This window comes from Cetorhinus maximus, chromosome 9 (genome assembly GCF_964194155.1).
Source record: "Cetorhinus maximus chromosome 9, sCetMax3.hap1.1, whole genome shotgun sequence".
NCBI lineage: Eukaryota > Metazoa > Chordata > Chondrichthyes > Lamniformes > Cetorhinidae > Cetorhinus > Cetorhinus maximus.
Window position 1 is genome coordinate 108201261 of NC_135887.1, and position 263394 is coordinate 108464654.

At 44.2% G+C, this 263394-nt stretch overlaps 3 protein-coding genes and 2 long non-coding RNA genes across 6 annotated transcripts; 3 read left to right on the forward strand and 2 right to left on the reverse strand.

Annotated features, from left to right (window-relative positions):
* Positions 1-5463: 5463 nt before the first annotated feature.
* LOC144684240 (natural cytotoxicity triggering receptor 3 ligand 1-like) lies at positions 5464-33006 on the forward strand. The gene is made up of 7 exons (XM_078547878.1): positions 5464-5588; positions 12410-12748; positions 13684-14004; positions 18903-19008; positions 19918-20010; positions 27757-27837; positions 32889-33006. The coding sequence occupies exons 1-5, from the start codon at positions 5540-5542 to the stop codon at positions 19922-19924; spliced, it is 822 nt and encodes a 273-aa protein (XP_078404004.1). The 5' UTR covers positions 5464-5539; the 3' UTR covers positions 19925-20010; positions 27757-27837; positions 32889-33006.
* Positions 33007-71600: 38594 nt separating this feature from the next.
* LOC144684897 (uncharacterized) lies at positions 71601-179260 on the forward strand. 2 transcript variants are annotated; one of them, XM_078549297.1, is made up of 19 exons: positions 71601-71751; positions 77383-77721; positions 80696-81010; positions 86163-86261; positions 91158-91235; positions 91513-91590; positions 94115-94537; positions 95278-95352; positions 103453-103530; positions 109997-110419; positions 115429-115506; positions 121325-121747; positions 125102-125149; positions 128424-128501; positions 137052-137474; positions 167635-167709; positions 176305-176436; positions 177340-177414; positions 178497-179260. In XM_078549297.1, exons 1-19 carry the CDS (start codon positions 71700-71702, stop codon positions 178511-178513), a joined length of 3309 nt encoding a protein of 1102 aa, XP_078405423.1. In that variant the 5' UTR covers positions 71601-71699; the 3' UTR covers positions 178514-179260. The 2 variants fall into 2 exon arrangements, with proteins under 2 accessions (XP_078405423.1, XP_078405424.1); XM_078549298.1 differs by lacking the exons at positions 91158-91235; positions 178497-179260 and having other exon boundaries at positions 71602-71751; positions 177340-177480.
* Positions 177656-182315, reverse strand: LOC144684901 (uncharacterized). The gene is made up of 2 exons (XR_013577585.1): positions 182237-182315; positions 177656-179871 (listed from the first exon to the last, which is right to left on the reverse strand). It is a non-coding gene; the product is annotated as an uncharacterized LOC144684901 (long non-coding RNA).
* Positions 182316-187896: 5581 nt separating this feature from the next.
* Positions 187897-213161, forward strand: LOC144684894 (uncharacterized). The gene is made up of 7 exons (XM_078549294.1): positions 187897-188255; positions 191538-191867; positions 194697-194813; positions 196736-197173; positions 197431-197811; positions 198133-198444; positions 211552-213161. Exons 1-7 carry the CDS (start codon positions 187928-187930, stop codon positions 211581-211583), a joined length of 1938 nt encoding a protein of 645 aa, XP_078405420.1. The 5' UTR covers positions 187897-187927; the 3' UTR covers positions 211584-213161.
* Positions 213162-246211: 33050 nt separating this feature from the next.
* LOC144684241 (uncharacterized) lies at positions 246212-252180 on the reverse strand. Its single transcript, XR_013577462.1, has 3 exons — positions 252005-252180; positions 248034-248128; positions 246212-246397 (listed from the first exon to the last, which is right to left on the reverse strand). It is a non-coding gene; the product is annotated as an uncharacterized LOC144684241 (long non-coding RNA).
* Between the last annotated feature and the right edge of the window lie 11214 nt (positions 252181-263394).

Here is a 263394-nt window from a genome sequence, read left to right on the forward strand (position 1 = left end):
GCAGAGTCAGCAGGCTGTCTCATAAACCACTCCGAGTGATGGGGCGGAACCTAGACGTAGCACCTGCAAACGTAAGCATAAGGCACCTTAGGCACTCCACAGGTATGTCACTGGTGATTTTGTGTTGGCCTTAGAATAGGGACACCTTTTTGTAACATTGTCGAATAATCATGTGGGCTTTAATTGTGGACAGAATAAAGTCCACCTTTGTTACCATGGCTGAGCGTCTTTTCATTGTGGTGCTTTTTTCATTTTCACATAACTATCATGACTGTTAGAGTGGAGATTGATGTTTCTGTACTAAGGCCTTATTTGCAGCTGATAAGATGGAAGATGTAGCACCTAAGTGCCATTTGTGGAAGTTCCAGGCAATGTTGGTCCTGCTGATCCATGTGTGTGGAGCTAGCTGAAGGTTCTTTGGATTAAATTGTCCCGGGTGTCCCTGCCTCCTTGGTGTAAACGCGGGTTGTCACTGTGCCCCTCACCATCGCCCTGTGCTTCCTCATCTTCTGAGGCACTGCTGGATTCACCATGTGCAGCCTCATCCAGGGCGTCAAGGTCTTCATCGTCAATTCCATCCCCCCTTTCCAGCGCAAGATTGTGCAGGGCGCAGCAGACTACCGCGATCAGAGAGACGCGATCTGGGGGGTACTGGAGTGCGCCCCCTGAGCGGTCCAGGCAACGGAAGTGCATCTTGAGAAGACTGATGGCTCTCTCCACCACAGCTCTTGTGGTGCCCTGGCTCCTATTGTACCGAAGCTCAGCTTCTGTTCTTGGACGGTGTACTGGCGTCATGAGCCACCTTCGCCCTTGTCACCCAGCAGCCAACCATCCAGCCGAGCCGAAGCACTGAAGAGCCCCGGCACCTGGAGTGTCTGAGGATGTAGGCGTTGTGGGAGCTGCCTGGGAACCTGGCATAGACTTGTAGAATCAGCATCCTGTGATCACACACTATCTGCACGTTCCTGGAGTGGAAGCCCTTCCTGTTGACAAAGGCACCGGGCTCACCTACTGGCGCCTTGATGGCCACATGTGTACAGTCTATTGCACCCTGGACACGGGGGAAGCCAGCAATGGCTGTGAAGCCTCTGGTTTGCTGTGTCTGGCTTGTGTGGTCGCAGTGGAAGTGGATAAAGGTAGATACCCGGCTGAACAGAGCGTCTGTAACCTGCTTGACACAAGTGTGGACATCTGATTGGGAGACACCGCAAAGATCACCCACCAAACCCTGGAAGGAGCCAGAGGTATAGAAGTGGAGAGCAACTGTGAGCTTCAGAGCTGCAGGCATGGGGTGTCCACCCACACAATTAGGCAAGATCTCAGGGCCAATCATCTGACAGATATAGTTGACTGTCTCCCTTGACAGTCGGAGCCTCCTTCGGCACTGCACCTCAGTCATATTGAGGTAGCTGCTTCGCCGCCTGTATACCCCGGCAGCAGGATAGTGGTGTTGTCTGCGGCCCCTTGCACCTTGGACAACCTCTTGGCCCTGCGCCCCTTGTGCCTGCGCCTGGACACCCAAAGGTGCCTCCCTTGGAGGCTGATTGTCTAGTCCTGGCCTCCTCCTGATTCTATCCCTCCCTTCCTCCTCAGGGGAGTTGCCTCCACTGGAGAGGTCAGAACCCATAGCCCCAGGCTAAATGGAGGCCTCCGGAAAGCTGCAAGGCCGAAAAAGATTACTGTCTGCAGACTGGTTTGAAATTACACAAAAACCTCTTGGACATCACTGAGAATTACTAACAATCACACAGGCAAGTTTTAAACACTTACATCTATTATAACTTCGTGAAAAGCATGAACAACCCCTCTGACTCCACATAACTCTTCTGAGTCAAAACAATAAACTAAATTAACAAAAACAAGGGAGAAATCAAGCCTCTTCACCATGGATGTCCAATCCCTCTACACCTCCATCCCCCACCAGGATGGTCTGAGGGCCCTTAGCTTCTTCCTTGAACAGAGGCCCCAACAATCCCCATCCACCACTACTCTCCTCCGTCTGGCTGAACTTGTTCTCACACTGAACAATTTCTCCTTTAACTCCTCTCACTTCCTCCAAATAAAAGGTGTGGCTATGGGTACCCGCATGGGCCCCAGCTATGCCTGTCTCTTTATGGGGTATGTGGAACATTCCTTGTTCCAGTCCTACTCCGGCCCCCTCCCACAACTCTTTCTCCGGTACATCGATGATTACTTCGGTGCTGCTTCATGCTCTCGCCGGGACCTGGAAAAATTTATTAATTTTGCTTCCAATCTCCACCCCTCCATCATTTTCACATGGTCCATCTCTGACACTTCTCTTCCCTTCCTTGACCTCTCTGTCTCAATTTCTGATGATAGACTGTCCACCAATATCCATTACAAGCCTACCGACTCCCACAGCTACCTCGACTACAGCTCCTCACACCCCGCTTCCTGTAAGGACTCCATCCCATTCTCTCAGTTCCTTCGCCTCCGTCGCATCTGTTCTGATGACGCTACCTTCAAAAACAGCTCCTCTGACATGTCCTCCTTCTTCCTTAACCAAGGTTTTCCACCCACGGTCGTTGACAGGGCCCTCAACCATGTCCGGCCCATATCCCGCGCATCCTCCCTCACGCCTTCTCCTCCTTCCCAGAAACATAATAGGGTCCCCCTTGTCCTCACTTATCACCCCACCAGCCTCTGCATTCAAAGGATCATCCTCCGCCATTTCCGCCAACTCCAGCATGATGCCACCACCAAACACATCTTCCCTTCACCCCCCCTGGCGGTATTCCGTAGGGATCGTTCCCTCCGGGACACCCTGGTCCACTCCTCCATCACCCCCTACTCCTCAACCCCCACCTATGGCACCTCCCCATGCCCACGCAGAAGAGGCAACACCTGCCCCTTCACTTCCTCTCTCCTCACCGTCCAAGGGCCCAAACACTCCTTTCAAGTGAAGCAGCATTTCACTTGCATTTCCCCTAACTTAGTCTACTGCATTCGTTGCTCCCAATGTGGTCTCCTCTACATTGGAGAGACCAAACGCAAACTGGGCGACCGCTTTGCAGAACACCTGCGGTCTGTCCGCAAGAAAGACCCAAACCTCCCTGTCGCTTGCCATTTTAACACTCCACCCTGTTCCCTTGCCCACATGTCTGTCCTTGGCTTGCTGCATTGTTGCAGTGAAGCCCAACGCAAACTGGAGGAACAGCACCTCATCTTCCGACTAGGCACTTTACAGCCTTCCGGGCTGAATATTGAATTCAACAACTTTAGATCTTAAACTCCCCCTCCCCCCATCCCCACCCCGTTTCTCCCCCCTCCCTTTTTTTTCAATAGTTTATGTAGATTCTTCCTTTCCCACCTATTTCCATTATTTTTAAATCTAAAACTAAAACCTTGTTAGTCTTTCCACCCCACGCCCACTAGAGCTGTACCTTGAGTATCCTGTCTTCCATTCTTAATTAGCACTTTTCTTAGACAAATATCACCACCTTCAACACCTCTTTGATCCTTTTGTCTGTGACATCTTTTGATTATCTGCTCCTATCACTGCTTGCTTATCTCCACAATCACCACACCCTCAACGTCTCTCTCCCCCCCCCCCCCACCCCCCCCCCCCCCCCCCCCCCCCCCCCACCTTAAACCAGTTTATATTTCACATTTCTCCTAACTATGCTTCAGTTCTGCTGAAGGGTCGTGAAGACTCGAAACGTTAACTGATTTCTTCTCCACCGATGCTGCCAGACCTGCTGAGTTTTTCCAGGTAATTCTGTTTTTGTTTTGGATTTCCAGCATCCGCAGTAGCTTTTAGCTTTTTGTTTTTAGCATGAAACCCATGCTGATAACCTCAGCGCTGGTGGGAGGTGGGGGCGGGAGGAGGGTGAACGCTGAAGTGTGCGCATGCGCAGGGGTGCGCTCAGTGAAAGCTCCCTGAAGTCTCAGAGCTGCCTCAGGGAGCTGAAGATTTTTAACATGAGAAATAAAGATTTTAAAAACAAGGAAAGCATGTCCCCATGTGTGACTCTTTCACATGAACAGGGACATGTGAAATATGAGTTTTAAAAATTTTCATTGTTTTTTAGTCAATGTTTGAAACTCCATCCCACCGTGGATGAGGTTTTGCAAAAAATGCAAAGGCCGCCTGATCGTCCACCTGCCAACCATAAGGTTGGACGGGCAGTGAAAAATTCAATTTAATTAATTGATTAACGGGCTTAATAGCCCTCCTAATTGTCGACGGGCGTGCTGCCAATTCTTGTGTGCGCCCGCCGACCGAAATAGCGTGAAAATACGCGATGATGTTGGGGTGCTCGCCCATCGTCATCGCGCGCTATTTTATGCTTGTGCGTGTTGGGCACGTGCCCGCACACTGAGCTGAAAATCCTGCCCCTAGATTTTCTGGGAACATCAGAGAATGAAGTCCGAACTGAGACTTCGGGGGGAGATGTAGAATAATGGAGTATGTTAGACTAACTCCAATCAAGGCTTAACTGTAACAGTCTTTGAAACCATGGAAGGAAGTGACATACTCACCTAGAGTCTCAGATAACATGAGTGTAAGCATGGTCAGAAGCTTGTGTAGGGTGTTCTCATAACTGTAAATATGTCACAATGAAGTTGGTGGCCTGAGTTTTTGGGTTGGTGTGCGGGGGCAGGGCCCCGCTCGCTGACACGTAAAATGACGCGTGGTAACGTTGGGCGTGTGTCCTGACGTCACTGCGTGTCATTCCAATCTTCAGTTTGGCGGGCGCGCACCGGAGTGCCGAACTGTCAAAGGCCTGTTAAGGCCATTTAAAAACTAATTGAAATAATTAACAGGGCTGTCCGTCCAACCTTAAGGTTGGGGGCAGGCGGAGAGCCCAGGCGGCCTTCACATTTTTCATGGAGCCTCATCCACAGGCAGGATGAGGCTTCATGAAGGGTTTATAAATGCAATAAAATATTTTAGTAAAATTCCTTGACATGTCCCAGCTCATGTGACACTGTCACATGAGGGGACATGAAAGAGTAATTTTTTAAGTTCTTTTTTCCAGTTTTCCAAATCAAATTAATCTCCCTGAGGCATGGAGCTGCCTCAGGGAGATTTCTGCGCTCTTTCACGCACATGCGCGAAAGAGTGCAGGCCTCAACTCTCCTCCCTCCCTCCTCCCCCCACCCGCATAAGTAACGCTAAGCACTTCCAGGTGCGCGTCACGCTGAGCAGGCCTTAATTGGCACACCCATGCAAAATGGCGGTGCGCAGCCAATCGTGGGCAGCAATCGGCTATGCCTGCTCCTGAACCGCACGCCCAATGGGTAGAAAATTGTCCCCAGTTTTTCGTAGCCAGCAGTCCTTGAGAATTTATTGAAACTACTGCAGTCCAACAACGCAATAATATAAAATGCTGCCACTTTAAGAACTAATGAGTGATTAACTTTATGTGCTTGAACTTTGTCCTGGCCAAGAAAAGAAAACGTTGCTTGGTAATAGTGAAAGTGAAAGACTGAATTTGTTCTGCAGCAAATGTCCAACTAAGCATAGATATAGTTCTTGGAAAATGCTTTCGAAGCTTGAAGTTCTGAAACAAAGATGAAAATTTTGACTTTTTGCTGTCTTGTATCATTGATTTCAACATCAGGTAAAGTATTACTGATCCAAGTTCTCTTTTAGTATTTGTGTAATGACAAAATGTCGGCGGATAATACAAGTGTTTGGAGAGTTTTCGCTTCCGTTGCAGTTAACACCTGCAAGTAAAAACAGAAATTGCTGGAAATACTAAGCAGGCAGCATCTGTGGAGAGAAAAGCAACGTTATTGTTTTAGGTTGACCTTCCATTAGAGCTGGAAAAAGTTTGTGATGTAACAGGTTTAAATCAAGTACAGACGCAGGAAGTGGAAGAGGAGAGGAACAAAAGAGTAAATCTCTGACAGTGTGGAAGGCAGGAGTGATTAAGTGACTAAAGGAACGATGGTGCCATGCAAAATAAAATGGTATTGGGACAGGAAAAGAAATAAATGGGTCTGGAGAAGGTGTAAATGGGAATAGCAGAATTGGTTGCAGTCCAAAAAATGGGGTCAAAAGTCATGACCTGAAATTGTTCAAATTCAATGTTGATATCAGAAGGCTGTAACGTGCCCAATCAAAGGATTGAGATGACGTTCCTCAAGCTTACATTGAGCTTCATCTGAACAATATCCGAGGCTGGGGCCAAAGAGGTCAGAGTGGGAGTGAGGCACAGCATTCCATTCACAGACAATCAACAGCATGGGGTCTTTGACTCAAAAGAGGTGTTCCACAAAGCAGTCATCCAATGTGTTTTGCCACATCTTTGTAAAGAAGACCGCATCATTATTAGCAAATATAGTATAATAAATTGAAAGATGTGGAAGTAAATTGCTGTTTCATTTGGAAAGAGAATTTAAGGCCAAGACATTGGGAAGGGAGGAAGTTAAAAGGCAGGTGGTGCATCAACTGCACTTGCAACAGAAGATGTTGTGGGAAGGGGAGGGGTGTTGGGGGTGCTTGTGAAGTGGACTGGCGTCTCACAGATAGACCGGACCCTTTGCAATGCTGAAAGGAGTGGGGAGGGGAAGATGTGTATGTGGTCGTATCAGACTGAAGATGGCAGAAATGAGGTAAGATGATCCATTGAATGTGGAGGCAGGAGGATTGGAATGTAAGAACAAAGGAATCCTGTTGTGGTTCTGGCTGGGAAGGCAGAAAATGAGAACAGAAGCGTAGGAAATGGAATGGACACCTTGGTTGTGGAAAATGGAAGGCCTATTGAAGCACTGGGATAGAAGATGGCATCATCAGAATAGATGCCACAGATACAGAGAAACTGGGAGAATGGAATAGAAAGTCAGGTGGAGGAAGCGTAGTTCGTTTCTCTGCTAACTCTGTTTCTTTCTCCACAGATGCTGCCTGACCTGCTGAGTACTTCCAGCTTTTTCTGTTTTTATATCAAATTTCCAGCTTCTGCAGTGTTTTACTTTGGTATTAACATCTACAAGTGTAAGGATAATCAGTTTATTGGCGAAGTCCACTTGCTACTGCGTGGAGAAAGCACAAATCAACTGCAGTAAACTATAGGACATTACTTTGTAGCGTGTGGTGGTGTTTATTGAAAATTAGCATCACAGCTAGGCCTGATCCCATTCCCGCTAGATTCCAGACAAGGCCATTCCGAATAGGGATTGCTGGATCACATCTAAACGTCATACACTGAAATACAGCATCAGCAGAATTTTAATAGATATGGTTACTAAACCATTGACTATGTGTAATTATTTAAGTATATTCATGATTTGTAAGCTTACTGTTTCTATGAGCCTTGCAGAAATTTACCATGATGTATCATTAATTTCATATTGAAAATAACAACACTTCTGCTATTTAGTCAGCTAACTAATCAGGTCATGAATATGCTGGATGTTTTTTCAGCAGACTTATGTCTTTTCTGCTCAATGTCCTTTCTAAACAATCTAACTGTTTAAAAAATTTAAAATCTCTACAAAGCTGGGAAATTATTAATTAAAACTGTATGTGTTTGGTGGGTTTTAACTGGTGTCTTATCAGCTGCCCATTGCCAGGGTAAACTATGCCTAGCTGGCTGATGAGCCATTTTGAGTTTGAAGCTGCATTCGCACACCAACGTAATCGTCACAAATAAACTCAGTTTTTGATTTTTTTCTTTCCACGCAATGAAATAAGCAATCTCCAATAACTTTAGATTGCTGTTTAGGGATAACAATATATATTCGTCTGGAAATAATTCGAGATCCATTCAGTCCAGGTCTGTTACTGCAGTGTGGTTGTGATATTGTTTAAATGCTTCCAGGTTGTTTTGGTTTAAGGTGCTTGCAAAAGAACATTCAGCAGGGTGTAATTAAGCGAGAATGGAGGCTTTATCAAAAAGGAATGCCATCAGAAAACAGCAGGAGAGGCAAAAGAAGGTTGGGGAAAATGGGAGAGAGAGAATTTTGAGGCACAGGCAGTAGTTGGAGGCAGATTATAGATTAGCACTTGCAATAAAAGTGCAATTAGGAAGAAATAAGGGGAGCAAATATAGCTAGAAATACATCCGTGAGCAGCCTGAAGAGTTGCTATGGGCGAGTAAAAGTACTATGGACACAAAACGTGTCGAAAGTAAAATTCAATATAATGTGAATTTCATTTTATACTTTCCAAGTTCTTGGAAATTCTAAACAGGTTCTGGTCAGTTTGTCAATACATTTATTTGATCACAAAGACATAAGGAATAATAGCAAAAGTAAATGTTTAGCAAACAAAATTATGGCCCACATCAGAATCTTTAGGAAATAAAAGTGTATCAAATTACATTTTCTATGTAAAATAAAATCAAAGGTCTTGCATCTACATATTGTTTCTCTGTTCAATTGCTCAAAACATAACTGAAATTTTATCTGGATTTTGAAACCTGTGAGAACGTGAAATGGAAGCATTAACACAGCATGGCATGGCATTCACAGTGAGTTTATTTGAGAGCAGTTTGATACTGTTACAGCCTTTGCTTCATTTGAAATTGTTTACTTTTTAATTGAGTTACAGTGGGCTGAGTTTCAAAATAATCAGATTAATGAGTAACATTTGGGCTGCACTGCTTACCACACCTTACCTGAATTATTCTACTATTGCTCTAAATTTGCATTGCAATGCTGATTCAGCACAATGCTCCAATTTGGCTATGTCCGAAGCCTGTGGTCTGCAGGCCTGATGCCTGCAGCTCATGGCCTGATGCCCATTGATGTTGAACATTTGATTTCTCTAACTGGTAGAATCAGCTGGTGGATCCATGGAAATTTGGAAAAAAATTTAGGCAGCGCTATGAAATCTTTTTTACAGCAGGAGAATTGTAACATTTCGAGAATATTGATTATTTGGCCTAAGGATATTGAGCAGTTTTTGATTATATTTTATAGTAATTATGGTTTTATTTAGTATGAAATGTACCTTTAAGAGTAATACTTGTTAGGCAACATCACATGATCACTAGTAACCAATAGGAGAGTAACGCAGGCTACTTCAGCAATCAGTGTAGTGTTAGAGTTGGAGTTGACAGCACACGTATAGTTGCTGCTGAGTATTTTGTAAATAAACTTAAAGTTTCCACCAAAGACATGTCTGCAGATCAACTCTATCACTAATTGTACAACTCGGCCACTCTACAACAAACTGGCGATGAGGATAAAACAGGATTGAGCAGAAGAAATCAAGTTAGAACTAAATCAGCACTGTACCTCACCCAGTGATTGTAAGTAGCAAGCTCCATTAGAACTGCAGAAGTTATCTTCTCTCAAAATGCCACAATTTGGCAGAATTGATCCTTTTGAACCAGCCACAGATCATTGGTCTCAATACATGGAACGCCTCATGTTCTTTTTTCAAGCGAACAAGATTACGGAGGAAGAGAAGAGGTGATCCTCTTGAGTGCTTGTGGGGGCAAAACCTACAGCTTGATTTGAAGTTTGACAGTGTCCAGTGCCCCAGGTTCGAAGAATTTTGATGAATTGGTTAACCTTGTGAAGGGTCACTTTCAACCCAAGCCCTCAGTCATGATGCATAGGTTCAGGTTTAATTTGCGAAATAGAGCCCTGGGTGAGACGATTGCTTGCTGTGTGGCAAATTTGAAGCAGTTAACAGAACATTGTGAGTTCAGTGCGACTCTGAATGACATGCCTAGAGATCGTTTAGCGTGTGGAGTGAAAGAAGGCTCTATTCAGAAAAGATTATTGTCTGAAGTGGATCTGGATTTCAAGAAGGAGCTAGAGATAGTGCTGGCCATAGAAAGTGCAGTAAGAGATTCAAAAGCAATACAGGGGTGTGCAAAATGGTGCTGTCCTCCACATCAGGTGGGAAACCAAAGCCGAAAGTGGTGCAAAAAAGCAAGACTCTGCCGAGAAGCGGGAAACAGCCCCTGCTAGCTGAAGAATAAAGAAAAATAATTTAACAGCGAAATCGAAGAACAGTTTTAATAGAGGTGGAAAGAATCAGTCTTTTAATGATTGGCAGTTCCAAAAAATCAAATGCTACAATTGTCATAGAAATGGACATATGATGAGGATGGGAACACCACCACCTGGAAGTTCCCCTCCAAGTCACTCACCATCCTGACTTGGAAATATATCACTGTTCCTTCACTGTCACTGGGTCAAATCCTGGAACTCCCTTCCTAATAGCACTATGGGTGTATCTACACCACATGGATTGCAGCGGTTCAAAAAGGCAGCTCACCATTACCTTCTCAAGGGCAATTAGGGATGGGCAATAAATGCTGGCCCAGCCAGCGAAGCCCACATCCCATGAATGAATAAAAAAAAAAATGAGACAATGCAAGGAATGATTAAAGCAGGCTTCGCTTACTGCAACAGTTTGAGTCAATGTGGTTTGTTAAAATGTTCCAGTGACCATTCACACACAGTGATTTGCTGGAATAGTAACATTTATTGAGCCCAGCAAGGTGGAAAGAGTTTAGTTCTAAGTGGAGCTGGCACTTAAGTGGACAGTAGCAGTTTGATTTAGCAGCACAACTGGTGAATCCTCGATATAGCGAGGACCAGAGGTTAGGTTTTAGGCTGCTCAAATAGTTGGATTATAGACAGTCTGCAGAAACTTGGAGTAGAAAAGCCAGAGGGAGAATTTTCTATTGCTAAGGTTGGAGATAATTAGCTTCAGAGATTTGTGTGTATGTAAAATGAGTTTAGCCCAGTAACAGAGGTAATGTCGCATGCCAAAGTAAACTGTTTGCAACTTTGTTCTCCTATTTGTCCCCAAACTGAGCTACTGACCTCATATCCTCTTCACAAGATAAACCACATGCTTCTACCTCCACAACATTTAAAAAAAAAAATTATTTCATGGGATGTGGGCTTTGCTGGCTAAGCCAACATTTATTGCCCATCCCTAAATGCCCTTGAGAAGGTGGTAATGAGCTGTCTTCTTGAACCAATGCAGTCCATGTGGTGCAAGTGCACCCACAGTGCTGTTAGGAAGGGAGTTCCAGGATTTTGACCCAGCAACAGTGAAGGAATGGTGATATATTTCCAAGTTAGGATGGTGAGTGGCTTGGAGGGAAACTTGCAGGTGATGGTGTTTCCATGCATCTGCTACCCTTGTCCTTTCAGGTGGTAGCGGTCATGGGTTTGAGTTACTGTTTGAAGGAGCCTTGGTGAGATGCTGTAGGTCCAACCTTTATCCAAAACTCAACCAGTCGACCACTGGGACCCCTGTCTTGACTTTTGTCATCTCTAGATTCGACTAATGATCTGGGGATCTGACCTCATCAACCACCATCCATAAGCTTCATCTCATTTGAAACGCTGTTGTCCTTACCTTAACTTGCACCAAGTCCTTTTTATCTGGCAGCTTTGTCCTTGCTGACCTACTTTAGTCCGTGGTCACCCAATATCTCAAATTTAAAACTGTTCTCTTTTTCTTTAAACCTTCACGACCTTGTCACCCTATATTTTTGTAACCTGCTCCAGCCTAACAAACCTCCAACTCGAGCCTCTTGTGCATCCCACTCCTCTTGCCCCACTATTGACCACTGTGCCCTCAGTTGACTGGACCTCTCTGCCTTCCTACCTCATTTAAGACCTTCCTTATATCTCACCTTTTTGACCAAGATTTTGGCACTACCTCCCTCCTTTGGCTCAGCATCATTTTTCATTTCGTTATACTTCTATGAAGTGCCTAAGGCCATTTTACAATCTTAAAGGTGCTATATCAGTACAAATTGTTCTTGTTTAATCTTCTTCATAAAATCATAGAAATTTATGGCACAGAATTAGAGGGCACAGATTTGAGGTAATTGGCAAAAGAAGCAATGGCGACAGGAGGAAACACTTTTTCGTTTATAGAGTGACTGGATCTGGAACGCAGTGCCTGAGAGTTGGTGGAGGCTTGTTCAATCAAGGAATTCAAGAGGGAATGGATTATTATCTGAAAATGAAGCATGTGCGGGACTACATGGAGAAGGTGGGGCAGTAGCACTCGGTGAGTTGCTCCTTCGAAGAGCCAGCACAGGCACGACAGGCTGAATAGCCTTTTGTTCTGTACCCATTCTGCGATTCTGTGAACTTGTGTCAATACAGCTCCTATCCCATTAACTTCCTTGAGAAAGAGGTCAAATTCATTGTATTCTTTTCACTTTCACTGGTATAAAGATGAAATTCTCAAGAAAGAGCTATGATCAGTTTGCAATCATTAACTCCTTTTTACCACACATGCTGATCAGCTCTGGCCTCAGAAGGTCTTCCTGCAAAAGTCCTACATATTCCGTAATAATTGCTTTAAATTAAGCATGGTACACATATATAAGTTGCTTTTTTTAAACTTTAAAGAAATGTGCAAATGTGTCTTTTAGACAAAACAATACAATATTATTTTAGTAGTATATCTTATTGGATGTTTTCATAACTTTTTAATCTTTTTTTGAAGACTCAATAGGTCTGGAGATATTTCAAAGCCCACTGAAAGTATTATTAAATGAAGATGTTCATCTGAAGTGCAAGGCAACTGGCTATGTTGGTGCCACCATTGACCCCAAAACGGTAGGAGTCGAATGGATCTTTGAGGGACAAACAAAAGTGTATTCTTTCTTTGGAGGTGAACATAACTCAAGTCGACCTGGAGCATCCATTTCTGATAGTGCTTTACTGAAGGGAGATGCTTCACTTTACCTTCCGAAAGTACAGTTAGCAGATGAAGGAAAATACACGTGCAATATGTTCATAACTCCTGAAAATGCAGAACAGACTTCAGCAATGCAGGTGTCAGGTAAGGATCACAAAGAAAACACGTGTAATTTTTTTTTGTTAAATGACATCAAAAAATCTGTAAGTCTATAAGTAATGATTATTTCCTCAGAGTCACTCCCGCTGTGCCCCAAAACTTTGCCAAAAGCATGGCAAAAAGCTTATTTATGCATATATTTCTTCTCCACTTCCTGTGAAGTTACACGGCATTGCAGGAGTCTTGCCTGTCAGGGTCCTGGACTGATTAACCCCATTATGTGTGTGGAGTAGTGGGAGGGTCACAAAATTTAAGTATGCCCAGCTTGCGTCTTCATCGCATTGGAGATATCTCAGGTGCCCACATTCGGCCTAAGGCTGCATGCTGACACATTGTTATGTAGATCTGTGTTCAAGCAATTGCTCCCTCAGCATTGTCCATTAGCTTCCTTTTAAGAAGCAATTGAAAAAAAAACTCACTTACATTTCTGAGGGCTTGAACACTCAATCCACAGATAGGACTCACAAACTCCATTCAGCATATTGAGTTCCCTCCTTTTATGGTGTGCATAGGCTGCTCAATTTGCCCTGACCTGCTATTGGGAAAAGGAAGTCGAAATGATCAACTTTGGGGGTTCCCAGATGAGGTTAGGACCCTGTGTCTTTGATTTCAAAATATATGCCTGAGAAAAGACTAAGACAAACATTTAGGATTCCAATTCATGAAGTTCCACTTCAAACCAAAAGCTGTTTTGCTTGTTGGAAATTCTATGACTTGGTGGCATCACAAATTGCATTGAAACTTGAAAGGCTCCATGTGAAAATATGGAAAGGGAAGGAAGGCATTGGGTTCAAATCTTACGTTACTACAAAGCCAGAAAATCTAAACCTTATCTGTACAGTATGATTTTGCCAACATGCTGCTGTTGTGTTATTAACCTATGCAACCTATACCTAAATTTACATTTGCTTTCTGCACAGCTCGACCAAACGTTAGCTTGTCTACACAATCCATTACCATTCTGAGTGGTTCAGAGGGTTCTGTGAGATGTGACGTCACTGGGTTTTATCCTCAGCAGTTGGACTTCAGCTGGGTCAAAATATCAAAGTCGAGAACAGAAAATGTTCCATTAGAAAGCTATACAAAACATTTTGCCAACAATAATGACAAAACATTTAATGTTTCCAGTCAACTGATGATTCGACCAACAGTGAAAGATGATGGTGACAAGTACAGATGTGTAGTGAAACATTCAACATTTCCTGATGGTTTCACCGTAGAATCTGTACTGACTGTAACAGGTGAGTTCTACCATGAAAGAAATGTGAGTGTGAGAGGAGGGTGGAAGGAAGGCGAGGAGGAGGAGGTGTGAGTGAGAGAAGGCAAGGGGAGGAGGATGGCTAAGGTGGACGCATGAGAGGAAATGGAAATTAGGGATTGGGAAAGAGAGAATAACTGGTAGTGCATTAATCCCTTAATATTTTAATAATTAATTAAAAACACTAGATGGTAATATGTGCATTAACCAACAAGGAGGGGAGAATGGAAGTGTGGCAGTAAATTAAAATGACAGATGAGTGGAAGGTGCATTCATGCACTCAGGGTGATGCTTGTGGTTTTTTTAAATTCATGGCCAGTAGGTGTTGTTTAGTGACTGTCCTGAATTGCCCTTGAGAAGGGCACCCTCTTGAACCGCTGTAGTCCATCCGGTGCAGCTACACTCACAGTGCTCTTAGATAGGGAGCTCTAAGACTTTGTGACAGTGAAGGGATGATGATATATTTCCAAGTCAGGATGGTGTGTGACTTGGAGAGGAGTTTGCAGATGGTAGTGTTTCCATGTGTCTGTTGTCTCTGTTCTAATGGTAGAGGTCACAGTCTGGGAGGTGTTGCTGAAGAAACATTGGCGAGATGCTGCAGTGCATCTTCTGGATGGCACACACTCCTGCCATTGTGCATCAGTGGTAGAGGGAGTGAAGGTTTCAGGTGGTGGGTGGGGTGCCAATCAAGTGGGCTGTTTTGTCCTGGATGGGGTTGAGCTTTTTGAGTGTTGTTGGAGCTGCACTCATCCAGGAAAGTGGAACTATTCCATCACACTCCTGGCTTGTGCCTTTTACAAGGATTTGGGATGTCAGGAGGTGAGTTACTTGGCACAGAATGGTGATGGTTAGATTCTCTCTTGTTGGAGCTGGTTATTGCCTGGCAGTTGTGTGGCACAATTGTTACTTGCCACTTATCAGCCCAAGCCTTAAGGTTGTCCAGGTCTTGCTTCATGCTGACATGGACTGCTTCATTATCAGAGGAGTTATGAATGGAGTTGAATCTTATATAGTCATTGGCGCTTTTTTTTCTGATCTTATAATGGAGGGAAGGTCATTGATGAAGCAGCTGAAGATGGTTGGGCATAGGGCACTGCCTGCAGGAACTCCTGCATCGATGTCATGGGGCTGATATGATTTTCCTCCAACAACCACAACCGCCTTCCTTTCTGCCAGTGAAGAGTTTACCCTCGATTCTCATTGACTTCAATTTTTTGAGGGCTCCTTGATGCCACAAGCACAGTCAAATGCTGCCTTCATGTCATAGGCAGGTCATCTTTCATCTTAATTCTGGAATTTACCTCTTTTGTCCATGCTTGGACCAATGCTGTCATGAGGTCAGGAGCTAAATGATCGTAGTGGAACCCAAACTGAGCATCAATGAGTGGGCTATTTATAAGTAAGTATCTCCGGTTTGCACAGTCGACAGCTCCTTCCATTATTTTTCTGATGATTGAGAGTAGACTGATGGGAAGCTAATTGGCTTGATTCGATACGTTCTTTATGTAGGCAGGACATACTGGGCAATTTTGCATATTATCAGGTAGATGCTGGTGTTGTGGCTGTATTGGAACAGTTTGGCTAAATGGGTTGGTTAGTTCTGGAGGGCAAATCTTCAGCACTACAGGAAGGATGTTGTTGGAACCCGCAACCTTTGTTGTGTCCAGGGCGCTCAGCCTCTTCTTCATATCACAAGGAGTGAATCGGATTAACTGAAAACTGGTATCTGTGATGATGGGGGAGGAAGCCAAGATGGATCATCCACTTAGCACTTCTGGTTGAAAATGGTTGCAATGCTTCAGCCTTGTCTTTTGCAATAAGGTGCTTTGCTCATCCATCATTGAGAATGGGGATGGTCATGGCACTCCTTATCCCATTAGTATTTGTCCACCACCATTTGCAACTAGTTGTGGAAAGACTGCAGGGCATTGAACTGGCCTGTTGGTTGTGGAATCACTTAGTTCTGCTGTTTCCATTGTTTAGCATGCTTGCAATCTTGTGTTGTAGCTTCCCCTTGTTGTTACCTCATTTTTAGGTATGCCTGATCTCCTACATTCCTCATTGACAATAATGGTAGAGTGAGGGGTGTATGTGAGTTTCCAGATAGTGGATGAATACAATGCTGTTGCAATTGATGGGCAAAACAGAGATGTTCCACAAGGTAGTCCCCAATGTGTGTTTGGCCTCCCCAGTGTAAAGACTACATTGTGAACAGCAAACACACAATCTGAAATTGAAAGAAGTCAACCATTTTTAAATCAATTACCGATTCCACAGGCATTTTAAAGTAATTATAGGGAAGAATTTTCCCCCCGTCAGAGACATTTGTGCGCGGGTGGGCGGGAGCGAGCACAGGTGCTGATCGGGTGCATGCCGCCATTTTACTTGGGCGGGTCAATTAAGGCCCGTCCAGCGTGACGCACACCCGGAAGCGCTCTGCGCTCCCTGTGTGGGCGCGGTGGGGGGGGTGGTATTCCCTGAGTCGGGGCCTCTGTTCTTTCGCACATGCGCATGAAAGAGTGCAGCAATCTCCCTGAGGCACAGAGGTGCCTCAGAGAGATTAGTTGAGCTTCTGGAAAATTTAATAAAGTTGAAAAAAAATTTAAACACATGTCCCCTCATGTGAAACTGTCGCATGAGCTAGGATATGTCCATTACTTTTTTCAAACACTTTTATTAAATTAATAAACCCTTCATGAAACCTCATCCTGCCCGTGGATGAGGTTTCGTGAAAAATGCGAAGGCCGCCTGGGCTGTTCGCCTGCCCCCAGCCCTACGTTTGGACGGGCAACATTCTTAACAGCATTAATTACTTTGTTAATGGCCTTAATGGGCCTTTGACAGTTCGGTGGGTGGGCAGCCAACGCGGCTGCGCGCCCGCCGAACTGACAATCTAAATGACGCGCGGTGATGTCGGGACGCACTCCCAATGTCCCGTGCGTCATTTTACTCATTGGCGAGCAGGCCCCGCCCCTGCTCACCGACGGGAGAATACTGCTCATAAATTTTCCCCTAAACAATTTCTAACACTTTTAAGACAATTACAAATTTTCCAGACATTTTAATAATTAGAAATTTTCCTTACTGTTACTGCTTCCAGGTCAAAGGCCATCACACAATTTAATATCTAGCCTTACTGTTCCTGCAGATTACATTGAAGATTGTATCATTAGACTTAGCAAATGCAATACATTACAAAAAGACTTAACATAACCTTAAAAGCAGTGGGGTTAATTGTCGTTTGCTATCACTCCTGGCTATGATGGAAAATGAGGTGACCAGCAATTGAAAATTGACCACCAGATGCCCACCCAATGCAATTGTACGTGGGCTTTGAAATGAGCAAAACCAGAGGAAGCTTACGTAAACACTGAGCTGGGGCGATTGTAAGACCCCAATGAAATTTTCAGATACCAATGGGCTGGTCTTTCCACTTATCTTAATTCATCAAGCTGTTGAGATCCCACTGCATCCCGCAGTAGATCCCATGATTTCTTGTATGATCCTAGGGATTTTATCTCCTTGTCAAGTTTATCTACTTCTGTAAGGGGGCTATTTAAACACTCCCTTTGTAACTTAAAAAACACAATTTTTTTTCGAGATAATTCAGATTTCTGGCACTAAGGGATCATCCTATAGCTCTTCTTTGTGCTGACTCCATGATGGTGATAGTGTGATCTGATCAGAGCACTGTAAAGTTTCATTATTACTTACTTAAATTTGTGTTCTGCTGTTTTGGCTGTGTAATTCAACACATATGGCCTTTGTTGATTTCTGCTCTGCATTTGCTGGTCTTGTTCAGTATTGAGTCCGCTCAGACCCCTTGCTCTCTTTTGGTTTCATTCTTAACTATTTCAACATTATTCAATTTTTTTTTTATTCATCACGGGATGTGGGCTTCGCTGGCTAGGCCAGCATTTATTACATATCCCTATTTGCCCTTGAGAAGGTGGTGGTGCACCACTGTAGTCCATGTAGTGTAGGTACAGCCACAGTGCTGTTAGGAAAGGAGTTCCAGGATTTTGGCCCAGCGACAGTGAAGGAACGGCAATATATTTCCAAGTCAGGATGGTGAGTGACTTGGAGGGGAACTTCCAGGTGGTGGTGTTCCCATGTATCTGCTGCCCATGTCCTTTTAGATGGTACTGGTCGTGGGTTTGGGAGGTGCTGTCTAAAGAGCCTTGATGTGTTCCTGCAGTGCATCTTGTAGATGGTACACACTGCTGCTACTGTTCGTCAGTGGTGGAGGGACATTTATGTTTATTTTTCCTTCCTATACGTAGCATGTTAACTGATTATTAGGTTAATATGGTATGGAAAATCCTCAGGTTTGCTCCTAATGATCAATTCCATCATTTTACACACAATTAAAGTGAGATTGATGGGCCTGCAGTTACCTGTTATTGTTTTGTCACTCTTTTTTGTTAGTGGTGCCATATTATTCTGTTTCAATCTTCTGGCAGCTTCTGTAATTTCATGGACTGTTTCATGATATTTATTATTGTCTCACAAATCTGCTGAGATAAACATCATCTTTTCCTTTTGACTTATTTGCTTTAAGCACTTTTAACATTTCTAAGACTTTCATCTCACTTATACCTAAGTAACTAATTTTATTTGGAGTATCTTTCTTTGGTGAATGCACATTGCTCATGTCTTCCTTTGTGAATACTTGAAGGAAGGAATCATTTGCAGTATTTACACTTTATTTTTAGTCTTTATTCTAATCGTTTTCTAAGCTCTCGCTATCGTTCTGAGGAACTGAGTGTTAACACCAAATCTGCATGAACGCTCCGTTAAACATCACGGATCATTATCAGTTCTCCTTATGCTTTGAATAATTTAAGTACCTATTTGTTTTTATATTCTTAGACTTTACAGCACCCAGGAATCATTCACTTGTAATTTCAGCTATAATCTGTGTTACGGGATTACTATGTATATACACTTGGCTGTGGAATTTACGTTTGGAGAAGGCAGTCAAAAGGTAAGACACTTTTTAATCTTATAAATAAGTGAAATAACCTGTTATTAGTTTTTTCTTTAGTTCATTCTTAGGCAATGGGAGCTGCTATCAAGGCAATCATTTATTGCCCATCCCTCGATACCCTGTAAAGATGCTGATGAAGCTTCATCTTGAACCCCTGAAGTCTGTCTGATGATGGTACTCCCACTATGCTCTTAGTTAGGGTGCTCTAGACTTTTTGGCTGATGACGATGAAGCAACAGAATAATATCCAATTAAATTATAATGATTTGTGATTTGAGAGCAGAACATGGAGGTGCAAATTTGTGGGTTTGGACAGTGCTGTCGAAGAAACCTTTGCGAGTTACTGCAGTTCATCCTGTAGATAGCAAAGAATGCAGTCACTGTGTACTGCTGGTGGAGTGAGTGAATCTTTAATCATTGGCGTAGCCACAATGATTCAGGGACAGTCTCTGTAGTTGCATGAATTCTTTCAAAAGCTCAATCCTCCAGTTATATTTGAAGGATCCATACATTTGGCATTTGAGCCTATTTCTCTTTTCATCACAGCCTGCTTTGTTTCAACAATGTGGTTTTAAATTCTTCAACATTATTTGACAAAAGACACATATGTTAGTTTTTAACTATAATTAAAGCCAAGCTTGTTTGAATTGCATTTTCCTCAGGGTTGCTTAGCAGCTTTTCAATCAGATGCCCCCAATTTCCACAATTAAAAATTTAATTGCTAAAACTCAGATGCTCTCAATTTCTACAATTAAAAATGTAATTGAAAAACTAGAAGTTATACTCTAAATCATATAAATTATGAACTGGGTATTTGCAACAAAGTTATTAGGTTTAACATTTAACTCTTCATTATATTATGCAATGTTTAATTTCTCATGCTCCTGACATTTACATTCCATCTAGGTCATAATCAAGATGATGAAGAAAAGCAATTATTTCTGCCCAGTAAGTCAGCTGACCATAAAACTGTGCCACACCTACCAGAAACTGGAACAAGTAAGCCATTAGCCATTTGTACCAGAATTTTTTTTTTCATTTTTCTATCTAGATCCCAAGCTGCATATCATTCAGGCTTTAGATTTGAAGTTTCCATTCTCCAAGTTCAACGACATAAGCGCAACCAAATTAAGTAGACTCAAGTTAGCCAATTGTTCGTGCTGCCAAACATATTTAATGTCAGTGTTATATTTGAGAAAAAGAGCAAAGTGAAATTCCCACCTCACTGAATTGGAATCTTAACACTGACTATTCTAAGAATGCAACAGATGGCTCTTATTTTGTGCTTTCTGATACATTATACGGGTGTGAATTTTAATTTTGACTTCAGGTCTTACAACAGTATCAGGATTTTATCAATCCCTGATTTGGACCAAATCTTATGTATCTGTTCCATGCACGACAATCAACAAACCTACGAAATCCTGATGAACAGCTTCAAAAAATGGAAGAAGATCATGGCAGACATTTCTTGTTTAAAAATCACAGACGGTTGTGGCACAGCCTCTTGTTACATTTGATTATTAAAGTGTTTATATTCCTGTTAAGGTGTAACACAATGCTAGGATTTTATCGGCACGCCGTGGGTCCCAACCTCGGCACAAAATGTGTGTCCCGAGCCCATGTTGGTGGGCAGCAGGACAGCAGAGGCTATTTTACAGCCTCAGAGTTGCTGGCTCAATCACAATCACCATTAGAGGTAGCCACTGCTGAGGCTGCAAGAGGAAAGAAAGGGTGACTCCATGTTGAACTGCCCTCACAGTTAAGTAGCCACTTTTATTTCTATGCCATGGCCAGGTGGGCAAGCCCCCCCGGTGGTTGAACGGGGGTAACTTCCTCAGTGGCAGCTTCAGAGTGGCAGGGTGGCCATTTGCACTGGTGGGCTACTCTGTGGGCCATGGAGTGGCCAGACACAAAGGCCCCGCCCCCTTCCCCCACCCACAGGAAACCGCTGGGAGGCCACCTCAATACTCCTGCATCATTCCCAGGTCAGAGGCACCTATTCCCCTTTACCTTGGTTTGTCCTATAATTCATCTCCTCCCAGTTCTTCTACCCAATCCTCCACTATCTACCCCCTTTCATGCTAGCATTGCCTACCCAGGATCCCAGGATTCATGCTCAGCAGTCTACCCAAGTTCATGCTATCATTACCTACGCCAATTCATGCTAGCACCTTCGATCTACTTTTTTTTCTCTTTTCCTCACTCAGTTCATATCAGTACTCCCTTCAACCCCAAACTCTCCTCTTTCTTTAACCTAGTTCAGTTTATGTTTCTTCTTTACTTGACTCCTTCCTCTTAACTGAAGCTGCTTCCACTCTGGGTAATGTAATTCTGTTGCATGATGTTAATGAAAGAAAGAAAATGTTAATGAAAACAAGGAGAATTCATACTCTCAGCAGGCAGTACATTCCATCCCCTTGTACAGCAGCAGTGTCAAGTGGGAAATGTGAGGCACTGAGCCCAGACCCAAACTGCTTTCCAAACTTGGGCCTGACTCCAAAACGCTTTGTGCACAGAATGTGGAGAGTCAGCATGCATGCTGTTTTCCACCTGTCTGTGACGCAGTGGCCTAAATGTTTCTCAGAGAAACATTGGCCGGGATTTTCCAGCCCCGCTGTGGCGGTACCCACTGCAGGGGAGGCGATGGGCCAGCCAAAGCTCCACTGGCTTTTGACGGGACTGGAAGATCCTGGCAACAATGCAAGAGCAACGCAAAGGGCTTAAGGAAACACTAATGGCCCTGTATTGGAGTTGCACAAATTTCATATTTCTGTATTTTACATAATTATTTCATTTTATAACCAAGTTGTGGAATTTCCTTCAGTGCTGTTCGAGTCTACTTGACTGGAATAAAATCAGAGCAATAAGAGAAATCAATAAGAATGAGAAACAATTTAGTATTCATCTGAAAGTATTTAATGCAGCATCGGTCTGAGAAATAATGAGACCTCTTCTTTGACAGAGTTGTGTCATCTTTTAATATTGGCCAATAGCATTATCATTGCTGTTTTTGCATTTCTACACAATGGCCTTTACATCATTCATAGGGTTTTTTTGCATTAATGAAGGATTACAGGCATCTTCTATAAAAGATGGAAGTTATTACTGAGAAAAGAAAGTAAGGTACCATCCTCTGTGTGACTTGGTGCCAATCAAATGCTCAGGTCCTATGCCAGGGAGGGTCTCTCACATGTATCCTTGCGACTTCTGGAGACCTGTGCCATTATTGCAGGTAGCACATCCCTGGCATTTGTACAGGATCTAACCTGCCTGTTTGGGATTTTGAGTTGCTCTTGTGTTTTGCTTCTGTTGCAGCAGCAGTGCAATATTTCAGAAGCTAAAATTCAGTTTGCTTGAATGGGCAGAGATTTTTAATTTCAGAAAGCCTCAACCTCAGCAACCTTAAAGAAGAAGCTGCTTTATTACGTCCAATGTTGATAGTTGAGGATATAAGAAGAACAGATGATAATGATGAGGCAGCACAAAAAAAACCCTGATACTCTCAGCACCGAGAAGGCAAAGGATAATGAAGATAATAAATTCGGTAAAATGCCTTGCGCTACAAATTCATCTGCGCTGTTAATCGGGTGCAGTGAATGCAATTTGTGACCTGCCCTTGAGGTTCTGTTGGAAATGGGCAACATTCAAATTTGGTGCTACCACTTTATTTCCATGATGGCAGCATAGTGCTGAGTGGTTTCCGCAGTGCCCCCTGCCTCTGTGGGCATGTGCCCTCCTTCAATCCCCTTCACCAACACCTTGGCACTAACTGCACTCTCAGGTGGAAAGGTCATGTCTTTTTGCAGCAGTAGAGTTTGGGCTGGCCCCCATATCCCTCAGTATCACTGTAGACTTGCCTCACACTGGGTAATGTGGCCACTCTTCCTTCTGACACAAAATCCTTCCAGCTCTCAGGGATTTGTTTAAACACATCCGCACTCACAGTAGCTTGTCTACAGCGATGTGCTACTGCAATCAGAGATATAGCCTGGTTTGCTATGCTCTCTGAGGACTGGACACAAATTGCATTCCCTGCACCTGATTAACAGCGCAGATGAATTTGCAGCTCAAGGCATTTTACTAAATTTATTATCTTCATTATCCTCTCTGCGTGGGGTATATGCGCCCCAATAAATCCCACAGGTTTTCCCTGTAACCTCCAGCAGTCGGCACGGAGGTATCCTACCTTTCTGCAGTTAAAACACAAGGATTCCTGATCTCGCTTTTCATCTCAGCACCATCCTTTCTGTCCTGAGGAGGGGCCCCAGCATTCTCAGCTGTCCCTTCTCTCCAATGGGTGCTCAGCTTTCTATTACTCTCCCCACCCGCCGACAATTAAGTGAGCAATTAAACCCATTAACGATGCAATTAATAGAGGTTTATGTGAGTGGATGGGCCATTCTCCCAGGCGACATTCACATTTTTGCTCAAACCTCGATCCAGGGTGGGATGAAATCTCCGTGGGGAAATAAAATTAAAAGAGACATCTGGGGACTAGTATTTTACGAGGTTTCTTTCAGGTGTCTGATTCTGCTACATGACATATATTTGCAGCATTTTTGTCAATTCCTTTATTCTGTGGAGATCTGCAGCTCCCTGGGCAGCTGTCTGTTTCAGGGAGCTCACGAGAAGTGCTCATCCACACCCTCAGTTAGGTTGGTGCCCACCCTCTTCCTGACCCCACCCTGGCAGCGCTGAGCATTTCTCAGTGCGCGTTTCATGCTGGTTGGCTATTAATGGGGAGGAGTTGGCGTAGTGGTATTGTCACTGGATGGTAATCCAGAGGCGCAGGGTAATGCTCCGGGTACCCGGGTTCGAATCCTGCTAAGACAGATGGTGGAATTTGAATACAGTAAAAATCTGGAATTATTAAGTCTAATATCAATTGTTGTAAAAGCCTGTTTGGTTCATGAATGCCCCTTTAGGGAAGGACATTACCTGGTCTGGCCCTACCCATGACTCCAGACCCACAGCAATAATGTGGTTGACTCTGAAATGTCTAACAAGCCACTCAGTCGTAACAAACTACTAAAAAGTCACAAGAAAGGAATGAAACCGGATGGACCACCCAGCATTGACCTAGGAATGGGAAATGCCAATGGCAATCTCAGCCCTGTCGACCCTACAAAGTCCTCCTTACTAACATTTGGTGGCTAATGCCGAAATTGGGAGAGCTGTCTCACAGACTAGTCAGGCACCAGCCTGACATAGTCATCTGCACGGAATCATACCTTACAGATAATGTCCCAGACACCACCATCACCATCCCTGGGTATGTCCTGTCCTAGGACAGGACCAGCAGAAGAGGTGGCACAATCCCAGACATTGGGGAGGGAGTTGCCTTGGGAATCCTCAACATCAACTCTGGGTCTCATGGTCTGGTCAAACATGGGTAAGGAAACCTCCTGCTGATTACCTGTTCCCTCAGCTGATGAAACAGTACTCCTCCATGTTAAACACCACTGCAGTTGGCAAGGGTACAGAATGCACTCTGGGTGAGGACTTCAATGTCCATCACCAAGAGTGGCTCGGTGACACCACAACTGGCCGAGTCCTAAATGACATAGCTGCGAAACTGGGTCTGTGGTGGGTGGTGAGGGAACCAACAAGTGGGAAAAAATATCTTGACCTCATCCTTACCAACCTGCCTGCTGCAGATGCATCTGTTCATGACAGCATCGGTAGGAGTGACCACCACAAAGTCATTGGGGAGACGACGTCCTGCCATTACATTGAGGACACCGTCCATCGTGTTGTGTGGCACTACCACTGTTCTAAATGGGATAGATTTGGAACGGATCTAGCAACTCAAGACTGGGCATCCATGAGGCACCGTGGGCCATCAGCAGCAACAGAATTGTACTCGAACACAGTGTGTAACTTCATAGCCCAGCATATCCCCCCACTCTACCATTACCATCAAGCCAGGGGATCAACCCTGGTTCAATGAGGAATGCAGGAATGCATAGCAGCACCAGGCATACCTGAAAATGAAGTGCCAATGTGGTGAAGCTATAACACAGGGCTACTTTAGTGCCAAGCAGCAGAGCGTTAGACAGGGCTAAGCGATCCCACAACCAACGGATCAGATCTAAGCTCTGCAGTCCTGCCACATCCAGTTGTGAATGGTGGTGGACAATTAAACAACGCACTGGAGGAGGAGGCTCCACAAATGTCTCCATCCTCAATGATGGAGGAGCCCAGAACATCAGTGCAAAAAATAAGGCTGAAGCATTTGCTACAATCTTCAGCCAGAAGAGCCGAGTGGATGATCCATCTCGGCCTCCTCCAGGAGGTCCCCAGCATCACAGATGCCAGTCTTCAGCCAATTCAATTCACTCCATGTGATATCAAGAAATATTTGAAGGCACTGGATATTGCAAAGGCTATGGGCCCTGACAACATTCTGGCAATTGTACAGAACTTGCCCCCCACCTAACCAAGCTATTCCAGCACAACTACAACACTGGCACCGATCTGGCTATGTGGAAAATTGCCCAGGTATGCCCTGTACACAAAAATCAGGACAAATCCAACCCAGCCAATTACCGCCCCATCAGTCTACCCTTGACTATCAGATAAGTAATGGAAGGGGTCATCAACAATGCTAGCAATAACTTGCTCACTGTTCCACCAGGGCCACTCAGCTCCTGACATTGTTGCAGCCTTAGTTCAAGTGAGGTGAGAGTAACTGGCCTTGACATCAAGGCAGCATTTGACAGGGTGTGGCATCAAGGAGCCCTAGCAAAGTTGGAGTCAATGGGAATCAGGGGGAAAACACTCTGCTGGTTGGAGTCATATCTTGCACAAAGGAAGATGGTTGTGGTTGTTGGAGGTCAGTCATCTCAGCTCCAGGACATCACTGCAGGAGTTCCTCAGGGCAGTGCTCTTGGCCCAATCATCTTCAGCTGCTTCATCAAGGACCTTCCTTCCATCATAAGGTCAGAAGCAGGGATGTTCGCTGATGATTGCACAATGTTCAGCACCATTCACGACTCCTCAGATACTGAAGCAGTTCATGTCCAAATGCAGGAAGACCTGGACAATCCATGATCCTTGATGTTCAATGGCATTACCGTCACTGAGTCCCCCACTACATCCATCCTGGGGGTTACCATTGACCAGAAACTGAACTGGACTAGCCATATAAATATTGTGGCTACAAGAGCAGGTCAGAGTCTAGGAATTGTGCGACAAGTAACTCACCTACTGACTCCCCAAAACCTGTCCACCATCTACAAGGCACAAGTCAGGAGTGTGATGTAATACTCCCCACTTACCTGGATGAGTGCAGCTCCCGCAACACTCAAGAAGCTTGACACCACCCAGGACAAAGCAGCCCACTTGATTGGCACCACATCCACAAACATTCACCCCCTCCACCACCGACGCACAGTAGCAGCAGTGTGTACCACCTACAATATGCACTGCAGGGATTCACCAAGGCTCCTTCGACAGCACCTTCTAAACCCACAACCACTACCATCTAGAAGGACACAGGCAGCAGATAGATGGGAACACCACCACCTGGAAGTTCCCCTCCAAGTCACTCAACACCCTGACTTGGAAACATATCGCTGTTCCTTCACTGTGGCTGGGCCAAAATCCTGGGACTCCCTCCCTAACAGCACTGTGGGTGTACCTCCACTACATGGACTGCTGCGGTTCAAGAAGGCAGCTTACCATCACCTTCACAAGAGCAACTCGGGATGGGCAATAATTGCTGGCCCAGCCAGTGAAGCCCACACCCCGTGAATGAATAAAAAAAATTGGCCAGCCAGCATAGAATCATGGTCAGGGGCCGATCGTGGCCGGAGGCTCATTCGTCATCCCTGTCCAGACTGGCCGATTGCTTGCGGCCGACGAATGAAAAATTCAGGCCCTTAAGTCTGAGTTAGTGGTGTCTTCAAGGGACACAGTGGAATGCCTGCTTCTCAGCTCAAGCTCTTTTAATGTAAAATCCTTTTCCTTCTCTCTGTCCTGAAATTCTCTCTTCTCTCCATCTCCTTTCCTGTCTCTATCTCTTTCTCTCTTTATCCCTTTCCTGAAATTCCAGTTCCAATTTCCATTGCTCCAATATAATCTCTTTGCCACTACTTTATCTGTTTCATCATCCTCAATTTCCACCAGTAGATGGTTGGCCACTCCTTTTAAAATTTTGGGGTTTCTGGCCTTTGGGCGAAATTCTAATTCCAAGTGCTTTTTAACTCTTCGAGGGACAGAACTTTTAAATTCTCAGAAGCAATATCCCTTCCGTCTAGAAAACTCCAGGCATCAAATGTGGACATTTTACACTTTAGTCGTGCAGACTCAAGAAAACCTTTTGCAGTTTTTAAAATTGGTTTTGAAGGAAAAATTTGCCTTCCCTGCTCTAATTCATTTGTTTTGTCTGTGGGAACAATTCCTACTACAAGCCCCCAGCTTTGTTGGGACCGGGTGAGGGGGAATGAGTGGCTCTCCCTTTTTTCAACCCCTTGGTTGGTCACAGCAAATGTTTGTTTAGATTTTTTCCCTGTGGATACCTCTTCCCAATCCAAATGTATTTACTTTTCTATAAGGAGCCAATCCAACCAGGTTTTCTTGAGTCAAAGAAAGAGTAAGTTTAATAGTTGCTAAAAACCCAAAGAAAAATAATAAAGATGTGACACACGCATCAAGAATAAGAAAGGTAAGGTTATCATTATAGTTCCTGCACTTGTATACAATGTGTTTACATGATCGCGCATTTTTCAATTCATGTAGAATCACAGCGAAACTCTTCAAATGATCAAAGCAATACTAAGAATCAGATGGAAGGTTCACAAGATGTCAATACAGATAAAGGTAAGCCAGGAACTGAAGGTGGGATCAAAGAAGAAAAAAATAAGTTTCACAAAGTTTTCATTAATTTGCTCACTGAACTTTGACACATGATACACTTATTGGCATCTTTCATTGACTTGCGTGATCATCATTCTGGAATCACTGTGATCAGTGTGGTGTAGGTACAGCCACAGATCTCTAATGGAGGGATCTTCAGGTTTTCAACCCAGTGACGATGAAGGAATGGGCACATATTCCCAAGTCAGGATTGTGTACATCGTGGAGAGGAAATTACTTGTGGTGGTTTTCCATTGCACTTGCAGCCTTCGTTCTTCTAGATGACAGTGGTTGTGTGTTTGGAAACTGCCCTTGAGGAAGCAGTATTTGATCGAATAAAAAGAAACATAATTTATTGATGATGTGGAACGTAGAAGAGTGTTCCAGTTGGCAAAAGGCGGGTGTGGGAGATGAAGGTCTAGGATCGACTGGGAGAGGAGTGGTGTCAGGGAGTGGTGAGGTTTGGAGGGTGGGGTTCGACGGTGTCGGTGGTTGGGAGGGGTGAACAAAGGTGTCGGGGTGGTGAGGTTGGGAGTGGGGGGAATGAAGGTGTCAGGGGGATGGGGGTTGAAGGGGTGGACGAAGGTGTTGGACGGGAGATTGGACGGGTAGAGGGAATACGGGGAGGAGGGGGAGAAGACGGTAACTGGGGAGGTAGGTGTAAGGAGGGGTGGAATTTGTAAGGGAAGGGATTCTGAGGGGGGAAGGAGTGTGGAGAGGTGAAGGAGCCCAGGGGGAGAAAGAAGTCCAGGGGGAGGAAGGAGTGCAGAGACAGAAAGGAGCCTAGGGGGAGGAAGGAGTCTGGGGGGTCAAGGAGTGCGGAGACGGAAAGGAGTCCAGGGGGAGGAAGGAGTGCGGAGATGGAAAGGAGTCCAGGGGGAGGAAGGAGTCCAGACGGGGAAGCAGTTCCAAGGTGGGAAGGAGCCTGGAGGGGGATGTCCAGGTGAATGTACAAGCGAGGGCTATGATGAGCCCATGACTGCCTCCTGGGGAGAGATCTGAGTGTGGGCATGGTACGAAGGAAAGGTGAGAATGACCGAGGCCAGAGTCAAGTGGGAGGGTGGGAGGGTGAGGGCTCGATGGTAGTGGTAGAAGGGACGGAGAGGATGGTTGGTGGGGGCTCAGATGCAGACTCAGACTCTGGGAAGGAGGAGGCCAGGGAGGTTATTGTGGATGGGGGTGGGAGTTTCAGGAAGGAAGGGAACCTGGACATCCCTGAAAGAAAAGGGTTGTGATTGGTGGGTCACGGACGGGAGGTGGAAGGTGAAGCCGGTGGGGTCGACAGTGATGGGGAAAGGAAATGGGTGACTGGGAGAGGGGAAAAGACAGGGGAGTGAAAGAAAAACTGTAGCACTACCATGCTGGCTAAAATAAGTGAAACAATAATCGTGATGGGCGAGATCAGGTTCTGCATGGGAGTGTGATCAGTGGGTGGGCGGGCGGAGATACAGGTCAGCTCAGATGGTTAACTGAAAATGAACCCTAGCAGGCAGCACTGGAAATGCTCAGGGGATTGAGATGAGTGTGATACGGGAAGGATCCGCTTACGTGGGAGAGTGCTTGCATGAGGCTCCGAAAGGCTCTGCCACACACACACACTTCTCCCTCCAGAATCACTCGTGGGCCAGCTGCATGCAGCTGAAATGCTGGTGGGTGGGGGGAATGCAGTGGGGGGATTCGTGCAACCTGTCAATGAAGCTGAAAGGCCTCTGTTGCTCCTCCTCCTGGCCCTGCTTCGATGATGCTGAAAGGAAGAACAAGGACAGTGGATCACTTAGTGTGGAGACAATGACAAAGTTCATCCCTGTCCCCCAGATCATTATGCGCTCATCATTCCATAGCCAATGGTCAAGCCATGTTGCAAAATTGAATCATTTAACATTCAGCAATGTTATGGCCATTGGGAGGACGATGCTGACCTCACTGTTGGGCATAAATACCTGGTCATGGCACCCCAGCCTCACTGACACCAGTGGACCTGGGTGCATGGTGCCTCTCAAGATCCAGGGCCTTCTGCTCGAAACGGCTTAGAATGGCGATCTGCGCCTGGCCACCGCCAGTCCTCATATGCTCGGCCACGTTCTGCGCATTCTTCTCCTGAAAATGAAAGACGAGCATTGATTTGTGCAAATTGCACATGGACTCTGTTCCTGCATGGCCCACCCCAACCAGAGTGGGACATATGAGGGCTCCAGACCCTCCTCACCCCACTGCTGCCAAGCACTCACACCAAGATGCTAGGCCTGCTCCCCACACCCCCACCACCCCGTTGGACACATGTTGCCGACATCACATTAGGCACCACACGGTATACCCTTCCATTGCAAGGAGGTGCAAACATGTGGAGTGCAGAGGGCAGCAGATGGCTCGTTGCCACACCACCTTGAAGCTCCCCTCCCAGTGTGTCATCACCCTGACTTGGACATGTCCTGGCGTTCTAACACAGCGCCTAGGTGCAGCTCCTCCAGGTTTTCCCCAAACTAGTCATGTGGGACTCCGTGTAACGCATGCTGCGGGGGCAAAACGCATCTCATCACCTTTTAAGGCTGGCCTCAGCATGGGCAGTATCTACTTATCTACTTGCCCACCCAGCAAAGGATACATGCCTTCAATCATTCAGTCACGACACTCACACTTGGGTGGGGGGGGGGGGGGGGGGGGGGGGGGTGGGGGGGTGGTGGCAGCAGGGGGTAAGCCGACCTACTGGGTTAAATGCCCGATGCCAACATGGTGCTCACCCTGCCAGAGCGCAACAAGTTATTGAAGCACTTGTGACACTGGATCCAGGTGCGCTGCACCACATTGCGGGAGCTCACCACCTCCACCACCTCCTCCCAGGCATGTTTTGTAATGTGGAAGGGCCTCCTCCTCCCATCCTGGGTGACCAGCACCTCTCACCGTGCTGCCACCTCCTCGAGGGGGGCAACAAGGCAGCCATCCAAAAAAGAGGGGCACACTGGCCCCCCGCCATACACTCCAGCCTGGCCTGCTCTACTGGCCTACCCTCCGGACTGGCCTGCTCACCAGAAGCCCTCTGCCATGGCCTTGCACTTGCTATTGTGAGCAGCCTAGAAAAGTTGAAGAGTCGAGAAATACAATAGGCGGGCCTTAATTGACCTGTCCGCATAACATGGCAGTGTCGAACTGATCGCGGAACCTGTCCCCGCCTCCGCATGCTCCCGATCCGCCCCCCCTGGCCAATGAAAATTCAGGCCAATGAGTTTACAATGGCGTGTATATTTTTGTTCATGTCGATTCACAAGGAAACTCTTCAAATGATAAAAGTGATACTAAGATTGAAATGGGAGAGGCTCAGAATGACAATAGAGAAAACCATAAGCAGAGAACCGAGGGTTGGGGCAATGAAGAAACAAGTAAGTCGCGCAAAGTTTTCATTTATTTGCCGATGGGATGTGGGTAATTTTGACAGATCGTACATTTATTGGCATCATTTATTGTCCTTGGGCTGTTGGTAATGTCAGTTCTGGAATTGCTGCAATCCGTGTGGTTTAGGTACACCCACAGAGCTCATCGGGAAGCAGTTCCTGGTTTTCAACCCAGTGCCCATGAAGGCTTTGCACATATTTCCAAGTCCAGATTTTGTAAGTCTTGGAGGGGAAGTTGCATGTGTTGGTGTGCCCCTGAACCTGCTGCCCTTCCTTATCAAGATCCCAATGGTTGTGTGCTTGGAAGATTCCCTTGTGGAAGCAGTATTTGACCAAATAAAAAGAAATATCAGATATTGTTCATGTGGAAAGTAGGGGAGTGTTCCAGTTAGCAAAAGCTCATTGATGATGCAGGCCAACAGTTTTCTTTTAGGATTGACACCCTGAACAAAATGGGAAGCAAAGATGAACAGAATAAACTTGTCTATTCTCGATTCCTTCTACCATGCTCTAAGTGACATGGTGCCACTTGAAGGTTCTCGGCCAAGCTCTGGGTGGATATCACTCATGCAGAATTGCAGCATCTGAAGGCCTGCCCCATTAGTGCAAATGGAGATTCCCTGTCCTTTGGAACCGACCAGGACTTTCTAATTTGACAAAGTTAGCATTCACATTTCTGTTTTCCTTCTGTCACATCATCAATACTGAACTTGAGGAGCAAAAATTCAGCTTGTTTAATTGGGTGGAGGTTCCTTTCTCAGAAAGGGTTGAAAATACTCCAGCTGAAATATCTTTCCTTTGCTTGGTGTTATGTTAATGACAGAGAACACATAATAAAGAAGGGATGGAGAGAAGGCAGCAGAAATAAGGCATGCTAGTGGGAGTACTGAGAAAGGAAATATACTAAGGGATTGCAATGAATGGTGGAGGCAATAGTTGTAATGAAATGGCTTATGTACTCTTTGAAATGGAAAAAATATGAATTATTTTTCACTAAAGCATCAAAAGTGCAAAGTGACTTCTCATATTCATGGAAGTATTAGCTCCATTATTCAGAAACCTGGTCTCTCAGTCAGGGGGAAATGTGGTGATGTTCCAGTCCAGGACTTGAGCAGATATCTTGTCTGAAACCAAAGCATTTCGGATGGATTGATGAATTCACACACTGGTCATAATATTTGATAAAATGAACAAAATAGAGAATTCAGAAATAGATCCATTTTTCAGCTTAGAACTTCACTGATGTATCGTTACATTGAAGTACATTCTTTGTACAATGATTTAAACCCAAGAAGATATGTTGCTAGTAGGTTCCTGGGCTGCATGTGAAACTATGTTGTACAATTTTACCAATAATATTTGAAACTAATTGATTGATGTATATTCAGGATAGCAAGAGAAGCCTACAAGGAATTATTATTCACTGTGAGATGCAATTACGCTTTATTCTGAAGGCCCTTAAAGCAGCACTTAGCTGAGAAATAATAATATCTGTCCTGAGATAAAGGCACATTAAGCTTAAATAAATACATAGGTATTCTTTTACGATTATTCAAATGCATTTTCACTGTAGTTTCAGCTCCTGTATGCAATGAGTTTATAATGGCGTGTATATTTTTGTTCATGCAGATTCACAGGGAAAGCTTTCAAATGATAAAAGTGATCCTAAGATAAAAACGGTAGAGGTTCATAATGACAATCCAGAAAACCGTAAACAGGGAACCGAAGGTGGGAACAATGAAGAAAAAAGTAAGTTGCACAAAGGTTTCATTTATTTGCCGATGGGATGTGGGTAATTTTGACAGATCGTACATTTATTGGCATCATTAATTACCCTTGGGATGTTGGTAATGTTGGGTCTGGAATCGCTGCAATCCATGTGGCTTAGGTACTTCCGCAGAGCTCTTAGAGTGGGAGTTCCCGGTTTTCAGCCCAGTGACCATGAAGGATTTGCACATATTTCCAAGTCCGGATTTTGTAAGTCGTGGAGAGGAAGTTGCATGTGTTGGTGTGCCCCTGCACCTGCTGCCCTTCCTTATCTAGATCCCAATATTTGTGTGCTTGGATGCTGCCCTTGAGGAAGCAGTATTACGCCAAATGAAAAGAAATATCAGATATTGTTCATGTGGAAAGTAGGGGAATGTTCCAGTTAGCAAAAGCTCATTGATGATGTAGGCCAACAGTTTTCTTTTAGGATTGACACCCTGAACAAAATGGGAAGCAAAGATGAACAGAATAATCCTGTACATTCTTGACTCCCTCTACATGCTCTAAGTGATATGGTGCCACTTGAAGGTTCTCGGCCAAGCTCTGGTTGGATATCACTCATCCAGAATTACAGCATCTGAAGGCTTGCCCCATTAGTGGAAACGGACAGTCCCTGGCTTTTGGAGCTGATCAGGACTTGTCTATTTAGGCAGAGTAAGCTTGCACTTGTTGTGACAGAAGGAAAACAGTCATCAATACAGGACTTGAGGAGCAAGAATTCAGCTTGTCTAATTGGGTGGAGGTTCCTCTCTCAGAAAGGATTGTAAATACTACAGCTGAAATATCTTTCCTTTGTTTGATGTTAAGTCATGGACAGAGAACATATCAGAAGCAAGGGATGGAGAGAAGGCAGCAGAAATAAAGCATGCTAGTGGAAGTACAGAGAATGGAAATATATTATGGGATAACAATGGATTGTGGAGGCAATCAATGGAATGAAATGGCTTATGTACTATATAAAATGGAAAAAATATGAATTGTTTGTTGCTAAGCCTTCGAAACTGCAAAGTAACTTCTCGTATTCATGGAATTATTAGCGACATTATTCAGCAATCTTGTTGGTCAGTGGAAGGAAATGTGTTGATGTTCCAATCCAGGACATGAGCAGATACCTTGTCTGAAATCTAATGCATTTTGCATGGAATGATGAATTGACACATTCGTCATCATATTTGACAAAATGAACAAAATAGAGAATTCAGAAATAGATCCAATTTTCTGCTTAGAACCCCAGTGATGTATCGTTACATTGAAGTACATTCTTTGTAGAATGATTTGAACCCAAGAAAATATTTTGCTAGTGAGCTCCTGGGCTGCATGTGTAACTACATTGTACAATTTTAGCAAAAATATTTGACACTAATTGATTGATGTATATTCAGGGCAGCAAAAGAAGTCTACCAGCAGCTATTTGTCACTGTGAGTTGCAATTACGCTTTATTCTGAAGGCCCTTAATGCAGCACATTGCTGAGAAATAATAATAACTGTCCTGAGATAAAGGCACGTTAAGCTTAAATAAATACATAGGTATTCCTTTAGGATTGATCAAAATCATTAGCACTGTGGTCTCCTCTCCTGAGTTTACAATGGCATGTATATTTTTGTTCACGTAGCTGAACAGGGAGACTTGTCAAGTGTTCAGAATGATATTAACAGTGGAAAGGGTGTGACTCTGAATGACAATCAAGATGAGAGTAAGCGTGGAACCGACTGTGCAAAGAAGGATGATGAACGTAAGTTGTGCAAAGTTTGCATGTATTTCCCAATGGGATGTGGCAATGTTGACAGATCATACATTTATTGGCATCATTAATTGCCCTTGGGATGTTGGTAATGTTGGGTCTGGAATCGCTGCAATCCATGTGGTTTAGGTACATCCACAGAGCTCTTAGAGAGGGAGTTCCCGGTTTTCAGCCCAGTGACCATGAAGGAATGGGCACATACTTCCAAGTCCAGCTTTTGTCAGTCCTGGAGAGGAAGTTGCATGTGTTGGTGTGCCCCTGAATCTGCTGCCCTTCCTTATCAAGATCCCAACGGTTGTGTGCTTGGATGCTGCCCTTGAGGAAGCAATATTTGACCAAATTATAAAAAACCCAGTATTGTTGATGTAGAATGTAGGAGAGTGTTCCAGTTAGCAAAAGCTCATTAATGATGCAGGCCAACAGTTTTCTTTTAATATTGACACACTGAACGCAATGCGAACCAAAGATGAACAGAAGAATCTTGTTGATTGGGTCCTTTCTTGGCTCCCACTACCATGCTCTGAGTGACTTGGTGCCACTTGAAGGTTCTCGGCCAAATTCTGGGTGGATATCACTCATTCTCAATTGCAGCATCAGAAGGCCTGCCCCATTAATGGAAACGGACAGTCCCTGTCTTTTGGAGCCAATCAGGATTTGTCTATTTAGGCACAGTTACCTTTCACTTCACTGTTTTCGTTATGTCACAGAATCAATACAGGACTTGAGGAGCAAAAATTGAACTCGTCTAATTGGGTGGATGTTCCTTTCTCAGAAAGGATTGAAATTACTCCAGCTGAAATATCTTTCCTTTGTTTGATGTCATGTCATGGACAGAGAACATATGATAAGCAAGTGATGGAGAGAAGGCAGCAGAAATAAAGCATGCTAGTGGAAGTACAGAGAAAGGAAATATACTACAGGATTGCAATGGATGGTGGAGGCAGTCAATGGAATTAAATGGCTGGTGTACTCCATAAAATGGAAAAAATATGAATTGTTGTTCGCTAAGCCGTATATTCAGGGCAGCAAGATAAGTCTACCAGCAGTTATGATTCACTGTGTGTTGCAATTACGCTTTATTCTGAAGGCCCTCAATGCAGAACATAGCTGAGCAATAATAATATCTGCCTTGAGAAAAAGGCACATTAAGCTTAACTAAATGCACAGGTATTCTTTTAGGATTGATTAAAAGCAATAGTACTGTGGTCTCGCCTCCTGAGATTACAATGGCAAGTATATTTTTGTTCATGTAGCTGCACATGGAGGCTCGCCAACTGATGAGAATATTGACAGTGCAACGGGAGCGAATCAGAATGTCAATCAAGAAAAGAGTAAGCAGGGAACCGACAGTGGGAAGAATGAAGATGAACATAAGTTGTGCAAAGTTTTCATGTATTTGGCAATGGGAAGTGGGCAATGTTGACAGATCATACATTTATTGGCATCATTAATTGCCCTTGGGATGTCTGTCGTGCTGGGTCTGGAATCGCTTCAATCGATGTGGTTTAGGTACATCCACAGAGCTCTTAGAGAGGGTGTTCCCAGTTTTCAGCCCAGTGCCATGAAGGAATGGGCACATATATCCAAGTCCAACTTTTGTAAGTCCTGGAGAGGAAGTTGCATGTGTTGGTGTGCCCCTGAATCTGCTGCCCTTCCTTATCAAGATCCCAACGGTTGTGTGCTTGGATGCTGCCCTTGAGGAAGCAGTATTTGACCAAATTATAAAAAACCCAGTATTGTTGATGTAGAATGTAGGAGAGTGTTCCAGTTAGCAAAAGCTCATTAATGATGCAGGCCAACAGTTTTCTTTTAATATTGACACACTGAACGCAATGTGAACCAAAGATGAACAGAAGAATCTTGTTGATTGGGTCCTTTCTTGGCTCCCACTACCATGCTCTGAGTGAATTGGTGCCACTTGAAGGTTCTCGGCCAAACCCTCGGTGGATATCACTCATGCACAATTGCAACATCAGAAGGCCTGCCCCATTAGTGGAAACGGACAGTCCCTGTCTTTTGGAGCCAATCCAGATATGTCTATTTAGGCAGAGTTACCTTCCACTTCTATGTTTTCGTTATGTCACAGCATCAATATAGGACTTGAGGAGCAAAAATTCAACTTGTCTAATTGGGTGGAGATTCCTTTCTCAGAAAGGATTGAAATTACGCCAGCTGAAATATCTTTCCTTTGTTTGATGTCATGTCATGGACAGAGTACATATCATAAGCAAGTGATGGAGTGAAGGCAGCAGTAATAAAGCATGCTAGTGGAGGTACAGAGAAAGGAAATATACTACGGGATTGCAATTGATGGTGGAGGCCATCAATGTAATGAAATGGCTGATGTACTCCATAAAATGGAACAAATATGAAATGTTTTTCGCTAAGCCGTATATTCAGGGCAGCAAGAGAAGTCTACCAGCAGTTATGATTCACTGTGTGTTGCCATTACCCTTTATTCTGAAGGCCCTTAATGCAGCACATAGCTGAGGAATAATAATATCTGTCCTGAGAAAAAGGCACATTAAGCTTAACTAAATATACAGGTATTCTTTTAGGATTGATCAAAAGCATTAGCACTGTGGTCTCGCCTCCTGAGATTAAATTGGCAAGTATATTTTTGTTCATGTAGCTGCACATGGAGACTCGCCAACTGATGAGAATATTGACAGTGGAACGGGAGCGACTCAGAATGTCAATCAAGAAAAGAGTAAGCAGGGAACCGACAGTGGGAAGAATGAAGATGAACGTAAGTTGTGCAAAGTTTTCATGTATTTGGCAATGGGAAGTGGGCAATGTTGACAGATCATACATTTATTGGCATCATTAATTGCCCTTGGGATGTCTGTCGTGCTGGGTCTGGAATCACTTCAATCCATGTGGTTTAGGTACATCCACAGAGCTCTTAGAGAGGGAGTTCCCGGCTTTCAGCCCAGAGACCATTAAGGAATGGGCGCATATTTCCAAGTCCAGCTTTTGTAAGTCCTGAAGAGGAAGTTGCATGTGTTGGTGTGCCCCTGAACCTGCTGCCCTTCCTTATCAAGATGCCAATGGTTGTGTGCTTGGATGCTGCCCTTGAGGAAGCAGTATTTGACCAAATTATAAAAAACCCAGTATTGTTGATGTAGAATGTAGGAGAATGTTCCAGTTAGCAAAAGCTCATTAATGATTCAGGCCAACAGTTTTCTTTTAATATTGACACACTGAATACAATGTGAACCAAAGATGAACAGAAGAATCTTGATCATTGGGTCCTTTCTTGGCTCCCACTACCATGCTCTGAGCGACTTGGTGCCACTTGAAGGTACTCGGCCAAACTCTGGGTGGATATCACTCATGCACAATTGCAGCATCAGAAGGCCTGCCCCATTAGTGGAAACGGACAGTCCCTGTCTTTTGGAGCCAATCAGGATTTGTCTATTTAGGCAGAGTTACCTTCCACGTCTCTGTTTTCGTTATGTCACAGCATCAATACAGGACTTGAGGAGCAAAAATTTAACTTGTCTAATTGGGTGGAGATTCCTTTCTCAGAAAGGATTGAAATTACCCCAGCTGATATATCTTTCCTTTGTTTGATGTCATGTCATGGACAGAGAACATATCATAAGCAAGTGATGGAGAGAAGGCAGCAGAAATAAAGCATGCTAGTGGAAGTACAGAGAAAGAAAATATACTACGGGATTGCAATTGATGGTGGAGGCCATCAATGTAATGAAATGGCTGATGTAATCCATAAAATGGAAAAAATATGGATTGTTGTTCGCTAAGCCGTATATTCAGGGCAGCAAGAGAAGTCTACCAGCAGTTATGATTCACTGTGTGTTGCCATTACCCTTTATTCTGAAGGCCCTTAATGCAGCACATAGCTGAGGAATAATAATATCTGTCCTGAGAAAAAGGCACATTAAGCTTAACTAAATACATCGGCATTCATTTAGCATTGATCAAAAGCAATAGTACTGTGGTCTCGCCTCCTGAGTTGACAATGACATGTATATTTTCGTTCATGTAGCTGCACACGGAGAGTCGCCAACTGATGAGAATATTGACAGTGGAACGGGAGCGACTCAGAATGTCAATCAAGAAAAGAGTAAGCAGGGAACCGATAGTGGGAAGAATGAAGATGAACGTAAGTTGTGCATAGTTTTCATGTATTTGCCAATGGGAAGTTGACAATGTTGACAGATCATACATTTATTGGCATCATTAATTGCCCTTGGGATGTTGGTAATGTTGGGTCTGGAATCGCTGCAATCCATGTGGCTTAGGTCCATCCACAGAGCTCTTAGAGAGGGAGTTCCCGGTTTTCAGCCCAGTGCCATGAAGGAATGGGCACATATATCCAAGTCCAACTTTTGTAAGTCCTGGAGAGGAAGTTGCATGTGTTGGTGTGCCCCTGAATCTGCTGCCCTTCCTTATCAAGATCCCAACGGTTGTGTGCTTGGATGCTGCCCTTGAGGAAGCAGTATTTGACCAAATTATAAAAAACCCAGTATTGTTGATGTAGAATGTAGGAGAGTGTTCCAGTTAGCAAAAGCTCATTAATGATGCAGGCCAACAGTTTTCTTTTAATATTGACACACTGAACGCAATGTGAACCAAAGATGAACAGAAGAATCTTGTTGATTGGGTCCTTTCTTGGCTCCCACTACATTGCTCTGAGTGAATTGGTGCCACTTGAAGGTTCTCGGCCAAACCCTCGGTGGATATCACTCATGCGCAATTGCAACATCAGAAGGCCTGCCCCATTAGTGGAAACGGACAGTCCCTTTCTTTTGGAGCCAATCCGGATATGTCTATTTAGGCAGAGTTACCTTCCACTTCTCTGTTTTCGTTATGTCACAGCATCAATACAGGACTTGAGGAGCAAAAATTCAACTCGTCTAATTGGGTGGAGATTCCTTTCTCAGAAAGGATTGAAATTACTCCAGCTGAAATATCTTTCCTTTGTTTGATGTCATGTCATGGACAGAGAACATATCATAAGCAAATAATGGAGAGAAGGCAGCAGAAATAAAGCATGCTAGTGGAAGTACAGAGAAAGGAAATATACTAAGAGATTGCAATGGATGGTGGAGGCAGTCAATGGAATTAAATGGCTGATGTACTCCATAAAATGGAAAAAATATGGATTGTTGTTCGCTAAGCCGTATATTCAGGGCAGCAAGATAAGTCTACCAGCAGTTATGATTCATTGTGTGTTGCAATTGCGCTTTATTCTGAAGGCCCTCAATGCAGAACATAGCTGAGCAATAATAATATCTGCCTTGAGAGAAAGGCACATTAAGCTTAACTAAATGCACAGGTATTCTTTTAGGATTGATCAAAAGCATTAGCACTGTGGTCTCGCCTCCTGAGATTACAATGGCAAGTATATTTTTGTTCATGTAGCTGCACATGGAGACTCGCCAACTGATGAGAATATTGACAGTGGAACGGGAGCGAATCAGAATGTCAATCAAGAAAAGAGTAAGCAGGGTACCAACAGTGGGAAGAATGAAGATGAACGTAAGTAGTGCAAAGTTTTCATGTATTTGGCAATGGGAAGTGGGCAATGTTGACAGATCATACATTTATTGGCATCATTAATTGCCCTTGGGATGTCTGTCGTGCTGGGTCTGGAATCGCTTCAATCCATGTGGTTTAGGTACATCCACAGAGCTCTTAGAGAGGGTGTTCCCGGTTTTCAGCCCAGAGGCCATTAAGGAATGGGCGCATATTTCCAAGTCCAGCTATTGTAAGTCCTGAAGAGAAAGTTGCATGTGTTGGTGTTCCCCTGAACCTGCTGCCCTTCCTTATCAAGATGCCAATGGTTGTGTGCTTGGATGTTGCCCTTGAGGAAGCAGTATTTGACCAAATTATAAAAAACCCAGTATTGTTGATGGAGAATGTAGGAGAGTGTTCCAGTTAGCAAAAGCTCATTAATGATTCAGGCCAACAGTTTTCTTTTAATATTGACACACTGAACACAATGCGGACCAAAGATGAACAGAAGAATCTTGTTGATTGGGTCCTTTCTTGGCTCCCTCTACCATGCTCTGAGTGACTTGGTGCCACTTGAAGGTACTCGGCCAAACTCTGGGTGGATATCACTCATGCACAATTGCAGCATCAGAAGGCCTGCCCCATTAGTGGAAACGGACAGTCCCTTTCTTTTGGAGCCAATCAGGATTTGTCTATTTAGGAAGAGTTACCTTCCACTTCTATGTTTTCGTTATGTCACAGCATCAATACAGGACTTGAGGAGCAAAAATTCAACTTGTCTAATTGGGTGGAGATTCTTTTCTCAGAAAGGATTGTAATTACTCCAGCTGATATATCTTTCCTTTGTTTGATGTCATGTCATGGACAGAGAACATATCATAAGCAAGTGATGGAGAGAAGGCAGCAGAAATAAAGCATGCTAGTGGAAGTACAGAGAAAGGAAATATACTACAGGATTGCAATTGATGGTGGAGGCCATCAATGTAATGACATGGCTGATGTACTCCATAAAATGGAAAAAATATGAATTGTTGTTCGCTAAGCCGTATATTCAGGGCAGCAAGAGAAGTCTACCAGCAGTTATGATTCACTGTGTGTTGCCATTACGCTTTATTCTGAAGGCCCTTAATGCAGCACATAGCTGAGCAATAATAATGTCTGTGCTGAGAAAAAGGCACATTAAGCTTAACTAAATACATCGGCATTCTTTTAGCATTGATCAAAAGCAATAGTACTGTGGTCTCGCCTTCTGAGTTTACAATGGCATGTATATTTTTGTTCATGTAGCTGCACAAGGAGACTCGCCAACTGATGAGAATAATGACAGTGGAACGGGAGCGACTCAGAATGTCAATCAAGAAAAGAGTAAGCAGGGAACCGACAGTGGGAAGAATGAAGATGAACGTAAATTGTGCAAAGTTTTCATGTATTTGCCAATGGGAAGAGGACAATGTTGACAGATCATACATTTATTGGCATCATTAATTGCCCTTGGGATGTCTGTCATGCTGAGTCTGGAATCGCTTCAATCGATGTGGTTTAGGTACATCCACAGAGCTCTTAGAGAGGGAGTTCCCGGTTTTCAGCCCAGTGACCATGTAGGAATGGGCACATACTTCCAAGTCCAGCTTTTGTCAGTCCTGGAGAGGAAGTTGCATGTGTTGGTGTGCCCCTGAATCTGCTGCCCTTCCTTATCAAGATCCCAATGGTTGTGTGCTTGGATGCTGCCCTTGAGGAAGCAGTATTTGACCAAATTATAAAAAACCCAGTATTGTTGATGGAGAATGTAGGAGAGTGTTCCAGTTAGCAAAAGCTCATTAATGATGCAGGCCAACAGTTTTCTTTTAATATTGACACACTGAACGCAATGCGAACCAAAGATGAACAGAAGAATCTTGTTGATTGGGTCCTTTCTTGGCTCCCACTACCATGCTCTGAGTGACTTGGTGCCACTTGAAGGTTCTCGGCCAAACTCTGGGTGGATATCACTCATGCACAATTGCAGCATCAGAAGGCCTGCCTCATTAGTGGAAACGGACAGTCCCTGTCTTTTGGAGCCAATCAGGATTTGTCTATTTAGGCAGAGTTACCTTCCACGTCTCTGTTTCCGTTATGTCACAGCATCAATACAGGACTTGAGGAGCAAAAATTCAACTTGTCTAATTGGGTGGAGATTCCTTTCTCAGAAAGGATTGAAATTACCCCAGCTGATATATCTTTCCTTTGTTTGATGTCATGTCATGGACAGAGAACATATCATAAGCAAGTGATGGAGAGAAGGCAGCAGAAATAAAGCATGCTAGTGGAAGTACAGAGAAAGAAAATATACTACGGGATTGCAATTGATGGTGGAGGCCATCAATGTAATGAAATGGCTGATGTAATCCATAAAATGGAAAAAATATGGATTGTTGTTCGCTAAGCCGTATATTCAGGGCAGCAAGAGAAGTCTACCAGCAGTTATGATTCACTGTGTGTTGCCATTACCCTTTATTCTGAAGGCCCTTAATGCAGCACATAGCTGAGGGATAATAATATCTGTCCTGAGAAAAAGGCACATTAAGCTTAACTAAATACATCGGCATTCATTTAGCATTGATCAAAAGCAATAGTACTGTGGTCTCGCCTCCTGAGTTGACAATGACATGTATATTTTTGTTCATGTAGCTGCACACGGAGAGTCGCCAACTGATGAGAATATTGACAGTGGAACGGGAGCGACTCAGAATGTCAATCAAGAAAAGAGTAAGCAGGGAACCGACAGTGGGAAGAATGAAGATGAATGTAAGTTGTGCATAGTTTTCATGTATTTGCCAATGGGACGTGGACAATGTTGACAGATCATACATTTATTGGCATCATTAATTGCCCTTGGGATGTTGGTAATGTTGGGTCTGGAATCGCTGCAATCCATGTGGCTTAGGTCCATCCACAGAGCTCTTAGAGAGGGAGTTCCCGGTTTTCAGCCCAGTGCCATGAAGGAATGGGCACATATATCCAAGTCCAACTTTTGTAAGTCCTGGAGAGGAAGTTGCATGTGTTGGTGTGCCCCTGAATCTGCTGCCCTTCCTTATCAAGATCCCAACGGTTGTGTGCTTGGATGCTGCCCTTGAGGAAGCAGTATTTGACCAAATTATAAAAAACCCAGTATTGTTGATGTAGAATGTAGGAGAGTGTTCCAGTTAGCAAAAGCTCATTAATGATTCAGGCCAACAGTTTTCTTTTAATATTGACACACTGAACGCAATGTGAACCAAAGATGAACAGAAGAATCTTGTTGATTGGGTCCTTTCTTGGCTCCCACTACCATGCTCTGAGTGAATTGGTGCCACTTGAAGGTTCTCGGCCAAACCCTCGGTGGATATCACTCATGCACAATTGCAACATCAGAAGGCCTGCCCCATTAGTGGAAACGGACAGTCCCTTTCTTTTGGAGCCAATCAGGATTTGTCTATTTAGGAAGAGTTACCTTCCACTTCTATGTTTTCGTTATGTCACAGCATCAATACAGGACTTGAGGAGCAAAAATTCAACTTGTCTAATTGGGTGGAGATTCTTTTCTCAGAAAGGATTGTAATTACTCCAGCTGATATATCTTTCCTTTGTTTGATGTCATGTCATGGACAGAGAACATATCATAAGCAAGTGATGGAGAGAAGGCAGCAGAAATAAAGCATGCTAGTGGAAGTACAGAGAAAGGAAATATACTACAGGATTGCAATTGATGGTGGAGGCCATCAATGTAATGACATGGCTGATGTACTCCATAAAATGGAAAAAATATGAATTGTTGTTCGCTAAGCCGTATATTCAGGGCAGCAAGAGAAGTCTACCAGCAGTTATGATTCACTGTGTGTTGCCATTACGCTTTATTCTGAAGGCCCTTAATGCAGCACATAGCTGAGCAATAATAATGTCTGTGCTGAGAAAAAGGCACATTAAGCTTAACTAAATACATCGGCATTCATTTAGCATTGATCAAAAGCAATAGTACTGTGGTCTCGCCTCCTGAGTTGACAATGACATGTATATTTTTGTTCATGTAGCTGCACACGGAGAGTCGCCAACTGATGAGAATATTGACAGTGGAACGGGAGCGACTCAGAATGTCAATCAAGAAAAGAGTAAGCAGGGAACCGACAGTGGGAAGAATGAAGATGAATGTAAGTTGTGCATAGTTTTCATGTATTTGCCAATGGGACGTGGACAATGTTGACAGATCATACATTTATTGGCATCATTAATTGCCCTTGGGATGTTGGTAATGTTGGGTCTGGAATCGCTGCAATCCATGTGGCTTAGGTCCATCCACAGAGCTCTTAGAGAGGGAGTTCCCGGTTTTCAGCCCAGTGCCATGAAGGAATGGGCACATATATCCAAGTCCAACTTTTGTAAGTCCTGGAGAGGAAGTTGCATGTGTTGGTGTGCCCCTGAATCTGCTGCCCTTCCTTATCAAGATCCCAACGGTTGTGTGCTTGGATGCTGCCCTTGAGGAAGCAGTATTTGACCAAATTATAAAAAACCCAGTATTGTTGATGTAGAATGTAGGAGAGTGTTCCAGTTAGCAAAAGCTCATTAATGATTCAGGCCAACAGTTTTCTTTTAATATTGACACACTGAACGCAATGTGAACCAAAGATGAACAGAAGAATCTTGTTGATTGGGTCCTTTCTTGGCTCCCACTACCATGCTCTGAGTGAATTGGTGCCACTTGAAGGTTCTCGGCCAAACCCTCGGTGGATATCACTCATGCACAATTGCAACATCAGAAGGCCTGCCCCATTAGTGGAAACGGACAGTCCCTGTCTTTTGGAGCCAGTCAGGATATGTCTATTTAGGCAGAGTTACCTTCCACTTCTCTGTTTTCGTTATGTCACAGCATCAATACAGGACTTGAGGAGCAAAAATTCAACTTGTCTAATTGGGTGGAGATTCTTTTCTCAGAAAGGATTGAAATTACTCCAGCTGAAATATCTTTCCTTTGCTTGATATCATGTCATGGACAGAGAACATATGATAAGCAAGTGATGGAGAGAAGGCAGCAGTAATAAAGCATGCTAGTGGAGGTACAGAGAAAGGAAATATACTACAGGATTGCAATTGATGGTGGAGGTCATGAATGGAATGAAATGGCTGATGTACTCCATAAAATGGAAAAAATATGAATTGTTGTTCGCTAAGCCGTATATTCAGGGCAGCAAAAAAAGTCTACCAGCAGTTATGATTCACTGTGTGTTGCCATTACGCTTTATTCGGAAGGCCCTTAATGCAGCACATAGCTGAGCAATAATAATGTCTGTCCTGAGAAAAAGGCACATTAAGCTTAACTAAATACATCGGCATTCTTTTAGCATTGATCAAATGCAATAGTACTGTGGTCTCGCCTCCTGAGTTTACAATGGCATGTATATTTTTGTTCATGTAGCTGCACATGGAGACTCGACAACTGATCAGAATACTGACAGTGGAACGGGAGCGACTCAGAATGTCAATCAAGAAAAGAGTAAGCACGGAACCGACTGTGGGAAGAATGAAGATGAACGTAAGTTGTGCAAAGTTTTCATGTATTTGCCAATGGCAAGTGGACAATGTTGACAGATCATACATTAATTGGCATCATTAATTGCCCTTGGGATGTATGTCATGCTGGGTCTGGAATCGCTTCAATCCATGTGGTTTAGGTACATTCGCAGAGCTCTTAGAGAGTGAGTTCCCGGTTTTCAGCCCAGTGACCATGAAGGAATGGGCACATATTTCCAAGTCCAGCAATTGTCAGTCCTGGAGAGGAAGTTGCTTGTGTTGGTGTGCCCCTGAATCTGCTGCCCTTCCTTATCAAGATCCCAATGGTTGTGTGCTTGGATGCTGCCCTTGAGGAAGCAGTATTTGACCAAATTATAAAAAAAACAGTAATGTTGATGTAGAATGTAGGAGGTTGTTCCAGTTAGCAAAAGCTCATTAATGATTCAGGCCAACAGTTTTCTTTTAATATTGACACACTGAACACAATGTGAACCAAAGATGAACAGAAGAATCTTGTTGATTGAGTCCTTTCTTGGCTCCCTCTACCATGCTCTGAGTGACTTGGTGCCACTTGAAGGTTCTCGGCCAAACTCTGGGTGGATATCACTCATGCACAATTGCAGCATCAGAAGGCCTGCCCCATTAGTGGAAACGGACAGTCCCTGTCTTTTGGAGCCCATCAGGATTTGTCTATTTTGGCAGAGTTACCTTCCACTTCACTGTTTTCCTTCTGTCAAGTCTTCGACTTGAGGAGCAAAAATTCAGCTTGTCTAATTCGGTGCAGGTTCCATTCTCAGAAAGAATTGAAAATACTCCATCTGAAATATCTTTCCTTTGTTTGATGTTGTGTCAACGAATGAGAACACCTAATAAAGAAGGGATGGAGATAAGGCAGCTGAAATAAAGCATGCTAGTGTAATCACAGAGAAAGGAAATATACTACGGGATTGCAATGGATGGTGGAGGCCATCGATAGAATGAAATGGCTTATGTAGTACATAAAGTGGAAAACAATCTGAATTGTTTTTCACTAAGCCGTCAATACTGCAAAGTTACTTTTCATATTCATGGTATTATTAGCGACATTATTCAGGAATCTTGTCTGTCAGTGGAGGAAAATGTGTTGATGTTCCAATCCAGGACTTGAGCTGATGCCTTATCTGAAATCTAATGCATTTTGCATGGAATGATGAATTGACACGTTCGTCATCATATTTGACAAATTTTCTGCTTAGAACCCCAGTGATGTATCGTTACATTGAAGAACATTCTTTGTAGAATGATTTGAACCCAAAAAGATATTTTGCTAGAGCGTTCCTGGGCTGCATGTGTAACTACGTTGTACCATTTTAGCAATAATATTTGACACTAATTTATTGATGTATATTCAGGGCAGCAAAAGAAGTCTACCAGCAGTTATTAATCACTGAGTTGCAATTACACTTTATTCTGAAGGCCCTTAATGCAGCACATAGCTGAGAACTAATAACATCTGTCCTGAGATAAAGGCACGTTAAGCTTAAATAAATGCATAGGTATTCCTTTAGAATTTATCAAAATCATTAGCACTGTAGTCTCCTCTCCTGAGTTTACAATGGCATGTATATTTTTGTTCACGTAGCAGCTGCACAGGAGACTCGTCAAGTGTTCAGAGTGATATGAAGAGTGGAAAGAGAGTGACTCCGAATGACAATCAAGATGAGAGTAAGCATGGAACCGACTGTGCAAAGAAGGATGATGAACATAAGTTGTGCAAAGTTTTCATGTATTTGCCAATGGGATGTGGCAATGTTGACAGATCATACATTTATTGGCATCATTAATTGCCCTTGGGATGTTGGTAATGTTGGGTCTGGAATCGCTGCAATCCATGTGGTTTAGGTACATCTGCAGAGCTCTTATAGAGGGAGTTCCCGGTTTTCAACCCATTGCCCATGAAGGAATGGGCACATATTTCCAAGTCCGGATTTTGTAAGTCTTGGAGAGGAGATTGCATGTGTTGGTGTTCCCCTGCACCTGCTGCCCCTACTTATCTCGATCACAATGCTTGTTTGCTTGGATGCTGCTCTTGAGGAAGCAGTATTTTCCCAAATAGAAAAAAATCCAGTAATGTTGATGTGGAATGTAGGAGAGCGTTCCAGTTAGCAAAAGCTCATTAATGATGCAGACCAACAGTTTTCTTTTAATATTGACACCCTGAACAGAATGCAAACCAAAGATAAACAGAAGAATCTTGGTCATTGGGTCCTTTCTTGGCTCCCTCTGCCATGATCTGAGTGACTTGGTGGCACTTGAAAGGTCTCGGCCAAGCTCTGGGTGGATATCACTCATGCACAATTGCAGCATCTGAAGGCTTGCCCCATGATTGGAAATGGACAGTCCCTGGCTTTTGGAGTTGATCAGGACTTGTCTATTTAGGCAGAGTAAGCTTGCACTTGACTGTTTTCCTTCTGTCACAGCATCAATACGGGTCTTGAGGAGCAAGAATTCAGCTTGTCTAATTGGGTGGAGGTTCCTCTCTCAGAAAGAATTGAAAATACTCCATCTGAAATATCTTTCCTTTGTTTGATGTCATGTCATGGACAGAGCACATATCAGAAGCAAGGGATAGAGAGAAGGCAGCAGAAATAAAGCATGCACGTGGAAGTACAGAGAAAGGAAATATATAATGGGATTGCAATGGATGGTGGAGGCAATCAATGGAATGAAATGGCTTATGTACTCCATAAAATGGAAAAAATATGAATTGTTTGTCGCTAAGCCTTCGAAACTGCAAAGTAACTTCTCATATTCATGGAATTATTAGCGACATTATTCAGGAATCTTGTCTGTCAGTGGAAGGAAATGTGTGGATGTTCCAATCTAGGACTTGAGCAGATACGTTGTCTGAAACCTAATGCATTTTGCATGGAATGATGAATTGACACATTCGTCATCATATTTGACAAAATGAACAAAATAGAGAATTCAGAAATAGATTCAAATTTCTGCTTAGAACCCCAGTGGTGTATTGTTATATTGAAGCACATTCTTTGTACAATGATTTGAATCCAAGAAGATATTTTGCTCGTGAGTTCCTGGCTGCAATGTTGTGCAATTTTACCAATAATATTTGAAATTAATTGACTGATGTATATTCAGGGCAGCAAGAGAAGTCTACCAGCAGTTATTATTCACTGTGAGTTGCAATTATGCATTATTCCGAAGGCCGGTAGTGCAGCACTTAGCTGAGAAAGACTCATCGGGACTCGAAACGTTAACTGTATTCCTCTCCGCAAATGCTGTCAGACCTGCTGAGTTTTTCCAACTATATTTGTTTTTGTTTGAGAAATAATAATATCTGTCTTGAGATTAAGGCACTTTAAGCTTTACTAAATGCATAGTATTCTTTTAGGATTAACCAAAAGCGTTAGCACTGTGGTTTCGCCTCCTAAGTTAACAATGGAATGTATATTTTTGTTGAGGTAGCTGCTCAGGGAGACTCGCCAAGTCATAAAAGTTGTACTAATAGTGGAACAGTCGAGACTCAGAATATCAATCCAAAATACAGTGAGCAGAAAACCAACGGTGGGAAGAATGAATGTAAACATAAGTTGTGCAATGTTTTCATGTATTTGCCAATGGGATGTGGGCAATTTTGACAGATCATACATTTATTGCCATCATTAATTGCCCTTGGGATGTTGGTAATGCTGGGACTGGAATCGTTGCAATCCATGGGTTTTAGGAACATCCACAGAGCTTCTGGAGAGGGAGTTCCCGGTTTTTAACCCAGTGACCATGAAGGATTGGCACATATTTCCGAGTCCGGATTTGGTAAGTCTTGGAGAAGAAGTCGCATGTGTTGGTGTGCCCCTGCATCTGCTGCCCCTCCTTATCTTGATCCCAACGGTTGTGTGTTTGGAATCTGCCCTTGAGGAAGCAGTATTTGACCAAATTATAAAAAACCCAGTATTGTTGATGTGGAATGTAGGAGGTTGTTCCAGTTAGCAAAAGCTCATTAATGATGCAGGCCAACAGTTTTCTTGTAAGATTGACACCCTGAACGCAATGTGAACCAAAGATGAACAGAAGAATCTTGTTCATTGGGTCCTTTCTTGGCTCCCTCTACCATGCCCTGAGTGACATGGTGCCACTTGAAGGTTCTCGGCCAAGCTCTGGGTGGATATCACTCATGCAGAATTGCAGCATCTGAAGGCCTGCCTCATTAGTGGAAACGGACAGTCCCTGTCTTTTGGAGCCAATCAGGATTTGTCTATTTAGGCAGAGTTACCTTCCACTTTTCTGTTTTCGTTATGTCACAGCATCAATACAGGACTTGTGGAGCAAAAATTCAACTTGTCTAATTGGATGGAGGTTCCTTTCTCATGAAGGATTGTAATTACTCCAGCTGAAATATCTTTCCTTTGTTTGATGTCATGTCATGGACAGAGAACATATCATAAGCAAGGGATGGAGTGAAGGCAGCAGAAATAAAGCATGCTAGTGGGGGTACAGAGAAAGGAAATATACTATGTGATTGCAATGGATGGTGGAGCGCCCTGAGAGGTGCCCGCAGAGATGTCAGGCAGCTGCCGTGCCGACGTGAGGTTACATTGGATGTCCCTGCTCACTGTGGATGGATAAGCACTGAGCTGGGAGACTTGGTGCCCACTCCATCTCCTACACTGGCACTGACCAGCTGGTCAATGCCAATGAGAGGGCTTACTGATCAGAGCGCATCCCCAGGAACCCTGATGGTTTTCCTGGAGGAACCTCTCCTCGAGAGTCGCCACTCTCTCTTTCGAGGATGCATGGCGCTCGGACATATGGTTCATTGCTTCAGCGACTCCTCCACACAGAGACCAAGCCAAGGATAGCCTCATGTATCTCCCCCAGATGCTCCCGCACACCCGGCCGCATTTCCTGCACTTGCTGCTTCGCGGACAACTCCAGAGGCACATCATCAGGCACCGACTGAGCATGTACCTGGTTCCCTGCAGTCCTCCGACTGCTGGCACCATGGGCACTCTCTGTCTCTGCCAGCTCATCCAACAACTGTGAAGTGCCCTCACCGCTGTGCCCCAGGACCTTAGCCGATGTTCTAACTCCCAACCAGGTGCTAGTATCTGCAATGGTGCCTGTCTGGCAGAGATGGTGTGATGCTGGTGAGACTTCAGGTCCCACAGGTATGAGAGGGAGCCTCTGTTGCTCCTCCTCCTGGCCCTGCTCTGCTGATGCTGAAAGGAAGAACAAGGACGTTAGATCAGTTAACATGGAGACAATGACAAAGTGCATTCCTGTTCCATGTCTGAACAGAATGCGAACCAAAGATGAACAGAACAATCTTGTTCATTGGGTCCTTTCTCGACTCCCTCGACCATCCTCTGGGTGACATGGTGCCACTGGAAGGTACTCGGCCAAGCTCTAGGTGGATATCGCTCATGTATCATTGCAGAATTGCATCGTCTGGAGGCCTGCCCCATTAGTGCAAACAAACAAATCCTGGCATTTTGGACCGATCAGGACTTGTCTATTTAGGCAGAGTTAGCATCCACTTCTCTGTTTTCCTCCTGTTACAGCATCAATACTTGAGGAGAAAAATTCAGCTTGTATAAGTGGTTGGAGGTTCCTTTCTCAGAAAGGATTGAAAATACTCTAGCTGAAATATCTTTCCTTTGTTTGATATTGTGTCAAAGACAGTGAACACATAATAAATATGAGATGGAGAGATGGCAGCTGAAATAAAGCATGCTAGGTACTGAGAAAGGAAAAATACAAATGGGTGGAATGGATAGTGGAGGCAATGTTTTATATATTATTTAAAATGGAAAAAAAGAATTGTTTGTTAAGAAGGCATTAATTCTGCACATTGTGGCTTCAAATATTCTTTGGAATATTAGTTGCATCATTTGGAAATCTTGTCTGTCAGTCAGAAGGAAATGTATTGGTGTTCCAGTCCAGGACTTGAGCAAATGTCTTGACTGAAACCTGGTACATTTTTGATGGAAAGATGCATTCACACATTCATCATCATACTTGGACAAGATGAACCTCCTTTTTCACAAAGACAGAAATAGATTAAATTTTCTGCTTAGAATCCCACTGACGTATCCTTAAATTGAAATCCGATGCTTGTACAATGATTTGAACCCAAGAAGATGCTTTGCTAGCAATTTCTTGGGCTGCTTAGAACTGAGTTGTGAAGTTTTGACAATAACATTTGAAACTAATTGACTGAGGTATACTCAGGGCAGCAAGAGAAGTCTACCAGCAGTTAATATTCACTGTGAGATGCAATACTGCATTATTCCTGACACCCTTAATGCAGCATTTATCTGAGAAATAGTAATATCTGTCCTTAGATAAAGGTGCATTGACCTTAACTAAATACATATATATTCTTTCAATATTAACCAAAAGCATTATCACTGTAGTTTCTGCTCCTTTATACTATGCGTTTACACTACTGTGTATGGTTGTGTTCATGTAGAACAGGCTTGTCCAATCTTTTCCCGCGAGGAGCCACATTTATTTTTCACTCAAGGGCCGATGAACAAATTTCAGAAAGATAAGATTTGGCACAACATTAAACATGAATTTCAAAAAAAGTTGAGTTATGAAGAAAAGAAACAACTTGCTGACCAAAAATATGCAATGTCAAAGTAATAAATTGATAATTTAAAAAAGAATAATCATTAGATTGTGAGAGGGTGAGAGTGTATGTCCATCTCACTCCCAGTTTCAAGGTGCTCACTCACTCACCCACACCCACTGTGTGAGTGGGCGCGAGTATGTGTCGGCATGTGGGGGTGAGGGTGAGTGAAAACCCTGAGACTGGGAGTGAGCCTGACACATCCACATACACTCTCTCTCTCTCTCTCACACACTCTCTCTCTCACACTCTCTCTCTCACACACACTTTCTCTCTCTCTCACACACACTCTCTCTCTCACACACACTCTATCTCACACTCTCTCTCTCTCTCTCTCCCTCTCTCACACACACTGTCTCTCTCTCACACTCTCTCACACACACTTTCTCTCTCTCTCACACACACTCTCTCTCTCACACACACTCTATCTCACACACTCTCTCTCTCTCTCTCTCTCACACACACATACTCTCTCTCTTTCACACACACACACACACTATCTCTGTCTCACACACACACTCCCCTTCCTACACACACACTCTCTCATATGCACACACACACACACACACACACACACACACACACAAATACACACACCCCCGACCCCCATCCGTGATCGGGCCCTGACCGCAATTTCACGTTGGCGGGCCAATTAAGGCCTGCCCTGCGTGAAATGCAGTTCGTCTCTGGCCAGGAAGGGCCGAGTGGGGGTGGGGGCCTGTTAGCCGCTGGGCCCAATGGCGACCCGGAGCCAGTGTAAAGAAGGCCCAGGCAGGCTCAGAAAGGCTGCCAAGGAAGGATTCCTGACTGCCATTCAGACCATGCATTTGAGTGCGGCAGCAAACGCCAGGCAGGAGGGCAGGCTGGGTGGGCACTCGGCCCCCTGCTTTTCCAATGAGTGTCTTGCTGTCCTGCTGGTGGAGGTGGCTGCCAGGAGGGATACCCTTGACCCCAGAGATGGGAGGGGAGGCCACAGCACCTCACCAGGAGGGCATGGGAGGAGATGGCAGCCCGGGTGAGCAGCCATGATGTGGTGCGGTGCACATGGGTGCAGTGCACATGGGTGCAGTGCTGGAAGCGCTTCAATGGCCTGTTGCACTCAAGAAGGGTGAGTACCATATTGGCATGGGTCAGTGCGCAGAAGTGTTAAGGTGTGGCCATCCCTCCGTGGAGCTCAGGGGTGCTAGAGTCTGAGTGCCAACTGTCAATCACGCTGGAGCTGGCAAGGGGGTGAACCCTGGCTGTTTGGACTGAGTGCCTTGTGGCTCAAGGGCCACGGCTCGGATGTGCCCTTTGAGATGTTCCTCAGCTGGGGTTGGCCAGGCTGCAATGGCGCTGCAGGTAGAGAGTGGACTAATCAGTGCTCCTCTGTCCTTTCAGGACACGACAGCCATAACCAAGCAGAGAGGTCACATACAGGTGGAGACCCATCCAACCTGCTGCTGCTCTCCAGGTTTGAGCAGGACGCCCTTGAGCTGGAGAGCCGGCAGGCTCCCCGTGCAATCGGGCGTGGAGAGGCGGGGTGCCAGCTGAAGGTAAGAATGCAGTGCACAGAGGTGAGACTCTTGGATTATGCAACCATTCTAGTGCAGTCTCCTCAGTGATGTAAGCCTTGATCCTGGTGTCCCCATTGATCATTGGAAGACAATGGCACCGTGATGCAGATCTCCATTGTCTCACCAGGCGCCTGGCATGCACAGTGACAGTGTGATGACTTTAACTAATGACATGTCCTTCTTCTTCCTTTTAGGTTCGCCAGCAGGCGACCCATCCGTACATCCTGAAAGGCCACCCCTGACACCAGAACAGGGCATCATTTTCACCTGCATTGCATCCTCTCTGTCAAGCGGGCACCAGCATTAGTTCGGCTGCTAGTATCTCAGTGCACCTTGGTGAGGGCACCTCACACTCACATGAAGTGCAGGCAAAGGCAGAGAGTGCCCAGGGCGCCAGCAGCTGGAGGAGTGCTGTGGACCAGGATGATGCTGTGTTGAAGGCTGATGATGAGCCTCTGGAGTCGTCCATTAGGCGGAAGATGCTGAATGTCCAGTAAGATGTGCGGGAGGATCTGGCGGAAATTCATGAGGATCTGGCGGAGATCCATGAGGGTACGCGTGCAATGGTCTCCGTGATGGAGGAGTCCATGCGGAGCATGAGCATTGCGTTGACTGTCATGGATAAACATACTGCCCCCTCCATTGAGAGAGTGGCGACTCTCATGGAGAGGCAGCTCCAGGGACAGAATGAATGGTTCCTGGGGTTGTGCTCAGACCTGCAAGCCCTCACACAGGCAATGACCTCAGCTGGTCAGTGTCAGTGTGGGAGATGGATGAGGCACCCAGTATCCCAGCTAGGTGCCCGTCCATCATGGTGAGCAGGAGGGCCACAGCAACCTTACATTGGTGCACGAGCTGCCTTTCGTCTCTGTGGGCTCCTCTCAGGGCTCTCTGGATAACAGCAGCAGCTTCTCCATCCCTCTGCCAATGACCGTGGCATTTGATGAGGCTGCAGCAACTGGGGAGATGCCAGCCATGGCACTGGCAGCTCCCCCCCAGGCGGGGCCAACGCAGACTCCACAGGTCAGAGGACGACTGCCAAGGTCATCAAGGCCAACAAGACAGCAGAGTCAGCAGGTTGTCTCCAATGCCTGTGCCAGTGAGGGGGGAGCACCTAGACATAGCACCCACAAGCATACGTTAAAGACACCAGGAGCACAAGAGGGACAGGTCACGGGTGATTTTATGTTCATTTGTGTTTAGTTAATGTATACTGGTCTGGGGTATAAGACCAGAGAGGTTGATGTAAATAGTCTATACTTGTCAAAATTATATAAATCTAGTTTTGTCATCATGGCCTGAGTATGCTTCACTGGTGCAGGGAATGCCAGTATTCAATGCTGGACGTACATGGCTCTGAACTTTATTGCACAGGCAATGAGTGTTCTTTGTGTTCAAATGAAAGGGTCATTTCAGACATCCGGGATGGAGGCAGCAGCCCTGGCATGTGGTTGAAGCTGATCTTTGGTAGCCTAGCTGAAGGAGCGTTGGATCAAGGCATTCCTGGTATCCCTGCCTCCCTGGAGGTTACTGAGTTCTGCCTCCACACCCTCAGTGTTCTCACCGTGCTCATGTTCCGACTCCCACTGGACTCATCATCTGTGGCCTATGCAGCTGCATCAAGATCCTCTTCCTCTAGTGGGTTCCACCTTGCCAGTGCCAGATTGTGGAAAGTGCACGGTGCAACCACGGGGATCAGTGACACCCGCTCTGGGGGGTATTGTAGTGCTCCCCCTGAACAGCCTCCCTGAAGCGCATCTTGAGAAGATCCCCAGTCATCTCTATCACCGCCCTTATGGAGCCATGACTCGTATTGTAGCACTTTTCTACCTCTGTTCTTCAGTGGCAGAGAGGCATCATGAGCCACCTCTTCAACTGATAGCCCTTGTCACCCAGCATCCATCCATCCAGTCGGGCTGGAGCACTGAAGAGCCTCAGCACTTTGGAGTGTCTCAGGATGTACACATCATGGGAGCTGCCAGGGTACCTTGCACACAGTTGCAGAATCTGCATCCTGTGGTCACACACTATCTGCACGTTCATGGAGTGAAATTCCTTCCTGTTGACGAAGGCTGACCCACTGGCACCTTGATGGCCACATGTATGCATTCGATGGCACCCTGGACGCGGGGGAGCCCAGCAATTGCTGCAAAGCCTCTGGCTCGCTCAGTCTGGCTGGCCTCAAACATGCAGTAAAGAATAAAGGTCAGGCCCATCCTGAATGGAGCTTCTGTCACCAGCTTGGTGCAACTGTGGACAGCTGATTGGGAGACTTCACACAGATCCCCTCTGAGCCCTGGAAAGAGCTGGAGGCATAGAAGTTGAGGGCCATTGTGACTTTCAGAGCCACAGGCATGAGGTCCACCCACACAGTCGGAGCTGATCTCAGGCCCAATCATCTGGCAAATGGAGGTGATGTTCTCCCTTGAGAGGTGGAGCCCCCTTCGGCATTGCACCTCAGACATATTGAGATAGCTGCATTGCTGCCTGTAATCCCTGGCAGCCGGATAGTGGTGTCTTCTGTGGCCCCTTCCGCCTTGGACTATCTGCTGGACCTGCGCCCATTGTGCCTGCGCCTCTCCTCCCACAGGTCCCTCCCCTGGAAGCTGAACAGGGACACCTGGCCTCCTCTCCCTTCTGCCCCTCTCTTCCTCCTCAGAGGAGGTGCCCCCAGCATAGACCACGATCCCCATTACCAGAGTAAAGGAAGGCTGTCTGACACCTGGAAGGGTCTGCACGGTCTGAATCCTCCGGAGGCCTGGCAGACAGCAATGAGACCTGAAATGAGGCCTGGAAATGCTAAGAATGAAGCCCTGAACAGAGATGAAGCTGCCAAATACCGGTAGGCAACCAGCTGCAAACTGCCCAAAACTGCTCTCTGCTCACACTGGCAATGCTGCTGACCCTTTTTATCCTGTCCTTGGATGTGGCTTGAGGAAATGTCGGCTGGCCTCCTGCCCGTTTTGCCTGTGCGACAAGCAGAAAATCACACAGGCAACGAAAAATCTCAGACAATTGCATTGTTAAGGGCCTTAAGTGGCCTGTTAATTAATGGCGGGCGCCACTCCAGCACCAGCCCCTGCCCACCAAGTGAAATATCGCGAGAGTGCGCGATGATGTCAGGACACTCGCCCAACGTCATCGCGTACTATTTTACTCTTGTTTGGGTCCAGCTCACATCTGCTCAATGAGGGAAAATTTCTGCTCATTCTCTCTCTCTCCTACACACATGCACACACACACTCTCTCTCACACATACACACACACACTCTCTCTCTCACACACACACACACACCCTCTCTCTCACACACATACACACACTCTCTCTCTCTTACACATACACACACACTCTCTCTCTCTCTCACACACGCACACACACACTCTCTCTCACACACATTCTCTCTCACATACACATACAACAAAGACACACACTCTCTCTCTGTCTCATACACACACACTCTCTCTCTCTCTCTCTCACACACACACACTCTTTCTCTCTCTCTCTCTCTCACACACACACACACTCTCTCTCTCTCACACACACACACACAGTCCCCACACTCTCTCTCTCTTTCTCTTCCCCCCACACACACTTTCTCCCTCCCCCACACACACATTCTCTCTCTCTCTGTCTCACACACGCACACACACATTCTCTCTCCATCACACACACACTCTTGCACACAGACAAATACTCTTTCTCAAACATTCGTGCACACATTCTCTCCCATGCACAAATTGTCTCTCTCTTTCTCCTGCACACTCTCTCTCACGCTCACTGTCTTTCTCTCTCTCTCTCACACACACACTCATACACACATACACACTCACACATTATCTCCCTCTCTCTGTCTCTCTCATACGCTCAGTCACTCCTTCCAACCCCCTCCATCTGGCAGCCACTCCCCACTCCGTGCCCGGCAGCCATCCTTCCCCCTCTCCTGACCTGGCACCCCAACACCCCACTGCTCGGCAGCCACTCTCCCCTCTCCGTCAGGCAGAAACTCCCACCTTCCCGCCCCACAGCCACTCTTCCCCCATCCCACCCCTACCACCCCCCCCACCCCTACCACCCCCGCCCCCCCTGCCCCCCTCATCCCCGCCCCCCCAACCCCCATCTACCGCCACCACCACCCGGCTCCCACTCTTCACCCGCCCCACCCTCCACCTCTGGCAGCAGCCATTCTTTCCAACCCCACCCCACCCTGGCCTGACAGCCACTCCCCCCGTCTCACCCCTCTGCCTGGCAGACACTCTTCCCCACCTGCACCCTTGCCTGGCAGCCACTCTTTCCACTGCCACCCCCTCTCCCAGCCCAGCAGCCAGTCTTTCCCCCCATCCCCCCCAATCCCCCTGCCAGGCAGAGCTTAGTAGCAGTAAATGCAGGAGAGAAACGGCCTGTGATTGCAGGAGCAGCTCCTTGCAGAATCTTCGACTTCACTCACCAGCATTTTGAGCACTGGGTCCATGGGCCAGGATAGAGAGGCTTGGTGGCCTGCATCTGGCCTGCAGGTCATGGGTTGGACAAGCCTGATGTAGCATCACTGGAAACAGTCCCATTCCTCCACTTTATCTCCACTTCCCTTCAAGTTTATTTCCTTTTTGTGCCCTTTCAATTTCCTTTTGAAATCATTGATTCACTTCTATCATGCTCATGGGCAGCGAGTTCCAAGCCATTACTGTTCGCTGTGTAAAAAAGTTCTTCCTATTAACCACTGCCCCCCTGCATTTCTTGCCTAAAATCTTTGATCTATGTCCCACAGTCCTTACCCCATCAGATAATGGGAACAGTTTTTCCTTGTATACCTTCTGTAAACCTACCTTAATCATGTTCACTTCTAACAAATCTCCTCCCAATTTCCTGTGCTCTTGAACAACAAGCACAGCTTCGCCAACCTAACCTTGTTCCTACAGTACATCATCCCTGGAACTATTCTGGTCAATCTCCTTTGCATTCTCTCAAGATCCTTCACCTCCTTCTTAAAGTGTTGTGACCAAACCTGCATACAGTCCTTTAATTGTGGCCTAATCAGAGTTTTATAAATCAAAAACAGAATTACCTGGAAAAACTCAGCAGGTCTGGCAGCATCGGCGGAGAAGAAAAGAGTTGACGTTTCGAGTCCTCATGACCCTTCAGTTTTATAAATGTTCAGCATACCTTCCCTGATTTTGCACTCCATACTTCTCTTTATGAAGCCCAAGTTCCCTATGCTTTGCTGACCATTCTCTGAATATGTCCTGCCATCTTCAAAGGCCAATGCAGATCCCTCTGCCCTTGCACACTCTTTGGAACTGTTCATTGCTTCATCTCACATTTCACTGTGTTAAATTCCATGGGCTGGATTTTACCGTTGGCGAGCGAAGGCGGGGCCCGCTCGCCGATGTGTAAAATGATGCGCGGTGATGTCGGGAGGAACTCCTGATGTCACCACGCCCCATTTAAGTTTTCAGGAAGGCGGGGGTGCAGCAAAATCAGCTGCGTGCCCGCTGACCTGTCAGTGGCCAATTGAGGCCATTGACAGAGCAATTAAAGTAATTATTGGACCTGCCCCTCCAACCTTAAGGTTGGCGGGCAGGCCAGGAGTCCCGGCATGAACTAGAAAAAGCATGAAACCTCATCCACGGGTCGGATGAGGTTACATGTAAGGTTTTAAATATTTTAATAAAGTTTTTTTTGGAAATTATGAACATGTCCCAACTCATGTGGCATTGTCACACGAGGGGACATGTTAGGGAAATTTTACTTTTCTATTTTGAGCTTTTTCACATTTACAGCCGATCTCCCTGAGGCTGCAGTTAGCCTCAGAGAGATGAGTGCGCTCTTTCCTGTGCATGCGCGAAAGAGCGCACTCTCAATTTTGGGATTCCCCCCTCCCGCCTGCACAGGGAGCGCATAGCGCTGCCCTGCGGACGTCACGCTGGGCGGGCCTGAATTGGCCCACCCACGTAAAATGGCGCCGTGCCTCCGATCGGGCGCCCACTCATCAACTTCTCCCCCGACAGGGGGAAAATTCAGCCCCATGTGCCTTCTTGTCATCCCATCCTGCCGGCCTATCTCTATCCTGTTGGAGTCTATTTCTATCATCTTCACTGTTTGCCACACCTCCAAGTTTGGTATCATCAGCAATATCAAAAAGCAGCAGTTCTACCGCTGACCCTTGGGGGACATCGTGGTCTACGATCTGAAAAGCAACCACTTCCCACAACTCACTGTTTTCTGTCCTTAAGTGAATGTTACTTCCCATTTCTTTCACCAAGCTGACACCGATCCTCCTATCCCATGAGCCTCAAGTTTGTTCAACAGCCTTTTAATTGGTTATTTGTCAAACACTTTTCAAAATGCATATAGACAACATCTGCTGCCTCTGACCTGCTCATGTAGCCACAGCATTTATATCTCTAGTCCAGTTCAGTTTCTGGTAAATGGTAACTGCCAGAATGTTGGTGGTGGGGTATTCAGCAATGTTAATGCCATTGAATGTCAAGGAAAGATGGTTAGATTCTCTCTGGGCAGAATTTTGCCCTCGGATGGCGGGCGGGCCCCACCAGCTTGGCGGCAGGCGGCCAGCCAACCTCTGCCACTGAAACAGGGCCTGCCGCCATTTTAAGTGGGCGGGCCAATTAAGGCCCAGACAGCAGCATCCCCTGTTACGGGGGTGGGGGGGGGGGGGGGGGTGGGGTGGGGGGAATCCCCAGCTGTCAAAGTGCGCTCTTTCGCGCATGCAAAGTCCTGTCTCAGGGAGAATACTGACAGTGGGAAAAGCTTTAAAAATAGAAACATTAAAAAATTATTAGCATGTCCCCCTCATGTGACAATGTCACACGAGATGGGACATGTTAATAAAGAACACATAAACTTTATTAATTTTTTACAAAACGGACAGGAAAATTCATCCCGCCAGTGAATGAAGTTTCTTGAATAATCTGGAGCCCGCTGGGTCTCCTGGCCTGCCCGCCAGCCTTAAGCTTTGACGGGCAGGTCTTTAATTACTTTAATTAGCTTGTCAATGGCCTCAATTGGCCATTGACAGGTCGGCGGGCGGACAGCTGATTTCGCTGTCTGCCCGTCTTCCTAAAAATTTAAATGGACTGGGATGGCGTCAGGGGTTCCTCCCGACATCATCCCGTGTCATTTTCCACTCGGCAACTGGGCCTCGCCCCCAAATCGCTGAGGGGAAAATCCTGGCCTCTAGTTGGGGATGGTCATTGCATGGCACTTATCAGTCACTTACTTGCCCCTTATCTGATGTAGAAAGTTCTCCTGGCCAGAATTTTCTGGGCCCTTTAGAGATGGGCTGGGAGGTAGGAAGGCTGGAAAAATGTGCAGGAAGGTGTCAGGAGGGGAGCCTATTGCCTTTCTGGCACTATGCAATTTTGGCAGTGGCGGCAAATTTGGCAGATTGGCTGCCCACTGGAGATTAATTGGATCACTTAAATGGTCAATTAAAGGCCATTTTCTGCCCCTGTGGACATTTTTCCCAAGTTGGGAGGGCATGCCACTGTGAGGGAAGACTGCACAGTGACATTTGATGACCTTCTGGCTTGTTCTACAGGGGAGCAGGAGGTCCTTATATATTGGTGCTTCTTTGCCCAAGGAGGGGCTCCTTGGTGGCAGTGGCCACCTTCGCGGCAATGACGGTGCCAACGCTCAGTGCAACCCCACCTCACCGATTACTGGAGCCTGCCTAGCGGACCCTGGCATCCCCCAACCTCGCTTACATGTCTTTGAGGGCAGCCAGCCTGTTGGGATTAGCCATTCTCAACTTCCTCCAGCTGTCAGGACTCCTAAGCCTGGGGAGAACCGGCCCACAGGTGTTAAATCTAAAAGCTTTCTAAAATTTGAAGCACAAAGCCTCATTATAATATTAAAATTATGGACCCACCTCTGGCGAGCAGGTTAGTTGACTGCCCTCCAACCCACCACCGTTAAAGCTGGAAGTGAGTGTTTTGGTGTTGGATTGGGTCAGGTTTTCCATTTTTGACATTCCCTACCCTCCTCTCCCACCCATCCAGCGGAGTGGGAGGTCGTTAAAATATCAAACTGTCAACTATGAAGTTCAGTTCTTTCCACTGCATTTTTATTTTAAATTTTGAGGATACCTATTCATATTTTGTTTCTTCCCACAGACAATGATCCAAGTTAACACAAACCTAGTCCAGAAGAAAGACACCTAAGTATGAGGAAATGCGGTGGACACACTCACCAACTCTATCTTAAAACAAAACACTGTATCTGTATAATGGCAAAACTCTGATATTATAATATGTATTCCAGGTTTCTGCTGCTGGCCATTGTTTAGGAGGAAGCTTTGTGGAATCATTTGGTACAGCATTTCCTCAAACTTTGGAATAGGATTCAACAGAGTTGTTGATGTTTGGATAATCAAACTTCGCTCTCAGGACTGGCAAAATAGAACGTTTTTCATTGTGCCTAATTGAATGGTTGGCGGCCAAATTTTGATTGAAATGTTTCCTTGAGCTCTTCTACTGTGTCCTGCTGAAGAATTGTTAGATCGTCACATTTCTGCGCTTTCCTAATGATCCTTTATCAAAAAACAATTATTATTATTTATATGGCAAAGGGGGTCTGTTTTTATATGTTCATGATGTTAACCAGCAATTCAATTCAATATTTACAAGGGAAACCAAAGCATTTTGTATAAAAATAATAATTTTGGGGGGTGTGCATTTTAATGTATTCGAATAAGAAAAGTCGGGGAGACTACATGGATTTTTATAATCATGGCCATTTTACAACATTCATTTTAGGGACCAACTATTCCCCTTGGATATGACTCAAAACGTTTGGAAGTCTTGTGCTAAGTTGCCAGTTTCAAAAACCTTATTGTTGCATACCTCCAACACAACTTTTAATCACTAAAATCTACAATCTGATAGCAATCATAATTCAGGGGCTGATGTTTGGACCACTATATTAATAAAGGAATTTAAAACACTATAATATAAAGGAATTTAAACATGTTTTGTCATGATTACATTCCTAGCTTTTACCTTACAGCATCAGTGAAAGAGAATGTTCAGAGATTGATTAGAAGTCACAGCTGAATTCTTACATTTTAAAACTGCTGTTGAGATGTCAAGGTGCTGTAATCTTGCAGCAGTTATTTTTGAAAATATTGAACTTCTTGCCATATCATTCAACTTTTTTATTATTTATGTACTATTCATATCACTTTGTTGTTTGTGATTGTATTATGCAGTTGCATGTATTCATCCGCTTATAATTTTTGTAGAATACTGTTACGACCGAAATGGAAAGAATGCACTGTCTCTATCCTACACAGGTCACAACATGTATTTAAATGATGTTTCCAGCTAGTTATACGGCCAAGTATGTGCTTTACCTATTAGCCTCAGGATGACCACTCACGACCAGGTTTCTTCAATAAACAACAGAGCTATTAATTTGTTTGAAACCAGCCTTATCAATTAGCAATGCAAAGCTTATTAAAATACAGTATGAAATATGAAAGTATATTAATGACTCTTTTTAAATATCCTGACTGACTCACTCACATGCACACCCACACACACACCAAAAAATAATAGAGGATTCTGCCAGAGATAAAAAAAATCAGTGGTTGAAGGGGAAAGGCTAGATGATGGAGTCCCTGAAATGGTGTCCAGGTTATACAGTTAATCTCTCAGCACTGTCTGCGAAACACTCGATGACCTTTGTACTGCTTTACAGGTGGATGCAAGGAATACTTGCAGGTACTCAATTCCAGCATGTAGAGCTACCTAGGAGCAGCTTCTATTTACTTCTGGGTGTGGACTGGCTCTGCACTGTAGTGAGCTGTGGCCTTCTTTACACAAGCAGTTGATCCTTTTTCTCCAAGCAAAAACCAAAACCAGCATGTAAACACAGTTTTCCAGGCACGTTTTTTCAAAGTCATCAACCGCCATTTGACCCCTTGTGTACACAGTCCACCAGGGTCAAGAGGTTTCCAGCTTCTTTAATTACCTTTTCTTGTCAAAGGATGTATTTTACATGAATTGCAGTCAGAGCCTTTGCATTAGCCCTTCAAAGGACAGTGTCTTTTAAAACACAAATTCTTCCAGAATGTTTAGTCCTTGAAGACAAACTATTTTCTGTGATTAGTTGTTCATGACAATACTCATTTCCACCTCATTTGCAAATGTTTCAGTGAAAGATGCGTCTTTCCCAATGCAAGTTAACGCTTCATGAAATGATTGGAAAGTGTTGTCACTTTAAGTTGTGTTGCGGAAAAGAGAGTCACCTTGCCCTCATCAGGACAAGCACAAGAATGCCAAATTTCAAACAATCCCAACAATTTATACTGCAGGAGAAAAGGGTGCTGATTGGTTGGCCAATGACTCTGAATGACCTAAGCATTGGGCTGGGGCCACTGAGCAATTAATTTACCTGATGGTGATGGTGAATGAGACAGCCTTGTAAATCACTCTAAGCTCTGTATAGGTTCAAATTGTATATCTTTAAGTCAGATGATAAACTAATTTTATCAGGCAGTCATATCAAACAAATGTTGATTTAAAAAATTGTAGATGTATAGAAGTTGCGTGTTTGTATTTATTTAAAACAAATTACAGTCCCTCCGATAGCTAACATTCATGGGGGGCTGTAATTTGGCTGTTAGGCACCAGATGCTAGAAATTGTGGGGCGCAAACCTGGCAGTGGCAGTGTGTTAGTGAGATGTGCCTGAGGTTTTCTGATAGACAGCACTAGAAACACTGCTTCCATTGCTTCAGGGCATGAATTTCATTAAATTCCAAAATGTACTTAAAATCAAGCCTCAAATTTCAGTGGTCGTGTGAGGTCATCATAGTATGATGGACAAAGTACCTCTCAGCAAACTGCATCACTGTGCCTCTTAAAGCTGTATCTCCCAAGGACTGGAATTATTTTGATTTTTAAAAATTTTAATTTTCCTTCATTTATTTGGGAACATTTTTAAGTTTAATAATTATTTTAATTTTCCGATTAACACCCACCAGTAATGGTAGCTTCATTGTATCTTCCCTCACAAATAGGATGGACATTTCTTTAGAACGTCTCTTCTCCCCAGGGAGATTGAGGACAAGGGAAAGTTCCAGGAGATTCATCAATGGGATGTCTGTCTGTGCCTGAGGCCGGTAGCCCCACTCCATAGCCTTTAGCACATAAACTAGGCTGCCACTGTCAGAGGTATCAGCAGATAAACTGAAGCCCTGTCTGTGTCTCAGCTGGATGTAAAAGATTTCACGGCATTACTCGGAACAAAGCAGAGAAGATATCCTGATGTTTTGACTAACATTTGTCCCCCAAACAATAACATGAAAATAAAGATTGTCTGGCCATTTATCTTTTGCTATGGAAACTTGCAGTCCGCACATTGACTGCTATGTTTGCTACATTAGACCAGTGGCTAAATTTCAAAAGTACACAAATTGGATGAAAGGAGGGTTATCGTGTTTGGTATTTCAGGTACCATCACCGCAGAAAACCAGCCTAGGCTGAACGGGTCAATTTGACGTAACAAAACGGCAGTCTTCCAAAACTCCACACTGAGTGGATGACCCATCTGTACATTCCATGAACTAATTCCTTGCATTTTCATTACAGGTTGACCGAGGTTCAAGTTGAAGCACTTAGGCAACTGGTTAGCTCGTTCGTTGCTGCGCGTCCATGTCCATACTGTAGCAATGCGCACGAAATGGAAGGAACTTTGATATTATTGCAGACAAGCCTGTCCTGCAGAACACCCAAGAACGGGTTCTGTACAACCAGCTTTTCTGCCTTTTATTAATATTGGTGTTGCTGCTTCTCAACTCGAATTACATAATTATTCCCACCATGATCTGATCTGCCAAATGCAAAAATACATGATCTAAAAGGAAATGCTTATGAATTTAACAGCTACAAAATTAATAAATAAATTATTAAAGTTTTACAATAAACATTAAGGGTAAATTAAGTCATCTGGCCCTCCCAGCAGGGAGATAAAGGGCTACGGCTAAAAAATATTTCTGATTAGGGGTGAAACTTGATCAGAGTTTCAAATGTGGGACTGTGGGAAATATGGCAGACATGAATGGGGTCAACAGAGAATAGCATTGCATTGTGCATAACATATCTTTTGAAATACAGACAATAATTGTTTGGAATTGTAGGCAACACAAACTCTGCAGTGTCTCCACTTCAGTCTTGCAACTTTAGTTGTGTTATGTGTACCTATGAATGCTGCTCATCCCCCTTCCAATAATTCTCTTCCTCACTGAAAAAAATCACAAGATGACAATGACTGAGCTGGGCAATATGGGTCACCTTGTGTGACGAATGATCTCTTGATATCATTCCTATTTTTGAATCTGTTTTGTTTTCTCCTGTACTCGTGATCCTCCTTTTGACTTCCCTCTGCACTGCCACAGCACGTCAGGAGCTCTCTTGTAACCAGGTGACCAGTAATGCGGAGGAGGTCAAGGTGTAGTCTGAACAGCAGACTCTTCACAACTTCCTCTGATATAAAGGCCTGGACTTTCCTTACGAAAACCACCCATTTTGAATCTGGCAAGTCAATTAAGGGAGGCCCCTCAGCTAAAACTCTGCACCTGAATCGGCCACATTGATTTCCGTCATGATCCCCCTATGACCTTAATAATTTTGATGGAAGCACACCCACCAGGATCAACTGAGCATGGTGGGTGGTGGAGTTGGGGGGAGGGGATGAGAAATGGCTAAATGCAAGTGCACAGGGATGTGTTTCTAAAGCATGGATTTGACTTGGAATCATGGCTCCTTCACTGCTGCCAATACAGAAATGGCAACAGCTCTTATACCCTCTCCTAATTTTGGCCAATGGCCACATTAATCTCCTGGGCTATGAGTCAACAGGATTTTCCACACTTCCTGTCCTGCCTTACTCATTGCTTTGTAGGGTTTTTTTTATCCGTTCATGGGATACAGGCATCATTAGCTAGTTTAGCATTTATTGCCCATTCCTAATTGCCCTTCTGAAGGTGGTGGTGAGCTGCCTTCTTGAACTGCTGGAATCCGTGTGGTATAGGTACACCCATAGTGCTGTTAGGGAGGGAGTTCCAGGATTTTGACCCAGCGACAATGAATGAATGGCGATATATTTCCAAGTCAGGATGGTGAGTGGCTTGGCGGGGAATTTCCAGGTGGTGGTATTCCCGTCTATCTGTTGCCCTTGTCCTTCTGGATGGTAGTGGCCGTGGGTTTGGAACGTGCTGTCTAAGGAGCCTTGGTGAATTCCTGCAGTGCATCTTGTAGATGGTACACACTGCTGCCACTGTGCGTCAGTGGTTGAGGGAGCGAATGTTTCTGGATGGAGTGCCAATCAAGCAGGTTGCTTTGTCCTCGTTGGTGTCAAGCATCATGAGTGTTGGAGCTGCACCCATCCAGGCAAGTGGAGAGTATTCCATCACAGTCCTGACTTGTGCCTTGTAGATTATGGACAGGCTTTGGAGAGTCAGGAGGTGAGCTACTTGCCACAGGATTCCTAATCTCTGGCCTGCTGTTGTACCCACAGTATTTATACCATTAGTCCAGTTCAGTTTCTGGTCAATGGTAACCCCAAGGCTGTTGATAGTGGGGGATTCAGCAATGTTAAAGCCATTGAATGTCAAGGTGGGATGGTTAGATTCTCCCTTGTTGGAGATGGTCTTTGCCTGGCACTTGCGTGGCGCAAATGTTACTTGCCACTTGTCAGGCCAAGTCTGGATATTGTCCAGGTCTTTCTGCATTTGGACACGGACTGCTTCAGTATCTGAGGAATTGCGAATGATGCTGAACATTGTGCAATCATCAGCGAACATCCCCGCTTTGACATTATGATGGAAGGAAGGTCATTGATGAAGCAGCTGAAGATGGTTGGGCTGAGGACACTATCTTGAGGAACTCCTGCAGTGATGTCCTGGAGCTGAGATGACTGGCCTCCGACAGCCACAACCATCTTCCTTGGTGCTAGGTATAACTCCAACCAGCGGAGAGTTTTCCTCCTTATTCCCGTTGACTCCAGCTAGGGCTCCTTAATGCCACACCCTGTCAAATGTTGCCTTGATGTCAAGGGCAGTCACTCTCGCCTCACCTCTGCAGGTCAGCTCCTTTATCCATGTTTGAACAAAGGCCGTAATGAGGTCAGGAGCTGAGTGACCCTGGTGGAACCTAAACTGGGCATCAGTGAGCAGGTTATTGCTAAGCAAGTGTTGCTTGATAGCACCGTTGATGACCCCTTCCATTACTTTACTGATGATGGAGAGTAGACTGATGCGGCAGCAATTGACAGGGTTGGATTTGTCCTGCTTTTTGTGTACAGCACCTGGAGGAGGATGTGCTGGGGAAACGAAGATTTGTTAAAATGGAGTTGTTAGATCCACCTCAGAGAAACAGTGACAGCACCCTGTGTGACCTGGCAGTGCTCATTCAAGGAACACAGCCTGGCTAGGGGCGCGGCTAATTCTGGAGCACAAATCTTCAGTACTATTGCCGGAATATTGTCAGAACCCATAGCCTTTTCAGCTTTTAGTGCCTTCAGCCGTTTCTTGATATCACGTGGAGTGAATCCAATTGACTGAAGACTGACATCTGTGATGCTGGGGACCTCTGGAGGAAGCCAAGATGGATCATCCACTCAGTTTTTCTGGCTGAAGATTGTTGCGAATGCTTCAGCCTTATCTTTTGCGATGTTGTGTTCAGCTCCTCCATCATTGAGGATGGGGATATTTGTGGAGCCTCCTCCTCCACTGAGTTGTTTAATTGTCCACCACCATTCATGACTGGATGTGGTAGGACTGCAGAGCTTTGATCCAATCCGTTGATTGTGGAATCACTTAGCTCTGTCTATCGCTTACTGCTTATGCTGTTTAGCACACAAGTAGTCCTGTGTTATAGCTTCACCATGTTGACACCTCATTTTTAGGTAGCCTAATGCTGCTCCAGACATGCCCTCCTGCATTCTTCATTGAATCAGGGTTGATCCCCTGGCTTGGTGGTAATGGTAGAGTGGGGGATATGCCGGGATATAAGGTTAGATTGTGGTTGAGTACAATCCTGCTGCTGCTGATGGCCCATGATGCCTCACGTTCGCCCACTCTTGAGCTGCTAGATCTGTTCAAAATCTATCCCATTTAGCATGGTGGTAGAGCCACACAACATGATGGACGATATTCTCAATGAGAATATGGGACTTCATCTCCACTAGGTCTGTGCGATGGTCACTCCTACCAATACCGCCATGGACAGATGCATTTGCGGCAGACAGTTTGTTGAGGATGAGGCCATGTATGTTTTTCCCTCTTGTTGCTTCCCTCACTACCTGCCGCAGACCCAGTCGAGCAAATACATCCTTTAGGACTCGACCAGCTCAGTCATTAGTGGTGTTATCGAGCCAATCTTGGTGATCAACATTGAAGTCTCCACCCCCCCCCCCACCACAGAGTACATTCTGTGCCCTTGCCACCCTCAGTGCCACCTCCAAGTGGTGTTCAACATGGAGGAGTTGACTCATCAGCCATGGTGGGGAAGTTTCCTTGCCCATGTTTGACCTGATGCCATGTAACTTCATGGGGTCCAGAGTCAATTTTGAGGACTCCCAGGACAACTCCGTCCCGACTGTATACCACTGTACTGCCACCTCTGCTGGGTCTGTCCTGCCAGTGGGACAGGACATACCCAGGGATGGTGATGGTGGTCTTTGGGACATTATCTATAAGGCATGATTCCATGAATATGACTATGTCAGGCTGCAGCTTGACTATTCTATGAGACAACCATCCCAATTTTGGCACAAGCCCCCAGATGTTAGTATGGAGGGCAGGTCTGAATTTGCCATTGTTATTTCCGGTGCCGAGGCCAATGCTGGGTGGTCCATTCGGTTTCATTCCTTTGAGACTTTTCAGCGGTTTGATGCAACTGAGTGGCTTGTTGGGCCGATTCAGAGGGCGTTTAAGAATCACATGAAGGCCAGACCAGGTGAGGGCAGCAGTTTTCCATCCCGCGGGGTGGTTCAAGGTCATCATTAGACTTTTAATTCCAGATTTTTAGTGAATTGAATTCATTGAATCGAATTTGAACTCAGGTCCCCAGAGCATTACACTGGGTCTCTGGATTACTAGTCGAGTGACAATACCACTATGCCACTGTCTCCCCTTAATGTGGAGTAGATGGAATGTAGATTCTCAACTCCTCCAAATTTCCTGTCACCAGTACCGTGAACCATGAGCCTGTCTCTACAACCTGCATGTGAGGCTGATGCCCCTGAATCATTGCTCTTTAACGGCCTAGAACACTGAGATCTTGGCCTTGGAATCCTCAGCTGTGGACTCTAACAATTGTCACCTCTGTGGAGATCAAGGAGACGTCTCTTTAAATTTGATGACCAACTCCCCCTGTTCACTGCTGCTCAGGGATCAACTGAGTAAAATCTACGCTTTGTCAGTATGACCTTTCCCTGAAAGGGTATATCCCAGCACTTGCTTGAGTAAAATCAACACCATGATAGAACGAGTGAATCAGGTGTAAGAAAGGTCCTTCTGGAGGCAGTAAGCTGCTCTGATGTTTCTTTCTCTAAGCATTCAGCATTTTTGAGGGGTGCAAAGAACAAATTAACTGGTTCACTCTGCGGTTGAGGCAATCTTCAGTATCGCACTGTTTCCCCGCATCTTGTTGAGAAATGGCTGTTGATTTGTAAAGGTTTTACAGTAATTCTCACAGGATTGTGTCCCTTGCCCACCAGATATGCATAGTAATAGTTCAAGTGCCACGCACCATGGCACAAAGAGAACCCTGTGAGGAGACACAAATCTAGTTCTGAGGCTAGGATGAGGCACAGACAGTAGCTACTTCCCTGGTTGAGCACTGACCAAACAGATGAGGTGGATTAAGTAGCTGTGAGGATTGTGCAGCCAGGAAAGCCAGGCCCCTCTGGCTGCATGGCACTAATTTGTGCCAGTAATTGTGAACCTGCAGACATACATGACATATGTAAGATCATAAGAAATAGAAGCAGCAGTGGGCCATTCGGCCCATTGAGCCTGCTCTGCCATTTAATAAGATCTAATAAGATCTAATCTCATTGTGGCCTTAGTGCCACTCTCTTTGCTTACCCAATCCCCCAAACCATTTGACAATCTTGTCAATAAAAAACAAACACTATCAGCATGATCTGTAAAAGCTGCCTTCCTTCTCTTTGACTAAAACCCTCGATGCCAAGCCAAACCAGATTGTGTAACTTGTAACAGGTGACCCCTTGAATGAGCACTGTCAGGTCACACGGGCTGCTGCTGCCATTTCTCTGAGGCTGGATTTAACAACTCCATTTTAGCAAATTCTCGTTTCCCCGGCACGCCCTCCTCCCAGGCTTCACATTGGACAACGTGATATAAATATTGCAGTGAAACTTGTGCCAGAAATGTTTGTAATGAATCCGGGAATGTGTTGAGAGTCGATTCAAAAAACAGTCTTGTGTAAAAATGTCATCATCTAAACAACTACTTCGCTAGAGAATAAACAAGTACACTCCCTTGCATTTAACGTTAAAACGAATAAAATATGTCAGTGTGCAGCAATTCCATTAGGTTTTTTTTGCAACTTGTTCTCCTATAAATCACTTCATAAACCGACGTGGGCGTTATTAAGAAAACGAAAGTGAAATGCACCATTCAAATAGTTTGGAAGTGACCTTCAAGAATCTATCTATTCCCGGGATAAAAAGGTTGTATTTTCCAGTTGAAAGATGGGGATCTTAGCTTTGTGTGTTATCATCGTGTCTTCCATTTCATTAACCGGTAAGATAAGCGGTTCTTGGTTGTGCGTGGAAACCCTAAACCAACAGCGTGTCACCCATTAGGTTCTGGATTATAAATTCGACCTTTAGTTTGCTTCAGGCAATTTTCCGACCCCGCACAAAATGTTTAAACCCCCTGTTGTGCTGCATGGATTTATCTTTTAACGGTGATTTATCGAAGCATTTTCAGTAATTGTACTTGTAATCATGATTTTTATTTGATCCCCAAAATACGAGAGGGTAAATGCGGTAAAAGCAAAGAACTGCGGATGCCGGAAATCCAAAACAAAAACAGAAATACCTCAGCAGGTCTGGCAGCATCGGTGGAGATGCTTTTGTTTTGTTTTTGTTTTTGTTTTGGATTTCCAGCATCCGCAGTAGCTTTTAGCTTTTTGTTTTTAATCTCGGTGGAGAAGAGCACAGCTGACGTTTCGAGTCCTCATGACCCTTCAACAGACCCCTTCTGTCCGCAGATGCTGCCAGACCTGCTGAGTTTTTCCAGGGTAAATGCGGTATTCGGATTCCTAAGTAAATTTTCTCCTTAATATTAATAAGTGGCCGTGTAATGAGGAAAGTAAAACAGCCAATAATTCGGAGACACTGATAAACTACAGGTTTTCAGGGGTATCATTGAAATGTTGGCACGTCCAGATTTTATCTTTGGTCATTTTGCTCTGTTTCTTCGTCCAATGAATATTACTGACCTGATTTTTTTCTTTTTACAAACCGAAGGCACAATTACAAAAGTTTGAACATTTTCTGTTGATTTTTTTTTAAAAAGAAATGAAGCTAAAATTATTACGATTACTGTCAGCATTGAACATTCTTCTCTTTACCGCCCCCCCTCGGTCTGATTTCAGCAAGACGAATTTACTCTCAGTTTAAAAGCAAAAAACTGCGGATGTTGGAAATCCAAAACAAAAACAAAAATACCTGGAAAAACTCAGCAGGTCTGGCAGCATCTCTCCGCAGATGCTGCCAGACCTGCTGAGCTTTTCCAGGTATTCTTGTTTTTGTTTTTACTCTCAGCTTCTCTTGTTTCTGTTGAGGAAAGCACCAAGAAATATCGGTCCTTGTCATCTCTAACTACACTGTAACTTCAACAGCTAGCAAGAAAATCACTTAATGTAGGAGTTCAGTCTGGACTGCGCACAAGTCACAAACCACTTATAATATATGATATAATAGTACAGAATCATATTTAATTTACATTTTTGATACTTAAGATTTTTTCCCATCTAAACTCATATTTTTATGTATATTTTTCCATTTTACTCTTAATTGAGAATGTTTTAAAAAACGTAAAGATTATTGCCATTATGAGTACTCTTCCAATCATGAAGTTGCTGTGCTAAGTTTTTAATGTCGTTCAATGGGCGATAGTACTGACAGTGAAACTGTAAGCGTTCACCATATATACTTCCCCGAAAGTTACAGAAACTTTTGGAGCCTTCACATGCACAGTTAAACATGGAAAACTAGTGATTTTGCGCTTCTCGTGACGATGCACCGTCGAGGTTCCCCAGGAGTGCAATCAATAGGAAAATCATTGAACTGACAAGATCTTCAACTTTTACATTCTTAGTCTTGCTGTAAGAACCATAGAAAAAGTTACACCTTCTTGAATGAGGTGTAACTGAGCTTTTAATGCCGTATCACGTTCATAATTACTGCTAAAAAAAACCTCCCTGGCCTTGAAACAATAATGTTTTATTTGTTGAATTTGTTGAAATTTCTCCATTGAGATAATAAATTCCACATATTTTAATGATATTTTAAAGTATGTTTATAATATTTTATTTTTTTACTTTAATCGCATCTGTGTGTCCTAATCATTTATTTTGCTAACAGTAAAATTAAAAAAATTAAAAGTGAAAGGATTCAGTGACTTTTACTGCCTGGGTTGCAATTTGTGAAAATATTTCAAGGTGATTGGCTACTTACCCTCCTTGATGGCATCACAGTTTTTGGATGCCTGGAGATTCCCTTGACGTGGTGTCAGATTTAAACTGTCATCAGAAGAGGGAAGCCTGCAATACAAAGAGTGCTAGATCTTTGCGGACAGCCTCTTGAAGTCAATGGCATCCTTGCTTTACCATTGACCACAAAATCCGGGCAATTATAGTAGATAAATTTGACATTTTACTAATACAAAATTAATCTTTTTAGTGACAGTGAGGCTGTTCAGCAGTAGTTATGAACTCAGTATGCTGTTAAAAATCCAGCTGCACCTTATTCAATGGCAAAGCGTTTTAATGGTGAGCCTAATAGAGCAAAAGGGCAAGTTTTCGCCAGTTCAGTGATTTCAGTCTGTTGGGGCTTCTTCAGCACAGTGAGTGAGAATGTGTGGGATCATTGACAGCAACTTCTGGATTTTTGCACTTAACTGCATATGTGTGGACCCCAGAAGTTGCTATCAATTTCAGTTTTGGTGAATGTTGATAGTTTTGGCATCATTGCTACTGCAAAATCCAGGCCAAACTTACTCACCTTTGTAAAATTAAGTGCAATGGTGTCTGCTTTGGTCACAATCAAAGATGTTACTCCCAAAATACACTTGAAATTGCACTTCTTAGGTTAGGCTTCAAGTTTCTGCTAAAAATCATCTGCAACCAGCATAATTGGGCATCCTAATAGATCATAATTGTTTGTTTTTTCACTTTCCATTTAAATGTATTCCCTAATGTATTTAAGAGTGGTAACCTGGTGCAGACCTACACATACTTTTGGTGATGAAACCATTGTTAAGTTGTACCTAGTCCTGTAATGAAGCTGGGTTAATTAGTAACCTTGTGGTAAAAGATAATACAATTGAATTCTATATAAAATTTGAGATTGACATTCGAGCCCCAAACAAGAATCGTAAAGCCAGTTACATAGGAATGAAGTTGATTGGATAAATAGGCCAAAAGATATGATGGTAAATAAACGATTGGAAACATTTAAAGAAACAATTCAAAAGGTTCAAAAAAAAAATTTGCTTGAAAAACAAAAACTGTGCAAGAAAGACCCATCCGTGATTTACTAAGAAGGTTAAGTATTAGATTAGAATAAGAGGCTTATAATCTTGCAAAGAATGAAGATTCGGGGTGTTTTAGAAAGCAGCAGGGAAAAATAATGAGTGTAAACTAGCCAGAAATGTAAAGACAGATTGGAAGAACTTTTATACAAATATAAAAAGGAAGAGTGGCTAAAGTAAACATTAGCCCCTTAGAAGCAGAGACAGGAGAAATTATCACAGGGATGAGGAAATGGCAGGGGCATTGGTCAATAGTTAATATCTGCGTTCACAGTAGAAGACACAATTTATGTGCCAGAAAGAAAGGGTGACCTAGGGACTAAAAAGAGTGAGAAAATTAAGATAATTAATGTCAGCAGAGAAAAAGTACTAGGGAAGCATGAAAGACTAAAACTTGACAAATCCCCATTACCTGGTGACGTATGTCCTTGGGTTCTAAAAGAGATCGCCACAGAGAAACATATGAACATAGAGCAGGGGTAGGCCACTCACCCCTCAAGCCTGCTACACCATTCAATAAGATCATGGCTAATCTAATTGTAACCTCCTGCCTACCCCCAATAACCTTTCACCCCTTTGTTAATCAAGAATCTATCTAGCTCTGCCTTAAAAATATTCAACGACCTTGCCTGCACTGCCTTCTGAGGAAAAGTTCCAAAGACTCACGACCCTCAGAGAAAAAAATTGTCCTCAACTGTTTTAAATCAGTAGCTCCTTATTTTTAAACCATGACCCCTAGTTTTAGATTCTTCCACAAGAGGAAACATCCTCTCCACATGCAGTCTGTCAAGACTCCTTAGGATCTTAATCGTTTTGATTAAGTCACCTCTTATTCTTCTAAACTCCAGTGGATACAAGCCTAGCCTGTTCAATCTTTCCTCATAAGACAACCCACCCATTTCTGGAATAGTCTAGTAAACCTTCTCTGAACTGCTTCTAACGCTTTTACATCTTTCCTTAAATAAGGAGACCAGTACTGTACACAATGCTCCATATGTGGTCTCACCAGTGCCCTGTACAACTAAAACATAAGCTCCCTACTTTTGCATTCAATTCCCCTCACAATAAATGATAACATTCTACTAGCTTTCTTAATTACTTGCTGTATCTGCATACTAGCCTTTTGTGATTCATGCACTAGAACACCCAGATCCCTGTGAATCTCAGAACTCTGCAGTCTCTCACCATTTAGATAATATGCTTCTTTTTTATTCTTTCTGCCAAAATAGACAATTTCACATTTGCCCACATTATACTCCATTTGCCAGATCTTTACCCGCTCATGATTTTCCAAACTCTCTAGATTCTGCAATGATCCCAGCGGATTGTAAGTTAGCAAATGTAACAACAAAGGAGGGAGAGAGAAAATAGGGTAGTACGGGCCAATTAGTCTGACATCAGTCATCAGGATAGGGCTGGATTCTATGATTAGGGAAGCCTTAGCAATGCATTTAAAAAAGTCAACGTGGTTTTATGAAAGGGAAATCATGTTTGACAAATTTATTAGCTTTTTTTAAGGACATAACTAATAGGTTAGATAAAAAGGAACCAGTAGATGTAGTGTACTTGGATTTTGAAAAGGCACTCGATTAAGTGACATACAAAAGGTTAATAAGCAAGACAAGGACTCGTGGAGTTGGGGGTAGTAGCATGGATATAGGATTAGTTAACGGATTGGAAGCAAAGAGTAGAGATAGCAAGGTATTTTCAAGTTGGCAAGCAGTGGCAAGTGGAGTGCCACAAGGATCAGTGCTGGAGCCTCAGTTATTTACAATCTATATTAATGACTAAGAAAAAGAGACAGAGAGTAACATTTAAGTTTGCTGATGATACAAAGCTAGGTGGAAATATGAAGCTGTGAGGAGGACAGAAAGAGGCTGCAAAGTGACATAGATAGGCTAAGTGAGTGGGCAATGAGATGGCAGATGGAGTATAATATCGGGTTGTGTGAGGCTATTCACTTTGGTTATAAAAATGAAAAAGCAGAATATTTTTTAAAAGATGTGAAACTTGTAAATGTTGATGTACATAGGGACTTGGCCGCATTCACACAAGGAATACTGAAAGTTAGCATGCAGGTACAGCAAGCAATTAGGAAAGCAAATGGCATGTTGGCCTTTATTGCAAGATGATGCAATAAATTACCTCTGATTCTTCTAAACTCCTGAGAATATAAACCCAATTTACTAATCCTCTCATCACAGGACACCTCAGGGATAGATCTAGTGAGCCTTTGCTCTCTGCCTCCAATTCAAATGTATCCTTCCTTATTATTTTGTGACTAAGAGTGATACATGCTGAATGGGCTGCCACACCAGTTCCTAGGATCTGTCTTAGTTCTATTTGCCATGTAATGTGTAATTTATAAATTATAATCGATCGTAATTGACCTGTTCATTCATGTTTAACTGATGTTGATTCTGGGTTTGAGAGTATAGCAGGTGACCTAAGATAGTATTTAGTGTCAGCAAATAACTGGGATTTTGGATTTCCTCTTTCTCTAAAACAAAGTTACTGACCTCTACCAAGATCCTAACAATAGCTCCTCATCTATATGTGATATTATTTACTTTTATGTCAATTAATGTTTCAAAACATTAAATTATTTTAAAGACACTTTAGAACTGGAGATATTCCCCTCACCATTAGAAATTTCAGCAAACCAAGATGCTCTTCTTATGTGTAAATTTAATAAACCGGAACCTGACCTCAGACACGTAGCTGTTCGATGGGTTTTTGAATCACAATCAAACCAGAAAGACGTATATGTATTTGACGGAGGAGAACATTCTCCAAAGAGAGAAGGAACAAAGATTTTTGATGAGGCTTTACGGAAAGGAAATGCTTCACTTTACCTTCCAAATGTACAACTCAATGAAGAAGGAAAATACACCTGCATTGTTTTTGTTACTCCCCAAAAAGAAGAAAAGAGTTCAGTGATGCAAGTGTCAGGTAAGAGAGACTAAATCATTTTCTGATATGCTATAAAAACATCTGTTACACTCAATACAGGGCATTTACTGCTATATGCAATAATATTTGTTTGCAATGGATATAAGATAACTATATATTCCAAATATTAAACTTCTGGCTCTCCTGATGATTCGGTGAGCTTACCAGTTAGTGACAAAATCACAAAGATTGCAGTTTTCACACAGTTAACTGACATTGGGTGGGGCAGCAACAGTAAGAACTACAAGAAGGAAGTACGAAAACAAACTTGCAAGGGATATCGAAATGAATTTTAAAAAAAATAACAATTAAAGAAGTGCTCGAGAGCAATTTGACACTTGAAAACTGATAATGGTGATATTGTAAATAAAAATAATGAAATAGCGGAAATGTTGAATAATTACTTTGCAACAGTCTTTGTAGTAGAGGAAGACAATAGCCTGTCGGACATCCCAAGGAAACAAATACTGAATCAGGGACAGGAACTTAACAAAATTAACGCTAAAGTTGAAACTCATGGAATTGAAGGTAAATTATTGCTTGGCGAATAAATTGACTGAGTAGCAGGAGACAGAGAGAGTAAGGTAATGGGCATGTACTCTAATTGGCAGAATGTGACGAGTGGTGTTCCACAGGACTTCACCTATTTGCTACATTAATGACTATGAAGATAGAATAGAGAGCCACATATCCAAGTTTGCTGACAGCACAAAGAAAGGTACCATTGTGAGCAGTTTGGATTGAAGCATCAAATTAATAGATTAAGTGAATGGGCAAAACTGTGGCAATTGGATTTCAATGTAAGCAAATGTGAGGTCATTCACTTTGGACCCATGAAAGGAGAGGTCAGATTATTTTCTAAATGGTGAAAAGCTTGAAACAGTGGAGGTTCCAAGAGTCTTAGGTGTCTGTAAAAAGGTAATTAAAATGTTATGAATGGGAACAGGAAAAGGCAAATGGAATAAAAACAGAAAAAAAAAATGTTGGAAATACTGAGCAGGTCAGCATTAATGGAAGAAATAGAGTTAATGGTGGAATCTAATCCTTGCAGTGGTGGTCTCTTCTGCTGGCTGGAGAATGGGCAGGAGCCTCGTATTGCTTCCATTGGTGAATGCCCCCACCAGTATTAAGTACCCATCATGCACTTAAGTAAAAATAAAAGCAAAATACTGCGGATGCTGGAAAGCTGAAACAAAAACAAAAATTGCTGGAAAAACTCAGCAGGTCTGACAGCATCTGTGGAGAGAAAGACAGAGTTAACATTTCGAGTCTGTATGACTCTTCTAAGAACTAAACCACTTAAGTAGTCAGTGTCGGGACTTCTTCTGGATTAAAGACCCGGGTGGGGAGAACAATCCGACCCTCCGAGTGATGCCAACCAATCAGAGGCTGGCAGCACTCCATTGCTGTCAACACCACTAGGAGTGGTGGCACTGCAAAGAATGTACTCACCCAAGGATCAGGATCAACATGGGACCCAGGACAGAGGTGAATGAGTATAGGGTGGAGGTTCAGGAAGAAGTGGGGGGAATGGGTTGGAGGCAAGAGCTCGGGGTGACTTTCAGCCCTCTCAGTTCCCTCAACCCTTCCAGTGCCGGGTCCCACGATCAGGCACTCCTACCTGATTAAATACACCCTGCCTCCAAACTCCATCATCATCTAAGGTCAATGATGGCCATTCATCAGAACTGAAGAAAGGTAGAAATATAATTGGTTTTGAGCAAGCGAAAGGTTGGAAGTGGAGGAAGAACAAAGGGGAAGGTCTGTGATAGGATGGAGGGCACGAGAGAATAAGTGACAAAAGGTTTTGTGGTAATGGGTATTAAAAAGAAACAAAAAATGCGTTCAGGTGAGGTGTGAATGGTTAGCTAGCAGTGGTCCAAATGCAAAGTGAACAAATGGAGAAACAAACGTGAAATAAATGAACCAGCAAAAATAAAGAAAAAAAATAGAGGCAGAGGTTATGATCTAAATTGTTTGAGCTCAATGTTAAGTCCAGGAGGCTTTAGAATGCCCAGTCAAAAGATGAGTGCTGTTCCTTGGGCTTGCGTTGAGTTTCATTAGGACACTACAGCAGGCCAAAGACAGAAAGCCTAGAGTGAGAGCAAGCTGGAGAATTGAAATAAGTGACAGGAATGTCAGGGTCATGCTTGCAGACTTAATAGAGGTATTTCACAAAGTGTTAACCCAGTCTGTGTTCAGTCTCCCCAGTGCAGAAACCACATGGTCAGCAGTGAATACAGTATACTAAATTGAAAGAAATACAAGCAAATGTCTGTTTCACTTAGAAGGAGTGTTTTGGGCCTTGGATGGTGAGAAGGAAGGAGGTAATAGGGAAGGTGTTGCATCGCCTGTGCTTGCAGGGAAAGTTGCCATAGAAATGGGGTGGTGGGGATGACTGACAAGTAGACCAGGGTGTCACAGAGGGAACAATTCCTTTGGACTGCTGATGGGGAGGGCAAGGGAAGATGTGTTTGGTGATGGCACTATGCTGGAGATTGCAGAAATGGCAAAGGATTATCTGAACTACACTTCCTCACCTCCTGCTTCCTGTAACGCCTCTATTCCTTTCTCCCAGTTTCTCTGCCACATCTGTTCAGATGATGCAATCTGCCATACTAGCATTTCCAATATATTTTCCTTTTTCCTCCCCCAACCCCCACACAGCATGCTCAACAGGATCCTCAACCGTGTCAGATCTTTACATACTTCTGCTCTTACCCCTTCCTCTCCCTCCCACAATCATGATAGGGTTCCCCTCATCCTCATCGTCCACCCCATCAACCTCCACATTCAAGGATCATCCTGCAAGTTAACAAAAAACACAAAAAAATGGCAACAATGCAGTAGATTTTTGGATACAACAGCTAGGATGGATTTTTCAAGTTTCCCAGAGCAAGAATCAGTAAAGTCTAGTTTGATATATGATGATGTATTAACAACTTACAACCAACAACTGTTCTCTTTTACGCAGCCCAACCAAAAGTCAGCATGTCCAGACAAGAAATTACAACTGTAAATGGTGCAGAGCACTTTCTGGTGTGTGATGTTCAGGAATTTTATCCTAAACAGCTCAATATTAGTTGGTTCATATTATCAAATGGAAAAATGGAATACGTTTCACAAAGCCAGTCCACTGACGACTTAGGTACAAACAGTGATGGAACATTCAGTGTTTCCAGTAAAATAAGAATTGAACCATCATTGGGTGAAGGCACTAACTATACATGTGTGGTGAAGCATAAAACCCTTCTTGGCAATTTTACTCTGGATACTGACCCAGTTGAAGGTAAGATCTGGTTAGAGAAGAGTACAGGTTTTGGTTATCATTTATTTCTTTACAGTAGTGAAGCTCTCATTACCTTTCTCACACATAACATCTATAGTTACAAATCATCTGCTTTTGGCACAGGCATTATATTAGCTTCTCAGGCCCCCAGTTATACTGTTCCTGTGGGTGCTGTGAAAGCAGCTGATTTCTGACCAGTTGAACTTGCCTCATGGTATATCCTGGTTTTTTACTGTGACGCACAGAGTTTTTCTCCAACCCTGCAAACAGCGTGAATGGGGCAGGCATCCAATATATTTGTTAGCAGATTTTAACTTTAATAGGTCTTCCCAGCACAAGAGAATACTGCTATGAGATAGACTGCTTTTTTAAAATCCTTTTCAAAAATAAGGCTGATATTTTGTGTTCTATATTCAGGATAGTTGAAATTAATTTATAGGAGAATTGGGTTGATTGAAATCAGGATATAAACCTTGTCTTGTCCGCCTTGTAGCATTTGTTATTGGTATGGATATGTCAGTTACTGAAGTCAAAAAGATTACCCTTTGCTTTTTCTGTTGTTCTAGTATTTTCACCTTTATTTGAATCTCGATTTTTCTATTTTCCTCACCTGGCTCTTCAGAGGATTGGTATCAGCCAAACGCAGATCCCTACTTTGTATATGATAAGTTTAGGCATAGTCTATATACCACATCTTGTCTTAACCAAGTGCAAACAAATAGGGAGTGTCAAGGACAGCCATGCAGCTACAATGCCTGAACTCTGGACTCCAGGCTGGAGTTAATCATAGAACATTGGGTATGGTTAGAATTTGAATGTCATTCTGACCCTCCTAACCTCATAGGAAGTTGTTTAAAAAAAAAGTAAATTTTAAAAATGGCCTTTTGTTGGCAGCTGAAGGGGTTATTGAAGAATTCTGAAGCAGGGCAGAGCTGGCTGGTTCCACTGATTGGGTGGAATTTTCCACTCCCGCCAGAGGTGGGAATCGTGGCGGGCACAAACGCAAAACTGGGCATGAGGCCAAAAGTGGGATATCCGCCAGCGGGAAAATAAGTTGGAATGAATTTTCCCCACAGGACTTTCATGGTGGCCTAATGGCAGGTCGACTTTCCTGCTGATCCATGTCCGGAGCCCAATTTGCATGTATTAGCATATCATGAATACTTATTAAAATCACAACTCACCGGAATCACATTCTCCCTCTGTGCACCTGCCCGCCTTCACTTGACTCACAACTTCAAGGTGCGTACAACATTGTAAGCCTGCCTGCAGCAACACTGCTGCCATCTCTTGCTGCTGCTCTGACTCCTGACCGCTGGCAAAGCTGCTCTCTCAGGCGAGACTAGCGTGGGGAGTGCTGGCAGGGCTGCACTCTACCGGCAGGAACTGGTGTGGGGCACAGACAGGGCTGCCCTCTACCAGCAGAGACCAGACTGGGGAAGGAGGATGTGGGGAAATAGACAGTCATGCCGGAGTGGGCGAGGGGGTGTATAGGTTTCAGATGCCCAAGGAAGGGAGTGAGGGATGGCAGGTAGAGAAATGACTGACGGTGGGTGCAATTATGAGGAACAAGGGAGGGAAGGGCTGCGGAGGAATGACTAGGGGTGGAGGAACTGGGGGGGTTTATTAGAGCATGAGAGGGAAGGGGTGCACACAGACCCATCACTGTGGGAGAGGGTTATTTGCAGGAAGGGTATGACTACCATGTCATGTTGCCTGAGGTGACATTGGAGGGCCCCAGCCTGCTTTGGGTCTCCTGCTGTGGGGCAGGTGCACCCTCCACGGCCTGAGCAGCTGGAGCTGATGGGGTCACAGGCAGAGGGGATTGGGAATGGCTGAACACCCTCGAAGTGTCCTGTGTGGATGGTTCGGGTGTCCAGCAGAAGCTCCTCCTCCCCTTGTGTACCTGAGGGCTCCTCTCTGGCTCCTGGAGGAAAAGGGCACCTGAAGTGATTTTGAGGTGCCCTGTACCCCTCTCGCCAAGCCATGGATCCCATCCATGCCTAGAGCGATGGAGTGATGATCCGAACACAAATCAGGCTAAAACACCTGGACTGTGGTCTCCAAGGCGGCCGCCACCTTCCCATGGAGACCTCGAGGTGATCACATGCTGGAACCACGACATCAGAGAGAATGCAGACAGAGTCCTCCATCCTTCGTTCTAGTCTGGAAACTGCCTCTGACAGCTCTGCCTGATGTTCCCCTGCCTGCCTTTGCATCTCTAGCATGTGTACAGTGGCCTACTGCAGAGGCTGATCATCAGACTCGGACTCAGCAGGGGCCTGTTCTCCCACAGTCTCCGAGTGCCGGGGCCTGGGCTGTCATTGCCTCCGACTGCTGGGGAGATGTGTCAGTGAGGTGTTCTTTAGATAGTGAACCCAACCCTAATCTAGATATAGGGCCCACTGAGGTGTGTGTCTCTGTGCTGGTGGAGGGTGGAGGTGAACGCAGTGATGGCTCTACATCTAGTGGATCCTCAGCACCATCATCTGATGTGGGCTTGGGGCTGGGTTGAGGGGCTGGTTGTAGATATGTCCTGGCCAGCTCCTGCTAGTACCTGAAAGAGGGAAAAGGTAGAATTAGTTCCTGAGTAGACAGAATCCGACATTACATTTAACTCACTGTGAAGGTCATGATGTACCCGACTAATGGAGGGTTACCCCAACTGGGGGAAGCCAATCTCACCTTTGCCACAGGAGCGATCCCTGTCCAACATACCTGCCTCCTCCTCAAAGGGAGTCAGATCCTGGATCTTGGGGGTTCCTCCACCAGCCTGGGATCTCCCCTCTTGTTGTGGGCTAGCTTTTCCTATATGAAGACAGATGGAATGGAATGTGATGGAACAGATGGAAGAGAGGTTGGGAAGCATACATTGCTGCCGTATGTGCTGTGCCCTCCCCAGTAAGGGCAGAAAATGTTGAGTGTGCAAGATAGTACATGAGATTGTGGTGATGTTAAAGTGTGTGTGAGACATTCAATCAAGATGACCCTTATGCTATTAGTGTTTGAATCCCTGTGGACTGTAACCCTTAGAGTGCCCGATGCCCTTATGAGAGTGCGAGTCTAGAGTGAATGGAAGGTAGACTTACCCTGGTGGAGCGAATGAGATCATTCATCCTCTTCCTGCACTCCAGCGCATTTCTTTTCAGTGGGCCATGGGCACAGGCCTCCCTGGCAAACTCCTCCCTGGCTGGCAAGATCAGGATGGTTGACCTCCTGGTGCCACCCCTCGGGAAGAGGACATCATGGTGATCGCACACGGCCTGGACGACAGTCACCAGGGAGTCGTGGCTGAATTGTAGCACATGGGGCTTTCTTCTCCCAGCAGACATTGTGTTTGGTGACAGCATACAGTGCACCTGCAGAGAGTGAATGTGTGTTTGGACACCTCTTAAATATGGCGCCTGAGGTACCTCATGAGGTAGTGGCAGACGGGTAAATTACTGCCCACCCCACCGAGTGATTCGGTGAGCAGCTCTCTGATGCATAACTAATGAGCTTTCGAGCAGAAAATCCGGCCGTCGACTATCCCACCTGCCACCGCACTTAGGGCGGAATCGTCCCAGATTCACATTGAGTGCGGTAGCAGGCAGGAAGAAGGACGTTTTATCCACCAGCCGAAATGATAGCTTTTCATGCTGTAGCATCCCAATCCTGCCTCATTAATCATGCATTCCCAGCAAACACGCTGTTTCACTGGTGGGCAGCCTCCGATTCACCCTCACCTTGCCATTTACTCATGCTGGGTGCCATACTTAAAGTGCAGCCATGGACAGACATCTCAGTGCTTCCAGCCCAGGAGGGCACCGGTGTAAACGTGGCCCCAAAAGCCATGAAGAGTGCAGCCCCCCAATTCCGTGGCGCATCACTGGGATGCCTTCTGGACACCGTTGGAGTGCGCTGCGGTGTCCTCTACCCCCGGTCTGGCTGCAGGAGGCCCATCAGTGTCACCACTCCGGCTTGGGAGGCGGTGACAGTGTTGGTCAGTGCCAGTGCTGCAGAGAAAAGGTTGGCCATCCAGTGCAGAAAAAGGATGAATGATCTCATCCATGCCGCCTGGGTAAGGCAGCCATCTCATCACTCTAAACTCACATACTCACAAGCCCATCACACCTTCACTGGCATCTTACTCACTGCCAGCTCAAGGGACATCACTACTCACTCTCTCACACAGACCCTCACATCTAAACCTGGCCTCACCTCCTCTGGAGACTGCCTCCTCAGCCCTCAACCTCTTGAGGCCACTTGCACGGATCATCATGTGTCCCCGCACACACCCTGGGTTACCCTCCTTCCCCAGTACAGCCCTCACCCTGCAACCTCTTCCCTTGCCTGAGGCCACTTCTCCCCCTTCCCCAAGCAAGCCCTAGTCCTGAAGCCATTGAAAAGCCTTATGGCTGGTCTGGTAATTAGAGACCTGGCTCTGAACCCCTCTATAAGTGATGTGGTTGTGTCTGTGAAGCCTGCCGCTGATGACCGTGAGTGTTGCCGGAAGCAAGGTAGGCAAACAAGCCTCAAAGTCCCGAGGGAAGTGCAGCTCGCCTGGTGCATGTCACTTACGTTCAGTTGTGAAACAAACACATGCCGATGTGCCCCGATGATCCAGTATGGGAGAATGATTCCGGCGAGCTGGGCTTATAATGATATGCAGATGTATTACAACGCATTTTCATGACGTCTCGAAACCGATTTTGGCCTTCTCGCCATATTGTCTGCTCAGGCCCCCAAACATGCCCGATGCCAGCGGGCATGGAAAATTCCACCCTTAGTCTGAAAAACAGAAAATTCTGCCCATTGTAAGGACATTTTCAGGGTGGCCCTTCAACAGAGGTTAGACCCCCCAAGCAGCGTATCCAAAGGCCCTGATGCCTGTTTGAGGCAACCTCCTAGGATGACTAAAAAGTAAGCCTGATTAATTTAGCATAAGACCAAATACACACGAGATTGGCTTCAGACTACCACGGCTAAATTTATCAAGATTGCGTCCATTTCACATCGATATGTACCCATTTCTACCACATCTTCTAGAAAATTAACAGACATGATTAATAGAAAACAGGACAGATATGGCTTCTAATGAATATATATGAAAATGATACAATTTATTTATTGTCAAATTTTCAACTGTTGTCTGTGTTTTCTACTTTAACAGAACAAATACCAAAAGGACCAATTATTGGAAGCATCTGTGGCTTTGTTGTGCTTTGTGCAGTATATTTGGGATTTTATTTCTGGAACAAAAAACGTAAAAGTAAGGTCCTTTTCATTTTCATAAGGAATAACTACAAATGATAAAGTGAGAACTTCCTGATTATTGGACTTTTTGCTTGGAAATTTAATTAAAGATATTGAATATTTGTTAATGTATTGAACTGCAGAAAGATTTCTTGGCAAGGAATCACAATTTGTGGATTTGCTTTGTTTTCTCTAACACTGGTTTTGACTAGCATTGGTTGGCCTCATTATGATAATCATTGGTTTCACCACGGGGCTGTTAATCCTTTCATCACAAGTCATTGCAGCACATAAGGATGCCATTCAGTCTATCGAGTCCATGCTGGCTCTCTGTGGGGCAGTCCAGTCAGTCTCACTCGTCAGTTGTATCCCCTGCAGGTTCATTTCCCTTGTTCCCATCCAATTTCCTTTTGAAATCATTGATTACTTCCACTCCCACACCACCATGTAAGGCACGGAGTTCCAGGTCATCATCACTCCCGCGTAAAATAAGTTCTTCTTCACATCCCCCCTGCATCTCTTGCCCAAAACCTTAAATCTGTGTCATATAATCCTTGGACCATCAGCCTTTTTTAAATCTACCTTAACTAGATTTGTCTTAATCTTGCACACCTTTAGCAAATCTCTCTAATTGTGGCCTAACCAGGGTGTCATAAAAGTTCAGCATAACTTCCTAGCTCTTGTACTCAATATCTTTCCTTATGATGCCTGTGATCCCATATGCTTTGCTAACTCCTCTTTCGATATGTCCTGCCACCTTTAAAAATCTATGCTTGAGAACCTCTGTCCTTGCACACTCTTTGGAACTAGCTTTACCATCAAATATAGATCGTCTCTCCTTACCCCTTCAGCAAAATGCATCACCTAGCACTTCAGTGCATTAGTGTCCATCTGCCTCCTGTTTGCCCATTCTACTAGTCTATCCATATCCTCTTGCAGTTGCTTTGTAACATTTTCAGTGTTTGCCACATCCCCACGCTTGGTATCATTAGCAAATTTTGAAATTTTACCCTATATTCCAATATCCAAGTTATTTATATATATCAAAAAAAGCAATGGTCCTACCACTGACCCTTGGGGAACATGACTGTCTACCATCTTCCATTCTGAAAAACAACCATTCACCATGACTCGCAGTTTTATATCCTTAAGCCAATTTTTTCTCCAAGCTGACACCGACCCTCCAATTCCATCGGTAGCCTTTAATGGATGGTGCAGTTTCCCACCTGCCACAGAAAAGTTTTGTGAGGAACTCCTCTCTGCTGTCTGGGGTAGCCTGACAGCTATTTAATGCTTGGAGGAGGAAGGCCTGCCTCGGACAGCTGCTGGCCATCTGATGACCAGCAGCTCTTTGGTCCCAGCAGCACCACTGCAATCAGTCCTTGTGAAGAAGAGCCAGGAGCCAGATTTACGTTAAGCCTAGCGGGCTAGCCACTTAAGGGCCTGAATTGGGGTGAGGGTGGGCACCCTAGGCCTCGCTCCCCCTCCCCTGCCCCAAATATTGCAGTGAGGTCGGGGCTGGGCTGTTAGGCAATGGGAAAGTCACCTACAGAATTTTACAGGACCTCACCCGACTGCAAGCCCCCACCAACACTACCCTATGGAGGGGGCTGCAAAATCCTGCCCCAGAAACTTCAATTTTGTCAACCAGTCTTTTAATTCGCATTTGTCATTTTCTTTAAATCCACATAGACTGCATTCTCTTCATCAAAAAATTCAATTAGTCAAAAACGATCTGCCTTTTACAATTCCATGCTGCATCTTCTTAATTAATTCAAACCTCTCCAAGTGCCTGTAAAATTTTTCTCTGATTATTGTTTTTAAAATTTTACCCACCATTGATGTTAAACTGACCAACTGTGGTTACCAGGAATCTCGTTACACCTTCCCTTCAACAAGGGTGTCACCTTTGCCACTTTCCAACCCTCTAGCACCTCATCCACATTGAGGAATGATTTGAAGATTATGGCAAACCCTTCTGCTATCCCCACTTCCCTTCGATAACCTGGGATAGAAGGTATCCAGACCAGGCGACTTATCCACTCTGTGTATAGACAGCCTTTCCAGTACGTCCTGCCCATCAATTTTCATAACGCCCATTACCTTAGCATCCTCTTCTTTAGTAAACCCCAATACAAAGTACTCATTAAGTGTCCTAGTGCTGCCCTCCACCTCTAAGCATATATTCACCTGACTGTCCCAAACAAGCCCCACCCTACTTCTTACTACCTGTTTTCTATTTACATAATGAAGATTTTTGGGTTCTGTATATGTTAGTTGTCATTCTATTCTAATGTTCTCTCTTTGTGAATTTTATTTTGCTCTTCACTGCTTTTCTCAACTTATTATATTTAGCCTAGTTCTCACTTGAGGAATTCATCTGATATGCATCATGCACCCCATTTCTTGATTCATCATATTATCTATCACGCTTGCCATCCAAGAAGCCCTGGTTTTGGTTCCCCTGCCTTTCCCTTTTGGTGGAGTATATCTAGCTTATACCTCAAACATTTCACCTATTGTTCTGATAAAGTTACATTTTTCTGTCAAATTTTGATTCTATTTTGCCCTGGCAAGATCCCCTCTCATTCCATTGAAGTTAGCCCCCTTGCAAATTAGAAGTTCGACTGTAGATTGTTCCTTGCTCTTCTCCATTAGTTATGATACAATGATCACTCTTACCCAATTGCTCCCCAACAGATGTTTGATCTAATTGGCCAACCTCATTCCCCAACATCAGATCCAGCGATGCCTTGTTTCTAATTGGACCAGAAACATACTAATCAAGGAGGTTCTCCAGGATACATTTCAAAAATTCCTCCCCATCCTTACCTTTTCCTCTAACATTATCGCAGACAATATTTGATTAAAAAAAGTACCCGAATATAACTATTCTACAGTTCTTACACACCTCTAATATTTTCCTCCAGAATTGCCCCTCCATCTTCTTCTCTCTCTCACTATTTGGAGGCCGTACACTTTTTGCTTCTCAACTCCAAACAAGTGGATTCTGTGCTTACCCCCTTAAGCACATTCTCTCTTTCCAACAGTACAATCTCTTCTCTAATCAGTACTGCCATCCAACTGCCTTTATTCCTTCCCTATCTCTTCTGACCACTTTGGACCTGTGAACATTAAGTCCCCAGTTTTCAATATTTTTAAGTCACACTTCCATTATTACCACTACATCATGTTCGCACACAACTATTTTGCTTGCAGCTCACAAAGCTTCTTCACCATACTTTGTGTGTTTACATACATGCATTCTCAATCTGTCTTTGTATTCCTCATAATCGTTCTTAGCTTGCTCCTATCTAATGTGTTATACTTCCTTTTGTAGTCCTATCCAACACTGTCACTCCTTTAAGCACCTTTATTCCACTTTTCTACTTAGATATTCTGGTCCCAACGTTCCCTACTGCTCCTCTCCCCACAGCACCCCCCAATTAATTTTGAACCCTCCCTAACCAAGGTAGAGAGCCTTCCCCCAAGGACATTGGTCCCGGTCTTGTTGAAATCTAGTTCCAGTTCCCCGCACTGTGTGGAACTCATGATGAGGGTAACAGAAATGCTATCTCCCTGCCTATCTATGTAATCTCCTATACTGCATTGCTAAACTTTGCTGTTCCCCCCCATGCAATACTTTGGCCGTTGGTGCCATGATCTGGACTGCACACTTTCTGGGTGTTGGCGCCCAGCAGTCTCCAATGATGAGTACCAGTTTCAGAGTGGCACATACCCTGAAGAGGCCTGCACTTCCTCTCACTTCCTACTCCTCTGGATGGTCATCCATCTACTATCCTGAACTCTTAGTGCCTATGAGGTGGCCACCTCTTGGAACATATGATCCAGGAAACTGGCTCATGCTCTGAAGTGACTCCAGATGTCCTTCAAGAAGCCCTCTTTCCCACAACACCCATTCAATCGTGCGTTCAGCTTCCAAATTTTGTTATCTCAATGCCGATTTGTATGTGACTCAGGAAATAATCCATATAACCTTTGAGATGCGGCCCTTTAATTAGCTGCTAGATCCTGATAATCTCCGAATAGGATCGCTTTCCTACTCTTTACCATGTTGTTGGTCCCAACATGGACTTCAATAATTGGATCCACCCATCCATCTCCGAAATCATTTCATGCCAGTTTGAGATGTCCCTCACCCCAGCACTACTTAGATAACAAACCATATAGGACTCTCGATCCTGCTTACCAAGAATGCTATCAGTCCCCTTAATTATTGAATCTCGTGCAAGTAGCACACTAAGCTCCCCCTCCTCCTCCTCCCACTTTTGACAATCTGCTGCTCCAATGATGGTATTATTTGTATTCTGCCTATCTGCCAGGCTATCCACACTGGGAGCAGGTATATTGTACCTGTTCAATGGGATCAATTTCTACGGTTTCTACCTAACCTGGGTTCCCTCGAATCTGCACATAAATGGTCACACTAACCGCATTCTGAGCCTGTACATCTTTATAAGATGTCACCAAAATCTAGAGAAAATTGGCCAGATACTGTTTCCACCCTTATGTGTCACAGTGTCTCCACTTCACAATATAGCTCAATGATTCTGCACCAGAGAAATTTGAAGTGGGGACATGTCCTGTAGATGTGTTCGTTTGGGACAGTCTCACAGTCCAGAAATGCCCACCTACTGCAGTCTAGACAGAAAACTTGCTCTGCTATAACTTAGTATAAATTTTATAATAACCAGATGTTTGGTTCTGCTTCATTATACTTGAAAAATGAAAGAGTTGAGAAAAATGTTACATTCAAATGGTATCAAAAATTCCTAATACAAAGTGTTTAAACGAGAATCTAGAATGTCGTACTTACAAAACTGTCACATTCAGGATTCAACTTGGGTCAGTCTGTGCCTGCTAATATATTTTGATTGCATTGTTGTTTAAGGACAAAGCAAACCAAAGGAAATTGAAGATGATATTGTCAGAGCTCTTATTAAGAAGCGAAGTTCTCAATCTCCAAGGGGTAAATATTTATGCTAAGTACATAATTTCCATTCTTATAAATTTAATCTGAACACACTCAGTCATATGTTCAACAACAATTAGGAGACAGATAATTTCAGGTAAATTTCAATGGGAGAGGGTCAGTCCAAACTTTTCATTATCCAGACTGAAAGTTTCAAAATACAAAGTGTTTAAACGAGAATCTAGAATGTCGTACTTACAAAACTGTCACATTCAGGATTCAACTTGGGTCAGTCTGTGCCTGCTAATATATTTTGATTGCATTGTTGTTTAAGGACAAAGCAAACCAAAGGAAATTGAAGATGATACTGTCAGAGCTCTTATTAAGAAGCGAAGTTCTCAATCTCCAAGGGGTAAATATTTATGCTAAGTACATAATTTCCATTCTTATAAATTTAATCTGAACACACTCAGTCATATGTTCAACAACAATTAGGAGACAGATAATTTCAGGTAAATTTCAATGGGAGAGGGTCAGTCCAAACTTTTCATTATCCAGACTGAAAGTTTCAAAATAAAAGCAAAATACTGCGGATGTGGTAAATCTGGAATATAAACAGAAAATACTGGGAAAACTCAGCAGGTCTGGCAACATCTGTGGAGAGAGAGAAACAGAGTTAACATTTTGCACTGAAGAAGAGTCATACAGAATCGAAACATTAACTCTGTTTCTCTCAAAGATTCAAAAGTTGGTTCAGCATCACAGAAGAGATTCCCAGGCAGTGACTGAAATGCAGGTGTAATGGAGATCATCGTTGAAATATGCTCAGCACGGTCCCAAAAACAACAAATAACAAATGAAGAGGGGACTCAGTAGAGCACATACCCCTGCCACGCTGTGTGAACTCAATATTATTATAAACATTCAGCTCTTCCTTGAGGCATTTCCCTGCCTGGTTGATGCTCTGCAACCACAAAGCTGAAAATTTCAATATTTTTATTAAGAGCTTAAAGTCTCTTACTGAGGAGGCTTTAGGCCAATGCACATCCAACAAGCTGCTCTGAAAACACTGCTCACATTTTGATAGCTGTGACAAATATGACCGCAGTAGCTGACAGAATTCACAACATCCTTTAAAAAAATACAATTTTCCTATCTCCCAATGTTAAAGGATACATTTAAAAAAAAAATAGGATCTGAATCCAGATCTGCATCTTCACCAAAAACTAATCCATTCTTTCTTGGGCCATCACCTATTTGTGTACTAATTTTCGTTGAAATCGGTTCATTAGTTTTTAAAATATATTGTTTACAGACATACAAATAGACTAACAAATGGGTAAAAACATTACCTCCACCCAGCTTTAATGTTGTAGACTATTCTGGGCTTTTTTGGTGGCATTGGTTGAGAGAAAATAATGATTTACTATAACCAGAGAGCAACCTGTTCTTCTTATAAAAGTGTCAAGGGATCTTTTACATCCACCTGAGCAATCAGATAGTCCTTAGTTTAATACATCCTTGAGAAATTGGCACCTTCAACTATGTAGCACTCCCTCAGTCGAGCACTGAAGTGTCACCTGGATTCTGTGCTCAAGCCTGAGAGTGGAGCTCGAACCCACAACATTATGAATTAAAACCGAGATTGCTACCAGCTGAGCCAACTGGAAGACTGAAGGTCCTGTAGACAGGCCTCTGTGATGGGATTCTGTTAGATATTAGCAATGATTAACACAATCCATTCAGCATATAAGCTCCTGAATACTAAATTAACAGATTTTCTTACCATATAACGCCAAATATTATCTGACCAACTTGATGAGCTCAGCTCAGCATAGAAGAACACTGTGGCCAGGATATTGAGGTCGGTGATCGAGGGGCGGGGCCCGGCATGTAAAATGATGCGGGATGACGTCAGGCGGAACTCCCAACGTCACCCCGCGTCATTTCCATTTTAAGGTCGGTGGGGTCGCAGACGAATCAGCTGTGCGCCCGCCGACCTGTCAATGGCCGATTGAGGCTGTTTAAAAAGTAATTAACGTAGTTAATGGACTTGCCTGTCTAACCTTAAAGTTGGCGGGGAGGCTGGGAGCCCTGGCGGGCTTCAGAAAAAGCATGAAACCTCACCCTCGGGCGGGATGAGGTTTCATGAAGGTTTTAAAATTGTTTTTAAAGTTTGAAAAAGGTGATGGCCATGTCCCAGCTCATGTTACAGTGTCACATGAGGGGACATGTCAGGGAAATTTGATGTTTGTGCATTTACCATTTTTGAATTTTTCGCCGATGTCCCTGAGGCAGCACTTTGCCTCAGGGAGATGAGTGCGCTCTTTCACGCGCATGCACGTAAGAGCGCATTCCCAACTTAGGAAATTTCCCCCCATTTGCACAGGGACGCATAGCGCTTCCTGGCGGATGTCATGCTGGGCGGGCCTTAATTGCTTAATTGGCCTTCCCACGTACACCCCTGATTGGGGGCACCGACTGGAGGCGTGCCTGCACGCACCTGCTCCTGTACATCCCCCCTCAACCGGGGGGGAAATTCTTCCGTGTGTGTGTTTACATAGTAGAGTTCACGATTCCCATAGGGTGGCTGTACACTAGAACTTGCAGTTCACTAATCCTGCTGGCTGAAACTAACTTTACTTATAAAGCTGCCTCAAGATGAGTAACAACAAATTATTCACTCGAAGAGGCTCAAACAGTGGTCCATTAGCTTGTTAATAGCCCAGTATAATCAAGGGAACTCAGTTTGAGCAGAACTTGTATGTAGCTTGGAGAAAGTGGGACATCTGCAATTGAGAGCCTATTAATTGTCCACCTAGTTGTTCAATAAACATTTCTGTCAATTCAGTTCCCAATCTGTGTCTAGATAAGAATAAATAGAAGAGAGTTGGAACATAAGAGTTTATATCGCAATAATGTCTTTTGTTTTCTAGCTCCACCTTCAATTAGTGCTATCAAGAAATCTTGTGAAATCATAGATGGTGAGGAAACCAATCTGAGTTGGGAAGTTACTCTGTTCAGTCCAGAGGTGGTGAACATTGTCACATCTGTGAAGAGGAAAGGGGAGCAGAAGGCAAAGAAGTTATTTCACTGGGAAATTTCAGCAGGGCAGTTATCAGGACCAAAGAGGGTAACTCGTCCCCTCAAAAATGTATGCAATTTATGTAAGAAAGATGATTCCTTCAGTGCTGAGGTGCCAGATTTACAACGTACATCTGACGGTTTCTGCATTCCCTGCTCTGTTACACTGTCTCCTGATGTATCCAAGGATGATGGTGCTAAGTTAATTGTTGAAGTTAAACGGGACACCAGTGAGGGAACCTGCACTGAAAGCACAGAACTGAAGGTCACAGCAGGTAATTTCTACATTTTGTACATCACACAAACTTATGGACATATGATTATGAAAACCTTCAGCTGGAAATCATGACAGCAACATAGAGAGAGTTTGAAATACTATTTGCCTTCCATTTACCAAATCCTGTGAACCCAGTGTTTTTACTTAGTTGGAGAAATATAGCCATTAGTGCAGAAAGGTTAATGATTTTCTGAAGCTTTGTCTAGATATGAAAATTAGCTGAGTTTCCTTACAGTTCCAGGCTGACCTCTTGCTCCATTTCTGCTCCCGGAAAGTGTCCATTTTCAGTTCATACTTCATGGTCAGAATTTTTAACTTGGCAGGTGGGGCATGTGCGAGTGTTAAATAAAACGTGTTGACATCAGCTGAGCATGCCTCATAAATATTCTGTTTCTGTTGCTTTAAAATATAGATTACCATGTTTTCGGGTGACATTCTGCACATTGAGTATAAATAAACAGATTAAACATCATTGAACAGCTGGAAACTAACAGATAATAATAATTATGACAGTTCTCATTTCAGTATTCACAATAAGCAAACGTTTGGTTCTGCTTCATTATACTTGAACAATGAAAGAGTTGAGACAAATGTTTCATCAAAGTGGTATCAAAAATTTCTAATACAAGGCATTTAAATGAGAATCTAGAATGATGTCACATAAATTGATACATTCAGGATTCAACTCGGGTCAGTTTGTGTGTCTGCTGATATATTTTTTTCTGCATTGTGGTTCAGGACGACAAAAATCAAAAGAAAGTCAAGATGATACTGGCAGTGGCGTTCTTGAGATGATTCCTCACAATAAAAGAGGTAAATACTTACGCCAAGTACATAATTTCGATTCTTATCACTCGGCACTCAGTATATATTCTCTTACAATAAAAATACATATAATCTCAGCCTGGATTTCAATGGAAGAGGGGCTTTCCAAACTTTTCTTTGAATCTTTATAAAGTCTAAAAAGTTGGTAGAGTATCAGAGAAGAGAATCTAGGATAGTGACAGAATTGCAGGTGTACTGAGGGAAATATTCATGTTAACCACAGCATTGTCCCACCAATAACAGGTGAAAAGAATACAAATACAAAAGCAAAGTACTGCAGATGCTAGAAATCTAGAATAAAAACAGAAAATGCTGGAAACACTCAGCAGGCCAGGCAGCATCTGTGGAGAGAGAAACAATTAACATTTCAGGTTGTGATACTTCATCTGTTCTAACGAAGGATCATCAGTCTAAAACATTAACTCTGTTTCTCTACACAGATGCTGCCTGACCTGCTTAATGTTTCCATCATTTGCTACTTTTTTATTATAAAAGGAATGCTAGTTTATTTTAAGCTTTTTGGTGGCTTTGGTTTAGGGCAGGAGTGTGGAACCTTTTTGTGTAAAGAGCCATTCATACATGGACAAAATCAGTTGTGGGCACAGACACATAAAAATCAACTCAATTTAGTTTTTCAGAGCGAAGACAGAAACGTTCAACTCACCCACTGGTTTAATGCGATGGCTGAATTTGAATATTATATTGTTAAATATTATTATAGTAATTTAGCTGATGCTTCTACCCAAAGCAAATTCGTAACAACGATGATAAATGCTATTTTGAAGATGCTACTTTCATGGGTCTATATTTTTGGGAATTTTGTTCAAGTAGTCACAATGGCGAATACACTGTCACCATTACATTATAGGTTGCTGAGTACCAACTTACACCAGGGTCTCTCATCATATAATGGTAAGAACTGTCTGGCCATCCTGATGTCCTCAGTTCAGTTCACAAAGAGCACTTTGTGTATATTTCAGTTTACTAATTCTGCAGGCTACGTAAATCCCCACCAACACTACCCTATGGAGGGGGCTGCAAAATCCTGCCCCAGGAACTTCAATTTTGTCAACCAGTCTTTTAATTGGCATTTGTCATTTTCTTTAAATCCACATAGACAACATCCACTGCATTCTCTTCATCAAAAGATTCAATTAGTCAAAAACGATCTGCCTTTTACAAATCCATGCTGCATCTTCTTAATTAATTCAAACCTCTCCAAGTGCCTGTTTAAATTTTTCTCGGATTATTGTTTTTAAAATCTTACCCACCACTGATGTTAAACTGACTGACTGTGGTTACCAGGAATCAACAAAGGTGTCACATTTGCCACTTTCCAATCCTCTAGCACCTCATCCACATTGACGGATGATTTGAAGCTTATGGCAAACCCATATGTTTGCTATAAACTCTGCTATTCCCACTCCCCTTCGATAACCTGGGATAGAAGACATCCAGATGAAGCGCCCTATCTATTCTGAACATAGGCATCCTTTCCAGTACATCCTGCCCATCAATTTTCAGCACATCCATTACCTCAGCATCCTCTTCTTTAGTAAACCCCAATACAAGGGTACTCATTAAGTGTCCGAGCCTTGCCCGCCACCTCTAAACATATATTCATCCTACTGTCCCGAACAGGCCTCACCCCACTTCCTACCACCTGTTTACTATTTACATAATGTAGAAGATTTTTGAGTTTAGTATATGTTAGTTGCCATTCTGTTCTCATGTTCTCTCTTTGTAAATCTTATTTTCCTCTTTATTTCTCTTCTCAACATATATTTAGCCTGGTTCTTACCTGAGGAATTCACCTGATATGCATCATATACCCTATTTTTTGATTCATCATATTCTCTATTGCTCTTGCCATCTAAGAAGCCCTAGTTTTGTTTCCCATGCCTTTCCCTTCTGATGGAGTATACCTGGCTTATGCTTGAAACATCTGTTCCTTAAAGATCACCCATTGTTCTGATACAGTTACATTTTTTCTGTCCAACTTAGGTTCCATTTTACCCTGGCAAAATCCCCTCTCATTCCATTGAAGTTAGCCCTCTTCCAAATTAGAAGTTCTACTTTAGATTGTTCCTTGCTCTTCTCCATTACTTATGATACAATGATCACTCTTACCCAATTGCTCCGCCACAGATGTTTGATCTAATTGGCCAACCTCATTCCCCAGCATCAGATCCAGCAATGCCTCATTTCTAATTGGACCAAAAACATACTAATCAAGGAAGTTCTCCTGAACACATTTCAAAAATTCCTCCCCCTCCTTACCCTTTCCTCTAACATTATCCTAGTCAATATCTGGGTAACAAACGTACCCCAATATAACTATTCTACATTTCTTACAAAGCTCTAAGATTTTCCTCCAGAACTGCCCCTCCATCTCTTCCTCTCACTATTTGGAGGCCATGCACTTTTTGCTTCTCAACTCCAATCAAGTGGAATCTGTGCTTACCCCCTTAAGGACATTCTCCCTTTCCAACACTGCAATCTCTTCTCTAATCAGTACTGCCACCCAACTTCCTTTATTCCTTCCCTATCTCTTCTGACCACTTTGGATCTGTGAACTTTAAGTCCCCAGTTTTCATTATTTTTAAGCCAGACTTCTATTATTGCCAGTAGTCCATGTCCGCACACAACTATTTTGGTTGTAGCTCACAAAGCTTATTCACCATACTTTGTGTGTTTACATACATGCATTCTCAACCTGTCTTTGTATTCCTCATAATCATTCTTAGCTTGCTGCTACCTAATATGTTACACTTCCTTTTCTAGTACAATTGAACACTGTCCCTACTTTAAGCACCTTTATTCCACTTTTCTACTTCAATACTCTGGTGCTCAATGCTCCCAACTGCTCCTCTCCCCACAGCAACCCCCAATTAAGTTTGAATCCTCCCTAACCAAAATAGTGAACCTTCCCCTGAGGACATTGGTCCCAGTCTTGCTGAGACCTAGTTCCAATGTCCCACACTGTGTGGAACCCATGAGGGTAACAGAAACGTCTGTCCGCCTGCGTAACTATGGAATCTCCTATACTGCATTGCTAAACCTTGCTGTTCCCCCCATGCAATCATTTGTCCGTTGGTGCCATGATCTGGACTGCACTCTTTCTGGGTGTTGGCACCCAGCAGTCGCCAATGATGAGTACCAGTTTCAGAGTGGCACACATCCTGAAGACACCTGCACTTCCTGTCTCTTCCTACTCTTCTAGATGGTCACCCATTTGCTATCCTGAACTCTCACTGCCTATGAGGTGTCCACCTCCTGGAACATATGATCCAGGAAACTGGCTCATGCTCTGAAGTGACTCCAGATGTCCTTCAAGAAGCCCTCTTGCCCACACCACCTGTTCAACGATGTGTTCACTTCCCTAATTTATTTATCCCAATGCCGATTTGTTTGTGGCCTGGGAAATAATCCAGAGATTATAACCTTTGAGATGCTGCCCTTTAATTAGCTCCTAGATCCTAGGATCGCTTTCCTACTCTTTACCATGTTGTTGGTCCCAACATGGACTGCAATAATTGGATCCACCCATCCACCTCTGAAATCATTTCATGCCAGTTTGAGATGTCCCTCACCCCAGCACTAATTAGACAACAAACCATATAGAACTCTCGATCCTGCTTACAAAGAATGCTATCTGTCCCCTTAATTATTGAATCTCTTACAAATACCACACTAAGCTTTCCCTCCACCTCCTCCCACTTTTGACATTCTGCTGCTCCAATGATGATATTATTTGTATTCTGCCTATCTGCCAGGCTATCCACACTGGGAGCAGGTATACTGTACCAGTTAAATGGGGTCAATTTCTATGGTTTCTACCTAACCTGGGTTCCCCCGAATCTGCACATAAATGGTCACACTAACCGCATTCTGAGCCTGTACTTCTTTATGAGATGTCACCAAAGTCTAGAGAAAATTGACCAGATATTGTTTCCACCCTTATGTGTCACAGTGTCTCCACTTCACAATAAAGCTCAATGATTCTGTACTAGAGAAATTTGAAGTGGATACATGTCCTGTAGATGCGCTCATTTGGGATGGTCTCACAGGCCAGACTGCAGGACAGAAAACTTGCTCTGCTAGAACTTAGTATAAATTTTATAATAACCAGATGTTTGGTAAGAGGTAAACACTTATGCTAAGTACATAATTTCCATTCTTATCAGTTTAATCTGAGCACACTCAGTCATATATTCAACAACAATTAGGAGACAGATAATTTCAGGTAAATTTCAATGGGAGAGGGTCAGTCCAAATTTTTCATTATCCAGACTGAAAGTTTCAAAATAAAAGCAAAACACTGCGGATGTGGTAAATTTGAAATAAAAACAGAAAATGCTGGAAAAACTCAGCAGGTCTGGCAGCATCTGTGGAGAGAGAGAAACAGAGTTAATGTTTTGCACTGAAGAAGAGTCATACAGAATCGAAACGTTAACTCTATTTCTCTCAAAGATTCAAAAGTTGGTTCAGCATCACAGAAGAGATTCCGGGGCAGTGACTGAAATGCAGGTGTAATGGAAATCTTCGTTGAAATATGCTCAGCCATGTCTCAAACGAAGAGGGGACTCAGTAGCGCACACACCATTGCCACGCTGTGTGAACTCAACATTATTACAATTTTACAGCTCTTCCTCGAGGCATTTTCCTGCCTGGTTGATGCTCTGCAACCACAAAGCTGAAAATATCAATATTTTTATTAAGAGCTTAAAGCCTCTTACTGAGGAGGCTTTAGGCCAATGCACATCCAACAAGCTGCTCTGAAAACACTGCTCACATTTTGATAGCTGTGACAAATTTGACCACAGTAGCTGACAGAATTCACGACATCCTTTAAAAAAATACAATTTTCCTATCTCCCAATGTTAAAGGATACATTTTTAAAAAAAAACAGGATCTGAATCCAGATCTGCATCTTCACCAAAAACTTATCCATTCTTTTCTGGACCATCACCTATCTGTGTACTAATTTTCGTTGAAATCTGTCCATTAGTTTTTAAAATATATTGTTTACAGACATACAAATAGACTAACAAACGGGTAAAAACATTACTTCCGCCCACCTTTTAATGTTGTAGACTATTCTGGGCTTTTTTGGTGGCATTGGTTGAGAGAAAGTAGTGATTTACTACAACCAGAGAGCAACCTGTTCTTCTTATAAAAGTATCAAGGGATCTTTTACATCCACCTGAGCAATCAGATGGTCCTTAGTTTAATACATGTTTGAGAAATTGGCACCTTCAACTATGTAGCACTCCCTCAGTCGAGCACTGAGGTGTCACCTGGATTCTGTGCTCAAGCCTGAGAGTGGAGTTCGAACCCACAACATTATGAATTAAAACCGAGATTGCTACCAGCTGAGCCAACTGGAAGACTGAAGGTCCTGTAGACAGGCCTCGGTGATGGGATTCTGTTAGATATTAGCAATGATCAATACAATCCATTCAGCATATAAACTGCTGAATACTAAATTAACAGATTTTCTTACCATATAACGCCAAACATTAACTGACCAACTTGATGGCCACAGCTCAGCATAGAAGAACACTGTGGCCGGGATATTGTGGACGACTAGTGGGGGGCGGGGCCCGCTCGCCGACGCGTAAAATGTTGCGGGATAACGTCGGGCGGAACTCCCAAAGTCACCTCGCGTCATTTCCATTTTCAGCTCGGCAGCCGAATCAGCTGTGCTACCCCTTCGCTGGCACTGGCAGTGGAGACATCCTTGCTCACTCTGCTGTCCTTTTGGCCTTGATGACCTTGGCAGGCATCCTCTGGCCTGTGGAGCCTGTGCTGGCCCTGCCTGGGAAGGAGTGGCCAGTGCCACAGCTGGCATCTCCCCAGTTGCTGCAGCCTCATCAGATGCCATAGCTACTGGCAAAAGGGGCGGAGGAGCTGCTGCCATGATCCAGAGTGCCCTGAGAGGAGCCTGCAGAGATGACAGGCAGCTCGCGCGCCAACGTTAGGTCACTTTGGACCTCTCTGCTCACCATTGATGGACGGGCACCTAGCTGGGTGCCCAATCCATCTCCAACACTGACACTGACCAGCTGAGGATATTGCCGGTGTGAGGGCTTGCAGGTCTGAGCACATTCCCAGGAATCCCTGTTTGAGTCTCTGGAGTAGCCTCTCCATGAGAGTCGCCATTCTCTCAATGGAGGCGGCACTACGCTCGGCCATGAGGGTCAACGCAGTGCTTATGCTCCACATGGACTCCAACATCATGGGCACTATGGCACACGTTCCCTCATGTATCTCTGCCCAGATCCTCCCACACACTCTGCTGGACATCCAGCATCTGCTGCCTCATGAACAACCCCAGAGGCTCATCATCAGCCATTGATTGAGCATTGTCCTGGTCCCCAGCAGTCCTCCAACTGCCGACACTCTGGGCACTCTCTGCCTCCGCCTGCACCTCAAGTGAGTGTGAAGTGCCCTCACCAATGTGCACCGATAGACTACACAGTGATGTTATGCCCACCGAGGTGCTGGTATCGCACTGGTGCCAGCTTGACAGAGTGGGCGTGACGCTGGTGCGTGCTCAGCATGCTTGTCCGCAGGGGTCAGGGGTTGGCCTTCATGCTCCACATAAGGAACTGCTGGTGAGCCTAAAAGGGGGAAGAAGGAGATGTCATTAGTTTAAATCATGAAACTGTCACTGTGCATGCCAGGCACCCTGATAAGACAGAGGTTTGAATCATGGTGCCCTCGTCTTCAGATTATCAATGGGGATTCCAGGTTCGAGGCTCATATCATTGACATTTGCCACTCACACTCAAACACCCCTGAAGTCCACGGGGGAGGGGTGCGGGGGTGTCCAGCCCTTAACTGTTCTGCAAAGTGACCCATGCCAACATGGGACTCACCCTTCCCGATCGCAGCAGATCGTTGAAGCACTTACACCACTGGACCCATGTGCATCTCACCGCGTCGTGGCTGCTGACCCTCAATGTCAACTCCTCCCAGGCCTTTTTGTTGAGGGGAGGGGCCTCCTCCTACCATCCCTGGGGAGAAGGGTTTCTCTCCTCACTGCCGCCTCCTCCAGAAGGGCTGAAAGGCACTCGTCCGAAAAACACGGGGCCGACTGCCCAACCTTCCTGCCTTTCCTCCTGTCGTGTCCACCCACTATAGTCTCCATTGGCAACACTTCCGTGTCCCTTGGTGGCAGCCTTCCAGGGGCTGCCGAGGCCACATTAGAATCCGCCGCCGGGTCGCCATTGGACCCGGTGGACATCATGGCCCCGCCCCCACCTGCTCCTTCGCACACATTCCAGGCCGTGTATCACACTAGGCTGGCCTTAATTGGCAGAGCACTGCCAATCTCAGGTGGCGTTTGGATTCCCGACCGCCCCCACTGACCCCCGCATGCCAAGGGTAAAATTCTGCCCCATAAGTTCATATTTATAATTAATAGGTTTGTACTGCGTGAGCGTGACACACCCCATTCAGCGTTACATTATAGGCTACTGAGTACCAAATTACTTCTGGATTTCTTATCATATAACTAAGAACTATCTGGCCATCCTGATCTACTCAACCCAGTCAACATTAAAGCAGAGCACTTTGTGTGTATCTACACAATAAAGTCTATGATTCCCATACTTTTGATCTCCACATGAACTTTCAGTTCACTAATTCTGCTGGAGCAAAAACCAGCATTACTTACAAAGCTGGCATCACATGAGTAATGTCAAATCATCCTTTAAAGCGGCTGGAACAGTGGTCCAGCAACTTATTAATAAAAAAGTTAGGAATGAAGAGAACTCAATTTGAGCACAGCTCACAAGTAGTTTGAGAAAGTGAGTCAGCAGCAAATGAGAACCAAGCAATCATAATTGTTCAAAAAATATTGCTACCAGATCGGTTCATAATTTGTGTTTAAACAAGAATGCAAGAGAGAAAGTTGGAATATAAGTGTTCCTGTCAGCTTTCAAAAATTCCTAGTAGAAGTAACTTGAACAAGAGTTAGAATGATCTACTTGTGATAATGCCACATTCAGCATTCAAATGGTATTGATTCAGATCAATTTGTATGCCGGATAATATATATTGACCTCGTTGTTATTTAAGGGCAACAAAAACCAAAAGAAAATGAAGGTGATACTGAAAGAATACTTCCTGAAAACAAGACTGCTCCCTCTGAACGAGGTAAATACTATGCCAAGTCTATAATTTCTATCCTTATTGTGCACTCAGTCAGATATTCTATTACAATAAGCATACCGATAGTCTCGGGATGGATTTCAATGGGAGAGCAACTTTTGAAACTTTAAATCTAGATTATAAAATCGTTGGAAAGTTGGATTAGAACACAATGTTGGAAAGTGTCAAAATTTCAGGTGTACTGGAGAAAGTCATTGGGCGAAATCGTCCCCTACCACCACCGGGGAGAATCGTAGTGGGTGGGGGCAGGAGATGTGGCGGGAGTCCAAAGATCAGTTTTCTGACATCGGGAAATCAGGTTAGAATCTTGTTCACCCGACCTTTCGTGGCAGGTAAATGATGGGTTGACTTTCCCGCTGGTGAACGTCAGGAACCCATTTTGCATCTCAAGAGTGCAAATTGCCAGACCAAATGAACAGAATCTTGCACCCCCAAGAAATCTACCACCCAGCGAGCAGGAATTTATACTGTTCTGTTTCACGTCTAAACAAACATGGCATGTGCCGAGCGAGGGAGACTTCCAAGACTTAACAGGCATACGATGCTGCCTTTCCCATTGTGAGGACCAGTCTTCTCTTGGGTGACGGGAGCCGCCATCACAGATGGTACGCATGGGAAGGAGGTGTGGAAGGCACGGGAAGGGGATGTTGAGGGCATGAAGTGGGATTGGAACACATGAAGGTGTTGTCAGTCTGCAGGAGGGGCAATGGAAGGCTACAAAGTGGGTGGACTGAGCAGGGAGTGGGGAAGAGTGTGACATAGGGTATGGTCAGTAGTGTGGATGGCAGTGCTGTAGGGGTAGAACTGAGGATGCTGCTGGCAAGAAGGGATGGGTGGGATGGTCAGGGTGTGTGTTTGGCGGGTGTCGTGCTCATCAGGAGGGTCATTGAAGGTGACAAGAAAGCTGGCACCAAAAAGGGGAGTGGGCAAGTGGGCATGGGTGCAGTAACGGGTGTAGGCTCTGCAGGGAGGGATGGCAGGTGAAGATTGATAATGATAGGGTTCAGGGTAATGGGGAGGTTGAAAGGTTACAGAGGGGAGAGTGAAAGTCACATTGTGGGGGTTGATGGTGATGGGGGGAAGTTGGGGGATGACAGGGGGAGGGTAAAAGGTGGTGGAGTGGGTATGAAAAGTAACCTGAACCATCACTACAGAAAGGCAGCTCACTGGCAAGACAATGCCCTCGATGTCCAATTGCAAAACATTCAGGTGGGAAGAGGGTCTCCTCAGGTGGATGGAGGTCAAGGTCAGAACAACTGGACAATGAAAGTAACACCCTAAAAATCATGGAAAAACTATGAGAGCTATGGTCATTTGAAATCCTCACTATCTGCCGAGACCCACACAGTAGCATGTCTGGCCCAGAGGGCTCTCATAACATTGAGATCGCAGAAAGCTGCAGAGCTGCCATTCACTCTCAGTCATTTGCCATCGGCTGCAGCCAGAGGTAGTGATGAAGGGAGAGAAAGAAGGGGATGCCTACAAAGGGCATGCTGGTGAATGGCAGCCAACTCGTGGCTGCAAACCTCTATCCTCCTGGGTGATTGGACATGCCTGACAAGGGCTTATGGTTAGTTTTTCCATTATGACAAGACAAAGTTCTCTCAACAGAATCTCGAGGGCAGTGGGGGCTAGTGGAATAATGTGAGAGGGAGGCTTTTTGCACATGGCTCTCATTCCCCTGGTCAAAGAACATTGTCTCCAAGCGCAGGCATGTATTAAGGGGAGGAATACTCATCGTAGATCTCCCAGGATGCCCTTCACCTGAAAGGGGTGGCGGGCACGTGAAGATTGAAGCAACTAGCAGCAAGAAAGGATTCAGGAAACTTCTACAGTGCAAGTTAACATATATTTACAAGTGCTCAAATTATATACGATGATTGTACACCCATGCCACTAGTGTGCGTTCATAACTTTTTAATTTTTCTTATGATACCACTACGTCTGGGTGAATCCGTGACAACTGCAGCAGAAGTGCAGGCAGCCTGCTGACTGCTATACCCTGTTGTCTGGGATGACTTTAGTTGGTGTCCTCTGGAGCGCCGAGGCCTGAAGGGGCCTGTCCTGCTAAAGGTCACCTGCTGCGGGGCAGGTCGACCTCCTCAGCCTGACCAGCTGGAGTTGATGGGGTCTCAGGCCGAGGGGATTTGGAATGGCCGGACACCCTTGGACCGTCTTGGGTGGATGGCCCTGGGTGTGCGACTGATGCTGTTCCTCTGTTTTGTGCCTGACAGTCCCTCACTGACTCCTTGAGAGAAAGGGCATCTGGAGAAAGATCAAGAGCCCTGCCCCCACCAACCCCCGGCCTCACCTAACCACTGCTGAAATGCACCCATAGCTAGAGTGATGGCGTGTGAATCCACGTGCATATCCGGCAGAAACTGTGCATTCTACTGGACCTGGATTTCCAATGTGCCCACTACCCTTCCCATGGAGACTTCCATGCACTCGCTTACCAGAGCCACAACATGAGAGTGCACACGATCGGACTTCTCAACCTCTCTTGCTATTCCATTGAGGGTCTCTGACGCCTGCCTGATGTTCCCCTGCATTTCTTTGAATCTCCAGCATGTGTCCTAGGACCGATTTTCAGAGCTTCGTCATCTGACTCAGACTTTGCAGGGGCCTGGTCTCCAGCAGTCCTCCAAGTGCCAGAGACCTTGGCTGTCACTGCCTCTGCCTGCTGTGGACACCTGAGGTGACCACCAGAGTGTGACCCCAAGCCTACACTACAGCTATGAACTACAAGCCTGTCTCTGCGCTGGTGGAGGATGCAGGTGAATGCTCTGATGGCGCTAAAGGTGTGAAATCCTCTTCTTCCACCTCGGAGGTGGCCTGGGGGCTGGGGCTTTCTACTGTGGAGGACGGTGGCCTCCCCCTCTTCCTGCTGGGAGCTGGAATGGAGAAAAGAGAGAATGAGTGACAGTCTGGATTGGCTCAAACATTGCACACATCGATCACACTGATTTTCCAAAGTTCTTTGAATAAAGTTTCCTCACTTGGAAAGTTGGGAGAGGCCGACTTCGCGCTCGGCACAGGCACAGTCTCAGTCTCTGTACTTCCTGCCAGCTCTTCAGCCTACAGAGCAGATGAAATCATTGGCCCGTTTCCTGCACTGCAGGGAGGTCCTCCCAGGCTGCCATGGTCAGACGGGAGAGCCTCTTGCTGCCATCCCTTGGAAAGGAGGATCTACCGCCATTCATCGAAGGCCTGGAGGAGACTCTGCAGGGAGACATTCTCTGTATGATGGAGCTTGCTGCCTTCTAGTCAACATGTTTCTCTGAGGATCCAGGCGCAGCGACTAAATGGCTGTCCGGGTGCCTTCTAAATATGGCACCCGGACATGACGGTGGGATGGGCAACTCCCTGCGCAACTCCCAGAAGACTCAACGTGGACCCCGCGTCTGCATTTTTCATGAATTGAACAGCGCATAATTGCGCCTGTTCATCTGCCCCGCTCTCCATCGGAAATCACTCTGGCTTCCTGCTCCCGCTACCTGATTTAGCCCTGGAGCAGAGGATTCCACCCATTGTGTTATGCACTGCATTGAGTCATGAGTCAAAAGAATGCTTGTTTATTCTGAGCTTTTTTGGTGGCGTTGGTTGAGAGAGAAGCGTTTTCACTTTAACCAGAGAGCACCCTGTTCACCCTTGTAATAGTGTAAAGGGATCTCTTACTTCCACCTGTGCAGTCAGGTAGGTCCTCAGTTTAAGGCGAGTTTTAGAAGTTTGCACCTTCAACTATGGAACAATCTCCCTCAGTCCATGACAGTATCGGTAGCAGTGACCACTGCACAGTCTTTGCGGAGACAAAGTCCCATCTTCACATTGAGGTTACCCTGCATCATGTTGTGAAGCACTACCAAAATGCTGAATGAGATAGATTTCGAACAGATCTAACAACTCAAGGCTGGGCATCTATGAGCCGCTGTGAGCCTTCAGCAGCAGCAGAATTGTACTCAACCACAGTCTGTAACCTAGTGGCCTGGCATATCTCCCACTCTACCATTAGCACCAAACCGGGGAATCAACCCTGGTTCAATGAAGAGTGCAGGAGGGCATGCCAGGAGCAACACCAGGCTTACCTAAAAATGAGGTTTTAATCTGGTGAAGCTACAACACAGGACTACTGCCATGCCAAACAACATAAGCAGCATGCAATAGACAGAGCTAAGCAATCCCGTAGTCAACAGATCAGATCGGAGCTCTGCAGTGCTGCCACATCCAGTCGTGAATGGTGGTGGACAATTAAACAACAGTTCCACAAATATCCCCATCCTCACTGATGGAGGAGCCCATCAGTTGATGAGAGATCCATAGCATCTGTTTTGGATGACGTCGGTCACTTGGTTTCAGAGTGGGGTGTGTCTGGCCACAGGTCGCCATAGATTTACATGGACTGTGTATTTACTATGGACATTAAAGTATAAGATAGCTTTTGTAACTTGTGTTATCCTCACAAATCTGTATGTAGCTGTGGGTGAAGGAGGTTTGTAATATAGTTCATCTTTTCTTGTTGAATAAGCGTTTTATTCTTTTGTTAAAGGTTCATCAGCTGACTCCTGTGACTGTGTTCAGTAGCTACTCTCCACATATCTAAACAAACAAATAAAAGTTAGGATCTATCAAGCTGGGTTCCACCCTGGGATCAGGCTTGTCCAGGGGTAAACTCAGCTGGGACCATAACACAAAACTGGAGTCAATGGAAATTAGGGGGAAAGCTCTCCACTGGTTTCGTGTCATACCTCACACAAAGGAAGATGGTTTTGGTTGTTAGAGGCCAATCATCTCAGCTCCAGGACATCACTGCAGGGGTTCCTCAGGGTAGTGCTATGGCCATGGAAAAGGTTTCCCAACCATCTTTAGCTGTTTCATCAATGAACTTCCTTTCATCATAAGGTCAGAAGTGGGAATGTTCGCTGATGATTGCAGAACGTTCAGCACTATTTGCAACTCCTCGGATACTGACGCAGTCCATGTCCAAATGTAGCAAGGCTTGGACAATATCCAGGTTTTGGCTGACAAGTGGCAAGTAACATTCGTGTCAGGCATACCACATACAAGTGACAGGCAATGAACATCTCCAACAAGAGAGAATCTAACCATTACCCCTTAACATTCAATGGCATCACAATCGCTGAATCCCCCATTTTCAACATCCTGGCGATTACCATTGAGCAGAAATTGAACTGGACTAGCCATATTAGCACTCTGGCTACAAGAGCAGGTCAGAGGCCAGGAATCCTGCGGCAGATAACTCACCTGCTGACTCCCAAAGCATGGCACAAATCAGGACTGTGATGGAATACTCTCCACTTGCCTGGATGAGTGCAGCTCCAACAACATCCAGCACAAAGCAGCCCACTTGATTGGTACCCCATCCCAAACATTCAGTCCCTCCATCACTGACGCACAGTGGCAGCAGTGTGTACTATCTACAAGATGCATTGCAGAAATTCACCAGGGTTCCTTAGGCAGCACCATCAAAACCCACGACTACTACAATCTAGAAGGACAAGGGCAGCAGACAGATGGGAACACCACCACCTGGAAATTCCCCTCCAAGTCACACACCATGCAGACTTGGAAATACATCACCGTTCCTTCACTGTTGCTGGGTCAAAAATCCTGGAACTCCCTCCCTAACAGCACTGTGGGTGTGATATCTACATCAGATAGAGTGTAGCTCTTCATGAATGCAGCTCACCCCCACCTTCTTCAGGGCAATTAGGGATGGGCACTAATTTCTGGCCTAGCCAGCGATGCCCGCACCGCATGAATGAATAAACGAAGAGGAGAACACTGAGGTTTCACCTGGATTCCATGCTCAAGTCATGAAGTGAATCTAGTTCGACAATCTGAGAACGAAAAGCAAAAATTCTACCAATTGAACCAACTGGATAACTGAAGACTCTGTAGATAGCTCTTGGTGACAGGCTTAAACAAAGTAGTCACAATGATGAATACACTCCACTCACCATCACATCATAGGCTACTGAGTACCAAATTACCTCAGGATTTCTTATCATCTCACACTAAGCAGTGTCTGGCCATATGTCCATATGTAAACAATAAAGCAGCACTTTGTGTGTATCGACACAGTAAAGCCTATCATTCCCATAGGGTTGATCTGTAGTTCAGAAATACTGCAGGCTCAAATTAGCATTAATTATGAAGCCGCCACCAACTGAGTAACGTTAAGTCACCCATACAAAGATGCTCGAACAGTGGTTCATCAGCCCATTAGTAAACTATTTTGGAACTAAGTCAGTTTGAACACAACTCACATGCTCATTAGAAAAGTGAGACAGCAGCAAATGAGAACCAATTAATCATCATCTAATTGTTCAATTAATGTTGCTATCAGTTCAGTTTGTAATTTGTATCTAAACCAGAATGCGTAGGAGAGAATATATGAGTTTATATCATATTAATGCCTTTTTTTTTCTAGCTCCACCTTCAATTAGTGATATTCAGAAACCGGATGAAATTATAGCTGGTGAGAAAACCAATTTGAGTTGGGAAGTTATCGTGTTCAGTCCAGGAATGGTGAATGTTGTTACATCCGTGAAGAGGAAAGGGGAGCAGAAAGCAAGGAAGTTATTTCACTGGGAAATGCCAGCGGAGAAATTCTCAGGACCAAGTAAAGTAACTGTCCCGCTCAACGATCGTTCAGATTTAAGCAAGAAAGATAATTCCTTCAGTGCTGAGGTGCCAGAATTACAACGTACATCTGATGGTTTCCGCATTCCCTGCTCCGTTACACTGTGTCCTGATGTATCCAAGGATGATGGTGCTGAGTTAATTATTGAAGTTAAACAGGACACCAGTGAGGAAACTTGTACTAAAAGCACAGAACTGAAGATCACAGCAGGTAATTTCTACATTTTGTACATCACACAAGCTTATGGGACATATGATTATGAAAAACCTCAGCTGGAAATCATGACACCAACATTAGGAGAGTTTGAAATACTATTTCCCTTCCATTTAGCAATTCCTGAATAGATATGATTGATCAAACAACAGTGTAATAATTTGGTCAGAAGTGATTTGTTCTTCTATGTCGGTACTATAGGAATCACTATAATTATTACGGAAGTCAGGACCAATTTAAGAAAGTTAATGACTACTTGTAGGAATTAACATCTATGAAAAACACAAGAATAGAGTTGATAGGTGTTAATTTCTACATGTAATCCTTGGGGGCTTCTACTAATGTTCTCTGTTTGTATTTTACATTTGCTGTGCTGCTTTTCAACTGGCCATTAATAAACAGATACTTATCAATGGCGTGCCTAGCAACTTAGATGCCACAAACCTGAGACAGAAAGGAACAAATTAAATCCTGAATCCTGCAATCACCCCTAGAATCCTTAACAAACCCAGACCCAGACTAGGATAAACAATCTGATTGTGTGCTCACATGTATGTCATAACTAAACATGAATCATGAACAAAACTGTGGTTGATTCCTCATAGCATTCATCCATGAATGGAGGTTTCATCATACTCACGATGTTCCATAAAGTGTTCGCAGGTCAGGCTTTGTGAAATTCTGACATCTTCTCTCCATTTGTGTCATTCCCCGTTGCCTTGCTTCTCTTTCTGTAGAAATTATTCCTGATTGTTGTTGACAGTCTTGTAATTTGACACAAAACATCCATGATACATGCAGTCAAGCTACCTATCAGTTCAGTGAGTAAGTAAAACACTGTTCCTTAGATTTCTACTGTTCTCCACCCTGAGGTTATTGTTCACAACTGTGGCAAAAGATAATGATTGCTTAACAAGGCGTCACAATTTATGTGGATTGACTTCATCCCCTGTCAGTCTTACTGGCTTCATCCTGGGGAACATTGGGGCAACTCTTAAACCTCTTTGTTACTAATTTCTATTTTAGTTTGAGTAAGCTACCCTGACTGTTATCTCCTGACCTCTGCTGCTTTCAATGTTACTTTAAAGAAGAAACTTTTGGGGTCATTGTACATGTTAGTTGCCATTCTATTCTCATGTTCTTTCTTTGCGAATCGTAGTTTCATCTTCATTTCTCTTCTCAGCTTATTATATTTAGCCTGATTCTCACTTGAGGAATTCAGCTGATATGCATCATACACCCTATTTTTTTGTTTCATCATATTCTCTATTGCTCTTGCCACCCAAGAAGCCCTGGTTTTGGTTCTCCTGCCTTTCCTTTTTGTTGGAGTATATCTAGCTGATACCTCTTCCTTAAAGATCACCCATTGTTCTGCTGCAGTTGCATTTTTTTTTGTCAAACTTTGGTTCCATTTTACCCTGGCAAAATCCGCCCTCATCCCATTGAAGTTAGCCCCCTTCCAAATCAGAAGTTCTATGTTAGATTGTTCCATGCTCTTTCCCATTACTTATGATATAATGATCACACTTACGCAATTGCACCCCCACAGATGTCTGATCTAATTGGCCAACCTCATTCCCCAACATCAGATCCAGCAATGCCTCATTTCTAATTAGACGAAAAACATACCAATCAAGGAAATTCTCTTGGACACATTTCAAAAAGTCCTCCCCCTCCTTACCCTTTACTCTAACAATGCCCCAGTCAATATTTGTTTAACAAAAGTACCCCAATATAACAATGCTACAGTTCTTACACAGCTCTAAGTTTTTCCTCCAGAATTGCCCCTCCATCTCACTTTCTCACTCACTATTTGGAGGCCATACACTTTTTGCTTCTCAACCCCAATCAAGTGGATTCAGTGCTTACCCCCTCAAGGACAATCTTTCTTTCCAACACTGCAATCTCTTCTCTAATCAGTACTGCCACCCAACTTCCTTTATTCCTTCCCTATCTCTTCTGACCATTTTGGATCTGTGATCATTAAGTCCCCAGTTTTCATTTTTCTTAAGTCACGTTTCCATTATTGCCACTACATCAAGTTCTCGCACAGATATTTTGCTTGTGGCTCACAAAGCTTCTTCACCATACTGTGTGTCTTTACATATATGCATTGTCAAGCTGTCTTTGTGTTCCTCATAGTCCTTCTTAGCTTGCTCCTATCTAATATGTTACTATTTCCTTTTCCGGTACTATCCAACACTGTCACTCCTTTATTCCACTTTTCTACTTCAAAATTCTGGTGCCCAACGCTCCTCACTGCTCCTCTCTCACATCATCCCCCACAATTACGTTTGAGCCCTCCCTAACCAAGATAGAGAGCCTTTCCCCGAGGACATTGGTCCCAGTCTTGTTGAGATCTAGTTCCAATACCCCACATTATGTGGAACTCAAGATGAGGGTAATAGAAATGCTATCTGCCTGCCTAACTATGTAATCTCCTATACTGCATTGCTAAATTTTGCTGTTTCCCCCATGCAATCCTTTGCCCGTTCGTGCCATGATCTGGACTGCACTCTTTCAGCGTATTGGCACCCAGCAGTCTCCAATGTTGAGTACCAGTTTCAGAGTGGTACATACCGTGAAGAGGCCTGCACTTCCTCTCTCTTCCTACTCCTCTGGATAGTCACCCATCTACTATCCTGAACTCTTACTGCCTATGAGGTGGCCACCTCCTGGAACATATGATCCAGGAAACTGGCTCATGCTCTGAAGTGACTCCAGATATCATTCAAGAAGCCCTCTTTCCCACACCACCCATTCAACGATGTGTTCACCTCCCTAATTGATTTATCCCAATGCCGATTTGTATGTGGCTTAGGAAATAATACAGAGTTTATAACTTTTAAGATGCTGTCCTTTAGTTAACTCTTAGATCTTGATAGTATCCGAATAGGATCTCTTTCCTTCTCTTTACCATGTTGTTGGTCCCAACATGGACTGCAATAATTGAATCCACCTGTCCATCTCCAAAATAAGTTCACGATTCCCATAGGGTGGCTGTACACTAGAACTTGCAGTTCACTAATCCTGCTGGCTGAAACTAACTTTACTTACAGAGCTGCCACAAGGTGAGTAACAACAAATCATCCACTTGAAGATGCTCAAACAGTGGTTCATTAGCTTGTTAATAGCCCAGTATGATCAAGGGAACTCAGTTTGCGCAGAACCTGAATGTAGTTTAGAGAAAGTGGGACATCTGCAACTGAGAACCTATTAATTGTCCATCTAATTGTTCAATAAACCTTCCTGTCAATTCAGTTCCTAATTTGTGTCTAAATAAGAATAAATAGAAGAGAGTTGGAATATAAGAGTGTATATCGCAATAATGTCTTTTGTTTTCTAGCTCCACCTTCAATTAGTGCTATCAAGAAATCTTGTGAAATCATAGATGGTGAGGAAACCAATCTGAGTTGGGAAGTTACTGTGTTCAGTCCAGAGGTGGTGCACATTGTCACATCTGTGAAGAGGAAAGGGGAGCAGGAAGCAAAGAAGTTATTTCTCTGGGAAATTTCAGCAGAGCAGTTATCAGGACCAAAGAGAGTAACTTGTTCCCAAAAAATGCATTAGATTTAAGCAAGAAAGATAATTCCTTCAGTGCTGAGGTGCCAGAATTACAACATACATCTGACTATTTCTGCATTCCCTGCTCCGTTACACTGTGTCCTGATGTATCCAAATGAAGCATACAGAGTCCAGTTGCACAAAATAACATCTCATTTACTTGTGAAGGTTCAAAGTAGCAGAAATTAACATGAGCCGGTGTTTTCATCACACCATTAAAAATGAAGAAAAATGGGAGAACCAAATATCACCGGTGATCAGGCCGTGTTGTGCTTAAGGTCCTTTAAGTTTTCGCTTGCGAGTGCTCCGTCTAGGTGCTTCCCCCTCGCTGGCACCGGCATTGGAGACAGCCTGCTCACTCTGCTGTCCTGTTGGCCTTGATGGCCTTGGCGGGCGTCCTCTGATCGTGGAGCCTTGCTGGCCCCGCCTGGAAAGGAGTCGCCAGTGCCATGACTTGCAACTCCCCAGTCACCGCAGCCTCTTCAGATGCCACGGTCACTGGCATTGGGGCAGAAGAGCCTCTGCCATCAACCAGCTGCCAGCTTCCAGGGGCTGCCGAGGCCACATTAGAATCCGCCGCCGGGTCGTCATTGGACCTGGTGGACATCATGGCCCCGCCCCCACCTGCTCCTTCGCACTCATTCCAGGCCGTGTATCAGACTAGGCTGGCCTTAATTGGCAGAGCGCTGCCAATCTCAGGTGGCATTTGGTTTCCCGACCACCCCAACTGATCCCACACGCCAAGGGTAAAATTCTGCCCCATAAGTTCATATTTATAATTAATAGGTTTGTACTGCGGGAGCGTGACACATTCCATTCAGCGTTACTTTATAGGCTACTGAGTACAAACTTACTTCTGGATTTCTTATCATATAACTAAGAACTATCTGGCCATCCTGATCTACTCAACCCAGTCAACATTAAAGCAGAGCACTTTGTGTGTATCTACACAATAAAGTCTATGATTCCTGTTCTTTTGATCTCCAAATGAACTTTCAGTTGACTAATTCTGCTGGAGCAAAAACCAGCATTACTTACAAAGCTGGCATCAAATGAGTAATGTCAAATCATCCTTTAAAGCGGCTGGAACGGTGGTCCAGCAACTTATGAATAAAAAAGTTAGGAACGAAGAGAACATAATTTGAGCACAGCTCACAAGTAGTTTGAGAAAGTGAGTCAGCAGCAAATGAGAACCAAGCAATCATAATTGTTCAAAAAATATTGCTACCAGATCGGTTCATAATTTGTGTTTAAACAAGAATGCAAGAGAGAAAGTTGGAATATAAGTGTTCCTGTCAGCTTTCAAAAATTCCTAGTAGAAGTAACTTGAACAAGAGTTAGAATGATCTACTTGTGATAATGCCACATTCAGGATTCAAATGGTATTGATTCAGATCAATTTGTCTGCTGGATAATATATATTGACCTCGTTGTTATTTAAGGACAACAAAAACCAAAAGAAAATGAAGGTGATACTGAAAGAATACTTCCTGAAAACAAGACTGCTCCCTCTGAAAGAGGTAAATACTATGCCAAGTATCTAATTTCTATCCTTATTGTGCACACAGTCAGATATTCTATTACAATAAGCATACCGATAGTCTCGGGATGGATTTCAATGGGAGAGCAACTTTTGAAACTTTAAATCTGAATTATAAAATCGTTGGAAAGTTGGATTAGAACACAATGTTGGAAAGTGTCAAAATTTCAGGTGTACTGGGTAAAGTCATTGGACGAAATTGTCCCCTACCACCACCGAGGAGAATCGTAGTGGGTGGGGGCAGGAGATGTGGGGAGAGTCCAAAGATCATTTTTCTGACATCGGGAAATCAGGTTGGAATCTTATTCACCCGACCTTTCGTGGCAGGTAAATGGTGGGTCGGCTCTCCTGCTGGTGAACGTCAGGAACCCATTTTGCATCTCAAGAATGCAAACTACCAGACAAAATGAACAGAATCTTGCACCCCCATCAAATCCACCAGCCTGCTTGCGGGAATTTATACTGTTCTGTTTCTCAACTGAACAAACGTGGCATGTGCCGAACGAGGGAGACTTCCAAGACTTAACAGGCACACGATGCTGCCTTCCCCCCTGTGAGGACCAGTCTACTCTTGGGTGACGGGAGCCGCCATCACAGATGGTACGCATGGGAAGGAGGTGTGGAAGACACGGGAAAGGGATGTTGAGAGCATGAAGCGGGATTGGAAGACATGAAGGTGTTGTCAGTCTGCAGGAGGGGCAGTGGAAGGCTACAAAGTGGGTGGAGTGAGCGGGGAGTGGGGAAGAGTGTGTTATAGGGTATGGTCAGTGGTGTCGATGGCAGTGCTCTAGGGGTAGAACTGAGTGTGCTGATGGCAAGTAGGGATGGGTGTGATGGTCAGGATGTGTGTTTGGCGGGTGTCGTGCTCATCAGGAGGGTCATTGAAGGGGACAAGAAAGCTAGCACCAAAAATGGGAGTGGGCAAGTGGGAATGGGTGCAGTAACAGGTGTAGGCTCTGCAGGGAGGGAAGGCAGGTGAAGATTGATAATGATAGGGTTCAGCGTAACGGGGAGGTTGAAGGGTTACAGAGGGGAGAGTGAAAGTCACATTGTGGGGGTCGATGGTGATGGCGGCGCTGTTGGTGGATGACAGGGGGAGAGTAAAAGGTGGTGGAGTGGGTATGAAAAGTAACCTGAACCATCAGTACAGAAAGGCCGCTCACTAGCAAGACAATGCCCTCGATGTCCAATTGCAAAACATTCAGGTGGGAAGAGGCTCTGCTCAGGTGGATGGAGGTCAAGGTCAGCACAACTGGACAATGAAAGGAACACCCTAAAAATCATGGAAAAACTATGAGAGCTATGGTCATTTGGAATCCTCACTATCTGGTGAGGCCCACACAGTAGCATGTCTGGCCCAGAGGGCTCTCATAACATTGAAATCACTCTCAGCCATTTGCCATCGGCTGCAGTCAGAGATAGTGATGAAGGGAGAGGAAGAAGGGGATGCCTACAAAGGGCATGCTGGTGAATGGCGGTCAACTCACGGCTGCAAACCTCTATCCTCCTGGGTGAATGTCATGCCTGACAAGGGCTTATGGTTAGTTTTTCCATTATTACATGACAAGGTTCTCTCAACAGAATCTCAAGGGCAGTGGGGCAAATGGAATAATGTGAGAGGGAGGCTTTTTGCACATGGCTCTCATTCCCCTGGTCAAAGAACGATGTCTCCAAAAAGGTTCATCAACAGTGCTATCAAGTGGACTTGATGCTCAGTTTGGGTTTTGTCAGGATCAATCAGCTCCTGACCTCATTACAACCTTGGTTCAAACATGTACAAAAGAGCTGAACTCCAGAGGTGAGGTGAGAGTGACTACCCTTGACAGCGAGGCCGCATTTGACCAAGTATGGCATCATGGAGCCCTAGCAAGAGTTAGGAATTAGAGTTAGTTTAAGTAAGTTATATTTGTATTTTTTGTGTATTAGGAATGAGTTTTAGCTTTAAAGTTTATTTGATTTGCATTTCCATATGGGTGTGTTAAGAAAATTCAAATTGAGTTTGAGCTCCACTTCAAAATGTGCTTGCATTTCTGAGGAGAATTTTATGATTGTAAGCTAAATTAAAAATTTTAAAAAACAGAAGTAGAAAAAAAATTCCATTTCCAAGCAACAGAGGTCCAGAGAGGCAGACCCCTCCCACAGACACACACAGAAGAAGGAAAAAAGCAGCTTGTTTTGGAAGCTGTTGGAGTTGAGCTGGTTTTGAATACAGCTGCCAAAGAGTAGCCACCTAAAAGGGACAGGTAGCCAGTCCCAAGCTAAGATTGGTTGAAAGTAGCTCCCAGAGAGAGACTGGAGCAAAAAGGAGAGATAGCAAGTCCCAAGCTAAAGAAAAGACACCAAAATCCAGGGGAGTGAAACAGGGGACATTAACCCTGAAAAGTGTGAGGTGATACACTTTAGAAGGAGCAATTTGACAAGGAAGTATTCAATGAACGGCATGACACAGGAAGTTCTGAGGAACAAATGGACCTTGGCGGTGTGTCCGTAGATCTCTGCAGGTGGAGGGGCATGTTAGTGGTGTGGTGTCAGATACGCATATGGGACACTTGCCTTTATCAATCGAGACATAGATTACAAAAGTAGGGAGGTAATGTTGGAGTTGTATAGAACCTTGGTGAGGCCACAGCTGGAGTACTGTGTGCAGTTCTGGTCGCCACATTATAGGAAGGATGTGATTGCACTGGAGGGGGTGCAGAGGAGACTCATCAGGATATTTCCTGCAATGAAACATTTAAGTTATGAAGAAAGGTTGGATAGACTTGGGTTGTTTTCATCGGAGCAGGGAAGTTTGAGGGGCGACCTGATCGAGGTGTACAAAATTATGAGGGGCGTGGACAGGGTGGATAGGGAGCAGCTGTTCCTCTTAGTTGAAGGGTCAGTCACGAGGGGACATAAGTTCAAGGTGAGGGGCAGGAGGTTTATGGGGGATGTGAGGAAAAACCTTTTTACCCAGAGGGTGGTGACGGTCTGGAATGCACTGCCTGGGAGGGTGGTGGAGGCGGGTTGCCTCACATTCTTTAAAAAGTACCTGGATGAGCTCTTGGCACGTCATAACATTCAAGGCTATGGGCCAAGTGCTGGTAAATGGGATTAGGTAGGTAGGTCAGGTGTTTCTCACGTATCGGTGCAGACTCGATGGGCTGAAGGGCCTCTTCTGCACTGTGTGATACTGTGATTCTGTGAAAGTCCTAATGAGACATTTTAGTCATAAGGAAGGACAAGAACCTGGAAAAGGTCCTCTTCAGTGAAGTTAAGAGTGAGAGGCAGAGAGAAAGGTCCCAAGCTTCAGATTCAAAGTGACAAAAGCTGCAGAAAGCACATTAAAAGCGAGAACAGCTTGCAAGAGGCAAGAGGTCCAAAAAGACAACTGAAGGTCTGTAAATCTTTGCTGTGGCCATGTGAAGCAGTGACACTGTTGATGGCTGGGGTGGTGAGATTCAGAGTATGGAAGACAGTTTGAGGGCATGTGATAACCCAGGGAAGAGCAACATCAGGAGAGTTTGAAACCCTGGAGGTGAACCCTTGTGGAAGGCATCTGAGAGAAAGCGTCGTTTTGGATAAAGATTCCGAGATGAGCTCTTGGAAAGTGGAGATTGGAAACCCTCGTGTGAAAGATGCAGTGAGACCAGTTGTCTCACAGTGTGACAAGCATCTGGGGGAGTTGATGAGAGTTCCATCGCATCTGTTTTGGATGACGTTGGTCACTTGGTTTCAGAGTGGGGTGTGTCTGGCCACAGGTCGCCATAGATTTACATGGGCTGTGTATTTACTATGGACATTAAAGTATAAGATAGCTTTTGTAACTTGTGTTATCCTCACAAATCTGTATATAGCTGTGGGTGAAGGAGTATTGTAATATGGTTCATCTTTTCTTGTTGAATAAGAGTTTTATTCTTTTGTTAAAAGTTCATCAGCTGACTCCTGTGACTGTGTTCAGTAGCTACTCTCCACATATCTAAACAAACAAATAAAAGTTAGGATCTATCAAGCTGGGTTCCACCCTGGGATCTGGCTTGTCCAGGGGTAAACTCAGCTGGGACCATAACACAAAACTGGAGTCAATAGAAATTAGGGGGAAAGCTCTCCACTGGTTTCGAGTCATACCTCACACAAAGGAAGATGGTTGTGGTTGTTGGATGCCAATCATCTCAGCTCCAGGACATCACTGCAGGGGTTCCCCAGGGTAGTGCAATGGCCATGGAAAAGGTTTCCCAACCATCTTTAGCTGTTTCATCATTGAACTTCCTTCCATCATAAAGTCAGAAATGGGGCTGTTCGCTGATGATTGCAGAAATTTCAGCACTAACTCCTCGGATACTGAAGCAGTCCATGTCCAAATGTAGCAAGGCTTGGACAATATCCAGGTTTTGGCTGACAAGTGGCAAGTAACATTCGTGTCAGGCATACCACATACAAGTGACAGGCAATGAACATCTCCAACAAGAGAAAATCTAACCATTACCCCTTAACATTCAATGGCATTACAATCGCTGAATCCCCCACTTTCAACATCCTGGCAATTACCATTGAGCAGAAATTGAACTGGACTAGCCATATAAGCACTCTGGCTACAAGAGCAGGTCAGAGGCTAGGAATCCTGCGGCAAATAACTCACCTGCTGACTCCCAAAGCATGGCACAAGTCAGGACTGTGATGGAATACTCTCCACATGCCTGGATGAGTACAACTCCAATAACATCCAGCACAAAGCAGCCCATTTGATTGGTACACCATCCCAAACATTCAGTCCCTCCATCACCGACGCACAGTGGCAGCAGTGTGTACCATCTACAAGATGCATTGCAGAAATTCACCAGGGTTCCTTAGGCAGCGCCATCACAACCCACATCCGCTACAATCTCGAAGGACAAGGGCAGCAGACAGACGGGAACACCGCCAACTGGAAGTTCACCTCCAAGTCACACACCATCCCGAGTTGGAAATACATCACCATTCCTTCACTGTCGCTGGGTCAAAAATCCTGGAACTCCCTCCCTAACAGCACTGTGGGTGTGGTATCTACATCAGATAGAGTGTAGCTCTTCATGAATGCAGCTCACCCCCACCTTCTCAAGGGCAATTAGGGATGGGCACTAATTTCTGGCCTAGCCCACACCCCATGAATGAATAAAAGAACAGGAGAACACTGAGGTTTCACCTGGATTCCATGCTCAAGTCATGAAGTGAATCTAGTTCGACAATCTGAGACCGAAAAGCAAAAATTCTACCAATTGAACCAATTGGATAACTGAAGAGTCTGTAGATAGCTCTTGGTGACAGGCTTAAACAAAGTAGTCATAATGGTGAATACACTCCACTCACCATCACATCATAGGCTACTGAGTACCAAATTACCTCAGGATTTCTTATCATCTCACACTAAGCAGTGTCTGGCCATATGTCCATATGTAAACAATAAAGCAGCACTTTGTGTGTATCGACACAGTAAAGCCTATCATTCCCATAGGGTTGATCTGTAGTTCACAAATCCTGCAGGCTCAAATCAGCATTATTTATGAAGCTGCTACCAACTGAGTAACGTTAAGTCACCCATACAAAGATGCTCAAACAGTGGTTCATCAGCCCATTAGTAAACTATTTTGGAACTAAGTCAATTTGAACACAACTCACATGCTCATTAGAAAAGTGAGACAGCAGCAAATGAGAACCAATTAATCATCATCTAATTGTTCAATTAATGTTGCTATCAGTTCAGTTTGTAATTTGTATCTAAACCAGAATGCGTAGGAGAGAATATATGAGTTTATATCATATTAATGCCTTTTTTTTTCTAGCTCCACCTTCAATTAGTGATATTCAGAAACCGGATGAAATTATAGCTGGTGAGAAAACCAATTTGAGTTGGGAAGTTATCGTGTTCAGTCCAGGAATGGTGAATGTTGTTACATCCGTGAAGAGGAAAGGGGAGCAGAAAGCAAGGAAGTTATTTCACTGGGAAATGCCAGCGGAGAAATTCTCAGGACCAAGTAAAGTAACTGTCCCGCTCAACGATCGTTCAGATTTAAGCAAGAAAGATGATTCCTTCAGTGCTGAGGTGCCAGAATTACAACGTACATCTGATGGTTTCCGCATTCCCTGCTCCATTACACTGTGTCCTGATGTATCCAAGGATGATGGTGCTGAGTTAATTATTGAAGTTAAACAGGACACCAGTGAGGAAACTTGTACTAAAAGCACAGAACTGAAGGTCACAGCAGGTAATTTCTACATTTTGTACATCACACAAACTTATGGGACATATGATTATGAAAAACTTCAGCTGGAAATCATGACACCAACATAGAGAGAGTTTGAAATACTATTTCCCTTCCATTTAGCAATTCCTGCATAGATATGATTGATCAAACAACAGTGTAATAATTTGGTCAGAAGTAATTTCTTCTTCTATGTTGGTACTATAGGAATCACTATAATTATTATGGAAGTCAGGACCAATTTAAGAAAGTTAATGACTACTTGTAGGAATTAACATCTATGAAAAACACAAGAATAGAGTTGATAGGTGTTAATTTCTACATGTAATCCTTGGGGGCTTCTACTAATGTTCTGTGTTTGTATTTTACATTTGCTGTGCCGCCTTTCAACTGACCATTAATAAACAGATATTTATCAATGGCATGCTTAGCAACTTAGATGCCACAAACCTGAGACAGAAAGGAACAAATTAAATCCTGAATCCTGCAATCACCCCTAGAATCCTTAACAAACCCAGACCCAGGCTAGGATAAACAATCTGATTGTGTGCTTACATATATGTCATAACTACGCATGAATCATGAACAAAACTGTAGTTGATTCCTCATAGCATTCATCCATGAATGGAGGTTTCATCATACTGACGATGTTCCATAAAGTGTTCGCGGGTCAGGCTTTGTGAAATTCTGACATCTTCTCTCCATTTGTGTCATTCCCCGTTGCCTTGCTTCTCTTTCTGTAGAAATTATTCCTGATTGTTGTTGACAGTCTTGTAATTTGACACAAAACACCCATGATACATGCAGTCAAACTACCTATCAGTTCAGTGAGTAAGTAAAACACTGTTCCTTATATTTCTACTGTTCTCCACCCTGAGGTTATTGTTCACAACTGTGGCAAAAGATAATGATTTCTTAACAAGGCGTCACAATTTATGTCGATTGACTTCATCCCCTGACAGTCTTACTGGCTTCATCCTGGGGAACATTGCTGCAACTCTTAAACCTCTTTGTTACTAATTTCTATTTTAGTTTGAGTAATCTACCCTAACTGTTATCTCCTGACCTCTGCTGCTTTCAATGTTACTTTAAAGAAGAAAATTTTGGGGTCATTGTACATGTTAGTTGCCATTCTATTCTCATGTTCTCTCTTTGCGAATCATATTTTCCTCTTCATTTCTCTTCTCAGCTTATTTAGCTTATTAGATTTAGCTTGGTTCTCATTTGAGGAATTCAGCTGATATGCATCACACACCGTATTTTTTTGTTTCATCATATTCGCTATTGGTCTTTCCATCCAAGAAGCCCTGGTTTTGGTTCTCCTGCCTTTCCTTTTTGTTGGAGTATATCTAGCTGATACCTCTTCCTTAAAGATCACCCATTGTTCTGTTGCAGTTGCATTTTTTTTTGTTAAACTTTGGTTCCATTTTACCCTGGCAAAATCTTCTCCCATCCCATTGAAGTTGGCCCTCTTCCAAATCAGAAGTTCTATGTTAGATTGTTCCTTGCTCTTTCCCATTACTTATGATATAATGATCACACTTACACAATTGCTCCCCCACAGATGTCTGATCTAATTGGCCAACCTCATTCCCCAACATCAGATCCAGCAATGCCTCATTTCTAATTGGACGAAAAACATACCAATCAAGGAAATTCTCTTGGACTTGTTTCAAAAAGTCCTCCCCCTCCTTACCCTTTACTCTAACAATACCCCAGTCAATATTTGTTTAACAAAAGTACCCCAATATAACAATGCTACAGTTCTCACACAGCTCTAAGATTTTCCTCCAGAATTGCCCCTCCATCTCACTCTCTCACTCAATATTTGGAGGCCATACACATTTTGTTTCTCAACTCCAATCAAGTGGATTCAGTGCTTACCCCCTCAAGGACAATCTTTCTTTCCAACATTGCAATCTCTCCTCTAATTAGTACTGCCACCCAACTTCCTTTATTCCTTCCCTATCTCTTCTGACAACTTTGGATCTGTGAACATTAAGACCCCATTTTTCATTTTTTTTAAGTCATACTTCCATTATTGCCGCGACATCAAGTTCTCACACGGATATTTTGCTTGTGGCTCACAAAGCTTCTTCACCATACTTTGTGTCTTTACATACATGCATTGTCAAGCTATCTTTATGTTCCTCATAGTCCTTCTTAGCTTGCTCCTATCTAAAATGTTACTATTTCCTTTTCCAGTACTATCCAACACTGTCACTCCTTTATTCCACTTTTCTACTTCGAAATTATGGCGCACAACACTCCCCACTGCTCCTCTCTCACATCATCCCCCACAATTACGTTTGAGCCCTCCCTAACCAAGATAGAGAGCCTTCCCCCGAGGACATTGGTCCCAGTCTTGTTGAGATCTAGTTCCAATACCCCGCACTGTGTGGAACTCAAGATGAGGGTAACAGAAACGTCTGTCTGCCTGCGTAACTATGTAATCTCCGAAACTGCATTGCTAGATTTTGCTGTTTCCCCCATGCAATCCTTTGTCTGTTTGTGCCATGATCTGGACTGCACTCTTTCAGGGTGTTGGCACCCAGTAGTCTCCAATGATGAGTGCCAGTTTCAGAGTGGCACATACCCTGAAGAGGCCTGCACTTCCTGTCTCTTCCTATTCTTCTGGATGTTCACCCATCTACTATCCTGAACTCTTACTGCCTATGAGGTGGCCACCTCCTGGAACACATGATCAAGAAACTGGCTCATGCTCTGAAGTGACTCCAGATGTCCTTCAAGAAGCCCTCTTTCCCACACCTATTATTCAATGTGTTCACCTCCCCAATTGATTTATCCCAATGCCGATTTGTATGTGGCTTGGGAAATAATCCAGGGATTATAACTTTTGGGATGCTGTCCTTTGATTAACTCTTAAATCTTGATAGTATCCGAATAGGATCCCTTTCCTTCTCTTTACCATGTTGTTGGTCCCAACATGGACTGCAATAATTGAATCCACCTGTCCATCTCCAAAATAAGTTACGATTCCAATAGGGTGGCTCTACACTAGAACTTGCAGTTCACTAATCCTGCTGGCTGAAACTAACTTTACTTACAGAGCTGCCACAAGGTGAGTAACAACAAATCATTCACTTGAAGACGCTCAAACAGTGGTCCATTAGCTTGTTAATAGCCCAGTATGATCAAGGGAACTCAGTTTGGGCAGAACTTCTATGTAGTTTTGCGAAAGTGGGACATCTGCAACAGAGAACCTATTAATTGTCCATCTAATTGTTCAATAAACATTCCTGTCAATTCAGTTCCTAATTTGTGTCTAAGTAAGAAAAAAATAGAAGAAGTTGGAACATAAGAGTTTATATCGCAATAATATCATTTGTTTTCCAGCTCCACCTTCAATTAGTGGTATCAAGAAACCTCGTGAAATCATAGATGGTGAGGAAACCAATCTGAGTTGGGAAGTTACTGTGTTCAGTCCAGAGGTGGTGAACATTGTCACATCTGTGAAGAGAAAAGGGGAGCAGGAAGCAAATAAGTTATTTCACTGGGAAATTTCAGCAGAGCAGTTATCAGGACCAAAGAGTAACTCGTCCCCTCAAAAATGCATTAGATTTAAGCAAGAAAGATAATTCCTTCAGTGCTGAGGTGCCAGAATTACAACATACATCTGACTATTTCTGCATTCCCTGCTCCATTACACTGTGTCCTGATGTATCTAAATGAAGCATACAGAGGCCAATTGCACAAAATAACATCACATTTACTTGTGAAGGTTAAAAGTGGCAGAAATTAACATGAACTGGTGTTTTCATCACACCATTAAAAATGAAGAAAAATGGGAGAACTAAATATCACCGGTGATCAGGCCGTGTTGTGCTTCAGGTCCTTTAAGTTTTCGCTTGCGAGTGCTCCGTCTACGTGCTTCCCCCTTGCTGGCACCAGCATTGGAGACAGCCTGCTCACTCTGCTGTCCTGTTGGCCTTGATGACCTTGGTGGGCGTCCTCTGATCGTGGTGCCTTGCTGGCCGCGCCTGGAAAGGAGTCGCCAGTGACATGACTGCAACTCCCCAGTCACCGCAGCCTCTTCAGATGCCAGAGTCACTGGCATTGGGGCAGAAGAGCCTCTGCCATCATCCAGAGAGCCCTGAAAGGAGCCCGCAGAGACAACAGGCAGCTCGTGTGCCAACGTCATGTGCTAATACTTTGGACCTCCTTGCTCACCATTGATAAACGGGCACCTAGCTGGGAGACTGGGTGCCCAATCCATCTCCCACACTGACACTGACCAGCTGAGGACATCGCCTGTGTGAGGGCTTGCAGGTCTGAGCACATTCCCCGCAACCCCTGATTAAGTCCCATGGAGGAGCTTCTCCATGGGAATCACCTTCCTCTCCATGGAGGAGGCATTGCTTCTGGCCATGAGGGCCAGACGCAGTGTTTATGCTCCGCATGGACTCCTCCACAATGGACACCATGGCACGCATTCCCTCATGTATCTCCACCAGATCCTCCCACACACTCTGCTGGACATCCAGAATCTGCTGCCTCATGGACGACTCCAGAAGCCCATCATCAGCCATTGACTGAGCATTGTCCTGCTCCCCTGCTGTCTTCCAACTGCTGACGCTCTGAGCACTCTCTGCCTCCGCCTGCACCTCAAGCGAGTGTGAAGTGCCCTCACCAATGTGCACTAATAGATTACCCAGCGATGTTATGCCCACCGAGGTGCTGGTATCTGCGCTGGTGCTTGCTTGACAGAGTGGATGTGACGCTGGTGCGTGTCCAGCATTGTGGTCCTCAGGGGTCAGGAGTTGGCATTCAGGCTACTCATAAGGAACTGCTGGTGAGCCTAAAAGGGGGAAGAAGGACATGTCATTAGTTTAAGTCATGAAACTGTCACTGTGCATGCCTGGCACCTGGTGAGCCAGAGGTTTGCATCATGGTGCCCTTGTCTTTCGATTATCAATGGGGATTCCAGGTTCCAGGCTCGCATCAATATAGAGACTACACTGGGATGCTAGCAATTACTGATATTCTGACCTCAGTGCACTGCGCTCTTACCTCCCTCTGGCACCCAATCTCACCACAGCCGCTTGATCGAGGTGCATGGTGCCTCCCCAGCTCCAGGGCCTCCTGCTCGTAACGCGAGGGGATGAGGAGGTGTGAGGGTCCCCCTCCAGTCCGCGACCTCTCTGCATTGTTATAGGATGTTTATTCCTGAAAGGGCAGAGGAGCATTTATTAGTCCACTCTCTACCTCCAGCACCATTGCTGCCTGGCCAACACCACCTAAGGAGCACCTTGCATAGCTCAGCCGATTCCTGGCCCTGGGGCCACATGGCACTCAGTCCAAGCAGCCAGGGTTCACCCTCCCTGGCCAGATCCTGCCTCATTGACATTTGCCACTCACACTCAAACACCTCTGAGGTCCACAAGGGCGGGAGGGTGTCCAGCCCTTAACTATTCTGCAAAGTAACCCATGCCAACATGGGACTCAACCTTCCCGATCGCAGCAGATTGTTGAAGCGCTTACACCACTGGACCCATGTGCATCTCACCGCGTCGTGGCTTCTGACTGTCAATGTCAATACCTCCCAGGCCTTTTTGGTGAGGTGGGGGTTCGGGGGTGGGGTCTCCTCCTCCTGTCGCTTGGGACAAGGGTTTCTCTCCTCACTGCCACCTCCTCCAGAAGGGCTGAAAGGCACTCGTCCGATAAAGACGGGGCCGACTACCCAACCTTCCTGCCTTTCCTCCTGTTGTGTCCACCCACTATAGTCTCCATTGGCAACACTTCCGGTGTCCCTTGGTGGCAGCCTTCCAGGGGCTGCCGAGGCCGCATTAGAATCCGCCGCCGGGTCGCCATTGGACCCGGTGGACATCATGGCCCCGCCCCCACCTGCTCCTTCACACACATTCCAGGCCGTGTATCACACTAGGCGGGCCTTAACTGGCAGAGCGTTGCCAATCTCAGGTGGCCTTTGGATTCCCGACCGCCCCCACTGACCCCGCACGCCAAGGGTAAAATTTTGCCCCATAAGTTCATATTTATAATTAATAGGTTTGTACTGCGTGAGCGTGACACATTCCATTCAGCGTTACATTATAGGCTACTGAGTACCAAATTACTTCTGGATTTCTTATCATATAACTAAGAACTATCTGGCCATCCTGATCTACTCAACCCAGTAAACATTAAAGCAGAGCACTTTGTGTGTATCTACACAATAAAGTCTATGATTCCCATTCTTTTGATCTCCAAATGAACTTTCAGTTCACTAATTCTGCTGGAGCAAAAACCAGCATTACTTACAAAGCTGGCATCAAATGAGTAATGACAAATCATCCTTTAAAGCGGCTGGAACGGTGGTCCATCAGCTTATTAATAAAAAAGTTAGGAACGAAGAGAACTCAATTTGAGCACAGCTCACAAGTAGTTTGAGAAAGTGAGTCAGCAGCAAATGAGAACCAAGCAATCATAATTGTACAAAAAATATTGCTACCAGGTTCATAATTTGTGTTTAAACAAGAATGCAAGAGAGAAAGTTGGAATATAAGTGTTCCTGTCAGCTTTCAAAAATTCCTAGTAGAAGTAACTTGAACAAGAGTTAGAATGATCTACTTGTGATAATGCCACATTCAGGATTAAAATGGTATTGATTCAGATCAATTTGTCTGCTGGATAATATATATTGACCTCGTTGTTATTTAAGGGCAACAAAAACCAAAAGAAAATGAAGGTGATACTGAAAGAATACTTCCTGAAAACAAGACTGCTCCCTCTGAAAGAGGTAAATACTATGCCAAGTATCTAATTTCTATCCTTATTGTGCACACAGTCAGATAGTCTATTACAATAAGCATACAGATAGTCTCAGGATGGATTTCAATGGGAGAGCAACTTTTGAAACTGTAAATCTAGATTATAAAATCATTGGAAAGTTGGATTAGAACACACTGTTGGAAAGTGTCAAAATTTCAGGTGTACTGGGTAAAGTCATTGGGTGGAATGGTCCCCTACCACCACTGGGGAGAATCGTAGTGGGTGGGGGCAGGAGATGTGGCGGGAGTCCAAAGATCAGTTTTCTGACATTGGGAAATCAGGTTGGAATCTTGTTCACCTGACCTTTTGTGGCAGGGAAATGGTGGGTCGACTTTCCCATTGGTGAACGTCAGGAACCCATTTTGCATCTCAAGAATGCAAATTAGCAGATCAAATGAACAGAATCTTGCACCCCCATCAAATCCACCACCCTGTTTGCGGGAATTTATACTGTTCTGTTTCACAACTGAACAAATGTAGCATATGCCGAGCGAGGGTGACTTCCAAGACTTAACAGGCACACGATGCTGCCTTCCCCATTGTGAGGACCAGTCTTCTCTTGGGTTACGGGAGCAGCCGTCACAGATGGTGTGTTATAGGGTATGATCAGTAGTGTGGATGGCAGTGCTGTAGGGGTAGAACTGAGGATGCTGCTGGCAAGAAGGGATGGGTGGGATGGTCAGGGTGTGTGTTTGGCGGGTGTCGTGCTCATCAGGAGGGTTATTGAAGGGGACAAGAAAGCTGGCACCAAAAAGGGGAGTGGGCAAGTGGGCATAGGTGCAGTAATGGGTGTAGGCTCTGCAGGGAGGGATGGCAGGTGAAGATTGATAATGATAGGGTCCAGGGAAATGGGGAGGTTGAAAGGTTACAGAGGGGAGAGTGAAAGTCACATTGTGGGGATTGATGGTGATGGGGGGGAAGTTGGGGGATGACAGGGGGAGTGTAAAAGGTGGTGGAGTGGGTATGAAAAGTAACCTGAACCATCACTACAGAAAGGCAGCTCACTGGCAAGACAATGCTCTCGATGTCCAATTGCAAAACATTCAGGTGGGAAGTGACTCTCCTCAGGTGGATGGAGGTCAAGGTCAGAACAACTGGACAATGAAAGGAACACCCTAAAAATCATGGAAAAACTATGAGAGCTATGGTCATTTGAAATCCTCACTATCTGCTGAGGCCCACACAGTAGCATGTCTGGCCCAGAGGGCTCTCAGAACATCGAGATCGCAGAAAGCTGCAGAGCTGCCATTCACTCTCAGTCATTTGCCATCGGCTGCAGTCAGAGGTAGTGATGAAGGGAGAGAAAGAAGGGGATGCCTACAAAGGGCATGCTGGTGAATGGCAGCCAACTCACGGCTGCAAACCTCTATCAAGGAGGCTTTTTGCACATGGCTCTCATTCCCCTGGTCAAAGAATGATGTCTCCAAGCGCAGGCATGTATTAAGGGGAGGAACACTCATTGTAGATCTCCCAGGATGCCCTTCACCTGAAAGGGGTGGAGTGCACGTGAACATTAAAGCAACTAACAGCAAGAAGGAATTCAGGAAACTTCTACAGTGCAAGTTAACATATATTTACAAGTGTTCAAATTATATACGATGATTGTACACCCATACCACGAGTGTGCATTCATAACTATTAATTTTTTCTTATGATACCACTACATCCGGGTGAATCCCTGACAACTGCAGCAGAAGTGCAGGCAGCCTGCTGACAGCTATGCCCTGTTGTCTGGGATGACTTTAGTCGGTGTCCTCTGGAGCGCCGAGGCCTGAAGTGCCCTGTTCAGCTAAAGGTCACCTGCTGTGGGGCAGGTTGACCTCCTCAGCCTGACCAACTGGAGTCGATGGGGCCTCAGGCCGAGGGGATTTGGAATGGCCGGACACCCTTGGACCATCTTGTGTGGATGGCCCTGGGTGTCCGACTGATGCTGCTCCTGTTTTGTGCCTGACAGTCCCTCACTGACTCCTTGAGAGAAAGGGCATCTGGAGAAAGGTCAAGGGCCCTGTCCCCGCCAACCCCCGCCCTCACCTAACCACTGCTGAAATGCACCCATAGCAAGAGTGCTGGCGTGCGAGTCCACGTGTATATCCGGCAGAAACTGTGCATTCTACTGGACCTGGCTTTCCAGTGTGCCCACTACCCTTCCCATGGAGACTTCCATGCACTCGCTTACTGGAGCCACAACATGAGAATGCACACAGTTGGGATTCTCAACCTCTCTTGCTATTCCATTGAGGGTCTCTGACACCTGCCTGATGTTCCCCTGCATTTCTTTGAATCTCCAGCATGTGTCCTAGGACCGATTTTCAGAGCTTCGTCATCTGACTCAGACTTTGCAGGGGCCTGGTCTCCAGCAGTCCTCCAAGTGCCAGAGACCTTGGCTGTCACTGCCTCTGCCTGCTGTGGACACCTGAGGTGACCACCAGAGTGTGACCCCAAGCCTACACTACAGCTATGAACCACAAGCCTGTCTCTGCGCTGGTGGAGGATGCAGGTGAATGCTCTGACGGCTCTAAAGGTGTGAAATCCTCTTCTTCAACCTTGGAGGTGGCCTGGGGGCTGGGGCTTTCTACTGTGGAGGACGGTGGCCTCCCCCTCTTCCTGCTGGGAGCTGGAATGGAGAAAAGAGAGAATGAGTGGATTGGCTCAAAAATTGCACACATCGATCACACTGATTTTCCAAAGTTCTTTGAATAATGGATGTTTCCTCACTTGGATAGTTGGGAGAGGCTGACCTCGCGCTTGGCACAGGCACAGTCTCAGTCTCTGTCCTTCCTGCCAGCTCTTCAGCCTGCAGAGCAGATGAAATCATTGACCTGTTTCCTGCACTGCAGGGAGGTCCTCCCAGGCCGCCATGGTCAGACGGGAGAGCCTCTTGCTGCCATCCCTTGGAAAGGAGGATCTCCCGCCATTCATTGAAGGCCTGGAGGAGACTCTGCAGGGAGACATCATTTGTATAATGGAGCTTGTTGCCTTCTAGTCAACCTGTTTCTCTGAGGGTCCAGGCGCAGCGACTGAATGGCTGTCCGGTTGCCTTCTAAATATGGCGCCCGGACATGACGGTGGGATGGGCAACTCCCTGCGCAACCCCCACAAGACTCAACGTGGACCTCGCGTCTGCATTTTTCATGAACTGAACAGCGCATAATTGCGCCTGTTCATCTGCCCCGCTCTCCATCGGAAATCACTCTGGCTTCCTGCTCCCGCTACCTGATTTAGCCCTGGAGCAGAGGATTCCACCCATTGTGTTATGCACTGCATTGAGTCATGAGTCAAAAGAATGCTTGTTTATTCTGAGCTTTTTTGGTGGCGTTGGTTGAGAGAGAAGCGTTTTCACTTTAACCAGAGAGCACCCTGTTCACCCTTGTAATAGTGTAAAGGGATCTCTTACTTCCACCTGTGCAGTCAGGTAGGTCCTCAGTTTAAGGCGAGTTTTAGAAGTTTGCACCTTCAACTATGGAACAATCTCCCTCAGTCCATGACAGTATCGGTAGCAGTGACCACTGCACAGTCTTTGCGGAGACAAAGTCCCATCTTCACATTGAGGTTACCCTGCATCATGTTGTGAGGCACTACCAAAATGTTGAATGAGATAGATTTCGAACAGATCTAACAACTCAAGGCTGGGCATCTATGAGCTGCTGTGAGCCTTCAGCAGCAGCAGAATTGTACTCAACCACAGTCTGTAACCTAGTGGCCTGGCATATCTCCCACTCTACCATTAGCACCAAACCAGGGAATCAACCCTGGTTCAATGAAGAGTGCAGGAGGGCATGCCAGGAGCAACACCAGGCTTACCTAAAAATGAAGTTTTAACCTGGTGAAGCTACAACACAGGACTACTGCCATGCCAAACAACATAAGCAGCATGCAATAGACAGAGCTAAGCAATCCCGTAGTCAACAGATCAGATCGGAGCTCTGCAGTGCTGCCACATCCAGTCGTGAATGGTGGTGGACAATTAAACAACAGCTCCACAAATATCCCCATCCTCACTGATGGAGGAGCCCAGCACATCAGTGCAGAAGATAAGGTTGAAATGTTTACTACAATCTTCAGCCAGGAGTGCCAAGTAGATGATCCATCTTGGCCTCCTCCGGAGACCCCCAGCATCACAGATGCCACGCTTCAGCCAAGTCGATTCACTCCATGTGAGATCAAGAAATGGCTGAAGGCACTGGATACCGCAAAAGCTGACAATATTCCAGCAATAGTACTGAAGACTTGTGCTCCAGAACTTGCTGCGCCCCTAGCCAAGCTGTTCCAGTACAGTTACAGTAATGTGGAAAATTGCCTAGGTACGTGCTGTACACAAAGCAGAACAAAACCAATCCGGTCAATTACCAGACCATCAGTCTGTTCTTAATCATCACAAAGTGATGGAAAGGTTCATCAACAGTGCTATCAAGTGGACTTGATGCTCAGTTTGGGTTTTGTCAGGACCACTCCGCTCCTGACCTCATTACAACCTTGGTTCAAACATGGACAAAAGAGCTGAACTCCAGAGGTGAGGTGAGAGTGACTGCCCTTGACAGCAAGGCCGCATTTGACCAAGTATGGCATCATGGAGCCCTAGCAAGAGTTAGGAATTAGAGTTAGTTTAAGTAAGTTATATTTGTATTTTTTGGGTATTAGGAATGAGTTTTAGCTTTAAAGTTTATTTGATTTGCATTTCCATATGGGTGTGTTAAGAAAATTCAAATTGAGTTTTAGCTCCACTTCAAAATGTGCTTGCATTTCTGAGGAGAATTTTACGATTGTAAGCTAAATTAAAAATTTTAAAAAACAGAAGTAGAAAAAAAATTCCATTGCCAATCAACAAGGGTCCAGAGAGGCAGACCCCTCCCACAGACACACACAGAAGAAGGAAAAAAGCAGTTTGTTTTGGAAGCTGTTGGAGTTGAGCTGGTTTTGAATGCAGCCGCCAAAGAGAAGCCACCTAAAAGGGACAGGTAGCCAGTCCCAAGCTAAGATTGGTTGAAAGTAGCTCCCAGAGAGAGACTGGAGCAAAAAGGAGAGATAGCAAGTCCCAAGCTAAAGAAAAGACACCAAAATCCAGGGGAGTGAAACAGGGGACATTAACCCTGAAAAGAGTTAGGTGATAGACTTTAGAAGGAGCAATTTGACAAGGAAGTATTCAATGAACGGCATGACACAGGAAGTTCTGAGGAACAAACGGACCTTGGCGTGTGTGTCCGTAGATCTCTGCAGGTGGAGGGGCATGTTAGTGGTGTGGTGTGAGAAAGGCATATGGGACACTTGCCTTTATCAATCGAGACATAGATTGCAAAAGTAGGGATGTAATGTTGGAGTTGTATAGAACCTTGGTGAGGCCACAGCTGGAGTACTGTGTGCAGTTCTGTTCGCCACATTATAGGAAGGATGTGATTGCACTGGAGGGGGTGCAGAGGAGACTCATCAGGATGTTTCCTGCGATGAAACATTTAAGTTATGAAGAGAGCTTGTATAGAGTTGGGTTGTTTTCGTCGGAGCAGGGAAGACTGAGGGGCGACCTGATCGAGGTGTACAAGATTATGAGGGGCGTGGACAGGGTGGATAGGGAGCAGCTGTTCCTCTTAGTTGAAGAGTCAGTCACGAGGGGACATAAGTTCAAGGTGAGGGGCAGGAGGTTTATGGGGGATGTGAGGAAAAACTTTTTTACCCGGAGGGTGGTGACGGTCTGGAATGCACTGCCTGGGAGGGTGGTGGAGGCGGGTTGCCTCACATCCTTTAAAAAGTACCTGGAAGAGCACTTGGCCCGTCATAACATTCAAGGCTATGGGCCAAGTGCTGGTAAATGGGATTAGGTAGGTAGGTCAGGTGCTTCTCACGTATCGGTGCAGACTCGATGGGCCGAAGGGCCTCTTCTGCACTGTGTGATTCTGTGAAAGTCCTAATCAGATGTTTTAGTCAAAAGGAAGGACAAGAACCTGGAAAAGGTCCTCTTCAGTGAAGTTAAGAGTGAGAGGCAGAGAGAAAGGTCCCAAGCTTCAGATTCAAAGTGACAAAAGCTGCAGAAAGCACATTAAAAGCGAGAACAGCTTGTAAGAGGCAAGAGGTCCAAAAAGACAACTGAAGGTCTGTAAATCTTTGCTGTGGCCATGTGAAGCAGTGACACTGTTGATGGCTGGGGTGGTGAGATTCAGAGTATGGAAGACAGTTTGACGGCATGTGCTAACCCAGGGAAGAGGAACATCAGGAGAGTTTGAAACCCTGGAGGTGAACCCTTGCGGAAGGCGTCTGAGAGAAAGCGTCGTTTTGCGAAAAGATTCCGAGGTGAGCACTTGGAAAGTGGAGATTGGAAACCCTCGTGTGAAAGATGCAGTGAGACCAGTTGTCTCACATTGTGACAAGCACCTGGGGGAGTTGATGAGAGATCCATCGCATCTGTTTTGGATGACGTCGGTCACTTGGTTTCAGAGTGGGGTGTGTCTGGCCACAGGTCGCCATAGATTTACATGGACTGTGTATTTACTATGGACATTAAAGTATAAGATACCTTTTGTAACTTGTGTTATCCTCACAAATCTGTATGTAGCTGTGGGTGAAGGAGGTTTGTAATATAGTTCATCTTTTCTTGTTGAATAAGCGTTTTATTCTTTTGTTAAAAGTTCATCAGCTGACTCCTGTGACTGTGTTCAGTAGCTACTCTCCACATATCTAAACAAACAAATAAAAGTTAGGATCTATCAATCTCGGTTCCACCCTGGGATCTGGCTTGTCCAGGGGTAAACTCAGCTGGGACCATAACACAAAACTGGAGTCAATGGAAATTAGGGGGAAAGCTCTCCACTGGTTTCGTGTCATACCTCACACAAAGGAATATGGTTTTGGTTGTTAGAGGCCAATCATCTCAGCTCCAGGACATCACTGCAGGGGTTCCTCAGGGTAGTGCTATGGCCATGGAAAAGGTTTCCCAACCATCTTTAGCTGTTTCATCAATGAACTTCTGTTCATCATAAGGTCAGAAGTGGGAATGTTCGCTGATGATTGCAGAACGTTCAGCACTATTTGCAACTCCTCGGATACTGACGCAGTCCATGTCCAAATGTAGCAAGGCTTGGACAATATCCAGGTTTTGGCTGACAAGTGGCAAGTAACATTCGTGTCAGGCATACCACATACAAGTGACAGGCAATGAACATCTCCAACAAGAGAGAATCTAACCATTACCCCTTAACATTCAATGGCATTACAATCGCTGAATCCCTCACTTTCAACATCCTGGCGATTACCCTTGAGCAGAAATTGAACTGGACTAGCCATATTAGCACTGTGGCTACAAGAGCAGGTCAGAGGCCAGGAATCCTGCGGCAGATAACTCACCTGCTGACTCCCAAAGCATGGCACAAGTCAGGACTGTGATGGGATACTCTCCACTTGCCTGGATGAGTGCAGCTCCAACAACATCCAGCACCAAGCAGCCCATTTGATTGGTACCCCATCCCAAACATTCAGTCCCTCCATCACTGACGCACAGTGGCAGCAGTGTGTACCATCTACAAGATGCATTGCAGAAATTCACCAGGGTTCCTTAGGCAGTACCATCAAAACCCACGACCACTACAATCTAGAAGGACAAGAGCAGCAGACAGATGGGAACACCACCACCTGGAAATTCCCCTCCAAGTCACACACCATCCAGACTTGGAAATACATCACCGTTCCTTCACTGTCGCTGGGTCAAAAATCCTGGAACTCCCTCCCTAACAGCACTGTGGGTGTGATATCTACATCAGATAGAGTGTAGCTCTTCATGAATGCAGCTCACCCCCACCTTCTTCAGGGCAATTAGGGATGGGCACTAATTTCTGGCCTAGCCAGCGATGCCCGCACCACATGAATGAATAAACGAAGAGGAGAACACTGAAGTTTCACCTGGATTCCATGCTCAAGTCATGAAGTGAATCTAGTTCGACAGTCTGAGACCGAAAAGCAAAAATTCTACCAATTGAACCAACTGGATAACTGAAGACTCTGTGGATAGCTCTTGGTGACAGGCTTAAACAAAGTAGTCACAATGATGAATACACTCCACTCACCATCACATCATAGGCTACTGAGTACCAAATTGCCTCAGGATTTCTTATCATCTCACACTAAACAGTGTCTGGCCATATGTCCATATGTAAACAATAAAGCAGCACTTTGTGTGTATCGACACAGTAAAGCCTATCATTCCCATAGGGTTGATCTGTAGTTCACAAATCCTGCAGGCTCAAATCAGCATTAATTATGAAGCCGCCACCAACTGAGTAACGTTAAGTCACCCATACAAAGATGCTCGAACAGTGGTTCATCAGCCCATTAGTAAACTATTTTGGAACTAAGTCAGTTTGAACACAACTCACATGCTCATTAGAAAAGTGAGACAGCAGCAAATGAGAACCAATTAATCATCATCTAATTGTTCAATTAATGTTGCTATCAGTTCAGTTTGTAATTTGTATCTAAACCAGAATGCGTAGGAGAGAATATATGAGTTGATATCATATTAATGCCTTTTTTTTTCTAGCTCCACCTTCAATTAGTGATATTCAGAAACCGGATGAAATTATAGCTGGTGAGAAAACCAATTTGAGTTGGGAAGTTATCGTGTTCAGTCCAGGAATGGTGAATGTTGTTACATCCATGAAGAGGAAAGGGGAGCAGAAAGCAAGGAAGTTATTTCACTGGGAAATGCCAGCGGAGAAATTCTCAGGACCAAGTAAAGTAACTGTCCCGCTCAACGATCGTTCAGATTTAAGCAAGAAAGATGATTCCTTCAGTGCTGAGGTGCCAGAATTACAACGTACATCTGATGGTTTCCGCATTCCCTGCTCCGTTACACTGTGTCCTGATGTATCCAAGGATGATGGTGCTGAGTTAATTATTGAAGTTAAACAGGACACCAGTGAGGAAACTTGTACTAAAAGCACAGAACTGAAGGTCACAGCAGGTAATTTCTACATTTTGTACATCACACAAACTTATGGGACATATGATTATGAAAAACTTCAGCTGGAAATCATGACACCAACATAGAGAGAGTTTGAAATACTATTTCCCTTCCATTTAGCAATTCCTGCATAGATATGATTGATCAAACAATAGTGTAATAATTTGGTCAGAAGTGATTTGTTCTTCTATGTCGGTACTATAGGAATCACTATAATTATTATGGAAGTCAGTACCAACTTAAGAAAGTTAATGACTACTTGTAGGAATTAACATCTATGAAAAACACAAGAATAGAGTTGATAGGTGTTATTTTCTACATGTAATCCTTGGGGGCTTCTACTAATGTTCTGTGTTTGTATTTTACATTTGCTGTGCCGCCTTTCAACTGGCCAGTAATAAACAGATATTTATCAATGGCATGCTTAGCAACTTAGATGCCACAAACCTGAGACAGAAAGGAACAAATTAAATCCTGAATCCTGCAATCACCCCTAGAATCCTTAACAAACCCAGACCCAGACTAGGATGAGCAATCTGATTGTGTGCTTACATATATGTCATAACTAAACATGAATCATGAACGAAACTGTAGTTGATTCCTCATAGCATTCATCCATGAATGGAGGTTTCATCATACTCATGATGTTCCACAAAGTGTTTGCAGGTCAGACTTTGTGAAATTCTGACATCTCTCCATTTGTGTCATTCCCTGTTGCCTTGCTTCTCTGTCTGTAGAAATTATTCCTGATTGTTGTTGACAGTCTTGTAATTTGACACAAAACATCCATGATACATGCAGTCAAGCTAACTATCAGTTCAGTGAGAAAGTAAAACACTGTTCCTTATATTTCTACTGTTCTCCACCCTGAGGTTATTGTTCACAATTGTGGCATGTCTTAACAAGGCACCGCAATTTATGTGGATTGACTTCATCCCCTGTCAGTCTTACTGGCTTCATCATGTGGAACATTGCTGCAACTCTTAAACCTCTTTGTTACAAATTTCCATTTTAGTTTGAATAATCTACCCCTACTGTTATCTCCTGACCTCTGCTGCTTTCAATGTTACTTTAAAGAGAACACATTTTAAGATGATGTTCTGCTCCTTTCGTGCAAATAAGACAGATTGAACATAACTGAACAGGTGGAAACTAACCAGTGATAATAATTATTTCAGTTTTCATTTGAATATTCACAAAAAACAGATTTTTAGTTCTGAATCATTAAAATTGTGCAATTCAAGAGTTGAGGAAGTTGAACTAACTGGGTAACTGATGGCCTTATAGCAATTGGCATTAGTGTCACGTTTAAATAAAATATTCGTAATTGTAAAGACACATATAATGGACAGGGGAGAGATGATAAGCAGGACTCCCTTTATCCTACACCTATCCACTGACCAAAAACAATGTGTTTAAAGAACAGTTTTAACTCCTGAGAACAGACAAGAGACAGGTTTTTCTAAGTTTTAAAAACAAGATCAATGTTTATTGTTCAACACCCGAATATACAGAACTACACTCCCGCTCACACTCACACAGTTATACACACCCTCAGGAAAAGATTGCGATTACAAAAGTAGCATGTGATTTTTTTTCTTAGGATTTCAAGAGTTCTTTGTTACACTTTCTTTCCCTGGGGTGAAGACTTGAAATGCTCCAGGTCTGTGATCCTTTTTATCCACTGAAGAAAAGCTCTGGTAGTTTCTACGGATGGATTTACTGTTGTTTTACGTTTCCAGTAGCAAATTTCTCTTCTTATACTCAAACCAAGTAACAGTGGAGGTCTGGTATGGATCCTGAGGTAGAGTTCAAGGTCAGCTTCAATCTCTACCTACATGTGGCTTAAGAGCAGGTGTTCTTAGGCAAGGTTTTTTCTCCTCATTGGCATAGATGTATCTGCCTATCTGACCAGAATATGGCTTATTAAAACCTTATCAGAAACCTTGTCTCTGCCATGTGACCGGATTATCTTTTCCCATAAGTCCTCATTGATCAGACAATAAAGTCCAAATATAATTCATCCACATATTATCTTGATAAAATAGAGCTTATCACGACCATTGGGCAGGGTTTTCCAGTCCCGTCAACTGTAGGAATCGTTGCAGGCAGGAAGGGAAATTTGACGGACCAGCAAGAGGTCTGTTGACGTTGTTTGGGGATCTCCGGTGCCAAATGATACATGCAGTCAAGCTAACTATCAGTTCAGTGAGTAAGTAAAACACTGTTCCTTATATTTCTACTGTTCTCCACCCTGAGGTTATTGTTCACAACTGTGGCAAAAGATAATGATTTCTTAACAAGGCGTCACAATTTATGTGGATTGACTTCATCCCCTGGCAGTCTTACTGGCTTCATCCTGGGGAACATTGCTGCAACTCTTAAACCTCTTTGTTACTAATTTCTATTTTAGTTTGAGTAATCTACCCTGATTGTTATCTCCTGACCTCTGCAGCTTTCAATGTTACTTTAAAGAAGAAAATTTTGGGGTCATTGTACATGTTAGTTACCATTCTATTCTCATGTTCTCTCTTTGTGAATCATATTTTCCTCTTCATTTCTCTTCTCAGCTTATTATATTTAGCTTGGTTCTCACTTGAGGAATTCAGCTGATATGCATCATACACCCTATTTTTTTGTTTCATCATATTCGCTATTGGTCTTTCCATCCAAGAAGCCCTGGTTTTGGTTCTCCTGCCTTTCCTTTTTGTTGGAGTATATCTAGCTGATACCTCTTCCTTAAAGATCACCCATTGTTCTGTTGCAGTTGCATTTTTTTTTGTCAAACTTTGGTTCCATTTTACCCTGGCAAAATCCTCTCTCATCCCATTGAAGTTAGCCCTCTTCCAAATCAGAAGTTCTATGTTAGATTGTTCCTTGCTCTTTCCCATTACTTATGATATAATGATCATACTTACGCAATTGCTGCTCCACAGATGTCTGATCTAATTGGCCAACCTCATTCCCCAACATCAGATCCAGCAATGCCTCATTTCTAATTAGACGAAAAACATACCAATCAAGGAAGTTCTCTTGAACATGTTTCAAAAAGTCCCCCCCTCCTTACCCTTTACTCTAACAATACCCCAGTCAATATTTATTTAACAAAAGTACCCCAATATAACAATGCTACAGTTCTCACACAGCTCTAAGATTTTCCTCCAGAATTGCCCCTCCATCTCACTCACTATTTGGAGGCCGTACACTTTTTGCTTCTCAGCTCCAATCAAGTGGATTCTGTGCTTACCCTCTCAAGGACAATCTTTCTTTCCAACATTACAATCTCCTCTCTGATCAGTACTGCCACCCAACCTCCTTTATTCCTTCCCTATCTCTTCTGACCACTTTGGATCTGTGAACATTGAGTCCCCAGTTTTCATTTTTTTTAAGTCACGTTTCCATTATTGTCATGACAACAAGTTCTCACACGGATATTTTGCTTGTGGCTCACAAAGCTTCTTCACCATACTTTGTGTCTTTACATACATGCATTGTCAAGCTATCTTTGTTTTCCCCATAGTCCTTCTTAGCTTGCTCCTATCTAATATGTTACTATTTCCCTTTCCAGTACTATCCAACACTGTCACTCCTTTATTCCACTTTTCTACTACGAAATTCTGGTGCACAACGCTCCCCACTGCTACTCTCTCACATCATCCCCCACAATTACGTTTGAGCCCTCCCTAAACAAGATAGAGAGCCTTCCCCCGAGGACATTGGTCCCAGTCTTGTTGAGATCTAGTTCCAATACCCCACACTATGTGGAACTCAAGATGAGGGTAACAGAAATGCTATCTGTCTGCCTAACTATGTAATCTCCTGTACTGCATTGCTAAATTTTGCTGTTTACCCCATGCAATCCTTTGCCCGTTGGTGCCATGGTCTGGACTGCACTCTTTCAGGGTATTGGCACCCAGCAGTCTCCAATGATGAGTAACAGTTTCAGAGTGGCACATACCCTGAAGAGCCCTGCACTTCCTCTCCCATCCTATTCTTCTCGATGGTCACCCATCTACTATCCTGAACTCTTACTGCCTATGAGTTGTCCACCTCCTGGAACATATGATCCAGGAAACTGGCTCATGCTCTGAAGTGACTCCAGATGTCCTTCAAGAAACCCTCTTTCCCACACCACCCATTCAACGATGTGTTCACCTCCCTAATTGATTTATCCCAATGCCGATTTGTATGTGGCTTGGGAAATAATCCAGAGGTTATAACTTTTGAGATGCTGTCCTTGAATGAACTCTTAGATCTTGATAGTATCCAAATAGGATCTCTTAATTGGCAGAGTGCTGTCAATCTCAGGTGGCATTCAGATTCCCAACCGCCCCCGCTGATCCCGCACGCCAAGGGTAAAATTCTGCCCCATCAGTTCATATTTATAATCAATAGGTTTGTACTGAATGGGCGTGACCCACCCCATTCAGCGTTACATTATAGGCTACTGAGTACCAACTTACTTCTGGATTTCTTATCTTATACCTAAGAACTGCCTGACCATCCTGATTTACTCAACCCAGTAAACATTAAAGCAGAGCACTTTGTGTGTATCTACACAATGAAGTCTATGATTCCCATAGCTTTGATTTTCAAATGAACTTTCAGTTCACTAAATCTGCTGGAGCAAAAAGTCTATTACAATAAGCATACAGATAGTCTCGGGATGGATTTCAATGGGATAGCAACTTTTGAAACTTTAAATCTGGGTTATAAAATCGTTGGAAAGTTGGATTAGAACACAATGTTGGAAAGTGTCAAAATTTTAGGTGTACTGGAGAAAGTCATTGGGTGGAATTGTCCCCTACCACCACCGGGGAGAATCGTGGGGGCAGGAGATGTGGCGAGAGTCCAAAGATAATTTTTCTGACATCGGGAAATCAGGTTGGAATCTTGTTCACCCGACCTTTCATGGCAGGTAAATGGTGGGTCGACTTTCCCGCTGGTGAACGTCAGGAACCCATTTTACATCTCAAGAATGCAAATTACCAGACCAAATGAACAGAATCTTGCACCCCCATCAAATCCACCACCCTGTTAGCGGGAATTTATACTGTTCACAACTGAACAGATGTGGTATGTGCCCAGTGAGGGAGACTTCCAGGACTTAGCAGGCACGCGATGCTGCCTTCCCCATTGTGAGGACCAGTCTTCTCTGGGGTGACGGGAGCCACCATCACAGATGGTACGCATGGGAAGGAGGTGTGGAAGGCACGGGAAGGGGCTGTTGAGGGCGGGAAGCGGGATTGGAAGACATGAAGGTGTTGTCAGTCTGCAGGAGGGGCAATGGAAGGCTACAAAGTGGGTGAGCAGGGAGTGGGGAAGAGTGTGTTATAGGGTGTGGTCAGTAGTGTCGATGGCAGTATTCTAGGGGTAGAACTGAGGGTACTGATGGCAAAATAGGATGGGTGCAAGGGTCAGGGTGTGTGTTTGGCTGCTCTCATGCTCATCAGGAGGGTCATTGAAGGGGGCAAGAAAGGTGGCACCAAAAAGGGGAGTGGGCAAGTGGGCATAGGTGCGATAACAGGTGTAGGCTCTGCAGGGAGGGAAGGCAGTTGAAGATTGATGATGATAGGTAATGGGGAGGTTGAAGGGTTACAGAGGGGAGAGTAAAAATCACATTGTGGGGGTTGATGGTGATGGGGGGAAGTTGGTGGATGACAGGGGGAGGGTAAAAGGTGGTCGTGCCGGTACGTAATGTAACCTGAACCATCACTACAGAAAGGCAGCTCACTAGCAAGACAATGCCCTCGATGTCCAATTGCAAAACATTCAGGTGGGAAGTGACTCTCCTCAGGTGGATGGAGGTCAAGGTCAGCACAATTAGACAATGAAAAGAACACCCTAAAAATCATGATAAAACTATGAGAGATATGGTCATTTGAAATCCTCACTATCTACTGAGGCCCACACAATAGCATGTCTGGCCCAGAGGGCTCTCATAACATCGAGATCGCAGAAAGCTGCAGAGCTGCCATTCACTCTCAGTCATTTACCATTGGCTGCAGCCAGAGGTAGTGATGAAGGGAGAGAAAGAAGGGGATGCCTACAAAGGGCATGCTGGTGAATGGCAGCCAACTCACAGCTGCAAACCTCTATCCTCCTGCATGAATGGTCATGCCTGACAAGGGCTTATGGTTAGTTTTTCCATTATGACAAGACAAAGATCTCTCAATAGAGTCTCGAGGGCAGTGGGGGCTAGTGGAATAATATGAGAGAGAGGCTTCTTGCACATGGCTCTCATCCCCTGGTCAAAGAACGATGTCTCCAAGCGCAGGCATATATTAAGAGGAGGAACACTCATCGTAGATCTCCCAGGATGCCCTGCACCTGAAAGGGGTGGAGTGCACGTGAACAATAAAGCAACTAACAGCAAGAAGGAATTCAGGAAACTTCTACAGTGCAAGTTAGCATATATTTACAAGTGCTCAAATTATATACAATGATTGTACACCCATGCCACTCATGTGCCTTCAGAACTTTTTAATTTTTCTTACGCTACCACTACGTCTGGGTGAATCCCTGACAACCGCAGCAGAAGTGCAGGCAGCCTGCTGACAGCTATGCCCTGTTGTCTGGGATGACTTTAGTCGGTGTCCTCTGGAGAGCCCTAGTCTGTTAAGGGTCACCTGCTATGGGGCAGGTCGCCCTCCTCTGCCTGACCAACTGGAGTTGATGGGGTCTCAGGCTGAGGGGATTTGGAACGGCCGGACACCCTTAGACTCTCTTGGGTGATGGCCCTGGGTGTCCGACTGATGCTGCTCCTCTGATTTGTGCCTGACAGCTCCTCACTGACTTCTTGAGAGAAAGGGCATCTGGAGAAAGGTCAAGGGCCCTGCCCCTGCCAATCCCCGCCCTCACCTAGCCACTGCTGAAATGCACCCATAGCTAGAGCGATAGCGTGCGAGTCTGCGTGCATATCCAGCAGAAACTGTGCATTCTACTGGACCGAGGTTTTTAATGTGCCCGCTACCCTTCCCATGGAGACTTCCATGTGCTCGCTTACCGGAGCCACAACATGAGAGTGCACACGATCGGACTTCTCAACCTCTCTTGCTATTCCCTTGAGGGTCTCTGACACCTGCCTGATGTTCCCCTGCATTTCTTTGAATCTCCAGCATGTGTCCTAGGACCGATTTTCAGAGCTTCGTCATCTGACTCAGACTTTGCAGGGGCCTGGTCTCCAGCAGTCCTTCAAGTGCCAGAGACCTTGGCCGTCACTGCCTCTGCCTGCTGTGGACACCTGAGGTGACCACCAGAGTGTGACCCCAGCCTACACTACAGCTATGAGCCATAAGCCTGTCTCTGCGCTGGTGGAGGATGCAGGTGAATGCTCTGATGGCGCTAAAGGTGTGAAATCCTCTTCTTCCACCTCGGAGGTGGCCTGGGGGCTGGGGCTTTCTACTGTGGAGGACGGTGGCCTCCCCCTCTTCCTGCTGGGAGCTGGAATGGAGAAAAGAGAGAATGAGTGACAGTCTGGATTGGCTCAAACATTGCACACATCAATCACACTGATTTTCCAAAATTTTCTGAATAATGGATGTTTCCTCACTTGGATAGTTGGGAGAGGCTGACTCGCGTTCGGCACAGGCACAGTCTCAGTCTCTGTCCTTCCTGCCACTTCTTCAGCCTACAGAGCAGATGAAATCATTGACCCGTGTTATATCATTGCCTTTTAAATATGGCGTTGGACATGATGGTGGGATGGGCAACTCCCTGCCCACCCCCCACAAGACTCAACGTGGACCTTGCGTCCGCATTTTTCATGAATTGAACAGTGCACAATTGCACCTGTTCACCTGCCCCGCTCTCCATCGGAAATCACTCTGGCTTCCTGCTCCCGCTACCTGATTTAGCCCTGGAGCAGAGGATTCCAGCCATTGTGTTGTGCACTGCATTGTCCGACCAATAATGAGTAAAAAGAACGCTAGTTTATTCTGGGCTTTTTTGGTGGCGTTGGTTGAGAGAGAAGCATTTTCACTTTAACCAGAGAGCACCCCGTTCATCCTTGTAATAGTGTAAAAGGATCTTTTCCTTCCACCTGTGCAGTCAGGTAGGTCCTCAGTTTAATGCAAGTTTTAGAAGTTTGCACCTTCAACTATGCAGCACTCTCCCTCAGTCCATGACAGTGATGCTACGACACAGGACTACTTGCATGCCAAACAACATAAGCAGCATGTAATAGATAGAGCTAAGCAATCCCACAACCAACAGATCAAATCTAAGCTCTGCAGTCCTACCACATCCAGTCGTGAATGCCGGTGGACAACTAAACAACTCACTGGAGGAGGTGCTCCACAAGTATCCCCATCCTCAACGATGGAGGAGCCCAACACATCTGTGCACAAGATAAGGTTGAAGCATTTGCAACAATCTTCTGCCAGGAGTGCCAAGTGGATGATCCATCTCAGCCTCCTCTGGAGGTGCCCAGCATCACAGATGCCAGTCTTCAGCCAATTCGATTCACTCCACGTGATATCAAGAAATGGCTGAATGCATTGGATACTGCAAAAGCTGACAATATTCCAGCAATAGTGCTGAAGGCTTGTGCTCCAGAGCTTGCCGCGCCCCTAGCCGAGCTGTTCCAGTACAGTTACAATACTGGCATTTACACAGCAACTTTGAAAATTGCCTAGGTATGTCCTGTACACAAAGCAGAACAAATCCAATCCGGTCAATTACCACGCCATCAGTTGCTGTTAATCATCGCAAAGTGATGGAAGGGTTCATCAACAGTGCTATCAAGTGGACTTGCTTAGTAATAACCTGCTCACTGATGCTCAGTTTGCGTTCTGTCAGAATCACTCAGCTCCTGACCTCATTATAGCCTTGGGCAAACATGGCAAAAGAGCTGAACTCCCGAGGGGAGGTGAGAGTGACTGCCCTTGTCAGCAAGGCAGCATTTGACCAAGTGTGGCATCAAGGAGCCCTAGCAAGTGTTAGGAATTGGAGTTAGTTTAAGTAAGTTATATTTGTATTTTTTGGGTGTTAGGAATGAATTTTAGCTTTCAAGTTTGTTTGATTTGTATTTCTGTCTCGGTGTGTTAAGAAAGGTCAAATTGAGTTTTAGCTTCACTTTAAAAGCATTTCTAATGAGTTTTACGATTGTAAGGTAAGTTTAAAAAACCAGAAGTATAAAACAAAAGTGCTGTTGCCTAGCAACAGGGGTCCTGAGAGGCAGATCCCTCCCACAGACACACATAGAAGAAGAAAAACAGCAGTTTGTTTTGGAAGCTGTTGGAGTTGAGCTGGTTTTGAAGACAGCTGCCAAGGAGAAGCCACCTAAAAGGGACAGATAGCCAGTCCCAAGCTAAAGAAAAGACATCAAAATCCAGGAGCATGAAACAGGGGAAAGCCCCAAGCAGAACTTCTAGTCTAATGGAAGGACAAGAACCTGGAAAAGGTCCTGTTAAGTGAAGTTTAAGAGTGAGAGGCAGAGAGGAAGGCTCCAAGCTTCAGATTCAAAATGACAAAAACTGCAGAAAGCAGATTAAAAGAGAATAGCTTGCAAGAGGCAAGAGATCCAAAGAGACAACTGAAGGCCTGTAACTCTTTGCTCTGAGCATGTGAAGCAGTGGTACTGTTGATGGCTGGGTTGGTGAAAGACAGTGTGTGGAAGACAGTTTGAAGGCATGTGATAACCCAGAGAAGAGGAACATCAGGAGGAGAGTTTGAAACCATGGAGGTGAACCCTTGCGGAAGGCATCTGAGAGAAAGCATCAGTTAGGGAGAAGATTTCGAGGTGAGGTCTTGGAGAGTGTTGATTGGAAACCCTCATGTGAAAGAGAGAGTGCAGTGAGACTGCTTGGCTCATGGTGTGACAAGCGTCTGGGGGGAGTTGAGGAGAGATTCAAAGCATCTGGTTCAGGTGGCATCGGTCACTTGGTTTCAGAGTGGGGTGTGTCTGTTCACAGGTTGTCATAGGTTTCCATGGACTGTGTATTTACTATGGACATTAAAGTATAAGATAGCTTTTGTAACGTGTTATGCTTACAAATCTGTATATAGCTGTAAAGGTATAGCTGTGGGTGAAGGGGTATTGTAATATAGTTCATCTTTCCTTGTTGAATAAGTGTTTTATTCTTTTGTTAAAAGTTCATCAACTGTCTCCTGTGACTGTGTTCAGTAGCTCTCCATGTATCTAAAGAAACAAATAAAAGTTAGAATCTATTAAGCTGGGTTCCACCCTGGGATCAGGCTTGTCCAAATGTAAACTCAGCTGGGATCATAATACAAAACTGGAGTCAATGGAAATTAGGGGGAAAGATCTCCACTGGTTTTGAGTCATACTTCACAGAAAGGATGATGGTTGTGGTTGTTGGAGGCCAATCATCTTAGCTCCAGGACATCACTGCAGGGGTTCCTCAGGGTAGTGCTATGGCCATGGAAAAGGTTTCCCAACCATCTTGCTTCATCAATGACGTTCCTTCCATCATAAGGTCAGAAGTGGGGATGTTCGCTGATGATTGCACAATGTTCAGCACTATTCACGACTCCTCAGATACTGAAGCAGTCCATGTCCAAATGCAGCAAGACCTGGACAATATCCAGGCTTGGGCTGACAAGTAGCAAGTAACATTTGTGCCATACAAGTGCCAGGCAATGACCATCTCCAACAAGAGAGAATCTAACCATTGCCCCTTAACATTCAATGGCATTACCATCACTGAATACCCCTCTATCAACATCCTGGGGGCTACCATTGACCAGAAATTGTACTGGGCTAGCCATGTAAATACTGTGGACAGAAGAGCAGGTCAGAGGCCAGGAAGCCTGTGGCGAGTAACTCACCTACTGACTCCCAAAGCCTGTCAGTTTGTGTGCCTGCTGATATATTTTTTCTGCATTGTGGTTAAGGACAACCAAAACCTAAAGAAAGTGACTTTTGTGACGATGATACTGGTAGTGCCGTTGTTGAGATGATCCTCACAATAAAAGAGGTAAATATTTATGCCAAGTACATAATTTCCATTCTCATCACTCGGCACTCAGTATATATTCTCTTAAATAAAAGCACAAATAATCTCAGCCTGGATTTCAATGGGAGAGGGGATTTCCAAACTTTTCATTGAATCTTTATAAAGTCTGAAAAGTTGGTAGAGTATCGCGGAAGAGAATCTAGGAGAGAGACAGAATTGCAGGTGTACTGAGGGAAATGTTCATGTTACGCACAGCATTGTCCCACCAATAACAGGTAAAAAGAATACAAATCCAAAAGCAAAGTACTGCAGATGCTAGAAATCTGGAATAAAAACAGTAATTGCTGGAAAAACTCAGCAGGTCAGGCAGCATCTGTGTAGAGAGAAACAGAGTTAACATTTCAGGTTGTGATACTTAGAACCATAGAAAAGGTACAGCATAGAAGGAGGCCATTCAGCCCATCTTGTCCATGCCAGCCGGAGGACACCCAGGTGCCCTTTCTAATCCCACCTTCCTGCACCTGGCCCATAGCCCTGCAGCTTACAGCACTTTAGGTGCAGATCCAGATACTTTTTAAAAGAGCTTAAACTTTCTGCTTCGGCCACCAACTTTGGTAGCGAATTCCAGACGCCCACTACCCTCTGCGTAAAAAAGTTCTTCCTCATATCCCCCCTACACCTTCTGCCACTTATCTTGAATCTATGTCCCCTGGTTCTAGAATTCTCCATCAAGAGAAACAATTTTATTCTGTCCACTCTATCTATTCCCCTCATAATTTTGTACACCTCAATCAAGTCACCTCTCAGCCTTCTTTGTTCTAAGGAAAATAACCCCAACCTATCCAATCTCTCCTCATAGCTACACTTTTCTAACCCTGGCAACATTCTTGTAAACCTCCTCTGCACTCTCTCCAGAGCTATTACATCCTTCCTGTAATGTGGTGACCAGAACTGCACACAATACTCCAGTTGTGGCCTCGCCAGTGTTTTATACAATTCCAACATTATATCCTTACTTTTATATTCTATACCTCTGCCAATGAAGGAGAGCATTCCATATGCCTTTTTTACAACCTTGTCTACTTGAACTGCTGCCTTCAGGGACCTGTATACTTGTACGCCAAGATCTCTCACTTCATCTACCCCTCTTACTATATTCCCATTTATTTTGTAATTCCTGTAACTGTTTGACCTCCCTAAATGTATGACCTCACACTTCTCTATGTTAAAATCCATTTGCCACTTTACCGCCCACTCCACCAACCCATCTATATCGTTTTGGAGATTATGGCTATCCTCTACACTATCCACTACTTGGCCGATCTTTATGTCATCTGCAAATTTCCCAATCGTGCCCCCCACGTTCATGTCCAAATCACTAATATATAACACAAACAGCAAGGGTCCCAACACCGAGCCCTGTGGAACACCACTTGAGACAACTTTCCATTCGCAAGGGCATCCATCGACTATTACCCTTTGTTTCCTGTTACAAAGCCAATCTTTTATCCAGTTTCCCACATTACCCTGAATCCCATGGGCTTTTACTTTCCTGACCAATCTGCCATGTGGGACCTTGTCAAATGCCTAGCTAAAATCCATGTACACAGCATCCACTGCACTACCTTCATCAACCCTTCTTGTCACTTCCTCAAAGAATTCAATCAAATTTGTGAGGCAAGACCTTCCTTTAACAAATCCATGCTGACCATCCCTGACTAGTCCATGCCTTTCCACATGACAGTTAATCCTATCTCTCAGGATTGATTCTACTAATTTGCTCACCAACAATGTAAGACTAACTGGCCTATGATTGTTTGGCATTTCCTTTGATCCCTTTTTAAACAATGGAACTACGTTTGCATTTCTCCAGTACTCCGGTACCTCCCCTGCATCTAGAGAAGATAGGAAAATCATCCTCAGAGCATCTGCCATCTCCTCCCTGACTTCCTTCAGCAGCCTCAGAAACAATGCTGGCCCTGGTGACTTATGAACTTTCAAGGATTTCAACCCTTTGAGTACTTCCTCTCTCTTTATGACTATCCCATCCAATATCTCGCAGTGTTTCCCCTGAACTACTATATCTACATCCTCCCTTTCCTTTGTAAACACGGAGACAATGTATTCATTCAAAACCCTTCCCACAGCCTCTGCATCTACACACAAATTTCCATCTTCATCTCTGATAGGTCCCACTTTTTCCTTAACTAACCTTTTAGCATTAATGTATTGGTAAAACATCTTTGGGTTATCTTTAACTTTACTTGCTAATCTTTTTTCATGCCCTGTCTTTGATTTCCTTATTTCCTTTTTTACTTTGTCCCTGCACATCCTATATTCGTCTAGGCTATCTGCAGTGCTTAGTGCCTATCGTACGCTTTCTTTTTCTGTTTTATCTTCCCCTGTATTCCTCTAGACAACCAGGGTGGGTCTAGATTTGGCAGTACCACTCTTATTTTGTAGGGGACATGTCTAGTTTGTACAATTAGGATCTCGCTTTTTAGTGCTTCCCACTGGTTTTCCACTGTTTTATCCTCCAGCAGTGCTGTCCAGTCCACCTCAGCCAAGTCCCTTCTCATTTCTGCAAAATTTGCCTTCCCCCAGTTCAACACTTTTACTCCTGCCTTATCTCTGTCCTTTTCCATGGTAATGCTAAATCTAACTGAATTGTGATCACTGTCCCCGATATGGTCGCCAACTGTCACTTCACCTACTTGCCCTTCTTCGTTCCCCAAGACTAAGTCTAGAATTGCATCTCCTCTCATTGAGTTTGTCACTAATTGGTTGAAAATATTTTCCTGGACACACTGCATGAATTTTTCTCCCTCAGTGCCCCTTATATTGTTTGAATCCCAGTTGATATTAGGATAGTTGGAGTCTCCTCCTATTATTGCCCTCTTGTTCTTACAGGCAGAAATTTGCCTACATATTTGTTCTTCTTTCTCCCTTTCACTATTTGGGGGTCTGTAGTATACACCCAGTAGTGTGACTGCCCCTTTCTTATTTCTAAGCTCAATCCATAAAGCCTCGTTTGTTGACCCATTTAGTATATCATCCCTTCTCACAACTGGAATTGATTCTTTAACCATTAGTGCTACCTCCCCTCCTTTTTTATCTCCTACTCTATCGTGTCTGAAGACTGTATAACCAGGATATTTAGCTGCCAGTTTTGTCCCTCCTTTAGCCAGGTCTCCGTTATAGCAATGACATCCTGCTGCCATGTGTCTACCTGTGCCGTTAACTCATCTACCTTGTTTGTAATACTCCTTGCATTGAAGTATAAACAGTTTAACCCCGTAAATTTCCCTTGCTGGACACTTCTTAAACTTTGCTTCTCCTGTAACTCCACGTCTATCACAATGTCCCTAGCTAATGTTCTACCTCAATTTTTCTGATCTGAATCTGATCTATCTGATCCTACTCCTGGGATCCCATCCCCCTGCCACATTAGTTTAAATACTCCCCAACAGAACTAGCAAAAGCCCCCACAAGGACATTGGTTCCAGCTCTGCTTGGGTGCAGCCCATCCGGTTTGTACAGGTCCCACCTTCCCCAGAACCGGTCCCAGTGCCTCAAGACTATGAATCCCTCCCGGCTACACCATCTCTGTTCATTTGGTCTGTCCTCTTATTTCTGCTCTCGCTAGCACGTGGAACTGGGAGTAATCCTGAGATTACTACATTTGAGGTCCTGCATTTTAATTTATCTCCTAACTCCCTGTACTGAGCTTGCAGGTCCTCATCCCTTATTTTACCTATGTCATTGGTACCGATGTGTACCACGACCACTGGCTGCTTACCTTCCCTCCCCAGAATGTCCTGCAGCCGCTCCATGACATCCCGGACCCTGGCACCAGGGAGGCAACATACCATCCTTGATTCGCATCTGTGCCCCTAACTATTGAATTCCCTATTACTATAGCCTTGCCACTTGTTTTCCTCCCTCCCCTCTGAGCGGTGCCGTGAACTTGGCTGTTGCTGCTTTCCCCTGAGAGGCCATCCCCCCCCCAACAGTATCCAAATCTGTTAGAGAGGGGGATGACCACAGGGGACTCCTGCACTACCTTCCTGAGTCTTTTACTGTTCCTGATGGTCACCCATTCCCTTTCTGCCTGTGTAATCTTCACCTGTGGTGTGACCACCTCACTAAATGTGCTATCCACAACTTGCTCAGCATCACGGATGCTCCACAATAAGTCCACCCGCAGCTCCAGCTCCGAAATCCGGTTAGCTAGAAGCTGCATTTGGACACGCCTTCCGCACACATGGTCAACAGGGACGCTGGAAGTGTCCCTCATTTCCCACATCCTGCAGGAGGAGCATATCACGGCTCTGAGATCTACTGCCAAGATGTCCCTCTCGATTAAGCTAGTTACTCCCTTAAAAAATACGCTAGCTCGGGGCCTTATTTATGTTAGCCAGAAACCTTGTTTCTTGACTAATTATACATGTACAGTACTACTCTATACTTTTTTTTTTGCTCCTACCTCAGTATTAAGCAATGAATAACTTTAATAGATTGAAAGAAAATCTCACCAGGATTTACTCACCACTCAGCTGCGTTTTTTAAAATCCACTTTCAGAAGAGCGTCCCTCGCAGGTCTGGTGCACTCCTGAAGGTACTGCCTCTCCCTCTTTTTTTGGTTTGAGGAGGAGGGAAGAATGGAAACACTACAGCAATGTAATGTTTGGGGCTATTCTGTTCTTTGACAATGGGTCCTCCTCGATCCCCTTCTGAGTCGCGGTGTCTGCGGACTTCTCCCAGAATGCCTCAGTCACTTCTCACTACTGCCCTCTGTTGGATGCTCTCCCTCCTGTTGAGTGCAAGTGTCCTTCTCCTCGATCCCCTTCTGAGTCGCAGTGTCTGCGGTGACTTCTCCCAGAATGCTTCAGTCACTTCTCATTACCGCCCTCTGTTGGATCATCATCTGTTCTCATCATTACTTCATCTGTTCTAATGAAGGGTCATCAGTCTGAAACATTAATTCTGTTTCTCTACACAGATGCTGCCTGACCTGCTTAATGTTTCCAGCATTTGCTACTTTTTTATTATAAAAGGAATGCTTGTTTATTTTAAGCTTTTTGGTTACTTTGGTTTAAGGCAGGGGTGGGAAACCTTTTTGTGTAAAGAACCATTCATACATGGACAAAATCAGTTGTGGGCAGAGACACATAAAAATCAACTCAATTTAGTTTTTCAGAGCGAAGACAGAAACGTTCAACTCACCCACTGCTTTAATGCGATGGCTGAATTTGAATATTATATTGTTAAACATTATTATAGTAATTTAGCTGATGCTTCTATTCAAAGCAAATTTGTAACAATGATGATAAATGCTATTTTGAAGGTGCTACTTTCATGGGTCTATATTTTAAGAAATTTTGTTTAAGTAGTCACAATGGCGAATACACTGTCACCGTTACATTATAGGTTGCTGAGTACCGACTTCCCCCAGGGTGTCTCATCATATAATGGTAAGAACTATCTGGCCATCCTGATATCCTCAGTTCAGTTCACAAAGAGCACTTTGTGTGAATCTCAGTTCACTAATTCTGCAGGCTACTTATGAAGCCGCCACCAAGTGAATAATGTGAAACCACTCACTTGAAGAGGCTCAAACAGCAGCTCATCAGCTTCTCAATGAACTATTTTGGAACAAAGGGAACTAAGTCAATTCAAGCACAGCTCACATACACTTTAGAGAAAACGGGACAGCAGCAAATGAGAACCAATTAATCATTATCTAATTGTTCAATAAATGTTGCTGTCAGTTCAGTTCGTAATTTGTCTCTAAACAAGAATGCGGAGGAGAAAGTTGGAACAAAAAGTTAATATCGCATGAATTGTTTTGTAGTTCCACCTACAATTAGTGATATGAAGAAGCTGCATGAAATCAGAGATGGTGAGCAAACTATTCTGAGTTGGGAAGTTACTGTGTTCAGTCCAGAGGTGGTGCGCATTTGAACATCTGTGAAGAGGAAAGTGGAGCAGGAAGCCAAGAAGTTATTTCACTGGGAAATGCCAGCGAAGAAATTTTCAGGACCACATACATTATCTTTTCCCATCACAAGTTTATCAGATTTATGTGAGAAAGTTGATTCCTTCAGTGCTGGGGTGCCAGAATTACAACATACATCTGATGCGTCTTTGTGCATTCCCTGCTCCATTTCACTGTGTCCTGATATATCCAAGGATGATGCTGCTGAATTAATTACTGAAGTTAAACAGAATTCTACTGAGGAAGTTTGGACTAAAAGCACAGTACTGCAAGTCACAGCAGGTAATTGCTGCATTTTGCACATTACATGAAACCTGCACTACAATGGTAAAAACCTTCAGCTGGAAATCATGGCACCAACTTAAAGGTAGTTTGAAATTATAGTAAAGTTTGGCAAATCTTGCATCGATTCCTATATTGAAGTGCGCAAACACTTTGGTCAGGAGTGATTTGCAGTCTTACATCAGCACTGTAGTGATCACTGAACAGGAAGCCAATTTACATCAATGTTTTGTAGGACCCTATACAGAGCCTCAAATGTGTCCACTACAGCAGGTGTGGAAATTATTACTGGTCTCAGCAGCAGTTTAAGAAAGGTGACATATGGAATATAATGGGCCAGGTCTTCCTGTCTCTGGATGGTCCAAGGACTCCACAGGAATTTCTCAGGAAGTTTTAACTTCGATGGGCAATTGCCCTGCTCCCCATGACACTCCAAAAAAAATCTCCAATTCTGAGCTGGAGTCGGAGACTTCGGAGGGTTCCCACTTACTTACCTGGATAGTCACCCAGGAAATATGAGGCAGAAAAATTGTAGTCTAATACCTGAGTAACCATACAACTGACACCAGCCCCTCCAACCCCAACTTCACCCTGACCCTCCAACTGCACCTTGACCCCGACCCCTTCTATGCCTCTGAACCCCCACCTGATCCTCCGACTTCCCCCCCCAACCCACCGACCTCCAACTTTCCCCTGACCCAAACCGACACAAATTTACCCATTCTGCTACCCTGCCCCCTATCCATCTGCTACTCAGCCACCCACACCTTGCCACCAGCCACCCTACCACCTGCTACTCCTCACACACCGATAGGCTATTTAAATGTCCCAAAGCTTTTCACTGTGTTAGTGCATGAAGGCTTAATAAAATATAGCAGCTAGTGTCATGAAAGGGGGATGTGGCTCGGCTTTTCCAAACAACCCTTCAGTACCCGGCAGGATTCCGTGAACAGGTACGTTCCACATTGCTGAACAGCCTCAGTTCTGAAGCCTGGGTCAGAAATGCAGAGCTCCACCTTAAGTGCAAAAAAATAGGAGCAGTGGCAATCTGACGATGATTGCCACTCCTTGGAAGATTCGGCCCAATATTTGCCAAAAACACCAAAGTGGAGTTATTAGATATTAATTTCTACATGTAGTCCTTGATGTCTCCAATTGCTGACCTGTAGATTTGAGTAGCTTGTTTCTTACATTTTGCCACAATGCCTTTTAACTACCTCATGATGTGCATATATTTATTAATTGCCTACTTAGCGACTAATCAGATGCCACAAACTTGTGACAGAGAGGAGCCAATGAAACCCTAAATTCTGGCAAGACCAGTATTTGTTGCCCATCTCTAGTTGCCTTTGAGAAGGTGGTGGTGAGCCGCCCTCTTGAACTGCTGCAGTTGATGTGATGTGGGTGCGCCCACAACACTGTTAGGAAGTGTGTTCCAGGATTTCGATCCAGCAACAGTGAAGAAAGGAGATATCATTCCAAATCAGGATGTTGTGTGGCTAGGAGGAGAACTTGCAGGTGGTGGTATTGCCATGTGACTTCTTCCCTTGTCTTTCTATTGGTGGTAGAGGTTGCAGGTTTGCAAGGTGCTGTTGAAGGAGGTTTGGCAAATTGTTACACTGCATCTTATGTAATGTGCACACTGCTGCCACTATGCATTGGTTGTCGAGGTGGTGAATGTTTAAGGTAGTTGATGGGGTGCCAGTCAAGTGGGCTGCTTTATTCTCGATGGTGTCAAGCTTCTTTTGTGTTGTTAAAGCCACAGTCATCCAGGCAAGTGGAGAGCATTCCATCACACTCCTAACTTGTACCTTGTGGATGATGGACAGTCTTTGGGGAATGAAGGAGGTAAGTTCCTTGCCTTAAGTATTAATATGCCTAGTCCAGTTCAGTTCCTGGCAAATGATAGCCCCCAGGATGTTGATGGGGGGTATTCAGCAATTGTAATGGCATTGGATCTCTAGCGGAGGTGATTAGATTTTCTTTTGTTGCAGATGTTAATTGCCTGGCACTTTCATGGTGCAAATGTTACTTGCCACAGTCCAAGTTTGAATATTGTCCAGGTCTTGCTGCATATGGGCACAGACTGCCTCAATATCTAAGGAATTGCAAACAGTACTGAACATTGTGCAATCTTCAGCAAGCATTCCCACTTCTGACCTTACAATGGAGGCAAGATCATTGATGAAACAGCTGAAGATGGTTGGGCCTAGGATGCAACCCTGAGGAACTCCTCTAGTGATGTACTGGAGCTGAGATAATTAGCCTCCAACAAGCAGAATCATCTTTCTTTGTGCTAGTATGGCTCCAACCAGTGGACAGTGTTCCCTCTGATGCACAGTGACCTCAACTTTGCTAGAGCTTCTTGGTGCCACATTTGGTCAAATATTGCCTTGATGTCAAGGGCAGTCACTCTCACCTCACCTCTTGAGTTCAGGTCTTTTGTCCATATTTGGACCAAGGCTGTAATGAATCAGGAGCTGAATGGCCCTGGCAGAAGCCAAACTGAGTGTCAGTGAGCAGGCTATTGTTGTGTAAGTGTCGCTTGATAGCACTGTTGATGGCACCTTCCATCACTTAGCTGATGATCAAGAGTAGGGAAGGTAATTTTGACCAGATTGGATTTGTCCTTTTTGTGGACTGGACATAACTGGACAATTCTCCATATTGTCTGGCAGATGGCAGTGTTGTACTGGAACAGCTTGGCTAGAAGCACAGCTGGTTCTGGAGCACAAGTCTTCAATGCTACTGCCAGGATGTTGTCAGGGCCCATTGCCCTTGCAGTATGTGTACTGATTATAAATGAATCTGTAGTCCATACATGGAAGCTTCATCATAATCATAATGTTCCACCAAGTGCTTGCAAGTCAGACTTTGTGAAATCATGGCATCTTCTCTCCATTACCTGGTCTCCTTCCTCCTCTGTCCATTACACTTCTTCCTGAAATGGTGGACATACTTAAAACGCAACACAAAACACCCATGACAACATGCTGTCAAGTTAACAATCAGTTAAATAAGCAAGTGAAACACTTCTCCTTATTTTCCTTCTGCTCTCCAGCCTGAGGTTATTTTTCACAACTGTGGAAAATGTAATGATTTCTTAATGAGGAATCAAAATTCATAAGGGGATTAATTTTATCTTCTGACAATCATTTTGACTAACATTTACTGCCCTCGTTATGGTGAATATTGCATCAACTCCTAAACCCCCTCATTATAAATTTCTATTTTAGTTTGAAGAGACTACCCTGATTGTTATCTCCCACATATTCTATTCCTGCTGCTATCATTGTTGCTGTAAAGAATAGTAAGTTTTCAGCTGACATTCTGAACATTTAGTACAAATAAAACAGATGAAACATAATGAAACAATGTAAACTAATTATTATTAATAATTATGACAATTTTCATGTGAATATTCACATAAGCAGACATTTGGTTCTGCTTCATTACATTTGGGAACTGAAAGAATTGAGACACATGTCTTGGGAAGTTTAAAGCACTGTCCCCACCCCAACCATTTCTGTGGAACCGAGCTCCTTTCGTAAGAATATGTATCTCACAGCACAGAGGAGTTGAGAGTTGGGTGGGGTGGGGTGGGGCCGGGTGGCGGGGGGCTGCTGCCCAGTCCAAAGTGGGGAACTGAAAAAAATTGTCACCAGCTCTTGGAATTCTTTCATTGACAGGCTTTTAAATACAAAAACAAATCTGTCATCTCAGATTCAATAGTTAAATGTTGTATGGCAAGTTAGGTGGGTTGATACTGCATGGGTTATTATAGGTCTCTGTTGCATAAGTGTAGTGTTAATCACTACATTGATTAGCATTGTTTATATGTTGAGATGCATTAGAGTACTTTTCCCATTGGGAAAAGTGCCATTATACATTCAAAGCTGAAGAAAACACTGCTTGATCAAAGATATGGCTCCTGAAGTTTGTCCATAGTAGATACTGGGTGAGTGCACATGGGGGATAATTGGGGTGGGGGGATGCCTGGAGAGGGCATGGGGTAAATGAGGGGGTACGTGAGAATGTGAGGGAATGGGGTTATGAGGGGACCTGAACAGTATGTGTAGTATTATGGAGCATGGAGGGCATGTGAGGTGGGTGGAGATGTCAGGGGATGAGGGCCTGATACTCATCACTACAACTGGGTCGATGTATCAGTAAATACATGTAAAACTTCCAGCCTGGTGGCCTTGCCATCCTCCTGCCTCCATTGCCGCCTTGAGGCTGATCCGGAGGCGGCAGGCCGAATCCATTCCACCCTTGCCTTCCCAGAAAAAAGATTTGACGGCTGGTGACCTATTTAAAGGAGATGGGGTCTGCTGAGTCAACACGTTTCTGCATCCAACCTCCCTAGCCCTTCCGTGAAAATCCAGGCCAAAGTTTCAAAACATGGTTCAGCAAGTAAGAAGAGATTCCAAGGTGTAACAGAATTGTAGGTGTACTGGAGAAAGTAACATGTTATGCACAGCACTGTCTCACCAAAATGAATAAAATAAATATTAGTTTATTCTGGGCTTTTTGGGTGGCCTTGTTTGGAGGAGCAGAGAACGGCCTGTTCTTGAAATAGTGTCATGACATCTTTTTCAGCCATTTAAGCAGGCAGATTTCATGTTAGTTTAATTGCAGGTTTTAGAAATTTGGACCTTCGACTATGCAGTACTCACTCATTAGATTAATCAAGTGGCACCTTGATTGTGTGCTCAAGTCATGGAGTGAAGCTTGAACCCTAAATCCTATGAGCCAAAATCAAGAATACTACCAACTAGATATAGGCCTCGGTAACAAATTTAAGGAAAATTCTCACAATGCTGAATACGTTCCACTTGCCCTGACATAACTACTGAGTACGAAATCACCTCAGAATTTCATACCAAATAACATTAAGTGTGTGGCCATCCTGATGTCTCAACATTAATGCAGAGCACTTTGTGTGTATCTACACAGGAAATCCTTTGATTTCCATAAGTTTGATCTACAAGTGAACTTTTAGTTCACTAATCCTGCAGGCTCAAACCAGCAGTACTTACAAAGCTGCCAGCAAGTGAGTAATGTCAAACCACAAACTCAAAGAGGCTCAAAGAATGTTTCATCAGGTTATAAATTATCCAGTTGGGAACTTAGAGCACTCAATGTGAGCATAGCTCGCATGCAGTTTAGAGAAAGAGAACCAGCAGCAAAAGAGGAGCAATTAATCATAATCTAATTGTTCAATATATGTTGCTGTCAGTTCAATATTTAATTTGTATCTAAACAAGATTGCAAAGGAGGAAGTCAGAACATGAGAGTTTATGTTAATGTTCTTTTGTTTTGTAGTTCCAACCATAATTAGTGATGTCAAGAAACCATTTGAAATTATAGATGGTGAGCAAACCAATTTGAGTTGGGAAGTTATTGTGTTCAGTCCAGAGGTGGTGAATGTTGTTACATCCGTGAAGAGGAAAGGGGAGCAGGAAGCAAAGAAGATATTTCACTGGGAATTTCCAGTGGAAATTCCAGAATTGCTAGGCCCACAGGAAGTATCTATTCCCTTCACAAATGTATCAGATTTGTGTGAAAATGATAATTCCTTCAGTGCTGATGTGCCAGAACGTATATCTGATAAGCCTTTCCACATTCCGTGTACCACACTGTGTCCTGACATATCCAAGGATGATGCTGCTGGGTTAATCATTGAAGTTAAACAGAAGTCTACTGAGGAAGCTTGAACAAAAAGCACAGTACTGAAAGTTACAGCAATAATTTGTATATTTTGTACATCACACAGCAATGTATTCATGATGGTGAAAACCTTCGGCTGGAAATCATGACACCAACATAAAGATAGTTTGAAATGTTATATTCCTTTGATGTTATGATGAAATGTGTCAAATTCTGCACAGATCTGATACATGGAACCACGGTGTAATGATTTCTTCAGAAGTGATACATACTAGCATAGGAATTAGGAGGAGGAGGCCATTCAGCCCCTCGAGCCTGTTCCACCATTCAATAACATCATGGCTGATCTGATCATGGCCCCCAACTCCACATTCCTGCCGAGCCCCGATAACCTTTGACTCCCTTGTTAGTCAGGAATCTATCTATCTCTGCCTTAAAAGCATTCAATGACCCTGCCTCCACCTGATCTATCTTATATCAGGAGAGGAGAATGTGAGAAGAGGACCTGGGACAGGCAGTCAGCAGCACCTAGGGGAGATTGCAAGAGGAGGACCCTGGAACGGGCAGTCAGCAGCACCTAGTGGAGAGTGCGAGAGGAGGACCCTGGAACAGGCAGTCAGCAGCACCTAGTGGAGAGTGCGAGAGGAGGACCCTGGACCAGGCAGTCAGCAGCACCTAGTGGAGAGTGCGAGAGGAGGACCCTGGAACAGGCAGTCAGCAGCACCTAGTGGAGAGTGCGAGAGGAGGACCCTGGAACAGGCAGTCAGCAGCACCTAGTGGAGAGTGCGAGAGGAGGACCCTGGAACAGGCAGTCAGCAGCACCTAGTGGAGAGTGCGGGAGGAGGACCCTGGAACAGGCAGTCAGCAGCACCTAGTGGAGAGTGCGAGAAGAGGACCTGGAACAGGCAGTCAGCAGCACCTAGTGGAGATTGCAAGAGGAGGACCCTGGAACAGGCAGTCAGCAGCACCTAGTGGAGTGCGAGAAGAGGACCTGGAACAGGCAGTCAGCAGCACCTAGTGGAGAGTGCAAGAGGAGGACCCTGGAACAGGCAGTCAGCAGCACCTAGAGGAGAGTGCGAAAGGAGGACCCTGGAACAGGCAGTCAGCAGCACCTAGAGGATCTAGTCAATTTAGAGAACCTAGCATCTAGTCTGTACTCAAGTAGGAGTAAGGGTAAAATAAAAGCAGGAGTCCATATTCTATTTAGTTAAGATATGTCTTGGGAGCTCAGTCCCGGGATTTGCACGTCCTGCGTTATGTGGGAAGTCCTAGACCCTCCTGGTGATCTGGGTGACCATGTGTGCAGGAGGTGTCTCCGACTGGAGCCACTTGAGCTCCGGGTTTTAGAGCTTGAGCGGCAGCTGGGGGCGTAGTGCAGAGGTGCATTAACGAGGCTAAGAGGTTCGTGGATAGCACGTTTCAGGATGTGGTCACCCCATAGCTTAAAATGTGCAAGCAGAGAGGGAATGGGTGACTGCCAGAGAGAAGAAGGGGACCAGGCAGGTAGTGAGGGAATCCCTTGAGTGCATCTCACCCATAAGCCGTTTTTCAGCCTTGGAAAATAGTGAGAGTGACGGTTCCTCTGTGGAGGCCAACCAGAGCCAAGGCTGTGGCACTGTGGGTGGTCCAGCTGCCCAAGGGGAGGATGAAGTGTGGAAGGGCAATAGTGGTAGCGGATTCGTTAGTGAGGGATGTAAACAGGCGCTTCTGCGGCTGTGGACGTGACCCCAGGATGGTATGTTGCCTTCCGGGTGCCAGGGTCAAGGATGTCATGGAACGGCTGCAGGGCATTCTGAAGGGGGAGGGTGAACAGCCAGAGGTCGTGGCCCATGTTGGGACCAATGACATAGGTAGAAAAAGAAATGAGGTCCTGCAAGCAGACTTTAGGGAGTTAGGTAGGAAATTGAAAAGCAGGACTTCAAAGGTTGTAATCTCTGGATTACTCCTGGCGCCACGCAGTACTGAGTATAGGAACAGAAGGATAGAGCAGATGAATGCATGGCAGGAGAGAGAGTGCAGGAGGGAGGGCTTTAGATTTCTGGGGCATTGGGACTGTTTCTGGGGGAGGTGGGACCTGTACAAATTGGACAGGTTACATCTGAACAGAAACGGGACCAACATCCTCACGGGGAGGTTTGCTAATGCTGTTTGGGCGGATTTAAACTAAATTGGCAGGGGGATGGGATCCTGAAAAGTGGTTCAGTGGGAGAGAAGCTGAGATGGAATTCGAAGTTAAAACGCTAGTAAGCGAGTCTGGAAGGCAGAGGAAGCATCGTCTAGATAAGAAAGAAATGAGTTTAGCAAGGCTAAATGGAATATATTTTATTGTGAGGAGCCGGAGGAATAAGATGAGCTGAGGGCGCAGATAGGCACATGGGTGTATAATATCATAGCTATTACTGAGACTTGGCTAAATGAAGGGCGGGATTGGCAGCTCAACATTCCTGGTTATAGGGTATTCAGATGAGATACAGAGGGGAATAGAAGAGGGGGGTGGTGTCACAATATTGATCAAGGAATCAATTACAGCAGTAAGGAGGGATGATACCTTGGAATGATCATCAAATGAGGTCACATGGGTAGAAGTAAAAAACTCAAAAGGGGCAAACATGTTGTTGGATGTGTACAATAGGCACAATAGACAGTGAGGCAGAGATAGAGGATCAAATCTGTAATCATATTTCAGAGACGTGTAAGAATAATAAGGCAGTAATAGTAGGGGATTTTATACACCCAAATATTAACTGCAATAGTTTTAATGTGCAAGGAAGGGAGGGAGCAAAATTCTTAAGTTGCATCCAGGAGAACTTTTTTAGCCAGTACGTAGAAAGCCCAACAAGGGAGGGGGCAGTTCTGGACCTAATATTCGGAAATGAGCCTGGGTAGGTGGGGAGGGCTTAACAGTAAGGGATAGTGACCATAACTCAGTTACATTTAGGATAGTCATGGAAAAGGATAAGGTTGGGTCGGGAATAAAAATTCTAAACTGGGGAAAGGCTAATTTTACTAAGATGAGATACGATTTGGCCCAAGTGGACTGGGAGCAGCTGTTTGCAGATAAAACTGTGTCAGAGCAGTGGGAGACATTCAAGGAGGAAATAGCAAGAGTATAGGGCAACTATGTTCCCTAAAAGACTAAGAGGGGACCAATTCAAGAGAACCCCAGTTGTCAAGGGACACAAACGTTAGGATTAAAAAAAAGAGAAGCTTATGGCGGATACTGAGGACTCTGCTGTATTGAGCCCCTAGACGAGTATAAAAAGTGCAGGGGGTGGGGGGACTTAGAAAGGAAATTAGGAAAGCTAAGCAAGTGCATGAGAAAGCATTGGTGGGTAGAATAAAGGAAAACCCAAAGGGATTTTTAAAAATATATAATGAGCAAGAGAATAACAAGAAAAAGAGTAGGCCAATTAGGGGCCACAGAGGTAATGTGTGTGTGGACCCAGAAGAAGTGGGTACATTTCTCAATGAATACTTTGCTTTGGTCTTCACAACGGAAAAGGACAAAACAGGTAGAGACATCAGGGCAGAGGACTGTGAAATATTAGGGGAAATTAACATTGAGAGAGAGGAGGTACGAACGAGTTTAGTGGCCTTAAAAGTGGATAAATCTGCAGGACCGAATGAGATGTGTTGCAGGCTGTTGCGGGAGGCAAGGGGAGAGACATCAGAGGCCCTGGCAGTAATTTTCAAATCCTCTCTGGCCACAAGTGAGGTGCCTGAGTACTGGAGGACTGCTAATGTTGTCCCATTATTAAAAAAGGGAAGAAGGGATAGACCAGGAAATTAAAGGCCATCAGTCTAACCTCAGTGGTGGAAAGTTACTCGAAAGAATTCTGAGGGACAGAATATATCTGCACTTGGAGAGATACAGATTAATCAGGCATAGTCAGCATGGATTTGTTGAGGGAAGGCCGTGTTTGACAAATCTGATTGAATTTTTTGAGGACGTAACCAGGAGTGTTGATGAGGATAATGCATTTGATGTGGTCTACATGGACTTTAGCAAGGCTTTTGATAAGCTCCCTCATGGCAGACTAGTCAAGAAAGTAAGAGCCCATGGGATCGAAGGCAAAGTGGCATGTTGGATCCAAAATTGGCTGAGAGGCAGGAAGCAGAGGGTGATGGAAGAAGGATGTTTCTGTGACTGGAAGTCTGTTTTCAGTGGGGTTCCACAGGTGCTGGGGCCCTTGCAGTTTGTGGTGTACATAAATGATTTGAACTTAAATGTAGGGGGTATGATCAAGAAGTTCGCAGATGACACGAAAATTGGTAGGGTGGTAAATAGGAGGAAAGCTGTAAACTGCAGGAGGATATCAGCAGACTGGTCAGGCGGGCAGAGCAATTGGAATTGGAATTCAATTCAGAAAAGTGTGAGGTGATGCCCTCTGGGGAGGGCTAACAAGGCAAGGGATTACGCTGTGAATGATAGGACCCTGGAAAGTACTGAAGATCAGAGGGACTTTGGTCTGCATATCCATAGATCCCTGAAGGTAGCAGGGCAGGTAGATAAGGTGGTTAAGAAGGCATATGGAATACTTGCCTTTATTAGCCGAAGCATAGAATACAAAAGCAGGGAGGTTATGCTGGAACTGTATAAAACACTGGTAAGGCCACAGCTGGAGTAGTGCATGCAATTCTGGTAACCATATTGCACTGTAGAGGGTGCGGAGGGAGATTTACCAGGATGCTACCTGAGCTGGAGGGTCTGAGGTATGAGGAAAGATTGGATAGACTGGGGTTGTTTTCCTTGGGGCAGCAAAGGTCGAGAGGGGACCTGATAAAGGTGTATAAGATTATGATGGACATAGATAGGGTAGATAGGAAGGCACTTTTTCCATTAGTAGAGGGGTCAATAAGCAGGGGCCATAGATTTACGACAAGAAGTAGAAGGCTAAGAGGAGAAATGTTTTCATCCAGAGGGTGGTGGGAGCCTGGAACTCACTGCCTGTAAGGGTGGTTGAATCAGAAACTCTCATAACATTTAAGAAGTATTTAGATATTCACTTGCATTGCCATAGCCTCCAGGGCTATGGGCCAAGTGCTGAAAAATGGGATTAGTGTAGTCAGATCTCTCTTGACCGGCACGGACATGATGGGCCGAATGGCCCCCTTCAATGCTGTAAACGTCTATGAGTCTATGAGGACTGCAGGAATCATGGAACTGAGAGCCCTTTTGCAGCTTTGCACTAATACTCTGCGGGATGATGTGCAGGGCCTCAAATATGTCCACCGCAGCATGTGTAGTAAATATTACTGATCTCGGTACCAGTTTACAAAACTAATGACCACATGTAAGCATTAATATCTAACAAAAACATGAGAAAAGAAGCAAGAGAATGGGGAATGACACAGGCAGAGAAATGGTGCCACAATTTCACAAAGACTGACCTGCAAGCGCTTTGTGGATTATTGTGATTATGAAGAAACCTCCATCTAGGGATGAATGCTATTTGGCTTCTCTTGATGCGGTTCTGTAGATTGGAGCCATTTATATTTTATAGTTTGTCATACTGTCTTTTAGCCAGCCCATGTTGATTACATATATCTGGCATGCACAGCAACTAGACAGGTACCACAAACTTAAGACAAAGGGGCCAATGAAATCCTGGATCCTGGATTCACGACTAGGTTCTAACCAAATCTGGAGCCAAATGAGACAAGCAATGACACAGGATGTCTGCTTCCACGTGAACATGAATGCAATAACTAAGGGCTGAATGTTACCTATGTCAGGCAGGCTGGGCAGGAGCGGGCGCGGAGCCGATTGCCGCCCGCGATTGGCTGCACGCCGCCATTTTACATGGGCGGGCCAATTAAGGCCCGGCCAGCGTAATATGCGTTCCGTAGCACTCAGCGCTACCTGTGCGGGTGGGGGAGGGGAGGAGGGAGAGTCAAGGCTTGCGCAGCAATCTCCCTGAGGCACAGAGCTGCCTCAGGGTGATTGAATAGACAATAAAAGATTTTTTAAAAATTCAAGTAAAAAATTATTTAAACATGTCCCCTCATGTGACAGTGTCACATGAGCTGGGACATGTTTGTCAAGTTTACCAAACTTATTTACTAATTTTATAAAACCTTCAGGAAACCTCACTCCGCCCGTGGATGAGATTTCCTGGAAAGCGCAAAGGCCGCTTGGGCTCTTCACCTGCCCACCAACCTTAAGGTTGGACAGGCAGCGTTGTTAATGAGGTAAATTCATTTCTTAATGGCCTTAGTAGGCCTTTGAAAGTTCAGCGGGCATGCAGGTGCCTCCGGCGGCGCCCGCTGAACGCAATATCAAAATGACGCGCGATGACATACACTTGACGTCATCTCGCGTCATTTTACATGACAGCGTGTTGGGCCCCTCCCCGCACGCTGATGGCAATATTCGCACTATCGAAATGACGCTCAATGACATCGGGATGCATAGGCAATATTCTGGCCTATGTATTGTTATAAATGAATAACAATATAATAACATGAATTAATCTGAAGTGGATTTGACGTAGCATTCGTCCCTGGGTGGAGGTTTCATCACAATCACAATGTTCCACAAAGCATGGAACCTTCTCTCCATTTGTGTCATTCCCCGTTCCCTTGCATCTCTATCATGGAAATTGTTCCTGATCATTGTAGCCTTACTTGTAATGTGATACAAAATACACATGATACATGCAGTCAAGCTAACTATCAGTTAAGTGAGTGAGTGAGTGAAACACTTCCTTATTTTTCTGCTGCAGCCTTAGGTCATTATTCACAATTGTGGAAAAAAATGATTTCTGAATAAGGAATCACAGTTCAAGCTTGGATTGATATTATCCTCTGACAATCACTTTGACTAACATTTACTGGCTTCATTATGGTGAATATTGCTGTAGCTCTTAAACCATCTCATTATAAATCTCTACTTGAGTTTGAAGAAACTACCCTAATTGTTATCTCCCTGTTTCCACTGCTAATATTGTTGCTTTAAAAAATAACAAGCTTTCAAGTGACATTCTGCACAATAAAACAGATTAAACATAACTGAACAGCTGGAAACTATCTACTAATAATTATTATGACAGTTTTGACTTGAGTATTCACAATAACCAGATGTTTGGTTCTGCTTCATTATAATTGGGCAGTGAAAGAGTTGAGACAAATGTTTTGTTGGACTGTTATCAAAAATTCTTAGTGGAAGGAAGAATGCAAAAATCTAGAATGATCTGCTTACAAAAAAATCATCACATTCAGGATTCAAATGTTATTGGTTCAGGTCAGTTTGTGTGCTGGCTAATGTATTTTGTCTGCATTGTTATTTAAGGGCCACCAAAACTAAAAGAAAATGAAGATGATGATGGCCAAACAGTTGAGAAGATGATTTGTCACGTTGAAAGAGGTAAATACTTATGCCAAGTACATAATTCCCATTCTTATCAGTGAGCTCAGTCATATATTCTAATAGAATAAATTTACAAATAATCTCAGATTATGGATGTCAATGCAAGAAAGGCTTTCCAAACTCTTCATTCTAAAGATTCGAAGTGTGAAAATTCGATACAGCATCAAAGAAGAGAACCTGGGGGAATGACAGAATTGCGCATGTTGTGGATGCTGGAAATCTGAAATAAAAACAGAAAATGCTGGAAAAACTCAGCAGGTCTGGCAGTACCTGCAGTCCCTGTCACTACAAGTCTATATCCTTCCACTGGCTATGCTGAATTACTGCTTAGGAAGACTAGGGCAAGCAAAGTTACATGGAAGACAGGCATGAAGGAAATGCAAAAGGGTGAATAATTAACTTTTGTATGCAACGTGGCATGGATCAGTTTATAAATTTGGTTTGAAATGTTAGTTTTGTGGTGACTTATATTTTAGCAAGATGGCCACAAGGACTTGTAATAGTCAGTAACAGAAGCCAGGTGAAGTGTGGGACTGTTAGTGAATGGGGAATTGGGGTAGCAGTCACTGGTAACACAGTGAGGTGAGCCAATCACGGACAGCCCAGTTAGAAAGGGGCTGTGTTGGTTGCCTCCTCCCTTCCTTGGACTCTTCTTCCACTGACTTCTCTTCCTCCTCCTCCTCGTCAGCTGGTTGTTGTATAGCTGGTGGAAGTGATGTTCCTTCATGATGGTGAGGTTGTGTAACATGAAGCAGACCATGGCAAATTGTGACACCCGCTCTGCTGAGTATTGCAGGGTTCCTACAGAGTGGCCCAGGCAGAAATGCTGTATAAGCACCCCAATGGTCTCCTCTATCACATTTTGTGTTGCAGCATGGCTTTCGTTATATGTATGCTGACTACACGTACAAGGGTTTCACACCAGAGTCAGGAGCAATATGACCAGCATTTTGCCCTTGCATCAAATAGCCACTTTTTCCCTTGTCATGGTGGCTCAAATGCAGATGGCACAGCGGACTGACAGAATAAACTGCTGCCAGGATACCTGGCATTGACCTGCATGATACGCCGTTTGTTGTTGCACGCCAATTGGAAGTTGAGGGAATGGAATCCCTTCAGGTTGTGGCACATCTCAGAGTCAACCTGTGATGACAGCAAAGCGGTGTGCATGCAGTCAATGCACCCGACACCCTGGTGAACCCTGCATCCTCACAAGACTGCATGTTCACTACACCTGCTTCTCTCTGGAAAGAGGGAATTAAATGTATTCAGCTCTCTTGCAATACAGGACCTCAGTGAACTCTTTCACGCGACAGTGAATGACAAGCTGAGCTATGTTGAAAATACCAACTGTTCCAGCAAGGAAGGAGTCAAAGGTAAAAACATTCATCACTGTGGTCATTGTTACAGCCACTGGCAATGCCATCCATGCCCTGCTCTGAGGCTGCAGTTGTAGCTGTAGCAAGTGGCAGATTTCAATGAGAACCTCCTGAGTGAAGGCATCTGACAATGCAGTTCCTTGCTGAAGTTAAGGTAGAAAAATTTCTCTCTGAACATTCTGGGTGGATTTTGCCTCCTTTTGAGAGCTCTTCTCCCATCCTCTTCCTCCCTTTCCCATGGCTGTGCTGCCTCTACTCATTCTCCCCTCATGCTGTAGTCCAAAGAGGATGAAACCACTGCACTCATGTCTGGGAGTAAGTAGTTTGTTCTGTAATTCTTGAAATCAGGACAACATCCTTCAGCATCTCCTATCCCAATTTTTGTTGTCTTCAGCAACATTAAACAACTGTGAAAACCATCCAGCACTTGCATCAAGAGTCAGTAGAATCAATAAGTGACTAACATGAAAGCCGTTGATAATCTCTGTAAAGAGCACCAGTGAAGGGTCCTTCCTGCTGTTGAACGTGTGTTCAGTTCTGCTGGGTTAAGCGAGAGTGTTACATGCTGATTGATCTCACAATCTTCTAACCCTACATACTTCTAGTTAATGCTTCCTGCGCACATGCCAACATCCTCACCAAAATGGCGACCAACATTGCTAACACCAGAAGTGTGCGCACACCAAGGATACCATTCTGGATTCAATGCAACTGAAATTCACAGTCTGTGTCTTTTCCATTTGCCCTTAAGTGCACTTCACCAACCTTTCTGAAAAGGAGGTATGGAAATAATAATTAGCTGCAGTCAAAAAGGACTACAGGGACCTCTGTTAGAGAGAGACACAATCGGTTATATAGCTTGAGGGGCATCAAGCTTGGGGCAAGACAAGGAGGCAGGCCTCCATGAACTACACACAGCCAATATAAATTGGAAACATAGGGCAGCTGACTCCCGTGTGTGTCTGTCGACTGAAATATTGCGCGAGTGCGCGATGACGTCGGGACGCTCACACAACGTCATCACGTGTCATTTTACGCTCGTATGGGTCGGGCGCGCGCCCACCCGACGAGAGTAAAATTCTGCCCATATAGTGAGGGGTGACCTGCTGGGTCCTCCGTCCATGTTGGCAGGAACGCACGTCAACGTGTTTCACAACAGGATATAAAAGGTATGCACTTGGCGGGTTGCACTTTGAGGGGAACTCAGAGGCCAGTTCACAGCAACAATGTGTAGCGCTCGCCAGGGTCGCCTGTTGGACTTCAAGCTTGAGGCGCGTTGGTGGGGGGGGTGGGGGGTGGTCGAGGGCTGTCTTGCAATTGAAACAACTTGTCAAAGGGCAGGGGGTAGTGGGCCTTGCGGTTGAATATAAACGCACAAGCCCTCAGAATGGGGGTTAGGGAAGTGGCCACGCATTAGGGACACTTTACATAAAGTGACCATTCCTCTGCAACTGAGACAGTTCAAGCGCAGCCATTGATATGATTGGAGTTGGGCTTCTAGCTTATCTGCCCACTCATGAAACGCAGAGGCATCAAAGTGCCACTAAGTGCTCCCGAGTTTTTCATGTCCTCCAGGACAGTCTGCAGAACAGTTGGACGACTGCACACATTGTACAATCTCCTTGCTAAAGCTGGCCATGGAGCAGTCATTAGTGAAGTTGCTAACAGCCCCTTGCAATGTCAGCATCCTGGTTTGGGCCAGTCTCCCTAAGGATTCAAGCTAACAGTGCAGCCTTGCTGTGCGGGTTAGGAGAGTGCCTGAGCTGAGAGCACAGCATGCAGTCCAATGGGCAAAGCTGCCGCCAATTGGTCGGGTGGACTGGGGTGGAGGTGGGTGGGGTCTTGGGCAACCATGCAGGGCACTAATCTTTGGCCATCCAAGTGGTGGCCAGCACTCTCCGGGAAGCGTTAAGGGGCCTTCATCTTGGCCAGGACAGGTTCTTAGTACACGCATGTTCCTCGGGGACGAGGCTACCCACAGAGGACGTGGCTGATGACACCCGTGCGGCGGCCTCAGACTGCAGCAGAGCCAAGATATAATGAGGCTCATGCTGCAACTCGCAACTTGGTGGAGCAGACCATCGGGATGCTGAAGATGAGGTTTGGGTGGCTGGACCGGTCTGGTGGAGCCCTGCAATATAGTCCACAGGATGTCACGCATCATCATCGCCTGCTGTGCCCTTTACAACCTAGCACTGCAATGGGGAGAGGAGCTGGCTGAGGAGGAGTTGGAAGAGCTGGAGGTCTCCTCAGATGAGAACGCCGATGGGCATGAGGGTGCAGAGGTCCTCAAAAGGTGATGATGACGGGGATGAGGCCCTCGCACTGGCTAGACGAGGCAGGTGTGCTCGGGTGACCATTATAGCTGCTAAATTTATGCAGGATGACGACAACATGTAGTGAAGACACGCCATAGATCTTCACATAGTCTCTGAGAATGTCTGAATCCTGTCTGACCGAGGGCAGCTCGCTTGCGCTCTGTGATCAGGGTCATATCATAGAGACACAGCCATGAAACTTTCGAAGCATCGGATCCTTTGTCTGCCTTCAGCACTTCAGCACTTCAGGAGCACAGCATCAGTGGTCACAGATGCTGAAGAGATGGGGGCCAGCCCCACCTCAAAAGGTGCTGAGAGCACACAGAGAGAATGATGGAACTCTGTGGTGCTTGCTCATTACATTCTGGCAGCAATGATAAGCACCATTGAGGTGCAGGCATCAGTAATGTGCCCAGGGAGTGTGAGGCCTGACCATCACTTTGGTCTGAAGGCTGCACAGAGCACAGGGAAGAGGCCCTGGACTGAATCACTTGCCTTTATCTTGTGCAGAAAGGTTTCACATCTGAGTGACATGAACTCTGCTCATCAAAACAAGGAGCCATAGGCAGGGAGACATTCCTGGGAGTTTATTGACAATAGTGAACAGTATGTACAAGTGATTAGTACCCATGCCCAGGCTATGAAACTAATTCTTCTTAACTTTCCTGGCCCTGCCGTTATGTCTTGGTACACAGCAGAGGTGGAGGCAGCCTGCTGACTGCAATGCCCTGTCTGTGAAGACCTTGGCGAGCATCCTCTGGAGGGCTGAGACCTGGAGGGCTCCGGCCCGCTTTCAGGATCCTACTGTGAGGCAGTGGCACCCTCCTCGGCCTGTGGAGATGGAGCTGGAACTGCTGAGATCACAGGAAGATGGGATTTGGATGGGCTGGACACTCCCAGAGTCACCTGGATGGATGGCCCCGGGATGTGCACCTGCTGATCCTCCTCCCAATGGGTTCCCGAGGGCCCCTGGCTGACTCCATGAGCAGAAGGGGTAGTTGGAGTGAGATCGAGCTGCCTGCCACCCCTCTTGCGTACACACTGTTGGAGGCCAAATATGGCATCACTAATGGAGTTAAGCCCGCGCAGCAGTGCAGGAGTGATGTCCTGGACCAAGGTCTCCATGGCGGTGGCCATCCTACCAGTGTTGACCTCGGTGCATTGGCATGCCGGCGCTATCGCGTCAGAGTGAAGGCAGATGGACTCTTCCATCATGCCTTGCAATCTGAGGAATGCAGCGGACGTCCCTTCCAGATGTTTCCAAGCTTACTTTTGCAGCTCCAGCATCTGTGATACGATCTAGTCCAGAGGCTCGTCATCTGACTCGGACTTAGCAAATTTGCAGCCTCCAGCAGTCCTCTGAGTGCCAGACAACTGGGAAGTCTCTGCTGCAGCCTGCAGTGGATCAGACAGTGCGATGTGCTCACCAGTCTGTGATCCTGTGGCTATTCTAAAGCTAGGTCCCACTGAGGTGTGTCTCTCTGCGTTGGTGGAGGGTGTGGGTGAGCTATGTGACGGGACTTCAGGGAGGGTGCCTCCAGATTCCTCTTCAGAGGTTTTTTTGGGGCTTGTTTGGAGGCCCTGAGTGATGGGCTCCATCGGCTGTTTCCCAGATGTGCCTGCGGAAGCAAGGGGAGATAATTAGTGCATGGCAGTGGCCTGTGAAACAGGACACATCACTCACAGCCTGGTTGTCTGATGGATGTTGCATTGGTGGATCCTCACTTGGTAGAGCACCGCTGACCTAACCATCAGCACAGGATCGGTCTAGATCATCGCCAGCCAGCTGGATGGCTCTGTTTTCAAAGTCCACGAGGACCTTGATTTCAGACTTTCCTCCGCCAGTCTGTGACCTCTCTGTCTTGTTGTGTGCCAGTTTGTCCTGCAGGAATAGAGATGGAGAGAGTGTAAGCAGGATGCCTGCCAGGCCAGATAATAAGTATGCCTGGCATGTGTGGGTGGTGAGCGGTCCAATGGATGGGATGAGGATAATGACAGTGAATGTGAGAGGGTGAATGGTGATGTCACTTGAACTCTCAGTGAGTGAGATCCCTGTGGATGTGTGATGTGTTTGTGAGTTGAGAGTGATGAAAAGAGTGACTTTCCCTGGTGGAACAGAGGAGATCATTCATCCTCTTGTGGCACTGGGTGGCTGTCCTCCTCTGAAGGGCGTTGACACTGACCTGCCACCACCCCCCCAAGCCTGGTTGGTCGCACCGCTGCCCGTTTTGTGGCCAGAGTGCGGGTAGAGGACATCCCAGCGGGCCTCCGTGCATGCAAAAGGCGTTCTAGTGATGCATCGCTAAACCTGGGGGCTGCAGTCTTCTTGCCTTTCACGGACATCTTCCCTGAAACAGTGTGGGCTGGAAGCTCTGAGATGTGGTGCATGCAGCTGGACTTTAAATATGGTGCCTGGCGTGATGAAGCGGCGAGGTGATGGCAGGTGGATGAATGAGATTCACCCCCCCCCCCCCCCCCCCCCCCCGCGATCGACATGGCACATTTGCCAAGAATACATAAATAATGAGGCGGGTTTGGGATGATACAGCGTGAAAACCCGACCTCGTGGCTGGCAGGTGAAACATCATTTTACTTGGCTGCTACCACATTTAGAGCAAATCTGGGACAATTCCGCCTCTAGTCACAACAAATTCACATCTTGGTCTGTACCTATACTCCTCTCGTAAGTTCTGCTCTTCTGAGCATCTCACCTTGTTCCAAACCTCTCACCTCTCATTTAAAATCCACTTTCCATGCTATCTGCCTAAGCACCATGCCTTATTTCTCAGAGACATGCTCACTGCTTTCCTCCATCAGTTTCTCCATCGAGCAGCTTCTCATCTTTAGTGATTTGAACTTTAATTTCAACTTGTTATGCTCTCGCTCCCCTCTTGAGTTCATTGCCACCTAATCCTCCAATATAAACCGCCCTACCCACGTTCACAGCCACCTCTCGCCTTCACCACTCTTATCTTGCCAATCACAGATCATGCCATTTCTGATCATTTCATCGTATCCTACTCCACTCACATCGCCCCCCTTTCCACCCTTCTTTCTGCCTGCCTCAAGTCACTTCCAACTGCATTTTCAAATTTATATCTGTCTAGCCTTTGATGCTCCATTCATTATGACATTTCTGCAACTAACAATCTTCTCAATCTTACCCTCACCTCAACCTTTGATGTCTTTATCCCCAGTAAAACTATTACTCTATCTCCCCCCTGATGTGTCCCTCACCTTTGCTCCCTTAAGTCCTAAGGGTGCCGATTGGTATGATGGACACCTGGTTCAACAATTAATCATCAGATCTAATTGGATCATGTAAAGCGTTATGAGGTCTTGCTCTCCTCTGCACAAAATGCGCACTATTCCAGGATCACCCTGAATGCAAAGATAACCTCTGGGTTCTCTTCACTTCAAACAGGCTTCTTAAACAACCCTCCCCTTCCTCCTTAAGCCTCGCCTTCAAGAACATGTGCAAGAAGCTCTTAGACATTTTTGTCACAGAAATTGAGTCACAAATGACACCTGTATGACTGTGACAAAGGTGAACTATCCTTCCTCATCCTTCTCGACCTGTCTTCAGCCTTTGAAATAGTTGGACACACTATCCTCCTCCATCGTCTCCTCCTCCATAGTCTCTGCTCTATCATCCACCTAAATGGAACTGCCCTTACCTGGCTTCATTCTTATCTATCCAGTTATAGCTAGAGAGTTACCTAAAATGGCTTCTATTCTTGCTCCCAAACTGTTACTTCTGGAGTTCGCCAAGGATCTATCTTTATCCTGCTATTTCTCCTGTGCATGCTACCCCTCAGAATCTTCATCCAAAGACACATCATTCTACATGTACACTCATGCCACTCAGCTAGAAATCACCATCATTCTCCACCCATCTACTGTCTCTGCTTTGTTACACTGTTTGGCCAGTGCTGGATGAACAGAAATTTTCCCCAACTCAAAATTGTGAAGCCCGTTTCCTAGCCATCACCTCCATCCATTTCTCTGGTGACTGTCTCAGGCTAAATCAGACTGTTCACAACTTTAGTATTGCATTTGACACCAAGGAACTTTCAATCACATATCTGCTTCATCACCAAGACCATCTACTTTCACTTCTGTAACATTGCCCAAATGTGCTCCTACCTCAGCTCATCTGCAGCTGAAGCTCATCCATGCTTTTGTTGCCTATTGGGTTGATTATTCCAGTGCACCTTCTAGCTGGCTTCTTATCTTACAGCCTCCAGAATCTTGAGCTCATACAAAACTCTTCCCTCATCCTAATCCTCACCAAGTCCCAGTTTGCCATTGCCCCTGTGCTTGCTTCTACATTGGCTCCCAGCCTGGCAATATCTTAATTTTAAAATTCTCAACCTTGTTTCCAAATCCTCAGTGGCCACACCCTTTCCTTATGTCTGTAACCTTTTATAGCCCCATGAGCCGTTAAGATCTCTGCACTTCTCCAATCTTGGGGTCTTGCATATCCCCCGTTTTAATTGCTGCACCACTGAAGGCTGTGCCTTCAGCTGCCTAGGCCCTAAAGTCCAGAATTCCCTCCATAAACCTCTTTGCCTCTATCTCTTTTCCTTTTAAGATGCTTCTTAAAACCTATCTTGTTTACCAAGCTTATAGTGATCTGCCCTCATATTGTCACATGTGGCTCGATGTCAGATTTTGATTACCAACTCTCTGGTGAAGCACCTTAGGACATTTTACTACTTTAAAGATGCTATATAAATGCAAGTCATTGTATTTGTTTGATGAAGTAACGTTTTGTCCTGCTGAACACACCTTTTCTTCCAACATTGGTCAACAACATTGTTGCTGTTCTTTCTTCGCCTTTACACAATGGGGTGCACACTGTTTACACTACTGTTCACTTTGTTTTGATGCAGAAGCAGAGAAAACCTGCACAGGAGAAGAAAGCAATACTGAGGAAACAATGCAAGTCACCGATAATCACCTCAGGCGAGATGAGTTGCTAGAAAAATATAATCAGGAAAATGAAGTTGAAATTAGTACAGAAAGTAAGTCTCTAGACAAATGAAAATACTTTGCTATTTAATTAAAGTCAAAGAGATGCAGGAAAGGGGTACTGTGATGCAACTCTACACTATATAACAAAGGGCAGTCTAGGGGGGTACTTTTAGTTCAAATTATTTAGATTTATATCAAGGAAACAATAGTGTCATGCGAATTTTTTTTTGAGTACGCTATTTAGAAAAGATCAGTTTTATTTCTGGCATGGAGACTGTCAAGAATACTTTCCCAGCCTGTTAGGGAGCTCCATTAATTATGGGTGCATCACTTGTTTCTTTGAGTGGCTCCTTTGTAATCAGGGAGGCCAAAAACCTCAAACATGTCCACTTGGTGTTAAAAAGCCTTTGGGTCACAGGGGAACTTGATATGAGCTGGAACATTTTCATCCTCCATCTGTCGAATGGTTACTTGAGTTTGGGCAGTTTCAAAGAAGCTCTTACACCAGTTTGAAATAATACATACGAACACATATTCCCTCTCTTGTTTTGCGCACTGCTCTAAAATACTTCTAATAAATCATGTTGGTGGATTGGCCTAACGTGGAGGAAGACTCTACCTTGGTATCTCTCTATGGGTAAAACATTGGTGCTTTGAAAAATGTTAAAGAAATTTATGATAAGACTTTCCTCTATCAAAAGAGGCAACACTTTGAACAGAACAGTATTTTCCCCATAGATTTTCTTTAACAAGGTCGTTTTAGTTAATTCATTTTATAAATGAATAGATACTATCAAATATGCTGTTTAAAATTCAGTTTTCTGGTATAAATTTTTCTCAAATGGATTTGATGGTACACGATGAATTATAACATCCATATCAGAGTTAAATTCTATTGTCTCTCATACCATGTTTGCACTATTTTCAGTTCTCCTTCTTTTGCATTAATGCAGGTTCCAAGTCAAGTATGGGAGAACCAAAAGACAAAGGAGAAGAAAATAGCCTTAAAGCTCCCAATGAAAAAGAAGGTATGTCTACAGTAGTAAATAAAGCTGCAGTAAACTAAGTAAAACTGAACACAGAGTGGATAATGAACATACAAAATGGGTAATGTGTTAAAACAGAAATGATTTTCACTGAAATTGTAAATAGTGAAGGTTTGGAGCACGTTGGTGAAATATGTTATTGAAAATCCTGGGATGTTGAAACCAAAATTAGAACTGAAGATCAATCACTCAGTTAATTATACAAATAAAATTGATCAATGTAATTGAATATTATTGGTAATATATTTAAACAGAATAGTCTCCACTTGCCTGAATCAGTGCAGCTCCAACAACATTCAAGAAACTGGACAGCATCCAGGACAAAGCATCCAAGTGATTGGCATCTCAGCCACCACCTTAAACATTCACTTTCTTCACTCTCAGTGCACAGTGGCAGCAGTGTGTACCATCTACAAGATGCACTGCAGTAGTTCACTGAGGCTCCTTCGATGGCTTCTTCTAAACCCCATGACCTCTACCGCCTATAAGAACAAGGACTGCAGACTCATGGCAACACCACCACCTGCATGTTCCCTGCCAAGTCACACACCATGCTGACTTGGAACTAAAATCACTGCTCCTTAACTGCAACTGGGCTAAAATCTTGGAACTCCCTACCTAACAACACTCTTAGTGTACCTATACTAAATGGTTCAGCGGTCCAAGATGGTGACTCACCACTATCTTCTAGAGGGCAATTAGGGATGGACAATAAATACTAGTCTTGCCAGTGACATCCACATCCCATGAACAAATAAATCAAGACCTTTAGAATTTCATTCTTTTGAATTAAGTCAATACATCCCTAATATTTGCCCTATTTATTTTCTTGGCCTACAATGTAAAACATTCACCAACATGAGAAATCTGCATGGAGTTTGTTTACTTGCACGAATGGTGGTCACAGCATTCATGCTTCATGCCCAGGCTACTTGCACAAAGATAATTGGCTATATAAATTATTCAATCAACTGCCCACTTTTTCACTGAATGGTGTGACATTCTTTGGATGCTAAAATTAAATTATTCGCTAGCAATAATTGAATTTTGCTTTCTTTCTACAGAAAATCCAAGTTCATAGCAAAACATCAAGTTTAAGAACGCAACATTCTTCTACCATAAGATCATGTTGGACTTAGGAATGTCGAGAGATCTCAAATGCACCAAATTAATCTGCTGACTGTCAATCTAGCTGTTATCTCACCATGAAACACTACTTTCTGCTGCTCAAGAAGCTGAGGACTGATCTTCATTGGCTGACCTTACTGGCTATTTTGTACGATTTATTTTAAATCATTTATTATTATGAGCTCAGTGTTAGCACACTTTCCTCTGCTGGGAGGTTTTGATGGCAAGGTGAAGGTACTCAAAAGCAACTCCGTAGAGAGTAGATTCGTTGTCAAGAGACAAATTGAATTTGAATTGAAGCAGTGTGAATCTACTTCTTTGCTCTAATGTCAGGGTAATCGGATCAGTCGAAACCACGTGACGCAACATTATAATTATAGTGTGGATGCATCCTTAAAGGCACATAGTTCCATTTTGGTAGCAAAAGATCACATTGTACATTACATTCATGTCCTTTAAATGGCTGTATCTGTTTAAGTTTGGATTGTAGCCCTTTAAGGGTTTCTCCTGTTTGCAACTTCTGCCTTTTTCTTAGTGATATTTCAGGACAACTTCAAATGGGAACTAGGCGGTTCTCACAAATCAGTATTAACTCTGCAAATCAGCTCAGTCACTCAGTTGGCTGAGCTAATTTTTCTGAAGGAAATCATTCTCTAGGTTATTATATGGAAGAGTTGTTAAAGCAATACTGAATTTCAAAGTGGATACTTTTACGTTTTAGTCTATTCTAAATGGTCACATATTTGGCCTTTTCTATTCTTTACCCTGAGAATGGACTAATAATCAACCTGAAATCCTATCACTGTTTAAAAGGTAGAGAGGTGTTGACCGGCTTTGTAAATGTAAAATATATTCTGTGCATTAAATAGAAATGTAGAAAGGTGATAACACAGAAGGAGGCCATTCAGTCCATCATAGGCCCTCTGAAGGAACGGTTCACCAGCTGCCGCTCTGCAGCTCTGCATATTTTTCCTTTTCAGATAATGATCCAATCTTCTTTTGAAAATCTTAGTTGACTCTGCCTCCATCACACTCTCAGACAGTTCAATCCAGGTCCTAACCAATCACTGCGTGAAAAAGTTTTCCTTTATCTTGCCATTGCTTCTTTTGCCAATTATCTTAATTCTGTACCTCTGGTTCTCGAGGCACAGCAGAAATTTGCTCTACTTGAATGTTGGGAAAACCAAATCCATTGTCTTCAGTCCTGGCCTCAAACTCCATTCATCTGTCCCTGTGAAGCATCCTGAGATGTTTTATTACATTACAGCCATGATATAAATCCAAAAGCAAAATACTGCAGGTGCTGGAAATCTGAAGTAAAAACAGAACATGCTGGAAACACACAGTATCTCAACCAGCATCTGTGCAGAGAAACAGAGTTAACATGCAGAATTTAACGCCCACCTCCCTCCACACCCTCCCCACCGAGGTGTGTTCCAAGCTGAGAGGCGCTGTTTGATCGGGTGGGAGGGTGCAGGTTGGAGAGCCTTCTGCCTCTCCCTAATTAATGCCAACAGTGAGCGGGGTCTCGCCATGCAAGGGAGGCCAACAAGCAAACCCACCAAAAGCCTTGTGGAGGAGGCTCAGTCCCTCGTTCAAAGGCACTCAGTGCCTGATCGAGGGTCCTGGCTTTGGGAAGAGGGGTGCTTCTTGACAGCCATCTCCTTGCCCTTTCCTCTGACCACACCCAACTCCCCTTGCCGGCGACCTCACCCTGCGACCCCCATTCCACCGACACTTACCTTTCTGCAGGGGTCCAATAATGAACCTTGATGAAGGTCCAAGTAAATTTAGCAGCAGCAGTGGCCACTAACCTTTTATTTCTTTTACACATACACAGACGCACAAGCATATAAAACACAATAAAAATGAAGCGTTTTTAAAAATTAGGTAAGAAAATGATTAATTATTTGCATCAGACTTCAAAACCACCACTGGGCAATTTCATCTGCATACCTCCCAAAAATGAAGCTACTCACACCACAGCTTGTGAACGCTTGACATAAACAGTTCCTTTACAATCACATACATGCTGAGAAGATTCAGTGACTTGTTACATACATTTTCTATAATAAAATAAAAGCAAAAAACTGTGGATGCTGGAAATCCAAAACAAAAACAAAAATACCTGGAAAAACTCAGCAGGTCTGACAGCATCTGCGGAGAGGAACACAGTTAACGTTTCAAGTCCGTATGACTCTTCAACAGAACTAAGGAAAAATAGAAAAGAGGTGAAATATAAGCTGGTTTAAGGGGGGTGGGGGGACAGGTAGAGCTGGATAGAGGGCCAGTGATAGGTGGAGATAACCAAAAGATGTCATAGACAAATGGACAAAGAGGTGTTGAAACTGGTGACATTATCTAAGGAATGTGATAATTAATAAAGGTACAGATAGCCCTAGTGGGGGTGGGGGGGGGAAGAGATCAAAATAGGCTAAAAGGCAGAGATAAAACAATGGATGGAAATACATTTAAAAATAATGGAAATAGATGGGAAAAGAAAAATCTATGTAAATACTTGGAAAAAAGGGGGATCGGAAAGGGGGTGGGGATGGAGGAGAGAGCTCATGATCTAAAATTGTTGAACTCAATATTCAGTCTGGAAGGCTGTAAAGTGCCTAGTCGGAAGATGAGGTGCTGTTCCTCCAGTTTGCGTTGAGCTTCACTGGAGCATGCAATTTCTATCAGCCTGACCATACATCCTTAGGGCAATCCTTATCTCCTATCATCTTCCACCATGTAAGGGCCTCCTTTAAGACACTCCTTAAAACCCTGGGACCATTTTTTACATCTAAGCCTCCTTACGTAGTTGTGTCAGACTTTTTTTTGATAATACTCCTGTGAAGCAACTTGGGGTGTTTTATTCAGTTAAAGGTGCTATGTTGTTGCTTAAAATCTATGAAATTGTTGTAATAATGAACATTGCATTCTATAAATTTCTCCAAAATCTGTTTGATAAGCAATTGATCTATCATATTTCATCCTGGTCTAAAACCAGCTTGTTCTGCATGTAGTATCACAAGAACATGTTATAGTTGTCGTTGCGAAGAGGCGATAGTATTGAAACATCTAAACAGTGCGAAAATGCTGTAGCAGGGTTTCGAATTGACCACGTGCACACTAAGAATGCGAAATCGAAAGTGAAGTTTTTTTTCTTCTTATTTCGCGAAATGGCTGCAGCAAATGTGCTGGAAATAAACCATCGTCAGTCGAGGGTTTGGGCTGTGGGGCGCTCATTCCTGGTATGGGCTGTGCTCAGTGCGGTGTGGCTCTGCGACAGGTAAGGAAACTGACCGGTGCTGAGTTCTCCCGTGTAAATTGTGTTATTAAAAAAAAAGAAAACCGGATTGATAAAATAGAGTCTTCAACCCCACCAGAAACATTTTCCATAGAATTCTTCTCGGGAACTGAATACTTTAAACAAGCAGTTTTAGAATGTTTGCATGTGTGTGCTATAGTGAGTCCTTGTGCTTATCATTATATCTATTTGTGTGAAAACGGATATTATTTCTTGTTCTACGAGTCCAGCCCCGCCCATTGACTTCCTATGGTGCCATTTTTTAGTTTCAAACAAAATAAGTTCAGGCTATTTTCAGTAGTTTTTTAAAAAAAAAATTGTAATAAAAAAGCTAGTATGGACAAAAATGACCATGAATGTTGTCATAAAAATACTTACCGAATCCTTCAGTGAAGAAATCTTGTCCCAATGTGAGTCCTGTAAGTGCCATCTGAAATCGCCTAAGCCATTAAGTTGTATTGAACTGCTTGTAGGTGTCAGCTGTGGCTCAGTTCATAGCACCCTCGCCTTTGAATCAGAGGGTTGTGGGTTCATGTCCCACTCCTGGAAACCAAGAACTGTGATTGTACTCGAAAGAGTTGCAATCTGTGACTGTTGATAATTCGAAAGAGTTTCAATAAGAAGGCCCACCACCAACACATCAAGGCAATGAATACTTGCCTTGTTGGTGACACTTACAGCCTGTGAATGAATATTGAAAATAACTGAAGCCCTCCTACAAATTAAGTGGGTACTTAATTGTGTTATGTCTAGTGGTTCCCAGAGTTCCAAAATGTATCACACTTTTGATACACATTCTGGAGTTTGCATCGTGCATAATTTCTCTCATCATTTTCATGAGAGGTAGAATATATATATATATATATATAATGCAATTTGGTAAACAGGCAGTGCAGTAAGAAATGATGTGGCATTGTGGATATACAGTAATTCCTCAAATTTGTAGATGCATTCTTGAAAAGTGCAACTTTAAGTGAAACAACTTCAAGTGAATAAGATTTTCCTATTGCAACCAATGTAAAAACTGTAGTCAGGTTCTGTAGGACGATTGTTGTCAGAAAGGAACATTAAAACATTATACTCAGTCAGCTGAAATACTGTTCAGTACTTTGCCAAATTCCTACATTTGCAAATGAAATAACTTTTAAAATACATTTTAAAATCTGAAATCGACTAGCTTTTTCTACTGGTCTCGCACAGGCTAACTCCCTTGTGCAAGCTGACTCCCCACAGGCCGCACCCCCCACGTCCTGTAAGCAAGAACTCGAGAGAGGTGGCAAGAGGAAGGAAGGGTGCAAGAGGGGCTGTGAGTGGGAGAGTCGGGCAGGGAAGCGGCAAGTGGGAGTGTTGGGCAGGAAAGTGGTGAATGGGAGACTCTGGGTGAGCGGATGAGACTCTCGGGGAGTGGGAGAGAGTCACAGGGATTTGGCGTGGAGGATGTTGCATGTGACAGTCCCGTGCGATAGAAAGTTAAATCGGTTCACAAATTCCCAGGCTGCCCGTGTTTTCTGCACCCTTCTGAAATCTGTGTTCCATGTTTATGTTGAGGGCAGAGGTTTTTCATTATCCAAAGGAGTACCTCTCAATTTTTGGTTGCCCTTTTAGTCCCACAATTGTGATCTTGGCCATGCAGTGCACACAAAGGGAGTGGGGTTGGCAGCCAAATTGGAGGACCTCCTCATTGGTCTACCTTTGGGACTGGCCAAGGTGTCCATGAACAGGTCTAGGCAGTGGACAGTTGAGGGCGTTGTTTATTCTGACTGTCTGTCTCTCTTCCGTGATTGCATCCATGCCTGGAGTATCTGGAGATGGTGCACATGGTGTCCGCTGGGTGCCAGCAGGAGTTGGCGGGGGTGGGGCAGGGAGCAGGGGGCAGTGTGGTTTGCTGGAGAGCATCAAAACTCCCAAAGTGAAATTCTAATTTGACAATTTTCTGTTAAAGTTTTATAGGTTCTGTTGAAATAATGAAGACTGTCCTTTAAGGTGTTGATCATTTGTTTTATTTATTTGTTTCATTCTCATTGGTTTCTTTTAAACTGTATAAAGTGAGTCTTCTGGGACACTGGGCGTTGGCTAAGGTGGAGGCAGACACTTGTTATGTTGTATTCAGTGAATAAATCTAGTATTAAGTAAAAGATTGGCATCTGGTTTCCTGTTTCAGAATAAATTGACACCCCCTCTCCTGCTCCCCCTCCCCTTGAACTTGAGGTGAGGCGAGAGTGACTGCCCTTGACATCAACTGAGTGTGGTGTCAACGAGCCCTAACAAAACTGGAGTCACTGGGAATCAGGGGGAATACTTTCCATTGGTTGGAGTCATATAAAGCACAAAGGAAAGCTATTTGGTTGTTGGAGGCCAATCCTCTCAACCCCAGGACATCGCGACAGGAGTTCCTTAGGCTAATATCCTAGGATGTACCGTCTTTAGTTGCTTCATTAATGACCCTCCATCCATCAGAAGCGGGAATACTTGCTGATGATTGCACAGTATTTAGTACCGTTAATGACTCCTCAGATACAGCAGCAGCCCGTGTCTGTAAGCAGCAAGACCTGGACAACATACAGGCTTGGGCTGATAAGTGGCAAGTAACATTCATGCCATATAAGTGCCAGGCAATGACCATCTCCAACAAGATAGAGTCTAACCATCTCCTCATGACGTTCAATGGTATTACCATCATTGAATCCCCCACGATCAACGTCCTGATGATTGCCATTGACCAGAAACTGAACTGGTCCAGCCATATAAATATTCTGACTTCCCAAAGGAAGTCAGAGGCTGGGAATTCTTTGGCAAATAACTCATTTCTGGTTTCCCATTTTGGAATTTGCTGCCTGGAGGGCAGTGGAGGCTGAGTTGAATATATCCATGGCTGAGCTAGACAGATTGTTGATTTACAAGGGAATGTGTAAGGGTTAAGGGGGTCAGGAAGGAAAGTGGAGTTAAGGCAGAGCTTCCCAACTGGGAGGAAATTCTAGGGTCATAAGTGCTGCTGTGTAGCGTCAGATGAATCTCAACAGGCCTCTTTTAAAGCCCCTTTTTTTTTAAAATGGTGGGTGCAGCCTCAGTGGTTGACGCTTGAGACCTGATCACTGCTCCAAAAACAAGAACTGAAAAGGTAAGTTTTTAAAGACATGTGAAGATTAAAACCTCTGTCACCTCTTCTCACAACTCCCACTGAGGGCTCACGGCAATCTCGAAGCCTCGAAATGGGGTCCCAGTGGAAAGCACTGACTTAATGCCACTCTCAGATCAGCTGTGATCTTATTGAATGGCAGAGCAGGCTCAGTGGTCCAAATGCAAGAAATCAAAAGCAGTAACCTCAGGGTTACTCCCAGTCCTACCTGCTAACAGATTTGAGCGATTGAACACGTGGTGTAGGAGGGCGGCATCAGATTTCTGAGGCACTGGGATCGGTTCTGGGGCAGGTGGTACCTATTCAAGATGGACGGGTTGCAATTTCACAGGACTGCGACTAATACCCTCGCAGGGATATTTGCTATTGTTGTTGGGAAGGGTTTAGACTAGATGAGCAGGGGAGTGGGAACCTGAAAGGGAGCTCAGATTGCAGGGAAGCAAAACTGGCAATAGGAAGTGGAAAAGTAGTAAGCAAAATTAGCAGACAGACGAAGCAAAGGCAAGGATCAAATAGGATCAGAATTCAGAATAATGTTAAAAAGTCAGAATTCAAGGCACACTATCTGAAGGCTTGCGGTATTCGCAACACTTTTGATTTGAAGGCACAAATTGAGATAAATGGGTATGATTTAATTGCCATTAGAGTTGTGGCTACAGGATGATCAGAATTGGGAACTGAATGTCCAAGGCTATTCGTCATTTAGGAAGGATTGGCAAAAAGGAAAAGAGGTGGAGTAGTGCTCATAATAATGGAAGAGGTCAGTACATTAGTGAGAGAGTATCTTGGATAGAAGTATCAAGATGTAGAAACAGTGAAGGGGCAGCAAACATTGATGGGACGAAAACAAAAAATGCTGGAAAAGGTCAGCAGGTCTGACAGCATCTGTGGAGAGGAAGACAGAGTTAACGTTTCGAGTCCATTTGACTCTTCATCAGAACTGTATGACCTTTCTGATGAAGAGTCATACAGGCTTGAAACGTTAACTCTGTCTTCCTCTCCACAGATGCTGTCAAACCTGCTGAGCTTTTCCAGCAATGTTTGTTTTTGTTTCAGATTTCCAGCATCCGCAGTATTTGGCTTTTATCTAAACATTGGTGGGAGTTGTTTATAGGCCACTTAAAAGTACTGGTAATGTTGGGCAAGGTATCAGTCAAGAAATTAGAGATGCATATAACATGGGTAATACAGTAATAATGGGCTACTTCAATTTACAAAAAGACTGTGTAAAAACCTCATCACTACTAATGCTGTGGAAGATGAATTCCTGGAGCGAGTTGGTTTCTGGAGCAGTACTTTGAAGAACTAACTTGGGATTGGGCTATTTTAGATTTAGTATTATGTAATGAGAAAGGGCTAATTAATAACCTGGCCGTAAAGGAGCCTTTGGAAAATAGTGACTGTAATATGATAGAATTTCACGTTAAATTTGAATGTGATATTGTTCATTCTGAAAGTAGGGCCTTAAATCGGAACAAAGGAAATTATGAAGGTATGAGGGGCAAGTTGGCCATAGTGGATTGGGAAAACATACTAAAAGATTTAATGGTCGACAGACAATGGCTAGTATTTAAAGAAGTATTACGTGATCTACAACAGATATACATTCCTCTAAGGCACAAACACCCAATAGAAAGATGAATCAACTGTGGCTAAGAAAAGAAGTTTAAAGATTACATTAGACCAAAGGAAGTGGCTTATAAGGTTGCCAGAAAAAAGTGATAAGCCCAAGGATTGGGAACAATTTAGAATCCAGCGAAGGATGACCAAGAAACTGATAAAGGAAAATTGAATATGAATGCAAACTAACAAGGAACATAAAGGCAAAACTGGACCTGTATTCTCAAGAGTTTTGATGAATTAGAGGTGATTTCATTGAAACTTACAGAATTCTTATGGGGAAAGACAGGGTGGATGTAGGTAGCATGTTTCCCCCGACTGGTGAGTTAGAATCAGGGGACATAGTCTCAGAATAAGAGTCAGGCCTTTTAAGACTGAGATGAGGAGGAATTTCTTCACTCGAGGCTAGTGAATCTTTGGAATTCTCTACCCCACAAGGTATGTTAAAGACAGAAATCAATAGATTTCTGGTAACTAATGACATCAATGGATTTGGAGATAGTGTGGGAAAGTGATTGAGGTAGATAATTAGCCATGATCTAATTAAATGGCAGAGTAGGCATGATGGGCCGAATGGCCTACTCCTGCTCCTATTTCTTACAATCATATGATCCCCACAGCCTGCCCTCCATCTACAAGGCACAAGTCACAAGAGTGATAGAATGCTCTTCACTTGCCTAAATGACTATGACTCCAACATTCAGGAAGCTCAACACCATTCAGGACAAAGCAACCCGCTTGATCGGTACCCCATCCAGAAATTTATACATTCATTCCCTCTGCCACCTATGCGCAGTAGCAGCAGTGTATACCATCTGCAACTTGCATTGCAACAACATGCCAAGCTTCCTTTGACGGCACCTTCCAAACCCACAACCTCTACCAGCTAGAAGGACAAGGAGGCGCACCACCATCTTCAAATTCCTCTCCAAGCCACACAGCATCCTGACTTGGAACTATATCACCATTCCTTCACTTCCTAACAGCACTGTGGGTGCACCTACACCAGGTAGATTGCAGCAGTTCAAGAAGGTGGCTCACCGCTAGTTTCTCAAGGGAAATTGGGATGGGCAGCAAATGCTGGCCTTGCGATGCATGTCCACATGCCATTACAGCATTAAAAAAGGAAACACATTAGGGAATTATAGATGTGACTTGCGCCTAATTGTTCCATGGCAGTGCTTTGGAGATGACTCTCTGAAGTGCTACTGTGTCACTTTAAATCGTATATTTTGAATCTTTTTTATTTATAATTTTGACAATTGAATAATGATACTAATATTTAATGTTCTTTTTATTTAGAAAATTTGGACATGACCATATTTGCGAGCCCAAAGGATGTCTTGGTGAATGATAATGTTTCTCTGGAATGTAAATTTACTGGCCATAGCACAGTAAACCTCAGCTTAACAAATGTAGGTGTCCAGTGGATTGGGGCCAAAAATAAAAAGATCTATGAGTTTAATGGACATAAATTTACTGCAGCGAGACAAGGAGCAATAATACCTCTAACGAAATTACAGAAAGGAGATGCTTCACTTCATCTTCCAAATATACAGCTTGATGAAGAAGGGAGATACACATGTATTGTATTTGTCACACCTGAAAAGGTAACAAAGAGTTCAGAACTGCGGGTGTCAGGTAAGAGTACCTGAAATGCTATCTTTTGTTGTGTTGGGGAAAATGCTATGTTCGAGCTGTAAAATAAACATGCTCCAATTAGAATCAATGGTTCCTTGGGTTGGCACACTACCTTTTCTCCTATGTAGCCTGGGTCTTAACGCAATCCATATTGACGGACTGATATTCTGCTCCATCTCCTAGCAGTGTGTGTGAAATGAATTTGAACAGTCTTAATTTTGGTGTGGAATGAGCAATTTTACCCCTAAGGTCAGCAAGAAGGCAGTGTGGGAAATTGGAAACTTAGAACGGTGCAGTAGGGATACTGCTCTTGAGGTTAAAGGTGAGGTTCAATGTTGGGGCAGAGTAGAAGAGTTTTAATTGGTAACAACACAACTTACATGTATTTGTTTGCTGACACTTGATTAAAACAATTGAAAAACCTTCTGATGCCTAACTGTGATGAGAACAAAAAATGTTCAAAAATTTTATCAGAGTGCTCTGACAACCTGAACTGCTCAGAACACAAAAGTAATAAGCTGCACAAGAAATGCCCCCACACAGCCATGAAAGAACTGGCAACCTAAAATCAGCAATGAGAATACTCCCTATATTGAAAAAATGAAGCCAATATAATAAGTGGGGACAAATGCAAATTATAAACAATCCCGAGATTATCATTATAAAAGATCATTTTAAAAAGTTGCACAAGAAATTAATATTAATTTGCTGGATATACTAATGGGAATCTGAGGGCTTTCTTTATCATCACTATCACTAAGGGCTGCATTTTCCGGTTGGTGAGTGGGAGCAGGACCCACTCGCTGAGCGTAAAATGACACAGGGGGGACGTCGGGTGTGCATCCCAACATCACCGCGCGTCATTCCGATCTTAAGTTCGGCGGGCACACATCGGAGCCAGCTGAGCGTCCGCCGAACTGTCAACGTCCACTTAAGGCCTTTAGAAAAAGTAATTAACCCAATCAATGGACCTGCCCGTCCTACCTTAAGGTTGGCAGGCAGGTGAAGAGCCCAGGCGGCCTTCAGAAAAAACATGAAACCTCATTCACAGGCGGGATGAGGTCTCATGAGGGATTTAAAATGTGTATAAACAATTTTAAATAAAAGTGATTGACATGTCCCTGCTCATGTGACAGTGTCACATGAGGGTACATGTCAGGAATATTTTTTTTCTCTTTTTAATAAAGTTTTCAAATTTGAGCCGTGCTCCCTGAGGCTCCCTGAATACACAATCAGGGCAGCATTCCCCCCTCACCCTCCCAATGGGGGAAAATGCTGCCCTGATTGTGTATTATTTCCATAGCACTGAAAAATCTGCCTACTGAAGCCCAATTTCTGCAGCAATTCTCACCAAGTTCAATGGCATGAAAATATTATCTACTTCCTTTGTGTCCACGATTTGGGAAATTTCAATATGGAGTACCGTAAGGATCAGTGCTGGGGCCTCAGCTATTTACAATCTATGTTAAAGACTTAGACAAAGAATTGGAGAGTGGTCTATCTAAGTTTGCTGTTTTTACAAATCCAGTTGGGAATGCATGCTTTTTAAAAGGCATGAAACTTATAAATGTTGATGTTCAGAGAGACTTGAGTGTACTCATACAAGTAACACAAAAAGTTAGCATGCAGATACAGCAAGCAATTAGGAAAACAAAAGGCATTTTGGCCTTTATTGCATGGGGATTGGAGTACAGGAATAAACAAGTCTTACCATAATTGCATTGTGGAATATTGTGTGCACTTTTGGTCCCCATACTTAAGGAAGGATATACTTTCATTGGAGGCAGTACACCGAGGGTTCATTATATAGGACAACCCTCTCATCACAGGGACCAATGATGAGAGGCTGAGTAAATTGGGTCTGTATTCTCTGGAAGAATGGAAGAACTCAGAGGTGATTTGATTGAAACATCCAAAATTATGAAGGGCTTGATGGGATAGTTCCTGTAAAGTTTTTTCCCCTGGCTGGAGAATCTAGAACATTGGGGCACAGTCTTGGGTCAAGGGACTGATCATTTAGGGCAACGATGAGAAGAAATTTCTTCAAAGGGTTGCGAATCTTTGGAATTAATTTAGTTAAGGGTGAGGTACACAGATTTTTGGTGTCTCAGGGAACTAAGGGATATGAGGAGAGGTTAGTGGAGCTGAAGTGTAAAATCAGTCATGATGGTATTGGATGACGGACTGGGCTCAACAGGCCATATGGTCTATTCCTGCTCCTATTTCTTATGTTGTTATATTTTTGTATTAACAAAAAACACTGTGGTATAAATAGTGGTTTAACCCCTTTATGGCCTTCGCCTTCCACATCTCTGTAATCTCCTCCAGGCTTACAAACCCCATCCAGAATACACCATTCTTCTGGCTGTGGCCCCTTAAGCATCCTGTACTCCCCCATCCCACCTTTCTTTCAGTAACCTAAGTACTTCCTTCCAAAACAACTTTTGTGTCAGCTATGGCTCATTTGGTTGCACTTTTGCTTCAGTCAGAAACTTGTGGATTCAAGTCCCACTCTAGAACTTGAGCCAAAAAAAATCAAAATCTGACACTGCAATGTGCAGAACTGAGGGATCCTGCACTGTCAGAGGTGTGGTCTCTTGATGAGACATTAAACCAAGGTCCTGTCTATCTCTGATGGATGTAAAAGATCGGACAGCACTGTCTCCATGAAGAGTAGGAGAGTTGCCTTTGGTTTCCTAGCCACTGTTTATCCCTTGATTAACATCACAAAAACAGATCATCCTGGTCATTACCATATTGTTTGTGGGAGCTTGCTGTGTGCAAATTGGCTGTCGTGATTCCTACATTACAACAGTTACACTTCAGAGGTAGTTCATTTGTTGTAAAAAGCTTTGGGATGTTCTGTAGTTGTTGAAGGTGATATTTTGATGCATGTCTTTTTTCTTTCACTTCCTTTTCATACTTTAGAAGTTATGTAAGGATTTTCTCTTTGTCTTCTTCCTCTTCCTGCTCTTCATCTCCTCCACTTTGTACTTATCTTTGCTCCCATTTCCCCTCATGCGTATTGGTGTTGGAGAAATCTGGAGTGTTTCAGTCTGAATTTGAAGCATTGGAATAGTTACTTAATTTATTCCAGATATAATTGTGCACTCTCTTGAAGAAACCAAGTAGATGATTGAATGAATGAATGAAATTGCTGAAGGAAGGAAAGTGTTGTTTTCAGTCAGTGTTTGTACAGACTAACGTAGGCCTGGCTTTATATATGTTTGGTAATGTGCCTTTTGCCAGTCTGACTTATTTTTACATTTATCTTTAATGCAGCTCGACCAGTGGTCCATTTGTCCACAAAGGAGATCACTATTTTGTCTGGATCTGAGGGGTCAGTGAGTTGTAATGTTACAGGATTTTATCCACAGCAGCACAAACTCATCTGGCAAAAGATACCAAATAAGGAACCTAAGGAACCTAGAGAACTAAAAGATGATATCTGCAATGGCGCTCTAATTTCCAATCATGGTGGAACCTTCAGTATTTCCAGTAGACTAAGAATTGAACCAACATTGGATGATGATGGTAATGTGTACAGATGTGCCATGACTCACCGGTCACTTCCTGACAGTGTTTCAGAGGAAGCTAAACTCTCAGTGCAAGGTACATTCTCATCTTTGCAAAAGATTTTTCAGTGTGTTTTTGCAAAAGCTCACAAAAGTTTAAAAAGTTTATCCTATTGTTTAACACTGAATTTCTACAGAGATTAGCATTTGACTTAAATCAGGAATTCATCCCTTATTATTCCACAATTAAATTACTATTGTACATAATAATGGTTATCCAAATTAACCAGACATAACATTTCTAAATTTCATAATGGGAGGGAGTAATCTGTGTTTAAAAGCTGTTTAATGGTACTACACGTTAGAGTTATGTGCACATTGTTTTTAGAACCTTTAAATAGTCTGTACAGTGGATGCTGCTTGTGCCCATGCGAATATGGTGACCGGATTAATTTGGAAATACTGAGAACAATAAAAACAGTAAGCCCTCACTTAAAGTTGTGGTTGCATTCCTGAAAATTGCAACTTTAAGTGAAACAACTTTATGCAAATCATTGACTCCTGTATTAAAAGGTGGAGTTTGGTTTTTCTGGGCAAGAAATACCTGAAGGAGCCGATGTAAAAGTTGAATACTGTACCGTACATGTGCAACAGGGTGCACTCCTAGCTGGATTAACTTGCAAAATAAAATAAATCACTGAATATAAGAGAAATACTGTGGAAATTCAAATTAGATAACACTAAATCACCCAGACAAGCCCTGAGTAGCACTGCTTCATTGTCTGATCCACAGAAACTCAGTTCAACTTTTTGCTCCCTTTCCTTTCTCACTCTGTCTTCTTGATCTCCCTCCTTTCCCAACCTCTGTCTCCTTTCTGCCTAACCCCCATGACCACCCCCCTCCAATCTTCACCCCCCCACCCCAGCCTAGAGCTGCACTCTGGCCAACTTCCAGTCCAAGACCGTACCTGGGCCCAGTGCCTGGTCCTCTTCCTGACAGTCTACAGGGGGCAAAGCCCCTGTCCTGGACTATGGATTGAGTAGGGGTGGGGTGGGAGGAGGCTGTGGATTTAGCTGGAGAGCTCGCTTGCTCTCTTCCCATCCCAAGCTGCCATGGCACTGCTGCAAGCGGTGCTGACTGTCCCTGCCCTGGCTGAGCCTCTCTGTCAGGCCCCCTGCCTTGCGCTCTTCTTCCTGGGTCCCGTGCCCCGTTCGCTTGCTGAAGCTTTGGCTGCTGATGAAGGTCGTGGCGGCTCCGGGATCAGAACATGGTGGCATCTGGCCCAGCGTGCAACATATGGTGTGCTTTTGGCAAGGCGGTGGCGGGGGGGTGGTGGGTGGGGGGGTGGTGGTGACAGAGTGCAAATGATGTAAACTTGAAAATGGTGACACGTGTCAGAAAAAAGGCCCTAAATAACAAACAATGTGAAGTGGGGCAACCTAAAGTGAGGACTTGCATTGTTGATTGTTGTAAAAATCGATCGGGTTCACTAATGCCTTTTAGGGAAGGAAATCTTCCGCCCTTACCTTGTCTGGCCAACATGTGACTCCAGACCCACAGCAATGTGGTTGACCCTTAAATGCCCTCTGAAATGGCTGAGCAAGCCACTTGGTTGTATCGAATCGCTACTAAGCCTAAAAGGAATGAAACCGGATGGACCGCCTGACATCGACCCAGGCACCGATAACGACAATGGCACACCAAGCCCTGTCAGCCCTACAAAGACCTCCTTACTAACATTTGGGTGCCTGTGCCAAAATTGGGTGAGCTTCCCCAGAGACTGTCAAGAAACTACCTGACATGGTCATATCATGGAATCATACCTTACAGATCATGTCCCAGACACCACCATCACCAGACTTGGGTTTGCCCTGCCCCATCGGCAGGGAAGATCCATCAAAGATGGCAGCATAGTGGGTATGCATTCAGGAGGGAGTTTCCCCCACCTCACACCCCACCCCCCCCCCCATAAAGGGCCAGAGTTCTCTTTTTGAGAATTCCCCTGGGTTGAGGCAGAGATGCATCAAAATTCAATATAACCATATTGGATTTGTGAGTAAATATCTTTCTTTAATTATTGCTGTTTGTTTAAGTTATCCAACATAATTTGCTGATAAGGTGAATTTATAAATTTTGCGTATGAAGATTACGTTATTGATATGTTATATTTAGCTTTAGTTATCATTTTATAACTTCATGTATAAGCTATAACCTACAATGGGCTTCAATAAAAATACCACCAAGGAGCCCTGGTAAATCTGAAGTGAATGAGAATTTGAGCAGGGTGTGGGGTTGTTGGGGGGTTGCGGTTAGCTCTCCATGGGTTGGAGCCTAAGATGCAAACCTTGTGTTTCCCACTTCTGGCTAACAATCACTGGAGGCTGTATTATATGAGTAGATGCCTCTGTGAACCATGGATGTGCAATTTGGAACCTGTCCCTTCCCGCCCCTGCCCTGCAAAAGGTGTTGTGTTTGGAGGCGGGACTTCTGGATTTGGAAGAAAGGATCTCAGTCATTGTGAAAATTCAGGCCTAAGTTGAGCAGAGTTCCTTATTTCCCTGCTGCTTCTGCAGTCTTCAGCTAAAACTGGCTTTTTAAAACCTTTACTGTAATTTCCATGCAACACAGCAAATTACTCCTGTTTTTCAGTAGCTGACACACAAGCAAATGAACTGACCCATGAAATACAGAGTAAACATCCCTCCAAGTCATTGGTAACTGCAGCTTATTTTTCATTGGTGCAAAAGGAATGCCATTGTTTAGAGAGGCCATTAACTGCAAGTCCGTCATTTCAAATTCTTTAAAGTCTATGTTTAAGTATCTTAAATTCTAATTTAAAAAAATGGAACAACCCCATAACACATTTGGTGCAAGTCATAATTTAGTGTAATCTCAATGCTTCTGTATTTATGTTTCAAATTTCAGAACTTGAGGAACCTCCTTCAGCAGTAAGACCAATTGTTGCAAGCATAATTTGTACGTTGCTGCTATGTGCACTATTGGTTGGTGTTGGACTTTTCTATTGGTTCAGAGTTAAAGGAGGTAATATATATAAGTGGTGAAACTTTTTTCTAATTGTGCAATGACTATCGGTACTTGTGTGGACCTTGTTCTTGTAATTTCTTTGGCTGTTTATTGTTTCCCCGTAACAGTCCTCGCGGTTTTTTTGTGCTGCCCCCATGGTGTTAGAGAAAAGAACCTGGGGTTTATGTTTAGCTGCAAATCACAGCCCAAAATTGTTTTGAGTGTTTCTACTTAAACTAACTTACATTCTGTCAGATGTGAAACCCTGTCATTAACAATCAGGTAGAGATTAAGAGCGTTTTTCTTTTAAATTTTGCTTTAAGAAATGTTGCTTCATATACTTAAACATAGTAACTTAGAATTATAAAATGGTTACAATATAGAAGGAGGCCATTCAGCTCATCGAGTCCATGCTGGCTCTCTGCAAGAGCAATCCAGATTGTTCCAGTCCTTGCCCTTGCCCCTTGACTCATCCAGTAAGATCATGGCTGGTCCGATTTTGGCATATAACTCTGTTTTCCTACCTGATCCCTGGGGAGCCCCACTGTAAACCTCCCTCCAGTCTGAGAAACACCCATTCACCACTACTCTCACTACTGGGTCAAAATCCTGGAACTCCTGCTCTAACAGCACTGTAGGTGTACCTATACCACATGAACTGCAGCCGTTCAAGAAGGCAGCTCACCACCACCTTCTCAGAGGCAGTTAGGGTTAAGCAATAAATGCTGACCTAGCCAGCGACACCCACATCCCATAAATGAATTTTAAAAACTCTGATCCTATCACTTAGCCAATTTCATATCCACACTGCCACTGCCCCATTTATTCCATGAGTTTTAACTTCTCTTAATTAAGTGACACTTTATAAATATCTTTTGGATGTCTATATATACTGCAACAACCCCATTGCCTTCATCAATCCTCTGTTATCTTCTTAAAATAAGTTAGTTAAACATAATTTGCCTTTAAAAATTCTGTGCTGGTTTTCCTTAATTAATCCACACTTGTCCAACTGATTATTAATTTTGTCTCAGAACATCATTTCTATAAGCTTCCCCACCACTGGGGTTAAACTGATAAGCCTGCAAGTGCTGGATTTATCCTTGCACCTTGTATTGAACAAGGACGTAGTATTTGCAGTTCTCCAGTTCTTAGGCACCACGCTCGTATTTCAGGATATAACTATGAAACTTGGTGCAGTGTGTTTAATACAGCTGTCTGCTGTGCATTTCAAAAAATAGATTTTTTATAAGAGTGCCCTGTGAATGACCCAACTTTAAATAACTGAAAAATATTTCAGCAAATGGTTCTGTAGATTTTTAGTTTTATTGCTATAAGAGTAGTCAATTTATTTGTAAATTAACAGGAAAGTCATATTCAAAAGCTTTCAAAATGTGACTATTAGTGTTCTTGTGCGTAAAAAAAGGCCAGTTTTAAAAAATCAAAACACTGTGGATGCTAGAAATAGAAACAGAAAATGCTGGAAAATCCCAGTAGATCCAGCTGATTCGAGGGATCACTGACCTGAGGCATTGACTGTTTCTTTCTCCATAGCTGCTGTCGGACCTGCTGAGTTTTCATTCTTAATTTTAAGAGCCTCCTCGAAATGAGTCCGATTAACAGAGCTGGTAGTGGTGATTAAGTTGATGTTGGGGCGTTGCCAGTTGTGTGGGTGCAGCTGGCTTCTAGTGCAACATTTTCAAAACAGGCACAAAAGGTCACAGAAATTCGATTTCCACTAGATGTAATTTGCACTGCATTGGCCGTCATTGGCTGAAATGATTAAAAAAAACAGCACAGCATTACTGAAACTCCTGTCCTGTGGAGATACACAAAGTATCATGTCTTCTATATATACTTCTGCCTGTAGCCTAGCAAGAAAATAAGAGAAAACAAATGAGAACGTTTAGATTGTCAAGTTGTTTTTTTTTATGTATTAGCTTCTCCAGAAATTGAATGCAGTAAACCTTCCATCATTCGCCATTTTGAAGAAGCCAGCATCTGCTTCACAGTTAACAGATTTAGACCTCAGAAAATTAAAATTGTTTTAAGCATAAAGAGGAAAGAGGATGAACACAAAACACAAATTTGTGCATGGCGTATCCCAGAGGATATCGCAAAGAATAAAGGATATTTGGCGTCCAACGGAAATGCAGATGACGTGCAGCTTCTCATGAACGATTGTGAAGCAGACACGTCCTTTAAGCCTTTGCAGCCAATACTTTCTAAGGACAGAAATGGAACTTTCAAAGTACATTGTGATATCAAAATGTTTCCTGATGTGGACAGAGATGATGAGGCTGAATTAATTCTTCATGTTCACCATAAAACTCTTGCAGAACCTGCTGTGAAATCTATAACACTGGATGTTAAAGGAGGTAAATCATGAGCATTTGATTTTAATCATTATTATTTATGTTCCTTGAATACATTCTGTATTTCCTTTCTTAACTTGTGTATTTGTAAATATGAAGTGACATGCGATTAACAGTGGTAATGCAGTTCTGCCATCTGTAGTCCCTAAATTAATAGAAGATTCAGCCTGGAAAATAACATTTTCTTGCTCTTATTAACACCTGAAAAATTATTTCAATTTAAATAAACAACTTCTTTGTTTTGTTTCTCTTTCCCAAAGTCCCACCAAAGGTTTCAAACATTGTGGTGCCACTTCACACCCATCATAATGACCTTGTGGCCTTGACTTGTTCAATTAATGGATTTAAACCAAGACCATTAACAATCATATGGCAACAAATGCGGAGGAATAATGAGTTGAAAGAAATTGTTCGTTTGGATCATAAGAACAGAACAATCCCTGCCTCTGACAATGGGAAGAAGTCTAAGTATAACCATCAAATAAGTGAAGTTGAGTATGAAGATAAATCATACGGTATCACCAGTGTACTAGTTATTAGGCCAGATATACTGCAAGACACAGGTACAAAGTACATCTGTGTGGTACAGCATGACTGCACTCACAGTGAGGAGCAGAAAGAAATAACTCTGAATGTTACAGGTATGTAATATTTTTGACATTTCCTTATTTAGAAGAATGGATTAAATTTGTTTACAGACACTTTGTATTTTTTACAATGCAACAAAATTGATGATTTTATTTGGAAAATCCTGTGAAGAATGAAGTGCCCTGAGCACCATATTTCTCTAATTGAGGTCATTGTGTAACTTTTTATTTTATACTTGAGTCCTATTTCCAAATTTTCAGAACACAGTGGATTAAATTTTCTGGCCATTGACTGCAGGTTAGGTAGAATCTAGACTCCAATATCTCTAACATCCCACTGTTAAAGTAAATTTGTTTTACATGTTTCTTTTTCAGCCCCTCCAAAAGTGGAGAAGATAACACATGGTACAGAAAAACTAGTTGCAGGAGAGCCCATGACTTTAAGCTGTCAAATACATTCTTTTTACCCCTATAAAATCACAGTAACATGGTTCAAAAATGGTGAAAAAATGATAGAAGAACCTGAAGTATGTGAGCCAACTGTGGAAAGTGATGGCCTCTGTTACTTGACAAGTCGTGTGAAGAGTACACCTACCAGGGCTGATGTTAAGAAGAAATATATGTGCCGAGTAGAACATGAAAGCCTAATGGAGCCATTGGAGGTTGACTGGGTACTCGATCAGCTGGGTAAGTAACCATTGTTACAATCCCCATGGGGAAACTATAAACCAAAATAACCAAGTTTACTGAATGACCCCCAAATGAAAAAAATTCCCAAGATCCACTTTTTGTAGCCTTCACTTCAACATGAATCAGAACCAACACAAATTAAACATGAATTAACAGGTATATGATATTTCAAATCAAATTTCACTTTAGATAGATGATACAACAAAGATAGATTTTGTGCAACCACAAGCATACGCATCACTCCATACACAAATGTGGCACTACACAATTCCGTATTATGCTGTTTTTTATTCACGCAAGGTAAGTCAGGAGTCCTTTCCCCCAAGAGCTTTCACCTTCAAGTTTCATGGTATGATTCTCACCAGCAAGCACACTTCTACTAACCCTCTCTCCTTTGGGTCACCATCCTGATGCCCTCCAGAGTTCCTTTACAGCTGATCAACCAAGAACTCCCTGGTTCAGTTTGGCCACTCCTGGGAAAACACCCAGCTCTTATGTGTCTCCAAGCTTTTTGCACCACTTTCCAGATTTTCGACCCTTTTGGCCAGCTTACACAGCACCTCCCAAGAGCCCCTGTCTCCTTTTCTGCCAAAGAGAAAAATTGACCTCTCCTTGAGAATAATTTGCTTCTTCTCTACACAAGAATTCTGTGTTTCCTTTCACTATCTCTGCCGCCTTTTTCTTGGTGCCTGCATCTGTGCACTGATCGCCTTCACCCTCCAATACCTCTACTTGCAGATCTCCTTTGTGCTTGCCAGCCACACTGCTTCTTTCTTAACTTCCGTCACATGAACATGTATTTCTTATTATCCAAGAAAATTACAGTTAATTCCTTTATAACTGATGCGAACTCACCAAAATCCTTTTCAAACATTCTTAAAAATAATTTTGGATTCCACAGACCTTTTTAAAGAAATTACAAATTTTCCTTACTGTTCTGCTCCTGGTCAAAGGTCATCACATCATCTGACCAGAGCATATGATTACTAACTTTTGCCAAACATTTAGACAAAACAAAAGACAAAATTTGCAGCAGTCGGACATCTGATAGCCGTTAGTTGGAAATTCTCTTGCACATTCAGGTTTTTGCATGTTTTATGTGGCAAGTTTCTGTGAGCTGATGACATCATAGTGCAGGAAACTGGGTATCTGATGCCTGATTGCACAGGGAATGCAGCTATCTATCTCCTTGGCGTTCCAGATTGAAGATTTTTTACTTGTTCGTGGGTGTCACTGAGCAAGGTCAACAAAGTCCCAACCCTAGTTTCCCTTGAGAAGGTGATGGTGAGCCACATTGTTGAACTGCTGCAGTTTGTGCTCCTTGCTGTGGGGGCAGAGTGTTCCAGATTTTTAACCTGTGCGCTGATCGCCTTCACCCATATTTAAGCAATAATAAAAGAATGGTGGCATATTTCCAAGTCAGGATGGAGGGGAAATTGTAGGTGGTGGTGCTCCCATGTGCCTGCTGACTTTCTACTTGTAGGTGGTAGTGGTTGCTGGTTTGGAAGGTGCTTTTGAAGGAGTCTTGGTGAGTTGCTGCAGTGCATCTTGCAGATGGTACACACTGTCAACAACTGCCCTGGTAGTTGAGGGAGTGAATATTTAAAGTGGCGGATAATGTATCAAACAAGTGGACTGTTTTGTCCTGGATGGTGCTGAACTCCTTGAGTTTTGTTGGATCTGCACTTCTCCTGGCAAGTGGAGAGTATTCCATCACTAATGCCATCTGATGCTGGATGTTTGCTGCATTGTACCTAATCCCTAAGCTGTTCTTGTCACCACAGTGTTTATGTAGCTGGTCCAGTTACATTTCTGGTCAATAGTGACCCCAGGATATTGATCATGGGGGATTCAGTGATGATGATGCCATTGAATGTCAAGGGGAGGTGATTAGACCCTTTCTGTCATTAAAGATGGTTATTGTCTGGCACATGTCTGAATGTAACTTGTCATTTATCAACCCAAGCCTGAATGTTGTTCTCATGTCTTTCTGCATGCGAACAGATAATGCTTCATTATCTGACAAGTTGCAAATATAACTAAATATGGGATAATCATCAGCAAATATCTCCGCTTATGGCCTTATAAAGGTGAGCAGTTCATTGATGAAGCAGCTGAAGATAGTTGGGCTTAGGACACTAGCCTGAGGTTGGGAATTTGCTCTTTCATGGGATGTGAGTGATGCTGGCAAGGCCAGCATTTGTTGGATATCCCTATCTGCCCTTGAACCGCTTCAATCCATCTGGTGCAGTTATTCCCCCATTGCTGTTAGTGAGGGAGTTCCGGTATTTTGACCCAGCAACAGTGAAGGAACGGCGATATAATTCCAAATCAGAGTGGTGCTTGGCTTGGAGGGGAACTTGCAGATAATGGTGTTCCCATGCATCTGCCGCCCTTGTTTTTCTGGGTGGTAGAGGTCAGAGGTTTGGAAAGTGTTGTCGAAAGAGCCTTGGTGAGTTGTTGCAGTGCAACACTACTGCCACTGTGCGTAGGTGGTGGAGGGAGTGAATATTTAACTCCTGCTCTTGTAGCCACAATATTTATGTGGCTGGTCCAGTTCAGTCTCTCGTCAATGGTAACCCCCATGATGTTGATAGTGGGGGATTCAGCGATGGTAATGCCATTGAACCTCAAGGAGAGATGGTTAGATTCTCTTTTGTTGGAAATAGTCATTGCCTAGCACTTGTGTGGCCCGCATGTTATTTACCATTTATCATTCTGAGAGGAAATTGTAGGTGGCAGTGTTCCTATGTGCCTGGTGCCTTTCTAAAGGAGTCTTGGTAAGTTGCTGCAGTACATCTTGTAGATGGTACACACTGCTGTCAACTGCTGCACTGGTAGTTGAGGGAGTGAATATTTAAAGAGCAGGTCAGAGGCTGGGAATTGTGAGGTGAATCACTCACATCCTGACTTGATCTGCAAGGCACAAATCAGGAATGTGATGGAATGGTACTGAACACTATGCAATCATCAGAAAATATCACCGCTTTGGATCATATTAGAGAGGGAAAGGTTATTGATGAAACACTTGAAGATGGTTGGGCCTAGGACACTACCCTGAGGACCTCCTGCAACGATGTCCTGGAACAGAGATGGTTGGCCTCCAACAAGCAGAACCATCTTCCTTTGTACTGGGTATGACTCCAACCCTCGGAGAGTTTTTCCCCTGATTCCCATTGACTTCAGATTTGCCAAGGCTCATTTGGTCAATTTTTGCCTTGATATCAAGGGCGGTTACTTTTTCCTTCCCTCTTGGGTTCAGCTCTTTTGTCCATGTTTGGAACAAGGCTGTAATGAGGTCAGGAGCCAAGTGGGCCTGGCAAACTGAGCATCAGTGAACAAGTTATTGCAGTGAGTGCTGCTTGATAGCAGTGTTGACGACCCATTCCAACACTTTGCTGATGATCGAGAGGAGGCTTATGGGGCAGATTGTTGGCAGTAATCAACACATTGTTAAGGGAGCTTTTCTCTGAATCCATCCACGCTTCGTTAAAGATGGCTCAATGGCAGGTTTCTTGTCTTCCTTCAGATCAACCCTAACTTTCTGTGATGGGTTCAGGGCAACCCTAACTTTCTGTGGTATGTTTAGTTTATATCTACTGTAGAAATAGAGCAACTTCATGCCATTCAATATATTTAAATGGTGAACCAGAGAGCTAACTGCTGTTTTTGCAAATCTGATGGCAACACAGACAGCAACCTAAGAGCAAAATACTGCGGATGCTGGAAATCTGAAACAAAAACAAAAATAGCAGGAAAAACTCAGCAGGTCTGACAGCATCTGTAGAGAGGAGTACAGCCTATTTCGATCCCTTCCCCCCACCCCAACCCCACTAGGGCTATCTGTCACTTGCTCGTCCTGCTTTCTACCCTTAATGTCACCATTAGCACATTCCTTGGATAATATCACCACCGTCAACATCCCTTTCTCCTTTTATCGATAATATCTTTGGCAATTTCTTCTTTGCCTCCACCTATCACTGGCCCTCTATCCAGCTCTACCTGTCACACCCACCTCAAACAGCTTATAATTCACCTCATTTCTATTTTTCCTTGGTTCTGATGAAGAGTCATACAGACTAGAAACGTTAACTGTGTTCCTCTCCTGCAGATGCTGTCGGACCTACTGAGTTTTTCCAGCTATTTTTGTTTCTGTTTCAGACAGCAACCTGTTTAACCACACATCTACCTCCACCCCCGCCCCCCCCCCCCCACCAACCCCCCCACCTCTCTCCACCACCTGATGTTGTGCAATTTGTTTATAAAAAGTGGCATGTGTCATTCGTCTCATCATTTTATCAACAGCACAATCTGGGGAATACTTGACTTGGGTATTTAAATTCTCTGATTTGATTTAAAAATGCATAAACGGTGAATATTTGTAAATGAGAAAATGTTAACAAGCTGAGATTCATATGCAGATTTAAATTGATGACTGACAAATCTACTGGGCTGTTCCTGCATTGGAAAAGGTCCATGGTGAAGGCCCATGACCTAGAGTGATTTGTTTAGAGACAAGGGAAGTAAAGAAACCCAAATCTTGGGTCAAGATTTCTATTTCAACTTGGTTGTTTTTTTCCTATATTTTAGCAAACTGAGAAAATCTGAGTTGATCTTTTTTCTGTCCATGAAATATATTCCATCTGCATTCTTTTCTTTTTTGTTCAGGAAAACAATAATACGAAAGCCTAGAATAACTGTGAACAATAGTAAGAAAGAAAGACCTTGCATTTAAATCTTGCCCCTCATATCCTATCTAAGTCCATAAACACTAGGGCCAGGATTTTCCCTGCTTGCCGCTGTCAGGCGTGTTTCATGGAGTGAGTGGACAATATGGCGCGATCGAATTCGTGATTGTCTGCTCAGCCCAGCAACAGTGGGCCGCGTTTCCCGCCATCGAACGTCAGGAACCTCATTTTTAATAGATCAGCAATCAGCATCTCGTTATTAGGCCAGCCCGCTGGAATCGCCCCCCCTGCTGGATCCTCTATCCATATCGGCAGGAAAGCACGCTGCTGTGTTTCACAACAGCACACAAAAGGCGTGCACTAGGTGGGCTGCACTTTGAGGGGAACTCAGAGGTGAGTTCACAGCAACAATGTGCAGCGCTCGCCAGGGTCGCCTGTTAGACTTCAAACTTGAGGAGTGTTGGTGGGGGGGGATGTAAAGGGCAGCCCTGCCGTTGAGGTGACTTGTGGGGGTGGGGCGGGGGGAAGGGCTTCCTTGCGGTTGAGGCGACTTATGGGAGTGGCACAAGGGCAACCCTGCCATTGAATATAGCGCACAAGCATTCGGGGTGGGGGTAGGGTGGGCGACGGAAGCAACCACTCCTTAGGGAAACCTGTATAAGGTAACCATTCCTCAGCAGCTGAGATAGTTCAGGTGCAGCCACATTGATATAATTGGAGTCGGGTTTCTAGCTTATGTGCCCACTGGTGTTGAGAGGTGTTGAACTGCACCAAGTGCTCCAAAGCTTTGTACCCCCTCCCGGCACAGACTGCAAAGCCATAATCATTTTAGTGGACTGCAGAACAGTTGGATGACTGCACACGTTGTACAATCTCCTTGCTAAAGCTGGCCATGGAGCAGTTACTGCTGGAGGTGCTACAGCCCCTTGTAATGTCAGCATCCCGGTTTGGACCAGTCTCCCCGATGGTTGAAGCTAACAGTGCAGCCTTGCAGTGCAGGTTAGGAGAATGCCTGAGCTGAGAGCACAGCATACAGTCCAATGGGCAAAGCTGCCACCAATTGGTCAGGTGGATTGGGGCAGAGTTGGGTGGAGTTTCAGGTAGCCATGCGGCGCACTAATCTCTGGCCATCCAGATGATGGCCATCACTCTCCGGGAAGCATTAAGGGGCCATCACACTTAACCAGGACAGGTTTTTAGTACGCTCTGGTGAACCAGCTGTATCCCTGCTGGCCTACAGAGAACAAAGATGACAGAGGAGAAAGTGATGGAGGCGCCCGGCTGTGCAGAGGAAGGAGCAGCACCCTCTGGAAGAAGGGGTGGCTGGGGCTCCCGTGCACACTGCCAAAGAGCCCCAGAGAGCTGTCACTGGTTGGTGCCGAGTGACACCCAGTGTCCATAGAGGCCACGTTTCCTTCCTGCAAATGACTGAGAACCAGAATCGCTGAAGACTGCGCATGTCTAGGGACCTGGTCGGTCACATCTGCCACTTAACTGTAGGATTTGGCGCCATGCGGACATGGAGGGCATCCACTGCCAGTGGCTGTGAAAGTGACCGCGGTGCTCAATTTCTATGCCAGTGGCTCCTTTCAGGGCTCCACAGGCGACCTCTGTGGGATTTCACAATCCGCTACCCACAAATGCATCCATGAGGTCACGGATGCCATCTTCACGAGGGCACACAACGTTGTGCATTTTGTCCGGAACCAGGACAGCCAAGATGCAAGAGCGATTGGATTCACCCAGATCTTGGGTTTCCCACAGATTCAGGGTGCGATCGACTACACTCAGGTAGAACTCAGGGAGAACACGTGGTGAACTACATCAACCGCAATTTGTTCCATTCACTGAATGTGCAGCTGGTGTGCGACCACTGGAAACGCATCCTGCAGGTATGCGCTCAGTTTCCAGGGATTATGCACAACTCCTACATCCTCGGTCAGTCACAGATCCCTGAAGTCTTCAAGCTCCACAGAAGCTGCAGGGATGGCTCCTCGGGGACAAAGGCTACCTTGGCTGATGACACCCGTGCAGCGGCCTCAGATTGCAGCAGAGCGACAGCATGATGAGGCTCATGCAGCAGCTCACACCTTGGTGGAGCAGACCATCGGGATGCTGAAGATGCTGTTCCGGTGCCTGGACCGGACTGGTGGAGCCCTGCAATACAGTCCACAGAGAGTGTCATGCATCATCGTTGTCTGCTGCACCCTTTACAACCTGGCGCTGCAACGAGGAGATGAGTTGGCTGAGGAGAAGATGGAGAAGCTGGAGGCCTCCTCCGATGAGGAGGATATCGATGGGGATGAGGGTGATGGGGTGCTCGAAGGCGATGATGATGGGGATGAGGCCCTCGCACAGGCTAGATGAGGCAGGTGGACTCAGGAGGCCCTCATAGCTGCTCGATTCAAGGAGGGTGATGACGACATGCAGTGAGGTGACCCCATAGATATTAACATTGCATCTAGGAATGTTTGACTCCAATCTGGCTTATGGTAGCACGAATATCCTCGATGAGAATGCTCCTGTCATGGAGACACAGTGGAGGCCCTAATAGTTGCTCGATTGCAGGAGGATGATGATGACGACATGCAGTGAGCACACTCCATAGATCTTCACATAGTCCCTGAGAATGTCCGACTCCTGTCTGATCGAGGGCAGCTCGTTTGCGCTCCATGATCAGGGTCATATCATAAAGACGCAGCCATGAAACTTTAGAAGCTTCTTACCCTTCATCAGGTGCCTTCAGCACCTGACCCCTTCAGGAGTACAGCGTCACTGGTCACAGATGCTGAAGAGATGGGGGCCAGCCCCACCTTGAAGGTTCTGAGCGCACAGAGAGAATGATGGAACTCAGTGGTGCCTGTCCAATACATTCTGGCAGCAATGACCAGCACCGTTGGGGTGCAGGCATCAGTAATGTGTCCAGGGAGTGTGAGGCTGGACCATCACTTTGGTCTGAAGCTGCACAGGGAAAAGGCCCTGGACTGAGACACCTGCATTTATCTTGTGCAGAAGGATTTCATATCTGAGCGACATGAACATTCTTGGGAGTTCACTGACAATAGTGAACAGTATGTACAAGTGATTAACAGCCGTGTCCAGGCTGCACAGCGTATTCTTCTTAACTTTCCTAACCCTGCCGCTTGGTGCTCCACGGCCATCCATAGGAGGCAGCCTGCTGACTGCAACGCCCTGTCTTCTGGAGGGCTGAGACTTGGAGGGCCCCAGCCTGCTTTCAGGGGCCTGCTGTGTGGCAATGGCACCCTCGGTGCCTGTGAAGCTGGAGCTGCTGAGGAAGAGGAGATTCTGATGTGCCGGACACTCCCAGAGTCACCTGGATGGATGGCCCTGGCATGTGCACCTGCTGATCCTCCTCCCTATGGGTGCCCGAGGGCCCCAGGCTGACTCCCTTGAGGAGCAGAGATAGCTGGAGTGAGATCGAGCTGCCTGCCACCCCTCTTGCGTACACACTGTTGGAGGCCAAATATGGCATCAGTGATGGAGCTGAGCCTGCGTAGCAGTGCAGGAGCGAAGTCCTGGACCAAGGTCTCCATGGCGGCCACCATCCTATAACTGTTGACCTTGGTGCATTGCAATTCCAGCGCTATCACCTCAGAATGAAGGCAGACGGACTTCTCCATCATGCCTTGCAATCTGAGGAGTGCAGCGGACATCCCTTCCTGATGTTCCCTAGCTTGCCTTTGCAGCTCCAGCAACTGTGACATGACCGAGTCCAGAGGCTCGTCACCTGACTTGGACTCAGCAAATTTCTGGCCTCCAGCAGTTCTCTGAGTGCCGGGGACCTGGGAAGTCCCTGCTGTGGATCAGACATCGTGATGTGCTCCCCAGTTTGTGATCCTGAGGCTATTCTAAAGCTGGGGCCCGTTGAGGCGTGTGTCTCTGTGCTGGTGGAGGGTGTGGGTGAGCGTTGTGACGGGACTTCAGGAGGGTGCCTCCAGATTCCTCATCAGGGGCTTCTTCAGGGCTAGACTGGAGGCCCTGGGTTATGGACACCGTCGGCTGTTTCCCAGATGTGCCTGCGAAAGCAGGGGGAGATAATTAATGCATGGCAGTAGCCTGTGAAACAGGGCACATCGCTCACGGCATGGTTGTCTGATGGATGTTGCACTGCTGGATCCTCACTTGGTAGAGCAGCGCTGACCTTTCCGTCAGCACAGGACTGGTCCCGGTCATCACCAGCCAGCTGGATGGCAGTTTTCAAAGTCCATGAGGATCTTGATTTCAGGCATTTCCCCCATCGGTCTATGACCTTTCCCAGCTTGTCCTGCATGAATAGAGATGGAGAAAGCATAAGCAGAATGCTTGTCAGGCCAGATGGTAAGTATGCCTGACGTGTGGGTGGTGAGTTGTCCCATGGATGGGATGAGGACAATGGCAGTGAGTGCGAGAGAGTGAATGGTGATGTCCCTTGAACTATCAGTGAGTGAGATCCCTGTGGATGTGTGATGGGTTTGTGAGTGTGAGAGTTGAGATTGATGAAACGAGTAACTTTCCCTGGCAGAACCGAGGAGACCATTCACCCTCTTGAGAGACACTGAGTGTCTGTCCTCTTTTGAAAGGTGTTGGCACTGACCACTGTTGCTGCCGCTGCCTCCCAAGCCGGGTAGATCACTCTGCTGCCCGTCTTGCGGACAGAGCAGTGTTAGAGGACACCCTGGTGGGACTCCACAGCATCCAAAAGGCGTTCTAGTGACGCACCGCTAAACCTGGGGGCTCGGGGACATCTTCCCTGCAGCAGTCATGGGCTGGAAGCACTGAGATGTGTGCGCGTGGCTGGACTTTAAATATGACTCCTGGCGTGACGAAGTGGTGAGGTGATGGCAGGGGGGCGAATGAGAGCTTTCCTGCCATGGAAACGACGTGTTTCCTGGGAATGCGTCAATAGTGTGGCAAGTTTGGGAAAATATGGCATGAAAACCCACCAGCCACACTGACATTTTACCTGCCCATTACCCCACTTAGTGGAAATCTGGGACGATTCCACCATGTTAATGAATTCCTTTTGGAATGTTGTCTGTGGTTTTGTAGGCAAACAGGGCAATTTGTATAAAGCAGTGTCCCACCAACAATGATGTGATGAACAACCAGTTACTCTTTTTTTGTTGAGTTTGTTTGAGAGTGAAATGTTGGCTAGCCCAGGAGAATCCCTTACTCTTGAAAAAAGTTCAATGAGATCTTTTATGTCCACCTGAAGAGGTGGATCCAGCTGCTTTAAGTGCTGCAGTACTGTTTCTGTATTGTGCTGACCTAACACTGCAAATTACTTCAAGGCCTGGAGTGGCAGTAGAAACTAGGCCTTCTTCAGAGGCAAAAGTAGTACAGGTGAACCAAGGTGAATGGTGTTGGAAAAGCTTGTTTGCAGCTCCCTGTTAGCATTGGGAGAACGTGCCGCCCGACTTCAGCCTGAACAGCTGAGAAGTAGAACCATAGAATGGCTGTAGCACAGAAGGAGGCCATTCGGCCTGTCATGTCTGTGCCAGTTTCTGCTGGGGCAACTCAGCTATTCTCACTCCCCCATCTTTTCCATTAGTCCTCCAATTTTTTTTATCTTCAGATAATTCTTCAATTCGCAGTAACAATTGTAGAATATTGAATAGATTATTTGGAAATGGCCAGATATGTTTCCAATTCATTAAATTGACATGTTTTAATAGAAGTGGTTCAGTCTCCGAGTCTCGGGGTGCTCACTCAATTCACCTTCATCCCCTGTCCCCTGTGAGAGTGCCTGTTGGTGGGCGGGGGTGAGGGCAAATGAGAACCCTGCAACTGGGAGCCAGACACACACTCTCTGCTCCTTATCAGCCCTGTCCGTCCCTCAGCGAGTGAGTGAATGCTGGTGAGTGAGTGAGGGTTTGTGGTTGAGTGTGCATGTATGCGTGCCCGCACGCAAAAGAGGGAGGGTGGAACTTGCTTGTGTGTGACAGAGAGGGTGAGCGCACGCACCTGTGACAGAGAGAGAGAGAGAGAGAGAAACATGGACAGACAATATAAAATAAAGGGTGACATTTTGAAGGGGGTGCAGGAGCAGAAAGATCTGGGTGTATATCTACATAGATCATTGAAAGTGGAAGGACAGGTGGAGAGAGCAGTTAATAAAGCATATAGTATCCTGGGCTTTATTAATATAGGCATAGAATGCAAGAGCAACGAGCTTATGCTGAATTTATATATAACACTCGTTAGACCTCAGCTGTTTTGTACAGTTCTATAGGAAGGATGTGAACATATTGGAGAGAGTGTATAAGAGGTTTTCAAGAATGATTCCAGGGATGAGAAACTTCAGTTACAAAGATGGATTGGAGAGGTTGGGACTGTTCTCCTTGGAGAAAAGACGGCTAAGAGGAGATTTGATAAAGATGTACAAAATCATGAAGGGGCTGGACAGAGTAGATATGGAGAAGTTGTTGCCACTTGTAAAAGGATCAAGAATGTGAGGACACAGATTTGAAGCGATTTGCAAAAGAAGCAAATCTGATGTGAGAAAAAAACTTTGCGCAAGTGGTTTTTGTCTGGAATGCACTGCGTGGAAGTGTGGTGGAGGTAGGTTCAATCGAGGCATTCAAGAGGGAATTAGATGATTATTTGAAAAGAAACAATATGCAGGGGAAAAGGCAGGGCAATGGCACTAGGTCATTATGTTCATTTGGAGAGTCAGTGCAGACACAATGGGCTGAATGGCCTCCTTTTGTGTTGTTAAAATTCTGTGACAGATGAGGAGAATTTTTTTTGAGGGTTGTGAATCTTTGAAATTCTCTTCCTCAAAAGGTGGTGGAAGCAGAGTCTTTGAATACTCAAAGGCAGAGGTAGATCGAAGCTTGATAAGTAAGGGGGTGAATCAGGGTGGGCAGGAATGTGGAATTGAGGTTATAATCAGATCAACCGTGATCTCATTATAACCTTAATTCCACATTCCTGTATAACAGAGCATTCTTAAAGGGCCAAGTGGCCTATTCCTGCTCCTAATTCATATCTTCATAACAGAAGAGATTTAATCGCTCTTTAGTCTCCAAGTAACCCATATCCAGTTCCAAAAATACTACATTCCTAATCTTTCTTTTTCCTGGTAATGACAAAGCCAAAGCCATACTTTGCTTCCTCCAGGAGAACAAGATAACCCATGTCCATATTTCCAACTTATTTTTCCACTGCCATAGAATCCAGACGCTGAAAAAAAACGAGTAAATAATCAAATTGAGAATTTGCATTCAGGCCTCAGCCATTTTGCACCAGAGGTTGCCAGGAATTTTCTTTTTTTTTCATAAGATGCAGGTAAAAAAAAACCTCCTATTTAACTTCCAATCACCAGAGCTCAATGTTCATTCTCTGCTTTTATGTTAAGTTCATACGTTGAGGGAAGGATGCATCTGGAGCCAATCTTTTCCTTAATCCAGGTTTATTCACAAGACCACAGGATGCAAGCATAGAGTTCTTTGTTACTCCTCCAAACCCAATGTAAATTGTTTTTTATACACTTGGAATAATTCCCTAATCTTTCCCCATTTGGTGGCAGCTGCTCTCAATTACAAACTAAAGCATGCACTATCATAGCATGATTCCAACATTAACACCAAGTACTAAGTTGCTTACTCCTGTTCTATGTTTCTGTGGTAAGTTATTCAAGCATTTTAATACAGTTAGTGGAAACTTTTGATAAATGGTAGATAGTGCATTATTGTCTGGCTTCTTGTATCTTACCTGACCTGCTGCTCAAGGTTTTTAAGCTTTTTGTGGCATGGGGTGACTGTGTGCTTAATAGTTGATTTCATGCTAACTGCCCTGCATATTTCCTGCGGCTCCCCTTTTGTCTGTTCCCAACGTTTGCTATGTTCCATAATTGTATCAAATTTAGTAAAATCTCCCTGATGTTGGAAACATGCCTACTTTGATTTGTAACACACATTTTTTGCCCACAAATAATTAAGTTGTAACAATTTGGCTTTTAACTATTTAACTAGGATTAGGGTATATATAGAACTTTAACCTTGCACTCAAAGTTCCCAGTTTGAAGAACAGAATTCCTTCTTATCTCATTCTTGAATATTTTTATTTCCTCTCTCTTCTATGACTCCATCTTCATTATTCTTTCAACTCTGTGTCTACTTAATTGAGACAAAAGGATGGCTAGATACTCTCTGACTGCTGTCATCTTTTTATTCTCTCCTTGGACATCAAGGCTCATGATTTATGCAAGGTTTGGTGACTCTTAATAAAATGGCTCATTTCCTGTAGAATGTCAGAAGCAGCTGGGATTAAAATGAAAAGGCCCTGAGTGTAGGAGTGCAGAGCTCTGCTGCTAGAACTACCAACTTTCCTTGTGTTTTTTTTAATACGGTAAAATCTATATTTTTTTCACGTTATCAAGATTTTTATTTATTTCAAATTTTTATTCCAACAGATGCTTTTCCGAAGGTGTCACAGATAACTTAGCAAACAAACTGCCCTAAAGCTGGCCAGCCCATAACAGTTTCCTGCACGATTGAAGGAGCCACCAGAGAAGAAGCTCACAGCTCTTGGTTCAGAGATGCTTTCCCTTTTGAAGATGTAAGCTGCATTGCAAACACACCACTTCAAATTGGTGTTTCACTTTCACCACTGCTCTAACTTATATACCAAAGCAAGAAGATGACAACTGCATCAGCTGCATTGATGTCATCACTGAAATGGACCCAATTAGCAGATATTTCAAGAAATTAAGTTTAGTTGGTGTGGCTTTTTCTGGAAAATGTAGCAATGCATTGTGATTTGATGTGAAAAATGGAAACAGCTTCCTTGTTTTAATGTCATGTCATATATAATGCATTAGAATGTTTCTCGTAGGTGAATGAAATGGTGTATGGCCAACATCAGTTTTATTTTTATATTTCATTGTTATCGGCTGAATTTTCTAATCATTAACACATTTATCCTGAATCTTCATAAGATATATATCTCTAGGTTATATTAACAATACATGTATTTGTTTCTGTCAGTTAAATGATGAAAAACATGAAGAAAAGCCATTAATTAGCTACTGTATTTGGAAACTGAAAGAATGAGCTTTGAGGACAGACCTTCAAAGCCACTCTGCGAAAACAGAATAACTGAATGAAAGAGGGTTATGTTATACTGTGAAGGATGAGGAGAGGGGAATAGCTGCTAAAATGATCTCTACACTTTGTTACAAAGTGTGGGTCGGGTGAGAAAGGAGTGAGAAGAGAAAAAGAGGATGAGGTGTTATCTCCTTCAGTGTTGCCAGTAGGATAGCGCTAGGATAGCTTGCTTCATTGATTGATTTTTGGTCTCTCATGGAGTCAGGATATCGGGAGCTTGCAGGAAAGTAAAGTTGAGGCAGAAGATCAGCCACAATTGTGGGAATGACTATTGCTGCTTCATTCATTCCTTTATCCTGTGGCAGCATTTCTTTCTTCAGTTTCTTTTTGTAACCTCAAAAGTGCAATTGTAAGACTGGTAGTTAGTTGACAAACAGACCTTTAGCAGATATGGTCTCATAGCTCTAAGGTTTTTATTGAGATTTATTGTTTTATTAAAATTTATTACAAACAAATTAATGGGGATTTTTAGTACCATTGTGATATTTAACTGCCAAGAATTTCACTGTATATTCATGCTTTACTTAAATTTTACTTTTTAAAAAAAAATGCATTTGTATCCCTTTTGGTGTATACCTATTTCTGCATTTAAATGAACAGCAAATGTAATTCTATTTTAGTAATGTTACAGGTAGTAATCAAATGTTTTAAATACTTTTCATATGTTTTGATGTGCACCAAATTGGAGAAGTAGAACAGAATAGTTAAAATACAAATTTAACAGAGTTTGCTTTTAGTGGCAAATTGATGTTGGTCGAAAAGACAGAAGTGTGTCATTTGAAGTGAAAATTTGCCAAAGCTTGAAATTGAAAAATTTGGCTTGCATGGGCATTATCACCTACTATGCTATAAATCTTTGTTCCTTTTGTGATATAGGAATAAGCAGCTAATAAAGATTTTGTATTATTGGTTTAAACATGCATGATTTTCTCCTAAGACTTTCACAAACTACTAGATGATCTTGTATTGCTGCTTAAGGTGAGATTGGAAGATACTGAGCTAGAAGCTGAATAACCCAGTTTTTGGGCATGCTGGTGGTGATTCATGACCTGCCTGTACCCGTTCTGATCGAGGTGGGCAACCTGCAAAATTCTTGTCCCCAAGTTATCTGAACTACACTATCTAGAGCACCCCCAGCACTGTTGTCTGCTCTTGAGTGCTGCTGGTGAGCTGTGTGTGGAGCAGTAGGCCCTAGCAGCATTGATTTGTAGACAAAATTGTACAGCCAGCTTGCTGCTGTTAAAGACAATCAGTACCTCAAAGGGAGCCTGCACAGAAGGCTTGCTGCAATATACATTATTGCAAAGTAAACACCAGGGCAGACGGAGGAATTCATAGTGATGGATTTGGTGCTGGCAGCATGAGTGGAGTTTGGACTCGTGGACCTGGTAACAGTACTATTAGAGGTCTAATGATCTCATACAGGTGGTCAACATCAATGAATGCATTTTCACATGATGTCCCCTGGCTACCCACCACCAACTTCTCGTGCCAATCAATACACCATCACTTACTCAGTAGTAATCCCTGGAATTTAGGACTCACACCAAACATCCATATAGATATTCCACCTTCCCTCCACACACCTACCAATGCTGCCAGCCTCATACTTGCCTCATTCAGGGTACCTGACTTTTTAAATAATGCAACTGCAGGGCTCATTTTGCAGCTTCATACTTCTTTTGTCAAATGTAAACACAGATGACGCCTGCATATTTTGTGCCCAAATTTGGGATCCTGTTGTTACATCAGCCAGTTGAGCTGTTTAACATAGGAATAGTGTCAAATTAACGTCTTCCAGCACACGCATGGGATGCATTAGCTTGCACTCTTATTCTCCAGCAACACCTCAAAGGTCATGCAGGGATCTGCCAGCGGTGCTTTGTGCCCCTGGAAACAGAGGTAGGCACTGCTGAAAGTGGTGCTACAGCAATGAATTTCAAGCCCATTCCGTTTCCTAGTCACAAGAGTGTCCTACGCAGAGCGCATAATTTATTATGGTTCTCCTGTGGCATTGCTCAAGAAGAAGAAAAAAGCATTCTCGCAACAATTGCTACTTCCTCCCCACTCCCTCCTGTCTATAGGGCCATTTATATTGGTCTTTAATTTGGATTCTGGGATCCATGACCTGGTTTTCTGAATTTACGCTGCTAAATCTATTTTCCTTGGACTTGGCCACAAATACATTAAACTGCATATGGATGTCAGCTTTGGTTTATGGTCATTGGGCTTAACAACACAAATGCTGTCAGTTGGTTATGATGGCAGGTTCCTGGAATCTAAATTAAAAGGTCAACATGGAAGTGGCTTCTACCTTCTGTCCATGTTCATTCACTTTCCCAATCCTTTGAAGGCTGTATTGCTCTGATATTTTTGATTTGCTTCTATCATTGCATAATTCTCTCTTTCCCCATTATCTCATTTTTAATTTCTATCTCTCGGAGTGAGGGTATTCTTTGGGATTGCAGTAAAGAGTCTGGGAGGACTTTTGAGTGTGGGTTAGATTTGGCAGCACATGGACAGGTCTGCACAGTCAGGCCTGGGATGAATAGGGGATTGGGGCAAGGATACAATTGCCTCTGACTACTCTAGAGAGGTGATGTGCTTAAAAAGGATTCAAATGTTTAGAGATTTTTGACTACAGACCATACTATTTTACAGTTCTTAATCATAGAAGGGTTTGGACCACTGAGGTTGGGCAGGATAGGGAGAAGTGACACAATTAAGTACCTGGGTGTGTTAGTGCTGAGGATAGATGTCACTGGATTGGAGTGTGGGAACATTGAGTGAAACAGAGGACAGAATTATCCCCCCGTTGGGGGTGGAAGTTGATGGGCGGGTGCGCTTCCGATCAGCGACCCCGATCAGAGGCGCGGTGCCATTTTACGTGTGTGTGGGCCAATTAAGGCCCACCCAGCGTGACGTCCACAGGGAAGCACTATGTTGTGTCAACGGGGGGATTCCCAAAATTGGGAGTGTGCTCTTTCGCACATGCACACGAAAGAGCGCACTCATCTCCCTGAAGCTAAGTGCTGCCTCAGGGAGATCGCCTCTACTTTCAAAAATATTAAAAATAGAAAAAAAAAAATTTCCCTGACATGTCCCCTCATGTGACAATGTCACGAGTTGGGACATGTTCATAATTTCCAAAAAAACTTTATTAAAATTTTTAAAACCCTACATGAAACCTCACCCCGCCCGTGGGTGAGGTTTCGTGTTTGCCTTACTTCCCGCCGGGGCTCTTGGCCTGCCCACCAACCTTAAGGTTGGATGGGCTGGTCCACTAATTACTTTAATTGCTCTGTCAGTGGCCTCAGTTGCCCATTGACAGGTTGGCGGGCACACAGCTGATTTTGCTGCACCCTCGCCTTCCTGAAAATTTAAATGGGGCGCGGTGGCATCAGGAGTTCCGCCCGACATCACCGCACGTCATTTTATGCGTCGGCGAGCAGGCCCCGCCCCCGCTCGCCGATGGTAAAATCCTGCCCGGTAAGTACCGAGGGGCTGAAAACTGCAGAATGTGTGCATGCACTTCAAATACCTTGGAACAGTGCAAAGTGTGGCAGAGTTCGAGGGACAATAGGCGGCTGTTTAGCCCGTCAAGCCTGTTTCACCACTTAATGGCTGATCTACGACCTAACTCCATGTGCCTGTCTTAATTTGTCCCATATTCTTTAATATGCCTGGTTAACAAATTCTATCAATTTCAGGTTTAAAATAAACAATTGACAGTGCATTTGTGGAACAGCGATTCAAACATTTGACCGTGTGTTGGATCAAGGAACCCTAGCAAAACTGGAATCAATTGGAATCAGGGGACAGCTCTCCACTGGTTGAAGTCATACCTAGTGCAAAGGAAGATGGTTGTGGTTGTTGGAGGTCAGTCATCTCAGTTCCAGGCCATCACTGCAGGAGTTCCTCAGGGTAGTGTCCTAGGCCCAACCATCTTCAGCTGCTTCATCAATGACCTTCCTTCCATCATAAGGTCAGAAGTGGGGATGTTCGCTGATTGCAGTGTTCAGTACCATTCGCGACTCCTCAAATACTGAAGCAGTCCATGTCCAAATGCAGCAAGACCTGGACAATATCCAGGCTTGGGCAGACAAGTGGCAAGTAACATTCGTACCACACAAGTGTCAGGCAATGACCATCTCCAACAAGAGAGAATCCAACCATCGGCCCTTGACATTCAATGGCATTACCGTCACTGAATCCCCCACTATCAACATCCTGGGGGTTACCATTGACCAGAAACTGAACTGGACTAGCCATATAAATACTGTGGCTACAAGAGCAGGTCAGAGGCTAAGAATCGTGTGCCAAGTAACTCACCTTCTGACTCCCCAAAGCCTGTCCACCATCTACAAGGCACAAGTCAGGAGTGTGATGGAATGCTCCCCACTTGTCTGGCTGAGTGCAGCTCCAACAACACTCAATTAGCTTGACACCATCCAGGACAAAGTAGTCTGCTTGATTGGCACCAGGTTGCACAAACATTCACTCCATCCATCACTGACGCACACTGGCAGCAGTATGTATCATCTACAAGATGCACTGCAGAAATTCACAAAGGCTCCTTAGGCAGCACCTTCCAAACTCACGACAGCTACCATCTAAAAGGATAAGGGCAACAGATAGATGGGAACACCACCACCCGCCAAGAATTAACCTCCAAGCCACTCATCATCCTGACTTGGAAATATATCGCCGTTCCTTCACTGTCGCTGGGTTAAAATACTGGAACTCCCTAACAGCACTGTGTGTGTGCCTACACCACAGGGACTGCAACAGTTCAAGAAGGCAGCTCAGCATCATCTTCTCAAGAGCAATTGGGGATGGGCAATAAATGCTGGCCTAGTCAGCGAAGCCCACATCCCTGTAAATGAATAAAAAATACTTCTACCGCTCTTTGTGTGTAGAACTCTTTCCTAATTTCATGCCTCTGATTATTACACTATTCCCCCCGGTCCTGGACTCCCCAACTAAAGGGAATAGTTTCTCTCTATCTACCCTGTCTGTTTCCCAAAATATCTGAAAACTTTGCTCAAGTCACCTCTTCACCTTCTAAATTCCAGAGAGGACAACCCTCGTTTGTGTAATCTCTCCTCATAATCCAAACCGTCAAGTCCAACCATCATTCTAGTAAATCTACACTGCACTCTCTCTGACACCAATATATCCTTCCTACAGCGTGATGCCCACAACTGTTCACTGTAATCCAGGAATGGTCTAAGCAGGGCTTTGGGTAGCTGAATCATGTCTTCTACCCCCTTTGGATAGAAAGGCCAGCATTTCGTTAAGATTTTTGCTTATTTTCTGTTCCTGTTCACTACATTTTAATGATATGTGTATCTGGACTCCCCAAGGCTCTTTGGACCTTCAGCATTTCTAGCTTTTCACCATTGAGAAAGGACCCTGTTCTATCCTTTATAGGTCCATATTTGAAGACCTCACATTTGGCTACATTGAAATTGATTTGCCACAGTTTTTCTGATTCACTTAATCTGTCAATATCTCTTTGTAATTTTACGTTTCCATCTTTGTTGCTTGTAATGCTGTGTTATGTCATCAGCAAATTTAGATTTGTGGTTTTCTATTCTATCAGCTAGATTATTAGCAAATATGGTGAATAGTTGAAGCTCCAACACAGGTTTATATGGGGTGTAATTTGTCATATCTTGCAAATTTGAGTAGCTGCCCATTCCCTCCTTGCTCTATCTCCTGCTGCTCAGCCAATTTTCTAATCGGGTGAATGATTTGATTTCAGTTCTATGAACTTAAACTTTAGCTAACAGTCCCTGTGAAGGACCTTATCAAATGCTTTCTATCTATATAAGTGACATCCATAGACATTCCCCTACCAATAATTTAGTCACCTTTTCAAAAGATCAATTAAATTCCCCAGCCATGATCTACCCTTTTTCAAATCCATACTGGCTCTGATCAGCTGAAACATTTTAAGGTGCTCGGTCAGCCTATCATTAATTATGAAATCATTTCCTGAAAACAGATATTAAGTTAAATGGCCTAAAATTCTCTGACTTCCCTCTGTCACCTTTCTTCAGAATGGATTTGAGAGAAATTTGCAAGTTTATTGTTCGGTCCTTTGCAATGTTCTCGCCCCCTTCCTTTAATATATACATCATCTGATCCTGGGAATTTGTCACTCATCAGTACCATTATTTTCTTCTTTACTGTTATTTTGCTGACGTTAATTTTGGAGAGGCCCTGTTTTTTTATATATATATTCTTTCATGGAATGTAATGTTACTGGCAAGAACAATATTTGTTGCCCATCACAAATGGCCCTTGAACAGATGGTTATGAGCCGCCTTCTTGAACCACTGCAGTTCACCTCGTGCATTTACACCCACAGTGCTAAAAGGAAGGGAGATCCAGAATTTTGATCTCGTGACAGTGAAGGAATAGCACTTAGAATAGCTATAGAAGGAATAGGATATATTTCAATGGTGTGTGTGACTTGGAGGTGAACTTGCAGATGCTGGTGTTCCCATATGTCTGCTGCCCTTGTACTTTTAGATGGTAGATGTGCGTTTGGAAGGAGATGATGAAGGAGCGTGGGTGAGTTGCTGCAGTGCATCTTGCATATGGTACTCACTGCTGCCACTGTGCATCGGTGGGTGGAGGGAGTGAACGTGAACGTTTAAGGTGGTGGATGGAGTGCTGATCAAGTGGGCTGCTTTGTCCTCGATTGTGTCGAGCTTGTTGAGTGTTGTTGGAGCCGCGTTCATCCAGGCAAGGGGAGATTATTTCATCACAGTCCTCATTTGTGACTTTAAGATGGTGGACGGGCATTGCAGAGTCAGGAGGTGATTTACTCACCGCAGTCTTCCCAGTCTCTGACTTGCTTTTGTAGCCGCAGTATTTATATGACTACTCCAGTTAGATTTCTAGTTGAGCATAGGACATTACCCTGGGAACTCCTGGATCAATGCCTTGGGGCTGAGATGATTGGCCACCTACAACCACAACAATCTTTCTTTGTGCTAGGTGTGACTCCAACCAATGGAGAGTTTTCCCCCTGATTCCCATTGACTTCTCACAGGGCTCCTTGATGCCAAACTCAGTCAAATGCTGCCTTGGCGTCAAGGGCAGTCACTCTCACCTCACCTCTTGAGTGTTCAGCTCTTTGGTCCATGTTTGGAACAAGGCTGTAATGAGGCCAAGAGCTGAGTGGCCCTGGTGAAACCCAAACTGAGCATCAGTGAGCAGGTTATTGCTGTTTCCAATATCAGTGTCCTTGAAAGGTATGGCATACAGACCTCTTCCTCTGTTATAAATACTGTCCTTATTCAGCATGTCCATCATTTCCAATTGGTGGTAATTAGGAACAGCATTGTTGGGCCAATTCCCAATTATGCCCCATCAGTCTGTTCTCAATCATCAGTAAAGTGATGGAAGGTGTCAATGACAGTACTATTAAGTCGCACTGAATTAGCAATAACCTGCTCATGGATATAGCAAAGGCTGTGGGTCCTGGTAACAACCTGGCTGTAGTACTGAACACCCATTTTTCAGAACTAGCAGTGCTTGTAGCCAAGCTGTTCTGGTAGAGCTACAACAATGGCATCTACCCGCCAATGTGGAAAATTGCCCAGGTATGTCCTGTTCACAAAAAACAAGGCAAATCCAACATGGCCAATTGCCATACCATCAGCCTACTTTCAATCATCATCAAAGTAATGGAAGGTGTGATTGACAGTGCTAGCCAGTGGCACCTACTCAACAATAACCTGTTCATCAATGTACAGTTTGGGTTCCGCCAGAAGTACTCGGCTCTAGACCTCATTACAGCCGTGGTCCAAACATGGACAAAAGAGTTGAATTGCAGAACTGAGGTGAGAGTGGCTACTCTTGACATCAAAGTAGCATGTGACTGAGTGTGGTGCCCCAGCAACATTGAAGAAAATGGGAATCAGGGGAGACCTGTTGGAGACAATTTAACACAAAGAAAGGTGGCTGTGGATGTTGAAGGCCAATCATTTCAGCCCCAGGATGTCACTGGAAGAGTTCCTCAGGGTAGTTCCCCTGGTGCAACCATATTCAGCTGCTTCAGCTGTGACCTTCCCTCCATCATAAGATCTCAAGTCAAGGTGGGGATGTTCACTGACGATTGTGCAAAGTTCAGAACCATTCAGTACTCCTCAGATACTGAAGCAGTCTGCGCCCAGATGGAGTAAGACCTGGACAACATTTAGGCTAGGGATGATAAATGGCAAGTAACATCTGTGCCACACAAGTGCCCAGCAATGACCATCTCCAACAAGAGATTCTAATTATCTCTATTTGCCTGGATGAGTGCAGCTTCAATACTCAAGAAGCTTGACACCATCCATGACACTTGATCGATACCCCACCCATCACTTTAAACATTTGTTCCCTGCACCACCGACGCACAGTGGCAACGGTGTGTACCATCTACAAGATGCACTGCAGCGATTCGCCAAGATTCCTTTGACAGCTTCTTCCATACCCGCAACCTCTACCACCTAGAAGGACAAGGGCAGCAGATGCATGGGAACACCAACGCCTGCAAATTCCCCTCCAAGTCACCATCCTGACTTGAAACTCTAACACTGCTCCTTCACTCACAGTGAGCCAAGATCCCATAACTCCCTCCCCAATAACGCTGTTGGTGTACCTACAACACATAGACTGCAGCGGTTCAAGAACCTGGCTCACCACCACCTTTTCAAGGGTAATTAGGGAACTGTTGTGGTAACTTTGACAAACGAACCACAGGAGTCTCAGGTACAGGTTACAATCGTTTATTCGAGCAATTGCAAAGAGAGAACCACCTCAAAGCAGCTTGAGGTAGCACTCTACCAAATTACAAGTATACAGCTTATTTATACATCACTGACAAGAACATTGTTCAGCCTTCACCCAGGCAGAGCCTTCTCCCCCTATCTAAGCTGGGACCACCTGTCCTTTCCTCATCTGTTGATGAGCACACTTAATCTATCTTGTTTCCATCCTCCGCCTCCAGTCTGGCTCCCAGGGCCTTTCTGGTGATTGCAGGCCCTAAGGGTGTGTAAAGTTCATCTGATAACCCTTAACTGTTAATGTACCTGATGGCACTGTCTGCCTGGAGATTCTAAGTAATTCTGTTTCAATAAATACTTACTGTATTCCCCCTAACAGTCCCCCCTTTTGGCCCTTCTCCTTGCCCAAGGTAGCCAACTACACTGGTATTGTCTGTCCCTTTATGTACCGCCACCTATTGATGCTGGCCAGGTATGCAGCTTTGGATTTGTAAAAGTACTAGGTCAGACCATCTGTATCATCTGCCCCTTCAATTCAGGCCTCTGACTTGCTAAACCTCTTCTCTACCTGTTATAATTCCCCCAGCGCCACCTCTTTTGCGACCAACTATGTTAAATATATAACTAATATTAGCTGAATCACAACTAGGGCATGGGAGATAATCCGAATCCACGGGTGTATTTGTACACTTGAGCCCCAATTCCACAGATCCTCCCACCATGTGGAGGAATCTATTTGCTCGATATCCTCTTTTAAGGCTCTAACCTGTTGCTGCAATGTATATATCTATATATCTGCTGAGCCTGTCTCCGAATCACGGTTAGTTGTGCTGGTAATAAGGGAATTTCATAGGAGAAGAAGTTCAAATACTGTGTCAGGTTATCCTTAAGGTTTCCATGACTTGAATAGTAGCCGCATCTCTCTTGTATATTTCGACCAGTTCCACCTTCCCCACCCTTGCTGGCACCTGCGGGTGTAGACACACTGAATGATTGTGGATGGGGCACATCCGCTTGCTCCCGTACTGGATCTTTTGCTGCCACGTGGTAATATAATATCTCCCATTCCCCGTATATGCAACATGGGTTTGTTCTTTTGCAGCCCATATAGTTTCCATTGTAGAATTTGCTGCTGCTTTAAATCCGCACCTTGCTTCTTCCATCTCATATATTGGATGTGCACATACTACTGCGGTGGTCTCTATACTACACCCATCTAATGTGGTGCTAAATATATTCCCTTCTATGTCTCCTGCATATGGCGGAGTGTCATGGTACCTAATATAATAATCCCCCCGTATCACCCCAATATTTTCTACTTTACATAATGTTCTGCCGGTTGTTGACATAAGTATAACAGGTATCACTAGGACAATGCCTATTAGCCCGATCAGTTTATTGATAGTCCACACACGACCTTCAATTATGGTAGCCAGGTTTTGAATTAACTGTGTCATGTCTTGGTCTGTGTTTAATTGGGTGTTGTGAACTCCCTGTCCCCATTCTAAAATTTCCTTAAGCTTGGAGCTCAAGGTCTGGACCTTCTGGTCAACAGTTGCCAGGTCAATAAAATTAACTATTGATGTCCCTGTATGCGTCATATCCCTGACACTTCTGCGCCCGATCTGACGCAAACCCTTGCTACAGTTCAAAATCACTTGTTCTCCTACTATTACATTTAGCATTCCCCGTTGCATGTCACATTTGGCACTGTTCATGCTGTACCAAAGTCCCTCCTGCGCTGCAGGACGTGCAGTGATGATCCCCAATCTTGTTGCCAGTATCGCCATGCCTACGAATGTTGATATTGCAATTAACATTCGGTGAACTTAAGCAGATAACCAGTTTTCCCAGTTGTCACCAGTCGGTTGTTGAGATTAGTTCTGTGAATGGAATCAGTTAGTAAAATGCTTCATTTGTGACCAGTGTTTCCAGCGCCCCTTTCCCCTAAAGTCCATGCACACGCATGTGTCGCTAGTCATGATTACCTCAGATGATCCATGCCATCTGGAGGCAAAACCTGTTCACTCCAGGCTCACCTTGACCATCACCTTATTCCCCACTTGGGGGGTCCATTGTTGCTCTTTGGATTTGCCTGTTTCCATATCCTTAATCACCTGTCGGTCTCTGACTTCCTTCCTTAACTCATGCAATTGCTTACTCATTTCCCTCACATAGTCATGCACCCTTCATTTTAGTGGTCCTACATCTCCCCCTCCTACTATGATTCCCTCGGGTGACTGCATTGCTCTCCTTGACATTAGTTCAAATGGGGTGAACCCAGTGGTCCTGCTTGGGGTAGCTCTAAGGTGCATCAGAATGTTGGGCAACACTGTTACCCAGCTGTTCCCTGTCTCTTGAATTGCTTTTGCTATTGATGTTTTTAAAGTTCAGTTCATCCTTTTCACCATTCCCGAGCTCTGTGGGTGGTAGGGAGTGTGGAATTTCTGTTTAATCCCCATAAGTTTACATATTTCTTTAATGACTCTTCCTGTGAAATGAGTTCCCTGATCTGAATCCATCAGGGTAGGCCCACTCCTTCCAGTCTACTATCTCCTGCTGCTGTCCCATGTTGGACCTCAATTCCTCAAGCTGTCTACACAACTCTACAATGCACCTTCTTATCCTATCTTTCAATGGCTCAGTATCTTCACTTCCAGTGACGGTTCTCTCTGGGAACCGCTTAACTCTGTCTGTCATCATGGTGTTAATCCTGTGGTCTTACTTCATGTAGCTCACAGGCACATTAATATAATCAGTAATACATATATTTAGCCTTTTTCCAGCTTTCCCTTGACCTATATCCATCTTGGGGTAAATTGTTGTGAAGTATTATTTCTCCTTACCCTTCAATTGCCTCAACTACAGATTCCACATACTTTTACTTCTAAGTTTTTTTTTCCTGACCATGATCATCCTAACATTCTCTTGAGGTCAGTTTCTCTATTGTCTTGATCAATTTAAATATTTCCTTACTCTTTAGGCCATATTAACTATTCCATGTCAATGGGGATCTCTGACTCTAGATCGTGGCTTGCTTATCTCCCCCTTGTAGGGTGTAGTACTGTGTGTCAGTTTCATCTCTGATTTCTGAGCAGTCCGAATCGCTCCCACTCCCTGGGTTCTAGACCTTGGACTTATTTGGGGGTTGTGACAAAGTGCAGCAGACAACTGGTTTTGGTGCAAGAAAAACTGAGTTTATTGAAGTCACAAATGAACTTATAACATTAGGATTACACTGAGATTATACAGACTTACAAAGTACACTTAGTTAAGAATGGGGAACACACGGCATAACGAGGGAAAAATCATGCTACTAATCCCCTTACCCTTGTCCCACCCCCAAACCCTAACTAAATTGAACTAGGAGAGGTCAGGGATCATGCTCACCAACCCAGGGTTCCTTGACAGTTGGAAATTCAGCCAGGTAAGCCGGTTGCAGTTTTGGGGTACGCTCTTTGTGTCCTCTGGGGCCTGCCGTCCCCACGCCGTCCTGGTCTGTGGAATCTGCGAAGGTTCTTCAGTTGAATGGAAGACGCGGTTGTGGGAGGTCGATCTTCGTGGAGGGCTGCGGTTGCGGCCTTGTTGTCTTCGGTTGAGCCTGCCACCCCGTGCCCCTCAGCGTGATGTTGCCTGTGGGCCTGCAAAACCTCCAGATCTTCTTGCTTAAACTCTGTTTCAACCGCTCCCAACTGCTCACTGCCTGCTAGCTGGTTTCCCTCTCTCTACTTCGCAACTGACCAGGCCTGTTATATTGTCTTTTGAATTTCTTATCGGTATCCAAATCAAGGTTAGTTCTTTGTTTGACTTTGATGGGCTTCCCCCGGTGATTGTTGTCTCGTTGTTTTTAATGGGCTTGCATGATGTTTATCATTGTCTTCCTGCCTTGTAACTAGTTTCGAACTGAAAGCCATTGTATGTGTGGAGTATTGATGGGTTCACATAATTGAATTGATTGCTGCCTTCCTGCCTTAGTAGTTAGTAGCGATTATTTATGCAAGATTTTGATGGGCTTCAGTTTCGTGTGAAGTGAAGTCTTTCTCTGGGTTGATTGTATTAAAGGGAAGAATGCGTATTCTGTCTCCTCTCGTTGTCTGGTTTCAGGTAAAACAATCCACACTGCACTCAATAAACCCGGGCATGTGGAGCCCCAGACCTTCACGGGCCCAGCCTCCTGTCTTCAAGGTTTTACACTTAACTCAGCAGTTTAAAAGTCCAAAAGTTATATCCTTGTTGATTATATCAAAAATGTGGGAATTTTGAGAACCCTTCACCCTGTGCTGTTCCAATGTCTCAGTTGATGGCCCGATTATCAAATTCAGTTCCCTTAGAACAGTTTGTATATTGTGTCCTCTTTCCCTAACTCATTTTACACATGCAATAGCATGCATACCATCTTATCTTGTTCAGGTTGTCTGGAGAGACTTTACAGTCCAATAAAGTATTCTCATAACAGTTTTAAAGCAGAAATCAGGCATTGACACGTTTTTTTTTCCTTATCATCTTCTCAAACAACATTTCATTGCCTCAAAAGTAACCCACTAAATTGTGTCTGACCCGTTTCTTTTAGAATTATCCCAGATTCATTAACTCGGCCAAAAATTGGATTTCTGCCAAACTTTGTCAAGGCCTTGAGCTTAACTTCATATTTTGGGAACAGACTTACAAATACAAAAGCTTGCAGCATTTGAATTAGTGTCAGTTGTTGTCAAAACTTTTAAAATAAAAATTCCCTTTTGAGAACTTCATCAGGAACCAAACCGCAATCTTTTAAACTTTGAAAGAACTGTAATTTACACTATCAAAAATAAAACTACCTTTTTCTCATGCGTATTGATGTATATCCAGATTAAAAGTCCCATATGTTTATCAACACATTCTTTATCTTGGATAGTACCCTAGTTATTCAAACATAACCTTTTAAATTACACTGCCCTTTGCATCTCAAGCCTTGTCCCAAATTCAAATAACAGTGCTGTTGGGATGCAGATTTCCTTTCATATTTAACTCATTTCTTCAAAAGAAACCCCTTTTCATCCATTGGAACCACCTAGACCATGTGTTTATGTCTTTTGGTTTTCCTAGAATCCTTTTGAATTTCAGATAATTTTTTCCCTCAGAATTTTAGAATACCAACTCGTACGAGCTAATGTAACTTGTATGTTTCAATCCCAATCAGCTTGGAAGCTGGTGATAAGGGTTGCCCCCTACTAGTCTGCAAGGGGGTGGTACAATTGTTGGTTCATCTCAAACAAAGGCAAACCCTGTTTTATCTTTACAATACCTTCAAATTGCAATTTTGCCAGAAATCTCAACTTGAACCTTATACTCAAAACTTTGGAATGTTTGAGTATACTTTTCCTTTAATCTAATATGGGGCTTTCGACTCTAAAGTGCTGAACACACACAAATGACAATTTAGGGAAGAAAATACATTAAAACTCACATACAAATGCTTCCTTGCACACAAACAAACACATATGTAAAGGTATGTATTTATACTCCTATAACATTGAACTAATGACTTAATGAACCAAAAGACTTAAACACTCAATGACTCTCATACTCTAAAAAAAACTTCAAGTAGCATGGGGGAATAAAGGGATCTTGGAGGCTCTACCTATAGGGACAATCAAACTGACTGAAGCTCACATTTCCTCTGCTCCTGCCTGTCGGTGCTCATTAACCCCCCTAGGGCACCCCCCTTGCTCTCTGTCTTCAGCACAAACAGTTCTTGTAACTTAGATCAATTCATTTTTTAAGTTGCAAAAAAAATTCAGTAGGGTACCTTTCGGGTCCCAATCATCATTCCACATATTCCGATTCTCTGTTGTTTCACTATGAACCTCGTGATGGAGTCTGCGGCTCCCCAGTCAAGTTCCATAGCACTTTCCTGTTTTCCTGACGGCATTCTATTCTTCTGTTCCGTCTGTCTCTGCGCAGTTAGTTCATGTGGCTCTTACAACTTAATTACTTGCTGTTTTCCCCAGTGGTCCAGCCTCTGCGCGGCTTCAACAATGGTTCTATTTCAAACCGTAACCTGCCAGCACGGCTCCACCTCCTGCTACGGTAGTGGTCCGGCCTCCCTGCGCAGCTTCAGCACTGCTAGCCTGCCAGCGCAGCTCCACCTCCTACCCCGGTGCCTCCTGTCCTGAGTCCTCCTCCCGATTCTTTGTAATACTCGACCGGACCGTTCTCGGGTAGGCTTACTGCACTAACTACGGGTGGTAAATAAAGTATACTCACCCACTTTTCAGAGCTTTCCCGAGGATCCGATCCAAGTATCCTGCCGACTACACCAATTGTTGTGGTAACTTTGACAAATGAACCACAGGAGTCTCAGGTACAGGTTACGATTGTTTATTCGAGCAATTGCAAGGAGAGAACAACCTCAAAGCAGCTTGAGGTAGCACTCTACCAAATTACAAGTATACAGCTTATTATATACATCACTGACAAGAACATTGTTCAGCTTTCACCCAGGCAGAGCCTTCTCCCCCTATCTAAGCTGGGACCATCTGTCCTTTCCTTATTTGTTGACGAGCACACTTAATCTATCTTGTTTCCATCCTCCGTCTCCAGTCTGGCTCCCAGGGCCTTCCTGGTGATTGCAGGCCCTAAGGGTGAGCAAAGTTCACCTGGTAACTCTTACATGTTAATGTACTTGATGGCACTGTCTGCCTGGAGATTCTAAGTAATTCCCTTTCAATAAATTCTTACTGTATTCCCCTAACAGAACAAATGCTTATCTAGTTAGAAACGCTCAGATCCTGAGAATGAATAAAAACAAACAACTCGGTTGGCAAGGTGGAATTCATTTGTGTTGGACAACCGAGGAAGCATTTGGCTAGTGGGAGTAGGTAGGTGGGTCAGCAAGCACTCTAGACAGATGAGCGAATAGGTGGGCCAAGAAACATTTGAGGAAGTGAGGTATGCTGAGGTCCACTTAGTTTGGTGAATGGGTAGGAAAAGTGTGAGGCAAATAGCTGAGTTTGTGGGCAGGAAGCATGATGGCGAGGCCAGTGAGTCTGCAGGTACTTGCTATTGCCTGGGCAGGCGGATAAGTTGGTAGGTGGGCAAGGAGCAGCAATGGAACAAACTCCAACAAGGACAGTGGAGAAGTAATCAGGATAGATGAGTGAGCAGACGAATTGGAATCCTTCAGGTTGGCAAATGAGTGGTCGTGCAAAGGAGAACTTTAAAGGTGAGGGACTTTCACAGTTTGGTTTTCCTACATCAACCTAAACAGAATAATTTCCAACTCATTCTTGCTTCATTCATGGGATCGAATTTTCTGTGCCGGTTGGCGTTGGGATTCATGGCGGGTGTGAGAGGACAATATGGCGGGAAGGCCAAAAATCCGTTTCACAATGTCGTGAAACCAGTTTGCAATTGTCCGCTCGGTCCATCAATGGTGGGCCTCGTTTCCTGCCACTACACATCGGGAACTTCATTTTAATACATCTGCATATCATTATAAGCCCTGCTCAGCGGAATCATCCCTCCACGCTGGATTATCCGGGCACGTCTACACCTACGTGTTTCACAAAAGGATTTCTAAGGCATGCACCTGGCGAGCTGCACTTCGAGGGGAACTCGGAGCTGAGTACACAGTAACATTGTGTAACAGGGAGGGGAGGGGAGGAAGGGAGGGGAGAGGAGGAGGGGGGAGGGGAGGGGAGGAGGGGAGGGGGTGGCAGTGGGGGTGGTGGAGGGAAGCAGCCACACATTAGGGAAACCTTGTATAAAGTGCCCATTCTCCGCAGCTGAGACAGTTCAGGTGCAGCCACATTGCCATGCTTGGAGTTGGGCCTCTAGCTTATGTGCCCATTCAAGCAACGTAGAGACCTGAAAGTGCCACCAAATGTTCCAGAGCTTTTCAGCCCTCAGGCACAGGCTGCAAACTAATGAGCATTTTAGTGGACTGCAGAACAATTGGTCTGCTCCACCTTGCAGTGCGGGTTAGGAGAATGTCTATGCCTGAGATGAGAGTACAGCATGCAGTCCAGTGGGCTAAGCTGCCACCTGTTGGGCAGGTGGAGTAGGGCAGAGCTGGGTGGGCTTTCAGGCAGCTGTGCAGCGCACTAAACTCTGGCCATCCAATTGATGGCCAACACTTTCCAGGATGCATTAAGGGGCGTTCAGACATAGCCAAGAGAGATTCCTGGTACACACAAGATAACCCACATGTCTCTTTCTTTCATCCTGCAGGAGTAGTACATCAGGAGCATGGAGCCTGGTGAACTAACTGTATGCCTCATGGTTTACAGAGAGTGGAGATGAAGGAGAAGAGAGTGATGGAGACACCTAGCTGGGCAGAGGGAGGAGTAGCACCCTCAGGAAGAAGGGGTGGCTGGTGCTCCCAAGCACACTACTGAAGAGCCACAGTGAGCCATTTTTAGTCGCTGCCTAGCTAGACCCAGGTTTTATAGACAGTGCTTCTATTCCTCCAGATGACTGAGAACGAGTGTCGCTGAAGGCTACACGTGTTCAGGGAACTGGTCGGTCACACCTGCCACCTGCTGCAGGTTTTGGTGCCGTGGGGACATGGAGGGCATCCTTTGTCAGTGGCCATGAAAGTGACCACAGCGCTCAGTTTTTACACCAGTGGGTCCTTTCAGGGCTCCACAGATGACCACTGTGGGATATTGCAAGCCTCCATGCACAAATGCATTCATGAGGTCATGGACGTCACCTTCATGAAGGCACAGAACTCTGTGCATTTCACCTGGGATCAGGAAAGCCAAGAAGCAACAGCACTGGGATTTATCCAGATCTCTGGTTTTCCACAGGTGCAGGGTGCCGTCAACCCCGCCCACGTGTCACTCAGATCTCGGTCAACTACACCAACATCCACAACGGAGGTGAAGGCAGCCAGCTGACTGCTACGCCCTGTTTATGATAACGGTCGTCCTCTGGAGGGCTGAGCCACGGAGGGCCCGGGCCTACTTTCAAGGTCCTGCAGTGTGGCAATGGCATCCTCCTCGACTTGTGGAGCTGGATTTGCTGCTGTCACAGGAAGAGGGGATTCAGATGGGCTGGACAATTCCAGAGTCACCTGTGTGGATGTCCCCGGGGTGTCCACCTGCTAAGCTTCCACCTTATGGGTGCCCGAGGGCCCCTGGCTGACTCCTTGAAGAGAAGGGGAAGCTGGAGTGAGATCGAGCTGCCCCACGCCCCTCTTGCGTTGACATCAAGAGCTGGACAATATCCAGGATTAGGCTGACAAGTGGCAAGTAACATTCGCGCCACGCAAGTTTCAGGCAATGACCATCTCCAATAACAGAGAATCCAACCATCATCCCTTCATGTTCAATGGCATTACCATCATTGAATCCCCCACTGTCAACATCCTGGACGTTGCCATTGACCAGAAACTGAACTGGACTAGTCAAAGAAATACTGTGGCTACAAGAGAAGGTCAGAGGCTAGGAATCCTGCGATGAGTAACTCACTTCCTGACTCCCCAAAGCCTGTTCACTGGGCACAAGTCAGGAGTGTGATGGAATACTTTCCACTTGCCTGAAAGAGTGCAGCTCCCACAACACTCAAGAAGCTTGATACCATCCAGGACAAAGCAGCCTGCTTGATTGGCACCACATCCACAAACATTGACTCCCTCCACCACCAACGCACAGCAGCAACAGTGTGTACCATCTACAAGATGCACTGTAGGAATTCACCAAGGTTCCTTAAACAGCACCTTCCAAACGCACGACCACTACCATCTAGAAGGACAAGGGCAGCAGATAGATGGGAACACCACCACCTGGAAGTTCTCCACCAAGCTACTCACCATCCTGACTTGGAAATATATTGCCTTCACTGTTGCTGAGTCAAAATCCTGGAACTCTCTTCCTAACAGCACTGTGGGTGTACCTACACCACATGAACTGCAGCGGTTCAAGATGGCAGCCCAGAAGGCAACTAGGGATGGGTAATAAATGCTGGCCCAGCCAGTGAAGCCCACATCCCATTAATGAATGAAAGAAAATTATTGGAGGCCAACTATGGCATCAGCAATGGAGTTCAGCCTGCACAGAATTGCAGGACCGATGCCCTGGACCAAAGCCTCCAGATCGGCCGCCACCCTACCAGTGTTGCCGTTAGAGCGTTGGCATGCCGGCGTTATCACCTCAGACTGAAGGTGGACAAACTCTTCCATCGTGCCTTGCAATCTGAGGGGTGCACCAGACATCCCTTCCTGATGTTCCCGAGCTTGGCTTTGTAGATCCAGCAACTGAGGTATGACTGAGTCCAGAAGCTCATCATCTGACTTGGCTCAGCAGATTTCTGGTCTCCAGCAGCCGTCTGAGAGCTAGAAACCTGGGAAGTCCCTGCAGCTGATTGCTGTGGATCAGACAGTGTGATGTGCTCACCAGATTGTGACCCCAGGCTACTCTAAAGCTGGGTCCCATCAGGTGTGTGTGTCTGCTCGGGTGGAGAGTGTAGGTGAGCGCTGTGACGGGTCTTCAATGATGGTTTCAGCAGATTCCTCTTTTGAAGTATCTTCGAGGCTTGTGTCAAGGCCTTGGGTCAAGGACTTCCTCGACTGTTTCCTAGATGTGCCTGCGAAAACAAGGAGAGATAATTAGTTCATGGCAGTGTCCTGTGAAACAGGACACATTACTCAGAGCATGGGTGTCAAATGAATGTTTCACCACTGGATCCTCACTTGGTTGAGCACCGCTGACCTCACCGTCAGCACAGGAATGGTCCAGATCTTCTCTAGCCAGCTGGATGACTCTATTTTCAAAGTCCGTGAGGACCTTGATTTCAGGCATTCCTCCACCGGTCTGTGACCTCTCCCTCTTGTTGTGTGCCAGCTTGTCCTGCATAAATAGAGATGGAGGGAGTGTAAGCAGAACACCTACCAAGCCAGAAGATAAGTATGCCCGGCATGTGTGGGTGGTGCGTACTCCGATGGACGGGATGAGGACAATGAAGGTGTGTATGAGAGAGTGATGAGAGGGTCAATCAGCTTCTGACCTCATTACACCCTTGGTTCAAACATGGACAAAAGAGCTGAACGCCAGAGGTGAGGTGAGAGTGACTGCCCTTGACATCAAGGCAGCATTTGACTGAGTGTGGCATCAAGGAGCCCTAGCAAAACTGGAGTCAATGGGAATCAGTAGGAAATCTCTCTGCTGGTTGGAGTCATGCCCAGCACAAAGGAAGATTGTTGTGGTTGTTGGAGGTCAATCGTCTCAGTTCCAGGACATCGCTGCTGGAGTTCCTCAAGGTCGTGTCCTCGGCCCAACCATCTTCAGCTGCTTCATCAATCCTTGCATTATAAAGTCAGAAGTGGGGATGTTTGCTGATGATGTTCAGCACCTTTCGCGACTCCTCAGATAGTGAAGCAGTCCATGTCCAAATGCAGTAAGACCTGAATAATATCCAGGCTTGGGCTGACAAGTGGCAATTAATATTCGGGCCACATAAGTGCCAGGCAATGACCATCTCCAACAAGAGAGAATGTAACCATCACCCCTTGACAGTCAATGGCATTACCATCACTGAATCCCCCACTAACAACATCCTGGGGGTTAGCATTGACCAGAAACTGAACTGACTAGCCATATAAATACTGTGGCTACAAGAGCAGGTCAGAGACTAGGAATCTGCCACAGACTCAGTCTAGCAGCTGTGTCCTTTAGGACTCAGCCAGCTCGGTCAGTAGCGGTGCTGGTGATGCACATTGAAGTGCCCCGGCCAGATTACAATCTGCGTCCTTGCCACCCTCGGCGCTTCCTCCAAGTGGCGGTCCACATGGAGGTGTACTCATTCATCAGCAGAAGTTGCGAGGGGGCAGCGATAGGTACTAATCAGCAGGAGGTTTCCTTGCCCATGTTTGGCCTGATGCCTTGAGACTTCATGGGGTCTGGAGTCGATGCTGAGGATTCCCAGGGCAACTCTCTCCCGACTGTATACCAATGTGCCGCTACTTCTGCTGGTGGTGTGTGGGACATTATCTGTAAGATATGATTCTGTGAGTACCAGGCTGTTGCTTGACTAGTCTGTGAGACAGCTCTCCCAATGTTGGCACAAGCCCCAGATGTAAGTAAGGAGGACTTTGCAGGATTGACAGAGCTGAGTTTGCCTTTGTTGTTTCTGGTGCCGAGGTCGATGCTGTGTGGTCAGTCCGGTTTCATTCCTTTTCGGCTTTTTAGCAGTTTGATACAACTAAGTGGCTTGCTAGGCCATTTCAGAGTCAGCCATATTGCTTTGGGTTTGGAGTCACAAGTAGGCCATACCAGGTGTGAAAGGCAGATTTCCTTCCCTAAAGGACATTAGTGAACCAGATGGGTTTTTACAACAACCGACAATGATTTCATGGTCATCATTAGACATTTAATTTCAGATTTTTTTTGATTCAAAATTCACCCTTTGCCATGGTGGCATTTAAAGCATTGCCTTGGGTCTCTGGATTACTAGTCCAGTGACAGTACCACTACGCTATATTCATGTGTCACTGTCTCTGTTTTTTCTTCTCCACGAGTAGCTGGAAAGGAAAGCCTACAGTTCCCCTGCCGAGCGCCCTGGACCTGAGACTCCCAAGTGCAATTCTTGCCAAATGTGTATTGAATTTTGAGACAAGCTAATTAATTGCTTAGTGTCTCATCTTTGGGGAAAGCAACTACCTCTAGCATTTAAGCACCGATCATCTTTGTATTTTACCAAATATGTGCCACCATGAATCATTGCTCAAAGGGTCATAAATGTGTTAAAATATGATATCTGTGCACCATTACCTCTAGAGTTACTCAATCTATCCTTGACACAATCTTTTCCTCCTCTAAATGTTGCCTAGGTGATGCCATCTGAAGACGTGTCTTTGTCTACATGTACACTGATGACACCCAGCTCGACATCACTACCTGTCTGAACTCCTCCACTGCCCTTATCAGCATGCTTTCTCACAACTAGTCCCAGTCAGGGATAGACTGCAGTTTGTTCAAGTTGGACATCAGTAAAGCCAATGCCCCTTCCACAGACTCATGTAGAGGTACCTTTATCTCAGTTGCATCTTCTTTAAAGCTCCTGTTTCAGGTTGAAACAGACTGTTCAAAATTGCAATATCTTATTTGACCCTGAGCTGAGCTTCTGACCCCATTTTGTTCCATGTCAAAGACTGCCTACTTCCACATTTATAATATTCCATGCCTCTACCTGGGCCTCATTTGTTATCAAAAGCCTCAACCATGGTTTTGTCAACTCCCAGACTCAACTATCCTAAAACCACTCCTTCCCTGCTTTTCATTTTCCACCAGCTATAAACTTCTGCTCATTGAAAGATCTGCTACCCATCATCTAACTACCACCAAATCCTGGTAACCAGTTAGCATTGTGCTCACTGACCTAGTTTTGTCCTTGGCTCCCCAAAACCTCTAATTTAAAATTCTCAATTATTTAAACCTTCATAGCCTCACCCGTCCTCAACTCTGTAACCCAAAACTCTTAGTTAACTCTGTGTCCCTCCAGTTTGGGCCTTGTGCAGCCCCAGCTCCCTTTGTCCCACCTTTGGCAGCTGAATCTTCAGTTCTTTTGGCCCATGCCTCTAGAAATTTCCTTCCTGCACTAAAAAACCCCTTCAGCTTTCTGTCCTCCTTTTAAATATCTCATTAAAACCTATTCCTTTTGACCAAGCTTTTGGTCAAACCATCAAATATCTCCTCTTATGTTTTGTCGTTAAATTTTGACTGCGCTTTTGTGAAGCACTTGGGATGTTATCCTGTTTTGAAGGTGTTACATAAATGCAAGATGATGTTAGAATGGCTGAAGTGACAGGAAGAACTTCACTCATGAGTGTTATGTGCAAGACTAAATAGTAAAGATCCATATCATTCCCATAGCATCTTTGTCAAAATGTTAGGAAACCTCCCAATGGAGTTGTTTAGTAAGTAAAAGGATACACTGTTCTATGATGATATGCGTGTTTACGCGATGAAAGGAATAACTTCAGAGCCACTGATTTATAACAATTGAATAAGTCATCATTTTGATTTTTTGTCCCACTGTTAGATTAATTTTATATACTGATAACTTTGGTCTCAATTATTGCAGAGCAAGGTGACCTAATTGTGTCAATGAATTCAAGAACTGTGAAAGCCCATGTAAATGAAGATGTTCATCTTGAATGCCGAGTGTCAGGTCTCATGAGAGAAATTGACCTGAAAAATGTGGGGGTCCAGTGGTTCTTCCAAAAATTAGGCGCTCCAGATACACTCAGATGAGAGGTGTATCAATTCACTAGTGGAAAACATACACTGTACAGAAAAGGAGCAATAATTTTTGATGACGACTTAAAGAAGGGAATCGCTTCCCTTTTTCTTCCAAATGTGCAATTTGCTGAAGAAGGAGATTACACTTGTGTTGTTTTTATAACCCCAGTGGAAAATCATCAATGACTGTTTCAAGTAAGAGTCTCTCACACTTTCCTTTTTTGATCATACAATCTGTTGAATAGTTACTGCATTAAATTTAAAACAGGTCCGGCAAAGATGTTCATGATCCCACACACAGGTCACAAAATCCAGCACCTTTGGAATTGAGACCGTGCCAGATTTTCAGGTTTTCCTGGATTTTGGACCTGGAATCACACAGGACATACAAAAAAAGAGTTAGGAGCAGGAGTAGACCACATGGCCCTTCAGGCCTGCCCTGCCATTCAGTAATAGCATGGCTGATCTGATTGTAACCTCAACTCCACATTATCACCTCCACCTACCCTTTCTTATCAAGAATCTATTATCTCTGCCTTAAAAATATTCAAAGACTCTGCTGGAAGAGAGTTCTCTGAGGAAGAGAGTTCCAAAGACTCACTACCCTCTGAGAGAAAATGGGCGACCCCTTATTTTTACACAATGGCCCCTAGTGCCATACTCTCTGTTAGGGGGAAGAAAGTAAATGAGAATTTATGGTAAGGGAGAATTCATTGTAAGGGAATGATACTGTTGGAATCTCCAAGCAGCCAGTGCCCACAAGTACATAAACAGTGAAAAAGCACCAGATGAACCTTATACACTCTTGAACTTTGTACACCTTCAGGGTTTGCAATCACCAGCAAGGCCCAGGAGTCAGACTGGAGACTTAGGTTGTAAGAAACAACTAAGATTGAGCCTGTTTACAGCAGCTAGGGAAAGAACAGATGGTTCTAGTTTAGGTAGGAGGGAAGGTCTCTGCCTGGGTGAAAATAGGGACATACAATGCATGTACCTGTTACCAGAGATGTCTGTTTAATATAAACCTATATGTTGACGAGATCGGAATCTGGAAACTGTTCTTGTACATGACCAATAATGTATAAATATGTTGAACATTTGTAATTTAGCAGAGTGCTATCTCAAGCTGCATTGAGATGGTTCTCTCCTTGCCATAGCTCGAATAAACGATCGTGACCTGTACCTGAGACTCCTGTGGTCCATTTGTCAAAGTGACAACAACAATTGGGCGTAGTCAGCAGGATACTTGGATCAGATCCTCAGGACAGCTCTGCAAAGTGGGTGAGTATATTTATTTATCACCCGTAGTTAGTGCAGTAAGCCTACCCGAGAACGGTCCGGTCAAGTATCAAAGGATCAGGAGGAGGACGCAGGACAGGAGATAGGAGGCGCCAGGGGTAAGAGGCGGAGCCGTGCAGGTGGGCTAGCGGTGCCAAAGCTGCGCAGGGAGGGCCGGACCATTACCAGAGATAGGAGGCAGAGCCGTGCTGGCAGGTTACGGTTTGAAATATAACCTTAGCCGAAGCCGCGCAGGGAGGCCAGGTGCCGGTGAAACCCGCACATACCTCAGATAATTAAGTTGTTAGGGCCGTGCGAACGTACCGCGTAGGGATAGACGGAAAATAGGAACAGAATGCCGTCAGGGAAACAAAATAGCGCTATGGAACTCAACTGGGGAACCGCGGACTCCATTATGAGGTTCATAGCAGAACAGCAGTCAAAACGAATCACTAAAAATGCAGAAGGAGGGGTGGAATCCACATGGAACCCCAGGAGAACAAAAACAGTGGTGGATAGAGCAGAAAAAGAATAAGGAAAAGAAAGGGGTGATGGTTATTATTATCTTGTACCTGCAGTTGTGCAGACGGGTTAAAATTAAGTTCCAGTCGACTAGACAGAGAGACAAAGTCAGATTCAGGACAGATCAGAGCAGTGGCAGCAACTTGTAGTGATACTGATCAAGAGGAGGAGAGCTCCGAAGGAGAAACCTGGGGACGTCCCAGATCGGGAGAAGGCAATGAGGAGATTAAGAGGGTTACGGAGAAAGTTAAGCAGGTACCATTCAGCCCGGGGGAGAAGCAGGTTTTGCTAAAAGAACTGCCGAGACTTAAAACTCGGCATAGCAACCCAGATTTTTGGACCAAACTGCGGGATATGCAAGATTTCCATGCAATGCACCCTCTTGATACCCATATACTGGTGAAGGCTAAATGCCCAGGGGATATCAGGGGAAGATTACCCCTGCAGTTTAGAAGTGGAGACTGGGCGAAACCTGGGGACGTCCCAGATCGGGAGAAGGTGACAGCCCTGCACAGGGACTTTGAGGAGGCAGTTAAGGAAGCCTTGGGGGTGTATAATGTCCCGTGCGGGATGACGAGATTTTCCTGAAAGTGTGGAAGGCTGATTGGGAGCCGAAAGGTCCGCTACTGAACTTTCTGTAACTTAAAAAAACAAATTGATCTAAGTTACAAGAGCTGCTTGTGCTGAAGAGGGAGAGAGAGAGAGAAAGAGAGAAAAGGGGGTCCCCCTAGGGAGTTAATAAGCACTAACAGGCTGGAGCTGGGGAAATGTGAGCTTTCGTCATTTTGATTGTCCCTATAGGTGGAGCCTTCAAGATCCCTTTATTTCCCCCACTGCTCTTTGAAGTTTCATTTGGAATATGAGAGTTTTAAGTCGTTAAACAGGGTTAGATGAACCTTGATCCTCGATATTTGATCCAGGACAGAGAAGAGTTTATATTACCAACTGGAGCCAATAAGACTCGTGGAAGATTTGAGCTAGCTTTAGGGTTAGATGAACCAACCTTTGTACCACCCCCTTGCAGACTAGTATCACCAGCTTCCGAGCTGATTGGGATTAATACATACGAGTTGCATTAACTCATACGAGTTAGTATTCTAAAATTCTGAGGGGAAAAATTATCTGAAGTTCAAGGGATTCTAGGAAAACCAAAAGGCATAAACACACGTTCTAGGTGGTTCCAATGGATAAAAAAGGGTTTCTTTTGAAGAGATGAATTAAATATGAAAGGAAATCTGCATCCCAATAGCACTGTTATTTGAAGTTGGGAGAAGGCTTGAGGTGTAAAGTTTAGTGTAGTTTAGAAGATTACTTTTGAATCACTAGGATGCTATCTAAGATAATGAATGTGTCGATAACATACGGGAATTATAACTTGGATACACATCAATACACATAAGAAAGAGGTTGTTTTAATTTTGATAGAGTAAATTACATTTCTTACAAAAGTTTAAAATTTGAGGTTTGGTTCCTAATAATTTCTCAAAAGGGAATTTTCATTTTAAAAGATTTGACAACAATTGACACTAATTCAAATGCTGCAAGCTTTTGTATTTGTAAGTCTGTTCCCAAAATATGAAGCTAAGCTCAAGACCTTGACAAAGTTTGGCAGAAATCCAATTTTTGGCCGAGTCAATGAATCTGGGATAATTCTAAAAGAAAAGGGTCAGACACAATTTAGTGGGTTACTTTTGAGACAATAAAATGTTGTTTGAGAAGAAGATCAGGAAGCAAAACATTTCAATGCCTGATTTCTGTTTTTAAAACTGTTATGAGAATATTTTATTTATTTTAAAGTCTCTCCAGGCAACCTGAACAAGATAAGATGGTAGCTGTTGCATGTGTAAAATGGTATGAGGCAAGTAGGAGAATGAGCTCGGGAAAGAGGACACAATGTACAAACTTTTTTAAGGGAAGTGAATTTGATAATCTGGCCATCAACTGAGACATTGGAAATGCACAGGGGGAGATAAGCAAAGATCTAGAGACAGGGATCCTCGCTGACACGGAATAGTTAATACGGCCTAAAGAGCAAGGAAACATTATAAACGATCAAGACAATAGAGAAACTGACATCAAGAGAATCTTAGGATGATCATGGTCAGGGGAAAAAACTTAGAGGTAGAGCTATGTGGAATCTGGAGTTCAGAAATTGAAATGTAAGAAGAAATAATACTTAACAACAATTTACCACAAGATGGATATAGGTAAAGGGAAAGCTGGAAAAAGGCTAAATAGATGTATTACTGATTGTATTAATGTGCCTGCGTGCTACAAAAAGTAAGACCACAGGATTAACACTATGATGACAGACAGAGTTAAGCAGCTCCCAGAGAGAACCGTCACTGGAAGTGGCCATTGAAAGATAGGATAAGAAGGTGCATTGTAGAGTTGTGTCGGCAGTTTAAGGAATTGAGGTCCGACGTGGGAAGCAGCAGGAGACAATAGGTTGGAAGGACTGGAGGGTGCCTATCCAGATGGATTCAGATCAGGGAACTCATTTCACAGTAAGATTCATTAAAGAAATGTATAAATTTAAATTTAAACAGAAATTCCACATTCCCTACCAGCCAAAGAGCTCGGGGATGGTGGAAAGAATGAACCAAACTTAAAAAAAACATCAATAACAAAAGCAATTCATTGGATAGGGAATAGCCCAATATTCTAATGCGCCTTAGGACTACCCCAAGCAGGACCACCAGGTTCACCCCATTTGAAATAATGACAAGGAGAGCAATGCAGTTACCCGAGAGAATCATAGTAGGAGTGGGAGATGTAGGACCAATAAAAGGAAGGATGCGAGACTGTGTGAGGGAAATAAGTAAGCAATTGCACGAGTTAAGGAAGGAAGTCAGAGACTGACAGGTGATTAAGATTATGGAAACAGGCCAAGTGGGGAATAAGGTGATGGTCAAGGTAAGCGAACAGGCATGAACCATATGAGGTAATTATGACAGGTGATACATGCGCACTTGCAGATATGAAAACGGGAAGTCAATAGAGGCATTACGCACAGTTAAAGATACATGACAATTGACCAAGCGGTAACCCGGAGAACAGGAGCCGATTTTAATGTCTCCACAGATCTCTGATCCTGGTTGAGGGGTATCAGTACTGGCAACAAGGTCAGGGATCATCACTACTCATCCCACACTGCAGGGAGAACTTTGGTACAGCACGGACAGTGCCGAATGCGACATGCAACGGGGAATGATAAATGTAACAGTAGGAGAACAAGTGCTTTTGAATTGTAATAAGGGTTTACTTCAGATCGGGCATGGGAGGTCTGCTACTATCCAGCCACCTTCCACATCTACTTCCACAGTCCAAGTAGAGATAATTGAAGCCCCTCAAACCACACCGACTGACCCACCTTGTCCGACTATGCATCCAGGACCAACGAATGGTTTGGTACTGGTTAATCAGAAGTTTTGTATGATAATGTACACCACGAGCTGGTATCCGTAGTCTTGAACATATCCTGAATTGCCCCGGCCCAGTGATACTCAACCAATATTCGAGCACTATATACGGCTCTAATGGGCCAGCTGATGACTGAAGCATCTCAGTTCAATGGTGAGATGCGTTCAGGCTTGGGAGGGAACCGCGTTAAGCGCAGCCTGATAAATGATGCCGCTACGATATTCAATATAGGGACATCAGTGGTTAATTCAGAACCTGGCAACTGTTGACCAGAAGGTCTGGACCCTGAGCTTTAAGCTTAAGGAGATTCTAGAGCGGGGACAGGGAATTCATAACACCCAATTAAATACAGACCAGGACATGACACGATTAATCCAAAGCCTGGCTACCCTGCTCGAAAGTCATGCGAGGATCAATAAACTGATTGGGATAAAAAATATTTCAGATGAAGCAAGCAGAAATGATGTTTGCACCACCTATGGATCTTGGGCACTGGAACAAGCCCGAGAGAATTTAAGACAGATTAATGAAGGGGTAGTTCCCTTATGGGTAACTAATGAGCATTTATTTAATCTTTCACGACACAAGGATCATGACTTGACCGGTTGCCAGCTCAGAGGTTTAACACGCGCAAATAGAATGAATGTTGAATGTATAGTGAATAGTAATATGCTAATAGGCATTGTATTAGTAATACTTGTCATACCTTTGTCAACACCCGGCAGGACCTTATATAGAGTAGAAAATATTGGGGTTATACGGGGGGATTACTATATTAAGTATCACGATATTCTGCCATAAGCAGTAGTCATAGGAGGAAATATAGTTAGCACCACATTAGAAGAGTGTAGCATAGAAGCCACCGCAGTAGTATGTGCACATCCGATATATGAGACGGAGGAAGCGAAGTGTGGATTTAAAGCAGCAGCAAACTGTACAATGGAAACTATATGGGCTGCAAAAGAACCGACCCATGTTGCATATACAGGGAATGGGAGATATTGTATCACCACGTGGCAGGAAAGAATCCAGTATGGGGGTAACCAGATATTCCCCATCCACAATCATTCGGTGTGTCTACACCCACAGGTGCCAGCAAGGGTGGGGAAGGTGGAACTGGCTGAAATATACAAGAGAGGAACGACTACTATTCAGGTCAAGGAAAGCCTTAAGGATAACCTGACACAGTATTTGAACCAGTTCTCCCTATTCCCCTATTACTAGAGCACCTAACTATGATTCGAAGACAGGCTCAGCAGATATACAGAACTTACTATACACTGCAGCAACAGGTTAGAGCCTTAAAGATGGATATTGAACAAATGGATGCTTCCACCTGGTAGGAGGATCTGTGGAACTGGGGCTCGAGCGTTTAGATACACCCCTGGATTCAGATTATCTCCCAAGCCCTAGTCATACTACAGTTAATATTGATTACGTATCTAACGTACTTGATATACCGCAGCCGGAGGTGACAAAAAAGATGGTGTTAGGGGAGCTTTAGTAGGTGGAGCAGGAATCTGCTAAGCCGGAGGTTTGGATTAAAAGACCAGATGATACAGATGGGTATAAGTACCCATATCCTTTACGTGCCAAAACTGGATACCTGGCCAGTATCAATGGGCGGGTGGTACTTAAAGTGGTGGGGGGGGAGGGGAGCGGACAACACCACTGTATTTGGCTACCTTGGGCTCAGCCAAGGGCCAAAAGGGGGGATTGTTTGGGGGAAGAAAGTAAATGAGAATTTTTGGTAAGGGAGAATTCATTGTAAGGGAATGATACTGTTGGAATCTCCAAGCAGCCAGTGCCTGCAAGTACATAAACAGTGAAAAAGCACCAGATGAACCTTATATGCTCTCGGACTTTGTACACCCTCAAGGTTTGCAATCACCAGCAAGTGAGTCAGACTGGAGACTTAGGTTGTAAGAAACAACTAAGATTGAGCCTGTTTACTGCAGATAGGGAAAGAACAGATGGTCCTAGTTTAGGTAGGAGGGAAGGTCTCTGCCTGGGTGAAAATAGGGACATACAATGCATGCATCTGTTACCAGAGATGTCTGTTTAATGTAAGCCTATATGTTGACAAGATCAGAATCTGGAAACTGTTCTTGTACATGACCAATAATGTATAAATATGTTGAACATTTGTAATTTAGCAGAGTGCTATCTCAAGTTGCATTGAGATGGTTCTCCTCTTGCAATTGCTTGAATAAATGATCGTGACCTGTACCTGAGACTCTTCTGGTCTGTTTGTCAAAGTGACCACAACACTCTCCCACAAGAGGAAACATCCTCTCCACATCGACCCTGTCAAGACCCCTCAGGATCTTGTATGTTTCAATCAAGTTGCCTCTTACTCTTCTAAATTCCAGCAAATACAAGCATAGCCTGTCCAACCTTTCCTCACAAAACACCCCACTCAATCCAGGTAATAGTTTAGTAAACCTTCTCTAAACTGCTTTCAACATGAGACCGGCAAACTTCACATGCCTGCTGGGTACCCACAAGCAGCTTGGCAAGACTATATTAATTTCTGGCCACTGTAACTCTCAGGTAGGTATTGGAAGACAGGGGTGGCCTGGAAATGGGAGTCACTGATCAGGAAGGAGAAGAAGGTAGCAATCAGAAATGGGTGTAACCAGTAGCCAACAGCAGCCTGTGTTTTCACTGTACTTAAGATGATTTTTGCAAAACGGTTGAGGTGAACGACAGACAACACTGCAAGGCTAACAATGTTGATTGAAATATGCAATTTTGGCTAGCTGAGGTGGTGCAGCAACACTCAAAATGTGTTCAGTCTTCATGTTAATAGATCTGTTGAAATATGCAATTGAAAAGAATAGGGTGCTATTACTGTAAAAGAAGAGCTTGCAGGAGGTTGGCCATGAGCCACATTCAGGTGCTGTGTTCAGTCAACATCATAAGCAAGGCAAGAGTCAACACTGTATGTACACCAAACATAGAGATTTGTCTGTTCCCCCACCAAGTCTCCTGAAATATCAGATCTGTTAAAATAGATATGGTTTACTCTTGTAAAAAAGTGTTTTTTGAAATAAACTGGAGCACACTCTCAGAATCAGAACATTTCAGGTAACAGATTGTCACTACCCTTTGAGAGTGTACACAGGAGGCTTGCTTCGCAGAACAATTGAATTGCAAAACCCTTTTAAAGCTGTTTTCCTGGCTTTGACAGTGTCTATTTTGGTCTTGATTGCTGATGGTTTAAAACTTGAAACCTATTTTCAAAAGATTACACATTTGGTTTATTATTACTCTACATATTTTGCATGATCTGGTGAATATAGTGATCTGATTGCCACAAGTTTGAAAAACATCAATCCTATTGGACAATATTGGTCCTCTGGTATCACTGCAGCTTTGAATGTTTTTTGAAAAATTAAATTAATTTACTAATTATAAAAATTTTTTTAAAATGCCACCCATCTTTTATCTGGATCAGACCTTTTGCTGTTTGATTGCTAAAAGTTGGATTTGAATAATTTTTATGGGCATTTGAGGAGCCCGTGTTGAAACAATGTTATGTAATTGGAGCTATTTGTATGGTATTACAGGATAGCTCATATGCATCCTGAGCAACTGCCTTTCCCATCTACCCCTCTGCACCGCTCCCCCCACCCCCAAACTTGACACCATCACCCTGAACCTACATGTGATAACACATATACTTGGCCAATGTGCTGAATCCCTTCAGGTGAGACCTGGAGATATTTTTGGCTGGAATGGAGGCCACCTCATACAAAAGGTAGGGACAGCATAAAATTTATCAGGGTCAAGGTGATCCCTAGGGTTATTTTCAATTGCATAAGAGGGTTGGGAGGATTTGTATCTTTTTTCAGCTCTTGCCAGGAGTTCTCATGATTTTGTGTGGGACGGGGTCTGTTATGTATTGTGATACACAAGTGTCATAACTGTGTGGGACAAGCTGCTGGACGAGTGGGGTTTTCCCTGTCCATCATTGTTCTTTTATCAACATGAAGCATTCAACCACCTTCCGAAGGGCAATAAGGGATGGGCCTAGCCAGCGATGCTCAAACCCTGTAAATGAATTTAAACAATGCACAGTTCTCAAATCAAGGTAGCATTTCAAACTTGATGTCTCCCTGTCATTAAGTTTATTTAGCAAACTTATTAGTGTACTAGCAGGCTACTCATGTTGCTGAATCAGAGGGGGAGGCGCTGGCGGTGGCATAGTGGTATTTTTACTAGACTAGTATTCCAGAGACCCAGGGTAATGCTCTGGGGATCCAGGTTTGAATCCTGCCACAGCAGATGCCAAAATTTGAATTCAATAAAAATAAATCTGGAATTAAAAGTCTGATGATGACTATTGTCATAAAAACCCATCTGGTTCACAAATGTCCTTTAGAGAAGGAATCTGCTGGCCTACATGTAACTGTGATGTGTGAAGATAACATTTTTTTAATCTAGCAGTAAGAAAACTTTTTATCCCCCAGGCATGAATGAAAACACAATTACTTCACACTCTGACCTCAACTCATGCAATATTCTCTCAAAATCCTTCAAAGAACCATATCATATTTTACCATATCATATCATATTGCATCATTTTTTTTATTCATTCATGGGCATTTCCAGCATAATCCAACATTTATTTCCCATCCCTAACTGCCATTGTTCAGGGAGCATTTAACATATCAACAATGACTGCTTGAATAAGGTGTTAGATGATGACTATAGTCCATGGAACTTTCTGGAAGAAACTTGGTGAGGGAAAAAACAACACAAGTGTGCAGAGCATTTCAATAATTCTGATTATATATCATGGTCAGAATTTGTGTGTCTTATTGTTGTCTGTGATTAAAGTGTCTTTTATGTGTGAGGTGTGTGTATTTAGTTACCCTTAGAATGATTTGTCTTAATTTAAATAATTTCCAGCAGCAAGCTTTTGCAATTTTAAAAATAAAGAAGATTATTTATTATGACATGCTTGTCCTGTGGTTTTAACATGATATCTCACACACAATAGATATGGATGAGTAGAAAAGCAATACAGTTACAAGTTGTGATGATTTCAGTCTCTTTTGTAGCAGACCTGTAGTTTCTTAACTGAATGTTGTAGCTGTAGTGGAGTTTGGGTAAAAGCAGGGGATTCTCAATAACCTCCGAGGTTCTCGTAGTTGAATTGCCAGGAGGTCAGTTCTCAGGTGAACTTGAAGGTGGAACAAGCTGGGGAGAAGATTTCTTTCCTCTCTTTCCAGGTATAGCGGTTTTAGCTTGACTGCATTGTCTTGTGGCTGGTTTGATAGCTTTTTGTATTTTTTTTCCCCAAGAGTATACTTCATTCATAAAATTTGTAATAGTACAATACAAAACATTTCAACTTGGAAATTACAGAAAGTGCAATAAAATTCATCTTGTCCCCATACAGCATGTTCTACTCTTAGGTGCCTCAATAGAGTTGTAGTACTCTTGATATTTACAATATACATTCCATGTCAAGAATACAACCAACGGGCAAAATGTTAAAAATTAAAAATTAAAAGCGTAATAGAATTCAACTTTTCTCTATATGGCATGTTCCATTCTGAGGCCCCTCAATACTCTTTCAATACTCTTGATGTTCATAATGTACATTCTTCGTCAGTCATACAGCCCCAGGGGTTTTACACAGTTTCCAACCCCTCATTGCACGATGGCTGAAAGGCCTTAGAAGCAGTCTTTCCCCATTGTGCCTCTGCTGCAGCTGCCCCAAGCTTTGGTGTGTCTTTTAGTACGTAGTCCTGGGCCTTAGAACGTGCCAGTCTGCAATACTCAGTTGAGGACAACTCTTTGCACTGAAAGACAGTAAATTTCGGGCAGACCAATGTGTATCTTTCACCAAGTTGATGGCCCTCCAGCCATAGTTGATATTTATCTTGGTGTGCGTTCCAGAGAACAGACTAGAGAGCACAGAATCCTGCACCACAGATCTGCTCAGGATAAACCTCAACACAAATTGCTGCATCGCTCTCCGGACATTGTTTGCAAAGGCACACTCCAGAGTGAAGTAGACAATGATCTCTTTCCCCACCAAAACCATCTCCAGGTGGTCTTTTCAGATGGACTTTCTCATGGTGGTTGTCATCAGAATAGCTTCTGCTGTTACTTTTAAACAGCTACTTAAGTCACTGGTCATGCTTCTAGCCACACTTAATCTAACCTGAATTTCATCCTTGGAGGTAAATTTGGTGTTTATCATCAAGCCTCACTGATATGTAGCCTCATTGCTGTACCTGCTTGCTAAATTTATGTTCCTTAAATAAGTATACCCAAGTCCCTCTGCACATCAACATTTATAAGTTTCACGCTTTGTAAAAAATATTCTGCTTTTCTATTCTTACAACCAAGTGAATAACTACACACTACCTCACGTTATATTCCACCTTGCCACCTTGTTGCCCACCCAGTTAATCTATCTATAACTCCTTGCAGCCTCTTTGTGACCTCTTCACAGCTTACATTCCCACCTAATTTTATATCATCAGCAAACCTAGATTCATTACTCTCTGTATCTCCGTCGTGGTCACTAATATAGATTGCAAATAGCCGAAGCCCCAGCACTGATCCATGTGGCATTTGTCCCTACCCTTCACTTCCTGTCCATTAGCCAATCTCTATCCAGGCTAATATATTACCCCCAACTCTATGAGCCTTTATCTTGTCTATTAAGCTTTTATGTGGCACCTTATCAAATGTCTTTTTGAAATCCAAGTATGTTATATCTACTGGTTCCTCTTTATCTACCCTACTAGTTGCATCCTCAAAAAACTCTAATAAATTTGTCAAACACAATTATAAATCCATGTTGACTTTGTCTGATCATACTGTGATTTTCTAATGCATTGCTAAGACTCCCTCCACAGATTCCAGCACCTTCCCGGCAACTGATGTCAAGCTAACTGGCCAGTTTTCTCCCTTTTTTCTCCCACCATCCTTTCTTGAATATGAGTGTTGCATTTGCCGACTTTGAATCCGCTGAGATTGTTCCATAATCTAGAGAACTTCAGAAAACCATAACCAGCTATCTCTGAAGCTTTCTTTTTTGGAACTCTGAGATATAGGCCAACAGGTGCTGGGGATTTGTTGGATTTTAGTCCCTGAAGTTTCTCCAATACTTTTTCTTTACTGATGTTAGTTACCATAATTTCTTCAGTCTTCAAAGAAACAATTCAAACTGTTCAACAAAAACACATTCCATTGAAAAACAAAAACTCAGGAAGAAAGATCCATCCATGGCTTACTAAGGAGGTAAAGGATAGTACTAGATTAAAGGAAGAGGCTTATGATCTCGCAAAGAATACTAATAAATAGCAATTCATAGCAAGTTATTTTATCAGTTCCAATTTCAGAAATAATTATGGCCAGGATTGGTTTTAAATGATGTTTTTACATTTAGAGACAGAAGTGCTTGCAGTCAGTTTAGAGTTGACTTTCATGACCCCCTCCCCCGCCCCCCAGTACTCAAACACTTTGTCTCGAAAGATAACAAGTGGTAACAAAAGACTAAATGGTTAAAACCAAGTCACAAGGCAAAACCTTTAGTCCAAGTTTGATGTCTGTAGATAAGTTCTTGAATTTGTAAGACACTGAGTCCCTTGCTGTATTATCAGTACTCATGTGGCCCTGGAAACCTGTTTTAAAAAAGAAACACAAAAAACAGAATCCATTTTGGCTGTTTTTAGGAGCCCAATGGGTTAATCTGTCTATAAATGTCTTTAATATCTATAAATTTAGAAACTTAACTTTTAGTAAGGTCCAAAATATATGCACTTAGCAATATGAAAGTTGTATGGTGAATTTAAAAACCAGCTGTCAGTAAAAAGGGTTCTCTGCTTGTTTTTCCAAGGGGTGGAGGAAGACATTCTCAAATACTCACAATTGTCAGTTTAAGTATTTTTTAAACACTCTGATCAGAAGATCCAAACTCCATTTTAAACTCTGCTTTTTCAAAAGATTATTTTGCTACCCTTTCTTCAACTTTGCTCAAACTTCGATTAAATTGCAGTTGTTTCAAAATCTTTTAATGTTTTGTAAGACATTTCTCACCGATGATTATGTTTTGGTGTAGCCAGGATTTTAAGACCAAAAGAATTAAAGACAGACACCAGCTTCTCAAAAAAACAACACTATAACCGTACAGACCAACTGTAGAAGAGGAACAGAATATTTCCCATATTTCTTTGGAAACAATTTTCAAGTTCTGATGTTCATTATTTAACCAGATTTGAAAGAAACACTCAGTAAAACATGTCTTTAATTTGAATTTTAGCAGTTCTTTACCTGTGGTAAAAATGTTTTGAAAAGTTCACATTAGATTTTGAGTCTGCTCTTGCTCCTCCTTGTGCTGTTTTAAGCCTCGCTGGGTCCACTTCCATATCCAGTAGATGACCTTCCTCCATTCCCATCAGTTCAAAATCAGATTCAGTGATCATTTTGCTGAACACAGGTGTGGTTCTAAATTTCCTATTTCTTGCTACTTTCTCCATCCTATTTCCACTCTGTCACGTCTGTCTTTATCTTTCTATATTGTTCTAATGAAGCTCAAAACAAGCTCCAGATAGAGCACCTTATCTTTCTATCAAGCACTCTTTAATCCTTTAACCTTAACATTGATTTTACTAACTTCGGTTCCCACTTTCTCTTTGGCAGGAGGTACTTGGTGATTGGGATGGACGTGCTTGCGTTTCCAGGTTAGGAAATGTTCGACTAGCAGGCAACCTGCGTTCTTGGTGTTAACCTGCTTTTATTTATTTTTTTCCAAGTCTCCTGAGCTGCTGGACTGAACTTCGCTTTGTCAGTTTTCTGTACTTTAATTCTATCTGCCTAGCTTCCCACAGCCTCAGCTGTTTGCATGTACTCTGTGTAATGTATATTCCTTATTTGTTTATATCTCTCAGGCTTCTTGTTGTCTCATTTTCTGCAGTTCCTTTTTATATACTATTGATTTGTCATATTCGTTATTTAATGTTTTAATCCAGTTCAGTGATCTTTTGAATTTAATGATTCCTTACTGGGTTTGGCGGTTGTTAAAAAAATGTTTTCCTCATCGCATCTGATTGTACTAACACCCCTGTCTACCTCTTTCTTCTGTTTTGATAATGATTCAGCACCCAAAAAATTAACTTCTCTGTTCTCTCTCCACAGATACCACTTGACCAGCAGAATGTTTGCAGTATTTTCTGTTTCTGTTTCAGATTTCTAGTATCTGGAATTTTTAATTTGTTTTTTTTAATTGATGTGACATACTGTTCCTGTCTAGTGCAGTGTACAATGAGTTAAGAAAGCTACATCATAGTAATGTTTTCATTTCTTAGAAGTATTGTGAAGATCTAGAAAAACTTCAAATTCTGGAGCTCAAAGTAAAATCAAGAAATTCTGAAAAGATGCAAAGGCTGACCAACATTTGAGGGATATAGGTTAATATTAATCACAACTCTGAGGAGCCTTTAACATGAAATGTTAAACTTTCTCTATCAACTTGCTGTCCATTTGTATTTTATTTTACTTTTAAGATAAACCATTCTCTTGGAATAAGTCTCAATTTACAGATATTGCTCCATTTTGCTATTCACAATTGAAATACATGTTTATTTTATCTACAGATACAGAAGTTGTTATACCAGTGGGGTTAATAACTGCAAGTGTAATTATTAGCATATTGGTGTGTACAGCGATCATTGGTATTCGATTTTTAATGTACTTGAAGTATTTCAGAAAAGGTAAAATATTCTTCAAATCACTTTAGAAAAACAAGAGGGATTATTCTTGATCTGTACTGAGATGGCTCATCTCTGTTGGAGTTTTTGTTTCGAGTGCTTTTCTTGGAACTGGGCAACTATTGATTTTATCAGAGGTCAATCTAAAATTATGCAACAAGCAGCATGAGTGATATCAGTGCAGTGTATAGGCAAGGAGCCCCAACATAGCAGGTCTTTCAAATAAGAAACTTTAGATTTTTGGGAATAAACTCAGTTTTATCAATATTATTTGCAAATAGTCAATCAAAAGTACTGTAAAGAAAGTATTAACCCAGGCTTTTTTTCTTAAGTTACCAAACTCCACATTTTTAAAAATAACTATTTTGCTCTGCATGTGACTAAATACTTTGCATGTGTTTGTTTCTGAACAGCTCAGTTTAAAGCTGCAATGTCCATCAAAAGAGGGAAGTATAAATATTAATAAAATATCATGGACTTCTGTTCTCTGGCTTCAACATTTGACTCAAAATGAAATAACAGCTCTGAAATGAGGAACTGAAAATGTAGAAATTAAATGCAAGGAGCTTGAAAACTACTGCTTCTCTCTGTTTGCCCTCCTGCCACACCACAATCATGTTTGTGAGCACTCAGGCTCTCACCCCTTTGTGTGTTCTCACCTCTGTCTCACAGTCGGCTAAGTATATTTTCTGAGTTTATAAACACAATACGTTGTTCTGTTAACACACTAGTGCTGATCATTCATAAATATTGTCTTTTTCTTTTTAAAAAAATCAATATATTTTATTATGCTTTAGAAATTATCCCATTTGATTTCTTTCCAAAGAATACTTCGGGGTGTAAGTGCTAGAAGATGATGAAAATGGTACAGCTAACTGGTACTAATGTACCCAGAGAAATTCGGTGCTCTACACATGGCCATACTGCAAAAAATAAATTCAACTGAAAGTCTCAGATTCAAGCAACTGCATCAATTCTAAGTCAAGGCTTTGGGCCAGGCTGAAGACTTCAATAAAAACCTTAATGAATGCATTAGAAGACATCAATGAATTTAATCATGCTGATATGATATGTAATTACAAATATTTATACATCTTAATTTGATATTATTGCCTGCTGTAATTAATTGTTATAATGTTGGATGTAAAACTATTTTACAAAGTATTTTGAGTTATTTGTGGGAACTTGGTTCCAAGATTTCACAGAATGACTTGGTTACATCAGCAAAATCATTGTAAATCTGGGCAGAGCAATTTATAAAAAGGGTAATAAGAGAGTGATAGCAGGAAGTCAAGTGTCCTGGGGCATATTTGGAGATGTAAGATTGTTTTTAAGATACCAGTATATTTTAAATCTCCTATAATGTTGCTCATGGTGAGACACATGATGTGTCTCTATTTTGTCCTCTCTCTCCCTTCTTGTGACGCTCATTGTGATGGTTGCCTAATTTTTATGTCCACTGATCTTTCTCCCAAGATCTCTATGTCTATTTGATTTCCCTCTGGGTCTAGCTTTTCCTTGGATGATTTTCTCACTATTTTGTGGAACACTGGCTTCCTTCATGCATTACTGATCTCTGCTGTTCTGTTTAGTTACTGACTTCTGTCCTTGTGTCCTGATGTTTCTGTACTTTTGCCTTAGTTTCATACTTGGTTTGTGATTTGTCTATTTGTGCCTTTCTACCTCTCATACCTTTATTTTAACTTAAGGATCCTAATGATCATTTTGGTCAAGGCAAATTTGTTTCAATAAGAAACAGGTTATTTTATTTCATTTTTAGTTAGAGATTACCTCTACTGTTGTATTGTATTAATATTTGTTATTCCAGTAATAATGTCCAGCACAGGATGAATTCATGCTGATATTTTTGAAATGACAGACTCTGTGGTAAAGAATGGATTAACTGCCAAATGTTCATTTTTAGTTCCTCCAAAAGTTTCTGATATCAGCAAACATCCACGGATTATACATTTGCAAGAAGCTCTTCTGAACTGTCAGATTTCTGGGTATAGGCCTGAGAATATTTCTGTTCACTGGTCGCTACAAAGGAAATAGGACAAGAAACCAAATACCATTCATCAGTGGAACTATACACTGAGGGACTTGCAGGATCCTGTAGCAGATGTCCATCAGGAGCTTATTTCAAAACGTGGATCTGTAGGGGGTGGTGGTGTGAGTCAGTTTCACCTCTGACTTCTGAGCGCTTCGAATCACTCCCACTCCCTGGGTTCTAGACCTTGAACTTATTTGGGGGTTGTGATAAAGTGCAGCAGACAACTGGTTTTGGTGCAAGATAAACTGAGTTTATTGAAGTCACAAATGAATTTATAACATTAGGATTACACTGAGATTATACAGACTTACAAAGTACACTTATTTAAGAATGGGGAACACATGGCATAACGAGGGAAAGATCACGCTACTAATCCCCTTACCCTTGTCCCACCCCCAAAACCTAACTAAATTGAACTAGGAAAGGTCAGGGATCATGCTCACCAACCCAGGGTTCCTTGACAGTTCGAAATCCAGCCAGGTAAGCCGGTTGCAGCTTTGGGGTACGCTCTTTGTGTCCTCTGGGGCGGGTCATCCCCATGTGGTCCTGGTCTGTGGAATCTGTGAAGGTTCTTCAGTTGAATGGAGGATGCGGTTGTGGGAGGTCGATCTTCGTGCTGCGGTTGCGGCCTTGTTGTCTTCGGTTGAGCCTGCCACACCATGCCCCTCGCCGTGATGTTGCCTGCGGGCTTGCAAAACCTCCTGATCTTCTTGCTTAAACTCTGTTTCAACCGCTCCCAACTGCTCACTGCCTGCTAGCTGGTTTCCCTCCCTCACCCTTCTGCTGGCTGGTTTCTCTCTCTCTCCTTCGTAGCTGACTGCCCAGTTATACTGTCTTTCAAATTTCTTATCTCAATCCAAATCAAGGTTAGTTCTTTGTTTGATTTTGGTGGGCTTCCCCGATGATTGATGTCTTGTTTTGATTTTGATGGGCTTCAGTTTCGTGTGAGGTGAAGTCTTTCTCTGGGTTGATTGTATTAAAGGGAAGAATGCGTATTCTGTCTCCACTCGTTGTCTGGTTTCAAGCAAAACAATCCACACTCAATAAGCCCAGGCATGTGCAGCCCCAAGCCTTCACGGGCCCAGCCTCCTGTCTGCAGGGTTTTACATTTAACTCAGCAGTTTAAAAGTCCAAAAGTCATATCTTTGTTGATGATATGAAAAATGTGGGAATTTTGAGAACCCTTCAGTTCTCAACTTGGTGAACAAGATGAATCCTTCAAATTTGAGATGCCAGCTGTTGAACACAACAATGATGGTAGCTCCAGTGTGAATTGCAAAGTTATGTTCTGGCCTGATATTCATAAAGATGATGAAGCTATCCTCCAGGTTCAAGTCCAACATAGTACCCTTGAAAAGCCTATAATTAAGAAAGTCAAGCTGAAAGTTGAAGGAAGTAAGTGTAAATTACAAGTGATGCTAAGTGAACAGAACCAAAGAAATCTTGTTTATAAAGAGATATACGGGTACATTTATTTTGACACAATGAAACTATCTTGTTGTAGAATGGTTTCCAGAATATTATGGGTAAAATAATCCACCATTACATGTAGAGGAAAACTTGTCACTGGCATGTCAAATCCCTAATCGCTCTGTCCAGTTATGTATTTTATCCAACTCATTCTGTACATTTTATGTTGCCTCCTTTAATTCCACTGCCCTTGTATTTAGGAATAACCTTACATAAAGAGCAAGATGCAGCAGGATCGCAACATTTGGAGAGCAGATACTATATTACTCACTGGTCTGTAATTCATTAATCTTATACATTTAGACTGGGGGTTGGCAGCTTTTGTTTTAGCAAAAGAGTTTTAAAAAAAACAAACTATTGGGAACCTCAGCAAAACAAAAATAAACAATAATTAAAGGCATAAGCATACCTTAAGTAGGAAAGTGGTTTATTGGGAACCTAAGGAATATTTGCACATATTTGATGCTGTAAAAGGTCATTTGCTTTAATCTCTCTCTGGCGTTTATAAGAATGACTGCAGTTACAAGTGAATTTTGGGTAATTTCCTCTTCCATCTCCTGACTCCCCAAAGCCTGTCCATCATCTACAAGGCACAAGTCAGGAGCGTGATGGAATACTCTCCACTTACTTGGATGAGTGCAGCTCCAACAACTCAAGAAGTCCGACCCCATCCAAGACAAAGCAACCTATTTGATTGGCAACCCATCCACAAACATTCACCCCCTCCACTACCGACGCACAGTGGCAGCAGTGTGTACCATCTACAAGATGCATTGCAAGGACTCTCCAAGCCTCTTTAGACAGCGCCTTCCATGACCGCTATCATCTTGGAGGACAAGGGCAACAAAGGCATGGGAAGTCCACCACCTGGAAGTTCCCCTGCAAGCCACACACCATCTTGAGTTGGAAACATATCACTGTTCCTTCACTGTCACTGAGTCAGAATCCTGGAACTCCTTCCCTAGCAGCGCTGTGGGTGTACCTACACCACATGGACTGCAGTGGTTCGAGAAGACATCTCATCACCACCTTTGCAAGGGCAGTTAGGGATGGGCAAGAAATGCTGGCTGAGCCAGCGAGGCCCACACCCCGTGAATGAATTAAAAAAAAAACAACCCTGTATATAGATTGGGAAAAAATCCAGTTCCTACATCTCCTGAATAGGTAAAAACAGTTACTTTTGCTTTCAAAGTTGAATCTTGATGCTACACGGATCTTCAATTTGCCTTCAACTTTGAATTATATTCTGGAGAATCCTTTCCCATTGGCTGTGGGTGACAAGAGGAGGGTCTCTTTTGGGACAAGGGTTTGTGGATCAGTTCATAATCATCAGTCAGCGTGGCTGCCTGCCTGGTCCCTGTTACCCCCTGTTCCTCCATGTACATTCTTATTGGGAAGGCTATGGAGTTTTTAAAATCCTCGGGGAGAATTGCCTCACAGAGGTTTTTGTAAGTGGCTTCTGTTTTAAGTGACTGCACCCACTGGTCAAAAGTAAGTTGCTTAAGCCTTTCGAGTTCCAGATATATCTGATCAGGCCATTTCCTGAGAGTACGGAATTTCTGATGGTACGTCTCCGGCACTAGCTGCTATGCACTTAAAATGGTCCTTTTTTCTGCCACTTAGTCAATGGCACTTCCCTCAGGCAAGTGAGAGTAAACCTTGCGAACTTTGCCTGAAAGCTTACTTTGCAATAGCATGGTCCAATGTTGGGCTGGCCACTTTAACTGCTGTGCTAAACGTTTGAAAAGAGATGAAGGAGGCTTTCACCTCTGCTTCATCCAATTTAGGGATTAAATGAGCAAACCGGATTACCTCAACCCTTGGCCAGAACTTTACGCCCCACAGACCAGTGCACGCCCAACCCGAGCGGATATAAAATCGCGCGAGATGACGTCAGGTGAGCATCCCGACATCATCATGTACTTGCACAATATTTCACTTGGTGGGTGCGTGCAGCAGCCGGAAGCACTGCCGCCGACAATTAAGTGAGCAATTAAACCTATTAACGATGTAATTAACAGAGCTTTTACGTGGCCCATCCACATTTACGGTTGGTGGACGGGCCATTCTCCCAGGCGACATTCACATTTTTGCTCAAACCCCGATCCAGGGCGGGATGAAATCTCCGTGGGGAAATAAAATTAAAAGAGACATCTGGGGACTAGTATTTTATGAGGTTTCTTTCAGGTGTCTGATTCTGCTGCATGAACATATATTTGCAGCATTTTTGTCAATTCCTTTATTCTGTGGAGATCTACAGCTCCCTGGGCAGCTGTTTGTTTCAGGGAGCTCACGGGAAGTGCTCACCCACACCCTCAGTTAGTTCGGTGCCCACCCTCTTCCTGACCCCACCCCGGCAACACTGATCATTTCTCTGTGCGTGTTTCATGCTGGTTGGCTATTAATGGGGAGGCATTGGCATAGTGGTATTGTCACTGGATGGTAATCCAGAGGCGCAGGGTAATGCTCCGGGTACCCGGGTTCGAATCCTGCTAAGGCAGATGATGGAATTTGAATATGGTAAAAATCTGGAATTAATAAGTCTAATATCAATTGTTGTAAAAGCCTGTTTGGTTCACGAATGCCCCTCTAGGGAAGAACATTACCTGGTCTGGCCCTACACATGACTCCAGACCCACAGCAATAATGTGGTTGACACTGAAATGTCTAACAAGCCACTCAGTTGTAACAAACTGCTAAAAAGTCACAAGAAAGGAATGAAACCAGATGGACCACCCAGCATTGACCTACGCATTGGGAAATGGCAATCTCAGCCCTGTCGACCCTACAAATTCCTCCTCCCCAACACCTGGGGGCTAATGCTGAAATTGGGAGAGCTGCCTGACTAGTCATCCGCATGGAATCATACCTGACAGATAATGTCCCAGACACCACTGTCCCAGGACAGGCCCAGCAGAGGTGGCGGCACAGTGGTATACAATGGGAAGGGTGTTGCCTTTGGAGTCCTCAACATCGACTCCGGACCCCATGAAGTCACATGGGGTCAGGCCAAACATAGGCAAGGAAACCTCGTGCTGATTACCATGTACCTTGCTCCCTTAGCTGATGAAACAGTGCTTCTCCACGTTGAATACCACTTGGAGGAAGCACTGCAGGCGGCAAGGATGCAGAATGTACTCTGGTTGGGGGGACTTCAACGTCCATCACCAAGAGTGGCTCGGTGGCACCGCAACTGACTGAGCTGGCCAAGTCCTAAATGACATAACTGTTAGACTTGGTCTGTGGCAGGTAGTGAGGGAACCAACAAGAGGGAAAAAACATACTTGACCTCATCCTTAGATGCATCTGTTTGTGACAGTATCGGTAAGAGTGACCGCTGCACATTCATTGTGGAGACAAAGTCCTGCCTTCGCATTGAGGATACCTTCCATCGTATTGTGTGGCACTACCACTGTGCTAAATGGGATAGATTTGGAACAGATCTAGCAACTCAAGACTGGGCATCCATGAGGCACTGTGGGCCATCAGCAGCAGCAGAATTGTACTCAAACACAACCTGTAACTTCATGGTCCAGCATATCCCCCCACGCTACCATTACCATCAAGCCAGGGGATCAACCCTGGCTCAATGAGGAATGCAGGAGGGCATGCCAGCAGCAGCACCAGGCATACCTGAAAATGAGGTATCAACCTGGTGAAGCTATAACACGGGACTACTTTAGTGCCAAAGAGCAGAAGCAGCAGAGCATTAGACAGGGCTGAGCAATCCCACTACCAACGGATCAGATCTAAACTCTGCAGTCCTGCCACATCCAGTCGTGAATAGTGGTGGACAATTAAACAACTCACTGGAGGAGGAGGCTCCACAAATATCTCCATCCTCAATGATGGAGCAGCACGGCACATCAGTGCAAAAAATAAGGCTGAAGCATTCGCAACAATCTTCAGCCAGAAGTGCCGAGTGGATGATCCATCTTGGTCTCCTCCGGGAGGTCCCCAGCATCACAGATACCAGCCTCAGCCAATTCGACTCACTCCACGTGATATCAAAAAATGGTTGAATGCACTGGATACTTCAAAGGCTCTGGGCCCTGACAATATTCCGGCAATTGTACTGAAGACTTGTGCTCCAGAACTTGCCGCACCCCTAGCCAAGCTGTTCCAGTACAACTGCAACACTGGCACCTACCCGGCTATGTGGAAAATTGCCCAGGTATGTCCTGTACACAAAAAGCAGGACAAATCCAACCCAGCCAATTACCACCCCATCAGTCTACTCTTGATTACCAGTAAAGTAATGGAAGGGGTCATCAACAGTGCTATCAAGCGGCACTGGCTTAGACATAACTTGCTCACTGTTCCGCCAGGGTCACTCAGCTCCTGACATCATTACAGCCTTGGTTCAAACATGGACAAAAGAGTTGAACTTCCAAGGTGAGGTGGGAGTAACTGCCCTTGACATCAAGACAGCATTTGACTGAGTATGGCATCAAAGAGCCCTAGCAATATTGGAGTAAATGGGAATCAGGGGGAAAACACTCTGTTGGTTGGAATCATACTTAGCACAAAGGAAGATGGTTGTGGTTGTTGAATGTCAGTCATCTCACCTCCAGGACATCACTGCAGGAGTTCCTCAGGGTAGTGCCCTCGGCCCAACCATCTTCAGCTGCTTCGTCAATGACTTCCCTTCCATCATAAGGTCAGAAGTGGGGATGTTCGCTGATGATTGCACAATGTTCAGCACCATTCGCGACTCCTCAGATACAGAAGCAGGCCATGTCCAAATGCAGGAAAACCTGGACAATCCATCGCCTCTTGATGTTCAATGGCATTACCATCACTGAATCCCCCACTATCATCATCCTGGGGGTTACCATTGACCAGAAACTGAACTGGACTAGCCATATAAATACTGTGGCTACAAGAGCAGGTCAAAGGTGAGGAATCGTGTGACGAGTAACTCACTTCCTAACTCTCCGAAACCTGTCCACCATCTGCAAGGCACAAGTCAGGAGTGTGATGGAATACTCCCCACTTGCCTGGATGGGTACAGCTCCCACAGCGCTCAAGAAGTTTGACACCATCCAGGACAAAGCAGACCGCTTGATTGGCACCACATCCACAAATATTTACTCCCTCCACCACCGACGCACAGTAGCAGCAGAGTGTACCATCTACAAGATGCACTGTAGGGGTTCACCAAGGCTCCTTCAACAGTGTGAGGTCATACATTTAGGGAGGTCAAACAGTTACAGGGTTTACACAATAAATGGGAACATACTAAGTGGGGTAGATGAAGTGAGAGATCTTGGCGTACAAGTACACAGGTCCTTGAAGGCAGCAGTTCAAGTAGACAAGGTTGTAAAGAAGGCATATGGAATGCTCTCCTTCATTGGCAGAGGTATAGAATATAAAAGTAAGGATATAATGTCGGAATTGTATAAAACACTGGTGAAGCCATAACTGGAGTATTGTGTGTAGTTCTGGTCACCACATTACAGGAAGGACGTAATAGCTCTGGAGAGAGTGCAGATGAGGTTTACAAGAATGTTGCCAGGGTTAGAAAAGTGTAGCTACGAGGAGAGATTGGATAGGTTGGGGTTATTTTCCTTAGAACAAAGAAGGCTGAGAGGTGACTTGATCGAGGTGTACAAAATTATGAGGGGAATAGATAAAGTGGTCAGGATAAAATTGTTTCCCTTGGTGGCGAATTCTAGAACCAGTGGACATAGATTCAAGATAAGTGGCAGAAGGTGTAGGGGGGACATGAGGAAGAACCTTTTTACGCAGAGGGTAGTGGGTGTCTGGAATTCACTGCCCAAGTTGGTGGTAGAGGCAGAAACTCTAAACTCTTTTAAAATGTACCTGGATCTGCATCTTAAGTGCTGTAAGCTGCAGGGCTATGGGCCAGATGCAGGAAGGTGGGATTAGAAAGGGCACCTGGGTGTCCTTGGGCTGGCATGGACAAGATAGGCCAAATGGCCTCCTTCTGTGCTGTAACTTTTCTATGGTTCTATGGTTAGCACTCTTTCCTCTGCTGGGACGTTTTGATGGCAAGGTGAAGGTACTCAAAAGCAACTCCGTGGAGAGTAGATTGGTTGTCAAGAGACAAATTGAATTTGAATTGAAGCAGTGTGAATCTACTTCTTTGCTCTAATGTCAGGGTAGTCGGATTGTCAGAGACTAATCACACCAAGGCATCATTAATACATAGAAACCCCATTTATTACTTGTGCACAAGGGAGATAATGCAATGAGAGCTACTGTACCATCTCAAAGCAGAATACACGCAGACTTGTTAAAAGCATTGTTACAGCCAATCAGTAAATTTTGCACAAACATATCCACTTATTTGCATAAATTAACTGACCAATCCATATTTCAGTAAATTTCCATTCCCAGCACAGCAGATGTGGTGCTTACGCAAATGCTTATCGCAATCCTGATTACATTCAGCCTGAGAAAGAACAAACTGGAATGTCTCAGGGCTCACCCTACAACTGTGGTCAGACAAGATGGCATTGTTCTCAAGGCTGCAGTATTTTTCTCTTAGGTCTAGGCATATAATTCAACTTCTCCATTAACCCTTTTAGCACTAAATGGGTTCCCTATATTTGCCTAGGCCACCACAGGATCAGTCGAAACCATGTCACGCAACATTACAATTATAGTGTGGATGCATCCTTAAAGGTACATAGTTGCATTTTGGTAGTAAAAGATCACATTGTACATTACATTCATGTCCTTTAAATGGCTGTATCTGTTTAAGTTTGGATTGTAGCCCTTTAAGGGTTGTTCCTGTTTGCAACTTCTGCCTTTTTCTTAGTGATATTTCAGGACAACTTCAAATGGGAACTAGGCGGTTCTCACAAATCAGTATTAACTCTGTAAATCAGCTCAGTCACTCAGTTGGCTGAGCTAATTTTTCTGAAGGAAATCATTCTCTAGGTTATTATATGGAAGAGTTGTTAAAGCAATACTGAATTTCAAAGTGGAAACTTTTACATTTTAGTCTGTTCTAAATGGTCACATATTTGGCCTTTTCTTTTCTTTACCCTGAGAACTGACTAATAATCAGCCTGAAATCCTATCATTGTTTAAAAGGTAGAGAGGTGTTGACCAGCTTTGTAAATGTAAAATATATTCTGCCCATTAAATAGAAACATAGAAATGTAGAAAGGTGATAACACAGAAGGAGGCCATTCAGTCCATCATATCCGTGCTGGCCCTCTGAAGGTGCAGTTCACCAGCTGCCACTCTGCAGCTCTGCAAATTTTTCCTTTTCAGATAATGATCCAATCTTCTTTTGAAAATATTAGTTGACTCTGCCTCCATCACATTCTCAAACAGTTCAATCCAGGTCCTAACCAATCACCGCTTGAAAAAGTTTTCCTTTATGTTGCCATTGCTACTTTTGCCAATTATCTTAATTCTGTACCTCTGGTTCTCGAGGCAGAGCAGAAATTTGCTCCACTTGAATGTTAGGAAAACCAAATCCATTGTCTTCAGTCCTGGCCTCAAACTCCATTCATCTGTCCCTGTGAAGCATCCTGAGATGTTTTATTACATTACAGCCATGATATAAATCCAAAAGCAAAATACTGCAGGTGCTGGAAATCTGAAGTAAAAACAGAAAATGCTGGAAACACACAGTATCTCAACCAGCATCTGTGCAGAGAAACAGAGTTAACGTGCAGAATTTAACGCCCACCTCCCTCCACACCCTCCCAGCCGAGGTGTGTTCCGAGCCGAGAGGCGCTGTTTGATCGGGCGGGAGGGTGCAGGTTGGAGAGCCTTCTGCCTCTCCCCAATTAATGCCAACAGTGAATGGGGTCTCGCCATGCAAGGGAGGCCAACTAGTAAACCCACCAAAAGCCTTGTGGAGGAGGCTCAGTCCCTCGTTCAGAGACACTCGGTGCCTGATCGAGGGTCCTGGCTTTGGGAAGAGGGGTGCCTCTTGCCAGCCATCCCCATGCCCTTTCCTCTGACCACACCCAACTCCCCTTGCCGGCGACCCCACCCTGCGACCCCCATTCCACCGTCACTTACCTTTCTCCAGGGGTCCAATAATGAACCTTGATGAAGGCCCAAGTAATTTTAGCAGTAGCGGTGGCCACTCCTGATTGCGCTGCCAGTAATGGAAAACTACCAGCCTCTGACTGGCCAGAACTCTTTGGAGCAGGATTCCTGCCCTACTGGGGGAAGTCCTGCAATTAAATGTTCCCTGTCGAGCTACCAGGGCTCCTGCCTCCACAGGTCTTAACGTTATAAAAGTCTGCACCTGGACTTAATAATCTTACCTGGAGTTGGGATGCTGTCAGCAGACAGTGGACCTGATGCTTAGAGCATTGTGAAAGCATCCATCATGCTCAGGAAACTGATATGAATGCAGACTAGAATAAAGCTTTTACCCCACTGGATGTCGAGTGTAAAAAAAAGTCTCATTTTCGTTCAGCACCAAATAAAAATTCTCAGTGTGCAGCCCAGATTGCAGATGGTTTATTTAAGCAGAAAATTTTTCTCTGATTCAGAATGAATAGTCAGGCAATAGTCTTGCATCCAATGTTATATCTTTATATTTCTCAATGGTCCTGTTTCACAGCTAACTAATTATCCAGAGATTTTGCCATATGTAGTACTCTCTTCTGCCAACAACATATGCCATTGAAGCAATTGCAATGGGCAGGATGCTGAGTCCTGATGATGGTGTGACCTTTATCACCAAACCACATTTTGGTCTCACCTTCATTTTTAACCAAAATACCTTTAGCCTTCTTTAGCTGTCACATAAAGTTGTGGTGAATTTGTATCCAATAAAAATCTGGAATTAAAGTTTAATGACAAATGTGAAACCATTGCCGATTGTCATAAAAGCCCATCTGGTTCACTAATGTCCATTAGGGAAGGAAATCACGCGACGAGTAACTCAGCTCCTGACTCCTCAAAGCCTGGCCACCATCTACAAGGCACAAGTCAGGAGTGTGATGGAATACTCTCCACTTGCCTGGATGAATGCAGCTCCCACAACACTCAAGAAGCTTCACACGATCCAGGACAAAGCAGTTGGCACCCTGTCCACAAACAAACATTCACTCCCTCCACCACCAACATACAGTGCCAGCAGTATGTACCATCTACAAGATGTACTGCAGGAATTCACCAAGGCTCCTATGACAGCACTGTCCAAACCTGCAACCATTACCATCTAGAAGGACAAGGGCAGCAGATAGATGGGAACCCCACCACTTGGAAGCTCCCCTCCAAATCACTCACCACCCTGACTTGGAAATATATTGCCGTTCCTTCACTGTCGCTGGGTCAAGATCCTGGAACTCCCTTCCGAACAGCACTGTGGGTGTATCTACACCACATGGACTGCAGCGGTTGAAGAAGGCAGGTCACCACCACCTTCTCAAGGGCGACTAGGAAAGGGCAATAAATGCTGGCCCAGCCAGTCCACATCCCATGAATGAATAAAAAACTTTCATCATCCAGCCTCCCAGTTCCTCCTGGTTTCACTGTGGCGATCAGTGGCAGGATTTCAAAGGAACTAGGCTCCTCTCAGGGTGCAGAGACTGCCCACAGAACAGGTGATGTGCTCCTTCTTCCCCAGAGGAGCTAAGCTGGAGTTAAGGGGGCCTCCCAGGACCTATGGTCAATAGTTGAAGTCCGTGATCTCGAACGCTGGAGGCCACCC

Bases quoted from the DNA above. Each gene is read 5' to 3' on its own strand.
- LOC144684894 (XM_078549294.1), top strand. From the start codon at position 187,928: ATGACCATATTTGCGAGCCCAAAGGATGTCTTGGTGAATGATAATGTT. The intron at 188,256-191,537 runs GTAAGAGTACCT...TCTTTAATGCAG, and splicing joins TTCAGAACTGCGGGTGTCAG to CTCGACCAGTGGTCCATTTG. The intron at 198,445-211,551 runs GTAAGTAACCAT...TTATTCCAACAG, and splicing joins CTGGGTACTCGATCAGCTGG to ATGCTTTTCCGAAGGTGTCA.
- LOC144684240 (XM_078547878.1), top strand. From the start codon at position 5,540: ATGAAAATTTTGACTTTTTGCTGTCTTGTATCATTGATTTCAACATCA. The intron at 5,589-12,409 runs GTAAAGTATTAC...CTTTTTTTGAAG, and splicing joins ATCATTGATTTCAACATCAG to ACTCAATAGGTCTGGAGATA. The intron at 12,749-13,683 runs GTAAGGATCACA...CTTTCTGCACAG, and splicing joins TTCAGCAATGCAGGTGTCAG to CTCGACCAAACGTTAGCTTG.
- LOC144684897 (XM_078549297.1), top strand. From the start codon at position 71,700: ATGGGGATCTTAGCTTTGTGTGTTATCATCGTGTCTTCCATTTCATTA. The intron at 91,236-91,512 runs GTAAATATTTAT...TTGTTGTTTAAG, and splicing joins AAGTTCTCAATCTCCAAGGG to GACAAAGCAAACCAAAGGAA. The intron at 137,475-167,634 runs GTAATTTCTACA...TTGTTATTTAAG, and splicing joins AGAACTGAAGGTCACAGCAG to GGCCACCAAAACTAAAAGAA.